Raw genomic sequence first — 242961 nt, 5'->3', positions numbered from 1 at the left:
CCTGCAAAACCTGTTATTTCTGCTAGGAAAACAAACTGTATCTTGTAAAATCTCCCAGTTGAAATTTCTTCTCCATCATTCAGTGTGTTTAGCTTATATTTAACAAGCTAGAAATTAGGAGGGTTCTAGCATAAGGATTCTTTTAGGAATAACATCCATGCCCAAAAGTATCATGCTAACAAAGCATGTTTTTCAGGTGAACTCAGTGTGACTCATTTCCTTCTACTACTGATAGCCCTAAAGTTCTCTATCACAAAATGATATCCTTAATAAATAAGCCCTGAAACTTCACACAATTAAATTCAAATTTTTGAGCTCATTCATGTCACATATGTTCACCCTTGGAAAGGCTCAAATCAAAAGTCAAATCTGTGAACTTTCACCAGGCCCTTTCTAACCCCTAACATCATAATTTCAACACTAACCATATCTTAAAATAAGGTCAATAAAGAGCATAATTTCTCTTTCATAAAGAGATAGAAATCCACACATCTAGCCTCTTATTATTAATAATCATCTGAATTAGAAGAGCATGTTACCTGTAAGCAATATTGTTAACCTAAGAATAAGAAGTTATTAGCTAGAAGTCATTTCAGACCAGATATCACTTGATTAATATGAACAGTTCCTGTCTGTACTAAAGTACAGTCTCTTTTCTGCCAAACAGTGCCTGCCCTTATTTTACAGTTCTGGGAGTCTGGGAATCATTAGTTATTATTCTCCTATACGCAGAATAACTGTTAATGGAATGCCACAAATCAAATTTAGAGCAAAATTCTGACAGCATTTATGTGAGAGGTCAGAAAGTAAATACATACATTCTGTCCTTCAGCAACACATCCAGCCCATCAGAAGTTTTTCCACACCAACCCTTTAAGAACTCAAGATCCTGTGTCATTCTGCTTTATAAGAGGCTTATATAGACATGAATTAATTACAATAGTAAGAGCCAACTCAAAATTAAGCTGGGTGTCACAAATCTAAGAAACCATAAAACCAGGAGCAAAAATAATGAAGAGCCCTTCAAACGATGCATTAAAATGGGTTGTATCAGCATGGGATCATACACACAGATCTATGGACCACACTCCTAGAATGCAAAATTAAAACTAGGAGGGAGAGGTGGGGAAAGGCACTGCCTGTGGCATTCATTCATGGCAGCTGCTCTTGCAGAACCAATAATCAGAGAAAGTACTGCTGAACAGTTTATGCCTTACATTTCAAGTACAATCTGAAGCATAAATCCAGTTTCAGTCAAAGAGGGGTTTTATTTTTATTGCATGTTTCTTCCTCTTTTCTCTCTGCTTTCTGCAGAGAGAGGATCTCATTTTATATGAGTCTCTGTCTTTGAAAATATTCCTTTTAATATATCATAGAACACTTTTTTTGGAAGGAACCATAAAGATCATCTAGTTCCAACACCCTGGGTTTGAGTAAGGTTACCTTCCACTAGATCAGGTTGCCCAAATCCTCATCCAACAGGTCCTTGAATATATACACATATAAAAAACATTTATAATTTTTTATTAGCATCTATTTAAATATTTTCTTGCATTCACTTATATTTTCATAATTGTAAAAACTATGTCTTATTATATATTCGTTATAAATTTCTATTACATTAAATATTTTTTAAGTATAAATTTTAATATATATGGAGGTTTGGAGAGTGCATGTATATATATGTATACACACACATACATCTAATGTAGTTTTTCATGCAAATTGGTTTGTGCTATTTCTTTTTCCTTCTGGATATTTCCCATTTTAGCCTTGTTTTACATATCTGTACCTTGGAAATATCCAGGGGGATGGAGAGGGAGAAACAAATAAAAATCTACCTCAGTCAAATAGGCCATCCTAAAAATTACAGACAAGGAACATTATTGTGTAGATCCTTCAGGGTGGAAGAAAAAAAACAAAGAAATCTGAAGCCAGTACCATTCCTCTGCTTACAGAGTTCAATTCCTTAATTCCTTTCCTGGTTTTAAAGCCCTCCTTGAACACAAAGAAAAAATTGTTTATGATCACCACAAGGCATAATCCTGCTTTGAAAGCTAGATCTATTGGATTGCTCCTTCCATATCTTTATTTTAGATAGTGGATCATATGAAATGCACTAAGTAGAATATATGCAATGCAACTAGAATTCTGATGGCAGCAGGGGAAAAACATAGACACATTTATCTAGGTAACCCAGCTTTCTCCAAGATTAGGAACGGAGATCAATAATCACATGAACTACAGTAAGTCCTTGTGCCAAGGCATGAGTTTTCTTACAATGCATCTTTAGCAAATTTTCCCATTTAGATACAAAATATCCAGAAAAATTGAGTTTCCATCATCATGGACTATATTATAAAAAGATTTAAAATAAGGAGATAAAGAATGGCACAACAGATTTGATGACTTCTTTTCATCCATTCCCCCTCAAAATCATTTCAGGCAGCAGGCCACTGGAACAGCCACTTGGCATCTTTTGGGTTTTTTTAATCTTATCAAAGTCTTTAAAATCTCCCCTTCTGAAAGGAGCACACCAATTTCTATAGCTGGCAGTATTGTGGTCTGATTAGTGGTCACCTTTCTAGCAATTAGCATTTTAGTGGCAGTTTCACTGGAAAAGAATTTACTTTTGAGGTCCAGGAACTGAGTAATAAGTGTCACGTTGGTGCACTCCAGAGCTATATTTTACCTTTTATTCGGTGCAGAATAATCACCATATAAAAATGTTTATTGGTTCTCAGAGCAGCAGCAATGCAAGCTGCTACCACATCATTCTGAGGGGTACAACTCCTAGGTTTTTACACTTCCCTTACTTTCAGACAGGGAGCACAGGGCTTTCCTATTCCCTTAACCCAAAGAGCCAGTTCGACATCACCTGCACCAACACCAGTCTTGATTCAAACATGCACAATAGGGACAACCCTGTTCCAGGTCACAGACTCTTTGGTTCAACTGTATGACAAGAGGAACAGATAAAACAGGCTTTCAGCACCTGGTTTGCAGACCAGCTCTCTTCACTGTGGGTTTCTCTCAGCCATGGCAGTGCCTGCACCTGTGGCCAGTGCATGGTATTAGGGCTTTCTTTTCCAAGATGCCCAGCTGCCACCAGGCTGAACAACTTCACTCCGCCCCTCCTTTTTCTCCCCCCACCCCCATCCCCAAGATTAGACACAAAGCAGCAATCAAGGGCATGCCAGCTGTAAATTCAGCACCTCAGCCATGGTTCTGAGAGCCTCCAGCTTCCCTGTGATGGGAGCCCCCAGCTGGGGCTGGCTCCCCTGCTCATCCCCTGACACAGAATGGTGTGGGTTGGAAGGGACCTTAAAGATCATCTCGTTCCAACTTCCTGCCATAGGCAGGGACACCTTCCACTAGACCAGGTTGCTCACAGCCCCTTCCAACGTGGTCTTGATCACTTCCAGGGATGGAGCATCCACAACTCTGGGCAACCTCTTCCAGTGCCTCACCACGCTCACAGTAAAGAATTTTTTCCCGATATTTAATCTAAACTTGTTCTCAGTTTAAAACCATCGTCTCTTCTCCTATTACTGTGTGCCTTTGTAGAAAGTTGATCTCCAGCTCTCTTTTAGGCCACCTTCCAGTACTGGAAGGCCGCTCTAAGGCTCCCCAGAGCCTTCTCTTCTCCAGGCTGAACAGTCCCAATTCTCTCAGCCTTTCCTAATAGGAAACATGTTCCATCCCTCTAATAGTCTTCATGGTCTTCCTCCAGATTCACTCCAGCAAGTCTGAATCCTTCCAGTGCTGGGGACCCCAGTGTGTTATTAGAGGTCAGAGGCTTGTGTTGACAATAAATTAACTCAAATTAGATTGCCCTGTTTTGGTCTCATTTACCCCTGACACCATAGCCAGGATTTCATCTTGCCTCCATGTAGAGAGATCAAAAATAAAAGGGCTGTTCTTTCAACCAGCCACTGTGTAAGGCACAAGGGAAAAGAGGAGATTTTTGCACCTTAGATTGAACAAACACAGAAGTGCAGATTGTGCTGCTCAGAAGAAATGCCTACAGATTATCACAATTTTCTGTTATTTAATTAATTTCTGTTAATTAACATGACTCTTCCAAGCATAATTAAATTGGAGCTAAGATTCATTATTTCCCCTACAAACATGCAAAAATTCCAAAAGGATCTTAACCTGAAAAGAGATAAAGGAAAGTCCTTTCCCTATTGAGGGATAAAGAAAAATAATTATGTGACTTACCCAAAGTTAAACATGATGCAAGTACAAACTGAAACAAAGTATTCCAGTGTTCAATACTGTAAACAAGTACATAGAGAAGATAATGCTGTATTTAAGCACTTCAAATGGAAAAGAATGGAAACCTACACAAATAACTCACTGCAAGGAAGAAATATTTGCACATCTCTGTGTACAAACCATTACCTGTAATGAAAGGATTTCATCTTAATAGCCATTCCTGTTAGTCAGACAGGAAGTTTAAAAGACATCTTTATTTACCTTGATATTCCTCAAAAAGAAAAAAAAAATCTGACATTTTAACAGAGAAGAGCAAAACAATATTATTAATTCAGGTCATAGCCCACACTAGCCAAGGCTGTATTGGACTAGCATCAGAAGGCATTACATGGCAAACAGTGGTGGTATTTTCACAATATTTGCCAGTGGTGATTAAGTTTATCATTTTACAGAGTTAATATCAAATTGCTTTATTTTGGTCATAACTCTGAAAACCTTAAGATCAGCTTTAAACCAGTACAGATATACACATATTTATCAAACAGCTAGCTGTTCTTGGCCTTCTGTGATTGTGTTATCTTTAGTCCTTAAACCACTTCCCTATTTGAATTGCTAATAAACTTACTACTTCTTTTAATAAACTTCAGCATAATTTTTCACCTTTCTTCAACAAACTGGGGAAAAGAAAAACAAGGACATCAGAGAGCCACTGAAAAGTTAAAAGGGAAGAAGGAGAAGAGAGAGATCAATTAGTGCCTGCTAATAAGATAACTCAGCAGAATGCAAGAGCAGGTGATCAAATTGGGCAACAAGTATACAAGATGGACCAACACACCAAAGAAAATGTAAAACACATGTGGTTGATCTATGTATTTTCAAAGGTCCCAGCTCTCTTCATGCTCATTACAAGTTCTACCTTCAAGCCTGCCTTTTCAAGATAGACACAGCAAATCCAGTAGACAAACTTCCTGAAAGCTGGAAAAAAGTTAGAGTATGTTGTGAAATTACCTATTCACTAAAAAATAAGAATATTGAGCCTACAGCAAAATTTGAGTATAGTTTCTATTGCTTGCTTTTTCCTTTAATTAATTCCAATTAACACTTCCAGACAGCCTGTCAGTAAACTATGCTGCCTAGTCATTATAATTCTACACAGAGAACAAGTAATAAAGAAGCAGTGGGCTTTTTTCTGTTTGTAAGGAGAAAATACTTCATTTATAATTTTGAACCACTGCCAAAGAGTATCCAATCACCAGACATTTTCTTCTTCCTCTGCCCTTCGCACAAAAAATGTGGAGGAGCCAAAAAGCTGTAACAACATCACAGACACAGAATCCTCAGCAGGGCTAGAGGCAAAACTGCTCTGCAGGATTATTCCCATATTCAGTGTCTCAGGGGTGGGTGTAACATGAGCAGAGCACATCCGGAAACTCCAAGCAAAGCTAAAGGCTCGGGGGGACTTTCCAGCCTGCTCACATTACTTTTGCACCAGAGATCAAGTTGGGTGTGGGAGCAGAAAGTGCAAATCCTACTTCAAGTCAACGAGCTGCACTCAGTCTGTGCACTCTGAGCGCTCCTGAGTCTCTGGCTGCAGAGCTATGGAAGGCGAAACAAAGTTTAGGTGGTATTATCTGATGGAATGGCAGCTTTTGTTAGGGCCACAGAATATCCTGAGTTGGAAGGGACCCCAAGGATTATCAAAGCCCAACTCTTGGCCCTCCACAGGACAATCCCCAAGAGTCACACCATGTGCCAAGAGTATTGTCCAAATTTTTCTTGAACTCTGGCAGGTTTGGTTCTGCAACTACTTCCCTGTGGAGCCTGTTCCAGTGCCCAACCACCCTGGGTGAAGAACCTTTTCCTGATATCTAACCTAAATCTCCCCTAACACAACTTCAGGCCATTCCCTTGCATCCTGCCAGTGGTCACCAGTGAGGAGATCAGTGCCTGTCCCTCCTCTTCCCCTCATGAGGAAACTGTAGACTGTGATGACGCCCCCAGAATCATTGAATATGATGAATTGCAAGGGACCATCAGGATCATCAAGTCCAACTTTTGGCCCTCCACAGGGTCAGCTTTCTTTGGAACTTTTTGAGTTTGGGGGTTTTTTTGTTGATGTTGTTCCTGGTTTTGGTTTTTTTAATCTTTCCCCCCTACTCAATTTACAGGCTGAAATTTTAGTATGGAAGGGCCAAGGCAGAGAGCACAGGCAAAATAATAAGGAAAAATATAAGGAGAGCAGTACTGTTTGGTGGGAAATAAAGTTTGGATGTTGATAAGTGTGTGAACAGCTATGCCACACCTGAAAATATTGTAGCTCAGTAGGGACCTGTACAGTTTCTATTAAAAAGTACTATGTGTCACAGTATTTTTAATTACTATACCTCCAAATTCGGCAGGCATACAAGTCACAGCCTGTATCTTCTTTTGCATTGGTAAGTCCCAGATATGCAGCAAACTACAGGAGTCCAACTACTTCACATCTATCAGCTGATGTTCAGTAACCCATTATGCAAGGAACTGGCACACAAGTTCTGAGTACACAATGAACTGCTACACAGTCTGTTCCAGGATGGCTACATTGTTTGTTCTCATGATTTTCTAAAAATTGATATGGAAAGAAAAGAAAAATTATCTTTTAACCTATACAAGTCTCCTTGCAGAACAGGGCTAGTGTTTTGATAAATATTTCCCATCATTATCATGAGGTTGTAACAGTTTGTGATGGCACAAGTAGAGACACATACATCAGAATTAGCTGGAAGGAAAGGTCCCAGCGCCAAGATTTTGCTATTAGAAGCCAAATTCAGTGAATTTCTAATCATTAGGCTTAGGAGCCCTCAGATTCCAGAGTTTATTTTTCCTCCCTATAGAAAAAACCCCCATAATTTTAGGTTGAGCTTTGCAGTTATTTATGACTATGCCATAGAACTTTGTTTCCCTGCAAATCAAAGAGAGACATGCTAGACCCACATTTGGAAAGTAGTCTGTTCACTCATTTCCAATGCAAGTCTCTGCACTATTAACCCTCCAGACATGTGAGACTGGTAAGAATAAAGAAGTGTAGAAGTTCTCCATGAACTTCGATTGCCAGAAATTTGGCACTGACCCTTTCAGTTGCAAATGCACCAAAACTTGGAAGTCACACTGCTGATCCACTGCCCCGAAAATTTCAGTCTTTCAACCTGTTTCTGTTGTTACCTGTGATATGTGGGCTGTGGAGCTTCCCATCTCCCATTTGCAAGAGCAGCTGAGAAAACTCAAAATCTCTCCAGAGAGCTCATTTCACTATGACAATACCAGTATTTTCCATCTAGTACTTCTAGAGATAGTTCCAGGATCAAGAGTTTCCTTCATCTCCATTTTCCACGATCAGCCTCAGAAAGCTCTGCCAATCTTGAAACACGCATCCATTTCCCAATATTTCCAGTGTACCCTTAGGCAATAATTGGCCTCAGCAAGAAAACAGACACATTCCTAACCCCTCAGGGTGACAGAGTGTACATTCCACCTGCAAATGTGGCTGTCATTATTTTCAGTGTGCCTAAGTTTAGAGATGCTATCAACAATCCAGCGCTTACATCAGCTGGATCCAAGGAACCGCCTGTGCCAATTACACTTACATTATACCAGGAAATATCTGAGGGTCAGCCATGTCAAATACCTTGCTAGGTATTGCCAATGCCTACCCACTGATGTGCCAGTGCCTTGGCATCCAACTGGAAGGATCTGCCACCTGAGCAGTCAGGCACAGTCTGCCCCAAAAGCAGGACAGAGTGCACACAGAACATTTTTTTTTTAGATTCATGTTATCTGGACAAGACTCAGAGCAGAGGTTTCAGGGAAATAACCCTCTCTCAGTCAGTGCTCAGGTGAAAGAACAGGATCCTGAAGCCACATATCATCTATACTAATTACCACAACTTGAATGTCACATAGGTAATTTGAAGCTCATGTGCATGGCCCAGCTTTCCTACCTACTGTCAGTACAGACCTCAGTGAGAAAACTGTCCCCAAAAGCACAATCAGCACTCATACAGCAGACCCAAAACCTGAAATATATTTATTTATTTAAAGATAGAGTGATCAGCAACATGTACATGCAAGGAAAACAGTGACATCCTTAAATTGAAGGAAAAAAATTTAAATTACTGCAGTGGTAAATGTAAATCAGTTCTGAGACCCAGCCACCTAAATGTCCATTAAGATATCAAAAAGCAGATTCTTCTTTTAATTTAATAGTCTTCTAAAAGAGAACCCAAGAAAATGTTAGGCATTACTCATGGTAGAACTACAGGACAGAGCTTTCGACTCATGACTCATCCAATAAAAGGGAAAGCAGTTCATAAGCAAATTCTGAAAAGTTTCAAAGCACAAGATGAATTTACCTTTAGAAAAAGGCATTTCAGTAAGATGAGGTAGAAAAAGAAATCAGTTACAGGAAACATAGGGCAGTGGTTACATCCAGGGAATGAAAATACAGAAATCACCCTGCTTTTCACAACAGGGTTTCTCACCATCCTCTCACAGCTACACAGAAACTTATTTAACCTCTCTCCATATTCTGAAGTGATAATGTTCCAAATTCCTCTACTCTCTTTAGTGCAATGACAGATTATGTCTGCAAAGGTGGGGGCTGAAGGTGCCTTTTTACATCCCTTGAACCTCAACTTGATTTTAAAGCATCATCCCAAATCTAATTCCAGGAATTGAAGACCTCATACATGTGAGCGTGAAATGCGTAAGGCACAAAAATAGACTTTGGTAAAAATGTGAAATGGTTGAATCCTGACAGGAGGTGACTAAGAGGGGAATCCAGAAGGGAGTAAACATGGAAAAATAAATCAGGAAGTTTAACATCCTAGAGCCCCTAAAAAATTAGAAGAAGAAAACAGCAAAGTCAAAATTCAGACAGGCAATGCTTTTTTGTAGCACATGTATCACTACTCCCATAAAGTCACTGACTCAGAAAATCACACAGCCACAGAATCATTGAGGTTGAAGGGACCTCAGCTTCAAAAGGGAAATTCTTATGGATAATACAAACTACCAAAGTTAAAGTTATTTACAATAAATTTTAAATTGTCATACCTCAAGACAATTGCTGCTTGTATTACATCCTCCTCTTAGGATGTCCTTTAAAGTTTGGCTTCTGATTGAAGACTTTTGAAGACCAACCTTTTCCAGGTTAACAGAAAACTGAATGCAAGAAGTAGATAGGGTCAGGAGGAGTCAATGAGAGGAACAAATTCATTAAAGTTCCCAACAGCCCTGCCACTGACTTGAGCAGTAAAAGAACCCAAAAACTTATTGTACATTTAGGAGTTAAGATGGACTGGGACCTTTCTAAAATTACATGTACAAAATACCAGCTTCTGCAAATAATTATCAGGTCATATACCCATAAAAGTCAAGAAAATATATTTTATTACCTGCTCATCTTACTTATTCACACAGTGGAGCCAATATTAGTCAGCACAAGTAGCTGCTTGCAAGCAGGAAGGCTTCAATCATTAAGGAAGGGATGTAATTAAAATGAGGGAAATCCAAAACACAGTTATACCTACCAATCATGTCATCTAAATTGTACTATTTTATTCATTAAAAATAAAGCTTTGAAACAAAGATGCCATATTTTATGCAAGTTCTTGATTATCTTTCTTCCGAGGGAGCATGTAATTTACAAGAAAGAGGACTTAAAGCTTTAAGTGCCTCTGACTTAATTCAGCATTGCTGTATTGATGGTCCCATTTAGATGATTCCATTTTAGGCCCCTCTAACGCATTAAAGGCATGACTTACTCACATCCATTTGGCTAATGATCCCCTACTGCTCTAAAGTAAATGACAGCTATTTACAGTAAATTATTCAATTAGATAGAGGGAAGTGCAGTATTCATTTTATATTGTTTGACATGGCAAAACAGAAGTGTGCAAGAAGGCAGGTAGGGCATTTTAATCTTCCAGAATCAATTGTTTAATCCACAGCAGGAGAATAAATACACTCCACAACATTCGTCAGCATCAGATTTTTATTGTAAACATTCTAGGAGAGACTGAAGTGTTGCAACTCCAGTTAATATAATTCTGTCCACTTCAAAAGTAAGTCATCATACTATGCAAGGAATACCAGCATCTTATAGGACTGCTTTATTTTAGGCACAATTTCAAGGAGCACACAAAGTGACCATATGCTAGCAGGAGACCAAATTTCCATTTAAATAAAAGAAATAGGCATGAGCAATTCTGAATCCCATTTGTCTGTAATGGGATTTACACTACTAAGTGACTACCTCACTCTCCAAAACAAGGACTCAATGTCCCAAGACATTTGAAGAGTGGGGTATTTTTAATTTATGAAATCCCAGGACAGGGCAGCTCATCTACTCTCACGAATTAAGAGGGGGATTCAGAAGGATAATCAAATAAAGAACAAGTTGGGGTCAAAACAGAGCCCAGAAAAGGGGGGAATGATTGCACTGCAATAACTCAGAACTATAATTTGAGGATTTTTTCACACATTCATCTATTCGTCTCCAGGAGTTGAAGGGGGTGTGTGAGTACATACACATTACAATCACCACTACACCTGGAGAAAAAAAAAAAAAAGTTGTGACCTTGTTGTCCCCTGTCAAACCTTTGCCATATAAAAGAGAAAATAAAGCAGTGCTTCTCATTATTATAGGCAGGACCATGAAGTCCAAGGTGCAGGACAGGCCACCATGTGTGCTGAGCCTGCCAGTGACCATGCTTGTGCAGCTCTCAGGCCTCCCATCGTTTATCAGAGGCAAAGAAGGAAGAGGCAATTTGTCTAAGCCCTCGTGGCTAGCCCTAATTTTGGAGAATTTCTCTTATCCACAAGCCCAGAAGGCCTCAGAACAAGTGCCGAGCACCCCAAATAGAAGAACATTTTCCTCTGGCTAACCTGCCAACACATTTAATTTTCTACAGGCAGAGGGCCAAGTTCAGCAAGCACAGCTCCTGCTAAGCTTAATGGGAGCTGCAGTTGCCTGTGCCAGCCAGTGAAGGTTTGCTGGGGGACTGCAAGGAGCACGCTACAGAAAACACAACTGCTGCCAGTATCTCTATTCAGAGGCAGCATTTCAATGGACTACTCTTTTTTTTCCCCCGATTTTATTCAATTCTTCTAAAGCAGCTGGCACAATGAAACCCTTCCTACTCTTAGCATGTATTAACTCACTTCCATGAGCAAGGAATCCAGGCTGGCTGCTTGCAGTGATGAATTTAGTCCAGAGACCAGCTTACCATAGCTAGGCTGTTACAAATTTTACAGTTATTTGGTGCCTTATAGCCAACAATGCTGGCCAGATTATTCAAAAGGCCTCCTACACATAACTCCTGAATTCCTAGGAAAGGCCTGCACATCCTATTTTCTGCAAATCAATTCTTATTGCTCATTTTCCTACCTACCTTCATCCTCTTGTGAATTACTACGTTGTAGATTCTAGCTCTACCAGAACCAAACACATTAAGAATATTTTGGTCAAGGTTCTCAATGGATCTAAGCTATGCCAATTTTTACTAGGCAAAGATTGCTCCATTATTATTTGCAGAAAATCCCCTCCCCTTTAAATACTTTTCAGATGCTATGGCAGTACAAGAGTAATAACAGTTCTAGACCTTAATAAGCAACACTCTGGTCTTTCAGTCCCTGGTGGCTACCGCTGCTCAACCTACAGCCCTTCATACAATGTCTTCCTTGTTCACCCTCCTGCTCTCAGACTAAACATATCTGCTGACATTCCCTCTGGTGCAGAAGGAAGTGGCTTGGACTTAAATCCTTTAAACCTGTGATGACCCTCTGAAACATTCCACAGTTAATTTCCACTGAAAAATCACCTGCCTGAAAGGCACTGAAATAGACTGCAAGCCAATCCTTCATCTAGTAGTTAAGAAGAGTGAAAACACTTTGTGTGGCACTTGAAATCACACAGGAAGGTGAAATTATCAAAAGGAAGTCTAAAAAAATCACAGATGACAAAATGCAAGGACAACATGAACCTGGATCCACATTTTTAATAACTTAATAAACCAGAATAGACTTCTCTACACCAAATAGAGAACATTTATATTTTTCTAGTTCCAAAATCCCCCCAGACAGCCAAACAGGAAAGCTCAGAGGAACTGAGACATTCAAGGTACATTGCCAGTAAAATTGCTACACATCAAAACACCACCAAGCAGTATTGAGTGTTCAAAATTTCTGCTCAGCTGCTCAGATTTTGAGCAGTTGCTCAGAATATGCTGCTTGGAGTAGCAAAAATTAGAAGACACTGAAGTGGAGGAGGCAGGGGGAGCCAATGTTGCAGCTGAGTTTTCCCTCATCTCTTCACAGAGAAATCTTCCCTTCCCCTGGGCCAGACTGTAGTGGGCCACTCCCACCAGCAGTGACAACACAGCCAAGTTGGCCTGATAATGTGGCCATACTGCTGCCAAGAAAATACAAGAGCAACGATTGGAAGGAACGATTTGGCCTAGGATGAGTCACTTGACATCATCTCCTCTCAGATGGTGCAGGCAGGAATGTTGATGCTCACAGCTCCTGTCCTCAGCCCCACTTCCTGCCAGTCCCTGCTGTCCCAAGCAGGGGTCCTGTCCACACTCTGCACAACTTTCTCCAGTACAAGGACATAACTGCTACAAATAGACCTGATTTGCAAGTGTTATTTACAAAGCACCTGAACATCCTTCACATGTAAGTGAAATTATACCGAAATACAGTGCACAATTTCACCCCACCTGAGGCAGGTGCGCTGCATTTGCATCAACATCACAATTCACAGACATTAAGGGTCAGGCACACACATCAGCTGGAAAACAGCACCATGATAAGCAACACGAACAGCCCATCTCTGCTCACATAATATCAAGCTCTGCTTAGTTTTGTTTTGAGCCCTTTTTCCTCTCAAAACCCTTGACATTGTTTTCTAGCTGAAGTAATACTTAGATAAATAAAAAACCAGGCAACATTTCCACATGTGATATTGAGTATGTCACCCTATAACAGCACTTAATTTCATAATTTGTACATGTTTAGATTTAAAAAATTATATGCAGAGTATTTTTAATATATCCAAACACAAGGTACAAAAACTCCCTGAGGGTTTCCAGGTCTCCCACAATGTCAGGAGCTCTTTAATACATCTCCATAGAAATGGAAGTCCAGAAACTTTTTTTTACATTTTCACAGCAACCAAAGGTCATCTTCATTTCACAAGTCCCACAGATGTTCTCCAAAGGAGAGGAGCTAGAAATGGGAGAGGCAAGAGCATTCAAACACAACAAGAATGCAAGAAAATAGATTTAAAAGAAAAGTCTCCTCTGGGGAGGCACTTTCATTGAAAATGACCATGTAAATAAAGAAGATGCACCATGAAAAGTCCCGTTGTATCTCATGCTTAGGACATCAGTCTGTGCTGGAGACAGGAAGTCCCTGGCATGGGGCAATGTTTCAGCAATGATGAGAGCACATTTCAGACACAGCACAGTGTTACATTTTGCAATTCATGTTGGCTGAATTTTTCTTCTGTAAATCAACATGATTTGGCTCTTTTAACATTCCTCTTTTTCTTCATTTAATGTTTTTTCCAGAAGTGCTTAAAATCAAGGATGTTATAAAACCTGGCATATGAAGCCTCAAATTCCTATAAATAGATGAATATCCCATTTTCTGGAACTCTAATCAGCTTCCACTTTTTATTTCACCTCTATTAGATGGCAATCTCAAGAGCATTTTTACAACTGCTGAATATCCATTGCTACTTTTTCCTTTAAAGAAAATCTATTGATTAACTGATTTTCTAGCTTACATCGAAGTGCAGGTCCCAGATAAAAAAAAATAATAATAATGTGGGTATAAAAGTAACAAAGTTTATACCTCATAAGTTGGAAGGATGACAGAATTTCAACAGCAAGTCTCAGTTTGAGAGATGAGTAAAGCTCTGCACCTCACTGACTCTACACTGGTATCTAACAGTGCCATGCATCATGACCTTATTCTAATATTTCTAGGGAAATCCAACTTTTTATCCACCTCATGTTCCCCAATCTACATTTTCCCTGGATGAGAACCAATGTTTGTATTAAATAGCTGCTCTAACTCAGGGCTGGCAGGAAGATTCCTGCTGGATAGCATGGACACTTGGAGAAAGCAGAGAGGATGGAGCTCTGCAGGTACGCACACACCACAGTTTTGTCTCCCACTCCGGTGCCAGCAATTGCTCCTCTGACCACTTCCAGCTGTCAAACCCCCTCACCAGCACTGCAACAGGAATCTCAAGAGCAGCATCTGCCTTGGGTCTGCCCACACTCCACTGCAGCCATGCCAGGGAGATGAGCAGCACCGACTCAGGGCTGAAGGCAGCACTGGGAGCCCTGTCCCATGCTCAGTTGTCAAAGTCTGCCCTCACCTTTTCACTTGCAAGTCCATGACAATGTGAGATCAAACCAGACTCGCTCTTTGTTCACAGCCGTGTTCATACGAGAACTTTTATATAAAAATCAAAGGGACAAAAGTCTCCCACACAACACACACCTAAAATACTGTTACTTCAGCTGTGCCTTGGCAAAAAGCCTAGGCAGCAGCAAAATCTTTCCCTTTAGCTAGCAAACAGACCCCATTTTCCTTTTTACCAGGGCCCACATCCGTATAATCAACTATAGTTTTGGTATCAGCATTTATAGGTTTCATATGGCAAACCACTTCCTCAGTACAGACACAGTTAGTATATTTTCTCATTTTCATTTGGCAGAATAGTTGTGGACTGTGGGAGAGAGTAAGCAGAAAATGTAAGGGACAGAAATCAAATCTAGAAAAACCAAAGTGCGTTTCTTAAGACACGAGAGATCAAATATGCAAAAATCACTACACAGAGTGTTTCAAGCTCAGTTTCTGCCTTTCTTTTCTCAGTGTAGCTATTGCAGCCACTCAGACTTTCCTGGTGGGATTTCATGTGGATGTGTGCAAGCATTGTGTGTAGAGGGACTAAAGTAGCCTCATCACCATCTTCACTACTACAGCAAAGAAAACCAAAGTTTCCAGCACAGGCTAGGTATTCTTCTATCTTCATTTTCTTTCTGTTCTAAACAGCTTAGAAACAAATCAAAACTAAACCCTGTTCCAACAGGCAGGGAGTAAATTTGTCATTTCAACGTTATATTTGAAACAGGAGTTCCAGAATCCAATACACAAACTCTTCAGGCTCCAAGACAAAGACTGACATTAAATACCATGCCTTTAAAATAAAATAAACCCCCAGTCCTCAGCCTGAGCCAGTATTAGTGACTGCAGACTCCCAGGAGCTGGCTTTTGCCTCTAACAGTTTACACATCAATGTGTGAACTGGTACTGATAAAGACACAAGTTCAAAAAACAGGAGCACATGTTTCAGTCTGTCACTGCTGTGGCAGGGACTGACGTCAATCCTTTCATCTGCCTGCTCCATCACACAACATCAAAATGATTTTTTGTGACACATCGTGAATACTTCTTTTCAAAAAAAAAAAACAATCAACCACCCATCCTGAAACACTTCACCTGGCCTGTAACAAACAGCAGCCAGAAAAAATGAAATACCAAAAGGTCAGTCCACTGTTGGTACAATCAAACACTTCCAACTCCCTTGCACTGGGGCTGGAAAGGCATGCTCAAATCCTATATGCAGTGTATGCTTACCAGTGCAGTTTCTTTAGATGAAGAAAGCTCATGTTTCAAAATTACTCAGATCATGATCTTTGAGAACAAATTGACCTAGTTTTAATTACTCGCAGGCTGGACTCTCAACAGGTTGGTTTTCCCAACTGCAGTGCCTGGGAAAGTGTATAACCCAGCCAGCCCTCAAAGACTTCCCCACAACAGTTTCTAATGGTTTGTTTCTGATTACAGCAAAGTTCTTGTGTAGACATTTTCCACCTGTTTAATCTGTTGGTGGTACTCCATCTGTCTTTTGAAGACGGTTAATGATCAACGGGCCACTTCATTCTACTGAACAAGTCTTAAAATATTTTTTTCCTTCACATGCCAGTAGGCCTCATAAAGCAGATGCTGAAGAACAAAAACCCTCAAGAAATCAGATCAGATTCAAAGGATCAGATTTTAAAATTAAGAAGCATCACCAAAAAAAAAAAAAAATCAGAAATATTTTCCAAATTTGCAAACACTCATTTTCTGGGTAAAATATGGACTCCAGAATAAATACAAAGCTCACATCTGACATATGAACTAAAAAGTTACTTTTCCGAAGTAAAACTGTGTTCTGATATAGATTCATTGTGAACATAACCTACAGTGGATAAACAGCTTCTGTTTTACTGGAGGACAGCATGGATATCAACAAAAGAGAGCAATCATGGAGCAGTGCCAGCTTTCACCAGCTGAAAATGTGGCTCACTCCTTTTGCTATAGAGAATTGGAATCTAAAAATACTGTGCTATGGTCCATTATTTTATTATAAATTTACAGCTATTCTACTTTCTCTGAAATTTTTACACTCTGCTCTGAAGTAGGCAACAAACCAGAATTCAGCACAGGCAACACAGCAAACTGTAGGGAAAATGCAGCACCTCTGGGTACTACTGCCCCACACACTCAGTGTACTCAAGGTACATTTCCTTTCCCTTGTACACTGGTTTTATTTTGCAGCATTGGACCAGTAAGGGAAAATGAAAAGCTGCTTTCCTGTACGATCAGCGTAGTCAAAAAGTATATGACCCAGAAGGATAACATTTATATTCTGTAAATACTAAGAATTTATCGATACCAAGCTAGTTTAAAAAAATCGTTTGTTTTCACTATTAAATAAGGTACATGAAGAATAATTTTTAAATCAAAATTATTTGAAAAGATGTCATAAAGCAGAAAAGCATTTAGCTGCTCTTACAAAAATTTTGCAACTTTATCCATAACTTGTAGGAACGAACAATTTATTGCGAGCTGAGTACTAAAAGAACTTAGACCACACAAAACTTATTATTAAAATCAACTGATAGTTCATTAGTTAAAAGAAAAATTAATTACTATCATAATTAAATTAAACTGACTTAAGGAAAAAAAAACCAAATATTCTTATTACTGTGAAAGAAGGCAATGTTCATTTCCAGTCAAAGACTGAGATTTTTATTCTGGCATTCACTTCACCTTGTAACAGTTACAAGAACATTTACGTCCAAGAAATATAAAAAGTAAAGAAATGAACCAAAAGACAAATAAGAAAAAATCCTTCCCTTTTAAACCATAAACTGTTCCTTCAAATTATGTGACTAAAGAAATGCTCATAATTAGGGCTTGAAAGTATTTTTCAAAACTATAAATCGTGACTAGCAAAGAAGGCAGCGCACTAATGCAATCTAGATGTAAAGTTCAATTTGTTTTACACAGCACAGCAGCACATCTTAGTACTTAGACATGACATTTACTTTTCTGTCTTTTAATCCATCCCAATAAACAAGCAAACATTTATCCCATAAGGCACTTTTTCAAGTTCTCTATAGGACTGTTGAGTGCATTCGTGCCTGCTGCACGCCTGCAGAGTGGAGGGCTGGAAAGCAGTAAATGCTTTAGCCCTGCACAGATACTTTGCACTCACACTGCGTTGAGTGCAGAAACTTCTCATGAGAAAAAAAAAACAAACAAAAAACAATAACAATAATTTTTTAAAAATGCCACATACATATTGCCCAAGACACTTCTACATCTCCCACGTGCTCCCCCTTCAGTAACCTGAACAAAGACAAACAAGCAGAGCTAATGTCAAAGAATTGCTCCAAGAGACCTTTACCATCATTGAATTAATAGACTCACCAGGAAGGGGGTGGATGGTGCAGGGTTCTACTTATTTCACAGTTCTTGTGAATACTGGCCTACCTGCAGACTTGGATACCACCATAGATTCAGATCATAAACCAAAGCCTTGACCAGCAGCTGACATAATGCTGAAAGTAGGCTTAATTCCTTTTGCTTCCACTGGAACAAGGAGTAAAAGCTGAGATCACGTTTCATTACTAAAATGGAATTTTTGGAAGAGAAATGAAAGGGCAAATTAATCCCTTTGGAAAACCTTTGCAACCTCAAGATAATAGTCAGGTCTGGGATGTGACTGAGGCAACCAGTATCATATTTTGGGGGCCAGCTTATTGGGTATGCTTCTGTAATTACAAGTTTAAATCTAACCAGCTGGAGGAACAGCAGTAATAGTGCTTATTTCCCAAAGATCTGCATTTAAATACTTTTCTTTTTTCTAGTAAGTAAAATTCTTTATGCAATCATGTCCTCTATGTTTTTTTTTTTTTTTTTGCTTGTCCCAGTTTTCAATATTGGAAACTGCTGAAGTCCATCTCAGGCAGAGAACCTACAGCTGGAACACCCCCCTTCTGCACTGAAAAACTGCTGTATTCTCCCTCCTTTCAAGCCAAGAGACCCTCAGTCAATGTGAAAAATCTGTTTTAGAGGAACAGCAGGAAACCTGCAAGCTACAATAGTGCAAACTGGGCAACTACAGTCCAGGTCCTGCTGCCTGAATCATGAGAGCTCTCCCAGCCTTCCTTCAGCTTTCTTCTCATCAGCCAAAAGAAACATATGCTGTTCTATGCTGTAAAGTCATTTAATTCAGCTAGTTTTGGCAAGCAACTAACACCTTTTGAAAAATGCATTGCATTCAGTATTTGCCATCCAGTCTCCCAATTCCTTCTTCAATAACATACAACAACAGCATGAAGAAACTTCACAAAAGGGAAAGGTATCATCACCAGAGAAACACAAAGATGCGCAATGTAATCATGAAACATAAGCAGAATCAAGCTCAACAGCACTCATTTTGTAGAACTAATCCATCATTTATGATGGTTTGCTGTTAAGTGTGAGTTCTTACAGCTCAGATAAGCTGAGCTCAGCTGAGCTGTTGCTAGATGTGCTTTATCTTTGCCTCCATGCTAAGTGCAAATATAGCTCTCAAAATCACTTTTATTTTTTTTTTTGGCAGGCCAGAAAACAAATAAGTGCTTCTCTGTGATGGCTTGTTTGACAAGACTGCAATTTTTTCTATGGACAACCTCAAAGCTGTGCAAGAGGTGTATTTTTCATCAGTATTAGTTTTGCAGGGCTTATTGATTGGTCTCTTTTTTTTCCAAGCTCTTTAAACATGTTTGCATATCTAGTAGGAAGAAAATATAGACTCTTAAATATTATAAAACCCAGTGAATTCCTTCAAGCACCAAAAGAAGCAGGAACTACCAATAGGGAAACAGTATAACCATCTTACAGAATTTTAAAAAAAGCTGCAAATTCAAAGAAATTCTTGCTATAACTTATGCTGCTTAATGTGCAAAGATATTTAAGGTTTCAGTCCTGCCAGGATCCCAATCCAGCAAACTACTTAAGGATGCTCATATGAAACAAAATGAAAAATCTGACATGCTTAAAACCTGACACCTGTTGAAATGCTTTGCTACATTAGGGCCAGCAGCCTCAGCACTTCCCAGACAAGCTGCTTGTGAGTCTTCACTGAAATCGGTTGTGTGGTCCTTTGACACTTGCCTTTAACTCCCCCAGACACCCCACGGTTTGTGCATGTGCTACCTCTGGCTTGTCTCAGCACAGCTGCTGTTTCACCATTGAAATGCTTAGAGTACCAAGGTTTCTAAGGCTTTGACACAACTCTTGAAGACATTCAAGAGGAATCTGGTACAGAAACTCCTAGTAACAGCAATACTGAATAGAACATGCCCCTCATGCAATAGCTTAGATTCAGAACGTTGTTTTAATGCCTCAGAGGGGATGGCTGTGTAGCCCACCTACCTTAAGGTCTACATGGAAGCTATTGCCCCCAGTAGCTCATTTGGAAGTGACATGCTTTCCATGACATGGGCTTTCTCTGCTTTGAGCACAAGTTCCATTCTGTCCCTGGTTCTTGTGCAGCCCAGTGAGTCACTCACACCCTGATTCTGCAAAATGCACGTCTAGCCAGGAAGATACAGAGTGTGTGCTTAAAGCCAAACCATTTCATTGAGGCTTGAGCATGTTCTTTGTCAAATAAAGCAAGTTTCTGCCTTGCAGAAATAACCACATTCCTCTTCACATTCCTTGCTTTGCACTATTCCTTTATCTTCCAATAACCCTAAGCAATCTAGCTCTTTGCTGCCAGAATTGATAGGGACACTGGACACACTCAAAAACCTGTATTTTCTGGACTAGATGGGAACTCATCAAGTGGAAAAATTTAATAGCTCTGAGAAAAAATTTCAGTCTATTTTATCCTCTACTGTGTGAACATAACTCTCAGTTAAAGACCATTAAGGTAAATTGAATAAGTCTAGAATGTGAAAATTTGGCCAACACTTTTTTTTTGACAAATTAAATACATACAGATTGTAGCTGGCAATCTATTTCCAATGATAAAGTAAAAGACACAGAAATGGGCTGTACAGACCTTTCACAGCTTTCAAATTCAAAACAAAATATACAGCCACTGAGTCTTTAGACATATGTCTCAATGAAGAAGCAGTACCAAAAATATGTAGTTGTAGGCAAACGATGGTCTTGCAAATGACAACATGGATTAATGTAGAAAAAAATAACACAAATGGAAAGGATTTGTGAATAACAAGTTGAACAAGGAACAATGATATCACAACTCAAGCTCAGATAAAAATTAGTTTATCATTTAGGAAAAAAAAAAAGGAAAACCAAGAAAAGAGAACAAGGGTGGAAAATAAAGGCTGCTTTTGGTTATATGCAAGTTTGTTTCATTCTTTACCAATATCCTAAAGAGTCTGTGCACATACTGTCCTGTTTTTGGTAAAAAGAGGTGATGCAAGAGCTACATATCTGTGGGAAAAGACTGTTCAAACACATGAACACTGTGTCAGCACACTGTGGGGGTGACACAGCATGGTGGCTCACAAGTATATGCAACTTAATCAGTCAGCTTCTGCTCCCCATACAGAAATTACTGGCACAAATGGGTATTTTGAACATCAAAATTGAAAACTCACACTGTGATTTGAAAGGCAGTTTACTAGGAAAACAATATGGTAGGATGTAAAATTGTATCCCTCATTTTAATTAAAATAAAAAGAAAAAAATATTCTTTATCAAGTGAACCTACCAACTTCTTGTCAACACAAGCACTTCATTCCTCACCAAAGTTTTGTTGGACCAGGGAATATTCCTTTGATACTGCAGTGTTAAAAAAACCTACCTGGATCTAATGACATTACTACCTATAATTTCTAGTGGCACTTTAAAGGCTGGACTTTCAAGGTGCTGTTGCAGAAAAGTGTAAGTTACAGCCACATACAGTGAGACACAACAGGTTTTATACCAGTATTTTCAGCTTGTGAACTGATACTGATCAGCTCTGAACTGTGATGGATCCCTGTCAACTGAGCTGACTTGCACAGAACTTTGGCCACCTGCTCAACATTTAAACAATCTCACTGAAGACCCATTCTGCATCACTTTTTTACTTCAGAAGAGTATTTTGGACAAACCATAAACAACGAATGTTTTCCCACTATTTCCTTATATTTTACTGTATATATTTAGTGTATTTAGTATATTTATATTTAGTGTATTACTGGTTTTGATCCATTTGCATAATACTTGAGGGCAACACTACAAAATAGTGCTCACAGTCCAAGGAGAGACTGCACCCAACTACCGTAAGAATCAGAGCCACATCTGGCTACTTTTTGTTTTAAAGGGGTATGAGAATGAGCATAGCTACTTCTTGGGCTCATTAAAGGCAATGCCTCATCTTTCTTAGCAGATTAAACTGAGAGTAAAAGGCAGAGGAGGGCTTTGTTCACTCTACACATGCTGTGTACTTGTGCAGAAAGGCAAAATCTGATTGTTTTAGTAACACATTGAAGGTTACTGCCCTCCCTGATATCACACTGCCTGCTCAAACAAGCAAGGTTACTGTAAAACTGAGACATCAGATACTTGTGCTAAGTTTATCAAGCAGAAAACCTTTCTGATGGCACCAAGAGAGCTTTTATCCATCCAAGATATTTAAGGGACTACAGATATTTCATAGAATCATCAAGGTTGGAAAACACCTCCAAGATCATGAAGTCCAACCCTTGATCGATCACCACATTGTCAACTAAACCATAGCACTGAGAGCCACATCAGTCATTTCTTCAACACTTCCAGGGATAGCAACTCCACCCATTCCAAACACTCAACCATTTCAGCGAAGAAATTCTCCTGATGTCCAGCTTGAACCTCCCCTGCTGCAGCCTGAGGCCATTTCTTCTCGTCTTGTCATTAGTTGCCTGAGAGAAGAGACCAACCCCACATCTCAGGTGGTTGTAAAGAGCAAAAAGGTCTCCCCTGAGCCTCCTCTTCTCCCAGCTCCCTCAGCCATTCCTCACAGGACTTGTGCTCCATACCCTACACCAGCTCTGTTGCCCACATCTGCAGAACTGAATCTATTTTCACTCATAATTAGATTTCTACTAGACTTTTCATCATTTTGTGATTAATTTATCTAACTGGCCATCCACTAATTTTTTATAAATATATTAAAAAACCGTTGTGCATTTAATTACTTCTCATGTGAACATATCATTAACCACACAAACTAAAATCCAGAGTAAATCTCTCTTTTCAAGGTGTTGTCACCTTCCATGGCAACACTAAAATGGACAACATTATAAAATATAAGTTTTAAACTGTATCCTGTTTTTCTCCTATTAATACCCGACAGGTGCATGGAGTACAAGCACTATTCAGGCCACCATTTAGACAAAACAAAAAGTCAGCTTTTACAAGCCCTGTATGAGGGGCTGCTTTATGTGATTTATTACAGCAGAAGCCACATAAAATGCAGTGTGTGGTCTTTGGGAGAGAAGGCCTTAGGTAGTGATGCTGCAGCAGGAAGGTTTTGCAGCCTTCCCTCCGCCAGACGAGAGCAAAGCCATGGAACAGACCAGGACAAGCAGACTGAATACAAGACAGGCCTCTCCTGAACTCCAAAGAACTCTGAGGAGGAGACAAGGCTTCCTATATTAAATGGGCTGCCAAACAGTGATGTCAGCCAAGCTTTGGGATTGTATTTCCCTGGGTCCTTTTAATCTCTTCTTCACCAAATCAACACTACATTGTTCAACAATAAACACAGCTGATTCCATCCTTTATGCAGAATTAAGCAAGTGTTTACCAGCCGTCTCAAAGTCATGAAAGAGCAAAAAGAAAAACTGAAGTATTTGGCCATCCTAGTACATCAAACCATCAAAGCATTAGAACAGGTTACACTTACTTCTATGTTAATGTTAAAGAAAAATAAACTAACAGTGACCTTGGACTACATTTATATAATAAACAATTAATCTACATACCTGTAAAAAGTTGGTCATGAAAAAATTGACTTGACAGATTAGCTCTACAAGAATAGAAAGCTGTCATACTTAAAGGCTGTAACATAGTTCTCCCCCACAGCTTCTGGCAAAGGAGAGATTGACACAACTTTTCAACATCCCTAGTTAATACATTGGCAAAAGGCAGAAGAATTTATATGCCTCTTGGGAAAGGTTTCGTTAAAATTGCATCTATTTTTGCAGCACATCTTATAAATCCAAATCCATCTGCAAATATCCCTCAGTTTCCAGAGCACTGAAGCCATCAGGAACTCAGCTCATCTGAGACCAATGACGAAAATCCCTGCCTTCCCACGTGCTCTGTGTCATATGCAGATTGCAGATTGCCTGAAAAAATAAATAGCAAACCCCTGACAAAAAGGCAAGGTAGGGATTTATTCTTGCTTTGCTTATAGGTACCACATATTTGAGCTTGAACTCCAAAAATTCCAGGAAGCCAAAGAGCAAATCAGAACAAACAAATCAAGCACAGCACTGTTTTCCCAGGCCTGCCACAGCCAACCTGCTCTTTTAGAAGTTCCTGTAGGAAGTGGTTTCCTTGCACATTGGATTTAATTTCAAATGTTTGAGACCACTGCCTACTTAGAAACACTTTTTGGTCTTTCTTGACTCCTGGATCATGTTCTCATGTGTGCCTCAGACTACATGAGGCTTTGGGTATTCACTAGGTTTATTTTTGCTGTAATTTACCTTGTATTTACCCTTCCTTCCATATATGTTTAAATCACTTAAGAATGAATAGTCACAAGCCTTCCTAGGAAAGGCATTACAGTATGTGCTGTGAACTAACTTTTCTCATCAGACACTTATGAAAACCTGGCTTCACAAGAACACTTATCAGAGAAACCCCCAAAATACACTTCCCTACACTCACCACACCACAGTATGTGATGTGCCACAGCCATTTCCTCCTCCTGAGGATGCACATAATTGTGGTATCTGAGATAATGCTGCAAGCATGGAGAAATGTTAACTTTTGAAATGGAAAAATGATAGTTTGTACAGTAATTGCAGGCTATCATAAATGCCAGAGTTACTTAACTGCAAGACAGAACAAAGGCTGGCCCCAGTTTGAGGCAGTTAAACTCCACAGCAATCAAAATAAAAATAAAAAGTCTTTGACACAAATGTGTTTTTTTGTTTTTTACTGGAAACTGTGAAGCAGTTCAGCCTCAATAAATCAGAGGTTGAGCCAAGCCAAACTACAGGTCTCCCCTCCAAGAAGACCCTGCCCTGGGGGCCTTTGGGCTTTCTGGGAAGGAAAAAAAAAAATAAATAAATAAAAGATGAACATGCACAAACTTAAATATTCTTTCCAGAAATACCAGCCATCAGCCAGGTCAAAGGGAGTCAGGCATTGCTTTGCAGAGACCTGCAGCCATGACAGAATTCGTCTGGTATTTCAGATATGATCTCATCACCACCCATGGGCACTTCGTTTGTGGAATCAAATCCGCAACAAGTCATGAACATATTGATTTGGCAAATAGAGTTGCACGTCAGTATTTCTCCAAAATCTAGCGTTATAGTTACTTATATCTAGTATATGCAACAACTAATAAAGCCATTGAGCTACTACAGCCTGAAAGCTCAAATAATACTTTTAAAACACTGAGATGGGTCAGTTGCCTCCTTAAAGCAAATCCCTCTTTAGCAATATTTTTCAATTTTTGCCTCCCTGTCTCATTTTCTTCAAACCAATTACCACTGTGCCCATTCCTTCAACTTATTTTGGAGGTACCTACGCTGTGAGAGGGGAGAGAGAAGGAAAAAAAAGAAGTATTTTAAATTGAAAAAAATCTTTATAAATCTTGAATACATTTTTAACAAAAACTTGAGGCAGTGAGAAAAACTCTTTATGTATTATCCTTTTATAGGAACTTTTCTCCCCAGGTTAGTTCTTGTTATTAAAGAGTTCTAGCTCCTTACTCTTTTCCCCCTTCTCCTCTCCTTTCTGACACACTGTACTCACTTTTGAAAGGAATTGGGAATTTTGAGCCCTTTCCATACCTGGTATGTTAGCTGCTACAGACACCTTTCATTAGCAGACAACATAAATGGTACTTGAAGCCATAATGGTACAAAACAATATTCTAAAGGAACAATTTATTCATGTGATAAGAAGTGCCTCATTTATTTTCCATAGAAATAGATTTGATTAATTTATTTTTTCTATTTTGAAAGCTCAATTAAGCTGTGGTCTGCCTTTGACAAAATGGTACCAAGATTCACAATACTATACAAAGTTTTTGTTTGGTTTATAATAAGTTTTATTTACTACTATTTTATGATGTAGTTTGTTGTGCTCCAGTTTTGAGAAGGACAGTTTCCGTTTTCTGCTGAAAATAGAAACAAATAATGAGACTTCCTAGCTGGATCCAAAAAAATGCAAGATTCAAGAGAAAAGCCAAAATTATCTCATTAACTGCAAGAGCTGTCGACTAGGATCATAAAGGCAGAAACCATGAAGAGGAACTCAAGGTATAGGGAACCTGATTAAATCTAAAACTGTTCTTCTGTCTGTCCTTGAGGCATTATTGCCAGCCTCTGCACAGAAATAACTCCAAAATCTGCCACCAGGTGCTTGTGAAATAACCTCACTCTAGGAAAATGCACATTTTTATAAGTACCTCATTTAGATGGCATGTTTATCCATGGAAACCACCCAGGAACTACAAGAAGGAAAAGGATATTCTTGAATCCAGTGACATTATGTGGATCACATCCTGCCACCAGGTCATTTTTCTGTGTATGTGGTGTTTTAGTGGGAGGTGGAACAGAGCACTAGTCCATGAGCTCTGGCACTGCTCTTGAGCATTGCACAGCAGGCAGCTGCATTCTCACTAAAAGTTATAACTCAAAAGAGGCAAAAATAGTGTTCACCTTATGCAGTCTATGAGTAGGATCATTTTTAAAAAGCAGTTTATAGGATTCTGAAGTTCCACTGTTCTTTTCACCTCTAGAACAAGGCTTTTGCTTTTCTTTTGTCTTAAAATAGCTCCCTAAAGACAACTGAATGAAGAAACTTCATAAAGAAAGTAAATTCCTCTCTCCTCTATTCATCCAGTAACAAAACAAAATCCTCAGTGCCCAGAGAGCAGCCATCCACCTTTGACTTTAGTTTGGACAAGGACTTGTGCTGCAACCAGAACATTTCTGTCAATCTACATCAAACCTCATCTTGATTATTGCCATGTCCAGATCAGCATCAGAATTAAAGTGGTGGTTTGACTTCCACTCATCACCATGATGGGAGTATGGAAGTTCCAGAAGCATTAGAAATTTAAATGATCAAACTGAAAGAGATTCAACACCTCTGCCCTCCCTATTTTTCGTATTTGCCCTATTTTTGTTTTTTAAAAAATGCAGCAGTGGCACATTCATAACTATGACCAAACTGTTTCACCACTTTTGTACTTTATTATGAACAAGCAACACTAACAGGTGAGTAAAAGACTTCATAGTAGTACTGAAAATTTACAGCATTTCCTCTCTTTGCTTTGATATCTGCACAAAACCCTCTCCATGACACTCAGACCGAGACAATGACTCTATTTTTGTCACATTGCCACCCTTCAAACCAACAGGACACTTACCAGCACTGCAATTTACTGTTACATCGTTTTGGACCTGTGTGTAGTACCCAGGCCTTTTTCATCATTGACCTTTCTGCAACTTGTGCTGGGTCCTGCAGAATATCGTGAAAATAATTTCATAAATCAAAACTTTTGCTGCAGATTAACAGATCCAACAGGAGATAATCTTTACTGCACACAGCTATTCCAAAGGTCTCAACAGGAAGTTGTACTCTTTTTTGGATCAACAGAGAGTGAGGGCTTGGGGATCATTTTAGAGACAGAAAAGGAAAGCAGATTTGGAGGGCTTAAAAGAAGAAAGTGTGGGAGAGGACAGATTCATACTACTCAGAAGAGGAATACTAACTCCAAATTATTTACTAAGGAATTTACACCATCTGCTGTTTGACTGAAACAGGTCTCCCAGGTGTTGGCTGTATTAATCCTAACATACACCTAACATTTTCCACTCACACAGTAATTATGAGGCAAGCTTCTTTTTTCATACTCCATTCACCCCTAAAAATAAACCCAGCTAACATGCACACCTATTTCTAATAGAGCAGGAAAAAAAAAACCAATTAAAAATCACCCCACCTTCCAAAGCATAGAAAACCAAACGCTAAATGGGATTCAATGCAAATATGCATCCCTTGTTATGACAATAGGTCATTCATTACAAGTTCAGTTGCAGCTTCTAAGTGCAAAGCACATACTGCACATATAGAACACAATCACAATTTTGTCTCCAAATTCTGCATTTCATAGGCAGTTCATTGCCTCTCCATTTATAGAGGACAAAAAAATAGCAGTGAAAGCTTAGAGGACACTTTACCAGGAAGCATACTGAAGATTTATCCCAGCTTCAAACACATTACTAATTTCAAAATTACACTGGACTAAAAAAGCAGTGATTTAGATTTGCCCACCAAATCATCCAGTATTGACTGTCCAGCCAGCTGAGGCTTGGTTTTGTTTCTTTTCTTGTGGTAACTCATTTCCCAAGAGCTGTACTCTTTTGCACAGGTAGTGCCTCTGCAGCAGGGCATTCAGGATCATCATACTCAGTGATTGCTATGGATTCCTACCTACAGCATTTTTCTGAGGAATACAGTTAGGAAAGGGAAATGCATTCCTAAAGTTACTAGGCCAGTTAATCCTTAACATATGGAACAGAGAAAGGTAGTTTTCTGTCTGGGAAAGCTTTCTCACAACTGGCTTGTAGAAAGGCTAATGTAAATGATGAGAGTAAGGTTGTATTCCAGCAAAAAACATTGAGAATATTTTCAGAGACAATTTGAGGATGCTGATGTTTTAAATCCTCTCCTCCAAGGCATTTTTTTAATGTCCAAGATTATAAAGCCTTAAACCCACATCTAGACCACAAGTTAATAAGAAGGACACCTATTTTTATTAATTCATATATGCAGACTACAAGTAGTAAAATCCCTGCACCTGGGACAAGACAAAATTCTGCAATGGATAGGCTCACTGTATGAAAAATGTGCTATATCACATCAAAATGGGCTTCTTGTTCTAGGACAGAAACTGTCACTTCGGCTCTAAGTAATATAAAGTTCAGAAGAAAGTCTGAGTCCATAAATCACAATTTGATTAAACATCAACAAGTGTTCAGTGGCCCAGTTTCAGTACTCTCAGAGCATACTGAATTAATTGTCAGCAGAGCCTCGTACCTACACAAGGGAACATTGTACTTTCCTAAGTAACAACTCTCCTCACATCCACAGGGAATGACAGGGACCAAGTTTTATCAAAGATAAAAAGTCTGAAGCATCTTTTGAATTGTGTGTTGCCTATTTTCCAAATACAACAGCAAGGAATTACACCAAGACTATGAATTACTTGACTTCCCTTACATGATGAGATCTAACCACAAAAGAACCTGCTGTGTGTTTCTAGGTTTACATCCAAGTGGCACATGCTGAAAGACATCTGTTGCTTACGCATTTTTCAGGCTGGTTATCTGTTGTTGTTTCCATATATGTTTGTATAGTCATACACTTATAAACACACTTTTATTTAAAATAAATCCAATCCTAGACCTCTTGAAAATGAAGCTATCCTTTTTTCTTTTTATATAGAAAGTTTTGGCTCATTACCCAGCACCGCTTCCCACCTGGGCAATGGCTTGAACAGACAATGATTCTGTGGGCTCCAGTTCCATTCACTTGAAAAGCCACAAACTTCAGCTGTCGTTGAGAAAATCAATTATTCAAAGCTGTGTGGCTTAGTGGCTACAGGGTATTTTTTTAGGGTGCAGTATTGCTATGGACAGAAGTTTTGGTGGTGGGTTGTTTAGGTTTTTTCTGAAGATTAGGTAGCACCATTTTGTAGTTTTTTGAAGTGGACCAAGGGGAAAAACAAAAACACAAGAAGAAACACTACTAGATAGCAGATTCACCACACTCTGCAAGTCATAGCCTTAGGAACACATCCAGCAGACACATCCAAGAAAAAATCCAACATAAAATCTGAACAAGCAAAGCCAGAACCTCCTCTTTGCAATTTACAGATGCTCATTGCAGAGCAGGGCCAAGCACAGGGTTTTAGATTTGAACTTTTAAAGGCCTTTCCCCACACAAGGGAAGACACAAAGAAAACAGATGTATATTTGTCATACATACACAGTTTCAAAGCTCACTCAGCCTGAGGGAAGGTACATTGGATACTTAACTAGATTTAAGTATCTTGAAATCATTCTCAGATATCTATTTCAGTTACTACAAATACTTAGTTTAGAGTATAAATTAGAGTGCTAATGAAGAAAGATTTTGGCCCTGAGCCTCCAGCCTATGCAGATCATGAGACAAGGACAAACTAAATGCCCAGAGGAACAAGAAGCAAGTTGTCCTCCCCACTTCTGCAGCCAGGAAGGAAATCCAGGGTAAAGCTTGGGCAGGCTCCTGTAACACACACTAAACAGCTTGCTGTCCCTTAGCCTCTGTTGGCAAAGGCTCCTGTGGAACAGCAGTGACAACAGAATTTGAAGAGCTCCTGGGAGGCTGTGCACAGGGAAAGGAGAGCCTGTGGGATGTTACTGCAATGCTGTACCTCCAAACAATACTAAACAAAAGGTTCTGAGCTGCCCTGAGAGCCAAGCAGCCACTGCCCTCAGGAGCATGGCCAAGCAGCCTTGCCTCTCCTGCGAAGAGGGGCTGGCTTCACAGAGCTTAACTGCAGAGCCAGCAGGTAATGTTTCACTGTCATCATCTAGCTCCACACACAGCCCTGTTTTCAGCTTCAAAATCCCCACCACAGAGTCAAATCCCCAGAAGCAGCCATACTTACACAAGCTCCAGGTTCACAGAGATAAACCATGGCCTTTCTCTCATACGTTGGAGCTGCCACTTTCTCTTCCTGTCTCAAGGTGCTCTCCACGGTGGTGGTCAGTCAGTGACATACACTAATTTCCCATTTGTCAAGCACCATTTAAAGCCTGTGCTCCACAAGTTGCTGAATTCAGACACCAGCTTCTGTGTAAAAGGCACCAAAAAAAAGTACTCCCCTTAACTTCCACTCTCAAATACTTTCCAAGCTTAGTGGTGTAAATATAACCCACCTGTGCAAGCTGGTGAAAAGGCACAGGTTGTGCTTGTCAGCACCAAAAAGCAGTGGAAGGGGAGCAACAAATAAACAGCTGGGACAGAGGAAAGCTGTCCTGCTCGCAATCAAGTCAATGGCAAAACTCCCAACAAGAAGCAGTGTTGCACCCCGCATTGGCAGCCAAGAGCTCAGTGTAACAATCTTGCTTTTCCTGCGTCTTCCTGTGCAGCTTTCTAAAGCAAAGACATTCCCAGTGTGTTCCTTTCATGGAGTATCCCTTATCTTCTGCCTGGAAACACAAGAAAACTCATTGTGCCCAGACCCTGCGCTGTAAGGCTGATCGTGTTTCAGTACAACTGATAAATAAAGAAAAGCCTTACGTGGCAGTCTTCATTCAAGACGCTTAAGTCTGCAGCTTCAAATCCGCTTTATGCGCTTTCAGTCACGTCAAAGCAAAACGCTTTCCCCTAGAAAAAAATGAGGATGGTAGAAAAAGCCACTGGGTTCTCCTGGCCCATTTAACAAATGAAACACTTACTTTCTGTTTGGTGTAAAGTGACAGCTGGCTTATTAGAACTGACACTGATCCTCCCGAGAGGATTTCAGGGAGCGAGTCATACAGGTGAAGGTCAACACAGCAAAGGAGTTAGATGAAGAGAGGAAGGAAGCCACTTCCTCCTAAGGACAGAAATTAGCTAACAGAAAAGCTATTACTAAAGTGGCCCTCGCAGGTTGGAAATACACTACTTGTAATATGTTCTGTTCTCAAGAAATACTTCCAAGACACTTTGCAAGTTTTTATGCCTCGTCACCAGCTCGGTGTGCTGCAGTGAGGACCCCAGTGCAGTTTCCACCTGCAGTAAAGGCTCTGTGAGCACGGCTTGCGCCCTGTCACTGTCTGACTGATGCAGTATCAAAGGCAACACATGAAATATTCCTATTTATTAATCATACATCACTTCTGACACATATGACAAGGATCATTAACATGGGACGACATATTTTAGAGTGGATGAGACAACAGACACAGCCATACTGCCTGAGTGAGTTTTAACCAGGCACACACAGGCAGCTGCAGATCTTCATGAGTGCTCTGGCTCCCTCAGCAGACCTTCAGCAGGCCAGAGGAATAAAGACTTTAACCAAGGGATGATCAGTTTTTGCCAAGGTTTGTTCAGTACTCCTGCTTTTGCCTCTCTGGGTCTAGCCCTGGAAATGACCTCCCTGCAGCACTGGGACCTTGGCAGCTGCTGCCCCACAGCAAAACCTGGAGAAGCAAGATTGCATCCTCACAAGGGGAGACACAAAGCTGGTGAGAGAGGGTGTATCTGGTGCATAGCTATGGAAAGAAATGGGGGTTTAAACCCTGGCCAGAGTCAGAATTCCTGCCTCAGACAAGGTGCACTGTCTTCCTGTGGCAAATCCCTAATGGGAGATGGAGCCCATGCTGCCCAGATGATCTGATTTTTATTCCTTTTCATGTTTTCTCTGCTGAAATTACAGCAGTGAAACATTTTAACTAGCCCTGCTCCTCTGCACTGAGCAGGGCAGCATATCTCTGTCCCAGCTAACACACAAAGTCAAATCAAGGATGTGGGTGCTGCTCCCCATGGACCTGAGCTGGACAGCCTGACAGCCTGGCATGGGCAAGGCAGGATGGCTCTCAGCCACCAGGGACTGTGCTCCAGCTCAAAGCCAGGGCTGACTTTTTTTGAGAATTCTTGAACTAGGCCAATACCAAATTACTTTTTTGTAAGCCATTCCTTGGGAGCCCTCACAGCCAGTGGGTTTGTAACACCTTTCACAGTTTGAGAGCAAGAGAACAGCAGAAAGTGCTAAGTCCACCCTCAATCAGCACCACCCCCTCTGGAAAACTCTTACTCTGAATATTTCAGTTCACGTCCAGCACTGGTTTTAATTCCTTCCTAACCAAGAATACAAAAAGCATCAGAGTGAGCAGTTTCTGGCTCTCGGAGACCCATCACAATTTTAGTTTACCCTAAGAATTCTAGAAGTCAGTGACTTCAGATTTGCAAATCGAGGTCACTAAATTAATCTGACAGGTACCAGCATCTCCAGTTTTAATCTCATCCCTCTCCAGGCATGCTTGTATGATACAAGTTCACAGATTTTATTATTATTTCATGTAGATATGACTTACTTAAAATTATGAGGGCTTTTCCTGACCAAGGACAAATTTATGTGACTCTACTGACTACACTGGCACTCTGCCAGGGTGCAGAGTCTGGCGAGGTGAGCATTTAAAAACAGCATCATCTCTCTAGAAGTAGCTTTTCCCTGGTCTCTGTTAGATCTGGGGGAAAAAAAAAATCTCAGTAACTCTGAATTATTGCAATTTTGATAAGCTGCAATTCTGGTATCAGAAATTATCATGTGCAGCTCCACATGAAAGAGCTCACAACCACCAAAACAAGATTTTTGTCACTTGAGCTAACTGAGGATGAAGGTGTAAAAATAAGCATGTTTGAGAAGGAAATTTGATTCCACAGGTTTTTTCTGTATGACAGGAGAGGTAGGCAGGTTTAAAACCACAAAATGTTCTAAATTTCCTAGGTGACTTAGAGTAACACAGAGCAGGTGTCTTATCCCAATATGTCTTAATTTTCCCAGAAAAATATGTCAGAAATCCACCTTTCCAATTCTCAGTCCTCATGAGAGCAACTGGATTCCAAGGGTACACTCAGAAATATGCAAAGAAAGGCAGGATCTGAGAAAAGTTTGGCCTAGCCCTAAATTTTTGCAGAGTCCCAGTGATCTGCTCCAGTTTCAATCAATAGTTTCAGTTCTGATGCTCTGGATTATATCCTGAGCTTAAGCACATCTCCATGGAAGACCCCAAGGAGTAGTTATAGATAATCAAATACATTCCTTGGCTCTACACAGTTTCTGTGAAATACCACTTGCATACTATTCACAGCTAATATAGAGCACCCACTCAACTGAATATTGGAGGTAGAAATAAACTAATAGCTAGCCCTAATCTCTTTTAAAGGTCACAAGCCTGCTAAAATGTTTTCAAGCATGAGCCTACCCAAAAGCTGTGGATCTCTTTCCTTCTGCTGGGATCACAGCATGACGTGCTTTCTCTCCTTGCGGAGCTTCACCTGCAGAAGTTCAGGCCTTTCTAGGGCTTTGTCTTTGGAATCTGAGGTCTGCAGAATGAATGTCTTTCACCAGACCATCTGTTCCCTGCTACTTCCCACCCCATGGACCTCTGCAGATGGAGGGTTGGAGTCCAGGAAGCACAGGGGCCATGGCAGGGAAAGAACTGAGCTGCTGTAACTAAGCACAATCCATTTACAAGTCCAATTAGAAAAGTTATGGTTAATCCCCCCTCCTGGGAGGCAGGCAGGCAGGCAGAAGCAAAGAAGAAATCTTGTTTAAGAGATAAGAACAACCGTATCTAATCCCAGCTGAAGTTCTTCCCTTTGTGCTTAGCTGAAGTTACTCCACTGGGTCCCTCTGTGTGGCTCTCCCAAACTAATCCAGCCTTCATCTCCTGACCTATGTTACCCAAAGAGACTCTTCCAGTAATCCAGTGCACAGGTACATCCTCTGAATTTCCTTTTGGACAGCACTGTTGCCCCTGACAGAGACCCCTACAAGGGCTAAGACACCCCCTACACCCCGAAACATTTCCATATGGGCCAGTGCCATGGGTTTTATGGCTCATTAAGACCAGGTAGCTACCTGGGGAGATGACTGAAGAATGAAGAATGGAGTTAATTGGGCCAGGTACACAGGAGGCAAAAGAAAGTTGGCAGGCGGTCGCTTGCTCCACTCTAGCTGATTATCCTGGTAGTAAACCTTGCACTCTGAGACCACATTTGCTTTCCAGGCCCAGGAAAGTATGTGCTTCCTCCTGTGTTCATTAAGTTGGTATGAGGACTGGTACGCAATTCCTGCAGGAAAAATAAAGAACTTTCTATGGCTGTGCCATCCTGTGTGTGCCTTTCCAGCAACTTGCTTCAAGCCAATTTTGTTTCCTCTTTGATCACCAGAACTTTCTGCCAGAAATGACACATTAAGTATTTGGCATTCGAGAAAATAAATAAAAAAGGTCAATGGGTAAAAAACATGTCCACGCACAGAATGACAGTCCTGAAGAAACTAGGAGCAATGTCAGTGCCCTCTGGAAAAAAATCACACAGGCCAAAGGATGACTGCCAAAAAATACTAATTTCTTTTATTAGACAGTGCATGTCTTAACCCCATTTTCCTTAATGCTTTAACAGGCATTTTACCTCATATGACACTGATGAAAAGTTAAAGCCACCTCAAAGAGTACAAGGGTGTACAAAAGAAGAAAAGAAACACTTTTCCATCTTTACCAAAGGGGAGGAAACAAACCTTTGTTTGTTACAGGTCGTAAATGCTAAAAACGCATAATCTGTTTTTCAGTCTTCCAAGTATCCTCCCTACATACAGCCAGGTAGACCTACCAAACCCATTAAATATTTCATTTTTGTCTTTTTCTACACATGCAGCACAATTTCAACATCCAACAAAGTATACATTTTTCCTGGTGAGATTTTCAAGAAACAAATTAAAATCAAACTGTCCAAGGACTGGAATCCTGCAACATAAAACTGCAAACATTTTTGAGGTAAATATTATATTCTTGTGTCAGTCAGCTCCAGGGAGATTCATCATACATATTTACCCACAGGGACAGATTTTTGGAATATCAAACCCCAGATATGTGGGGTTTTACACAATATTATGAAAATTAAGTTAGATTTTATGTTATTCTAGTATCTATCAGCCTTGACTTTAAACCACATGCTCCATTTAGTTAAAGAAAGAAGGGAGAGAAAAAGCAGAGAACAAAGAGGTTTCCATGAAAATGGCCCTGTTTTAGGAGGAACCTGGTACATCTGTCTTTACACTGCCAACACACTTCCCCACCCTATCTGGATATAAACCACTTTAAACAAAAGCCATACATATACCATTACAGCTTTTTTTTTCAGTCTGCCTGTAGAAACTGCCACATGTGCAACTGAGAAAAAGTACCTAACCCAGTAATAACTTTCCCTTTCCAAGAGGAAATACTTGCCACAGCGTATGCAAGGTTTATAAATACAGAAAAAAGTTCCTAAAGGCTGAGCTATGTTCACTTTCCACAGGCATCAGATAAGACCATTCACACAAAATGAAGGTATCATTCCAAATAAATCAGCAACACAAAAATGTACACTGAGATACAGAAACACAAGCCCTGAACAGCAGAAGAAATCATTCAAAAAAGCCGTGTTATCACACACACATTCACCTCCTCTCTTATATTCAAAGCATATGAAAGTTCCAGCCCAAAATGCACTGACAGAAAAAGTTGCTCAACTGCCTAAACTTCACATTTAACACACTCACTGCCTTTACTAAGTGCCTCTATGGGTTTAATCTCACAGACACCTCCGAGGACTATGGACAAATATTATCACCCAATAGCAATTACCATTTGTCCTCATTTTCTTGTTGTATATACCAACAAATATCCTTTCTCTGCTTTTCCAACTGAAGCAGCCAATTACCTGCTGTGCTTGGTAAGCTCCCATCCACATTCCCCAGGAAAAGGATAACGTGCCGTGCAGCACAGTGAGGAGAGCTCGCTCAGATGCAAAATAATTCCCAACTTACCCAAGTAAAGTCTCTCCACTGCATTCGCAGGCTGAGTTCTGTGTTAACTGTATTTATTCACCACTGAAAGACTACACTTTACAGTTATAACCCTGGCAAATACTGAGCATTTAAATAATTCTGCTTTTTCTTATCTGCACAAAGGGGTTTTATTCCTCTACCACAGCTGTACACAAAAGAATAGAGTGCCATTTCAAACCAAAACTCTCTGAAGTTACTACTTACCAGCTTGTGATTATATATTCAGTAAGCCCGAAGAGCTGAAAAGATTTTGCTGCAGGAGACAAAAGTTACAAAAAAGCAGACAGAGTTAACAAAAATGAAGGGAAACTAGCATAAATCCTCTCTTCATTCATCTACTTAAATGTTCCTGAAGAATAGAAAGGACCTTAAAGAAAGTTCTCTCAGCAAAGACTACATCCTCTTGTCAGTCAAACCCTGCATAGTTTCAGCTAGGCATCCGTCCAAAAAGACATGGAATTATTCTATTTTTGTCTCCCAATGCAAGTGGAAACATTTTTACAGATTTGTGGTGAGGATTTCAATTTTTGTAGTGGTCAGCTAGTAGAGGAATGTAATTAAAGACCCTGATAAATGTAAGATAGTCCAGAAAGGAGGAACTGGATAAATTTGGAGATAAATAACAATTCCATTACAATACAGTCTGATATAAAAGCTCATTTAAAACTTTCAATGAGGTTAAAAATCCAGATGTGTTTTACTGGAAGAAAGTTGTAAAAACCTTTTCTTTTAAAAGAAGATTGTTGTCAGTACTGAGACGCTAAGTTTCAACAAACGTAGGCTGATATTTTTTAATCAAATAATTTTAGTAAAGAAATTTAGTGATATAATGCAGAGCACTAAAAATTTGGTTTACCACCCGTGTTATGTCTGGTATGTTACTGGTTTTACACAACACAGGTGTTTCCTGAGAAGTACTTCACATTTTGCCTATTGCTGTCTTACAAAACAAACCTTCTAAACTTCTGGCTTTGTAAAGTAGGAAAATATTTTGGAAATTATGTTTGGCTTCTATTGCATTTAATTTTTACTCTTCTTCTATCAGTAAGAAAGTATGGCCATTTCCCATGTACATTCAGTCTGAAAGCTGACTCTGAAACTCAGTGTACATCATGACTGATCCATGGCGCTCTTCAGATCTGAACTGTCCTCACAAGGGAAGCTTTTAGTTCAATTCCCCAAAACTCTGTCATCATCGAGGAGGCTGGACTTTTGTCCTTGCTGCCTTCTCCTCTCTACTCCAACTTCCTCATCCACTGTCCCTTTCACAGGGGCTGCTATTCTGCTCTCATCCATCCTCCTCTGATATTCTCCATCACTGCCCTTTTCCATTATGGGCTGATTTTTAGTCTTCTTTGCAGGTCTGAGTCCCTGTCTCGAGGTCCTGCCCAGCCTCAGTCTTAGGGCATCTCCAGCCACGGCTGCCTGCTGGGCTACCTTACACACTGCTCCTAAAGAAATCTCCCTCCTGATTTAGTCCAAGAAGTGAGCTGGTCCTGGCTGTCATCATCCCTCAGGCTAAAGCCTTCATCTACATGCAGTAGTAAGTTGGAAGGTTGCAAGGAACAAACAATACATATTTTAACAGAGAAGAAAATAAGCCCTTGTTGTCCCCCTGTTCCCTGGTTCTTAACTTACATGTTGCTTTTTTTGCTTGGATTTTTTAATTTCTCTTACAATGTAAATGTCCTTGGGATAGGAATTTTCTCACACTACATTTTGAATTAGTCTCAAGAGTAACAGGATCCAGTCTTTTCACACTGCAAAGCAAACAAGGAATAAGCTCTTTCTTTAACATCTTGTTACTTATTACCTTCTTCAGCAAATCACAGCACTTCTGAGATGCAGCTTTCAACTAACTGAAGAGATTTGGTTTTGTTTTAGGGATGAAAAAGGGAGTTAAAAAAACCTCTGTGTAGATGCACAGGGTGCACATTGTAGATTGCTACCCACACATTACCAGAAATGACAAAGGGCTATTAAAGCTCCAGCAGGATGAGGAAGTTCCTTCCCTTTGAAACATCTCAGGCACATTACAGTGCAGGTTTCTCTAACCAGGAACATGACATGCTATCATTCCATTCTTGAATTCTCATGTTTGCTCAGAGTGGGACAAAAAAAATGTGAAAGAAAGAAGCATAAGCTGGAGAACAGGGGTGCAGCAGAAGAGTAAAATGAGCCCTGGATGCCAAGGCATAGTTCGGCTTGAATTATACCTGGGAAGGCAGGATAAGGACAAGGCAGGGTCTCTATGAAACTTTTCAGCCCTTTCCTTGCTGACATAGGATTGGATTTCTCCATTTAATTCTTAGATACAGGATACCTGGAAATCCTTCACCGGTGACAGGTAGAGACGCATCTACCTCAGGAAGTGCCACAGGGGTACCCAGGAAACCATAAACCATAAACTTTCTTCAGTCTCCTTTTTACCTCAGCCTTCATGAATAAGCACAGCTTCATCCATTCCATATCCTACAAGCCTGCCCATATCTGCTCTAGCACCTACTGATGGACTAGTCCCAGTCCTCTTCTTCCAAGGTTCCATCTGAGTCCAATATTTAGTTCAACCCCTTGCCATCCTCTCCCATAGCAAAACTGTGGCTGTTATTACACCTTTCTCCTTCCTGGGCAGCCTTTCTCTCCAGGCCCCTGTGAGTGTGTGGGGCAGAGCAATCCTGTCCTTGCACCCACAGCAGCTCCACCTGCACCTCCTGGGGAGAGGACAGTGCCTCCCAACCTGGGCCAGCACAGAGGGTTTGATTTTAATTCTGCTTACCCCAATGTGATGCCAGTCATCTTGAGGATGTATGGTGCTCTTAAGACAAGCAAAATCCTATAATTTAGAGAGCTTGCAATTTACCAAAAGACCTGTGAATTATGTGCTCAGAGCAGCTGCTAAGTAATAAAAGACTTGTGGTGACATAACCTAGAAAGCAAGGCCCTCAAACCTTATGTTCCTCACAGCAGAGAAAGGCTGCCAGCATTCCCATGCCTTCTCTCTGCAGTGGACAACCCAAACAGACACCTGGCATTGATGCAGATCACTGTTAAGCTCCACCACCAGCACCTGATGTTGAATACAATTCCCAATCATTCTGATATCCAAAATATAGGAAAATCATCAAGGCCTTGCATTATTAATGTCTAATTAACATCACAATTCTTGCTGGCTGGCCATCAGCCACTATTACACCACTATGACATTGACTTTTAAAATGGAGATGTTTTATGGCACTGATTGCTTAACTGTCTTGTTCTAAAATTGCCTGACCTCCAAAATCCATCCATTTTAAAGAGTTCCTGAGAGGCAAAAAGCACTGGATTAAGATTACTGTTCCATTATTGGTCAGAGTGTTAATTTCCTTCCTGTGATACCAGGCTGCTTATCATCTTTGACAACACACTTAATTGCTGTTACAACCCCCACATCTTTTTCACAGGTGCTGTCAAGATTATTTTAATTAAAATAATATCTATTCAGAGGTTAATGAAAACTGGGGGGAAAAAATCCAGCAGGAATTTGTCACTTACCACACTTCATTCCCCAGGATTCATGGAGACCAAGTGGGACGAGGAAAACACCCCTGCATGGCTTCCACAGAGATACAGCTTCATCTCACTCATTTTGTCATGCAGATCCAGCACACTTTCCACAGAGAAACCATCAAAATCCTTGTTACTCCCCTCAGAAACACCAACGGCCATAGGGCATGTAAAATCTCCTTCATTAAGCCAAATGCTACTTTGATAGCACCATAGACATAACCTGGGGTCACCTATACTTCAAAGATAAGACAATTTGGTATCAAGAAGTGCATTTCTTCTTATACATTAGACGGAAATAAACGATACCCCATGTAGGAATCCCATGCTTCCAACAATAAATGCACTGGGCACATAATACATCTACTCACTACTACATTTTTTTTAAAGCGGACCAATCTCCACTTTAAATAAACCCTGCCTATAATTAGACAAATCAATATCTATTTCTCTTTTTTTTTCAGTTAGCAACCCTCACTTAGTGCTAAACTGTATCTCTGCAGACTGCTAATCTAACAAATTACAGGTTTTCAGTCAAACCAGCACACTTTGTTCACTGTGTATGGTTGCAGTCCACAGACTTTGGAGACTGTTTCAGTAAAGTTTCTTGAAGTAACACTTATGAGTGTAGAGCTCACTCACTCCTCCATTTTAAATACAATTTACCACACTTCATTCCCCAGGATTCATATGCTTGTACATCTTCGTGTGTAGGTGACAGTGGGCACATCAGTCACCTTCTGCAATTCAAAGCAATGCCTTTGGGGGTGGTTGGCCATAACTTCAGGCTCCTCTTCTAGCCCAGCTCCTTGTTTGCTCTGTGGTCCCATTGTCTGTCCCACGACCAATTCACTACTACTGGTTGCTTTTTATCTGGAAAAATGGTCACCTCCCCAGCTGACACCTGTTCCCACTGAGGAGGAGCTGTAAATCCACATCTCTGTACAGGCAGCAGAACAAGCAGAGGTTGTTTTCCCAGAGATTTCAGTGAGGTTTATTAAACTTTCTGTTCTCATTCCTTGCTATGTGCCAGATTACACCCATTATGGCTCCCCTGCTTCCTTCTAATAGGCCGTCAAGCTCATTTCCAGATGACAGGCAGTTCCTGAAAAAAAAAGAGAGAGCAGCCAATTCCTCACATTTCCCTTAGTAGGAAGGCAGTTTTGGTACAACTTGTAGACACTTAGCATCTACGACACATTGGAATTTTTCAGACTTTCCTGGTTACACAGCTGTCAGGTGTGTCCCACTCCCTCCTGTGAAGTGACCATCCCAGTGTGAGTGTGAGGATGGCTGACAAAAACTCGTGCTCCATTCTGGAAAGCAGAGCTCCGAATGCTGCAGCATAACACAGCACAGCTGGTGGAAACTTCTTATGGATTTCCTATTGTGTTATGTACTGCTCATGCAAAAAGCATACAGTTGTTAAAAAAAACAACTATGTGTTAGTACCAAAAAAGCCCTGGGAAACAAACTGGAAGGGATCCCTTATGAGGTCAACATTGCTGCTCTTCATCAAGGGGAGACAGAAAACCAAGGGCCTACTGCAAATAAGGAAAAATCTGCCTGCACAGGCAGTGTCAGAGAGATTTTCTTGGCCAAATAACTGCCTCACACTGCATCTGAACACATCATATTCCCCCCCATCCTGACTGCAAGCATGTGTTGTTCTGTTGAAGGGAACTTCTTTTAACATAAAGTTGCCAAACATAAATCAGCCTTGAATAGGAATAATTAGAGTAAGTTAGAAGATTAAAACCATGGGAACAAACTGAAATATACAACAACTCCTCTGTAGCTGTGATTTTCTGTGGGGGAGGCAGAGGATTCTTGTTCTCACTCACACTCCATCGGGACATTTTCTGGTAAAGGGGCAGCATTGTCACTCGCTCTCAGATTTCCTCATGCCTTTTTTGTGACTATGATGATGCCTCAAAGCCTTTTCTATTACCCTTTCCCATTACAAACCTTCTTTAGCTCATAACAGTTCATGTGCTTTCTGCTGTAAGGATAAAGGGGCTCTTCACCCCTCACACACTGCAGTGATTCTGATTACTGGGAAGATATTTGAAATATAATATTGTGAGGAGAGGTGTAATTATGTCTGTATTTGAATGGAGCTATTCTAAGGGGCTTTGCAAAGGCAGACTGTCATGGCTGCTACAGGCCCTTGGGGTCAAGCAGTTCATCAGGAAATAATCAGGACCTGAAAATGGTCTGGTTGTTTTTTGGATGCTTGGCAAATTCCACCACCTTCTCAGGAAACTGGTATTAATTATTCTCATTGTAAGTGCTCAAACTGTTCAGTGAGCACTGGCATAGATACCAGTGCTCCTTAACACTCCTACTGGTACCACCAATATTCTTCTCCTGGCTACTGGATGTGGTTACATCCTGCATCTCTTGTTTTGTATATTCTAATTCTTTTATCATCATTATTATTGTTGTTATTTTCCCTTCCATTTCTCTCCTACTGAGCTGTCTTTATCTCAAACCATGAATTTTACTCTTGTTTCCCAAATGTGTCCCCCATCCCACTGGCAGTGGGGGGAGAGAACATGAGTGGCTGTGTGGTGTTTATCTGCCTGCTGGGTTAAACCCCAACAATCCAATGCAGATTAAACAGCATGCCAAATTCTTAAGATTAGGACACATTTCTTCCTCCATACACCTTTTAGTGAAAAGTCAAAAGTGACTTCCCAAAAACTTGAAAGGGGGAGAAGAAGCAGAATCTTTGCTCTTTGAATTTAAGGTTTGGATTTCAGCCCTTTCTGGTTTATCTTTTCTCATTTCATTTGTTATATATTCTCACTGCTGTGTGCTCTCAGCCTCTGCCCAGCCTTTGCTTTGTGTTGCCCCTGGCAGTAACTGGGCAGTGCCTACAGCAAGGCACGCACCAAAATCCCCACACTATCACCACTGAAGTTTGTTCTTAATCTTCTGACTAGAAAACACGAACTTCCTTTCTCCTCTTCTGCCTCCCTCATGGATTTATTCCAGCAATTCAATAATGTAAAATGTGTTACACATAGAGAAAGTCAGAGGAAACCCAGCTTCTCACTTCCCAGACAGCTTGGCCTAGGCCAAGAGCTCTGTGAGGAAGGCCAGGTTTCCATACACTCTTCCCACCCATACAAGCACTGTGTCCCAAAACAAGATGTTTAATCAGGGTCTTGCCAAGATAGCCCAAAGTCAGCTTTCTGATAAATCTTTCTTCAAAATTTTGTCTCATGTATGACTGCAGCACCCAGCCAGGCTCTGTCATTCTAGTGAGACCTGCTCAGTGCAGAGCTAGTTTAGAAATCTGGCATGAAGAGTGATCAACCAGTTTTTCACATAATCTTTTCTTAGAAATACTACAAGTAAACATATGTTTCAAAGGAGGAACAGATCCAAATTTGGGTTTAAGACATCAAGGTCCCTTGGGAGTGCAGGCTGCAGGCGGAACCAGTGGAGCACAGGCTGAGAGGAGGGCCAGTGACCCAAGGACCATTCCCGTGGGATTTCCACAAGCTCAAATTACAGTCTCAGGAACACCTAACAGGGCACCCAAAACAGGCCAAAGAAACACTACAGAAATCACACAGCCTCTGCTGAGGCCAGCTTGGAAGCAGCAGTTGAGCAGTAACCACATCCAATCATGCAGGAATGCCGAAGCCGCTGGAGTCCTTCCACAAAAAATGGGTACTCTCCACGTTCTAATGCTGTCCTCCATCACAAGACAAAATCAAGGCTTTGCCTTCCAAAAGAAACAAGCTGAATGGCTGGGTGGCTCATGTGCAGAAACATCTGGACTGGATAGGGAATAACATACAGAAAACAGCCAGCGAGAGTGTCAAAAGTTCAGACAAGCAGGAACTGAACTTCATCCTATTTCAGCCCTATAGGCAAAGATATCACAAAAGATCAAGTCAAAAATTTCAAGCCCGTTGTGCAGGAGAAGTCATGAGTATTTAACTTTTTAGAGTGAATGGTTTCCCATTGTTTTCCCTTCTCCCTATTATTACAGCAGGCCTAGGCCCTAGGGTATATCACTGTGTCCCGCAGCCGTAGGGAGGAGGAGGAGAGAAGATCCAGCAGGCAGGAATTGTGCAGCAAGATTGATTGATTTAATTATTTTACAAACTCTTTTATAGACTTTTTTCTTCATAGTCTAATTGGACAAAGGATCAGCCACCCCTTGGGGTGATTGGCTAAAATCCTAAAGCATCCATTGTCAAAATATTTCTCTACCGTACCATAAACAAGACTTTTCAAGGCTGCAGGTGTTTGGTTGTTTACAGAACTCTGCTACCTCTTCTGTGAGAGAGAAAAGTCTCTCACGGGCTTAGAAAATGGCAAGAAAATCCTTGCTAGCAGCATTTTTTTATCCACACCCTATAAATTATGATCTCCTGCAGGTCAAGCTCAGAGAATAAAGTGCCAAACACGGCAGATAGCCCCAGTCAGCAGGCAGGAAAGGGGAGGCCTCTTGCAGTGGCAGCACAAAATTATGTACAATTTCAGGGAAACAACTGTAAAATTTTTCCGTGCCTCTGTCTAGCAACATGGTCTCACCAAACAGAGCTGTCAAAGGTGGGATGCACACCTATAGGAAAGGCAAAGACAGCAGCCCTATACTGCATGAAGTTGATAATATTGTATTAAATTTAAACCTGCATTGTTAGGACAAGCCATGTCTCAGTCTCCCACAAATTACTATCAGGAAAAAAAATGCCTTTAAGCAGAGTCACCTTCTCCAACAGCCATATGATTTGATATCCAGTAGCAAAACAAATAACTTTTTTGGATCCTTATGATAAAGTATGAGATTAATTTGCTACATTTTATTCTAAGATTACAGGACATCCTAATAATCTTTACTTCCTCTTTAATGAACAAGACAAATGTTCTAATAAATTGTAAATTATATTTTTTTAAAACATTACAGATTGAAAAAAAGAAATTATTCTATGACACTTGATGATGAACCAAACTCTGTACCTTGTCCCTGACAAATTTCAACTAGTATGACAGCTCTTAGCAGTAACCACCGTCAGAAGCAAGCCAGACATCTAAAATGGAACATCAGCTGAGTTAAATTAGTCTGTGTATTACTATATACTAGGATTTTATATTCATATAATGTTAAAAGACATTGTATTACATGCAAAGTCACACAGGGGAAAGCTTGAGTGCACCAGCCTTTCCTTGCCTCATTACTGCCCAGTTCAAAATGCAGCCCTCGTTATATGCTCATACTCTTTTTTTTTTCTTTTTTTTTTTTTTTTTTTTTCAGGATTCTGCCTCACTGAGCAGACAGTACAGATGGCACCCAAAAAACAGCATTTTATAACTCGTGTTTCTCAGACCCTGTGGTATTGCCCACTATTTTGCTCTTGGATTTTCTCATAGCACCTGTCATCACTACCATGTTCAAGGCCAGCACAAATCTGAAGTGACAGCATGAGTCTCCTTGCCAGTGCTTCTCTGCCATGAGTGGATACCAGCAACCAGACTATCATGAGCTAATGTTGCACATTTATTGCTTCCACCAAAGTTTATAGTGGGATTTTGGAAAACTAATTTGCTTTCGGGAAGGCAAGAGGCTTGGATTACAAATTCATTCCACAAAGGGGTTTCCTCCTCCCCCCTACCCAATGTAATCTTTCCTCCAGAGCTGTAGAGCAAAGCACTGCTTCACACACCTTTACTACTGGCAGGCTTCAGCAGACATTCCTTCTCAGCATCATCCAAAATTAAACTTCCAGATATTTTTTATTTGAAAGACCAGTTTCGTTTTATAGACACAGTTGGTCTCACCACCATAATTTTCTCCACTCCAGCTTCTCTGCCCATGCTGGACACCCTCCTTTAAATTTCCTACTCACATTAACATATCCCTGGTCGTTCTTAAACCATGACAGCAGTGGGAGTAAAGTACCTCGAGATACCTACTTTGGGATGAGGCTGTGCTGTTCCTCAGCTTCCAAAGGCCAGCTGGGAAAATGCTTCGTGGCCTAAAATTATGTTGCTGGTATAAAATACTCTTTTTTTGGAACCAGTTGATGGAACCTGGGTGACGTATTCTGTGTTTTTGTAGCTATGGGAGACTACTACAAGGCATCATCAGATTTCAGGCAACAAGCCTGAAGATGTGCTTCTCTTTAAAAATGTGTAGAAGTCCATTGCTTTGCAGCAAAGTATTCAAACGTGCTTTTAATTTTATGTCCATGGCACTTGAGCATGCATTTAAGTGTTGTTGGTTTTTTTTTAATTAGATTGACTATTCCAAGATGAGTCATTAATTCCAAGACGAGTTTGGTTGACATCTGATAAACATGATTGTTCCAGTCCATTTGTGCAAAGAAATGGATTTTTGCAGGTGCCTTCCTGGGAAAACAGGCCAGGTGCATGGCACAGGCAGGGCTGTGCCTGGCACTGCTCTAGTCTTCAGGGCTGTTTACTAAGAAAACGCTCCCTGCATCATTCAGGACCCAATGAATAATTTAGCAGTTTCATTACTCCACCAGTGCTGTTTTGTTTGCTGGAATATCATCCCATGGTTCAGCACCCATCTGGCTTTAGGCATAAAGCCTGTGGAAAATGTAGAATCCCCAAAGGCTGGAAGGGATCTTTTCTGTGTTGCTGGAGCCCTACAAACTCATAGTACCTCTGATTTTCTGCTTAAGAGAGGAAGTCAACTGCCCTGAGAAACTCAGCATAAATTACTGCATACATACATCTTGTATCCTTTGCAGACTGGCAGTTCTCTCACTGGCTTACTTGGAACTGAAAACAAAGCACACTGGAATTTGGGGAGGTCTTCCAAAGAGCAGATCAGGATATTCTGTTCCACTTACACACTTGGTAAGCCCTGTGAACTTTATTTCAAAATGCAAACAAAATAAGGATTGGTCTGTACCACAAAGTGTCCTTCTCATGCAGGTATTGCACTGGTAGACACTTGGCTTGTAACATAAAATACATCAGGACTGTCACAGAAACACTCTGTAAGGGTGAGAAAAGTTATCAAATACTTCCACCAGACCAGCTAGACAACTGAAAATCTGAAATGTGTGGTTATTAGGCTTGATAGCAACACTCCTATGCCCATGAACTCAGGTCTGACCTTTTCCATTAAAACAGTTCTCTATTAATGGCAGGATCTCCTGCAGAAAATTATCTTATTACTGAACTAATCTGGATTAAAAATGGAAAGCATATATTGGCAACTTCACCTATATCAATAGCAATACGAATAATTGATTTTCCTTTAGACCATCTGCAAGACCAATAAAAATCCAGAAAGACAATTCTGATTTTCAGTCACTTCTCTTCAGAAAGAGAGCAAAATCAGTTTGAACTTGAGTAGCAAGTGCCATTCTATGTGAAAAGATGCAAAAGTTACTCTGACTCACTCACACCTCCTGGTAACTGAGTTATACCAGAGGCTTTCTGTGGCTCCTGTGCCCTCTAGCTTCTAGAAGATGTATTTACCAATCACTCTCAACTTGAGCAGGTTTATAGAGTTCTCATTTCTATGCAGTCACTAAAAACTTGCTAAAACAGAAAGTGAAACACCTTTTCCTCTCTTGCTCCTGGATATAACTTTAACCTGAGACTGAAATAAAGACATAGAAATGTTAGTCTAGATCCTTTTTTACCTTACAGTCATTTCAGTGGCGATATAAACGGGATTTAAAGGTACACGATATATTTGTATCAATTCAGAGTCCTCTGTGTGTGCTTTAAACGAGATTCAGCTCACCAGAGAAATGCCAACTGAATTGGAAATAGCAATGTTGAGGAAAAGGTGAGTTGTGAGACATAAGGGATACTAAATAAAGTCATTAGATGGTATACAGCAAAAAGCACTTGATGCACAAATGGTGGGCTGAGGGCTGTACTTTGTGATGCCCAGCAGGTTTCAGGTTGAACTTCTGATAAGAGAGTAACTGCTGGCTGGGGAGGGAAATCACCCAAAAGAAAAGATAATCCTGGTGTCCATAGAGAACCCACAGCCTGATGGAGACAGCAGTTTTCTTGGTGTTTAGGAGGCTGATGGAGCATGATCAGCTTAAAGCTGGCTGGCTGTGAGAGACAACCCAAGTTACTTTTATCTTGACATATCATCAAAAGCACCTGAACTAGAAGAGGTTTTCACTTTCACCTCCCAAATTACAAGCCTCTTTAAGAGTAGAGGCTTTACCTCCAATCCTACCTGCCACATCACTGCAGTGGCACCAGTGGCAGCCTATGAAGTGCAGCTTCTGCAAATCTAACAAGTGATAACAAATAAGCAAGGAAAGTTTTGTTGAGAAAGTCACTGGAATAACAGAACAGGGACACAAATCCTATCAAAAACTGCAGTCACAAAGGCACTTCAGTAAGTTAAATGCTAAATGCATGTGGTTTTAGAACACAGTTATAAATCCAGTGTTTTGACATGGCAAGCAAGGTAACACATAGCTCTGCCACTGTCTATCAGAACAAGGTGCAATAAAGACATTTTGTTTCTTCTGAGAACCTAAGCCACGGAAAAGAAGCAAATGGAAGCTTCACATAATGCAAACAAACCTTTTGTACACTGAAGTGTATAACCTTACCAAGAATAAGATAAAACTAGAGAAAGCCACAGCACAGACTTTATGAAAAAAGGCTGACTTTACTTTCAATGTACATAAAGTGCTTCAAATGGCTTGGTCTCTCATCTGCTTATCTGTAGGCGTTTTAAACAAAAACTATGGCAGTTTTCATTTAAACTCTGTATTTCCAGTATCTGAAGATCAAAACTATTTCCTTTTTCTATGTAATTCTCTACTTCTATTACATTAAGAACACAAATCAATATTCATTTCCATAACTAATTTAACTCTTAGATAGTATCTTTAACTACGGAATGATAAAGAAGGACTGCATTAACAAGGAGTAAAACCTTCCTTGGAAAATGTACACACACAGGAATGACGCTGGCAACATTGTCTTCTGCCTCTCCAGCAGGATTGACATGCTAAAAAGTTCCCTTCAGCCTGTTCCATAGATAAAATTTGCTTGAACTACAAGGACTGTCATCCTTCCCCTGATGCACCTTCTTCGGATTCATTTCCAGCAACAGGCCATTCCTATCCACCACAAATAACAACTATGACATTATTCCATATAAAATCACGGTCATTTAATGAGCTACAAATGGAATTATAAACTATTTATTCAACTATTTTAGGAACATATGCTAACTAGAATAATTGGCTCCCTCCACAAGAGACAGTGTAGACCTGTAACAGTCTTTCAAGCACGTCAGCAGAATAATATGCAAATTAATGTGTCTGACACAATATATTTGTACATTCAAAGTGTTTGCAAAGCTACAAAGAAACTATAAAGGGTCCAAATAGTCATGTGATAATGTTCCTTTAGTGTGGTGGGTTGACCCTGGCTAGACTCCAGGTACCCACCAAATTCATTCACTCTGTCACTCTCTATCCTCAGCTGGGCATGGAAGGGAAAATATCATGAAAGGCTCATGGGATGAGATAAGAAGAGGGAGAGATCACTCAGCACTCACTGTCATGGGCAAAGCAGACTAAACTTGTGGAAATCAGTTTAATTTATTACAAACAAATCACAGTGAAATAATAAGAAAAACCAAGTCTTAAAAACACCTCCCTCCCACCTCTCTTCTTCCCAGGCTTAACTTTACCCCCAATTTCTCTACCTTCTCCCCCAGCAGTGCAGGGTGATGGGGAATGAGGGCTGTGGTCAGTGTATCGCACGCTGCTTCTGCAGCTCCTTTCTCTGCCTGGGGAGGACTCCTCACACTCCTCCCCTGCACCAGTGTGGGTTCCCTCCGGCAGGAGAAAGTCCTCCAGGAACTTCTCCAGTGTGAGTCTTTCCCATGGCTGCATTTCATGAACTGCTCCAGCACTGGTCCCTTTCCACAGACTGCAGTCCTTCAGGAAGGGGCTGCTCCAGCGTGGGTCCCTCGTGGGGTCACAAGTCCTGCCACCAAACCTGCTACAGTGTGGGCTCCTCTTTCCATGCCTCCACAGGTCCTGCCAGGAGCCTGCTGTCTCCATCAACCCTGGCAGAGAAGGAGGAGGAGGCACTCTCCAACATGCCCAGCATTCTGGGTCACAGCTGCTGCGGGAGGACAGGAGCTAGTGACCAAAAACACTAACCTGGCTGTCCTGTCCACCTTCTTTCTGTGCTCTAGTGGGATAGGTGGCCTCTCAGGGAGACGCCCGGGGTGGCTGGCAGGCAGCTCCCCCTCATCGCTGCCTCTGCGCCCGCAGTTCGGAATCACACATTGTTCCATGTTTAAAGCCCTCGTGGCTTAGCAGTCAGACTTGAAGGCAATTATTTGCTTTCGTGGAGGTGAAACCAATAATTTAGCTGGCATCACAGCTCAGCCCCAGCCAAAAGAGTAATTGGTGAAAATAAGAGCTGTGGTGAAGCCAAGAATAGAAAGAAAAGATAAATGTTGCAATGATTCTGATTACTCCATTGAATCAGAAATCTCACAGAGATTGGAAAGTTCACAGAGGAAGTATGACAACGTTAGGGGTAATTTGGAAATGGGAATTATTTTCTTTCTGTGGGGAAAAAAAAAAAAAAGAGGGGTACTATACTACTTGGACATTACCTGCTGAAAAGAACAATTTTAGAAGGCATAAGGAGCATTCAAAGTGGAGAACAGGGGAAGGATGTGGTGCCTTTTAGAACAGTAAAGAGACAGCAGATGTGTGCACCATGCAGAGCCCTTTGAGCTGCACAGGGCAGCCTTCAGCTGACTGTCAGAGGCAGTGATTGTGACCAGTTTGGAACCAAGCTGCCAGTGCTCAGCCTGGGCGAAGCCAGGTTTAAAGCACCCAGTTTATCTCTAACAAGTATTCACCTGTTCTGAGACATTTCAGTCTAGAAAAATGCACAGGCCTGAACTCTCCAGCATGTTTTAAACTCTTCACCTCTTAGAGATGTTCAATCTGCTGATTAGACATGACAATGCTGGATTAGACAACCAATACCAAAATTTACTACTGCCTGATATAAGTTGCTTTTGGCAGTGTTCAGTGTCAGAAGCAATAACATTAGCTCTGCTCTTTTCTCACACTGCAGATAATGGAAGCTTTCAGGAAGATGAATTAAATTTCACTAACAGAAGAAGAAAAAAAAATTGCCATGGTGGAAGTCCGCTTGGATTATTTCAAAATGATGCTCTATCAAGACGTGCAGCAATGTCCTGGTGACCAATCCTGAACCAAAAACTGAGTCAGATCTAGAAGCAGAACACCACCTGTCTCCTGGGAAAAAGCACACAGCTGAAGAGCTCCTGCATCTCTGTTTTGGCAGCTGCAAAGGTCCATGAGGACACATACCGGTTTCAGCTCCTGTTCTTCATCACCTGGTACCACACCAGCTGCCCCAGGGCTGCCTGATACCCCCCAGTGGCACCACAGCCCTGCACAGTGCCTCTGGGGGCTCCTGACAAGAGCAGGATTTTGCCTCCTGTCACCAGCCCAGGTTGCCTACCCTGTTCACATCCAGCTGGAAGCTGCACCCACCTGCAAGGCAAAAGCATCTGAGGGATCCCTGGACACCGTGCTCTCACTGTGCTTATTCACTGGCCACAGGATGGGGCTTTTTTATCCCCCCATGAGCTCAGAGCAGAGGACTGGGCAAAATTCATAACCTTTCATGGGCCCTCAGTGATGCATGTGTCCATATTGGCACTGAAAATCCAAACCACTGGAAAACAATTGGCAAATTCAAACCCCAAAACTCTAGTTACATGAGAACAGTCTACAATAAATTATCCTCTGATAATATTCTTTTCCTTCTCAGAAATTTCTTCCACTTTTGCCTTTACTTGCAAAGCACTCTCCCAAGACTTCATTTGCCCACAGATTTTAAAAAAACTTAGTGGTTAAAGAAAACACACACAGACAAACATCTAAAAATGTTAGAACCAAACTATAGTCAGGCTGACATTGCCTCATCAACAAGAACATAGACACTCGTGCATGAATACAGAATACTAAGTAACTTGGGTTTGGTGCCAGTCAGGTGTACTGCACCAATGTTATACTTTCCACCAGCTTCAAGTATTCTTAGAATGGCAGTGTAATCAAAATGGAAAGACAAGTACATTAGAAACCACACTTTTCCTTTTTAAATGCTGATTCCAAAATAGATTTTCTCCTGGGGTGGAAGTTTGGGGTTTGCTTGAGAGCTGAAAAGTTTGGGTAATATTACCCAGAACAGTACCTTTTAAAAATGGAAGCAATTTCTTCCACTTGTTCACAGTCAGTAAAAGCAACCTTCTAGCAGCTTTGCAATTCTTTCTACCATGCTTACTACCTTAAAATTAAAAAATTTTTATTTAAAATATTACTGCTTACGACTCTGCTTTTCTCTAGTTTCAGTAACAATCTGCTTCTTCTAAAGCTCTGAGCAGCTCCGTTTTTGTGGTGAAGGGCTTCTATCCCTTCACATCATGGAAAAGGTTTTTTGTATTCACCCTTGCTTCCACAGTGCTCAGCCCTCTATCCTTTACAGGGATATGTACTGCTAAGTGTATTGCACTGATGTGCAGACAGATTCTAAGGAGAAATGAGACAGAAGATAGAACAGGAATAGATCTTGAAACAGGAAAGTAGCTAGTTCTTCCTAAGGAAAAAGAAAACAAAAATCAACACAAAAACCATGTATCAAAAGTTTCACCCAAATTTCCTACGCCCAGGACAATGTAAAAGCCAGCACCAAGGTTGCTAGAATGTTTTACTTGTTAGGTTTTTGTACAATGTTGGTCTGAGGAAATCCCTTTGTCTGACAGAAAAATGCATAACTTTGTTAAACTGAAAAGAAAGGCTAATAGTTTTTAAACTAGATGGACACTACAGCTATCATTCATTTACACAGAGCCTCAGGTGTGTCTCAGCAGAGAATGGCTAGAAATGGAAAAATAAACTGCTTGACCATTTAAACATTAAAGCCAGGAGGGGGCTATGAACATTGCCTGGCTTCTTATTGAATATGAATCACTAAATTGCAAGTATTCACCCCAAAAACTGTGCTTGCATTTTATCTTGGAGATTAAGCCATTACGTGCTGTAATAGGAAACAAAAGAGACAAGGTGCAGTGGCAGGGAAAGAGGACCTGCAGTGACAGGGAAAGGTGAGGTAGCCAGGTGATCCCAGCATATGACCCCCACTTTGTGTAAAGAAAAATGGGGAAAAATACCCGAAACATGGCAACAAATGCTTACAGGCTCCAAAACTGGCAGTTTGGCCTAACCCAAGCAGATCCTTGGGGTCATCTCCTACAAGGCCTGCTTTGTACACTGACTTACCGGAGCTGGTGTTCCCCAAGGAGTGAAACCCCAGCGAGGAACAAGCATGGTCTGGAAGCACTGTCACCAGGCAGCATCACTGTCTCCACCAGGCTGGCCAAGGTCCCCTTCTGCATTACACCTGCAGCAGAGACACGCAGAGACATCATGAGAACCCCCACCTCTGCTTTGCACAGCAGGGTGGAGTCTCCCTCACTGGAGATATTCCAGAACCCTCTGGATGCAATCCTGTGTCGTGTGCTTTAGGATGACCCTGCTGGAGCAGGGAGGTGGGAGCAGATGACCACTGTGGCCTCTTCCCTCACCCATTCTGGGATTCATCTGAACTGATGAAGCAGATTTTAGGGTCAGGCTGTAAAGCACGAAACAAATCTAAACAAATATCTGACTCAGCTACTAAACTGAAACAGCAGCAGCTTTGAGAAGGAAGTTGGCAGCACCACTTATAAGTCCATGGAATGCATCCAGCTACCCTCTTCTGCACTCACTCTAATTATTTATCCCTGATCCCTAAATAGACTCTGCCTCAGGATTGCTTCAAAGAAATGTACATTTCTGTAGCTTCTCTTTCCCTTCCTTTTGAATTCACTTTTTTGACCTTACACAAAAATCTACAGCAGATGTCAGGCCGTTTCATTTGAACTACAGCCTGTATAAAAATATTTAGTCTTAAACTACACATGATTAAATTTGTCTCCATCTTTTTACTAAATGTATCTGTGGCTTCTTTTTATTTTTCTTGCAGGAGTCAAAGTAGTGTCTCTTGGTTCAGTTGGGGTTTTTTAATATATATAAAAAGCAGCTATTCTTTCTGTCCTGAACTTTTGACTCAAACCCTAGTATTTATAGTTAATAAGGCTGGAGCAGATCAATGGACTAGCTGATCTGCCATGATGTTGGCTTAGTGCCACATGTATCCATAAGCGTGTCCAAATGAAAAATCAGTTTCTCAATCCAAGTGTATCTAAAATACTTTTTTTAATTTTGCGTAAATTCACAAATAATACAATATTGAAGTGATTTCTTTTTTTTTTTTAACATACTGTACAATCAGGATAGTTAAGTGTTTTACATCAAGGCACAGCACACTGTATAATACTCATATGCCTTGCCAGGCAGCAGTTTAGTATAATCCCCGAGATTTGGCAGTAGGGCCAGGATAAGTAGCATGGATCACATAAGCTGGAAGATAAATAAATAATAGATGCCGTCACATTTTATTTGAAATAGAGTTGCATATAAAAAGAATATACAATAATTTAACTTTAATAACTAGATCCTCTTTTACTATACATAACAGAAGTGTTTTCATTTGTATTAAATAAAACATTTTCAATAGTAGGATGAAAAATTAATATTTTGGCGGTCTTGGTTTATGAAGAAGAGTTGCTTCCATTAGAAATTAAAGTCGAGTTTTCAGTTTCATTGCAATCTGTAAGAAAGAAAACCAGAGTTTACTGATATGTTGATAATGAAATGTTAGTGCAAAAACAAGCAAAGAATTCCAAACAAATTGTTGTGTTTAGTGAAGGTAGTTACCTAAGCACAACATCTCCAAAGCTCTTCTTCACAGTCTACGTGTCTTTATTCTATTTGTAACATCTCTTTTCTTTTTACACTGTTACTTGGCCTGCCTTCTCAGAGGTTACCCATGCAGCTCTGTTATTCCCCCAGCAAAACTAAAGTTTTGGTGATGCCACAGGGTCTGTTTGGTGCCATGTACTTACCGTGTTCACATCACCATTCAGCTTCTTATATCTGGATGCTTCTTCTTCGCCTGCCGAAGGCCTTGGAGCCCACATTGGTTGGGACAAAGTTGTTCTTGCCCACTGCCCCTGACCTGCTCAGGAAGTCTGCCAGGCGGTGGGTCACACAGGTGGCTGTGTTGCAGGCCCTCTTCTGTGCTGTTACACTGCTTTTCAGGAGGAAAAGGAAGAGTTAGATCCCACAGCATGAACCCTGCACGCAGTGGAACATCACTATGACGAGCAAAGACTCTTCGGTAGGATTAAAAGCAGGCTGGCTGTGCAGAAGGCATTTGCGCCTTCCGTGTGCACAGCTTACATCTGTTAAAGATGCCTCTTTATGGTTTTCTCAGTGTCAGGCTCACTTTACAAAAGCAGCTGGACTGAAGACTAAATCCAGGCCAGATTTTCAGCAGCACCTGGGCTACTGCCTTGCCTCCAGCCAGGCATTATGGCCACAGAGAGGAGCTGAGGAGGTTCAGGTCTGGAGCATTTAAACAATCCCCGCTTCCTCCAAAAGCTCACATTTGTATTTAGCTTGAGGTGTTCCTGAAAGGCAGTAGCAGACACTGTCTTCACTTCTCACTCCAACATCTGTGCTCCCTAACAGCCAGAAAACAAATGGAATTGCAGCATCACTGATGACTACAGGAGCTTTGTCAGTGACTATGACAGGGCTGTACCTGCTCAGCAGCTGACCAGCTGCTTTCAGAGCTGAACCACACAAACTGCTTCCAGGAACTTAGTGGGAATGGGAGAACCTCTCTTTCCTGCAGTAGTAGAGACCTCTTTCTACTACAGCACTTCACCGTGGAGCACTTCAGACTTTGACAGCATTAGTTCTGTGCTCACAATTCAGCCTACAGCTAACAATTGTGCCAGATGGGGACCTGCAAGGAATATGCATTCACACAATCCTTGCTTAAAGAGTTTTCTACTAAAGCAATGATTTTTTTCTTGCAGTAGGAGGGATTTTTCTCAGCTAAGCATCACAAGGCAGTTTATTAATGTTAACAATGAAGAGTTGTTTTTAACATCTATGCCAAGTTTTTGAAAGAGGCCTCTGATTAAAAGATAGATGCAGTGCTGCAACAGAACTGTAAAGAAATCTGGGTTTGGCTCTTAATTCAAGACAACATAATGTAGGTGAATTGTAAATCATCACAAATATTTTAAAGGTACATATGTTTCAAATATAGTGCAAACACCTATTGTAAAATAAGAAAAGAAAAAAAACCACAAAATTCTTACCTGGACATGTTCAGTACCCAGTTTTAAACAGGATTACATTTCTAGTTTGTTTGAATGAATATGTATGAGTCTTCCTGATTTCTTTGCTTCTCAGGGTCCCTACCAACAGGATTGCATGCATGCCTGATTACAGCAGTACATATCAATGTATACGTAGAACTTTGACTTCTAAGCTCTCTTTCAACTTTTCTAGAAGTTACTAGCATTGCCTCTCCTGAACATTAAGTTGTAAAATGTTTCTAGCCTCACCTAGAAATCTCACATTCTAAAACAAACTCTTAAACCAAGCAGATCTAATCCTTATAGAAAAATAGGTTTATTGAACAAGTGCATGGGCAAGCACAAAAGAAAGAATCTACTTGTACATTTAGCAGCCAGAAATGAAGAACCCTGTTTCAATTTTTTTTTTAATCAGTGTCTAAGAAAATCATTTGGAATGTCAAGGCAGTGCTGATCATTTTTATTTATTTTTTTCTCCCCTAGCTTGGTATGCATGTTATGTTCTCTGTCTTCCTACCATTAGGTCCATCTCAAACATTCTCTGTCGAAAACAGAACCAAAAGAACACAGCAAAGTTAGCAATCAAAGTTAGATCCACATGCATCAGGTTAAAAAAGGGAGAGGGGGAGAAATAAGCATGTCTAGTTGTTTCCTAGGGGTTCCCCATAGTTTGCATAGCGTTCATGTTCCAGGTCACTCAGCACATTCCGCTTCTTGCCAGGAGTTCCAGCCCCGACGTCAGTGCGAGGGTAAGTTTGCAATTTGTGCAATTCTTGAGACAGTTTGCCCAGCACACAAGTACTCAGACTGGCACAGCGTTTGGAAATGGGTCTATCCAGGCTGCAGGGGGGAAAAAAAATAAAAACATGCCCAAAGGAAGAGTAACCTCAAACATGCACATTCATGCATTTCTTCCCTACATAAAAATCTACTGTTAGGAGACTTAAAAATTCATTCAAAATAAATCCAAACTCTCAGCATCACATTCCATGCAAGGCAAGTTCATACATAAGCAGTCAGAAGGAAAACACTATTTGTTAATGAATCCAATTTTGTTGACAAGCAAGTCCATTAGCCTTTTGGATGCCCATATAGTCAGAGGTCAGGAAGTTGAACCTCCCCTATATTCCGCATGCTGTTCAGTGCCTCATCCATCCCCATGCATTGCAATGCAAATCCTGTTAGGATAATGCAAGTGCTCCTGCATGCCTTTGGTCCAAGGGAGAGTGGCGCTGCGTGCATCGGGGAGGAACACATCCCTCCTGCCAGGGACTTTCCATGCCTTACAACAGCATGCACTTGCACAACAGAGAATCCAAGAGGGACTGAGTAATCCCCTAACACTCCCACTGGGAAGACATACCTTTTGCTGCCATATTTTAACACAACCCACTCATTCAAGCTCAAATTGCCCTCCACTTTCAGAAGTAAGAGACAGAGGCAGGTTAACTAGGTGGAAGCCATTCTCGACACCAACACTAGGATGTCTCTGCAGTATCATCCTTTACCAGTTAGCCATAACCCCAAGAAAATAAAAAGACCTTGACCTGCAGAGGGTCTTCTCAGATGACTTTGGCTAAATATCAAACACATAACACTCCCACATTGCTTTTCTGCTGCCCAGGACTGCAGTCCTTACCTGTTCCCCTCAGAGGCTTGCTCCAGCTCTTCTGCTGTCATCTGTATGAACTCTTTCACCAGCGCATTTAATAACCTCCGAGCTTCGTAATCACTGAGAGTCACTCGATCCGTTATGGACTCCAAGCCAGGTCTGGGCAGAGGCAAGGAAAACAGGGGTTTGACAGGCACTCCTGCATGTCACTGACAGTGCCTTCCACAGTGTGACTACGCAAAGCCCGCTGCGCTCCCCTCATGAGCACCGTTAGGCACTCATAGGTGGGATCAAAAAGCCACAGCACGAAAAGCAGCCACCTTTCTCCTTCACTGTGGTCTGTTTCCCTCACAGACCTCTAAAGAATATTAAGCATTTTCATAGCATTCAGACAGAGCACTCAGCAACAGGACCAGCTTCTTACCTGACTGGGGCTGCCTGGAAGCTGTCCAGCTGGCACACAACCAAGGCATAAACAGCAAGGAAAGGTGAAATCTTCAGCATAACCATGATTTCCTCTCTACAACAAAGAGGTACATCAAGCAATGGCTGTTTTCCAACCTTCTCAATCCTGCAAGTTCCACTAAAGAGGTCATTGCTTCCTAGCCACAAGTAGCACAAATATGAAGAGCTTTATATTTTAAGTTCACCTTTTTGTTTATTTTGATTATTGCTATTATGCTTTCATTTTCTCAAAATTTTATGGTAGCTTAGCACTATTACAGGGCAGAAAAATGTGGCTTTTCAGACATGCAGCTATTTGCATTCAACTTAAAGCACTTTTCCTCAAACTGGCAGAAAATACGTTCCTGTAACTACTGCACACAATGTCTCAGACAGTGTGTCTGACACGGACAGATACAAATCAAAAGGAAAAACAGTAAGTGTTTAACATGTTTAAGAAAAAAGTGCCCCCTTAGCGCTTTACCTGAAGCTGCTTGCTTCTTGCCAGCCAGCACACTAACACCCCAGTTCAGATTACACTTTAAGAATTAAGTAGTTTAATTTCAATAAATATTTCTACTCTGAAACCAGAGAAGAGGATAAGTTAAAAATCAGTCACAAGCACAAAACCTGTAAAACTTGCTGTTATTGAAGATCTGAGATACAGCTCTCTCACAGCATCAGTGTCTTGGACTCCAAGGAGCACATCATAACCACCACATCATCCTCATTTTTGCCAGCTCCCAATACTCGACGGGAACTGCGAGCCCCTTTCCAAAGGACGCCCCGCTTCCCCGAGGCTCCCCGGGGCGCTCTGGCCGTGACCTTTGCCGCAGCACTTCGTCCTGGCCGGACACACCACGTCGCATCGGCGGGGTAAGGAAGTGACCGACCGGGGAAGGACTGTCCCCCCCGCCTCGGCTCTCGCTACCCCGCGTACACGAGCATATGAATGGAGGTACCAGGGCCCCGCGCTCTGGCAGGGACTCGGCGCTGCCGGGACCCGCCCCGCGCAAGAAGCCGCGGCCGGCGCGGCGCTTACCGGGGAGCGGAGCGGAGCGGAGCGCGGCCGGAGGAGCGGGCGCGGTGCCGGTGTCGCCGCCGATCCGCGGTGTCACGCACTGCCCGCCGCCCCCTTTATACCTGCCGCCGCCGCCGCCTGCGTGGGCGCCCGCGCGCGCCCTCCAGCCAATCCCCGCGCCGGCCGCCCGACGGGGCCCGCTCCGCCATTGGGCGCCAATTGGGCCGGGCGGTGACGTCATGGCCCGCTCCTTGAGCGTCCCATTCACAAAAAAAGCCGCGGCGCGGGGCGAGGCGCGGCCGGGGCGCTGCGCACGGAGGGGCGGGGGGGCCGCTCCCGCCGCGCCCCCGCGGGACCGCTCACGCGTGGCGACCTCTGCAGCAGTGGGACCGCATTGCAGAGCGGGGCCCACCCTCCCCGGGAATTCCCCCGGCCGCCGCCACGGCTCCGGCGCGGAGCCGGGTGTACGCGGTGCTCTCCCGGCGCCCCGACAGCAGCCGCGTGTGGGTGGCGGGGGTTCCGCGCTGGCGGGCACGGGCGGGATGTGCGGCGGGACAGGGGCAGGGCGGACGACAGTGCTGATCGCTGCCCGAAGGGAGCACACCAGAGCCCCCTCGGTTCCCCGGCAGAGGAGAGAGAGCTGGCGCCGGCACCCGCCGCTCCTCCCCGGGGCGAGGGACGAGTGACACCTGCGAGCAGCCCCATGGAGGCAGTGAGCGGCTCCCGCGGTCTGCCCTGCCGGGCGCCCGCACCGCCCCCGGGCCGGGGCCGCGGAGTAACTCCGCGCTCCTAGAGGAAACCATCAGCATCACCACCGTCTCCATCACACAACTTCAGGGGCAGGTGCAGCGCCTTTCCGCGCACGGAAGAGGCGCCTGGGGAGGGGGGCTCGCCCCCGCGCTGCCCGGCGCTGAGCGCCGCCGGCGGGGATTACCGGGCAGCTGCCCTCCGCCCATGCATCACCCGCCAAGGACCCTCTGTCACGGCGGCCGCCGCCGCACCTGCCCGCTCAGGATGTTTGCCCAGGCGGGTATTTGCCCAGACGGGTGTTTGCCCAGGCGCAGCAAGCACCGGCCCGGCGGGGGCGACCGCAGGGAGACGCGACACGGGGGAGGGACACAACAGCGCTGCCGCCCGGAGCGGCCGTGGGGAGGGGGAGAAGCAGCCCGGGCGAGATGCTCTGCAGTGCCTGGGCGCAGAGAGCGCTTCCACCGCCTCCCGGGAGACCGGGAGCGCCTCTCCTGCCCGCCCGAAGTCGCTGGGCGTTTGCCGAGCACGGCGGCAGCGGCAGCCCCGCGGCACACGGGCTGGCGACGGCCGGGCGGGGATGCGCAGGGCCCCGGACCGTCCCCGGGACCCCCGGTACGACGCGGCTCCGCCCATCCCCGCCCCTGCCCTCGCTCCCCTGCATCGCTTCCCAGTTCCCGGCGGCTGCGGGCACCGCCGGCGGCAGCGGTGAGAGACGCCTATGCCGCTGTCGCCGTCCCCGGCGGCGACACGGCGGCGAGCAGAGCCCCGCGCACACTGCGCGCACACTGCGCTCACACTGCGCGCACACTGCGCGCACACTGCGCTCACACTGCGCGGCCGCGCAGGGAGCAGGTGACCAGCGTGGCTGGATGGCGCGTTTCGCTGTTCAGATGGATAGGGCGCTTTCCTGGGAACATCCCGGCGGCTCCTCGTTTATGTTTTTGCAGCCGCCAATGGCAGGGTCACTCCCGGCGGCAGGAGCCGTGTGTTCAGCGGGAGGTGGATAAATTTTGCGAGAGCCGCGGGGCGGGTGATGTTTTGTTGATGAGATTTTAGGTGGGAAGTTTGAAGAAAACCCATGGACATACAGAAAGCACACGCGAGTGGCTGCCGTCCGGGGAGGGATTGCTGTGTCCATCGCCATCCGCCTTTCGGGATGCCCCGGCCCCCTCCCCTCCCAGCGCGGGGGCGGCCACCGGCGGGCGCTGCGGCGCTTTGCCGCCCTCGTTTTGCAGAACGACAATTGCAAAACCCTCTCGGGGTCTGGGTTCTGCTTTTTCCCAGGTGACAACCCAAACCACTGTTTGAGGCGATTTTGAGGTTGATTTTTTTTTTTTCCCTAACACGTCTTCGTAGCCCTTCACGAGCTGCAGCCCTCGAGAGGGTGGCAGAAGGGATGCTCCCTGGAAGGCTTCCTCCTCCCCCCCCCGCTCTGCCAAATTTGAAAGTTCGTTTTAAACAGCAGCTCCCTCGCACGTATGCTCACCAAGGGAATCCCCAGGGAGAAGGAGTCAAAGTATTTGATTTAAAATCTCTTCCGTTTTCACGACTCGCGTTCTGGTTTTAAGGTAGCTTTTCTGAGGATGCATTTACAAATATTAGGCAGTACCTAAAGGAGCGGCTCGGCTTTGCTTTTACTGTTTTAATGTGATTTATACAGTTACACCAACAGAAATAAAATTTAGGAACTCAAATGACTAGGCTGCTAGACTGATATTTCTCTCTAACTCCGCTCTTCTTTTTCTCTACTAACAGTTCATCGTTCCCATTTCCTTTGGGGAATTATTTACTCCTTGTCCACACAGAATATTCCCGTGTGCAAAGTTAAAACAATAAAATTCCAGACTATTCTATTGTAATAGGGTATTTCAGTGTCCTCCTTTGGGGAGGATAAAGCTAAATTTTGCCTTGTGGTTGATTCCAGTCATCTCAAGCCCTTCTCCTGCCAGTGTGGCTCGGTCCCGGGCTGGAGCCTGTGGGATGCGGTGATTACAGGATTTCAGATGCCAACATTGCTACTTTAAGCTTTCACAGGAAGGAGTGTAAATTTAAACCAACAGGTACGAATGCCAATAGATCCACTCTTGTGCACGTAGAGATGATGTAGCACTTGGATGTTGGCAGGCACTTTGGCTGCTCCTAGCCAGCGCTAATGGAGGGACTCCCAGCTGGAACGCTTGTCCTACTTCCCCCCCCCCCCCTTAGCTATATGTCATCTAGTCTCCCCAAATTTATTTTCTTTTTGCAAATCTCTCTTCTCTTGTACATGAGCTGGAGAAGAAGGGCAGTTGACCAGTTTGTCTAGTTTTGAAGCTGTGAAAAAGATACAGGATTTTCACAGGATGACGTTCTTGTGTTGCTTAATAAATCCAAAACTAGAGGTTAAGTGTTCGTGGAAAATCTAGCACAGAGGGGTACTTTGCAGCACTGCACTAAAAAAGAGAGACATTTACTGAAACAATCTGTTCCAGGGACTTGTTCTGCCTTTTTCAGTGCTGGGTATAGGTTCAAAGCAGATTAAATAAAAAGCCACAGAATTACTGGTTGGTTGTTTTTTTTTTAATTTAAGAAATCAGATGATCTAATGCAACCTCCAGCTCCAAGTAAAATTAATTTCATTTTCAAATAAATTTGTTTTAATTTGTAGAGAATAAGAAAAATCTGGGCTATTTTAAAGTAACTTTCTCTACACCAGATGCAACTTCTTACAATATTACACTCTTTGATATAATTTAACAAATACGTTTAAAAGTATGACCATTTTTCCTACTGTAAACTTTGCCATTATGCCAAGAAGCCACAGACACTGCAGTGAAGTTCTTCAATGCTACAAACTGACACGATGGTAAACAAAAATATCACATTTGTATCGTATGGTGCAATTTTTGTTCAATACTAAAATGTAATTCTTCAAGAAAGACAAGACTGTGAGCTGCACAGATAAAATCTCCATTCCCATAGTTCATATCAGAGAAAGGTGGACCCTACAAAAATTAAAGGGGACTCAGTGATGAGGCCACGATCCACAAACACACTAGGTTCTCCATGAGGGAGGTGAGCGTGATTCAGGTCTCTGCTCTCTCTGAGTTTGTTCTTCATAACAACTAATCAAGATTTTTCAGGTAAAGACTGTTCATGATAAAGCCAGCTGTAAAAATCACATGCTCTTTCTTCTGGGGGAGTCACTTCTCTGGGTTTTTGGTGGATGCCTGGTCTTTCTGATCCAGGATCCTGTCTCCATGAAGAGCCAGCAAACACTGCTCCCTAAGAAGACTCTACAAGCCATGTAGGGCAAGGTGAGCAGAGCTAACATTCTAACATTTCATTGTAACTTCTGCAGAAAATGAAATACACTAAGCCAGAGTTAATGGTGGTGTGCTGCTGTAAAAGCAAGCTGTATGTCAGCAGGAGTATCTTGTTTGAGGCCTGGGAGGTAATCCTTACACTCTACTTGCTGCTGATAAGATCTAGATCAAAAGGCTTGGGCAAGTTTGAGAAAGTCCAAAAAATGCCAGTAAGAGTTATCAGAGATCCTATAAAATTATTTAGGGAAACAAAGATCAGGGAAACATAACAGAAGGAAAGACTATGGAGAAAGGTGATAACAAAAATATAACTACTTGCCATGAAACAATAACAATCTGCAATCTGGTGCTATATTATATATATATATAGCCTTGAAGGGCAACAAAGGATACACCACACATGAAAAGAGCTTTCTGCAACTGAGATTAATGACATGCAAGAATAGGTTGCATTGCAGTTATGGCACCTCTTTCAGTGGAGGATTTTATGGCATGTTACTCTAACATCTGTCACGAGGAACAAATATAGGTGAGATGCTCTGGGGAAGGAACATAATCCATTTTATTTGTTCCCTTCATATCTTTCACCTCCAGTTTCTGTGACCATAATTTGAACGGCTGGAGAGTGGCTTAAACTCTGAAACCTACACTATAACTTTTGTAGGCATTTGGTTTTGCAAAACTTACATCCCTAATTGGTCAAATTATTTCCTCAATCCTGCTCCCATAGTCTCTGAAAAACCACATTCAGATTTAGCATGAGCTCACACCAAGCTTATCCACACAAATAACATTGTACCTATCTATCTCACAGCTTCATTTGAATTTGGCCCAAAAAGGAAAGCTTTTTTATAAAAATGCAGTACTTTCCTGAGAACCAGAATACTGATATAAATCCCAACACTAAAGCATCTCCTTTTCAATGGACATTAAATCTGGATTTAGGCTGCTTCAGTGCCTACTTTTGAGTAAGTGGAACTGCTGTTGAACTAATTAGTGAAAAATCTATGAATCACTCTAGAAGCAAATTTTCCTCCAAAATGCCTTAGAAAAGCTCCAAGACTGATTTATGAAAGACATTTTAAACAGCAGATCAGTGTTGCATTGGATTAATCTCCTTGAAACCTTCTTATTGCATAAAAAACCCAAAAGCCTCTGTAGGTTTTGTGGCAATATCCCCAGATATATTCAAAATCCAGTTTGGAATAATCCTTTAAACCAGACTGGGCCACACTGTCCTGCACTGAGGTTTGCTTGGCCAGGCAGAAGGGGCAGACCACAAGGAAGTTTGCTATAGCTCTGTCATCTTCTGTGCTGCGTTAGCACAGCTCAGCCTCCAAGCAGGTCTACAGAGGCTCCAGCCATCTCCTGCCACCTGGAAACACATTCCCACCCTCTACAACTGGCAAAATTCCAGCTCTGTCTCAAGCTACACCTCCAGCAGGCTGACAAGGAGAACCCCTCACACTCAACAAACAGAGGCAGGATCAGACTTGCAGCATTACCAGGGTAACACTGAGGGGATGCACTACAGAGGAAAATCTCACTCTGAAAATGTTTCAAAATCAGCACCCATTTGGACTTCAGTTTTTTGCATTCTGCAGGTAAAATGAGAGTTGAAAAAACAACCTCAGAACAGAAAAATAATCCTGTTAAGCAATAGCACGGTTATAAAACTTTGATTTCGTTGCTTGCACAAGTGCTGTGACACTATCTTATGTATTGTCAGAGCATGTCAGCAAAAATAGGGTGAGAAACTGTTTCTCAAGTCCTCACGTTAATCCTTGCTTGTTATTTACAGGATGTAAGAAGAGTGGAAGTCCTCATGTCATCATTTCATTCTTTGTCTTGCCAGCACTGAGGTGTGATGAAGCCACAGGGTAACTCAGTATTTTCCTCAGTCCCTCCCACAGCCATGCAGTTGTCCTGACATTGTTAGGTCCTAAAGCACTCATTTAGCCTCTGCCATCAGTGAAATTTGGGGCTAAAAAAGATCTCTCTCCTTTCAGTGCTGGTAAACAGTATGTGAAGGCAAAGGCTATTACAACACGATATTTGCTAATCTACTTTCAGCAGAGTTTCTGGGAACCGATAGTCATACGAGACCATCAATTAAAAAGATAAATTTCTAAATTTATGCATAGAATTGACCTAAGTACACTCTGAAAGAACCAGAAAATACAACATGCCAAAACTATTTTTGAAGTTAAGCCAGTCTCTTAGCTTTCTGAGTCTGCTTGACAGACATGAAATGTTTAGGCAGAGTAGGACTGCGATGAAGGAAAAGGATGTGACTGAAGGAAAAGGTGAGTTTTTTCTCAGCAGTCAATCACCAAATTCACAAGGGAAAACAACAGATGTGGTTTTGTGTTTTAGATAATCCGTAAAGCACCAACATCACTACAGGATTAGCCCAGGAGATAATTGTAACATGGAAGTTGATCATTCACTATGATGACATAGGTTAAAAAGAGCTTTGTGAGTGTAATAGGTAACAACTGCACATGACTCTCAACTTGTCAGTGGGCTTATGAAATTAATTTCTTTTATGACAAGCATGCCTGTTTTACATACATCTGTACAGATCTCCCTCTTTTCCCTGACCCACCATCAAAGGCAAGGAGCAAAATCGTTACAAATCTGTCTATAAAGAAGTTGTTTCCCTGCATTTTATAAATAATGTCATGATTTCACTGGACAAGAGACATTACTATGGTAATGGAAAACACTTTAACCTGATAAAGGTTTACCTTGTTTTCCAGAAGTGCAGCTACAATGTCAGCTCTGAAGAATAAGAAAACCAGAGCCTGTTTCAAACTTACAGCTAAATCCAAGTTTGTGAGATATTTAATGGAACTTGGAAACAACTTAATTTTTCTCCCCAGAGTTATCATCAAGATCATAACATTGCTACTAAAAGACCAGCCACACCTGTCAGTATATTTCTTCAAAAGTCAAAGCTATATATAAGTATGTGTAGCAAAAGAATACAAAGCCAAATAATTGCTTTCTGATTTTCTTGAGTGGACAGGAACACAATCATTTCCTGTTACTCCAACTTTTGCTTACAAAATTTCCAGTGCAAAGTAATTGTAAAACTTGATTACTAGAATGTTTTAGAATTTAATAAAGATACATGCTTTAATGGGTTTCTTTACTCAGCCATCATTTTTGTAATTGAAATAAAAAAAAACCCTTTATTCATCCTATGAGTTTGCTCATTTGATCATCCATGATTAAGATGAGTAAAACATCCCCAAAGAAGCAATTCAGCACAAGCTGCCCACACACTTCTGAAGGAATGAATGAATGAATGAATGAAAAAAAATTTAAAAATAAAAAGATCAATCAGAAACTGGCAAGGAATCCTGCCCTTGGACAGAAACTGGAGTCATGCATCCCTAAACCTGCATTCTTAGGTGATTTCATCTGTCCTCAAGGGTTTATTTATCTCTTACTTTTGACAAGTTTCAGTCATCTTTGTCCATGCTGCTGCTTTTTACCTCCATTTAATCACGCATCTTTTAGAGGATCTCAGATCATTAATCTTGGTTGATTCAACATCTTTTAGCATTTGGCTTGACCAAACTGGATTTCATTTTCCTGCAATCATGCTCTTCAGTTTCTCTTCCTCTGTTACCATCTCTTCTCCATCCCACGGCTCAAACACTATGGTAAGGTCAGTTTTGACTGTTCTCTCCTCTGCTTGAAGATAAGTGTCAAATATTGTTGGCTCCCCCCCCCACCCCAAGTCTATTCTTTCCTTTTTAGTCAAATATTTGGACTTTTCTGCTGTGTCTTTTTTTCTGTATCTTTTTTTCTCCCTCTTTTTGGGTGTTTCCTATGCTATTTTTGCCTTGTTTTTCCCCTTCAAAATGCTTGCTGCCAAAACTGTTAATCGCCTTTCTTTTCTTACATAGATGCAGTGGAAATCATGACCATCTACAGCTTTGGGTATTACACACTTGAATAATAGAACATAGAATATAAGAAGTAAAAATAAACCAAAGCAATGTGTTTTCTCAGACACTTGAGCGTGTGCATGTCTTACTTTACTCCTTGGCAATTTCTCCTCATTCTTCCTCTGGCTGGAGCCAAGCTGAGGTTCCGAATCTCCTGTCCTTTGGTGAAAATTCTTTAGGCCCTGACATTGAAAATACCGACATTTTTTGCAGTTCAGGCCCAAGTAATTTTGTTAAGACACCAAGCAGTACCATACTGGAAGAAAGGATGAAGAAATAACTTGGAAGAATGAAAAGAATAAACCTCCAGCAGGGCTCAAGTCACTTCTTTGTATTCTGACAAACTTCGTAAGATTTTTGATACAGGATGCAGGCATTGACACAGCATATGAACTAATGAACTCCATCAGCATAAATTCCTTATCTGTTTAGATCTTATCAATGTTCTTAAAAATCTAAGTACAGGTATTAATTCAACAAGAAAGACATTTCCAGTTAGAAACACACGGCATAGAAATTGTAATGGGCCAGGAATGCTCCTGTTACGCCTCGAATTGCCTGTAAAATAGTAGTAATGTAATAGCAAAACCAGTGTGAGTGGAAACAAATCTGGGTTTGCCCATGGAGCGTTTTGCCAAGGACGTCACGTGGCACAGCAACGCTGCTCTCTGCCCTCTGCCTCACCGATCTCGGTCTCTCCTGCAGCGCAAGCCCTCCTTCCTGAGCCACCATCCCGCTAAGCAACAACAACCTGTGCATGTCATGGATGCGGTCTCCGAGCTGCTTGGTCACACGGCCGGGGACGTTCCCCACCGTGCTGCCTGCGAGCGCGGGGACGCCGGGCCCTTTCCTGCTGCTGCTCCCGGCCTGGCCGTGGCTGGCTCTGACCACGGGGAGCTGCCCCCCACCCACCTAGCACCAGGAGCCTCTAAGGCACACATCTGCCAGCGGGAATCACAGCGGGGTTCATTGGCCCAAGGCTCCCCCAGCCTGAAGCGTCTCTGGGAAAGACATCTCGAAACTGTGGATTTGAGATTCCTCAGAGACCTAACAAGGAGCAAAGAATCGCTGGTTCCTTCCCTCAGCTGCCGAGGTCGGAGCGTGAAGCCGGCGGCGGGTTTACACACTCCGCAAACCCCGCGGGACCAACTCTGACTGTTATTCCTGGAAAACCCAGCAAACCCGCAGAGAAGCAGAAGCGCTCCTGACGCGGCGGGCGGAGCCTCCGCGGGCCAATCCGCGGCGCCAGGCGGGCGGCGGGACAGGCACGGGAGGAGGAAGCGGCGGCGGCGGGGCCGATGCGGGCGGCGGCGGAGCCGGGGCCGCGCCCGGACGCGGCGACAGCGACAGCGGGCAGCGGCACCTGGCTCCTGCTGCTGGCGGCGGCGCTGGCGCTGCTCCTCACGGCCGTGGTGCGGCAGCTGCTGAAGCAGCGGCGGCCGCCCGGCTTCCCGCCCGGCCCCGCGGGGCTGCCGCTGCTCGGCAACATCCCCGCGCTGGGCGCGGAGCAGCCGCACGTCTACATGCGGCGGCAGAGCCAGATCCACGGGCAGGTACCGCCGCCCCGGGGCCCCGCGGCGCGGCAGGAGCGGGGAGGGCCGGCCGGGCCGGGCAGCGCAGCCCGGGGGCGAGCAGCCGGCCGGGGGGATGTGCCGCCCTGCCCTGCCCCGGCCCGGCCCGAGCGGCTCCCGGTGGCCGCGGCAGCCCCGGGCGCAGGCGGAGGGCGGAGCGCCCCGCCCGTAACGGGAGCGGGAGCGCGGGGCTCTGGCGGAACCGCTGCTGCGGCCAGCCCGGAGCGAGCACCGGGACAGAAGGGTTCCCACCTCTCTGCCGCTCTCTCAAGGCTCCTGCGCTTAGTTCTTTTACTTCGCTGCAATGCTGAAACCGGCGTCTTGCCGCAAATGGAATTCCCTTGTTCCATATCCACAAGTCCTGGGCTTAAAAGTGATAAATTACAACAGTCAGAGAGCGGGCACTGGGATAAATAATAGATTTTCGCTGAAAACACCTTCAGTAGCGTCAGTACTTTCAGTGAGTGTAATAGTTGTTATCTATTACACTCAGTGAAAGTACTTTCAGCGGAATATTTGAGATACAGTGTGTTAGTGTAACTATGTAAAAATGGATTTTTTTTCTTTTTGTTTTTGGTGGTTTTTTGTTGTTGTTGTTGGTTTTGGGTTTTTTTACTTTCTTCTATATCGGGTATTTCTTTTCATCAGCCAGTTTTAAGCTGCCAATCTCCTTTTACAAGCTTCATAAAACTTGACTCCAAACTAGATCTAATGTGTATTTTGGTAATAGAAAAAAAAGAAAAAAAAAAGGTAAATGTTATTCAAGCAAAATACTAGGACAAACAGATCAGAAATAGAAAGGAAAATGTGTTGTCAAATAAACCAAGCTTTCTACTTGCCTGGAATGCTGTATGGAGATTAGTCAGCTGCTCTCAGAAAGGATCCCGGAGAATTTGATGGAACTTGGAAACAGCATATGAGGATTTGGGGGACTGTGGAAAAATACAATCAAAGGGGTTTTATTTTTGTTTTAATAATGTATATCATAGTAATAAAGATAAATAAACTAGATCAAAGTATACAAAACTCACAGATGTGGGCAGAATTATATTTGCAGTGTCTTCTTGTCACATAAAAAAGAAGAACCATTATAACAGTGAAAATACCAAGTTTGCCAAAATAAAATAGTCATAGACTCATAGAATCATTTAGGTTGGAGAAGACCCTTAAGATCATCAAGTCCAACTGTTAACCCAGCATTAAACCATATCCCCAAATGCCACACCTACACAGCTTTTAAATACCTCCAGGGATGGTGACTCTACCACTTCCCTGGGCAGCCTATTCCAGCACCTGACAATTCTTTGGGTGACAACCCCAGTTGTCACAGAATGTATCATTAGGCTAACACAATTTCATGTTGTGGAGGTCAACAGCTTTGACGTGAAGAAAAATCTAGAGATTTGTACCGGTAAAAATACAGATTTATAATGCTGAAGGAATGTATGGAAAGGGATCTAAGATTTCAGTCCTGAGTTTAGCCTCAGTTTTAATTTTTAAAATGCAGATTCAGATTTTAATTTTTTTTTTCTTTTATCCTGTATCTGCCTTCTGCAGGCTGTATTGTACTTTTCTGCAAAGCATCCAGGGCTAACCACTTGAGGAAGGAGGAGCTGGGCCTAGCTGGGCTCTGCTCTCCATTGTTGTCTGTCACCACAGCTCTCACTGCTCTCCAAGGACTATGTGAAAGTGTCTCCAGTCCTTAGATTGGAGAGCTGGTTGCTTTAGGTGCACAGCAAAGCACAGAATGTAGTGTGGCTAATTTACTTTATCTTTTGACAGAACAAATTAGCCCACAACAGACTCTCCTGTGTAATGCCACAGCTGTCCCACCTCTGGTCACCTGTATGCCCTGCTGAAGGTTATTCAACTCTGCATTTTGCATTGATGTTTAGTGTTGTTTCACTTTTTCATTCCTTGTTCTCCAGATTGGGGTGTAATAGCATTTGACACTTTTTATTCCTTTCCTTTCCCCCCAAAGATCTTCAGCCTTGATCTCGGGGGTATATCTGCTGTTGTGCTGAATGGCTATGACGCAGTCAAGGAGTGCCTTGTCCATCAAAGTGAAATTTTTGCAGACAGGCCCTCTCTTCCCTTGTTCAAGAAGCTGACAAACATGGGAGGTGAGTGCTAGTGTCTTTCGTATAAAAATGTAATTTTTGTCCCATAGATGAACAAATCACATGAAATATCTGCTTCAGCCATTTTCGTTACTTGATGTCCTTTCATAAAATACTTGATGCTTCTTTAAAGATATTATTTGGAAAGGATTGTCACTTGTGGACTGTGTTCCATAGCAAGATGTCTAAAATATTTTATCCCATTTTTTATCTTGTTAAATGATTTTATTGTCTTATGGGGGAAGAAAAACAAAGCATTGCATAAAATACCATGTCAAAATATTTTTTCAGGCTTACTGAACAGTAAATATGGCAGAGGATGGACAGAACACCGCAAATTAGCTGTAAATACCTTTCGAATTTTTGGATATGGTCAAAGGTCCTTTGAACACAAAATTTCAGAAGAATCTCTCTTTTTTCTTGATGCCATTGATACATACAAAGGCAGACCATTTGATCTTAAGCACTTGATAACAAATGCTGTTTCAAACATTACTAATTTGATTATTTTTGGAGAACGTTTCACATACGAAGATACTGAATTTCAACACATGATTGAGATTTTTAGTGAAAACATTGAATTAGCTGCTAGTGCTTCTGTATTTTTATATAATGCTTTTCCTTGGATTGGTATCTTGCCATTTGGGAAACACCGGCAGCTGTTTAAAAATGCAGCTGAAGTCTATGAGTTTCTTCATGAGCTTATTGAACGTGTCTCTGAAAATAGGAAGCCTCAGTCACCTCGACATTTCGTAGATGCATATTTAGATGAGATGGATTGCAATGGAAGTGACCCAGAATCTACGTATTCAAGAGAAAATTTAATTTTCTCTGTTGGAGAACTCATCATAGCTGGGACAGAAACCACAACAAATGTTTTAAGATGGGCAGTGTTATTTATGGCTCTTTATCCAAACATTCAAGGTAAGAAATTTGACATTTTGAGGAACTGATACACTTTCCTATTGCAAATTTAAAATGGTGCATTGACCCATAGTCGTCACCAAAAAAAAAGTTTCTATATATTATTCTATTGTATCATTTATCAAATATACTATGGACAGAGGTGGAAAGCTTGTTTTAAATGCAGACAAAGAGGATATCAAAAGTCAAGTGTCATGAGAAAATGTTAACATACTATTTTCTGAATACATTTTTATAAAGTTTTAATATTTTTAAGTATTTCTAATATATTTAAGTTTAGCATTGTGATGCATGATCTGTTGTTGGCAGATGTACTAATCTATGTAGTTAATAAATAATAAGAAAATGTAATTAAATATGAAAGTAATAAACTAAATTAAAAACGTACAAGTGTCAGCAAAAATGTAAATCAGGTTGTGGTTAACAATTTAAGTACAATTTTTTTTTATCTTAAGTGCCCCAGTTCACAACAGATTTACATATTATAGACAGGAATACTTACACTTTTGGGAGAGCATTAATGGCATTTAAAAATAAAAGGATGTGTTACAGTCATTCTGAAGTAAGACAGCAATAGATGTCTGAGTGTCAGCCCAGACGTTTTGTGTAGAAGTTTGGATTGTAGAAGTGATTCTAGTCATGTTTCTGCTTTCACTGCCTCCACTTCACTTTTCCTGCCAAAACCTTAGCAGTGCTTGGTTCAGTTGAGACTTCCAGGATTTGGAGGAAGAGTAGCCCAGATAACTTGGAAAGTTACTACTGGTGCTTTGACCCGAAAAATATTGCTCTAATATCAATTTCACCATTGTTTCAGAAGGGGGATAATAACACTACCTGTGGCTAGAAATAAAAGAGTCTAAATTTAAAAGCTTGTGGGCTACTGGTTTTCATATAAGGTATTTCATGTTTCAGTATTCTATTAAAAGTATGTATACACAAACTCTTTAGCTTAAATTGAAACGTAAAGGCTATTACAAAATAAACCTCAGCTTTTATTCCTAACAGGGCAAGTTCAAAAAGAAATCGATCTTGTCATTGGCCCAAACAAAATGCCCACCTTAGAAGAGAAGTGCAAGATGCCCTACACTGAGGCTGTTCTACACGAGGTTCTGAGGTTCTGTAACATAGTCCCCCTAGGGATTTTCCATGCAACATCCAAAGACACTGTTGTGCGTGGTTACACGATTCCTGAAGGCACCACAGTCATTACAAACCTCTACTCTGTTCACTTTGATGAAAAATACTGGAACAATCCAGAAGTGTTTTTTCCTGAGAGATTTTTGGACAGTAATGGGCAGTTTGTCAAGAAAGATGCATTTATTCCATTTTCACTCGGTAAGAGCAATTCCTTCCGCTGTTGCTTTTCACAAATCCAGAGATGTGTAACGTGTAAAGGATGGCAATAAATGGACAGAATGATGTCCTCAGTTCTGATTTAAAGATATTCAATATAATTCAATTTAAAGATATTCAATATCATGCGCTCCAGAGAAAACAAATTTTAGCGTGACATCTTTTATATAGATGAGCTCAGTATTTTATATAAACTAGTAAAAATCCACCTGTAAAGTTGTTATAATTGCAGGTTTATAATGACTGGCAGTAGATGTAATTTAGAAAATAGTAGGGAAAAAGGCTGAAATTCACAGCATCATTTTTTAAAGCATTTTCTGTCTAGATTGGCACTTCAAGACAAGTTACAGTAGGTAACAAGTGTATCTAAATCAATTTGACAGAGTTAGTTCCAGTGGCATTTGTGAGCAACAAATTCTCTAAAATCAGTTTCTTACTGTAAGTTATCACCTATCCTTCTTACAAAATACTACCACCAGGTTCACACAGCACTCTTAGAACACAGAAATGACCATTCCTATTCATCATAAGAGCAAAAATGCAACTGAAGATACCTTAAATCTTTTTAAAACCTTTTCTTTCAATCCAGGAAGAAGACATTGTCTTGGAGAACAGCTGGCTCGAATGGAAATGTTTCTGTTTTTCACCTCGTTGCTACAACGATTTCACCTGCATTTTCCTCATGGAGTGATCCCAGAGCTCAAGCCAAGATTAGGGATGACCTTACAACCACAGCCATACCTCATCTGCGCCGAAAGGCGATGAAGGGAAGGGTTGAGATGGGCAGGTGGAGCACAGGGCTCCAAGCTACAGCTCAGGATCCACTTTGCCTTCCTTCTATTCAAGTCAGAATAACAAAAATTTGAAGGACTAATAGTTTCTTTTTATGTGGTTTTCACACTAAAAAACCAAACCTGAACCAAAGGTGTGGAACACGTCCTGTGTGAAACTGATGTTTTCACTCCAGAAGACTATTTTGAATCTACCTTCTGATACAGTTTCAAAATATTTAATTACTTAGCAAGCCATTTTACTTTGAAAGGATATTTTCGTAAGCATGGAGAATATGGTTTAAAATGTTTATGCTTGAATTCATCCATGGAAATACCATTTATATTATTCCAGCTAAGCCATTCTTTGTAATTCTCCATTAAATTTTCATAGCTAACAGGGGTTTAAAAGGTATCTATTTAAATATCTGTAACTGAGAATAAACTGTATTTTCCAGCCTTGAAAAACAGTTTGTCTATTAAAGCATTTTAATCCTTCTTTCTCCTTGCCCTATCTTCCCAGCTGGTCATAATTTTCTAGTGAACCAGATAACTGTGAATTCACTTTTAAGATCTTTTATGGCTTGCTTCTCACTTAGCACCATACACAAAGTGTTCAAGTATTGCCATACTCCTGACAATCACTGGGCTTTTTTTCTCCAGTATATTGCATTTCCAAACACCTGTACTCTGCTGGCTCCCAATACAAAGTACTATGTAATGATTAATCTCTGCTTAAATAGTCTGAAAAATCCAGTATTTGTGTTATCAGAGCCACATGCAACTATACTATGGGTAAAGAAAATAATCTGCCCGCCCTTCTGGCCAGAGGAGAGATTTCTGGGCAGGACAAGCACAATAGGATGGGGAGAAACATTTTAAATTAATTTTAAGCACAAATTTTAGGTGTAAGGTCTACACTTGACTTCTGGTAGTTTCATTTATTATTCTTGCCAGCTCCTGCTTTGTGGTTATTGGTAGATAAAGACTTGTGTCTGCAGAGCCTACAGGAGAAGCTGGAACTTCTCACACAGTATGTTTAGTGCCTGCTGTGTGAGGAGAGAGGGCCTCAGGACAGGGTTCAGAACAAAGCATGCACTGAGCAAGCAGCTATTTAAGGACAGGGCTGAGTGTTTGTCCTGGATTTTTGGACAGATAGTGCTGCAAAACTTGGAGCTGCAGGAAATTTGAAAGGCAGGAATTGGTGTTTCTCTGCTGACCTGATGTTTTCAGCCTATACTGAGGAGAAATACTTCCTTTCTTTTGAAACAGCAAAAGAGAAGAAGCAAAGAGAGCTAATACCAGTCCACTCACTAACAGCCTGTTAGATGCAGCAGGTCCAGGTTAATTTACCCATGTCTCACAGAGAGCAGCTCTAACACATGTTCATGTTGCTCTGAAGGGGCTGGGCAGGCTACTCCACCTCCTGAACGACTGAGGGCCTTTTGCAGAGAAGATTTGAAGACTCAGAGAAGAGAGGAAGGAGGCAAACCTCATTGCTGTGCATTGGGTACACCATGAAAGCTGTGAATAAGCCACTCCTAAGATGTTGGCAAACAGTGGGATTAGGAGTCATAGTCACGGTTTTTCTGGATACCAAGTAGGTGTTGTGTGCTTGTGAAATGTGCACAAGGAAAAATTGTGGAATCCACTGAACTTGGGTGCCTTCAGTATGAAGCAGCCCTGAAGAGTTCAGCGCTGCAGTTTTGGACTCATGGCAATTCTTCTGTTCCCAACCCTGTGCTCTTAGATCAGACAGCCAGAGTTATGTTAATACCCAGTCTTGCTTTCTGGGTTGCAAGAACTCTAGGCCATCCTTTGGTTAAAATGTGATTCAAACAGTGCCAATTGAAGTGGGGGGGAGATTAACAAACATCAAGAAGCAGTTCTTGCAGGCACCCATGCTCAAAATGCAGCTGACCAGCTATAATTCCCTTTTGCTGAGGTATTTTGAGATCTAACTCCTGGCTAGTCTTTAATCCATTTAATGAGAACCATATTGATTATACGTCGTTCTGGTTTCTAAATCAAAATGCCTTATAAAAGCCTCAGAATATCAATCCAAACTTTTACCATTATCTGCCAACTTATGGTCTCGTTTAAGCAATCAAATACATTTGACAAACTGTCTTTTCTATAAATCTGTATCAGTATTAGTCATATTTACATGTTTCATTCTCCATCAACTTTTTCATTTTTTTCCCTCTGACTTAGAATTATCCTAATGATCCAATTTAATAATTTGAAATATTGACATAATAGTAGTTTTTTCTAGTCCTCTGGAATTTCTCCACTGTATCAACATTGATCAGTAACGAACATCAGTAGCCAGCCAGATGTTCAGAATTTCCTGGTGGGATGTTCAGATATTTCCAGCTGAAATATCTAGGATAGATAGCAGCTGGCTGCTATTTAACGTTGTTTGGGGATTAAAGGTTGATATATTAACCAGTGTATCTTCTTAACACTGCTGCAGGAGCTGCAGTAGTACCACCAGAGTGTCTTAAATCCTCCTTTCCAAATCTCTATCCTTACCTTTAAGTTTTTAGGTTGTTTTTAGCCATGTCAGCATCCCCAAAGACTTAAAAGGGAGCACTACAAGCATGTCATATATGACACTGAATAAATGCTGAAGAAAAAGCTCACTCCTTACCACTTAATTTCCTGAGCTCCCAGCAGTTCTGGTGATACTGGTGAACACATCCTAAGTGTGAACCTAATGAGTGCAGGAACGTTCATTAATTAATTAATTCAGAAATTAACTATACAAAGGGAGATTTCATAAAAGTTCAAGAAACATTACTGCTTCTCTGAAAGCAAATGGTTTAATCTTACTGTGATATACTTTTATGTGTATCCAGAATGTGTTGTGAGAGAATAGCCTAGAGAATTTTACTAATGCTTTGGTTTTTTATTTTGTCAGTGCTTACTTGAAGAAATTCACCTAACTCAGACTATATAAAAGGATGTAGCTACATTTTTTTCCTTGAAAAATCTCTCATGTGCCAGATCTCAATTTCTCTTCAGAAAGGGATGATGACACAGAAAGAAGTAAAAAGGAGAACATTATAGCCAGTGATTATAATATAACATGTTTGATGTTATGTACACAGAAAAGTGTTTTAACTTGGAGCTAGTAACTATTTAGAGAACTTCTGTTAACTGTTCCAGTGCTAAAGCAGCCTGAGCTCACATAGCAAACAGGTCTTTTCTTGATTTAATGTGTTGTTCTGCTACACAGATTATTAATCTAATTAAAAGTCAGGCTGTCTGATTAGTGAAAATAATGACTAATCTGCATTTTTTTAGCCTGAATTGAGCTTAAGGGTTTGTGCAAGCACTAGAGAGTAGATGAGGCAGATTATGTTGTCATGAAGATAGCGAGTTCATGAGAAAAGTAGCAAGCTCAGAGAAAAAGACAGTAAAAAATAGCAAAATCCCTTTGAAAAATGAGTGAAAATTAGATTGTGTAAATTTTGTAGCAATGCATTGGATATGAAAACATAAGGATTTGGGATAAACAAGGGGGGGAAAAATCATAATGGTGAAGATACCAGATCAAAATCTGTCTTTGGTTGAGAGAGATAGACTGATGAAAAAAGGTAATGTGGCCAAGTTCAGAGGACTATTCAGTAGGAGGTTGAAAGAGGAACTCTGTACAAATTGCTCTGTGAAGGTGCAGACATGAGTTTCCAAACCAGCAAGTTTTCCCAGGTGTTTTTTTGGCACTGGGCCTGATAATTCAAACCCTCTGTCTAATCAAGATCAAATTAAACTATGGCTCTGGAAATCTCCTGCCTTATTCTGTCCTTTCATAACAATATAAATTGAGCATCAGCAGATTCTCCCAGTTCTAGATTATCCCTTCAGGCATTTTTGAAGACTGTCAACTCTCTCCATGTCATTAGAATTGAGCAGAGCCCACACTCGAGTGGTCATTCCTTCGGAAGGCTGCCAGGCTTCAGGAGACATTACATTTGTTACATTCTTCCGAATAAGTAACATTCCAAATAGATTAAACCCATTAAAATAATGGGAGCATATCAGGAATGTGCAATCTAATCCAATATCTTGCTATTACTGCAGCAGATGGCTGCTTGCCCAAAATTTTACATGTGATGTAGACCAGCCTATAGCAATATTCCAAAAAATAGAATAAACTTACAATTTATTCTGCTGCTGTTTTCAAGTCCTGACTTCCTTTTCTACACTCATGCCAAAAAAACTTAAAGGAAATATTTTTAATTTGTGTAAACTATGATTTATCAGAAGCATGAAAAAATTATTATGTATCAAAAAGCTTTTTACAGTACAGTTAATTTGCTTGGATGCTCATCCACATTAGGCCCATCAGCATCTAGACAACAGCATCCACCCATCCATGTCTCCTGGACACTTATACCCACACCAAAACAAGGGGGTAATGGATGCCTCATTGTTCAGGTCCCTCACTAATATAGGTAATACAGGTACAGTTTCATACCATTAAGGAATGAAAGTTAGGGAATAGAATCACTATGGATAAAACATCTGAAAGAATTCCGGCTTTTCTCAGGTAATTAAGTTTCCTTTCTCCACAGGCATCCCCGTTTAAGGGGTCAAAATGCCCTTTTGGTTCTCTTCAACTCCCACAATAAGCTCAATTTAAAATAATAATAATAATGCTGAACATGCACCACAGTGGAATTTTATAAGCCTAATTCTTCCAGGAAAAACATTGGTACTCACAGCCCCTCTTTAGCTGATATAGCTTAGGAAGTTAATTTAATCGCCTTTTTTTTGAAGCATAAAAATTGCTTTATAAAGCCACTTCAGGACATTTTCAGATCTTGTTCCATTTTATTTTACATTCTGTAAAGACACACCATTTCTCTCTCAAAGAATGTACAGCCTAAACTATACACACTATAGAGAGAAGTGCAACATACCTTAATATTGCATTTACTTCACCACAAATCGTAGGTATAATCTATAAAATATTCAAGCTCTTTGTGCCATAATGAATGTCATTATTATATAGAGACTGTAAGAATAATTCTTTGTTGATTGGAATAAAATTTAGTGCTAAGAGCTAAAATTTGTCTAAAAAATCCAACTCACTTAAACTAATTCTTTTGCTAAGTATATGAATTACATCATCTTCTAAGCATGCAGCACCTCCCAATGTCTTAAGTATGCACTTTCTTAACATCTAGAAAGGCCCACATAGCTTGACAAATATTTAAAATCTAATTAGCTTTAGCAAACTAACATTAGATAATCACATTTTTAAAAAATATTTGGCTTCTGATCTCCATTTATTCACAATCTGACAAGCAGACAGATTCTTATCTCTGCCTGAGCTTCAAATCTCGTCTATTCTTTCAAGAGGATTCTAGCTCTAAATAAAAAGACTCTCTCTGGTGGGAGAGGCCTTGTGGGTTAAACACATTTAAAATAAAAAGGTTTCAATATTTACTGAAATAAAGAAGTTGACACCTCCAGTTCCTGTTGTTTGAATTTTATTATTTCTATAATTGTGCACATTTTCTTCTTGGTATTAAGGCTTCCATATCAGACCTCTAATCCTAGTGTTTAAAAAAATAGGTTCATAGAGGATCTCAGTAAGTTATGCAGTTCACTCATCAGCTCCCCTAACAATTTTACTAAAAGCTGGTTTTCAGACTTCTTTTTTATTGTCAGAGACTTTCTTAATAGCCCAAGACAATCTATTTCAGTGACTCACAGCCCTCTCAATCCTTAGACAATCAGTCATGTTGAGCCTTGCAACCTAAAGGTGTTACTTCTTGTCCTAAACACTACAAACACTGAAGGCATTACTCTGATTACTCTTTGAAACAGGCTTGTAAGGTAACCTTAGAATGTCTCACTTGAGTCTCATTTTCTCCAGACTAGGAAAAAATCTCTTTGATTAATTTTGTCTTTCTCCTTCTCTTCAGGCCACGTCATCAGTCTCCACTGGTCTGTACTGGAACTCTGCAATCTGTCTAATGGACAGGTGTTTTTCCTGGGGTGTGGCATCTGAAATTAGAAATGGTATTTTGGTAATGACTTAGCTATGATGAATAGAAAAAAATTATTACAAACCCATTCTCAAAGACAAATAGAGGGGCTTACTTATTCACTTCTTTGTCTGAAAGAAAGCTTAGTTAATATGAGTCAGATAAACTGGCAATACTGCAGATTAATAAACTTTACTGGGATGAATGTCATGATAAAGAAAGGGGCATGCTAAACCCATTTGAATGACTATATATAGGAGCAAGTTTTCATATCTGACAGGCACAGGGGACAAAATCTGCACTCTGCTCCTCATGTGCAATAATTAATGTCAACCCCATCCTCTGGATTTTTGGTATGGTACCTGCATTTTAACCTAAGCATTACCTCTTGTTTTATATGCAATTAAAATGAAGATATTTTGATCTCATTCAAGGTGCAAAGGGCTCTGCTGACCTAGAGAGATGAGTCAGAAGTGACTCATCACCTGTTTTTTGGCAGGATGTTTAGAACATGGACAAATCACAAGGTGAATGCTAGGGATCATTTGAAACACCGTGGTCTCTCATCATTATTTAAAGGCTGGGTTTGTTTAAGATTACTTTTTTTTTTTTCTTCTGAAACCTCACAGATAAACCAGAATACAGAAGATTTCACCTCACTAGAAGATTTTTACTCTATGAGGTTCCACGGATGGCAACATTCTGTCAGGTGGCACAGCCACAACCTACCACAGACACCAGTTGCTACCACCTGTGATCTCTTGAAGTCCAGAAATAAAAAAATGACTTGGGGTGTGCAGATTTGAAAAAAAACCCTCCTGTCAAACATTTCTGGTTGTGTCGTGCCCTTTTAAAGGGTGTCTGTAGTGTCACATAGAACCAAGTGTGAATCACTTACATACCTCAAGCATTCATTATTCAGTATTCTGATGGTATCCTTAGATTTCATTTAAAGTCAGACTATTTCTGGACAGATGTTTCACCCTCAGAACCAAAGGAAAACAGCTTCTTCTTTACTGGAACCACTTTCTAGCTTAATGCTGTTATTAACAAAACAAGCAATTGGTAGTTACTCTACCTCTTTTTGGAGGATTTTACAGTATTGCAGATACCAGGAACGAGACTAATCAGAAGTACTATTTCAAGCTTAAGCCAGAAATGTCTTAGAGAAATAAGAGTAACAAATGGACAAAAAAATCATTGAGAGAGGTTCATGTATCTATTAGCTGGGTTCATAAAGTTGTGGGGACTGTACACTATGCCAGAAAGGTCTCTGCCAACTAGAAAGCCAAGTGCCATGCAATGTTTATCCTGTAGCAGCTTAGTCCATTAGCTTTCTTTCCTCTAAAAATGTGTTGCTCCTTCTCTCATTAAGCAGAGGACAAATACACAGACTGCTTACTGAAACTGCCCTATTAAACTAAGATCAGGTAGAGAGCAGTTAAAAATTGTGTTCTTTTGTCAGCTTCATCTCTGAGAATCCACAGTGTAATTTTTATAGCAAGTTTAAGTCTTACTTCAGAAGATATCAAAAGGAAAATTCCTCATTGGAAAAGTGAAAGCAATTCATTACCTCATTTGCCTTAACAGAGACATGAATGAAGCAGCACATTGTCCAGAGACACAATTCTGAAGAGAGCTGGAGGAAAAAAAGCAAAATAAATACTGTGTTGATCATACTTTTTGTACCTCATTTGAACAACTCTGTATATTTATTTTCTCTCATCTAATCTTTATTGGCCACAGAAGGATCAATTTCCTAAAACTTGTATGACAGCTTAAGTTGTCATAATTGCATCATTATTTCCATTACCATTTTCGTTTCATTTCTAAAAATCCAAGTATTCTGACTTGATAAAGACATACTGTTTCCATATTATTTTGAATACAAACTCTCCTGAGACAATCAACAGTGTCTCTCTTCTGAATATCTGTAGTATATTCGTGTCATCCTTACCTCTTCTTTCTGGTTCTCATCATCCAAGCTAATTCCATCCTTTCAGTCCAAAACATGTCTCTCAGGCTGGGATTCCTGCTCTCGCACTCACCAGAGTATGAGACACTTCCAGTTCTGCACATCTCAAGGTTTTTTAGACAAAAGAGGAAGTGCTGCCATGTGAATGTTGGTGCCACAGAGAATCACAGGATGGGTCAGGCTGGGAGGGACCACAGTGGTCATCTGGTCCAACCTCCTTGCTCCAGCAGGGTCATCCCAGTGCTCATGGCACAGGATTGTGTCCAGAGTGTCCTGGAATATCTCCAGCGAGGGAGAGGCCACACCCTCTATGGGCAATAACACACTCTGGATTACCTCAAATTCTGTCTATGCTTTCAGAGGATCCAGAAGCTCAGATTCAACTAAGTCTGCCCAGGAGCAGGCACCAAAGCTAAAACTTTGAGCTCTTGAATTCTGCTAACTCCTTTTGCTGATTCACCTGCCATAGGTTGTGGTCAAAGCTGGATGCAAATACAAAGAAATGGTTCTATGCACAGAGCAAATCAGGTCTTACAGAAACTTTGTTAGTCTGGACTTACCTGAAGCAATGCTATACCATTCCTTTCATTTTAAACCTTACACTCACCATTTTATTTTGTCATAGAGGAAGAACTCACAGGAAGAGGTTCCAAGCAATTCATTTTGACTGGTTTAGCACATCCTTCACATCCAGAGGACTCCAGAAGCACGGAGAGGATTTTGTCCTTACGGAAAGTTTGGTAGGTCTAATTCTGTAAGTATGGGTGCAAGTAATCCAACATACATTGTAAAAGAAGGCAATGAGAAGGTGGGAGACCCAAACCTGACAATATTATACATAAAAGTTGTATTCCTGCATGGCATAAACTTCAGTGTAGGCTAATTTGGTCCACTTGTGGAAAAGAAAATTTAAAAAGAGGTAGCTTTGCATTAGAAAGTCTTTTAAGTGTGCTCCTTTGTGTGGTTTCCAGCACTCCTCAGCATCCCCTGGTAGCTGTGAATTACTGAAGTGTGATCACAGATTTAAGAGTGATATGCCTTGTATGGGGATATGTTATTTTGGACAACAGCCCGACCAACATTCAGAGGACCCTCCACTACCATTTTTGAAAGATTTAAGACACGTTTGGTTACAGCCACATCCACTTCTGCAAACGTGCCCTGAACCAACCTTTGTTAACTATTTTCCATTCTTTTCCCTTTGCTCTTAGAGTAACAATTAGTCCCATACTGTGCACACATAAATAAGACACTTTAAAGTGGATTTTGAATACATTCATAATTAAATATCTTTGAAGCAAGCTGTTGTAACTTGGAAATATCTAATTGGAAATACATATTAGCATTATAGTTTATGAAACACTGAGGTTTGCTGCTTGTTACTGGATTTTAAAATTGCTTCAGTATTCCTAAAGAGTTTAAGGGAAACCTGAGATAAGAAAGTTGCTGGCAAAGATGTCACCACATATAAGTCCTGCCAATGCCCTAGTAAAAGACAAAATCTTAATTTTTACCTTGTTATACTTCTGCTATTTTTAAAATAATTTCAAAGGGAAACTAAAAATGGAAACTTGGCATGTAAAATAATAGAGCAGTAACTTTAGATAAACTAATTAGTATCATTTTTTTCCAACAAAGCAAAATGATATTAAACAACATTAAAATGATATTTTATGTACACAAACACTGTCTAAATACAAAATGCTGAGAATACAGCATACTGAAAGAAGCAGATTTTTTGTAGTCTTCATATTAACTGTTAGAAGAATATATGACTGAGGAAATGTAAAATACAGGTGTATGATCAGTAAGTGCCAGCTTCAATAGTGCAACATTTTATTAATGACAGAAATATCTGGTTTTAACACTGCTCATGTTATGTAAAAACTTCAGTGGTAGTAATAATGGCAGCAAAGGGGGATTTGGCACTGAAGATATAGCAAAAGCACACTTCAGTGGTCTTTTAAGTGCATCAACAAAAAGCTTATTAGTGAAAAATGCAAAAAAAACCCAAAACTTTCAGTTATTTAAACTGGCCAATGAAATAGCAGAATGAAAATCTGTGCAAAATAGTGTAATACAATTTACACAAGGTTATCTTTTTCTCCAAGTCAATTGATGTAAACACAAATATGCTGAGATACATTTAGAAATAGCACACGTGCATTTGGGTTTTATTAAGTTCAACTACACAGCATATAAAGGTTTAGTAATAAAAGGAACACTTTTAAAACTAGGCTTATTTGTGGCTTGCTTGCTTGTTTACTTGTAGCCTAATTTATGAATTTTTTGTTTGTTTGTTTACAAATTAGACCTTCAATGGTAGTGTTCCTAAAAATACATTGGTGTGGAATGTCTAAGTTTGTTATTTTAAAACTCAGCAATCGAAAATGTAGTACAGTGCAGTGATTTCCATCACCTTACATGAAGTTTCCATGTTCTGGTTTCCATGTGTGTATTTTGGTATGCACATCAAACGTGAAGGCAATAAAAGCTGTGTCTGTGATGAAAGAAAAAGCGTGGGGCAAATTAAAATAGCCATTTTGAAACAGTAGTTTATGTCTTTAAAAAAAAAATCTTTAATTCTCCTACAGCTTTACATACAAAGAATAAATGAGATACGATCTTATTTCCTTAAAATTTAATATGGGAAATGGGTGCAAGATAAAAATCTATGATGTGGTTGACTTGTTTTAAATGTGAACCTGAGTAAGGGCAGGAAATAAACATGACTTATGACTAAAAGAATAAAATTCCTTCATAATTTAAGTAGCTGAACAGGTTTTTAATGTTCTACCACAAAACAGCAAGGCAACAGATGCTAATGGCCTTGTATTCAATGAATTATCATGAACATCCACTGCAAACCTGAATATTTTCTGCAAAAATAAAACATCAGATTATGCACAATAATAAAAAGCATCAGAAATAGATGCACCTGGATTTTCTTCCTTTTTTTTTTTTTTTTTAAACCACAAATATCAGAATTCAGCATTTATGTCACAGTCCTTGAACAGTTGCTCTGAGATGACTACATTAAGCACACTACTGCACTAAGTAGACACCCCACAACAGGCTTGCACTGCAGCAGTAACATAGTTTTCATGTAGGCACAGACTTTTTTCTCATTCATGTTCAAAAACAACATGAAATAAGCAACTCAAGACAATATTAGGATTCATCCCGCGGTTCCTTGTTAGCGAAAAGTTCTTGCCACTTTGGTAATCGAAGTCACTGAATGTTTTTAAAAACTGCAGGTACCTCAAGGAAAAGAAGAGTTCCATATTCAGCAAGGCAGCATTATATCAGGATATTTTATACCAACTAAGGCATAAAGAACTTTGCATCAGGGTGTACAATACTCAATCTCTGAATAAAGTTTCATATTCTGTGTGGCGAAAGTGCATAGGAGTGGGATTCCACCAGAGTAGAAAGAATCCTCTCACAGTATTAAGGCCTTTCGATTTTGTGTGAGCTGTGTCAGGCTGAAGTCAGCACAGTGGAAAAAAAATAGGCTGTCATCACACTGAACACCACTGGAGCTCCCTTAGCATGTCTTGTCTTCTCCTAGTTGTCGTTCATCATCTTCATCAGCTTCCTCAATAACCTGAATGTCATCTGCTTGAGGTAAAGATGAGATTTCAGTCAGCAGTTTGGCTCCTTCTGTTTTATTTTTTTCTTCCTCTTCGATCACTTTCTTCCATATTTTGTGATTTTCACTGAGGTGGTGTATTAGCTGGCAAAATATTCGTCTACCTTTTTTTCTTTGAGCTTCTGTAAAATTATAAGCATATTGGATTGTTTGACATTCCAAGTAATTGTACTTCGCACATACAAAACCAATGACAGATTGCAAGACAGACATAAATTTGAGCAAGGCATATGGATGATTATTCTGAATATTTAAATAGTGGCATGGCAAAGGATATCACCAAGTTTCTGTTTCAAACTTCAAGTCTCCTGGTAGCACCAAAATTTTTATTGAAAGAGGAAAATTTATGAAGCAGCATAACAGCAAAATCTACAAGATCTGTACAGCACAATTTTAACTGTCATCTCTATGTCTGAAGCTACTGAATGAGAACTACACACCAACTGAAATGCAGAAACTTACTTAAAATAAGATCATCTTCCATTTCTTCATCATCACTCTCTAACTGTGCACCATCGTCATCCTCAGTGCTTTCTGCATCCTCCTCCTCTTCATCAACCCACTGCCCTGGAAGCAATCCAGCTGCATTGTAGGAATTACAAAGGGGGCCAACTATGTGAGTGATGAAAGATTCCTGCAGTTTTGCCAGCTGGGGAGAAGAACGATCCATGAAGGGGCTTATTGGTAATCCAAGACTTGCTTCTTCATCACCCTGAAAGAGAAACGAAAAAGCTTATCAGAAGTTCTCACAAAATTAACTTTAAATTTTTATTTTAAAAATTGCCATTAATGAACCAAGTAACCTACAACTTCCTCATGAGGGGAAGCGTAGAGTCAGGCACTGATCTCTTCTCTCCAATGAGAAGTGACAGGACACAAGGGAACAGCCTGAAGTTGGGTTAGGAGAAGTTTAGATTGGATATTAGGAAAAGGTTCTTCACCCAGAGGGTGGTTGGGCACTGAACAGGCTCCCCAGGGCTCTGGCCACAGCATTCAGCCTGACAGAGCTCAAGAAGCATTTGGACAGTGCTCTCAGGCTCATGGTGTGATTTTTGGGGTGTCCTGGGCAGGGCCAGGAGTTAGACATCAATGATTCTTGTGGTCCCTCTGTGATTCCACGAACCATCACAGGGATTGTATCTTTTTACTGGCAACAATAATAGTATGGACTAAGTGAATGTAAATGTAATTAGGCCAGTTTAAAATAAAGACACATTATGGCTCGGACTTGCACAGTCCACAATCCTCCCTTCAGCTTATGCCTGGATGGAGAACTAGCTCTACTGGAGCTGCTATTCCTCTGCCTTCACAGGATGGCTTCAGAGGAGGCAGAGACTCGACTTCAATTGCTGAGCTGGTGGACAGAGAAAATGGCAGAGTGATCAGCCACAGCAAGGCACTCTGGTAATGGCATCCCCTGCAAGGCCACAGACGAATGACATGAACTATAACATCCAGAGTAAAGTGGTTTGGTTTGGGTTTTTTTCCCATTTTTTAAACTGGAGAAGAAAAACACTGAACAGTTGCTCACAGAAAAATCTGATCTCTAATTACTTATCTCAGCATTTCCATGGACTTGATAGTTTTAGAGCTGAACATACATTTCCAGGCTTGGGGATTTTGCACATATTCTTTGACCTGGAAACATATCTGTGAACTTACCTTCCAAAAGTAAAAGAAGTTATTTTGGTTTATCAGCATCGTCCTAAGGAAAGAAGCCCTTCCCCTCAAAAATCCCCTAATATATGAAAAATGGAAAATATTGGCTAGGAGCTTGTTTTCTGGACACAATTAGTACAAACTAAAAGATCATGCTAGTAAGCTAGCTATGAAAATATATTTCAGTATTCAGAATGAGAAGATGGAAATATCTTACCTGAAGATTTAAAACAAGGAATAAAGCTTAATTTAGTTAAACCACTGGTAAAACAAAGAATCAATCATCTGCCCATCATTAAAACAGAAGAGAAAATTGCTCTCTCCATACCCACCTGTTCATAAAATTCATTGACAATGCCTTCAGTCCATTTCAGATGTAGCTCTCTGACTTTGGCAGGGCCATTAATATCAGCCAGTTTGATGCATATTTGACAGGCCAGCAGGCGATCGTTTTCATTGCTCCATTCTATGCCGTTACTGTTGATGTCATTCACCTGGCATAGGCACAAACATCAAGTTAAAACTGTTCATCTGTGGGTTTATTAGGCAATCTACAAACCATCTACAGCTGGTTTGTACAAAGAAAATACTTTATTTGCTTTTTTAATAACTTAAATTTAAATAATATAAAACTTTAAATGCAAGTAATTAAAACTAACAGCTACTGAGAAGCAGTGATAACATCGGTATATCAAGACCAGATCAGTGCAGACACTAAAGTGGAACAAACCTTGGCATTAAATTCTGCAAGGAAATCAAAATGCTTCTTGAGGTCTGTGGCAAGGATTGCTTCAATCACTAAGAAACGAAAACGCTTGAATTCCACGTGATCGAGGTTCAATAAAAAGTTGTATTCTGGTTGTGATAAGAAAAGATTCCAGGCAGATGCAGCATGGTGATTTTCTAAGACTGATCTGTCATTGTAGAGAACAGCCTACAGATAAAAAAAAAAAAAACAGAGTATCATAAATTACACAGGAAAATTTTAAAGTTATAATTAAATATTCTGAGGTTTCAGGGCTAGTCAGGAACTACATTAGGCAAAAAAGAAAAAATAGAAATTATATTTTGCCTTCTAGTTTTTGGGTTAAAGCGACACGAAAATGACAGATGAGGGGGAAAAAAAAACCCCAAACTTAAAAATTAGCAAAGTTCGTTGATTCTTTAAAAGTCCTTAACAATGTCCTAGTGACATCTACATTCAGACTGTAGGCACACATACACAAACCACTTAAGACTTTGCACAGTGTATGTGTGGAGCAGTGTGTGTTTTATGTCAAACAGTGATGAAAAAAAAACCAAGAAAAAGAAATCTATGTATATGCTTTTAATTCCTCTTAATTGTGTTGGAAAAACAAAAGCAAACAAACAAAAAAAAAAAAAAAAAAAAAAAAAAAAAAAAAACACCACAAACCAAACCATTTAAAAACAAACAGAAAATCCCCCATCTAACAAAAACAAAGAAACAAATAAAAAAATAACAAACAAAAAAACCCCACCACAAAAAGAACTCCAAAACATACAAAACATATAAGAGCTGTCATTACTGGGAAATGGTGCAAAGTATCACTAGTTTTCAAAGTGCTATGTTTAATGCTGATGCATAAAGCCAACTAAAATATAAAAACAGCAGCAGATTTTACTCACAGCTTCCATGTTTATATAAAACACTCTATAAAATAATTAATCCTGTATAGATTAAACAGAACCTGGAAGAAACCTTCATTTTGTCCATGCTTTTTGCAGTTTTTCAAAGAATGCTTATATTTTTGAAACTTGGTGATGGGTGTCTGTGTTGTTTGCTTTTCTGCTTCCTTGCATGCTATTTTCAGCAGAAATACATACCTGCCTACATCCTAAACTCTCTTTGTAAAAAGGAGCTGCTGAAAACTGATTGGAAAGTTCCCTTTCTAAGTTTTTATCTCCTAACAAGCAGTTCCAGTTTCTGATCTATTGTTGTTATTGGTGTTGTAATTATTATTTAAGTTTCCTGTCCGTACCTTACTAAAAGAGATCCAAAGAGCCATCATAGTTGCTTAGACAGACCTAGGGCCAGCTCTCTATGAAATAATCCTTTACACTGTCCTGCACTGGTTTAGGTTGTTTTTTTCATTTTTGCAAGTTGAAAGCTGTTTCTACATGCATACACAGCCAATACATACAAAACACACCAGAATTTAACAGGGTAGAAAAATAACAATATTACACATGTACAGTACACATTAATTTCCCCATTTCGTAAATCGGGCCTTAAACACTTAAATCCTAAATAACTTCTTTAGGGATATAGAATAGAAAAAATTTCTTTGTACTGATTTTCAAACAAATAATTTTCTGCTTAAAGAGGTTCTTACCTGAGGTGCATTTGTGGCCACTAGAAAAGCATTTGTACGTCCAGGATGGTCATAGTCGTGCATGGCAGCTGCTACATACAAAGCCATCAATTCCAAAGCAGGAATGTTTGATGCCAGACAGCCATAACTGTCATCAACAATAGGACAGCTTTTTGAAGAAGTGTAGCTGACTTGAACAGGGGCAATACCACTGGCTTCATCTAAAAAAAAAATCAAAGTACAAAAAATAGAAGATTTTTTAGAATGGTATTTCATTCATATTTGTAATACATTATGAATGATGCAGCCAGACACTGTTGTAAACATGGTATTTTTATCCTTGCTGTCATGAAGCTGAATAATTGGCAGAGACTTATATTTTGAAAAAGTCAAATTTATAGATAAATTAACAAATTCGAAGAAAAGCTGAAATGCCATTGGGTTGCAAATTTGTAGCACTAACAGAACATTCTACTGTTTGTCTCCAACCTCAATTAGTCCAAGAAAAGAACAATCAGCACCTTCCTTAGTATTTCCATAATTTTCCCATTTCTTGTACTTGCAAACCTACAGGAAAACCTTGGCAAGGGCAGTGGAAACTACCACAAAAGGAACTAACTGCATTAAGTTAGAAGTATTTGCATGATAAGATTCACAGTTTTATTCTTCTCTTTCTTTTTTCTTTTTCTAGTGACAAAGCCACTACTTAAAGAAAAATAAAAAGGAATAGCACTAATTTCATCAGTGCATAATAGAAGAGGAACTCCTTTTCCTTCATAAAATAAGCAAGGATTGAAATCCTGAAACTACTTACACTGGAAGAGTTTCCAAGCAATAAGATTATAATTTCTTATTTTAATTTTGCTCTTTTTTGTAGAAGGGAACAAAATTATTTTTATCACTTTTCTCCAGTTAAGTCTCCAGTCCCAATCCATTTAACACTTGGAGAAAGAAAAGGCAATAGGGTGCAATCTGTAGATATGGACAAACTTGGAAAAAATGAGAAAATTCCAGCCTTTTAAAAGCCACACAACTCATGTCTTGTCTTTTTCTACTACACATACAAAGCACAGTTCTTGAAGAGAGTTTGATTTCCTCTCTTCATTTTTCCAAAATACAAACCATTTAGCATCAAAGTCTATGTTTACAATTTTTTTTTTCTTTCTTTTTTTTTTATCCTTCACTTACAGGAAAGATTTTGGTAAAAATTACAAATTCTTAATTAAAAAGTTAGTTCTATGAAGTCATAGACAACACAAAAGCAAGCTTCATTGGAAGTAATGGCACACAAAATTTGAATTTGGAGTCTGTATTACTCTTTCAGGGATGCTCTTACACAGTTATTGGTAGGGTGGTCACTTCCCTGCCTGAAAGTCTGCATGTGACACCTAATAGAAAATTCTAAAGTATTAATTTTTATACTAAAGCCATTAAGGAGAACTTCAATTACGTTAAATACTTTGGTATTTTTTCTTTGGTCTGTTTAACTTTCCAAAAAATTAAGAAATATTAGTCTAACGTATTTCAAATGCTAAAAATACCCCTGACTATGGCAGGAAACAGAGATTTCATTCAGCATAGAAAATTTATTAAGTGAACCAGTTTTCTTGGCTAACAAACTAACCATTACTCATCTAATAATTTTTCTAAAAGTCAATTGCATGATATTTCTGAACGGTGTGTGCTTTGTAATTTTTTTCTACTGCCTTATATTAAAGCACAAAAAAAAAAAAAAAAAAAGTGAGTCATAAGAATAATTAGATCTTTTCTTCCAGAATAATTTGGTTTACCTGCTGTAGTTTCATTAAAACATTCTTCAGCAAAACAAAATTAACTGATGTGAATGCATACCTATATCAGTCTCCATTATATGCTCATTACGGATTTGCTGAAATCCAGGAATGGGCCGTGTTGTCAGATACCACACTGCATGGAGAACATCCGTGGCATGGATACGATTGTGGTCTGAAAATCAGCAAGATACAATGAAGAAATGTTATCTGAAATGCCATCAAAAAGAACAACAACAACAACAACAACAAAACAAAACAAAACAAGTACAAAATGTATTATGCGATTAAATTGATTAAATACAAAAGGAAAAATTGTATTTAAGCTGTTAGTGGAGGATATATGTGTCACTGAACACTTTTAAGAGGGAAGTTAGATAGACATCAAGCATTCAAGTCTATGCACACTTCATCCTACCTGGGCCTCAGGAAGGGATTAAATGTCCTTTTAAATCAACCATGGGGAGAAGCAAGCACGGCTTGCAATCTAACACCTACGAGCACCTGGGCTGGGGAAACATCTGTGGAGTGGGGAAGTGTGTTTCTTGCTTTGTTTCCCAATAAATTTGGCTGCTCTACACAGCAAGATGAACGACTACCATCAAAATTCTCTATTTGCTTCTCATTTTATTAAGGACCTAAGCCAAATTTCTGTTAAGTCAGCAAATATTCTCCAAGTGACTTCAGTATGTTTGATTCAACCACTAATTCAAATTCTTTAAGATTATCTTCAAACTACAAATTAACAAATTCGGTTTTAGAGTCCACCCACTTTGTCCTACAATTCATTAGAGCAGTTCCAAGTTCTGTCAAGTGTATTCATTAAAAACACACTAAGCTCAGACACTGCCTACCAATACAAATGCACACACTGGAGGAGACACACTGATATAAAATTCCACGTGCAGCCAGGGAGTACTTACAGGGAATATCCCGGTAGCCGTTTTCTAGCGCGCAGAAGTAATTCATGAACTCTTGAGTGGGGATTTTGAAAATTTCAAACAAGCCAGTGTCTCGAAACAAGCTATAAGTTACCTAAAGAAAGATTAATATTAATTGAATTCTGAAAGGTATACCAATGCATGTTCAGCTTTTTCAACTTTGAGAATGTTCTTGTTTTTAAAATTTTACATGCTAACAGACTTTGAAATTACTGAAATTCCACTAAAGATTATCAGAATGCTATTGTCATAGAGATATATTTAATAAATTTTTAGCGCAAAAATGTGTATTTTTATGATCCTCTCAACAATAAAAAGCTTTTATTTCCTTACTGATAAATTCTATGCACAACTGATTATTTTTAATAATATTGCCAAAATTTTTTCGTAAGGCTAAGTAAGTCCTGCTTTATTCCATTAGGGACCTAAAAAGAAGAAATTTACATTCTGACTTATTATTCAAAACTTCGAATTACTTAATTATACCAGCAGAGTCATTAACAATAAAACAAAGAGAAACAAACAGCACCAGCCCCTCAACACTGTGGTTATTTTTGAGATTTTGACAAAGAGATCCTAGTTCTTGTGTTTATTATGACTTGAGTGTTTTTAACAAAACTAGCTGGTAAATGAAGAAGAATTTCAAAAAGGTACTCAGAATATCCAATTATGTATATGAAGCATATGTTACAGTTTACATGGAGAACTTAGTGTACTTCAAAGCCTAATCCCACCCCCCCCAAGGCTAAAAATATTTTTTGAAACAAGTCACTGCTACTCATTTTTATAACTTTTTTCCTAGATATAGGAGAGGAACAAGAAGTTCTGAAATGTGAGAGGTGCTCACAGGAGCAGGAGCAGCAAAAGAAGGAGACATCACTCCTTGCACCGGGCCCAACCTTTCCCTTTTCACATACCCAGTCTGAGAATCTTACAACTGATGAGGGTAAAATGCACTTTTTAATTGGCTGCTAAATAAGAAATGAATCAGGTGCTTAGAGCACAACAGGCAGAAGCTCTGGGGTGGGAGGAGGAGAAGTAACAACACACACACAATCTCAGGAAGAACTAGTACAGAAAACCTGGTAGAGGTAAGGCCTGTACACCAAAGTACATAGAGGTGTGAACTCTGCCCTAGAGTTCCTCTGCACACAAATGGAATGCAAGCCCGTGTGGATCACTGAGTATCCTGCACTAAAAAAACCACTCAAAAGTGGTTTGGGGCATTCTAGTCTGTACATTAACACTTGTCACTAACTTGGGTGACAAAAGACCCGAAAACATTTGATCAACAAAGACTAATTGAATATTAAAAAAAAAACAAACCAAAACCACCAAAGTACTGTGTAATATGAAAGAAAAGATGGTGTCTAATGACAAGAATTAAGTTATTCCCATTGGTGTTTCCTGACTTCAGTCCAGGGGCAGGCCTGTGATTCCAACTGCATCAGAGTGCTTCCAACTTGTTTCCTTCCCTCCAGCTGATTGTTCCTAACACTGACCTTGAACAAAAGTGACGTGTTCTGTTCCAGAGTGGAAAACTAAGATACTGGAAATAAAACTATTTAATGGTCAGATCAGAAGCTCCACGATTGCTAAATCCACCCTAAGGAAGGAGACAGAAGCTTCCAGATGACCTTGATGAATGGGAGAAGCTGGGGAAGAGCAAACAGAATTCTATTCTTGCACCTGCCAGCAGGTTTGGCTTCAGCAAAATGAAACTGCATGGAAGAGCTTAGTAGTAGTCAGAAAGAGATAAAAGGGATACTACGTGCAGAAAGCAGCATGGAAAAAACATCCCACTGTTTGTAGGATCAAGAGGCAAAAGACTGCCTAAAAGATCACTTCTCTTCCCTCACGGGGGTAGCGCTGGCAGAAATATTTTACTGAAATAAAGAAAAGAGAAATGGTTGATAAACAGAGTAGTAATTCTGAAAGCAGGAGGTAATTTTGCACAGGCAATGGCATATTGTGATAAAACCCAGTCAGTGTGAGTCTAACCTATGTACATTGAGAATAAAATTCAGAAAAACTGGAGCATGTTCTCTATAGATAAACCATTTTTTATGGTTTACAATGACATGGAGTACATGAGAAGTCATATTTCTGCTTTTCAAGATAGCATTCACATATATGTGCACTGCAAAACTTCTTCATGGTTTAAATAAAATACAGAAGCATGACACCTTTACATACCCTCCCTCATATAATAAAAGATAACAAACCTGGCTAAGGATCCTTCCAGACTGATCTCCCATTTCTTTTACAAGGTCAAAAATTTGGAAATTCCAATTGTTCATCTTCTCCATTAGTGAATCATGGTCTAATAACATTGTTTCTAATGAAGAGCTCTGTTCCACCTGTATGAGATTAAGATACTTTATCATCTCTAAAATAACAAGGAAAACTAATTTATCAGTTGTGTTGGCAAAAAAAAAAAGCCTTGAAAATGATAAATCATTTGCGAATTTATTGAATGGTGCTACAATTACGGCTATGAGAAAATCATAAATCAATATCACAAATAGCACAGTTAAAGGCTTGACTTCTCCTGTTTTGGGCAGCAAATTCCAGGGCTTTCTGAGATGGCGCTAAATTTTCCTTCTTATTTGTTTTTAAGCAAGATGAGTTAAAACAAAGCCAAAATATGCATAGGCTAACCCAGGATTTACTGAACTTTAAGATTTTGTTAATTGGACGAGCTTTAAAAACACCTGATTTATAAACCCAAAATGTTAATAGCACTGTATTGAGCATTCCTTTGTAAGTCTCACTGGAACTGCTGCATCTTTCATAAACTTCCAAAGGAAAATACCAGCCAACCAGTGTTTGAGCATACCCCCCCAACATTAAATCTACACGAATCAATACTGATCAACAAAATCAATACAATCACAACCTTTCCTATCATTTGCTAGGGACATTTATGCAAGATAGAAATAAACAGTTGTTAAAGGAAAATTTGAACTCCCATGCACCACCACCCTTTGGAAATTACTATTTTAGCAATGCAAGGGCCTCTTCACAGCAAGTTAGGAATTACAAAGAAATACTGAATTGAGAAAAGTTACTGCAAGTGGGTTTTTGCAATTACGTGCTTACAAGCAGTTTATTTTGTGTTTGATCAATCATTTCCTTCTTTCCATCTTTCCTCTCCTCCAAATGGTGGAAAGATTCTTTTGAAGCATTAGCACTTGCAATTTCACCTTAAAGAAAGCACATACAGAAATACTATATCAATAATTTATTTGTAAATTACTACTGTCTAATAATTTTTGGACTGATCATACAGATTTGTCACAGAAATAAAAGTAATAGCTTGTTTCTAAACCATTTAATTTAAGAAATATGCAAAAAGAGTTGTAAAGGACAAAATTTATTAGACAAAACCTATTTGAACATTAAGAAAAGCTAAAAGCATTGCTTTTATTTGCAAAAATTGGTTCAGTGATCAGTTTAGCTTAGTTGGTAGAGCACTTGTTTGATATATGGAGTACAGATCTATAAAGGTATTAGTGGAAGCCTGTTTTAAAATCCTTACTATGGAGCAGGCAATATTTTGTATTATTTTGATTATTCTAAAACACAAAACAAAGTCAAATACACACATAGGTTAAAATATAGGAAAAAATTTATGTAGAAATAATAAAATTTTAATTTAACTGGCTTTCAAAAAAAAGCAGCAAGTTGATATCAAGTATTTGTCTATTTCGAAATCCCACCTGATTTTCTGTCTCTGTATTCTGCAAATTCTGGTTCTGGTATTGGAACAGGCTTGAGTATCTGACGTCCACAGCTTACAGAATACATGAAAAATATTTACAACATTCAGTAACTTTCTTCTTTTGCTACTGCTGTCTTCTACTGAAAAATATCTGCAGATTACTTTTTTAAAAAAAGGCTTGTGAAGATTTCTTCAACAACTGACCTTAGTGTTTTCTCTTAAATTTGGCACACATAGATTTAGTCTGTCCTTGGATAACAATCAACCATCACCTCCCCCAGACTTAGATCTCTGAATTAATAAAGTAGAGCTCATAACTAAGAGGGTATTCAGAAACACAGACTTCAATTCCCAAGTAAGAAACCCTCCTTTTCTAAAATTCCATAGAATATTGTTCCTCTACAAAACAGCTGCTGAGAAGGATGGGCCATGGCAAAGCAGTGACATACATTCAGCATTCTTTATTCTCCCCTGGATAACAGTTACAGATTATTTTGAGATCTTATGCCCTTTTTCAATCCTAGTAGGTGCACAGGTCTTGCTTTATTTTTTTGCTTTTTTTTTTTTTTTTTTTTTGCTTTTCATTTCAATTGCATTCCTTTCAACAGATATGAAGTGACTGAAACTATAACAGAGTTTACAGTACCTGCTGCACATGTAACCTACAGGTGTTTTAACTGGCTGCTGAAAATCTGGAGAGCTAGATGTGTGTCCTGGAGCCTTGTGTATATTAATGCTTGGTTTTGTGAGGAAATCAGCAGTGTCAGGGAACTCGACAGGTGACCAGTTGCTGAAAGCCCCACTGGAGACAGATCCGTGACTCGGTGACCCCACGGGACTCAGGCCGGGAGAAGCACCTTCCAAAACAAACATTGCATGGGGTTCAGATGACAGTGAAGTTGTTGCTGTTTACCAAGACTGGATTTAAACAACAAGGGACATACTAATGTTATTTTAGTGCTGTGTTTTGATGAAAAACCCCTTGATGTACCATCTTGTTACTGTACAAATTGTGTGGTCTTACCTGCTCGTCTGGGACCCACGTGATGGGTCAGTGTCACAGAGGATGATCTTTGCTTTGGTATTGTCAGCAAGTTTGCACCAAAAGACCCATTTGAGTGAGATCCTTGGCTGAAAAGGAAAAAAAAAACAGTAAGAATTTTTTTTATGTCTTTCCTAGTATTTCTTCCATTTTTATTAAATGAAATCCTTTTAAAATAGGTATACTGCCCTGTGACATGTCCACCACCATTCAAGAAAGAGAGAATACTACAAAGCAGGCAAATTCAAGACCAGCTAGAAAATATGTCAATCACATGAAATAAAAACTGCTGTGTACTGACTGAAAGCAACAAAAAACTTTACACAGTCCTAAAATGACACAATAAATATACTCAGACTGTGTGTGATAGGTTTTACTTTCTAACATGCTACTTTCCTTGAACATTTGAAGCAGGCTGTTTCCGAACAGATCTGAGGATTGATTACTTTGGAAACACACTGAGAACCTCACACAGCCACAGAGGTTTTCAAATGAATTTTGCATATTCAATTAATTATTTTATTTAGTATAAACTTAAAACCAAAGCTATTTTTGACATCAAATCATATTTTGCTTCAGTGGCCAAATCGTTCAACTCAATTGCTCAATTCTGCCATCTGCTGTTGCAGAGACGAAATTTCATGCCATAATTTAAAATTCTATTTGCTTTAGTGAGCAGAAATGTAATATGCAACTAAAAATAATTGCATATGCGCACTTCAACGTGAAAATAGTTAATTTAAAATTATTTCTCTTCAGGAGGGGAAAGCAGTATTTACCAAAACAGATTTAATCTTTCTTAAGCCGATTGCAAAAAAAGTCCAATACAGAAATAATACTTGATCTCCCATCACTAGTTTAAATATATGAATATGAAAAATGAGTTAAAGAATAAACATGGATTTGTTTCTGTGTATCTACACCCACTGGAGAGGGTCCAGCAGAAGCCACAAAGGGGATGAAGGGTCTGGAGCATCTCCCTTATGATGAGAAACTGCAGAAGCTGGGCCTGTTTAGTCCAGAGAAGGCTGAAAGGGGATCTCATCAGTGCATATAAATATCTCAAAGGTGGGCTAAGAGGATGGTGCCAGATTCTCTTCAGTGGCACCCAGAAAGAGGATGAGGAGCAATGGCCATAAACCAGAACACGAGAAGTTTCACCTCAACATGAGGAAGAACCTTACATTTTCAGCTAGTGTTTGAATGAGAAACCAAATCAAAAAATCTGCATAAAGATAAAACAGATGCTCCCAAGAGCTGCTTTTGAACAGTAAGGAAAGTAAGGAAACCCTCTGTAAATATACATTGAGACTGCAGCAGGAGGGCTGGGCCTCAGATTGAAATCCCATGGTTGCTAAGGTTGAAGCAATTTCTCTGGTCCCTGGTTATTTCTAGAGGATACAACTGAGGAGGTTTGTCTGGACACTGGCAACCAAATCAGCATCAAAATATAATCTTTAAATGATTACCAGTGCTCATATTAGAATATTCAATTGTGCTTTATACACAACCCACAATTAAGTTTTACAACATAAAAACTTAAAGCTCATATTTTACTCAAGGAGAAGAAAAACACTGGGCCAGGTTATTTAAATGGTTCACTTTAAAATTAAATATAATACTGATAAGTAAATTCTTGCATGTGTGTATATGAATTTCCATCCTCTACTAATAATTAGCAGTTATCAGCATAACTCACATTTTCTTTTTTAAAAATGCATCTGTTATACTTTCCTTATGACCTATGTAGAACCATTTAAAGAAAAAAAACCAACAAAAAACCCCAAACAAAACAAAAACAAAAAAAAAAACACAAAAAAATTTAAAAAACAAGAAAACCAATAAAAGCAGAACTCCACCCATTTTTACAGATTTCCAGAGCAAAGATATACACATTCATACATTTAATAAAATTAAATGTGCGAATTTTCACTAATATACAACTTTACACAAAAAGAAAAAAAAAACATTTATTTTAATCCTAATTCAGAATGTTATCTTAACTCTGGAAATAAAAGCTCTCTTTGCACCATATTGAGTAACAAGAAGAGAAGAGATGACTGCCTTAATCTGTTTTACAGCTTGCTTGATGACTGGAGGAACAATAAACATTGTAATATTGTAATACACAAAACAGTGGCTCCCAACCACAAGAAAATTGTCTCACCTTTTTAGTTATATATGGGTATATGGAAGTTGGCAAGTGATATATATTTTAAATAGAAAGAAGGAGGAAGTCAGTACAAGTTTAGACACTAAACTAGTTTGTTTTGCAATCATGTATGTTGGACTTTTTTTTCATTTCCTACTCAAAGGCCTACTTATTATGACAGAGCAGACTATTTAACCTCAAAATGACCTGATTTCTACTTAAGATCAACCAGAGTTACAAAGCATAGTACATAATTAACTTTTCCAGTTTATGCTGGCAGAATTTGGAGACTTAATTCACAAGACTTTACATCAAATACTTCTGCCAAGTTCCAGAACTATTATTGCCCTTAAAATGCTGTTCAGTGCTTACCTTGGTGTGTTATACTCCTGATGGGATCTCTTGCTAATGTTACTCCGTTCCCATCTAGATGATGTTGATTCTATAGGTGACAAGCCAGAAACTCCTGAAGATCGTCTCAGCTGTGGGGTTGGCAGGCTGCTCCTGCTAGTTAATCCCTGTGGAGTAATTTGGCCATGGTTAAAACCCATGGAAGGTAAAACAGACGTTAAAATCTTACCTCTGGTTTGTAAGGGCTATTTATTGCTTATTTTTATAGTGAAACAGCTGACGTGGTATCTTGCCACAGGTGTGGTATCTTACTCCAGGTGGGGGTCTTCCAAGGGCAACAAGAGACAAGAGATATGAATACTCAGGGGTTTGCCTAGACAACTTTTATTTGCCTAAATTGTGAAAACTGTTCAAATCATGACTGATAATAACAGCAGCAATCCACGCATCCAGCAAGCATTCTGCTGCCATACACTAGGAGAGCTGGGGACACTCTAGGGACAGTCATGATGACAGTGGAAAGTGTTTCTCTCACAGAGCAGCCTTGTAACATTTTTTGTGACAGAATTAATTTTCTTTCTCTTTTTTAAATTTTTCTGAGTACTGGGCAGTTCATGCTTCCTAGAAACCCAAGGGAAAAGGTTAGTGTTAGATAACCAGTTATGACCAGCCCAAGGTCTGAAGCCCAGTTTCAGCTGCATTCTTTCCTTGTTTTTAATTCCTTTCCTATCAAGGAGAACAGGCAGCTCACCACTGAATCATAGAATAGCTTGTGTTGGAAGGGACCTTAAAGATCCTCTAGTTCCACCCACCCTGCTGTTGACAGGAGCACCTTTCCCTAGACCAGGTTGCTCAGAGTGCCATCCAGCCTTGCCAAATATCCAATCTAACCCTGCCCTCTTTCAGTTTGAAGCCATTCCCCCTTGTCCTGTCACTACATGCTCGTGTAAATAATCCCTCTCCACGTTTCCTGCAGGCTCCTTTCAGGTACTGGCAGACCACAATTAGGTCACCCCAAAGCCTTCTCCTTCTCCAGGCTGAACAAATCCAATTCTCTCAACCTTTCCTTGTAGAAGAGGTGCTCCATCCCTCTGATCAACTTGATGACCCCCTTAATCAACTTGAAAATTATAACTGAACAAACTTTGGAAGCCAGTCAGGGAAGAGAAATAAAGATGTACATAATCAGCAGAAAAAACACATGGAGGAGACCTTTTATATTCCAAGTTAGGGAAAGAGAGAATGGGAACCTTTCAAGAGAGCCCATTTTGAAGAAATACTTTCATATTATTTTCTTTGGAGTTTGTGCTCACTTACCTGCTTTTTGGAAGAAAAAGAAATCTTTCTCTTGCAGTAACACATAGGGGGAAATACTTGGGCTTACTCTTAAACACACACCAAAGCCAAAAAATCATTGAATGATAGTGGCAAGCACTAGGAAAATTTCTATACAGAAACTCCCCAAAATTTGAGGGAAAAGTTACTTTTTGGAAGGAGAAAAAGAGAATAGCTGTGAAAAAACATATCCTTTCAATCTCACATAGTCTTCATAACTCGTCTCCAGCAATGAATACTTTTCATTTCACACTATTTTGACTAGCTATAAAGAAATTTTAAAAAACAAAAGGTATACAAATCCATAGTGGCTTTTAAAGAAAACCACAAAGAAAAACATCCTGAATGACTGTGATTCCTGTCCAACTGATTTCTGCAGGTGTCCATGTGACATTCTGAAGAATTTCATACTGCAGTGATTCTGCAGGATCTTCCACCAGAGTAACCTGCAGACACTGAGTTTTTTCCCCAAAAATATGGCTCCCAACAGACATTTCACGATCTGAATCTGGCTCCAAAATACTAAGCCAGTAAGACGATCAGTTTGGGCCAAGCCTCCCACTTCCTGGAAAGGTAAACACCTCAAGGGCATGTTCCAGAGCAGCCTCCATAATGAACAGCCTCAAGCTGTCAATACTGGGCTGGAATTACTGGCTCTGGTGCTCTGCAGCTGAGTTTCTATATTGTGATGTTTTTCCACCACATTCCTTAGTGTATCATGTAGTAACTACATTTTTGCTTTCATTTACTAACGCAGGGTAATGGAGAAGTGACCGTGGATTTTACACAAAGTAATTTGTTGAAGAGAAAAGGGAACTTTTCCTTTGACATAGCTGATTTGCTTCTGGCTGATGGCTGGCTTGCTGTCCACAAGAGTAAATTTCTTGGGGAAGAAAGGTCAATGAAAAAGCCAATCTGACAGTAATAGTTAGATAAAGAATGTGGAAGAATCAAAAGCAGCCCTGTTTGTCCCATATCACGAGACTGTAACATCTTCAGTTTATATTTGCTGTTATTTTGAGGAATGATGTTGTCAGGGTGCAGACCAGTGCTTGTACCTGTCTATCCATCAACCACTTAAATTTGCATTTTGGTACCTATCTCGATTTCATTCAATGTGTTTTCACAGCTGCTCTCTTTCAACCTTAAACATTGTCCATGGGTACTCAGTAGAGAACCTACTACGCATACAGGAGCATTCTTTCCAGATGAATTTTTCTTTATCTATTTATTTTTGTTTAATTGCAACATACACGTGAATGAAAATGAAAGCCATTTGACCTTGAGCAGCTTCCGGTCTTTTTCAGCAGGATCCTCTATTTCAGGACAGGGGAAGAAGCCAGGAAATGGTGTGAATGGGCTGGCCTTTGGCCTGCATGCTCCTGAGAAAGCACCAATGAGGCTGTTAATGCTTCGAAGGGAAGAGATCACATGTGGTGGAAGAGATGGGTCACTCAGGAGCTCCGTGAGCATGTTCCGAGCCTCGTTCAGCACTGAGAGATCAACTCCATTTCCACTGCCAGCACCCTGGAATAGATGGAAGTGTTGCTAACTATTAACATGTCAAAAGACTTCATGGTATACTTTATTTTAAATAGGTATTGCGAATTTTTTAAAATAAATTTTAAAAAATTAATGCAACATTTTTCTTTCAAAGGGAATATATACATATAGACATTCAGACAGCAGTTTCTGCAGGTTTTTATCACACAAATAAAAAGTAATTCACAACTCAACATTAGCTTTCAGTTTATTTTTTTCTATTTAAAATCTGTTCTGAATTTTTTAATCTCTATTTATCTCAGCATTAAACTTTGTATTCTATTTATTCCAACAATATCAACAAATTTTGGCAGTCAAACTGCTGGAGGCCCTTACAGAGGTACAATTTCCACAGCCTCATCATTTTTATTAACCCTGATTCTACTGAAAGAAATTATTAAAAAATTGTCCAAAAAAAAGTGATTCGTTTTAAGTTTGCATAATTCTATGAACAGGAACAACGAGAGCTTACTACAATGTAAGAGACAGAGGGTAAAATTAGGCAAATACAGCATCAACAGAAAACTGAAATTTGACAGTTTACAGTGAACTCTGTACTCAATCACATTTTACAAACCCCCAATTAAATTAATAATATACTGACCTGGTAATAGGGCTTGTACCATTGCTTCAAATCCCAATCCCAAAGTATCATCTGTAAAGATTAAAAAAAAAAAAAGAATTAAAAAAAGATTAATAGATGATATGCTGATGCTGAAAAACAGCAATGGCATAAATCTTGATTGTGTGGTGCAATGAGAAATGTTTCTCCCTTCATCTTTTCATATGTAATTTGGGCCATATTCTTGGTTAATGCTACCCAGCAAAAGCCCTAAAGAAGAGTTTGAAGAAATTGCATGCAACAGAGATATTGTGATGACAGAATAATACGGCCTTATTTCAGTATTTTTGGATTGCTTATAAATCGTTTAACATACACACTCCATTTGGTGGTGACAGTGCTTTCCTGCTCCTATTCACCTCAACTTACAAAAGCAAATCTAGCCTAAAACCTCAAAAATATTTTTTTCTTTCCAGAATCATTCAAACAGTAGCAATTTTTTGTAAATACAGTGCAGAAAGCATTACATTAAATAATGTACTTTTAAAGGGGGCAAAAATCTCTCCAATATCTTACATTAAAAATTGGTATTTTAAAAAACATTTTCTTGCAGGAGGTTTTGTTAGGCTTTGCTTGAACATGGCTACAAAGCTCCATGTTCTGAATAACCTCACTAAACCCACCAAACCCACAAGAGAACGTCAGCAACACAATTTGAAGATGCTATCAGCTTCAAGTACGTCAACAGCACTCACTTAATTTGTCTTCTATACTGACAAAAAATGAAAACAACATACAAGAAATGAAATTCAGATGTCTGTTCTGTTTCAAAAGCTTTCAGTCTTCATGACTTCTAGACAGATTCTAACTATTTTCTGATAAATTAATTCATTTGCAAAATGCGTACTCACAAATTAAACATAGCTTTTCACTCTTTTGCGTAGCTACAGAGCACAAATAACATGCCAATACCCCGCTTGGTAGTTCATATCTTGCAATCCTGGAAGCTCTTCTGCTTATTTTTACAGGTGAGATCTAGGTATGTTTTTGTTCCTCTGGGACTAACAGCTCTTCCACGGAGAAAACACAATGTTCCAGTCTGGAGCTTGTCCAGAAGAAGGTGCAGAAAGTGTCGAAAAAGAAACACAGGTGGGGACGTGTCAGCAGTACCCAGGCAAGGGAGGCACTTAAAGGCTTTTTTTCTCTTCAGTTATCTTCACAGAGATACCACTAAACTATGCTTAAAGTTAATAGTTATGACATCCATTTCTAGGAAAACTGAAGAGATTTACCTTGAAGCATGTGCTTGGACTGGGAGTAAGTTGTGCTCTGTCAGAAAATCATACTGGGTGATACTGAGTAAAGCAAGCAGATCAAAATCAAGAATTAAGAATTTAAGTATTTGAGAGTTTGGGGTTTTTTCTAAGTGACTAATCTAGCTACCATGTCTTTTTGTTTTGTTTTTTTTTTACTGTCACTGACAAACAGTAAGATAATGACCAGCATTCTCTGGCCATACCCATTTTGCCACGATGCATTTGGTTTTAGCAACATCTTGTCAGACTGGGGTGGTTTTTCATTTGTTTGTTTAAGTGGGGTTTTTTTTTCAATTTTCTTCATTGTGAGGTTTCTCTTTCTAAATTGACATTTCTGTACTGCATTGAACATCAGTAGATCTTTTGGTTTCATTCTGTCCTCACACACAGAGACTGCATTAATCTGCTTCATTAACTTTTGACTCAATCAGCACCAAAGATCAGCTGTCCACATGGGTTTTGTTAGTTGTGTTAGTAACCTTTGATACTAATGGGCCACTGAGTTGCGTCAGCTCGCTCGCAATCTTGCAGCCTCCATTAGGGGACAGAAAAGAGGTTTCCCTCTTGGACTATTTTATTTTTCTTTTAAATATGTGGTATGTTAGCTAATTTTATTTATTTGTTGCAAACGAGCTCATAATAATAATTTAAAAAACATAACAAATGAACAAAAAACCAAATAAACATCTTGCTAACTCCAGAAAATTTCTGCACCAAACATTTTACTGCAACTCCTTTATTCATCCTTTAAGCCACATGTATATGTACATGTACACATGCTCACATAAGCTACAATTTCGGGGGTCCACCTTTGTGACTAAAGAGGTTGAAAACCTTCCTTTTGGTTTTAGTCCCACTATGGTAAATAGATAGGCTCTTGTGACCCATGCTCACCCGGTATACACAGGGCAGAAAAATCTTCCAATCTACTTTCAATGCAAATAATGGTTTGATATTTTAAATGGCAGGGCATAATTTTATGCAGTTTTATTTAAATGAAAAATTTCACAGCTTGGATTCATCACTGAAAATTTTCTGTTGTCATTTAAACCAGAAGATTTAAGCTTCTCCACTGATACCAATTTTACAGCAAAGACACTAAAACAGGTTTGAAATAAACAGAACTTCAGTTTACATGTACTTTGCTATCAGATTTTTCTTTAATTCATGATATATCACCATTAATTAGAAGCCCTATCTCCTGAGAGAAGACAGAGCAGTATATCAACACAGCTAGCAGGCTACCACGGTCTGTCACATTTTCAGGGGTCACTCCGTGTGCCACACATCAAAGTAATTAAAATGAACTGATGAGAATTATAGGTATAAAGTAGCAATCTCTTCTGCTAAGCACAACTGGAAAAAAGTGCAAATCTCTAAACAATGAATATTTTTCCACGGTAAATCCGACTTGGTGCATCTCTACACTAAGCAAATCCTTGCAGGTCAGTAGTGAAAGGAGGGTTACCTTTCCTTAGGTGCTTAGAACGCACCACAAGGTGGCACTCAAAATCCAGAAAGCCTCCCCCACAAAAAACAATTTTGGGAGAAAGGAGCAGAAAGCAGCAGGATATTCCTTAACATACCTTCTGCAGAATTGACAGGGTTTGAAAGACAAGGAGGGTGACTATTTTAAAGGTTAACAGCTGATAAATTCTATTTCTCTGTTTAAAGAATAATTTTCTCCTTAGCACTAAGGAAATTGTACTTTGTCTCACTACCTACCAGACTTAGTTTAAGTAGCCTAACTCCATGCCTTGGAAGCTAAATCTGGAGTACTAAACAAGCAGCATTTCTGGCATTATTTTTTGTTGAGAGCTTAGCAGTCGAAGCTTTTTTTCATTACTGTACATCAACAAAAGTTACAAATATCACATTGATATTACAACAGGAGTGAAAAGATGCCATTTATTTTGACCTACTGTGAACAGACCAAGAGACCTTAAAATAGGTCTTTTGCAGAGGCTCAGCAATTTCTGATTTTGCAACCATGAGACTTGTTGCAGAAAGATCTGTAATCTGTAATACTAAGATTTTGTAATCCATTGCACATAACGTTCTTCCCTCACCTCCTCCATCAAGAAACACCTTATCTAGGATGGACTTGAGTCATAAAAGTTCCAAGCTGCAGCTTAGACCTCTGCTTAGTAATTCACACACTTGGGCTTTGAGCATCCATTGTCAGTGGCAACATCACAGCAATCACACGTTTGGGAGCTCCTCTGAAAATCAAACTGCAGTGGGCTCTAATATTGCAGATGAACTTCTGAAAGGTAAGAAGTCTATAGCCATTCCCACCAGAAATATGCATAGGAAATTGCCAGTCAGCTTGGAGGAGAAGTTCTCATATCAGCCTGAGTCCAACCGCAGAGTTTTCCCGGCTTATCCAGAGAGCCATGAACACACTCTCCCGGTTTTGTATCACTGATACAAGCTGATCAGGGGTTTGAAGGACAGCTTCAGTAGAAAATAGCTTCAAATAGAAAAAAACTAACCAAGAAAAAACCCACACATGCACCATGCCTTGTTCTTTAACAGTCAGGGACTGTATTACTTTTAACTGTAATAATTGAATCTATTTAGCCTCTGAAATAAATTTCAGTCGGTTAAAAGACAAGCCAGCTTACAAAACCCCTTTAAGTACAAGTGACCTTTCCCAATTTGGCCATCATCAGCCAGCATAGGTCAAACTGAAACTTGTCACTCAAAACAGCCTAAGAGTGTCAAGAGAAGGAATTTGCGTCACTGAAAATAAGGTTTTTTTTAAAGGCTAAAAAAGTTGTTAAAGCTCAACAAATTCTGCCCAAAGTTGCTGTTCTGAAGAATGAACACTGTATTCAGTACTATGGATCTTCAGTCAAATCTCAGGAGATCTTAAATACCCGTCACTTAGTGGATATATGGAGAAAAATTGACAGCAGGCATCAGGCTTATGTTTTCTCAAAGAATAAAAGCAATATTTCCATATAATTCAGAGGATTTGCCCTGCTATTTGAACACCAGAATAAAAACCTAACCATCACCAAAGCTTAAGGACGGCACTTTTGGCAAAACACACATTGTTAGCAACATCAGAAGCACGTAAAAAAATATATGAGGTAACAGTAACCGAGGCCTTTCCTAGTACAGCTTATAGCTCCAACAGCAGCAGGAACGTGGCAACGTTATTTTTCACAAAGTAAAAGGCAGTAAGTGCTCCTCTGAGAAGTGCATGGTCTAAATAAACTAAAAACAGATGAGGAATGGGAGAAGACAGTCAAGGCAAATCAGCAGGGCTTCAGGGGGTTTGGTTTTGTTTTTAATTACTTTTCCATTGAAAAGGTTATCTTTCCTATCTCAGCGCACCCAGCGGTTCCAGGGCCTGGAATAGAGGTGTCTTTCAGAAGAGTTGATGCCATGGAGGGTGGAGGTTTTTTAGAACTTCTTTATACAAATACCACAACTCCATTTGTCTAAAGTTATGTTTGAGGAGTTATTTTCAACTTCCAAAGGCTTAAGCATGACAAAAGATTATGGATTTTACTTTTGTCAAGATATAAACCACTGAAATTACTATAAAAGTACACTAAGCATTTCTAAACATTTTTTTTTTTTAAATGCTAATGTTGAACTCAAAGTATATTTTACTAGGTAACTGCAGCGATGTTTTCCTAATAATTTAACTTATAAAATACAAAATCATATTAGCTTAGAATTATTTGTTCGTGAAAAGTTGTACTAAGAACAACACTAATGCTTATGCAGAGATTTAAAATACACAGCTACAAAAAAAAATATTGCAGAGCTTAGAAATCTAAAAATCAATTTTAAAAGTCAAACATAACCAACACTATTCTCCATGCCCCAAGCTGAGATGTGCACACTGTCTAAGGCCACACACAATGTTAACATTTGTAACATTGCTGTATGATTCCCTGAACATAAAATAGGATTTTGTTTCACTGATGATACTTTTTAGGAGATTCAATGTGTGCTTTAATGCTTGTAAAGAAAAGAAAACTTGTCCTATTTGAGGACATCCATTCCATTCCATGCTCCAAAATTTTAATGGAGAAAAATGAGCACAAAATTGAGTTTCTACTTCTGACTGAGGCTTTCATTGATCAAATATAAAGGATTCCTAGTTGCCAGTAGCATCTGTTTGACACCATTAGGCATTAGCTCCGTAAATAAGTATTTCCATAGCAACGAAGCATAGAATTAACTAAACAATGAAACCAACACCATAGCAACTTGATTCAGAAATCAACTCCGCAAAAAATCACCTCACTCAAAAGCCAAATTCTACAACTAGATGAGAAATAAATTTATTGTAAAATACGAGAAAGGTTGCAGTCCATACCCATTTCTTTTCATGACTGCCTTTCAAACAGGATTGATCCATTCCTTTTATTTCTAGATTAGTCTTTTGTAGCAGCTTACAATCAATTACCATGTTTTATCTATGTAATTTAATAACACAAAAAAAAAAAAAAAAACAACCCACAGCTGAAGTCCTGGAGGTCTTATTTATTATTAGAGGTCTTTTCCCTCTCTGTAGAACAGGTAGATGTTAAAAAACGGTATGTTATGAAGTAGTTAAGTTGTATTCAGCATGAACTAAAGGTGATGCAACCAAATAATGACTCTCAAAGTAGAGGCAGCATTATTTAGATAACAAAGACAACGTTCTGTTGTGAAATCTTGCAGGCCAAAACAGCAGCCACTTGAGTAGATTATTGTGATCAAGACAAAATACAGCCCTCAGCAGGATACTCTGGGCATTTAGAATCATGATGGTATTTCTCCACTCCCTAAACCTTCCCATGAAAATAAATGGAAGAGGGGAAAAAAACTAGGGTATTTTTGGAACCCTAATACTTATCACTTCCTGACTCTATACACAATTTATTTATCCAAGGTTGTAAAATGGCCAATGGGTTGTGAAGTCTGCAGATAGCCACAATCTTTGAACAGAAGCTGTGTGTGCTTTCATGGTTCTGAGGTTTGGACACACATCCTGACGGAAACAGTCATATCCCCTATCCAACGACTCAGTTGTTGACTCTGCTGCACTCTTTCATGAAAGACATTACTTTTGCTTTTTTAAGAGCCCTAAAATCTTCCTTCAGTTAAAAGATATTTGCTTCTTCTTAATTGCTTTAATTAACACTCTTCTATACACTAAATAGCACCTGCAATCTATTTGGCTGGACACGTAAGAACAACACTGGAACATGCAGGTGTCTCCCTACAATAACGTTTCCACCAGACTCCACAGTATCCTGATCTTCCCCACAAATACAAATCTTTGACAAGAGCTGCACCTAGGTAAACTTTAATAAGTCCCTTTAGAGTTTTCACAAGCTTCATTACTATTTTCAGTAACTTTGCCCTCAGCACAGATACAAAAACAGCAAAAATGCTCCACTGTACACTAAAGCTTCAAAGAAGCCTGCAGCAAGCTTATTCTTACAGCTAATGCTACTCCCTGCAAGCAGAAAAATACTTTTTTGTTTGGCTGGGGTTTTGTTTCTTTTTTTACATGTTTGTTTCATTTGGTTGTTTTTAAAAAGACATGCTACTTCTGCTTTTGTACCCAGGAGTACCAGCAGGACAGCTTCTACTTTGTCTGCTGTAGAAAGTTCTCCATTCTTATTGTCTGTTTTATTTGATCTGATCTTCTTTTTATATATATTTTTAAAGATCTTTTAATGTTTCAAAAAGGTTCTAAAAGGTAGAAAGTAGAGGGTTTTTTTCTTATTATGTAGGTAATGAAAAAAAAACTGTCTAAAACCACACTTAGGTCATTTCCTGTTCCTTCTAGGTTTTGTCAGACTTGCACGTCAGAGTAAAGGCCAACCAGTAATTTATGGCAACTGGGGGAGGGAGGGCAGACAGGAAAAAAAAAGCCTGCTATGTGCAGATCCTTTAATTACCCATTATAAGCATTTTCCTTTGGAGCATGTGGTTCTAATCACCATCAAAGGAAAGCAATAGTGCTAGGTGGATTAGTGCTCTGCTCCGGTGCAGTTGCTTCGGTGTTCTGGCATTCTGCACCACTTTTACTGTCATCCAAAAACCCAAAGCCGTTCTTTTTAAAGTGGTGTTTATTTTACGAAAAGCAAGATCTAGAAATTGCTCCCCAAACATCCTTTTCCCATTTACCTATTGGCATTATTTTACAATTATACACAGTAAAAGCCTTTACTGCTGTGTTGACACACTGTTAATGCATCATGTTGGAACAGACAGAGGGAACAACCTTACATTTTATCTTCCTTCAATAGAAGGATGTGCCAAAATCTTATGCCGAAATATTTTACTGTATGCTGGTGTATTCTTAATGCAGTAACTAAAAACACTTAGAGATGAACCAATTTCTTCCTCTTATGACTTACATTTTTCAATCAATTGGTGTTTTTCCACCTATTACCCTAGAAATATAGGTATGAATCTAGGATTTTTTTCTTTTCAGCAAAGAGAAAATATGCCATATGTACACAAGTGTTCCTACAGAATTGAGCTGAAAAAAGGGGGATACTGAATTTTTCACACAGAGTTTTGTCCCAAATTTTTCTTTAAAATAGCATATATATGTATAAAAATGCTTATATTTTCCTCTCTCCCCACTCCCTCTCTAAAACAAGAAGCGTAAAATTAAACCGTACAACTCTCTTAGTCAAAAATTACCATGAATCTGAGAATGGTTAGCATCAAATTAATTAGACCAAACGATCATCTAGTCCAGTATCTTGCCATTAGCAACAGCAGCCACTTCAAGATAAGGATATTCTCAAGTAAACAGCAACACAGCCCAAGAAGCTACATGGTAAGCATATATTATATGTATATTACAAAAGTCTGTGGATCTTTCACCTTTGCATTTCTCTGATAGTCTTTCTCAGACCTAACATTATATTCTGACAGATCCAACATCACACACAAAGGCATTTCTCAAGTTAAATGCAGATTTTGCAAAGTTCCCTTTCATTCTGGGTCTGTCACCGTCGAAGTTGTACAGTGAGGGAGCAAACAACCACCAGAACTTTCATGCAGTTCACCCACTGAACAATTGGTTTTTGCAAAAGCTTCAAGTTGTTCTCCAGCTGATTTCAGGCACAAAACAAATTTTTTCAGACTATGAGGCTGCATTTTCATATCCCTCGGGCTACTTCAGAGACACAGCACCTTCAGCATAACAAAGCCTCTAAATCACTGAACACCAACACTTGTCATTTGATTGTGTTAGTTGTCATCTTAGGGGTTTTATTTACAAAATTGCCACAGGGTACAAGCTTTACACAAATGGGTGTTTTTTCTTTCAATTACCTGATGGTGACCCAAAAAGAAATATTACAGAGTTAGAGAAGTAAACTGAAAGAAGTTGGTCAAGACACCAAAGAAGATATTATGTCATAAAGGAAAGCAAATACTGCTGCAGTGCTTTGGTTGGAAGTTATACACTGGGACTGAACTGACTCCATCCTCAGTTGCTCAAGCTAAAGACTTAAAAGCAATAATTTAAAAACAGATGAGAATATAATTATGAGGCTGATTACAAGAGCAAATATGTTAGTGAAAGTTAAATCGGTATTAAGAAAAATTATCTTAATGGACAAGTTTCTGGTTGAAGTGCCAGGAAATACAAGATGAAATCTCTTAGGGGGAGAAAAATATTGAAACTCTGAAGAATGTAATACAGATTGCTCTCAGAAAGAGAGGGGAATGCAAATTGCTGCATTCTACAGAAAGTGCCAATTTACTTTGCTCTAATGTATTCATGGTAAGTACTACTTTAGTCGGCAGCTTTGTAAGCAGCTGAGAAAAGAATCAAATGACAGAAGATTTGAAAGAAAGCAATTTTTTTTTTCCCCACATAGTGACATTGCGATGCAGTTCTAAACAAAAAATAAACAACAATGATGCCTTCCCACTCATTGCATTAGGTGATGACTAACTTCAAATTACTTGGGAAGATCTGCTTTGTGCCCAAAATGCAAGTCTTGCATAGATATATTTTTATCTTGCATGTGCAAAGTGAACAAAAGAATTACCACCAGCAGTGTGGGAGGATCACAAACATCATTGCACCATCATCAATTCATCTTTCTAGGAAGAAAATATGCAGTCAGACCCCTCTGGTAGTGGTTACCATTTACTAATCTGGTGAAAGCTTTCTCTGTGAAAAGACTGAGGGATGAACAGGTTCAGATTTCAGCTAAAAGAGGGAAAAAGAATCCCAACCAGCCTCAAACTCCAGAAGTCATTGTGAAATACTGTGGGTTTAATAAGGTTTAGTAGCACATCCTTCTTAATGTGATCCCCTTTACGTAGGTGTAAACTGAATTTCACATCCTGCTAATGTGGTAACTAAAGGTGCACTTCCAGGAAAGAAAACTCATCTCTGTCTCACATTCAATGTCTCCTAAACCAGAGGTTCTTTTCTTCACTGGCTTTTCATATATTATGTTCCATTCTGCTGTTCTATCACAGGACTCTCACACACTTGAAGACATAACTGTACAACCTATTATACACAAAGGTAGTGGAAAATTGCATCCAAAAGCCTATTTCCATTCCACTGTTTTGGTTTACTCTGTAAGCTACTTTGCTACCATATTTGTAGGGCACAACTACAGTTACCTACAGCATTCTTATTGCAAAGGTTTCTAAATACCAAAGCCTAGCACAAAAAAAAATAGTGAAGAATACTGATGCCAACTTGTTCCCTAGTTTTGTTTCTATGAGTTTTCCTACAATTTTGATGAGTGAAATCCTAACCCAACCTCCCTTCCATTAAAAGAAACTTTCCTTTAAAAAAATCAAACCTTTGTTTCTATGACAGATTTTACTTATGATTTTGATGACTAAAATCATTACCCAAACCTCCCACCCCCCTCCAAAAGAATAAATATCTTCTAAATACCCAGACTCAACAAAATATTTTATTTTTTTTCTTTTATTTTGGTAGCATGACTCAGATGGAGAACTAATATTAAAGAAGGAGGTCGAGATGGGTCAAGTGTCTTCCAGTGACTGTAAGATAATAATGATAGCTTGCCAGTTTTTTCTATGCAAGCAGAAAGGCATTGGAATCTTCTTTTAAACTACAAGACATTTTTAGCAAAATCATCACAATAGTGAAAGTTACATAAACATCTACAGAGAACAACACTGGCAGTGAGAATATAATTTGCCATTTGGGACAAGTATTACTTACAATAAAGTTACAATGTAGCACGCCCAATAAATCCATCAGATTTTATAAAATGCATGCAAAGGAACTTTTCCTTGGGGAACAACACTAATTTTTTCATTTCTCAGCCTTTTTCTAGCAACGTTTTATGTGTTTGCTATGAAATCTCTTTCAGACTGTGTTTTCAAATGTTTTTTTCAGCTACTAATAAGATGAACCTAAAAAAAAAACCCTACACTCATCTGTGACTAATTCTATGTTCTTATCAACAAATTCAGCTCTCAACTAGCATCTCATAGAGCTTGCATATGTTTTGATTTATTTTCTCTAAAGCAGAAAAGGGGAAAATACCAAGAATTTGAACCATAGAAAAACAATGGGATGCCAAGACTCCCAGCAATATCTGACTAGAAAAATACTGTCCCAGAGAGAAAATCAGGCAAGTTTTGACAAAACCTATCAGACCACTATAATTGGCTATTCCATTAAAAAAAATTTTTAAATCCCCAAAACCTCATAATCTTTATTAAAAAGGAAAATATTTATATAGCTTGGGGGTTTAAAACTGAAAGCTATGTACCTCATGCTTTAAAAACAAACATTTTTTCCATTTCAGGAATTATAATTTCATTCTAAAATTAATACATATAAAAATATCTTCTGCAGCATTTCATTATTAAATTTAAACTGATATGAAGTAATTAGAATTTTTTTTGTCTATTTGAGTATTTTTAACATATCAGTTAACTTATGATGTCCAAAATGTGTATATTAATCAAATACTTTTGCAAAGCACATACAAATTAAAGTAGGAGAATGTCTGGACAAAACAAACAATCAGGTATTTAGTCATTCATGTAAAATAAGATTTTATTCTAGTAACTCTGTACATTGTGTTAAAACCAATCACAAACTATGTCTTGTATCATAGGACCAGAAAATGGCAGCTACACCATCAGCTTCTAAAAGGATCCAGAAAAATGTGAGGAAAATGTCAGACAAAATGGACAGAAATTGGGGGGGATGAGATAGGGGCAGGACCCTACAAAATTAATTTACAGCTGCACTATGTAAATGTAATATTGACAAAAATCAGTAGGGTTTTCTACACCAATACCATGCCAAACAAGTCTACTGGACTTTTTGAAACAGGCTGCACTTATCAATAAAAGCAGACCAGTCAGTGAGTGTGCTTTGATTTAAAAAAAACAGACACAAACAAAACGCAATGAACAACTTTGACTTGGTCTCCCATTAATGGTCCCAAAGAAATCACATTTACATGGGAAGAAAGGAATGGCTCTTCTCAGGATTAGCAATTTTTTAAAACATAAAAAGTAAAGAATGAGAGTAGAATGTTCACAGAAAAGAAAAAAAATTGCCAATAGAGACTTCCTCAAAGATTCAAGCTGGGATCTCTCCTAATCACCCCTCTCAAAGTGAATTGAAACAGCAGTAGATGTCTGAAGTGTCAACATGCACCGATGACACAAAATTCCCGAGTATAGTCAAAAATAGAGTTGATTGTGGAAAGGAATCAATAGGCCTTAATCTAGTGATTAAATAGGAATAACACATTGCTGGAATTCTGCACTAATGAGTAAACGCTGAGAACAAAAATAAATTTTAAACTATTTGTGTGGAACGCCAGGCTTATATTACACCAATAGCAACCAGGAAAGAGATCTTGGAGTCATTTGCACCAGCCCCATTCTCAAAGATGTTAAATGAAATATTAGAAAAGGAATGTCAAACAATACAATCAAAACAGCGTCACTGCATAGATCTGAGCAACACCCACAGTCCAAGCTGCAGAGAGACAGAAGTATTGAAGAAATAGAAAAGGGCAGGCTAATGAGAGAAATCAAAGGGATGGAGCAGTTTCTACTATGAGGAGCTGCACAGACTGCGAGACTGGGATCCCTCAAGCGTGAGGAAAACAGAGGGATTATTGCAATGCTCTGTAGTTACCAGTGTCATGGAATGGTTGGTCCATGCTGTTCACAAGCACAAGAATGGGGGCCATGTAATTAGACCATCTGGCAGCAGGCTTAAAACAAGCCTAAGGAGGTCTTTCTCACACACGACATAAATAAATTATTGCAGTAATTCCTGCTGGTTTTTACAGAAAAAAAATGTAACCAAAGATGTTCAAAAACTTCACATAGACTCATCAATCCATGGCTACTCACCACAGCCCAGATGTGTCCTCAGCTAAGGATGGCCCAAACTGTGATCTGACAAAACATGGCAGAGAATCCCACATGGGAAAGAACCTACCTCGGAAAGAAATGCCACTGCTGATAATTGCTAAAGATAAAAGCCTGAGATGAGGAGGCCAGTTTGGTATTATCTCCAATCAATGTAAAAAAGTAATTATAAAAATGGGCCCATCTTAGCAGTCCTCCTAGTTGCATGAAACTGTACTATCCTTTATATCCTTGGGGAGTTTCCTACTGAGGCCTGATTACAGAATTGCTCCTCTCATCCACCTCTGTCTGAATTATAGATCTCCAAACTCTTTCTGTAAATCACACAGAATAGTTCAGGTTGGAAGGGACCTCTGGAGATCATCCAGTCCAACCACACAGGAACACATCAGTGGGGTTTGAATGTCCCCAGAGAAGTAGACTCCATGGTCTCCCAGGGCAGCTGTTCCAGTGCTCTGCCACCCTCAGGGTAAAGTCCTTCATTTTGAGGTGGAACTGCTTGTGTTTCAATTTATGGCCATTGCTCCTTGTCCTGTCAATGAGCAGCACCAAAAACAGTCTGACACCATCCTCTTAGCACCTGCCTTGGAGATATTTATATGCACTGATGAGATCCCCTCTCAGTGTTCTCTTCTCTCGACTAAATAGGCTCAGCATTTTTCCTCCACTCTTGTAGTCTGGAATATTCTGAAATATTCTCCACCCAATATGCTCCACCCAGAGTGTTCCACATGACTCAGTCATTCACTTTAAAGGAAATATACTTTAAAATATATAAATATTACCCACACGATTTGCTTATATTATGGCTCAGATACTCTTTAATCTATTTGCTCCCTTTTGCAGAATAATTGACATTAATGACCTAACCCTCCTCCATCAATAACTAAGTATGTGGCTTCTTCAAAACTTAAATAGAAAACACATCAAAGAGCTTGGGAAACCCTAATAACATTCCTTTTCAGGCTGTGTATATTTTTATATACACATATATGCATATACAGCTGTATATGTACACACATATATACACACAAACTCTACAGAAAAGAGTATATAAACTATCTAATCACATTAAAAAAGCTCTTTGAAACACATTATTGCACTAACAGTATTATCACCTCTGTTACACTAGAGCATCAGCAAAAAAAGTAACACAATCAATGAAGAAACATTAAAACATCATCTTGCGTAACACACAGAAAATGCATGGAAAAAGTAAGCCACAGAACTTTTGCTTTTGCATCTCACCTCTTATTTTTCATTACACTTTCAAAATGTGAACATCTGGCAGGCAACTAAAAATAATCAGGAAGGTTCAATAGAGACATCAAGCAGCAGAGATCTCAAGTAACAAAATGCAACACCAAATATTAAACACAAAACTGAATCAGGTGCAGACAGCAGGCCAACTGAGCTGAGAATTGCTTACAATTATACTGAACTAATCAAACACATTGATCAATCTGTTATCACACATCCAATTAGAACCTATTTTTTGAAGATCAGAGGAAATTACAAGTCTAATCCTAAAATGACAGGCACTGTCACAACTGTAACTATAACTGCTGTAAAAGGCACAGGGTACCTGTCTCTGAACATCATCACCGAACAGCTTAAAATAACTCAAATTCAGAAAAAATGTGTAAGAATTCTTGAGGAAATTAGCACTTGCTTTAAAACTAGCTAGAGACCTTCAGAAGCTGCATTTGAAATTTGAATGTGTTCATTACTAATTACATTTCTAAATGAAAACAAGTTTAGTTCTTTCCCCATTCTTTATCCTCTAATAATTTTACTATTACTGCTTGGAAAGAAATTAGATGAGCAGCAGCCTGAGGCAGGGCAAAGGAGAAATAAGGAAAGAAAATATTATTGTGAGAACCTAAATTACTATTCCTTAACTCATTATTTTCTTTCAAAATAATTATTTATTATTTTAAAAGCATTTTACAGACTTCCCATATTGTCATACAAAGGTCCATGATCTGCTTTATCTACACAAGTGCTTATTTTTCAGTTTGATGGTGATGGCTGATGAGCACATGATCCATAAGAAATAAGAGAGAAATAATCAAATTGTACATAGAAAAATTTCTATTTATGCTAATAGAATTGGAAAGAAAAATCACAAAAAAATCACTGACATATAGTTCTATACACCATGGATTCCATTGTAAATAAAGATACTTTGCAGACAAAGGGTTAAAATTAGGCTGTCATAAACTCAGAAATATAAAAACAGATGGACAGAACCTTGTCTGAAATATATGGAAACACAGAATGATTTCTTCTATGGTACTTTTTTTTGCCTTTCCTTCTTTTTTTTTTTTTTTTTTTTTTAATCCTTTCTTTTTAACCTGCCTGTTTATACTGTTTAACTTTTTTGCATTTGTTTCTGCCAAGGACAGTCAGATGGCCAATAAGGGCAATTACATCAGCAAGATAGCACATAATTGCCATGCATATTGCCAGGGATTTTGACCTAAAGATCAGTCAAGAGAAGGTTGATGGGGAAAATAACCAAAACAAACAACGAAAAATCCCTCAAATTTTGAGGTAGACTTCATAAAAAAGAAAGAAAAACTAAACAATGAAAAGTCCCTCAAATTTTGAGGAAGACTTCATAAAAAAACAAAAACCAAAACCAACCAAACAAACAAAAAAAACCCCAAACCCAGTTCACCTGAAAATTACCCACTGTATTTGCTGCTTCTCTTTTTTCCTGCTTTCACAATTTTACAATAAGAGCCCTTTAGAGTTTGCCCTTATTTCAACCCCCTCTCTCCATTAGACCATTGAGGTTTCAATCTTTCCAGGCCTACCTGTGCAGTGGCTCTTTCTTGGTCAGTGAAGACAATTATCATAGAATCACAGAATACCCTAAATTGGAAGGGACCCACAAGGATCATCAAAGTCCAGCTCCTGGCCCTGCACAGGACACCCCCAGAGTCACACCATGTGCCCGAGACCATTGTACAAACACTTCCTGAGCTGTGTCAGGCTGGTGCTGTGACCACTGCCCTGGGGAGCCTCTTCCAGTGCCCAACCACCCTCTGGGTGAAATCCAAACCTTTTCCTGATATCCAACCTAAACGTCCCCTGACTCAGCTTCAGGCCATTCCCTCGGGTCTTGTCACTGGTCACCACAGAGATCATTGCCTGCCCCTGTGCTTCCCCTCATGAGGAAGCTGCAGATTTCAATGAGGTCTGCCCTGTCTCCTCCTCTCTGTTAGGCAGTTATCAGTCAGAAATGTTCAATAAAGACCCATTACCAGTTCCAGGTTAAATCAAACAGGGAGGACACCCTTCCTCCTATGGAGCTCTGTGCTGGCACCTGCCTCTGTTTCCTTGTGCTTCAATTATGGCACTGATAGCTGAAAGTATCTTTTAACACGAAGGAAGAGCAGCCACAGCAGCTTTAACAGCAGATGACAAAACAGGATACACAAACACTTATGAAATATTAGGCCCAAAGGGACTAATTTTATTCTTTACTACATAGGACAGAGCAGATAGTAATAATTTCTGCACCCACCCCATAACTACCAACTGGCTTACTCTAGAACCTATTTTTAATGACAATGTCTGGGTCTTATCGCAGAAGTTAATTTTAGTTGAAAGAGAGCATGTGTGAGTGAAGGTTTTAAATATTTGTTCTAGGTTAGGTCATACGCAGCATAACTAGTATTGCACTAAATCACGTCATCTCTCCAGACTGCACAGGAACACAGAAAACTCATCCTCCAAAAATTAATGTTATTTTGAAAACTAATTCTGTGTTGAACCATTACAGCAAGGGAGAATTCATATCTCTCTTCAGATTCCAACTTCCTACAGTGTCTTTTGCACGTACAAAGAGGAGTCCTGTGACAAGTTCAGCAGAGCAGGAAGATCACTGTTACACTTTAGCATTTTCTCTCAGTAGTAAAATAAACAAATCTTGCATTTCAAGACAATCATAAATATTGGGGGGTTGGGGGATCAACATCTGTCATAACCACAAGAGCAAAACTATTTAAATGCTTTAACAACTAACAGGCAATCTATAAATAACATCATGATAAAGACAGACAGACTTTGGTTCTGTGGCCACTTTGTAAGCAGAACTGCTCCCAAATTCTTCACAGTAAGGCAGTAAAGCACAGATTTGACAGCAGTCCATACACAAAGGCAGATTGGATCAGCATTACAGATCAAAAGCTCTGCCACAGCTCAACTTAAGAGAATTGTTTCCTTAAGGAAGAAGCAAAAACTATTTTCTCCAAGATAAATTTGGTTAGAGATCAATTCTTTTTCAGAACCTATTTCCCCCTCATTTATAGCAGGTCCTAACTGAGCCTGAAGTAGATTTAGAAACCTTCCCAATTTGCCACCGGCACATGAAAGTTTAGGAGGAAATTACTGATGTTTCCTCTAAAAGTTCTTTAATTCCTGGAGCATGAGTCCAGATCAAATATCACATTTCTCAAACACAAACCTGATGGCAAAGGTGTACACAGAAACATCAAACTCAGAAGCAGTCTCCATAGTAATGGTGGCTCTAAAAACCCATTGGAGGACTGCAGGCATGGTTAAGTGTAAATGAGAATCTTTGAGGCACAAACTAGAAAAGACCAAAAGCAATTTAACAAATGTTACAGTATGGGAGCAAAAGATTAATCAGCAAAAGTAGTAAGTTGCTCCGGCTTAAAATTGCTGTGGAGCTTTAAGAAATGATGATTCTAGGATGAAACTTTTGGGATTAGACTGGTTTATGCCAGTGAGAAGACACACAAAAAGGCAAGGGGGGTGTGTGTGTTTGTCCCTGGGTCCTGACTGGGGAAGAATTTTTCCAGTCTCCAACGCAGTAGTATGTGTACACCTATGGAATTTAACTATGGATGAAGAAGCACGATAACAGAATTCTTAACTAGAAGGAAGTTGCACAAGTCTCATACTACTCTTTAGAAGTAGCTTTACAGAATTCTAGCTATTAAACTTCTACCTGTGAGCATGAAGTCCAGAAGAAAAATGTCACACAAATGTCTAAAACACTTGAGTAGACCATTGAAGTTTTCCTATTGTATGCTATTCCATTTCCTGTCTTGCTACAGCCCTTAAAAATGCTCTTACTCTCATTATATAAAGGCTATTTCCTCTCTCTGATATAACTTTTTTCCACCACCTTCTTTCATATAGAAAGCATCACCAATGGTTTTTATTATAATTTAACATTTTCATGCTGATTACACTGTAGTGTCTGCGCTGTCCTACAATTCCTTTTAAAAAATAGACATGACTGTAAAATGTGCTATTTAGACACTTAAAAGAAAATTAGCAGGGTGGACAAAACCCACTTTGAAACATCATTTCCTCAGGTTTGCTCTCACAGAATGGTTTGAAAAAAGTAGCAATGCCCTAATTTATGGGTGCTTCTCTCACAAGCCATCTGCCTCAAGCAAAACAGCTGCCAGTGATGCAAGCTGGGAAAGTGGCCAATCTGGCTCACATGCAACTATATACCCAATAGAGCAATTAATAAGTCACAAAACAGTACCCAATTATGCAAGCATTTTTGAATCTTGGGGCTCAGAACAGGGTTGAGAGAGCATGAGACAGCCTGAAGGAACTCTCAGCATTCAACTCCGCTCTACGGATGCTCCAGCATCACCTGATCTTTCCTTCCTAGTAAGCTTCTTCAAAAATATGAACCCAGATGCCAATATTTAAATTGCAGGAAATATCTTAAATAATTGCTTAAGCCCCAAGACTCACATAATGCAACTTTTCATTCAAAAAGCACAGGGTACTTATTCATGAAAAATGAGTCAATAATGACATTATTTTACCTTACTTATGCGAGTGAATTAGAACAAACATTATTTCTATTGTCTTCTTTCAAATATCACCATCTGAGTTTCATATATTTTTGTTTTTAAAAAGAATTAGTAATTTAAAATTTAATAAAAAGATCCTCTCCAGACATCAACTGAAATGCAGTCAGGGATATTTTTTTGGCAGGTAGAAAGCAAGATTCAAGCTGAGCATATCTGAGTAAGTTTTGACAGTTGTGTCATATCAAATTAATTTTTCAATGCTCTTTTGTTCACAGCAAGTTTCACTAATTGTCAAAATAGAGGAAAATGAAAGTCTACACATGTTTCAATCTCTGGGGGCCTTCATCAGGAAAAAGTCAGGCTATGTTAGAGTTAAAAAGATTAGTCTACCCTTTGTGTTTTGTCAGATTAACTGGAGGAGCTGTGTATTACGAGACTATCCCCAAGTTTATTAAAAAGAACACACACTGATCCATATGCATAATATAAAAATCAAACCAGAAACGTGATTAAACATGTAAATATGCCTTGTTTGTTAGCAGTTTTCTGTTTTGTTTCCTGACATAGCAGGAATAGTTTCTGTCAAAATATTATTACAGTATCACTGCTTGGCAGCCATCACTACAGAAGGAGATAGTCTAAAATGAAGAATACAACCATACCTCTGTTATAAGCCCTATGCCAACATTACTTCCCCAAATAAGTGTATAAAGCATATTAGTTTCAACTGTAGACAAATTAAGAAGATGCCTAAATCCATCATCTCTCTTACTTTCTCTCTCCCCCCACCAAAATATATAAAGTTATTCATAAAACGTAGCAATTTGTTCACACTTGTGCAAAAATCAAAAAATATTCATTATGTTCAATACAGCAGAACATTAGAAATCATAAATCAAAATCAATTTGGCAACTTTTAACTCCAAGAGCGTAAACATCTTCTAAGAGGTACATAACAGTCATATACTCAACACACTTTTAGAGTAGACAGGGAGCAGCTGGAGGAAGACAGAACCATAAAGAACTTCACATCTTTAGAAACCTCGGGATAACAAGGCAACAGGGAAACTCCTGCCTGATTACCTGGTACCTGCAATGCAGTTAAAGATTTACTGAAAGGATCTCTGTTCCTTGTAATTTTAGCAAACCTTTTGCAAAGGTCTCACTTCAAGTAAGGAAATTAAGAAACAAAAGTTCAAGACCAATGTCTCAAAATTCATGTAATGAAATACTGCACAGTAAAAGAGCAAAAGGGAACAGTCAAAAACAATACAGCAAAATATTGGATTGAAATTAGGATTGCCATGCATTCACAACATTTGTGAGGTCTTTCTCCCACAGCAATGTCTATCTGGTAGAGCACAGACAGGAGCTCGCCATGAAATCATTAATACCTACAATCCCAAAACTTAAAGGAACTGGATCATCAGTAAAATATCCCCTCTTCTATCAGTTTTTTTTAAATGATGCAACGTGTTCAAAAGCTAGCTAGCAAGAGGGGACAAATGCACAGGTAAATACAGGTAGCACAGACACTGTCCTGTACCTTTCTGCCTGCAAGGCAGAATCATACGAGCTTCACTTCCTTTGAAACGGAGCTAAAATACATATTATACCCCCAATACTATTTACTGAATAAACATACTTCTTTCTCTGCAGGAATTGTTCCTTCTGCTCTACTAACTTCCAGGAAAGGAAATATAACAGTTCAAATCTATCCTTTACACAAATCTAGAATGACAAAATTGTGAAGGGCATGAAAAAGTGCCAGGCAACCTCCCCAGAACGCTGAAGGGATGCAAAGGAGCTGTGTCTGTCTCCTGCCACGGCACAATCTCTCCATTCCCATATCACACAGAAATGCTGAGGCCACGCAGTTGCCCCTCAGACACAGATAAGTTCAATATTTATCTCTAACCTCAGCCCTGGCACAGTTTTGTTACTTGCACCACCCTAAATTTAGCTTTGTAAGCCTCAATACAAAGTGCACTGTCAGTACTAACAAATGCGTTTGTCACCTTTAAGGAGTGAAACAAAACAATCAAAACCTTTACAAAAATATTTAGATAGATAATAACTCCACAAACTTTTAGGACACAGCATTTACCCAGCTAATAACTGGCTTTAAAAAAAACCCTCCTACAGGCTTCCTATCACCTCACTATTTATACAGAGAGGATAAAGCTGACAGGACAGAAATGCCTATTTGAGGCCTGCCATTTACTTAATAAAGTCATGGCATGAGGTACAAGCCAAGGAGCGACCACTTCTAAAAACCAGGAGCCATCTGTCACACACCAACATCCTGCAAGTGCTTCAGGGGCCTTCTGAGCATCTCTAGTCAGCCATACCAGGGCACAGTTGTGAAATTTTCCATTCCACTTCACAATACTCCTGGTTTTATGGGAAGTTTAAACCCATAAATAATCATTTTGCATAATAAGTAAAGAAAAGAAAATGCATCTTTATGCAATATAAATGTGATTTGTGTAATCTGTAAAAAGAGTAAGATTTCAGTTTTTGTAATGAAGACCATTCGAGCAAGGATCAAGTTTAACTTGAAAAGTGAAAAGAAAGTTGCATGATTCCCAAATAACAATAAGACCAAAATGTATAAAATGACTAAAGAATTATTTTCTCAAATATTTTATCCATAAATACCAGACACTTTTTTCTTACATATATTTTTTTCTTTTCTCTTTATCCCCCTCCTCTGCCATGAGCACTTGCGTGTTTAAAGAAGTTAAAACAATGACAAAGACATTTGCAGGAAAATCAAAGTGCTACAAACTGAGGAAGGTCAAAAGTGTGACGTCAGAACTGAACTTTACTCTACAATGACATGTTTTAAGCCTCACTATCACATTTCAACAAACCAGTTGAATATATTTTACCAGTTTATTTTCAGTGTAATACCTGTAATAGTTTTTAAAAACTCCAGAGTCCTCTTCAACCTCGACCACTGTGATTGGCACACAGCAAGTCTAGAGTTCCAAATGAGATCGATCCGATTTTTTAAATTTCAAGCAAATTCTAATATTTTTTCCCCTTCATCAAATCGCTTTGTGGAAAAAAAATAATAACTTGCTTGTATGTCCACATCTGGACATGTTGAATAACTTCAGAATTGGGACAGAAGTTGATTTCTTAATTATACTCAAATAGGAGCTTTTTTGCCTTTTTACTTTTCTATACTTGGTATTCCACTTTGAAACAAAAAATGAGAGTATATAAATACTCACTATCAAAACACAAACCAGATACAATCAGTAGATATTTCCAGGGGTATGAAAGCATACAGAAAAATCCTACTGTATACTGCATCATCAATTTCCTAATTTTAGTTTAAATTTCCAATAGCTCCTCCACCATTCCTCTTCCTTTTTTTGTGTCATTGATCTAAAATAGGAAGAATTTTAAAAATTACTTGATGTCTTATAGTTATTAGATCTACATGGTTCATACTGTGGTTTTCTCATCCTTGAATGAACCTTTCTGGAAGCAAGCTAATAAATGACTCTCCCAAAAAAAACTCCTGAAAAGCTTTTTTACTTCAAAACAGTCAGAGCTTCTGATAATACTAAAGATAAGACAATGCTGGTCATAATTTCATACACAACTACTGAGCACTGAATTCAAACAATGTTATTTGAAACTACAAAAGGTCTAAGGATACAGCCTATTTTCAAGCTACCACTCTGACAAACTACCTGAGACACCATAAATCAAATAACTCAAGAGGCTTAATGCTCTCTCTGGGCTCCCCAGCAGTACGCTGGGGCACTGGGCAGAGGATGCTAACACTGCTCCTGTCTTCAATTAGCTCAGGTAACAGCACTGCTGCAGCAGAAAGAACTAAACTCATTTAAAACCTTTTACCACAGCTCTGTCATTCCAGACATACATCATCATGGCCATTGGGGAATTTCAAAGTACTTCAAGTTTCTCAAATCTACACGGCACCATGGTTTTGTGCTGAGCTGTAACATAAAAGGCCCTGAATTTGGAAAGCAGTAAGCCCCATATACAAACAGTACTTCCAACCTGTGCAAATGTTTCAGGGGATAGGAGGACACAAAGCTTGGATTATTCAGCAGCTGATAACTAAGGGCCAATGATCTCGTTCCTCAAGCGTACGTTCAGTGATTCCTCTTTATGGCATCATTCCAGACTGATTATGTACAATGACTGTCAAACACAAAATATTTGCTCAGTGAAACTACAAGATTGGCCATTAATTACAGAAAAAGCTTATGCACTTCATCAGTCTGACACATTGTATACGGAAGAAAAACTTTTTAAAAGGCGACTAATTTGTCTGGAAGATACTTTCTATGAAGTGCCACCCGCTCTGCCCCTTGACTGTGGTGGGTTTTGTGGCAATAATATAAACTTTTGGTCATCTTGAGTTGCTTTTGAAAACAACCTGTACCTTCTTCCCCCGAAGAGCCTAAATTCCCAAAACATCTTACTTAAAATCTAGGATTAAACTGAGAAAGTGCAAAAGGAACCACATAAGCACTATCCTTTTTGGGACTTGCAGACAGGCTTTTTTTTTTCCCACTCAGAGACAACTTCTGAGTTGCATTTTATAATATTATGATAGCCAAAGCTACTTAAGTGGACAGATTGACAGATAAGAGAAAACAAAAATATTTTTCCTTTGAGAAGACACCAGTCTGCACTTCGACAATACCAAAAGCCACTGCCAAGCAGAAACAAGTTTAGAGGTCAAAACCTAGTGCCAGTATTGCTATCTTGAACAATAATCACTATACCCAAGGAATGCTTCTGCTGCTGCATTAATATTTCCTCTGTGATGAAGGAAAAATGCAGACTGAACCTCATAGGATTGCCAGATGTCTTGTATAATTAAGGAGTTATGTTCTAGTAGCCAAATCTAAAGCCTTATGAAAAGCCTTTATGATATGGCTTTTCCTGCATTTCTGTAGTAACTGTTGTTTTTCCTAAAACACAGGAATCAAGGCATCCAGAAAAAGTGGTTATTATGCAGATAAATTGTACTTTCCATGCACAGTTAATCTATGTATGCACGGTTTAGTTCTCTGACATCGTCCCAGATTTTAGCATCCAAACTCTGGCAACCCTAAGACATTGCCAAATTTCTACAGACAAAGAAAGAGTCTGTTTCAGCTCCAGATGTGATTGTGACTAAGGAGCTACTTCTGACCCCCCTCCTCTTTCCCACTGACCTTGGCAAAATACTTGTAAAATGGGACTATTTACATTCATGAGTTGCCCTCTCAGAACTGGTTCATTATTGCACCCTCGGACTGTATACAAAATGATTACTGGGGGTAAAAGATGCAAATTTGACTTTTCTGATATTATTAACATGCAAATGTTGAACCCAGGCTGGTAGGAAAGGAAAAGAAGTCAAATAGCTGAGAAATAAGCATCTTACATAGTGAGCAGACACAAGCTGTCATTCTGAAGAGCGGAGTTTACACTGATGTAGGCAGGAAAAGCTGTGAGATAAGAGGGCAGTGAAATAAACGACAGAAATTGCCTGCCACAGAAGTAGAGACAGCTTTTCAACTAGGTATTCATGGGACTTCATCAATTTTCACCTAAATCTTCAGAATATATGTCAAATGATGAAACCTTAAAAATATATATATAAATCTCAAGAGATTTATCATCTGCGTAAAACTGTCAGTCACCTGTGACACTGGAACTATTGGATCAAATCAGCAGGATAGAAATTGTTAACTGAACCTTTAATCAAACCAAAGAGAAATGCTGAGATACCAAATATTAATGTTGTAATAAATTAAATCAATACATTTAACATTATTATATGTGCTGTGTAAGCAGTAGCCCAAATTTTTTTGGAGTATTGTAAAGAAAGTGCAAAGTAAACACCTGGAAGTTATGAATAAAGTAATAGAAGCATTAAATTAAAACAAACTTTTGAAGTAACATGATGAATCCAAAACTCTGAATAGATACACCTCCTAATTCCAGGAAACATGAATTACCAGGTTTCTCAAATGGTAGAAGCAGGGTGATAGTGCCCTGACTCAAGACCTGAGGATTGCTGCAGTTTCACATGGAGGTGACTCTACCTCTGCTCTCTGGGACATTTTCCTAAGTATTAGGGCCCCTCAGACACAACCATTAGACAATTAGTGTGGCTCAAGCTGCTACTTTTCAAATGCTCCAACAGAAGCATCTTACTCTTTTTAAAAACGAAAACATCTCAAGTTATCACCCCCCAGAGATAACACACAGGGAATGTCTTACTGCACTGGAAATAAAAGCAAATCCATGGGCAATTACTGCAGAACAGCTGATGTACCATAAACCAGCCAAGCCATAGCAACACACCCACCCACACAGCTACATGATCAGGGGATAAAAGGTTAACTTAGACCATTTTAGAGTAAGGAAACGATTTAGTACTTCTTTCTGTTCCACACGTTTAGTGTGACCTCATATGTTTCCTTACCGTAAACCTTCCAAACTGTGATGCAGATTAATTTTCTAATGTGCTTTTTATGATGATATTTAAAAAACATCTTCTCCAAGAGAGATGAAAGCATTATGATAAATATTTTAAAGACTAAGACAGAAAGACAATTGAAATAGACTGGTTATCATCATAACAATGTTGTATCAGGCAAAGATTCTTTGTCATTCAGTATCTGCAACCACAAAATGATCCTCTCTCACCTTCAACTCTGAAACAAAACAAGGCACAGCCCCTAAAAAGTCTCATCAACTATAGAACCTATTGCATATCTTTAATTGCCTACGCTGATTATTTTCTCTGAACACATCCAGGTTGTACCTGGAAAAGAGAAAAATGATTGCTAGAAAAGGAAAGGTTTTATGATAATCCTGTGCAATGGAAGAGAATTGAGGGCTATTAGCATGGTAACATTTCAGGCAAAACTGCAAAGCATAAATGCAGGTTTCTTAAATGCATCACATGCTTTACTGCACTTTAAACTCCAATATTTGAATTGAACTCTATAAAAATCCCCTATACCCTATAACATAGATTGTATAATATACATACATAGATATTTTTTGCAATAAAGTTGTACGGTATAAAAGCAGCACTCACAGTGTTCTAGACACTAAAAATATTATGGTTAATGCTTTAGAATCACAGTACCACTGCCACGTGCTGATGTGTTATTAACAAAGATTTCAATTCATGACTGACAGAACTTGTTCTGTTGCAGCAGAACAATTAATGAGCTGTCACATTCCTTTTTGGTGATGCATGCAAGTAGTTCGTCATCACTTATTCCAGCAAATGGAAAGCGTTTGTCAAAATTCCATGGAGAAAACGTATCTCTGAAGCTCTCAGTCACACAAGGTAGCCTCGAGTCTGATGCAATGATTATGTTTGGGAAACATGCTAACATGTGCACCTAAATAGAAAAAGAAACAAACACTCTCAGTGTCAAAACACCAAGACTCCGTTTTAAGGGACTTGCACATGAGCAAATGAGGTAGAAATTTTGTCTGCCAGCAAGGATTACAGCAAGTGTGAGTTGTCACATGTGAAAAACAACAGATCAGACCCACAGAAAGAGCACAGTACTCTGGTGCTTTATTGTTCAGTGTACAGCCCCAAAATTGCTGACCACAGCTCAAAACTGCACAACCATTTTTCTTTTCACTTCCTCTGCTTTTGGTTAGTTATCCCATGATAACACCTGAATATTCACACACATTCTTACAAAGTTAGTAACAAAATGCTTGCAAAATATTGCAGTACTGTACTGATCAGTACCTCAGATTAAAAAAAGAAATCAAAATAATCTTGCTAAATTTGGATGTCTAACTGATTGTTCAGTTTCTTTCACCACAGCTTAGATTTCAGTCAAAGTAGGATTGATGGCCTCCAGTTACAGCAAGAAATGGTTCCTGTTACTGCAAAACAGATCCACAGTCACAAAACACAAACCTAACACATAACAAAACTGAAACAGACACATGCAATTAGGAACCACTTGGGAATAATAAGATTTCAGTGACACTTCAAGGATCTCACACACACAAAGAAATTACAGTGACAAAGTCAGAATAAATAAAATTCAGTTCTCCAATGTAATGTTCAACTGTCTCATGCTTATACCCATTTCTCATTTTTTTCTGATCTCCAATTCAAGTTTTTGCACTTACTTGGGGTCACAGAGAACTGGGAACTACCATGAGAAAACAAAACAAAACAAATCTCTCACTGCTCACTGTGATGTACCACAAATTTCAGGATCTGGAGGGAAGAGGAGGCCAGAAAAGGGGTATGGAATCATATTTTTAAGTGGCAAAATCAGGCATTTTTACTCGTTTAATTTTTTTGAATCTTTCAGAAACACAGCCCATTTTAAGTTTTTTATTGCTGCTTCCTAACTGTTCTCAAGGCACACCAAAACTCTCAAATCCCACCATTTGCCATCACACTGATGTAGCGCCAAGCCAGCAGATCTGTCCCATTGGAGCAGGGAAGGACAGAAGTCAGGTTAGCATTTCTTACTCAGGTGGGTATTAGAGAGTACCAAGAGCCTTTCTCAGGAGCTCTTGGAGCAGAGAACCTGGTGTCACCCAGGTTCCTGATGTCCCTCAACAGGCTCAAATTTCAGCATGTTCTCTCAAATACAAGATTTACAGCCCCATCCATTCAGCATTAATCCAGACCCAACCCATCCATCTTATTCCAGTTTCATTCTTCAGGTATCTCCAGGTATGTTTACTTCCCAACTTTTCTCACCAAAACCTCCTTGTCTAGCATGTAAATCTCATTACTCCAGACATAAAATTATCCCACCCTCATTCAAGCTCAAACCACCATTTGAGCCTCCTCTCCTTCCATCCCAGCTTCTTACCCTCTGCTTGCCAAAACATTGGACTTATTTTCTTCTCCACACCCACATCCCGTTCTTATCCCTACTGCAATCAAATCAGGCAAGACAAGGCAAGGGAGAGACAAAGCACAGAGGAAACCATTCTCTTGTTCAGTTCTGGGTCCCAGGCCAAGCTCAGAGAAGAAACTCTAGGCCAAGTCCACTTCAGATCAGATCATACATGTTGTGATGAAATCTCCAGGTACTGTGCTATGAAGATAAAAGAAAACGGAGCATATGCAAAACACCATTTTAAAAAATACAGCTAATCTGAGAGCAGAATTTCAGAAAGACAACACCCCACACATCCTTGCCATAAAGGCCAATTCTCTTCATCTTTCAGTCTTGTCCTACAGCAGAGGACTTTGAGACAATATTCAAACCAATGATGGAAAAAGAAATAAAAAGGTAAGTTTAGTCTATGTGTCAATTTAGTAGCTTTCAGTTTGGAAAAGGAAGGCAAAGACAAATTAGATTATAATTTAGAAATCAATTTACTAATCAATTTTGGCTAGACAGGCTTAACAGAAGCTTGACTTCACTTCAGAATCCTGTATCTAACCTAACAAATGTGATCTCCTATGTGCAGAGCTAAAAAGCAAACCATACAAATATCTACGCAAATACATCTATGTTCAGGCCAGGCCTTACATTTTCATGATCCATAGCACTATGTAAAACTGAGCTTTACATAGTTGTATTTTGAGTTATCAAAGAGGGACTCCATGAATTCATACTAACAAAATATGTAAAGTAAAAGCAACTCCTGTACCTACTGTATTTCCTGTAATACTTGCTGTCACACACCAGCTGCCCCTCTCTTTGGCATTCCAATCAAGCCACATTCTTCCAGCTCCTCAAATTCCTGATAACTGGTAATTCAGGTGACAAAGTGGAGGGTGCACAATCTTCTAGAAATCCAAGCAGACTGTAGCAGATGGATCTTTATTATCTACAAACTTGAAGTTCCTTCAAAAAATTCTCACAAGCTGGTTTGATGCAAGACTCACAAAAGCAGTGTTGACTCTTCCCCAAAACATCTTTCTCTGAAGTGAGTCATTTAACATTTGTTATGATTTCTACCAATTTGCCTGCTATGAAAGTCATAATTATTGGCCAACAGTTCTTTAGAGCTTTCTTGGAAACTTTCCTTAAATGACTTGCATTGGCCAGCTTGCAGTCAACAGGGACATAATCAAATTTAAGTAAAAAGCTGCACATTACATTCATCAGTTTGGGTGGTTTTTTCTCAAGTGTCTTGAGAACCTTGGGTGTGCATTATCTGGTCCTGAGAGTTTGCTGCTCTTCTGTTAGCAAATGTATTTTGCAACACTTAAATTTGACTTACAGGCTCTGAAACATTGCCTGCAAATTTCCAGCATAGGCATTTTCTCCAGATTCTCCCACAATGAACTTTATCAAAGAGAATATTTTCTTTTCCTGCTGCGGATGGCTCCTTCTGTTTCTGAGAGCCCACTGGTCCTATAGGCATTCTAGGAGGCTTCAAGCTTCTAATGCACTCATACAAATACTATTAATCTTTTCATCTACTTTCAACAAGCTGGTCTTAAGATTATTTTTGAGCTGCCTTGAACTATTACTTTTATTTTGCCTATTCTAAATACAATTGTTTTAAGAATACTTACTTTTTCCCATGAGCTCTTTTTAGCATCCTCTTTAATCATGGCATTTGCCTTTTTATCTTTACATCTTGTTCTGATAGATGGCATGCATTTGCCTCAAGTTTCCAATATGATGTCTTGGAACAGTCCCAATGCTGCCTGCAGGGATTCTACTTCATTTACTTTCCCCTTTTATTTTAAAAGTTTTTTTGAGCCCAGGTGTAACAGATATTTTACCTTCCAGTGGTCCAGCATGAACTTTGAATGATCATTAACACTGCAATCATTATTATAGAAATATTCTCTGATTGCTGTTTTGAAGGAGATCCTAAATATATTCCTCAGGAAGAAGTCAACAGTTGTGTTTCCTTTTTTGGTTGGCTGCTCCAATAAACAATCATTGATGTTATCTAAACATTTCATCTGAACACCCCATCCTCATGCAAAATCTGCACACTCTACATAAAGATATATTTAATTCATGTAGTTTTAGATTTTTTTAAGGTACCACAAAAAGCAAGACCTCTGAGGGAGAAAAAGTCTCCAGTTAAAATTAATATTGATATTACCTCCAACTCACTCAACCTCCAACAATTTATAATTATCTGGATTCTTTAGATTTGTGAGATTTTCGCTATTCTTAATGAAACCTGAAAGCCAACTTGTAAAAAATGACAACTGTGTTCTTTATTTTGTTTAGACTCAAACTATGCTAGTGTGTTATTTCTACCCATAACATCACTCTTAAGTTCTAACTTTCTGAATAAAGCCTGGTGTAAGGGACTATGCAACTTTTTTAATCCTATAACATAATCCTAACCCAATCTAGTGTACTACTGATGCAATGAGGAATTATTACAGACCTTAGAAGCATATTTTCGTGTTACAGAGTGTTTAGTTATGATCTCTTAGTGGTCTAGTCCATCAAACAGCTGCTTCGACCCTTATAATAATGAAGATATTAACAAGTATCAAAAAATCCAAGTCTCAAAAGAGATGTCAGTAGCCCCTTCTAATGGAAGAGAATGACATCTAGTAGGACCTTTGTTTGTGTGGCAAGGTTTTGGTAGTAGGGGGCCACAGGGGTGGTTTCTGTGAAAAGCTGCATGTGTGCAGTTTATTCATTCTATATTACATACTTTGTATGTAGTGAAGGACAAGAATCATATGGTCTCACTTCTTTCCCCAGTTTGAGGTGCAAATTCCTGATAGTTCTATACAGAACATTTAAAGGAAGGTGCAGATTTATGCTGTTAAGCAAAATATACTTCAAAGTTCATTCTATCGTGACTTCCTTCAGCAACCTTAAACAGCAGCATCCAAAATCAACAAAAGTTTCACACCAGGATAGGGAAAAGAGAACTAAATTAAAAATATCCACAAGAGGTTTAATTTTTGAAGAATTCAGGCATTGACATTAAAGGCAACTAATACTGCAGTCAGAGGGCTTTACAACACAGAGTTAAAGCATATGAACATTTTCCTCCAAAATTCACAAGATTTAATCAAAAAGCTGAGTTAAACATCAGAGCAACTAGAAGTTTGTGCTGTGTTACCAGAAGTATTCAGGTCTCAATTATATTTAAAGGCACAATGTGACTTGAAAACACAGTTGCCATGATTGCTGTGCTACAGAATGAGAAAAAGGCATCTAAAATGCCTCTTGCAGAACACAAAACATTTAGTCTGCTCCCACCACCTTCTGAAACATAGATTTAATATGTGCTGATAAGTTTACACTAACACAGTGAGCTCACAGACTGTTGCAGGTCCTGGTGAAAGCAGCAGGAATCTGGTTTTTCGCAAGTTTAATCCCCTGAACAGAAAGATGGGACATGTAATGAAATATGGCCTATTTCTGCAAAGATAGAAGAGATATGAGCAGTCATCAAAGGTACTGAGATGTTTCTAGTTCATTCATAAAACTAGCAAGGAGCATGCTAGGAAACTAGAGAACTATAAGCTAAAAAGCTCAGGCAGTATGAGCTCGGTAGCCACTGAGTGGCTGGAGTTCAACACTGACTCAATACTTAAATATTTGCTCAGCTCCTTTCCCAGGATTCACAGCCTGAGCAGAATTATGTGCTACTGCAAACATGCCCTCAGCAGTACCTGCACTAGTTAGCTGTGTCTACACAAAACTTCACACCAACAGGTACAGTCTTCCAGGATAATTCTGCTTGAAAGGAACCTCAAAGGGTCACAGAGTCGTAGTGTGTCGATAGCAGATGTTTCTATGAAAGAATAAACATTACCCCGTATCCCTGTCTCACCTTGGAGTAGTTGCCAATTTCATTTCCCTTGTGATAAGTTCCATTTCAAGCCTCATTTCTCCTCGGGTTAGAACTCCAAATGTTAATGAGCAGTTAAGCTTTTACACCAGGGATGGAATTCCCTTTGCAACTGCTGTTACCCAAAGTAGGATGACAACCGTTGGTCGTGCCAAGTAGTTTGGGAACAACTGATGTACAACACATAAGAGACCCCATAATTCCATCAAGAAGAACAGTCAGTTTCTGGAATAAGGTAAGGAGGCAAAGCTACCAGGAGCAGAGAGAGAATAACTAATATTCCCCAAAATATGCTGTAATTCCACTCTAGAAACACCACACTAAAGCACTTGTATCCAAAAAAGCACAAGGCAAAAGGAAATCACAGAATAAAGCCTACATGTCCAGATTGCCTCCAAGGACTACACTAGGCATAAACATACTGAGTTGAAACGAATTCTTCCAGCCATACCTAGCTTAGGTACAAACCTTTCCCTTTTTTTGGCAGCCATATGTGAACTATCCCTCACAGAATTTATTCTGGGCTACAGAAACAAAAATTGTCTTCAGCACTTATGTACAAACATATTTGATTTGTCACTTTATAAATGCACCCTATCAGCCAACTTTCCTATTAATTGCAACACGTGCCAAGCAAACCCAAGGTTTATCTGTTGAAGTCTCCTAGCCCTTAAAGGTGTTTCTGAAGACAAAAGCTTTATAATTGCTCAGCTTTATATCTGGAATAAAAGCAAAGGTCATATGAAATCTAGGAGGACAACATTTACAGGATCAAAGACCAAATGTATATTTTTCTAATCTTTGTATAAACAAAAATAAAATCTCACTGTTAGCCAATTATCAGTGGGAGATTATTTCATTTCCAGCATCTCATACCAGCATCTCATACTAATGTACACATCTTCCCAAATTCTTCTATTCCCTTATTTAAAAAATCCAGCAAATAAGTCACCAAAAAGTTATAAAGAGTCAGCATGGGTATTCTTGCAAATCTAGAAACAAATACTTCTCAGTTTGTCTATTATAAATCTACAGAGAGCAGGTTTTGGAGCGGAGCCCAGTTATAGTTTCAGAAATTAACAGAACATACAGGATGGTAACTAAGAGACCTGAGACAAGAATGGTTGTTATAGGCTGTACTGTAATCAAGAAATATAATAAAAGCCTGTTGCTTTGTCTCAAAATAATTATGGTTAAGTCATAGGTGTTCTTGAAAATTTAATTTTAGTATTTTATACCCTTAATTCAAGAAGAGGTTACAGTAATTCCCTAAACCGTTTAACAAATTAAAGAGCTTCATTTAAAAAAAACCCATAGATTTAAAAAAAATTATAGAATTTAAATTTATTTTCTATGGTATCCCAGAGCAACATTTTGAAATAGGACTGTTATAAGATGATAATTCATAAAAAATGAGCAAGGAAACAGTGACCTTTTTTGTCTATAGACCTGTATTTGGGATCTGCTGTGACTGCTTTTTGAACTCAGTGACAATGAAAGAATAACTTTTTGAATAATCCATTTCTTTACAAAATCTTTAAAAATTTGCTCTCTGTGAACAAGAGCAGAACAAATACTTGCAAAAGCCCAAACTTTGTGTCCAAGGTGCACCCATTTCTCTGGAATTATGTGAAGACATTTGAGGTAATTCCAACTGATCTCACAACACCAAATCAACAACATTCCCCTGCAAAGGGAAACCAATGTAATAGCATGGTATCATAGCTCAGTGAGTGGATTTTTCCGCTCTTCTTTTATCTCCAGGGGTTTTCCACAAGAGCACCTGCTATCGTTGGGCAGAACTTTGAGCTGCATAAGCCTGTGACGAAAAAATCCTAATGGCAAATAGTTATTAACCTTCAGGAAACAGAAAGCCTGTGTATTACTGCAATAGATTCAGAATATAAAATCTCATGAAGTTTGAGGTGTCAACAGAGTTTCTAAAGCACCTTAAAATAATTTTTAAACCAATCAGTTATTGTCATTGCTAGATGTCATGCACATTGCTACAGCGAACTCATGATTGTTGTAAATTCTGCCCAAGGAACTGGTCAGCAGAAAGTTAAACACATTAGGGTACTTTTTTACAGCACAAGAAACAAAAGGCACTAGCATGGGCTAGGAACAAGCCAGTCCAAGCCAGAAAGAGACAGTTCTTTCCCAACAGGTAGGAAGGAACCTGCTTTATCAAAGGATGCAAGGAATTCAAATAAGTTCAAGGGAAAACTGGACAAAGGAGGAAATGTCCATACATTGAAAAGGAGACTGAACAGCTCTTGCAACTAAATAGCTAAACCACATCAGAAAGTCCCCCGAGCTGAAAACAGGTGGAAGTAGGGAGAGCGTAGGAAGGTGGTATGGGAGAAAAGAAAGAAGAGTATCATATGTGATCATATTTTTATCCTTCCATTGGCTTCTGATTACAGCTACTTTCTTTTCCCCCATGACCTTTAATGCATTTAATTGCACATTAGCCCTTGCAATGGATGGGAAGATGATAAGCAGCAACTTGTGATTATAGTTTTTATTGATTTTTCCCTTGGTGTGCTGCTTTTAGAGACACTGCAGTAACAGGCAGGTGCATTGGACAGACAGAAAAAGTTTTAACCCATCCTTTGGCCCAAAAGTCTGCTTAATATGACATCTTCAAGCCAAGGATGTAAAAGATATTTAATTGTTATGAGCAGATGTCTAAGGTCCAGAACTGGACCTTAGACAAAGATCAGAGATTAGAGACAGAATATTAAGTTAAATGAACTCTTAATCTGAGCTATTTTTGTTTTAATACTAACAAAACTCACAAGTAACTTCACCATTTGTTTAAGAACAGTTTACTAAATTAAATGTAATTTCCTAACTCTACCTTTCCTACTCAAAGCTGAATAAAATATCTTAGAGTACGAATATATGATTAAAGGTAGTAGAGAACCCACCCTGTGAGGAGAAGCTGAGGAAGCTGGGCTCATCCAGGCTGGAGAAGCAATGGATTTTTGCCTTTGGGGACTTAACAGCAGTCTACCAGTGTCTGACAAGAGGCCATCACAACAACAAAGCCAGGCTGTACTCTGTGGTGCAGTGCAAAGATGAGAGGCAATGTAGAACCAAGGAGTTCAGACTAGAGGCAAGGAAAAAATGTCTCTCCATGAGGACACACAAGCAGGGAGACAAGGTGAAGCAGAACGCCCAGAGAAGCTGTGCAGTCTCCAGCCATGGAGGTCCTCAAGGCAAGAGTGGATAGCACGATATAATAGTACAGGATACACAAAAAAGATGGATGGGGCCTTCAAGATCGGGAAGACCATCACCACAGCCACATTCAAACTGGACCTTATTTAGCCTGACCTTTTCACCTTTATGCTTGCTAATATCCTCCTATCTCCCACAGGTACTTTTTTAAATTTTATTCTGATTTAAGTTTATTTGGAGCACTTGCTCTTAGCTTTTATTTAGTTCTGAAAGTTGCTGCTTCTATTCTTCAACCTGAAGAGGAGATTCTATGCTTGTTGTTTTTCTTCCTGTCTTATTATGCCATTCAGTACTACTACTACAAAAGCTTCACTTTTTGGCCTATCATGACTACAGTCCCACTACTTTTATAAAAAGATTTTCATATAAAGAGATTTTGTTGGAGGTAATTTCTATTCATTGTGGGTGTGCTGCAAGTATATTCAAGTACAAAAAAAAAAAATTTGCAAAGGTATTTTAGCCAGCTCCACTCCAACTGTATTTGACACAAAGGCATGCAGTAAAATATTCCAAGAGTATCATTACAGTTTTTCCAAACATATAGACTCTGGCCAAAAATCTCTAAGTAAATATGTTTCACTTAAACTGGAAATTGTAAGCCTGGTTTCACTTCTAGCAGTTCTATTTCTAACCTTGAGATCAGGTATGTGAAAGCTTCACGCTATGACACACACTCCTTTGAAATTCTCATTCTAACTGTGCTGCAGAAAAGAAGTAAAGCAGCTGCCCCTTTAAAGCAGTAGCAAAGAGAATATATACCCCTCCTTATCATCTCCTGCAAGCGAAATACTGTGGCATATGCAACAGAAGATACAACCGCTAACCAAAATAAAATACATTAAAAACAAAAAAAAAAAAAAAAAAAAAAAAAAAAGAAGTAAGGCATTGCAAACAGTACATATACTTATTTAAAGCAGTAATCTCTTTGGTCTAATCTAGTTACATACTTTCGTCTTTTCTAAGAGTCTGCCCACAGCAGATAAACACACAAACCTTCTTGTGCTGCACCAACTGACGTCAGCAGTCGCTTAGGAACCGCGTTTGGTGCAAAAGTGGTAGTACCGAAACTATGTTTACAATTGAAAAAGAATGAAGTATGCAGGGCTCACCAGAGCTTCAGGAACAGAGATACAAATTTATAAATGTAAGCTACAAAAGAGCTTCTTGAAAAATTCACCGGGCTTTTAAAGAATGTTTATCTACTCAAAGATCTTTTGATGAATACCAAGAGGAATACAGTTATTTTTTATATTTTCAATGGTACAATTTTCACTCTGGCCAGAAAAAAATAAAAAAGTAGCTGTCAGTTTCGAATGTAAGCTTTGAGCTTTTTTCACTTCTGTATAATCTGTAAATGAAAATTCAAATCCAGTGACAACTTTATTGGGTAACTGTTTACAGGGACAAAGCCCTGTTGTTCCCACAGCAAGAAAACAATGGATCTCACAAAACAACCTGCACCAACAGAAATAATCATGCCATCACTATTTTCTAAGTAGACAACTGTTTAGGAAGTCTAGTATATAAGGAACTTAGAAGTGCTGTATTTTAAATAACTCATTAGAAAAATTATTTAGAAGACCCTGAAGGATAAACAACATAAAACTACACAGATGCAAAGCTGTTTGAGACAACTTCCCAAATCACCTATATTTACAATTACAGAATTTTAATTTAAAAATATGTGTGTGAAAACTGTATGAACAGGCTTATTTATTAGTCCAGTGTAATTTACAAGTAAAGCCCAAATTCTGAGCAGCCTGATACCTTGCATTCTATAACAACATTCTATAAAGTTTCTAACCACCTAAAAAAATTCGCAGAGTCTATACCAGTTTAAAAAATGGCAATTAATGGGCTTGATACATGTATTACACCTCTCTTAAGCACTCTCCAGCTTCAGTCTATGGAAATGAAACAGTTTTCTCATCAGAGCTGGGCCTAATAGGAATGCACTGTAATGTTAGACATCATAACAGAGGGAGTCTGTATCCTGTGTGCTCACATTCCTCCTGCTGGCTCTGAGAAAACATGAAGGAAGAAGCTAAAACTCGAGTGGCCAAAAAAAGGACACACCAGAGAAGAACATGGAATAATTTGAGTCAATATTACAAAACCCAGAATGCTTATTTTCACATTCTTTTGACAGATATCCAATATGAAACCCCACATTCAACAGTGCCTCTCAACCCCTGGACTGTAATTATTTACTCAGACCTGAGAGGTTGTGTGTGCATTTATCACAGTTTTTTGCTGCACACATCTCCAATTAAAAAAAAAAAAAAACAACCAAACTAACTGCATGGAAAGAGAACAATTTGCCTAATATAAGCATTACCATAAATTTTGGAAAGCTAACTGGAATATATGTTATATGAAATGGAAGAGATCAAAGTCAGGAACATTCCGCCTTCACTCCACCAAAAAAAAAACCCACCATCCAAATGCAAAGTGGAAAAACTATAGAAAAGGCAGTAAACAGGGGTAAACTTCTCTTTTTAAATACTTGCTTCCTGACATGTAAACAGTTTTACCAATTCTCTAAAACCAAAACAAAGAAAAGGAGCAAGTAAAACCAACTTGACCTGAAGCAGACAATGACTAATTTTATCTTTATTTTATTTATTTATTTCATTCATCCCAGTATTTTTTGGTCCTCTATCAGGAGTGGGAGAAAGCTCTGTGATTCCAATGCACCCCTAAAGAATATTGTCTCTGGATAAAGCCCAGAGGTAATTTGGGCCAAGAATAGCTATATGATCCCAAACTGAAACATTTCAACGCCATCCAAAGGTCTAAGTAGTTTATCAGGAAGTGAAGCAGAGAGATCTGTAGAAAAAAAATGGCTCTGCTAAACTCAGCAGTGCCTTATTCATTATTCAGATAGAGTTCAGAAATTGCCTCAGCTTGCTTTCTGATTTATATGCCTGTACCTGGGCTCTAAGTCAGCTTTTCCAGAATTCTGAATTTACTTCCCATCATACCTCTCATCATGACAGCTCAAAACTGAGTTGCCAGTCTTCTACTGCTCTTGGGAAAAAAAGCATCGCTTTTCTGCTGCTGTATCTGGAACAAATCAAGGTGCTGAGGGGAACAACTTGCTGTTCAAATGGCTGTACTTTGAGAATTTTTGAGGGGCTAGAACACAATTCAACCATGCTTCCATGAACAGCAGCAGCAGGAGACTCTGTTCTCCCAAGTCCCACTGCTGGTAAACCTCCCAAACAGAGACTTTTAGAAGCCACCTGGATAATCTTTTAAATATGACCTGAGATAGGAAGGAAAGAGCCAGAAACAAATGTCCAGTTGTTACCAAAAAATGCAGCCTATGCACTAAGCACACACTACACAGAATTCTAGTTAGAATTATGCTCCTACAATGCCAGCTTTGTGACCCACAAAGAGGTAAGACTTACTGGGAGATTAATTTTGTTGTTCTAATAACTGGTCTTGGAAATGGCCAAGTTTTAAGTGTCTTTTCCCTTCTTCACCCTCTCCTTTGTAAATGTTAGTTAATTTTAAGACAAACAAAAACATCACCTTGCTGCCTAAACAGATGACACACACACGTGAGCAGTGTAATAAACTACCACATAAAAATCATCTGATCTGCAAACAAAACGTGAATTTGGAGATACAATGAGAAACATTCTCCACAAACACATAAGTTCCATTTCTTAGAGTGGGGAAAAAGAATTCTAAGCATCAGAAAAGACTGAGGAAAATGAGTGGTAATCAATGTTAATAAATCTTCATGCTTTCTGGTCACTTGGTGAAAAGAAATTCTATGAAAATTCCTCCTTTGCTTGAAAAGCAAGCTTCTTTGTTTCATCCTTTTATCTGCTGTCCATTTTACTACTCAGGGCTCCACAAGAATAGACTGTGACCTATCCTTTTATTTCTGAATAGATACAACACAAAATAAAATACCAGTGAAACAACTTTCTTTCACATCCCAGAATCAGCAGTAAATCAGGCCTCATGCCAGGTCAGAATTTGTTCAAGCTCGTCCTACAAAGAATGGCCATTGCCATTTCTATTCAGTAGCCTACTGCACTGAAAAATAAGTTGTAGTCTCTGCAAGAAAGGCACAGAGCTTAAAAAAATTAGCCAATAAATAAGTCAGCATTTCATTTATCTTGGAGCTGTCATTGCTAGACAGCTTGTTTCCTTAACTGGTAAAGACTGAAGAGCAACAAATTCAGTCCTATGACATCACAGGAAATACACTGTCATGTCTCACCACATAGAGATCACCTTCCCAAAATTTGAAAAAAACATCTCAACAAGGAGTATCAGGACAATAAACACACTTTTCAGTAAAAGAGGTAAGTACCTCTGTGAGGAGCACAAATGATGAAATCCTTGGAAGTTTTGTCTTATGACTGGATTACCTGGCAACTTTGAGTTGGATGTTTATCCTCTGTCAAATTTCACTGAAATAAGCTATTTCAAGCTATTTCAAAGATACTAAGGATGAATACTTCAGGCTGACAAAGTTGAGGCCGTTCAGCCTGGAGAAGAGAAGGTTGCATGGAGATCTCCTAGCACCCTTCCAGTATCTGAAAGGGGCCTACAGGAAAGCCAGGGAGGGATTCCATCAGGAACTGTAGTGACAGGACAGGAGAAAATAGCTTCAAACTGAGAGAGAGCAGGTTTAGAATAGATATTTGGAAGAAATTCTTTACTGTAGGGTGGTGAGGCACTGGAACAGGTTGCCCAGAAAAGCTGGAAGTGTTCAAGGCCACAGTGGATGAGGCCCTGAACAACCTGGTCTAGTGGTAGTTGTCCCTGCCCATGGCAGGGGGGGTGGAACTAGAACATTAAGATTCCTTCCAACCCAAACCATTCTATGACTTTATGAATGATTGCATGACAGGAAGGAATTTGAAGTAAACTACAATGTGTGCACACGTACACTACTTGTACATATATAAATCTGTCTACATTTACACTGAGGTCATAATTCAATAGAAGGTTATATCCCAAATAAATTACCCTAGAGAAGTACATCCAAAAAGGCCAGAGACTTCAGAGACAACCTGGAAAACAGACACCTGTGGTAAGGGAACAAAAATTCTTCACCAAGTCCAGATACAATTATAGAATCATAGAATTTTTAAGGCTGGAAAAGAATTTTAAGATCACCAAGTCCAACAAAGTTTAGCACTACCACCACATCCACCATTAAACCATGTCCTCAAGTACCCTAACCAAATGTTTTTTGAACACTTCCAGGGATGATGACTACACTGCTTCCCTGGGCAGCCTGTTCCGATGCTTTACAACCCTCTCCATGAAAATATTTTTCCTAATATCCAATCTAAACCTCTCCAGGGGTATCTTGAGACCATCTCCTCTCACCCTATTGCTGGCTGCCTGGAAGAACAGGTGGACCCTGACCCAGCTACCACCTCCTTACAGGCTGTTGTAGAGAGCAGTAAGGTCTCTCCTGAGCCTCCTTTTCTCCAGGCTGAACACCCCCAGCTCCCTCAGCTGCTCTTCACAGGACTTGTTCACCACACCCTTCCCAAGCTCTGTTCTCTGGACACACTCCAGCCCCACAGTGTCCTTCCTGAACAGAGAGGCCCAGAACTGGACACAGCACTCAAGGTGTGGCCTTGCCAGTGCTGAGTACCGGGGCCACCATCCCTGCCCTGGTGCTGCTGGCCACACGATTGCTGATCCAGGCCAGGATGCCATTGGACTTCTTGGCCACCTGGGCACTGCTGGCTCATGTTCAGCACCTGTCAACCAGCACTTCCAGGTCCTTTTCTGACAGACACTTTTCCAGCCACTCTTTTCCCAGCCTGTAGTGCTGCAGAGGGTTGTTGTGACCTGACAGGACAATGTCTTTTATTAGAATTTAACAGGAAAATAAAATAGGAAACAGGAAATTATTTCTTCAAGACTTTTTGTCTTGTATCATAAACTTTAGGGATATATTTATGCTTTAGCTTCTTGAGAGGGCTATGATTTCAAGAATCAGTGCAAGTTCAGGACTAAAGCTTCAATCATGAAAGACGTTCAGAGGGAACTCAACTTGAGAGTTCACAAAAATTAGTTGGTTAAGACTAGAAAAAGCTACTTATAAAAGAAATGCTGAATCAAACAGTTCAATTAATTTCTCATCAGTGACAAAAAAATCAATATTGGTGCTTGAAAACACTGATGTAGAAACTTCAAACTTACTAACACCATAAGACTGAGTCACATTACCATGTTTAAACAATGTTGACTCCCACTTTCACACTGAAACAGTTTTAATTAATTGCCTGAGGCCACAGAAAGTGAGCTACTACTTTGCAAACTAGAAAATGCAGTCTCTCAGTGTGTATAAATGGTTATTAAAAATTATTACAACTGCTTAAACAAAGACATTCTGTACAGTTCACATCGGTTATCAAACGAGTCAGAATACTAACCAGTATGATTTAAATGTCAAAATGCAAAAACTCTTATTTAACTTCATTTATTTTTGATTATATTTTTGACACTGGCAATTTTACTAATATAAAAAGTTGTGTAGTTGCCTTGAAGTTATGAGACTTCAGTGTGAAATACAGGGAACCTTACAATATTTAGACATCAAAATGGTTCAGTCATTAAATAAACAGATCTGAAAATAGGGTGGGGAAAACAGGTATCTTCTGTGAATGTTGGACGTTCTAATTTTCTTTTTTTCTTTTTATAAAATTTTAGAATTTTGGGGCATAAGGATTTTTTTTTAATTTAAGCTTCGAAGTAAATGTCCTAACAATCATTATCCAGTAACTAGCACAGCAGAATGCAGCAATTCTTCAGTCAAATAAAACCAATAAAGCTACACAAAGCACTTCCAAGAAGCTGTGGAATGAATGGTATTATCATCTCAGTATTCCTAATTTTCATATTGAAAATTTGAAACATTTTGAATACTTAGTTGAAATTTTCTGACAAAACATTGTCTCCTAAAAGTACTGTCTTCAAGCATTTTGTCCAAATAAGAATCCTTTACAAGTATTCCAAGAAAAGAGAGACTAAAACTCTCTTTTACATAATGAAACCTAAAAAACACAAATCTGTGATAGCGTTTTTTAACATTTTAACAAAGCAACAAAAATCTGTAACCTTATTGTGAATCAAGCTATATATTAATACCCAAAGTTATATTAATACCAAATACCAAAGCAAACACTTAAGAGATTCTGAAATCACTTCTGTTTGATGCTTGTTTCTGACCAATAGATACAAGGGTGACCTTTACTTTTCCTCGACTCACACAGGGCTGTAACAAGCTAATCAATTAATTAAAATCTGCACAGAGAACATTTGCATTGGGAACCAAGCCTGTAATATATAAGAAAGACAGCTTTTTCACTGGAGACCCCCAGACAGTGAGGTTTAAAAAATAAAGCAGGGAAGTCAGATTAGAATTGCCTGGTCTGGCCTGGTGTTATATCCCTGATGGCACTGACCATTTACAGGAAACTTTGGCTAAATTCACAGAGCATTCAACTTCTGACAGTTCGTCAGACACAACAAGGAGTTTTGGCAAAATATTTAAAATCTTGTGGGCTACTTTTCCAAATATTTAATTTTTCAAAAAAATTAATGGCAGAACAGAATTCAGCACAAAATATCCACCCATGCTCACCCAATTTCCTGAGCAGGCTTCACAGTACACTGTACCATTGGAAATATTACCTACAGCTGGTTTAGGGCCACCACAAAGAGGAGTCACTGTGGCCCTTTCCTTGAGATATTATAGGATCATTTATACCTCTTTACAGTCATTAGAGTGGATGACTGCTAAGAGCCACACTCTTCAAAGTGCTTACCAAACTGCCTCGGTCAATGAATAATTCTCCTCAACTATTTCTTACAAAATATTTCTAACCGTGTTTTCAGTTGCAAAGTATCTGTTCTGTTTCAGCTCCTCAGTGTATTTCTGCCAACAAGCCATACCTACTAAAGACCTTAAAGAACACCTCCCTGGCAGTGTTCAAGGCCAGGTTGGATGGGGCTCTGAGCACCCTGGTCTAGTGGGAGGTGGCAGGGCAGGGATAGAACGAGCTGATCTTCCAATCCAGCCATTCCAGGATATTCTGGGAATTCCAGTGACAAAGGACCCTGCACATCCTTCATACTTCACACCACGCTGTCTGGAACACATTATCGTGTACAATCACTACCAAATAGATAAAGCCCTAAAAATTGCTTATTTGACATTATAAAATTTGAGTGTTCTAACTCCATCTTCTGGCTAGGAATAATTGATATGGAAGATCAAAAATGATCAAGTGAATTCAGCTTGGCATTAGCCTTTACTTACAAACTTCAGGCTTCTAAGTTTCCTCTTTATGTGATTAAATCTTTCTCTCCAGTTTATTTTTCACTTCCCTCTCAGTTCTCCCAGGTTTGAATTTGATCTTAGTCTTCATCTATGTAATCAAGATTTTTGTTAAGGTTTTGGTTTAAAAAATGTGAATTTAATCGAGAGCAAATTTCCTCCTTATCTTCCTGAACATTATTTTAAAAGATAATAATAACAATAATTAGGTGATAAGTAACAGTCCTTGTGTTAGGAATGCATCATTAGTTGCACAATGCAAGATTTAATATCTCAGATTTCATAAAGGAATAGAGCTAACAACTCCAAACAGCAGGGCCACAGATGTTTTCACGCGATTTTCTCTTTGATCACAAACCTTGAGCACACAGTAGAAGAAAACACAAAAAGTTCACAAAAGGAACAGATACTAAAAGTCATTTGTGTCTACTCTTCAGCAGGTGAACTTGTTCAAAAGCTGAAATGAGACACATGGTGCTCCTGCTTCTATCTCCACTCCCAATCCCTTCTGCAAAAAATTATCTTGGTGACTTAATGCCTCTTACACTGTTGATTCTACTGAAGGGGTGACAGAGAGAATAGATAAGCAGATAACTCTACAAAATGAACATACCACAGACTAGGAGTTATTGTAAAAGCAGTGAGTGATACATTATTGGATTGCCCAGTTCCACATTACAGAAAATTGCAAACTGGATGGAATAAAGGAACTGGCAGGAACAAAGTTATAGGACCTATTTGTCCCATGAAGTTCAGCCTGGGCTTGAAATACTAATGAGAAACTGACATTTTCATCATATTTTCCTATTTCTTGCTGTCACATATGTGAATTTTTGGCAGCACGAAAATTAAGAGCCAAGGAGGATTACTACAAAGAGCTGGATAGAAGCTTCCTGACTGTAGCAATTTACTTATCTGGAACTTCAGGTACCCACAAAAGTCAGAAAAATCATCACATAGAAGCATCAGAGGGACAGAGCTGCCTCAGTATGAGAGGATCTCCACTTCTGCATTCCCAGGTAATAACATTTCTTCACTACCATATTACACATTCAGTCCTGTAGATGGAAGTATGAAGAATTGAGGAGAGTCCAAGACTCAGAAGGTGACTCACAGAAGTGTTGTTACAAAGTTTCTGTTTTATTTCAATCCAAGAATTGTGAAGAATTTTTGCATAAACAGAACAGTATTAATGCACTTTTTAAAGAGAGTGCCAAATACTCTGGTATGTGGAAGTCTAATTCACATGTGCCCTTTACTAGTTTATTCTGTTCTGATGTATGAACGCAGTATGATTCTGTTTGTGACCACACGATCTTAAATTGTTCTTCAAACAAACTCTCTGTTCCCTTTATGTACAACTCTCACTTAAATATCTAAATTGCACCTTTCCATTTCAAGTCTTTGTGAAAACCTTGTGTAAAACATTCAATGTTGCAAGCAAGGTACCACATCTGCCTGCAACTGCTTAATTTTAACTACCTGTTTGCCATACTTCAGCCATCAATGCTGAAGCATTTTGTTCCTTTACTTCAAACAGACAACGCAGAATATATGGTTCAGTCAAGACATGGAAAAAGATACAGAGGCTTTTGGGCATGAGGGGATGCTCTTTTGACTGATTTATTAGGAAGTTCTAAACACATCCATTCTCTACATGGCAATGCCATTAGTTCTCTTAAATCAGCACAACTTGGCATGGCCACAATAAAGCTGCAACCCTCCCCTCCCTCTGCTGCTCCTTCCCATTCCTGGGTGACTCCCTCCCTTTTGCAGCAAAAGCCTTTACACAGACACGTGGCAAGGAGCTACAAAAAAGAACTGATTACTTTTAACATGGATTAGTTCCCCAATTTAGTTCACTGTGTAGTCTCATGAATGCTTGTGTCAGCACAATGGGGGATGGTGCCAGGGCAGGAATGAGCAGACAGGGCTGGGAAGGACCACTCCTCTCAGTGTTAGTGCCATAAAGCATTCAGGGAATTGGAATATTTGAGTAGAGGTGTTCAGATTAGAAACCATATGTCCAAAGGTCAAAATAAAAAAAAAACACTTTCTGTGACTACATAAAAACTAGTCTAAATTGGACATAGTTCTTAGCATCAAAAAATTATGCTCTGACCTCAGAACTCATAATTTTAATCAAGACTTGCACTGCAATTTTACCTCCCAGCCAGCAAAACCTGCTGTTGCACCACACATTTTACTTGGCTCTGCTGCTGGTTTTATGAGTAAGAAAAGAGGCAAAAAAAAAAAGCCCTAAAGAAAAATCCCAATATGTGAAGGAACAGTGAGGAAGACTGGGGGGTGGGGAGGAGATAGAATCTAGCAAAGACAAATACAAGAGGTCATCATTCCAATTTTTAAGAAATAAATAGATAGAGGGTGGAAAAAAAGGAAGGAGGGATAGAAAAGTTACTGATAGCACTAAATTACTTGATTTTAAAAGTCACTGATGTCCTGGCCTCCAGCATGCATTTTAACAAAAACATTTCCTCTAAATAGGTACAATATACATTTTAAGTCAAAAATGCTTATAAAATTACTATCCCAGAAGGAAACCATAGTGGGATATGAAGACTGAGAAAAATCATCTACAACTGTAATCTAGAGCAATGAGAAGGAGAAACGAGCTCTCTGTTCCACAGCACTTTAGCAAACTGTTACATTCTATTGATTAGTTAAGAACTCAAATTCTGTGTGGACACCAAACACATTGAGAGGAAGCCTGACACTGAAGAAACTGGGAACCAGTTAGTTACTTGGACACAGCAAATACATAAACTGTGAAAATCACAAAATAGTAAAGGAAAACTTGTGACATGCCAGGAAAATTTAGAGATGACTAGGGCATGCCTCTCTGCTATTCCCCCTAGCTTTTATCCTCTGAAAATCCAAAACAAACAAAGAAGCCCAATGACAGGTTTAGCACAGGCCGAAGTTGTGATGTTCTAGGGTGGAGATGTAAAGAAACTTCCTATTCATAAGAAAGAGGAAGATTTTAATATCAGAAGAAAGAGGCTGGTGAACAGAAGTAAGCCTGCATAATTTCCTCTGTTGATCTTAATGGTTACATGGAAATCAAAAAACATTCCTGGCAAAGAGAGTTTGAAAATAAAAAGACCTGGAAGAAAGTTATTCAAATTAGACAATAGGAATAATAGCAATAATTTTTAAAATGCTGCCTATTTTGGGGATTCTAATGATCATTTAGGAATGCGATGAGGACACAAAACAAAGAAAACACTCCTTTGTGCTGCTCAGAAAAGCATGGAAACATTCCTGATGCACAAAACTTTCCATGCAAGGTGATCTGACTGCTGGCCATTTTAGCTACACACATTTAAAAAAAAAAAAAGATTGTCAGACACTTTCTTTATGTTTTCAGTGGAATTTTCTACAAAATAGTCCATAAGAGTTGCAAAAACATTTTGGTAATTTGTAAAAATCACAATCAGAAGGAGATGGAAGAGACCTTAATCCTTTTTCTTTCATAGCACCTACCCATTTGACTGGTTCTGTTACAGAACAAACAGTATGAGACAAGTTGACTTGTCATGACACTGACAGATATAAACCAAATGTTTCCCCAGGAATTGGACAAAACATCACTGATTTTGCTGAAAAACATGCAGTCCCTTACTGTAATGCCTAAAAGACGAAATAGCCAAGTAGCATCCAGTTCCATCTGTTATTACCAACTTATCTTTTCAAACATGCATGTATACCAAACAGTCTGGCTGAGAATCCAGAAAACAACAACTGAGTATTGTCAGCTCATAAAACCACTTTAAAAATAGTTAACAAGTGCCAGAATGAAGATCAAATTCAGACAATTAAATAATATTAAAAGTTATGCAGAAATATAAGTATGCAATCATGTAACTCCCATTTCCTTCATTGAAGGAAAACTGACAAGGCTTACAGGGCTAAAATACTAAACAAGGATAAAACAAAATATTCAATGTGCCTGATGTATAACTCCTGCATAACTTGCAGGAATTGCCCTAAAAAATTGGCAGAGTTACAGGAGATAATGGAGCGCAACAGTGACCTGATGACACCACAGCCTCCATTTTATTGTCCAGAATTGAAGCAGCAAAGAAAATGAAGGACTAAATTCAGAAGTGTGATTTCCACATCTTGCTTTGTTAACATCTACACTAGCTGTTTATTGATCCCACAGATTTAAGTCCCAATAGCCATTGACTTCAACAGTAAAACTTCATATCTTGCAGCTGAGCCAATACAAACACACACCAAATTCAGCCCTTACCAAGCAGAGGCCACAGGCAACGTCTTAGTGAGGCTGGGCAAGGCAGCCAAACTACTCTGAAATATCAGAAAAACCTGCTGCTCTTCCTTTTTAATGGCCAACCCCTGGTGTTTTGGCTGCCTCCACACAATTTTTCTTTTTTTTTTTAATTTAAGTAAAATACAATGGAAGAGAAAACTGCACAAAGATCCCAGGCCACACAGACAGTGATCACCATTTGGAATGCAACCCCGGTGACCAGCTAACCATAAATGACACTGGCCTACAGTCCAAAAAATGCCCTAAGAATATGGGCTGCCAGACTCTTACAGCCAAGCCAATTTATCATAAGTGTGCAGAAATGAAGATAGTCAATCTTTCTAAGCCTTGTATTCAAGGGTTTGGGGGTGAAGAGGAGGGGAAAGTAGCGTTCAAAATTGGGAAGGTTCGGCAATTTGCTTGGTTGTCTTTTTTCCTTCATGCTTTTAATATGGATTAAATTCTTCTAAAATCATTTTAAAATCCTAGTATTCAAACATTTAAATTATATTGACTTTTTAAGCTTCACACAAACTGAGGAACGTGTATTCTGTATTAACCTTGACATTTTAACAAGTCTGGCCTTCAGCTATGTACTATAATTCTAGTTTGTTAAAATCTAAGTTTATTCATGTGTTTGCCTATGTAACAAACCCACGGAAAAATAAAGACACAAACATTTCTGGTTTAACCTGTTGGTCACAGTGTGATTTTTCCCTAAAGAAAACCCAGCCATAGCTAGCCATGAGGCAATACCCATACTAACAACACACATCAATATTAAGCCAGTTAGTGTAAATTCGCTTACAGTTTTTAAGCGAAATCCAGAAGATATGATGATTTTCTGAGATAAGACACACACTGCTTTCAACACTAACTGGTTTATATTAGCAGCTAGGTAACCACTGGAAGTAACTGAATTTTAATGAACCCTGAAAAAAAGGATTTAGGAAAACAATCCCTTGCTTTAGAGGTTAAGCCTCAGGTAACATTAATTTTGAAAACTATGTTTTAATATGCAACATACGAAAATACTTCAGATTAATTGCTGGAAAGGGTGGTGATACCCAAACTGTTGGTGAAACTTGCAGAGCACTTAATTTTGGCAACTAGGGAAGGTCATTTTCATACAGATCACAAAAACGTGATTGTACATTTTTGAGAACCAAGCACAGCTACAATGTTCTTCACAGAAGCAGCGTGGAAAGTTTAAATAAATTGAAAAATTATCCCAAGCAGCGCTTCGCAAATTCTCTTGAGCGCCGTGGCCGCAGTCGCAAGCGAAGGGCTTGAGATGGAGCCAGTCTTTCCCTTTGTAGCTGGCGAGTTCAGCTTGCAACACTATCAAAAATAAAAGAACTGTAAGCTAATTGCTGGCAAGTATGACGCAAGCGGTTTCCTAGGTAACAGCCCAAGTTGCTGAAGTGCCTGATCCAGCATTTCCTCATCTGTTTGCACTCACACCAGCAGTCTGACAATGTAGTCACTGCATCCTGTTTCACTCAGCAGCCAGCGAAACGCTCGGCTTAACCCTTGAGTTACATCTTTCCAGTTAGCCCAGCTTAGCTCAAACTTAACTTTTTACAGCTAGGCTTTGCGCAGGCGTTTGCATGTTCTCACACCTTGGCAGCAGCTGTCTACACTGCCTTTTCTATTTTTAATTGAGAAGGAAAGGATGAGAAAGAAAACTATTTTAAAATTTAAAATTTTAAAAATACATGCATCTTTTAATTTGTATTTGCGCTACTGTAAATACCATTTCGGCCACAAATTAAATTTTAAAAGATTGGTTGCCTGCAAACTTTACATAAAACAATGATTTAAATGTATTTCTGATCTTAACTTTATAGCCACAGAATTTTCCTGATTTTATACTATTCTTAAAGTAAATTAAATACAAATATCATCTATCAAACAGTTTCTCATTCAATTCAAACAGATGCAGACTCATTTATAAGTAGCTGTAGACTCATTTATAAGTAGCAAACATATTTTAAAAATGTATCGGAAAATGGTGAAGACGCCAAGGAATAAAAATTAAAAATAAAAAAAAAAACACATTTTGATCTAAAAAAATGTAGAGAGCATGGATCTCATCAGTGAGCAGGGAAACTGCATATTCCACAGGAAAAAAAATTACAAAGAAGAACAAATGCTGGTCTTTCTGACAATATACTGAACACATGAAAAATAGATTATTTTACAGTTTACTTCTTAAATGTGAATTTGGTCATTTCAGGACATGAATAAACATGAAACAAACTATTTTCAGCACAGAGCTTTTCTGTGCTGACATCAGTGCTTATCCGGTGTAACACACGACTGTTTTTCTGTACTATGGGAATAGTTGTGGGCCACAAAGAAAGCAAAAAGGTGAGATAAAACTAACTTCTTGTTGTTGTTGTTAAAAATTCTGGGCAATTTTTCACCAAGGCAAAATGCGCAAGAAGTTTACTGGTGAAAAAGCCTCCCACCTTCACAGATTGATCCCCTCAGTGCACTTTCAAATGGGAAATCCCCCTCAAGCACTCAGAAATAGACAATGGCCGGCCAGAACAACCTGTCACAGCAGCTTCCTGACCACCAAAGAGAACTGGGTATCGAAAATGTGAAGGTGCAGGCAGGAGGCAATGGCAGCGACTTTTCAGAATTCCTTTCCCCAAAGCTTAATCACTCAGGGGCCAGTCCACATCACGCCAGAGCTGCTCTGCAAGGAGATCGAAAACGTCCTGATTTTCCACTAACTGGCACCCTCATTCTTTCTAATACACTGCGTTTCTTCAGTTTCTTGAGAAGCCCTCCTGCTCAAATCTACTATCATAATGTAATGACATTCCAAAATATAAAATACCAAGTCTCAGGCTAAAAAGCCCAGGGGTACAGAGAAAGGAGCAGCCTGAAATAAAACTCCTGAGAACAGTATGCAGGTATGCACTGTCACCTGTACTTCTGTAGAAAATAAGAAACCAAAAAGTTAACACAGCGTGATCAATGCTCTGGCTTAGTCAGCAATTAACTATTTGCTAGCATCTCTGTGGTGTTTTTCTCAAAATACAGATGTTTCCATCAGCAGGCTTTTCTACTCTATTAATATAGATTTTTCTCTGCATCACTTCTTAGCTTCTTCCCATCCAACTGCATTCCTCTTATGTTATTCCCCTATGTTACAGTACCCACATAGTTTGTAGGAAGGCAGAAGAAAAACAGAAATAAATATTTTCTTCACCCATAGACAATTTTCCCCAGCTGAATGGAAAGCCAGCCCAGGAAAAAAATAAAGGAAGTAGTCTGGTATGTGATTATGGAAATTCCAGAATGAGATCAAGAATTTTCAGGGATGAGGAGACAATGATAGGGAAAAAACCTGGGATAGCACAAGGCATGTCGAGGAACCCCAATACCCCTGTAGGGAAGAGAAGCAAACCAGCACAGGCTAGCAAGATACAAAAGATTCCCACCCTAACTCTATTCAGCAGTGGATTAGGGAGCCCTGAGAAAAGTCACGAGCCACACGATGGCTTTAGCTTATGGGATTCAAGGTTCAGACAAGCTCTCCAAAACTAAAACATAAAATGGTCGCCAAGGATATCTTTGATAAAATGAGATTTTAGGTGACTGGACTAGAAGCAGGTGGAAGAACATGCACAAACAAGTTCCGTCAGAGGGCACTAAAAGATATTTATATATAAAGATGAACAAAAGCCTCCACAAGGATTAGAAATCTATCCACATACTACTGACTTAGTACTTTTAAAATACTCAGAATTGTTGTCTGCCTTATAACAATCCACTGATTATGGAATCCTCCATCATAATATAGTTTTCTTCAGCTCTGTCTCCAGCTACGCTCTGGGATACAGGAATAAAAATACAACTCTGGCCACCAAGGTAGGTGACATCCCAAAAGAGAGAGGCAGGGAACTCACCATTCTTTTTAACTCTGGCTTTTCTTGGCTTACCTTTCTTACCGAAATCTGCAGGGGTACCACTGCAGAATATCTCAGAGAGTGAATCAGAGCTGGTGGGAAGAACAGGACAGACCTGGGACACAGCAGGGAATCTAACAGATATGCTGAACCAAAGTATTAACTCAGATATAGAAATAAATTCAACATTTCCTTAAAAAGAAAAAAAAAGTTCTGCAGAAGTCCAGTTAAATGTGCTTGCCTTATGGAGGTAAATAAAGCTCAAGGTATCAGGACAAAATATTCCTCTGCTCCTAATGATCCTGTTACAAGCCAAGCTGTACTCAGAATGAAGTACCTCGATTACATTCAACATCAGTATTATAAAGATCAGGCAAAGCTTTCCTGTAGCTCTCAAACACTGCAGGAAGGTACAATGACAAATACAAATCCTCTGATTCTTTCCCTCCATTTTTAACGCTGAAGTGAAGGGAGGAAGATGTTCAGTATTTATTTTCTGAGGCACAGCTCATTCCATGTTATCATTAGTGAGCCAGCTCCTCTTGCTGCAACTGCAGTCCTTGAGTCAATACTACTCCTATTTCTCCCTCCTCACTTGCTTACAATAGAAGAGAGCAAGGCAAAACAAACAAGATACCTAAAGGTTTAGTATTCTTAAAAAAACACACATACACAAAAACACCAAACCCCAAACCGATCTAGAAAACCTCTGTCCCCTCCATCCAGGAAATAAACAAACAGGGGATTTTTTTGAGTTTTGAACCTCCTGAAGACATGCAGATTCTCTTTGGGCAGCAAAGAATAAGCTCCCGGCTACCAAAGCCCACATCTTAAGATCTCAGATCTCACAAACAAATTTGCAGCTGCACTTCAGGAGAATGAAGCAGATCAGTGAGCACCTTGCATCTAACCTGCAGAGCTAAAAAAGCAAAATGAACAAAGAACTTTACCATATAATGTAGTATCAAGTTAAAAGAAGGTCTGTGTGACTGTAAAAAATAAGTGTATGCAGCATCTTGAATGTAGCTGAATTGTGTATAACTTTTCAACAATGGAGAGTTACAAGTAACATATTCTAGAAACATTTTAATGCTGTAAGTGGGAAAAAAAAATTTAACTCTTCTGTGATACAAGTTGTACGTTAGCAAATGTTCTGTAATTTTTTGAACAATAATTTGATTGCTATGTTTCTAAAAAGATAAAGTATTTTGAGTCAGAACATTTTCATATCTCTGCTGAAGCAGACAATTGTAATTTTGGACCAAATTATGGTACTGATCTTGTAACAAAGAAAGAGAAAGATCACTCTGGTAGAAAGAAGTACTAAAATTATTGTAAATAAAGAAAAGGTAAAGACAAAGAAAAAGAAAGAAAAATTATATTTCAAAAAAAAAGACCATAAAATAAGCAATTTACTTTTGAACATTAATTTCCTGGAAAATTATTTTTCTTGTACTTTCAAGGCCCAAATAATTAAAAATAAAGATGTGGCTTCTAAAGGCACACCAAACATATCCATCACCAGACAGGTGAAAGAAACATAGCTCTAGGAATGCATTCAAGACTGTTAACACTTGCTAAAGTTATAAATTACATTAAGGTCTGTGAATTTTTAAACAAGTAAGGACTATAATCTCAATCCTTAAACACTGCAAAACACATGTTCTTTTCCACTTGAAAGCTTAAGTGCTCTGCTGACTCTAGGGAGCTTCCTACTAGAACAAGTGTTAAGGCAAGCATGGAAGACTTACAAATCTTTAGCAAGGAGATTTTAACAGTCTCATAAAAGACAAATTACATGAGACTAAATATACCTTTAGAGGTCCATTATTGAAACTGTACTGACTTGTGCAGATACATGAAATGGCATCTCTTTATTACACGAAACACAGTTTAAATATTTTCTGAAGTTGTAAGACACTTTCCTAAACAAGACATCAATTTCATGTTTAGAGGTGTAATATCAGATTCTAAATTAATTTGTCCTGAAATTTTGTGCTGAATAATGAGTTGTGAAAATCTTACATGGAAGCACTGAGTTTTCTCAGTTTTAACAACACAGTTTGAAGCTTAGGGTCTCTCATCTAGTTTTGATTTTTACTCTTCATAAAAAATTCTCACCCATCAGACATGGAATAAAGTACTGGTTTTTTCATCAGACCACTCTGCAGATGTCTCTGACATGACAGTCATTGTCTCAGAGGATTTGAAAACACAGACCACACTTAAAGCTATAGCCAGCATTGCATCTGCCTCTTCTCATCTACTCCCATTTTCTTATTTTCACCTTGACATCACAGACAATCAATTGCAAACTTATTATTTTCAAACTTTTTGGAAATTCTTTGACATCTAATGAACAGGCTGCCAGTAATGAAAAATAAATAAATTAACAGCAGTGACAAAAAAAGACTGGTCATTAACACAAAAGCTGTTCCAAACTCTTCTTTCTTAATCAAACTTGTTCAAGCAGAGACTCCAAATAGAAGGAAAAATTAGCCTTTCAATAGTATCAAGCTATGGAAATATTCTGCTTTGCTGAATAAAAACTAGCAAGAAAAGCTGATATAAATTCTAATTAATGCTTCCTACAACTGCCTAAAAATAAGTTAACAGATACTTATAATCAAAATACTTTCAAGTGTGCTTTGCTGTAACAGCAAAAAGCTGTTCTTCAAATCACAGTAATAACTAATTTTAACTTCAGACAGACCTACTACATTTCTTTAATCATTGGAAAGATCCTAAGTAACAAGTCACAGCTTTTTTACTATTTAAACAAAAAAAAAAAAAAAAAAAGAAAGAAAAACTAGAAGATGCCTAAACATCTGTGTGAATAATCTATGGAAATTCTCTCATTGCAACGTTTGTTTGAAATTTGCTTTGTAAGTGTGTTCCAGTCATCCCCAGAAGGATACTCTGCTGCGCCAAAAACGCAGTTAGCTGAAACAAGGACAGAAGGAGGATGCATGCAAGGTGGACAAGACAAGCCTGTGTATTTTAGTTAAAATATGAAATCTAATGCTCTATCCTATGCTAACATGTTAGGAATAATCATATCATCGTTAACAATTTATTTACATCTGCGTCTCAGTGCCCTTTTGTATGGACAATCTCAATGGAAACAGGAAAACCTAGACCAATATTCATCTTTCCCTGAGCAAAATAAAGTCTGCTTCTTGCAGATCCAACTGGCCAAGAGGAAAACTGTGCTAGCGTGCCTTTACTCCTTCCAACCTGAGCCAATTCCTTCAGGGCAGTCGCTGCCAGAGCAGATGGTGTTTCACAGGCACAGCAGGATCTAAACTTTTTCAGCCTGCTAATCACACCTTCAGGTTTCAACACAAATTTCCCTCCCTGTCTACTCACACATCTGAACGTAAGAGCTTTTATCTACAGAAATGCAGTTTAAATTAATTGAAATTTAATTTCATACTATGTAACGAGGCTAATTCCAAGGGAGGGAGAATGTGCAGGAAACTACAGAATTGCAAGAGCAGGTATGGAAGAGCCTATAAGTGTATTTACACATTACACTGTCCAGGTGGCAAATCAAATGAAATGAAGGCCACTATGAACACTAATCAACACAAGAATCACTTAGGGTTCTCTCAAAACACATTCCTTTTAATTTTTTTAAGTTAGCATCATTAAACCACACATGACACTGGCTTTTCTTAACTACTTATGATGTCCGATGAATACAGAGACCTATCCCTGCCTCGGAGAAGGCTCACAAAAAGTCAGCTCACTAGTGGAGGTACAAGCCCAGCTAGGAGGCCACCCATGCCTGTAGAGCACACACGATGTGAGGCTCCTTGGCCACCACACAGCCCTCACACAGTAGATAATGAGGTGTCTGAGGGTCACTGTTTAGCAGACATCAAGTGTTGAAAAACAGGAGGTGTATCAGCAACTTCTGTGAAAGGATGGAAACTATTCGGGACAGCCAGAAAGTACTAGAAGACCTCACTGATACTTGTCCTTTATGAATCCTGTACTTCTTAAATTAGTAACTTTAGAGTACTTAGAAATTCAGAATTCTTTTAAGAGACTCTACCAGGCAGAAAGAACAAAATTATATTCCTGGAGTGGCAAACAGCTATCACACAACAATACTTAGGAGGAAAAAATAAATAAAGTCAACCCCCTAAAAATATGTTGTGATTGAACACGTAATATCAGTTGTCTAAGAAAAATAAAAAGACGCTAAGTGAAAACACTGGCCTTTAGTTTTAGGTCACAGCAGAAAAAAAGTCATGCAGACATTAAATCTAGTATAAGAATGTCTCTTTTTTTTTACCCTTTGATTTAGATCCTATCTTGTTAAAGGGGGTTAATTAATCAAAAACAAATGAAGCGTGACCAGTAATGAAGGATAAAGAGACACCCCAATACCATAGTGACTATGCAGGGGGTCATAACTAAGTTGTTATTTCAATAAAACTGATAAAATTTCCCTCTGGTAACTTCAACTTTCACACACTTTTAGAAAAGTTCATTCTGTATTAAGTGCTTTGCTAACATAACTGTCTTGACAATAGACATTAACAGGCAGGTGTGACACAGGCTTTCTGTATCACCACCCCTCAGAGGTACAGTTCCTTTGGGGTAGGGGAGCAGCATATGCTTTGGGCATAATGAATGAACTCTCCCCAGATTAAACCCCATTCATATTTCCCACTTACCATCATCAGCATGGATATAGCTAAACCAACATACCTGTAACTCTAATTCACACCAAAAAACCTGGGATGTTCCTCATAAAAAGAGGGAAGATCTCTCAAAATCAAATCCAAAGCACTCAAATACAGTCTCATATGGTACATTTTCTATGGCATCTTGAATAACTTAAAAATAGCAAATTATTTAAGGAAAATACAATTTTCATATTCCATAAAAAAACCTTTTATTTATCAGATGAACAACAAACTAAACATTTGCTGCAATGTCAAACCCTTTGCCACCTGGTGTTCTTCAGTTCATGGTTTGGTCCTTCTTTCACCCAGGGAACAGACAGCAAACATGCCTTTAACTTAGTGAAGGTATTTGGGTTTTCATAAAGGGACATTAGGGTTGGCAATTCAATACTGGGTAACAAAACTTGTCAACATTATCATTTCATCAGTCACTGAATTGAAAATATGCCAGGGTTTTTCACTGCCTCCTGTACAAAGTGAAGTGAACACTGGTGGTCACAAATGTTCTGCATAACAGCACTGCTTTTCATAAATATTGAACTATCAAACAAATAGAGGGTTATAAAAAAGCTACTTGGGTATCTGTGCCCTGGTCTGTCCCTCTCCCAATAAATTTGCACTTGTTTCAAAGGAACATGCTACATACAAAAGCTCTGTGTGAAAAACTAAGCACATCAAAACTTACTCCTGGTCACCAGCTGCCTGTATTTATATGAATGATGCCCTTCCTCACAGCTGTATGATCCATTTTCAAATATAAAACTGCTCTGGAAGCTGACATTTTGTTTCAGCAGTCATGCCTTGTTATGGCCCTTCTAGTTCCTAGAACAGTTTGTTTTGCCACACTCATCAATAAGACCATTCACTTAACTGGTCTTCCGTAAGCACAGAGTTCCCTGACCTATTTCTCTCACACTTCCCTTCCCCACATATCATCATCTGCCAGTTTACTTGTTACCCTGTGAACTCTCATTTATTAACATCCATGGCTCCTGTCTGTTTTGAAGGCTCTGGTACAATTTTACTGCCACTGGATCCTTAAAGTTATTGATACTTTTCATGCTTCAGTAACAATCACTCAGACATTGCACAGTCTGCCCTGACCAATCCAAGCCCTAGCTTTAACCTTAAATTTTCGTTTCTGCTATTGAGTTGCAGGAAAGTCCCCTTTTTTTTCTTCTCACCATTACAGTTTATTCTGTTGTATCGTTGCATCTTGTTAAGCATTGTTTTAAGCCACTGGAAAAGAAATGTTGAAATTCAACATTTCTTTCCACTCTCTTTTATTCTCATCTTCAACTATTCTTTCAGCTTGCTCTCCACATAGTTTTATCCTGGAAAAATCAGTGAGATTCCAGCAAAATATTCTATGTCTGTAGCCTCCTGTGGTCTGCCCACTCTTGTCACTTGGCAGACAAAAGTTTCTCATCTCTTTTCCTCCAGAATTTTTTACACCAGCAACAGAACAGACTACATCCCCTGACTTCTCTGCCTGTAATCCCTAATCTTTTCACAAAAGTACAGTACTTACTCTTTCCCATCTTCAGCAATTGGTATCATCTAATAGTTGTATTTGGCTTTGTTCAGTGATTTATTCTGAGGGTGGTAAGGCTGCAAGAAGTTTTCATTTTAAAGTATCAGAAAAGCAAAACAGGAATAAAAAAGCTTTTTTAGAAATACAACTTTCCAATCAAATGTCACACAGGGCCCAAGCTGTAACAGACTCCTCGCCCCACCTGCATGCATCATTCTGGCATTCACTTGTGACGTGAGACACTGTCATGGGGATTCTGAGAGTTCAGCTCACACTGCAGACTTGCCCTGTGTCAAGGCATATTCCACAGGCTTTCTTCACTTCCCATTCATGTTTTTTTCATAAAATTTGCTGTGGTTTCATCTTCTAAGGCCAATATACTACAACCGGTTCCATTGCTCAAGTTCAACTATTAGAAGAGTACTATCAGACATGTACCTGCACAGATATACATTGTGTGAAAAGATGAGACCTTTTCTCAGGAAAATATACCCAATTTCTTGCAATTCTCTTTCCTTTCATATTTAACCTCCCAGAATACACTGTTCACAAACCCCAGCATGGAGGCTGCCCCCTCTTTTTCATTCTAGAGACTCTCCTGGGCACCTTTTGTTTCTCATCGCTGCAAGTTTCTTTCATAAATTTAAAACATCTTCCTGGTTCAAACTGAATATTAGTACTTCATGCTATTTATTCTGCTATTTTTCTTCAATACAGTCAATTATGCACTTGTTGGAACCATCTCTCACAGTTTCTTTCTTTTCTTTCCTACTGGTGCTCTGTGACATGCTGCCCTCACCTTCCAACAAATTTCTCCAACATTTCCACAGCAGAGGTCTTTGATCTCCTTCCTTTCTCCATTTATATTTTCTTTCCAGGAAAACACACCTGAAGCAACAGTCAACCTCCTCTGCTACATAGACAACTCAGAGACTTGCCTGCTTTTACTTATGCAGAATATAAACTGCCACCAAGCCTTGGGTATCTAAAAGCCAGCTTAAGGTAAACTTAGCTAACGGAGTTCTTAAGTGCACTCAGTCTCCCTAAAACCCTTCTTTGTCATTCTCGGTGATGGTCCTAGGAGTAACTTTGCCAGAGGACACCATCTTAAACTCTGACCCCTCTATGGGCAAACCATGCTTCAATCATCCTTTCCTTGTGGCATAACACTACAAGAGAGAAAGACCGAGAGAGTGAAAGAGAGAAAGACCAAGAGCCTTCTCATTTCAAATTTCAACTAGCTCAAAATATTTTGTCGGAGAGAACCAGCCAGAAACAAGAGAATCCTACCCATCCAAAATATGGTTGCAGAAACAGTTTTCTAAGTCTGTTGCTTTCACCACGTAATCCTTCCCTTTGCACATTCCTCACATTCAGCTGCATCCCATTCGAATTGATTCCATTCACAGCTCAACACACACTGCTACCTTGATTTTTTTTCCCCATAGGACAAACCCCAGAGACAGGAAGACTCTGTGAGCAACAGAAACACATCTTGCCATGCAGGTACAGCTGTGGTAACAGTCACTGGAATCGTGAGGGGGAAACTTCAAATAGCAAAGAGCTGGTTTGTCAAATACACAGCAAGGAGAATTATATTTTGTTACTGGCTGCACTCAAGAGGTAAATGTTCACATGTTTCTGGGCTGCAAACAGTGTCTGAGCATACCAATTTTAAGACACTCTAAAATACACATTAACAGACAGCTTCTGCACTAGGAAGTTTATACCCTGAAAACTTAAGGACAAAGTGTAATTTGTTTCACAAATAGGTAACAGACACAGATGTCAATTTCATGAGCAAATAAGGAACTGCATTAATTTCAAGTTACACAAATAGTTTAGACTCTTGAAATCAAGTCCTGATCTTCCTAAGGTAATACATCAAAGGTACGAGATATCTTGGAACAGCAACTGGGGAGAGGTGGTGGTCAATCCAACCCTAACCACAAGACAATTCTTCCTGTAATTAACAGAGTGCAACATGAAAGCAGTCTTTGTCCATGAAATAACCCAGCTTTCCTACATGTTTGAACTTAGTCAGATAACCAAAAAAAGTCTGTTTGCAGACTTTTTTGGTCATGTATCATGTGTATTTAATTAGGAAGGCCTATTCTTTACTCAAGGAAAAATATGAATATTCTTTCTGGGCTCTGAGAAGCTCCTATGTATGATTTCCTACACAGAGCTGTTTGCTCTCATATACATGTCCACTATTAAGTTAAAGAATAAACAAGTCTTACTACCGTATGTTTCAGGACATAGTGTTTACAAGATCTGCAATACTGATAAACACCTTTTAGATTCCCTGATTTGGCTTTCAGACAAAAAAGAAATTATAAATTAAGTGCTAAATGTGCAACAGTCAATAAAGATAAGCCCTTTGATATTAGTAGCAATAGGTAGAGCTAACAGATTAGCAACTAATTAATACATGCAGTCAAAATATGACCTACACAAAATTTGATAAACCAGTCAATACTGCAGTCTTACTGCAACTCTTCTCTAGGTCCAAGATGAATATTGAAGTAAGAATACAAACAGCCTGTTCACTGCTAAAATCATATCAATTTCTCTTGGCAGAAGTGTTAATATAGTAGAGTTCAGAAAAGGCATTACCTTTGCAAAATTTTTACCTGGAATTTTAGTCATACTGTTTCCCTCTATGTGTATTTATATATTTTGATATTGGCATTTAAGTATACTTAGATAAAAACATAAAGATATAATCTGTTGAAATTTCTTTCCTCCTACCTCAAACTATGTTGCTAAACATGTACTGCAGAGGAGACACACACAGCATGAATTTAGATATTTTGATGGCTAACGTAAATATAGGTACTCGTATAAAAAGTAAGAATAATCTAATTTTATCAACCTTCCAGCCTCGTAATTGCTGCACCTGTTGAAGTACAGAAAGCAATATCTAAATATTTGTCATGAGGATTGCTCAAATTTGCAAGCTGCTACAGGATCATGCTTAGAGGGCCTCTTTCCACGTGTACCCCAGAAAGCAATGATAGTTCCATCCAGTTTCTGTGTGTATGTGCTGCTGGTTGCACGTTCCCCCGTGTGTTAGTATTCCATCCTGCTCCCCCTCCATCCATTCACACAGACCCCTTAGAATTGTTGGCTGAAAAAAAACCCCAAACAATCAAATAAATGTAATTATTTTCTTAAGTACTTACCTAAGTACACAGAGAACACATATAACTTCAAATCAACACGGTACTGAAAATTTAAGTTCAACACTAACATTTTCTATTTTCATCAAATAATAACTAAAATCTACACAAAAGGAGATTTTTTTACAATGAGAACAATCAGGTACTCGAATAATCTCCTCAGAGAAGTGGTGGATTCCCCAACATTGAACAAGTTTAAGGTTTAGATGGATAGTGTGCTGGGCCAGCTTGTCTAGACAGTGGTTTTGCCAAGAAAGGTAGGACCAGATGATCCTTGGGATACCCTTCTGACCTGCTATTCTATATTTGACATAAATTTCTTCTACATATAAGAGATCTGTGATAGTCGCACAACATACATCTAATAGCATCACAGTAATATCTCTCATTCATCAAAGTATTTTTGTCATGGTGGACTAGCAGCACCTTCCTTGTACTGATCTTCCTAACACTGTTCATTAAACTCCTTGAAATATTAATATTGGAAAAAACCACTGTACTGCTTCATAAAGATTTGCAAAATGTGTAATCATCCCTTAAAGAAAAGTCACATAATAGATGCTCTGAAAAGCATAAAGCACATACATTCCTTCAGTTTCAAGGAAGCAATATAAAAATCTTGTACTGTTTATTCAAATAAAGTCACACATTACAGGCTTACTTTTCCCTAGCCCTGCCCAAACAATTGATGTTTTATCAGCTCTGCAATGTCTGATCTCTCTCCAAGTCAGACAGGAGATCAGAGGATTTAACCTGTGTTATCCTTGTAAAACTGCATATAAAATACATCAGAGAACATGTATCTGTGAATCTCACTTAAACTGTGCTTAGCAAAGCACAAATATTTATTGTAAAGCATAATAGATTATTAGGAAAATTAAGAACTTCATATCTCTTTGTTGTTCACATCTAGTGATAACAAAGATATCAAATTCTGGAAGTCTACCAAAGTTACATTTTATTATGAACACGTATGATTTAAGCACTGCCAATAAATTCTATGTGTTTAGTTATGGTTGACATTTATGATGTTACTTGAAGAATAATGAATGCCCTAACCTGAAATATGCACGTGCCTTTAAGAAGCGAGCTGAACGTCAAAGAAAGCTTTTAGTAACTTGCATATGAACAAATATCTTCTATCATTAGGAAGGTTAATGAAATCACATTTTCTGAGGTTTCTGTGCTACAGACAAATGTGACAGAAAAAGAGAATATTTACTATCCAGAAGGGAACAGAGAAAGTAAATTATTATATGATAGTCCCTACATATCTTAACTACTAGTACAATATTTTAATGTTTCTTTCATTGTATGCATTAGATAATCAGCAACTTACTGAATGAGTTATTTCTGAAGACTGTCACAGCACACTTGCATTTTAACATTTTATGCAGAAACAATTACTGTATTAATCACTGTAAACAATTACTGTATTAATTCTCTTGTGCAAACTGAGGGAGGAAAATGCTCAAAAACTACTCCACTGCTTCAGATTCACCTCGTACCTCCTCAGACCTAACTCACAGTCAATCACAAGACCTGCATTATAAGATAAATGTCAAAGAAAAAATAGAAAATTTCATTTGGCACCGATGAGTTTCAGCCACGACAGTAACAGACGGGGGATTCTGAAGCAACAATTACTTCGCAGAAACTGCTCACTTGCAGGTTTATTAAATACACTCCCCTCACTCTCCCCCCTACCACGGGCTGATAATCCACTTGCAGCAGTCTCGGGCCAGTTCCAACACAACTCGATGTTCCTACAGTTGACGTGCAAGTGCCCAAATAAAAACAAACTCCCCCACACGCACGGGGGTTTACGCTACAAAAAACAAGACTCATTGAAAAGTTTTCCGGGAGGTAGAAACCAACAGAGTTCCATTCAAGAAAACTGAGCGTTTCGGGCATCCCTCCAGCCCCTACTGAACAGCTCTCTCTTCAGTAAAAAGAAGTTTCTTAAAACCCATCAACCCAAAACTAACGTTAACTTAGGTGGAGCGAGGAGCAGGGGGTGAGAGAGAGGGAGAGAGAGGAGCAAACGACAGTCATCTGCAGGGCAGAAGGACAGCTGCCACTCAAACAACGCCAGCATTCGATAAATAATATCCCTCAAAACCTGGTATTTCTTAAGCACTTGGCAATGGTTTTGTCGATAGAAAGCGGGAAGAACCAGAAGTGCCGAGCAGCTTAGAAAGCTGTGGTTTCTTTCTCTCGGAAAGGCTGCCAGACGCGGAGGAGGTGGGGGGCTTCGCGAAAGAAACAAAATAACAAGGTAACTGATAGCTGAAGCTGTCTGGTTTGAGGTTTCGCTCGAATCAATAAGAACTGCTGTTTAATAATTGAGACTGCATAAAAAGCGAGCGAGCCTTCTGTTCTACGGCAAATACATTATTATGATTTAGCACCCATCAGAAATAAAGGGTTATATCGATTCTGCAGAACCGAGCTGAGAAACCCGCTAAGGGACTAACATTCTCCTCCATTCCTCTAGCAGGAGTTTGTTAGTGAGCAGACATCCAGCACAGACAGACACAGCAGTCAGGAAAAGCTATGGAGCGGCGCTCATTCCTCCAAAAGTTTCTCCTTCAAGTTTCGGAGAAACCTACCTGCTCTCTGGAAATGCAAGGCAACGAGGGTCTCCTAAACATTTTGCAGCTGCCGTAGTAGCTGGCCGAAGTTTCCCCTAAGGACACGCAGCTAGATCTCCTCCTGGGTCTGATCACAGGCACTTTTTCCTCCACGCTGGGGAGCCGTGGGTGGCGGTGATGCTGGTGGTGCGCTCCTCGGCTCTGCGCCGAGAAGATGCCGTGCTCCCCGCCACAGAGTGCCAGAAGGCAGCCTGCCACCCCGACCGTGCCGGCCAGCAGCGGGCCGAGCGCTGGGGGCAGCGCCTGGAGGCTGCTGAGTGACACCAGCCACACCAGGCTGCAGAACACCAAGACGAGGAGGCTCCGGCGCAACTTCAGGGAGCTCTGCAGCAGGGTCAGCGCTGCCACCGACACCATCACCGTCAGGAGCCTTCCTAGGAACATCTGCGGCTCCTCTTCGTGCCCCTCCGCGGGCAGCAGCCATTGCAGCGCCACGAAGTCCCCCGAGTAGCAGCACAGGGGCAGCGCCAGCAGCCACCAGCGGGTCGTGCCGCCGCCGTGCTCCCCACGCCGGCCGCCGGCCAGGTAGCAGGTGAGGAAGAAGAAGGCACAGGCGATGCTGAAGAGGGGGCTGAGGCAGCGGGACAGGCACAGCAAGGCGTGCAGTGGCCGCGGGCTCCGCCAGCTGCTCCCGTCCTGCTGGCCCCGGGCGCTGCCCCGGCCGGGAAAGGCCAGGAGGGAGAGGACAGCGGCGGCCAGGACGCCCAGGGCCAGCCGAGCCGGGGAGGAGGAGGCGGTAGGAAAGAGCAGCAAGGAGAGGAAGCTCTTCGGGGGATCCTGCCGCAGCGGGGTCGCGCAGCTCTTCACGTATCCGTTCCGCAGGCTCTCCGCGCTGCCGGGCAGCGCCGCGGGGGCGGCCGCCCCGCCGCCGTCCGGCTGCGGGCAGTGCTGCGGGGCTCTGCCGGCCCCGGGGGGGGAGGCGGCCGCCGCCGTAGCTTCTCGCTCTTCCCTCATGGTGGTCGGGGACGCGGGAGGGGGAGGACGGCGGAGAGGCGCGGGTCGCGCTAGCTGTGTCCCGGCCGCGCCTCCCGCATCCCCTCAGGACAAGGGCGCCGGGCTGAGCCGCCGCTCGTCCTCCGCGGGCAGCGGCGTCCGCGGCATGGTGGGTGAGGACGGGAAAAAGAGAGAAAAGGTAAAAGTCTGGCTCGCCCGCTCGCGTTCCTCAAACGGCTCCGCCGGCGGGCACTCGCTGCCGCCTCCCAGCGCCCAGCGGCGGCAGCGGCCGCGGCGGAGCCGGCGGGGGTGGGAGTGAGGCGGGGAACTGCCCCCGCCGCCCGCCCCCTGCTCTCCCCTCCCTGCCTCCCGCCTTCTCGCCCGCCTTCCCTGCCTCCCCCCGGGCCCTGGGAACCGCACTTCCCGCGATCTTTTTTAAAATATAAATCTGTGTGTCTGTATCTGCCCAGCCGCCCCCCGGGGCAGCGTGCGGGGATCGGGCCGGCCCCCGCCAGGCGCTGCAGGCGCGGCAAGGGACGCGTGGGGAAGCGATGGAGGGACAGGAACGCTGAGCTGGCGCGACTTTGTGCTTTATCTTGTCAATTAGCTTCGAGATGCCGCGGAAAAGTTGCTCGTACGGGCTGTAAAGCACACGCAGAGTATCGAAGTGTTTTCCCTCTGAGGAGCATCACTTTTTCCGTTTTCGGTTTTCTTTTTTTTTTTAGCACCCGAGAAGTAAGTATGGATTAGAGAAATTTTCTACCTTTTTTTTTTTTTTCAACCCTCGTTAAGTTACAGACTAGACCGCGTTGCACGACCAGGTTTATTTGCACAACTAATCCCTTTGGAATGGATCAAAATAATAATTTTGGAACGGACCGTTGGAGTGTTTAGACTGCTGTAAGGGAAAATAGGCAGCTAATGGCATATTGAGTAATGCCTTTGCTCATTCATTCTGTTTGTTTGCTTCTGGAAAAGTAACTGCTAAGCACTTCTGAAATTTATTATAATTGTGCATGTTTACCTTGTTACTTAGAACAAAGGTCCTTTGAGCCACGTTTCCACATAATATTGTACTGCTTTACTTACACTGGTTCAGAAATAAGTTCGGGTACGTCTGTGGTTGCACTTTTTGCTTTTTTATTGAAACAAGGAACTGTTGAAATTAGTTGGTGCCATGGCTTGTGATTCCCTCCCTTTTGAGCAGCCCCCGAGCAGCAGCTGGTTTGGGGAAGCTGTGGGGTGGCAGGAAGTGCTGCTGCAAGACACGGGCCTGAAAGTTGGCCATGAACAGAAACCATCAAGCATGATTCCTGACAGAAAATGCAGTATGCAAATAAAATAACTCCTGTACACAGGAAGGAAATAAGTAATGATTTATTTTTTAAAAGGCAGATCAATCTGGTGGATTTTAATACCATGGTATAGCTTCCTCTGTTAAAAATACCCCTACACTCTTTTCCCAAAAAAAAAGAAAAAAATTCTGTCCTGACTTGGTACACTTAACAAAGAGCCTGTGCCAACACATTGGTTCTAAAAAGTTTTTTGGAAAGGGAAATGTTAAGTTCCTTTGGGATTATATTCTTATATTTATTTGTATTCATATGTTAATGGTATCAACTGGACCACAATCAAGTGTACTTGTAAATGCTTTCAAGGCTGAGATACACCTTGCTATTATGCATATTCTTTATTATTCAGCTATAAATAATATGCATTCCAGAAATAATTAGCTGGTGTAGTCGTCATTAAAACACGTTTGAGTATATTCATCTGTAGCAGTGGAGACTAGAAAGTGCCTAAGGAAGACAACGGAGATAGGACGTCATATGATCCCTAAATACCATGAATGCAACCATCTGTGGCTTCAGCACTTTCTGAATCAGAAGTGGTGTCTTATTCTTGACAGTTCTTAGTAGGTTTTTAATCCACAAATTTGCTCAGTCTTTTTATTTTTTTAAGTCCATATAGGGTTTTTAGCATCTGCAGAGTAGTACAAGAAAAGGTCCTTACTCAATGCAACTTGACTATGCACTTTGTGAAATATGGTTGTTTTTTTAAAGTTTCCTATCTGTCTTAATGGATATTCTTCTCATTTTGATAGAAACAATGAACTGTTGGTCTCTCCTCTCTTCAACCCGTGATTTTATGTCTTTCCTCAGTCTTATATTTATTTTCTAAGCTGGAGAGTTTGGGCATATTTTTTTCAGATTCTTTTCATGTTACTGGGGATTTTTTTCTTTTTTTGAGCACCACTATATGCTTTTGGAGCAGAGGAGACCAGGAGTTACACCCAGTATTCAAGACACGAGCACAGTCCAAATAATGGTTTCTTTCCTTCTCTCATTTGTTTTGCTTTGCTAGGGAAGTGAGACAGCAGATAAACTAAGCATTGTTGAAAGTTGTTCTGTTGAACACTGTTTTCACAGCGTTAAGTATATAGATCCCAGGCTCTACCTTCTGATTGTTAACATCTACATCCAGTCGATAGTTTTATAGGTAAGATTAGGATTTTTTTCTGTGTTTACATTTCAGTTATCTACAGTAAATTTCACCTGCCTATGAACTCAGGATGTGAAGCTGTAAGCACATTCCCTCAGTCAGTTCTATCTTTCCTACCCTCATAACTTTGTACTAACAGTGTACTTTACCACCTTCCTATCTTTTTTCAGATTATTTATCATTAATTAGTTAGCTTTAATTTCAGTGATATGTGTGCTGAAGAAATGTATACATTCCAAAATGCAACGGGAGTATAGTTGGTCTTTAGTAATGTCTCTGTTGCCTAACAACACTCTTCCTACTACATTACAGGACCCTGTCTTGAGGAGTTTCCAATCTAATAATGAAGAATTTCAGTATAAAGAAAACTTGGTTGAGTACTTTAGTGTCCCTTGTAAACTACAAGAGCATTAACTAAATTGCTCCTTGCAACAGAATACTTTTTAGAATAAAGAAATAACTTTTCACTAGCTATTTCTTAAACAAATACAGAAAAACATACTGTTTCATTAAAATTGGAGTGAATAAATTTATTTCAGGTGAATTTATTTTTTTTTTTTCATACTCCAGTTTCACTACCAAAACAAGGTGGGTAGCTTAGTGATTGGAATCAGATTGGCTGTCTGACTATGTAACAATAATAAATACTAATATAATTAAATATTCATTTTAAATAGTGATAATTAAGATTTTCCAGGTTAAGTCTGTTTCATCAGTGACCTCCCTGTCTTTATGCTGAGGCAGCTTTCTTGTTCCTGCTTTTTATATTTTCTCCCCTGTGCTCCTGAGAGGAGGGAATGAGCCAATGCCTGGGTGGAAGTTTGGCTGCCAGCAAGGGCCAGGCCACCACAATAACAATGAATACTCAACCTGAGAGATCTGATCAAGAATCTACTGTTAGTTCTTAGTTTTTCATTGCAAAGACTGGCCCTGCTGCCAATCACTGTGTTTTAATAGAGAATTTTCATTTGTTTTGTCAAACTCAAAACCAGACCTAATTTTAAAGTGGAATTCTTCGTGGATGAGACTATGAAGAACATGGTGTTTATATCCAGAGCATACTGACAGTAAAGTAGAACAACTCGTAACTGATTTGGCAATAAAGACATTTTTTTCTTCACTAAATCTATACTAGCAAAATTCATAAGCTGGTGATATCTATCTCTACAGTGGAAAATATTTATTAACTTTATTGACAATTTAATCTATTTTGTCAAGTTTTGTTGGTTAGTTTCTATTGATCCTGAGACACATGGGGGTTCCTTTTGCTTCCTAAGTGATTAAACTTGAAAACACTTGAAATCAGATTTTGAGAAGATGGGTGTATATGACTTCGTAATTCACTTCTGAAAAACATAATGATGATGAATATTTCAGATAGAAATTATATTTAACATAAGAATATGAACCAAATGCAGTCATAAACCAGTTAATTTAAATTCTCCTAATTCAGAGGATAACTATTTTTATAGCTTTGTTTTGAGGGGTTTTTTTTCTGACTGAGGGAATGGCAAGTATTTATTTATCCAGCTACCTCCACATTTTCCACCATCGTTATTCCCAGTGATCCTTACAGTGGTAAGTGGTCAATGACCCTCACATAAGACAAACTACAGGAGTCTTACAGACTTGCCTGTTATTTGTCACAGTGGTAGGACAACTGCAACAGCATAGTGACATTTTGCTAAAAGCTCACATTTTTCCCAATAGGTTCTTATACACACAGAATAAAATGTTTCTTAAAAACCAACCACGTGTTTTCTTCACCTAATAAGTCACTTTTGTTTGGTTTTTTCTTAATTTGGTGAAAGATGAAAAATAAAAAGGAAACTCAGAGGCAATGCCAAAACTACCAACTGGTAGTGCTTCTGTGTGAATGTCCCCATTTACACACTCAAACTTGTTCCTAGAGACCTTAAAACTAGATTTAAAATGTAGTTTAGCCGGTGGTCTCAACTACTGATTATCTTCTTCCATTTGTTTTCTGTGCTGGTTTGGTATCCCTTCAGAACCTTACCAACAATGAAATTGAGGTGTAAGAGTTGAGGGAGTAGCCTTTGAATTTGTAAAGCTGATCTGTAGTCTTTATTCCTATTTGATTTGTAGGCATGGGTAAGCCATCAAATTTAGCATTCCACAGAAAACAGCAAAATATTCCTGCTTCCAATGAAGGACCTTTATTTTCACAGAGGTGCTTGATGGTAGTGTAAAGGAGCAAAATGCAGAATGAATCAGAGGGAAGTCATTTAATCAGCGAGTACACATGGTTAATTCCTACAACTACAGTAAGTCAGGGGGTTTTTTTGAAGGAAAATGATTTCTAATGCCATTCTGAAGGTCAACATGATAAACAGAAAGAAATAAATACAAAGAAATCACAAATATATGAAAAAGAACGGGTCCTCGCTGCCCTGCTCCCTGGCAGAGGTGGAGAAGCTCCTGGATGCATTTGGCTGCCTGACTGCAGTCCTTGCCTGGGCCCCAGGGATGGGCCCAGTGTGTGATTCCCACAGCATCCCAGGGATGCTCTTGCCCTTTTCCTGGTGCCCAAGGGTCCTGCAAGCAACTTCTGTGACCACCCATACATCTCCCTGTGCCTTTGGGGGCTCCTTGGCACAGTGCAGAGAGGGATCCAAGCAAAGCTTCCTTGGAAGATGGAGGCAGGAGAATATTGACCACCACCTTCTTTCCAGCTGCCCTCAATACTCTCTCAAACCTTGCTGTTACACTCAGGCTCTCCATTCCACCTGGGCTGGAGCTCCTGTGAGAACCCATCAATTGCTGTGTCCCCCCTTGGAATATAAAAAAAATAGCACAGCAATGTGTAGACAATGTGAACTTTATTCAACTGGACTACTCAAAAAATCCAAAACTAGGGGGTGAGAAGACTACAGGGGGAGAATCTTATGCCTAAGAACTGTAAACTTTCTGGAACTTGAATGGCATGAAAAACATTATCTTCTTGGGAAAAAGTTTTCTGGGAACCTATGGCTAAACTATGGGAAGCTATGGCTATCAAATGGGACCTTCACTAAAACCTATGGTGGGGGATGTCGCAGAGCCCAGGCTGAGCAGCGGTCACACGTCCGCTTGCACTGCTCTGACAGATGCTCGGCGAGCTGGAGCTGGGGACTTCAGAGCTGAGGGGAAAAATGCAATCTCCTCCTCTTCCAAATGCCCCATTTTGCTGGTCTCTTCTGCCTGCGCCTCTGCACGGAGCTGTAGCACAGGCACAGCAGCATCAGGGCACGGTTGTGCCTCAGCAGCTGCAGCAGCTCCTTGCAGCAGCCACGTCCCCGGCAGCAGCTCCTTGCAGCAGCCACGTCCCCGGCAGCAGCTCCTTGCAGCAGCCACTTCCCCGGCAGCAGCACGGCCCTGCAGAGACCGAGGGACCCTGGTGCTTCTGCAAGACACAGCACATGAAGAGGATAGGGCTGAGCCCTCTTGGGATGCCTTTGGACAACCCGGGAGAGACTCTGGCCTGGCTGGGCTGCCCCAAGCAGAGGCTGCAGGAAGAGGGCTTCCAGCCAGCTCAGTCTGGTGTGACCAGGGCCCAATTCCCATCCAGGCTCTGATCCCACCTCTGCCTTGGGGCCTTGGGCAAAGGGCTGGCAAAGAGTCCCAGGACCCTTTGGAATCTGCCCAGCTTTTCTCCCCTGCAAGGGCTCTCATGCCTTGCCTGACATAGGCAAGCCCCTAGGCCTTGTTTCCTCCCAGCCCCCGGGCCGCTGTCCCGGGCACCGGGCAACCTCTGCCTGCTCCGAAGGGCCGGACGGAAGCCGAATCGCGGCACAGGAGGGCAGGCGAAGGTTTGGGTTGGGTTTGCCTTGCCCACCGGTGGCAAAGGTGCAAGAAGGAGGTAGGAAAAAAGCGGAGGGACTTCTTTGTGGGGGTAGACGGTTTAATAAGGAGAAAAATCCACGGAAAAAGCCGAAGCCACGCGGCTTGTAGGGGGTCTTGTACTTGAACAATATGGGCGTGGAAAACACACAGCAACCAATGGAACATCAGCTAGGGGGTGTTACCGAGGCAGGGAGAAAGAATTACAGCAAATGGAAGAAGTAACAAGGGTCAATTAACTACCGAAGAACACAGAAGTTTCTGGAAATACAACCAAATATGAGAAATAAGGGAGGGGAGCGCTGCGGCCAATGGCAAGGCACAGATTTATATATTTTTCACAGCCTTATGAATGCTCAGGGCTTTTGGGCTGGGGCAGCATCAAACCAATGGACCTTTGGGTCCGCGTGATCCAGCTGAGCCTGGCTTTGGCCATGGTTCACCGCAACACCCCTGCCCCCATCCCACCTGCCTGACACTCCTCCCCCAGCTCTCCACAGCGTTTCCAGAGCCTTCTGCCAAGGCACCATCTGAGGACAATTCCCGTCAGCAGCAGCTCCAGGAGTAAGCCAGCCAACGAAACCGCCACCATGACCCACAAGGGGGATGTCGCAGGGCCCATGTCCTGATGCTCCATGTCCTCAGGAATCTCGCCTGTGGTGCCCATGTCCCGCTCAGGACGGCTGGAAGGGCTGAGGGGATGGGCCAGCATCAGGAGCACACAGACTTGCAGAAGCCATGAGGATCCGTGGCCAGCCATGGTGCTGCTGTGGGTCGAGCTGCCAGCTCAGCACACGCTCCAGCCGTCTCTCCGTGACGACTTCTGCTCATGCTCTGGGCACGGTAACGGGCTGGGGACAGTTCCCAGCCACCACACTAGCCCCAGGGGCTGTGATGTCACAGAATCTAAGGTGTTTGCATGTCTGCAGTGCTGAAGACTGAGAGGGAGCTGTGGTGGTTTGTAGACAACCGGATATAATGGAAACAAGCTCCTGAAGGAGACGGCAAAATGTCGTTACTGGAGGAATTAAAAATAGACTGGTGAAAGAGGCTTCTTGTGCGAGTGTATTCACTGTGCATGGTGTCAGTACTCTTGCAATTAGGTGCTGTTAATCTGTTTGTCACGTCTAAGAGTGGCAAAGAGAGATTCAGCTGCACTCCACATTAAGCAAAGCAGTTACTTTCAAAGTAATACAACGTTTTGATCTTCATCATGTGCTAGTAATGACCAAGTTCCTACAAATTACATCTTCTGGTTGAATTTGTCAAAAACCAGGACCATGGGAAGGAAAACTGGAAAGGACTAATGAAAAGTAAGTTGTTTCTTGCATGAAAAGGTGTCTTTAATGGATGTAGTTCTCATCAGTTTAAAAAGCATGGGCAATAGCACTGGAAAGATGGAGTTGCTGTGGAAGGCCATTGTTACATGAGATTTCCCATTTCTAGTGAAGGAAAATATGCATGCCATGATCTTTGACAAACTATCAGTGAATAGCAGAAATATTGTATCAAGTTAATTAAACACTAACTCTCTTAAGAAACTAGAAGGGCAAAGATCTTTCCTGTGCCCATATTTTTATTTTTATGAAAAGAAGCAGCAGTATGTTGATTTTTGGTACTATATCCAAATGCTTCCACTATTTTATTTTTTAAATCTAAGGGATCATCTTCCTCATCTGAACAAACTGTGATTCTTTGGAAATGGACCAATATGTGCAACTCCAGATAAGCACATGATGATGTGCACCTCTACAGCTGAAATGTGTTTTGATCATACCCAGGCTCTCACTTTGAAGGTGAAAGTGTCAACAATTATTTTTTAATGTTTTACAGACAGAATCTATCGATGCTGATGTGATTTTAGCAGTTAGACCACATATAATCTGCATGTTCCTTCATATAAAATTAATAGTCTAATACTTCATATTGACTTTCTGGAAAGTTTTCATGGAACTGTGTAACTTTTTAAAACATCATCTTTATGCAATATATAATGTATAAATTTTAAAAAAAAGTATTGAAAAGGTCACATTTAAATAAATTCTGATCTCTTTGGCAGTTTCTTTTTCCAAGGCATCATGAATTTGGATGTTTATATCCTAGCAAAAAATAAAGATAATGGGCTACCACATTCAACAGATATCTGTCAAAAGTTCTGGCTTCAAGATACTTGAGAATTGTGTAATTAGATATGATACTAATTTTTTACATGAGCCTATTTAAAGCATAGTGGTATTGTTTGAGGGGGAGTTTACCAATAAAATGTAGGAATTCATCAAATATTACCAGATTTTAATTTTCACCTGATTATTCAAGTACAATTTGTCATCCTATATTATAAGTGAAATTGGAGGTTAATAATAAAACAGAAGGTAAGTGACTTTCTTCATATGTAGCATTTCTATAAAAAGTTTATTTTATGCTGAATCATGTTTTGTTATAAAATCTGCACCTTTAGTGAGATAGCATTAAACTTAAGAACACATACTAATATTTCAATGTCAATTCAGTCCTTAACTTGCTAATTGAAATTTCTGTCTTGAATTGAAATAGAGGCATTTTATGGACTCTGCTTATTCATAGAGCTACAGATTAAATCTAACTAGGGAGCTGGTTTGATTTTTCAGATAAGCCTGACTGAACACATGAGCATCAGATGCATAAATATATTCTGAAAAATATCAAAATCAGTGTGAATCAGGTCATTTATTGGGAGGGACAGGGGAGAAAAAAAATGACCTGAGTCTTTCAGTGAGCTTCCCTCATTTCCAGGTCTTTCAGATACCCATTTTATTGACTTTAAATCATTAAGACAGGTCCTTGTTAATTAACATCCGTTTATATTCTGTTAAATTGCTAAAATTACATTATACTGTCAGCAGGCATAAAATAACCCAGTAAAGAAATTTGCTGAATTATACCTCTTCAGGGTCTGGCCTGTTTCAGCACATGCTTGAGTATAATCTCAACTGTTTTGCTTGGCTGTATTATTCCATTCAGTTTTGTGCATGAAAATCTTACAGGCCTTAATTTATTTAGAAATTCATCAGACTTTAATGCTTTCTTATGATAAGTACTGGAAAAGCTTGGACCTTGAAGAAAATAGCATAAATGTAGTCACTAATTGTTTTGTTCACAGTTCAATAAAACTGGAACCTTCAACTTGAAGTATCAGGCTGCACATGTCTGAATAATAGTGGAAATATGTACAGTATCTTACCTCTTGAATAATAAAATCTGGACTCTTAAACCTTCTGGTCTTCTCTATTGTTTGGAGATTAATTTTTTCTTCAGCATTCAAAGCAACAAAGATCTAACAAGACAGTCTATGTAAGCAAATCTCCAGAACAAAACATGTTCCAAAGAAGGAGAAATGTAACAGAATCCTGTAATTGTGACTTAGTAATTATATCTGCTAGAGATTCCACATGAGATTAAAAAAACAGGAAAATTATGCAATTAAGCTAATTAGTTCATTAATGTGGAAGTATTTTGTCATTCTAATCACAGAAGGAATTCATCTGAGTAAAAAAGCAGACAGGAATAAATTGTGGTAGGAGACAGAAATTGTCTGGTTTTAAAATGATAAATTTATGTGGTTTATGTCTGTTCTCTAAAACCTAAGCACGGCACCTGCATTTCTTAGGTTAATTTTATTTTTATTACTTGCTGAGACCAAGTTGTTCATCATACATAACCTGAGCCTTCTGTGTTGTTCAGGAAGCCATCACACGCAGTGAAAGTGCTCCAGTTTCAAACAACTTGGCTCAATAATCTTTCCTATTTGAGTCTACTATTGTAGCTAAAAGTCACTTTTGTTCCTCATAAAATGCAATAGGATTTCTTAGCATTGGTAATCAATACTGTGTACAATTGCAGTAATTTGTCAGCCTGCTCTGAGCATCTTAGCTAAAGCTCTGTTGGCCATTCATGCATGAAGCTGTGCCAGGGCAGGTTTAGGTTGGATTTCTGGAAAATGTTCTTCACCCAGAGGGTGCTTAGGCACTGGAACAGGTCCCCCAGGGCAGTGGTCACAGCACCAAGCCTGGTGGAGTTCAAGAAGCATTTGGACAGTGCTCTCAGGCCCATGGTGTGACTCTTGGGGTGTCCTCTGCAGGGCCAGGAGCTGGACATTGATCCTTGTGGACATTGATCCCTTCCAATTCTGTGAACCACAGTTTACTGAAAGCAGTACCCATTAAGACAACTCAGAATTTACCACATGAGAAGCTGCACACCAAGTGAAGTGAAATATTTTAGTCATTCTGATGGGGTTGCTGCTTTTGTCACCTCTGTACAGCACAATGATACAACCCTCAATGTTTGTATATAATCCCAGTGTATTTAGTTGTCAAAGGCAAACAAATGGAGGTAAAGCAGTGTCACAAGACAAAGTAACAGGTAAGTGACTGGATCATTTAACTCAGCTACTTTTGTGCTCAAAACTAGTGCTTATCACCCCAATGCATGATGTTACAGTAAGAGGAGGAGGAAGACTTGGATGTGGAAATCCAAGTCCAATGTGTTTAAATATTTCCAAGATGTATATTTTTGTCAGTCGATATTTTTAATAAGTAGGATCCTTTAGAAAATTGTTAACAACATGTCTGAACTGACTACATAAGTAAAAATGAGGGTATGCTATGAAAATTTTACAATTCCAAATCTAGGTAATTGTAATTCTGTTGATTAAATTTTATGTGCTTATTTATAGCTAAAATGAGCCCAGCATGCTGGTGCACAACGTAATGATGTGGAAACAATCAGCCATGTGCACCTGTTGGATCTTTCTTGCAATTAAAAAACAATTGACCTGCAATAGCAAAAGCAACACATTTAGAAGGGTTCTTCCGTTGCTTTGGAGCTTTTGTGTTTGAATTTACAACAACCTTTGAGGAAAGGACCTTGAAAGGAAGCAAACTGGACACAGCAATAGGTTTTTACCAGAGCTGATTAGGGAAACCCAGAAGTTGACATTATGATATCTTTGCACTTATGCTCAATTAGTAGTAACGAGCTAGCAATGACTGATGCTTAACATAAGAAACTCAAACACTGTATGAGCCAAGAACTGTGTTTCAGTTTACATCATTAACTGAGTTCCTATTTGTCATGTGCTTGCAGCATCATTTATGCCATTCCATAATGTTTCCTGTTGTTAAATTAGGAGTGACCTAATCGCTCTCTGCAACTCCCTGAAAGGAGGTTGTAGCCAGGTGGGGGTAAGCCTCTTCTCCCAGGCAACTGGTGACAGGGTGAGAGGACACAGTCTTAAACTGTACCAGAGGAGGGTCAGGTTGGACATCAGGAAGAATTTCTTCACTGAAAGGGCTGTTAAACATTGCAACAGGCTGTCCAGGGAGGTGGTGGAGTCACCATCCCTGGAGGTGTCCAAGAAATGACTGGATGTGGCACTTAGTGCCACAGTCTAGTTGACACAGTGGTGATCAGTCAAAGGCTGGACTTCAAGGTCTCAGAGGTCCTTTCCAATCTAAATGATTCTGTGATTATGTAAGATTTTATGAAAGCGTGGAAAAAACTGTCTCAAGGGTTTTTTGTAACCTGAAAATCTGTCTACTTCAAACTTGATGGAATTTTATTTACATTTGGAAAAAATACTGTATCAGTTGCAAGTTACATGAAACACATATGTCTTATTTTCTTATAACTACTACTAGTGTAACACTGGCCATGAAATGAGTTACAGACGTTTTTATTTAGTCAACATTCAAGTCTTTTTTCCAGAGCAATAGATACCTCATAGTAAATTTCACTGATACAGTATTCACTAGCACTGACCTCCAACAAACTGCAGCTATGTTTATTCGATTATTTTTACTACTACATTAAAAATGTCATATTTACTACAATTAGAATGCTTGTTAAACACTAATATTGTATTATGCCAATATATTGCTAGAGAGAAAAGCGGAGTGAACAAACAATACAATTAGTAAATGAAGTGAACACGTACCTGTATTACCCTTTATTATTATTTACTTACTGGTTTGTAAAAGCTCCTGGTTTGTAATCTGTTTCTCTGTCACTGCTGTTAAATACAAAGACGCCAAAATTTGTAGTAATAACTGCTTAGTACCAATATGTGCTTGGTAACAGTTTGAAAATTTGTGATTCCTGGCCACTTTGCTATTTAGTACTTAATCATTGTAGGGCTTATTGAAATGTAGCACCTTTCTAAATGGAGGTGTCCTAGATGTATACAATCTTTGGGATTTTAAATACTACACACTACTTTCATTATTTGATGTCTGAAAATTACCAAAAAGCTATGTACCAGGACATTACCCAGATACCAAAGAAGCTGAGTGACACACTTTAGTTGAAGTTGCTTACATCATATATTCAAATTGCAGCTGTTCATTCTGAGGCACTTTTATGTTAAAAAGTGAACATCACATGTCAGGTGGTACTGTTAAAGTTTGGGTCTAAACAAGATTTTATGATCTTCAGTTTTGGTCTTGGATTCTTACTGTGAAGTTGTTTAAGTAGTTCTGATCATTAAAATATTACATACTTGGCATATTTGCTTTCTTTAATTCTGAAAGTGAGGAATACATCAGCTACACATAAATTTAGTTTTGCTTTTATTTATTACCATGTCCCCTTTACATGATTGATGCATTTTTTATGTGAGTTCTGAAAGCAGTGGAGGGAAGAAGGAAAACAGCATTCTGGTTTCAAGTAAAAGTTTAGTTAAATTTCCAATGCTTTCTGATATATTAAATGAAAAAAGGTAACAATTTTCCAGACTCAGTGGTTTAGGAGTTGTTAAAAGGTACATGAGACAGTTATGGTGTTAATTGAAATCCTGAGATGTATCCTATTTAGTTACCTCCCCAGTCAGGTCTCCTACACAAATAGGTCTGTACCAAATCTAATGGTGAAATCAGCATATTTCTGAACAGAAAAGCGTTGAATTGCTGTAAAACATATTAGTCTGGCATCTAAATTAAAATAACTAGGTAATTTTTGGCTTTTGAGTAAAGAGGCCTGATTCCTTACTGCCTAGCAAAGTAAAAAGGCCTTAGAGAGGATAGGCAGGACTACTGCTTAATTATGTATTTTTTATACTCAGGCTTTAGACAATAATTATCTATAAACATGCTTCTGAGAGGTCTAGCTAAAAGCCTTTGTTTTAATAGTAGATACAGGAATATATTGACTTGGGACATAAGTGAAATGAGTATATAATAGATTGCTATGTGTAAGGTAGCAAGGTTCCAGTTGCCACAGCAGTATCCACAAGCACATTTGGTTTTGGTTTATATTAACCTGAAACATGGATAAACTATTTTTATAAATGGACATGATGGTTTAGAAGATGTTTGTGAAGTCAGGCCAAGCTTTTCAAGTTACTTGAAAAGTTTGTATTAAGTGACAAAATGATCTGCAGAAGTTTAACTCATGTGAACCTTAACCAGTAGAATGGGGTACTTCCCATGTATTGTTGATTGCTTAATCACCAGGAATACACAAATGCTAATGTAAAATTTTTAGATATGGAATGCAAACAATATGTTCCAAGAGTCAAAAGCTCTTGCTTCTGATAAGATATCTGCCATCTGTTTTTCCTCCTTCCCCACCTTTTTCCCCCTGCTTTTCACCTCATTTTTCCACACAGACAGGCTATAGGACTCTAAGAGCTCACTTCTTAAAAAGCTTTCTTGATGATTAAGAGTAAGCTAAAGATACTTTGTTTGAATAAGGCAAAGATTCCATATACTTTTTATCAGCTGATCTGTTTCTGTTCACCCTGAGGGCCTTATCTGTACCAATGCTCCAGGCCAGATAATCTTAGTGATGGCAGCAGGAGAGGACACAAGTAGCAGCCCCCTGCATAATGACAATGGGACAATAAGCACAAACCTATCCCCACAAATTGCTCTTAAATGTCCACTGAATCAAAATGATTCCTCATTTCATACATTGTGGAATGTTGGCTCCCCACCTGGAAACTTCTTCAGTTTTCTTACAGAAAAAGGGTTTTGGCTCCTGCTGGCATTTTTAAGTCTACTTTGTTTGGGTTCTGCTCTCGGGTCTTGAGAGGTGTATTGATCTTGGCAATTGTTTCCTAATCTCAGATAATCATTCCCTGATAGCCAATATTCCTTGGCAATTTTCTCTTTATGCCCACTGAGATCATTAGCACTAGCATCAGGAGCATTTGTTAATTAGGTTTTTGGGTTCTTCAGGACCAAATAACAAAATACCTTATTATCCCACTAACACAACTAGAGAATTGCTTCTGAGCATTCTGTTTCAATCAGAACAGGAAAGAGCAGTATTCCAAAGACAAAACCCCATAGCTGGGACCCTCTGATTCCTGAATGAGACCTTAGTAGTATGTCAGCTTCATGACCATTGTGGTAATTGCAAAAGCTTGTCAGACCTGCAACATCACACAGCCTGTTTTCCAGACAGCCCTAACACAAGTTAGTGCCATGTTATCATGGACTTTTAAGGAAAAGACCTCCCTGTGATCAACATCTTCAGCTCCTCTCAGTGCATCATAAGTACTTTCCAAGGCTACTTCTCCAAAAACTCAGGAGTTATTTGTGCTTCATAAAAGACTGGACTCTTCAGCTTCATTTTAGTTCCACATTTGGAACTAAAACTTGTGTGCTTCTCAAACTATATCCATGTGATCTTTGACCATCTGGTGACCTTTATCAGATTACTACCCAAAGATTTTTGCCAGAAGTTTGACACTCCAATTATTGAGGGTCATATATCATCTAGAACAATCCTGCATGCTTCACTTGACACAGCAGGGACAGCAGTCTGTGCTTTCACCTCCCCCTTATTTCTTAGGCAATTTTCTTGTCTTCCGTGTTTCAAGGGAGAATAAAGCCATTAAAAAGAAAGAGAGTATTGAGTATCTTTTCCAAAGGATACTCATGTTCTGGAACATCATACCAGAAATAAGCAGAAGTGGTAGGAAATTAACTCTTCTACTGGTTGTTTAGTTAAGTTTTGTCATTTTTTTTTGAAGTATAGACTTTTCCATGGATGAGTCTGAGGAACTTTATTATTAGAATGCTCTTCTAACTAACAAGGGTCTTTGTTGAAGACCCTTGCTTCCTTGGCTAGAAGTTGTGCCTGAGACACTTGCAATGGGAAGGAGGTATGCTGTCCTCTCCAGAAGTAAATATATCAGGTATCAGACACATTTGCTAGCAATCTGCCTGGGTTCTTGAATGAGCTGGAAAACAGATCAGTCAAGCATCCATATCACATGCAGGAAGTCTATGCCAATGTTCCTGAGACTTTTCTACAGGAATGTGATTAACCAAGACCTATTCTTCCCATGGATGTGAATAGGAAATGCCAGTCTTTTTACTCCAGAGTGGCTTCCAGACTCTTTTGTAATCAATTGTTAAAGGAGACAAATGCATTTGTGTCTTTTTTTTTTTTTTTACTGCCCAGAGGGTTTTTTCTCCTTTCAGAGAAATACTGTAATTAATAGAAGAACAAGTAAAATCCAAATGTATTTGGCCAAGTAGACTTAATTTTCCATGTGACACACAGGAGAGACTATTTTCTTTTCCTTGTCCTCATTGTCAGGAATTGTGCTTTATTTCCTGGATGTGCTGGATTCTTCTATCAGCTCACTCTATTTGGCTGCTGCTACAGCTCTGCACTTCCAGGCTAGTTCCTTCCTTGGTTTTGTTGCTAGAATAGTAATTGTATCTTGAAGGGTTTGTTAATATATTTTTCTCCTTTATCTGCTAGCTTTCAAGTAGGTTCTGAATATCATAGTTGTTTCCTCTGTCTCTCAACTTTGGAGTGGTCAGAAATGTCACTTGAGCTTTGAAGTACTTGTGAATGCTCATCACAGATCCTTCATAACCCAGCCTAATCTTGGAAGAGTATGCATTAAGACAGAAAAATTATGGAAGAACACATGCAAAGACAGATATAAGTTAAAAAAGTTATCAACTATTTCAAGGAAAGACCTTAAAACAGTGATAATGTTTATGCAGCAGTGCAGATTAAGAAATGGCATTTCCTGAGCCGAGAAACATTCTCTGAAATTCACATTCACTTCACTTTGCAGAAGTGAGTGTATAATGAGTCCATCCCCGGATAGAAACCAGAGAAAGTTGGTCAATTTTTAACCAATGCTCAAAAGTCTCCTAAAGGAGAGGTAAACCCCTCCTAAGAATGAAGTACTGCGGTCATTTTACTGGTATACTACATTTGCACAATGCTGTATTAGTAAAAACTTTAAAAATACAAATGTGCATCAAGTTGTTATAGTGTCAATTCCTGACATATTTTTAAATTTCTTTCCTTCTTTGTGGCTAATCAGATTTAGGCCAAAACCCAGAAGACCATTCACAAATATGTTGCTGGAGGATGATACTCAGTATCTAGATTAATCCTTTAAACTCACTAGGCAGAGGATATGACACTGAATTTGGAGATTTAAACTTCAAACTGTCAGCTATCAATAAAAGCAGAAATAAAATATATTTTATATACTTTTAAATCAACCTAATTTGATTTAAATTTGGCAGTACCAACTACATGTTCGAGACCCAAGTTAAACTGTGGCTATACTGAAGTTGATCAAAAAAATCATTGGCAATGCTGTAAAGAGCATAAACTCAGAAACTGCATTTTAAGACTCAGGTTGAATATGTTCTGAAGAAATATTTAATGAGTCTGATTTGCATTAGAAATACATATTGATGTCACTTCAGGAGAAAGCTACAATATGAAAGGGCAAGCTGCATACCTGGGTGAAGCTTGGTAATTACTGATAGGGAAGCAGCACCAGGGAATACTTCAAATTACATTGTGTAAGTGATTTTCTGGCTAAGATCCTAAACAAATTAACTTAATGTTTTGCTTTAGTTGTAAGAAGAGTATTTTTGTCTGAAACTGATCTAAATAACATGTACTGAGTATTGTGTAAAGGTAATATTGAGAATACAGAATTTGATAAAAGGAGCATTTTGTTTGAGAGGAGATTATTTTGTAACTTTCACCCATGTGATTCTGTGCAATACAAAAGGAAATACAAATCCATTCATATTTGCTACTCACTGTGAGGCAAGAAAGTGTCCAGGGCTTTCTGGTAATTGTATTGCCATAATGCATTTCAAACTGCTTAATAAAAAATTGAGAGCCCCTGTCACTGGTCCCTTCAAAATCCTAAGGCACATATTCAATCTCCAATCTGGAAAACATCTTCTTGTGTTTATTAAGTATTATAACACAGTTGAAAGGGTCTATATAAATGCAGGAATAATCTTCTGATTTCACAGTCTATTATTTTTTCTTATTTTTTCTTTTTAGTTTCCTTATTCTAAGTATGAAACCTTCCATTTGGCAACAACTTTTGTCTGAATAATTATTGTTCCTGTTCACTTAATGATGTGATAAACACAGCTTAAAAATATTTTCGTGCCATGGAATCTGTTGTGAATGAGACATCTGTAGTCACAAATTTATTTGATATATACTTCTTAAAACCAAAACCAGACGTGCAGATGTGTGACTCCACAGTGTGACTCTACAGTGATATGTTAATAACTAATGCAGAGGTTTTTAGATACTCACTCACTACATTCAAGACGGTTATATCAAGGTGGTCTGGAACTTATTTAGAGCCCTTTTGGCCCATCACTGAATCCTTCCATGGACCAGGCATAGGAGCCAAGGACTGTGCCAAATACTCTGGATTTAGAATTATCCTTACATCAATGGAATTTTTTCATAATTTAAGCTTGTATGATGCAGTGTCTGTGCTCCGTGATCCATCAGAATTATCGCAGGCAACGGACACAGCAGTGCCAGAAGCTCTCTCACATCTGTCAGGACAGCCTTAGATTTCTGCTTGCATTGTTGTTAGTTTAGGAATACATGCAATATGGATGACAGTGCCAAACAAAATTTGTTCTATGAAAACTGGAATATGCATGACAGCAAAGCTGTTAAAATCCATGTAGCAAAATTAGGAGCTTGGCAAACAGTTAAAAAAAATGACAGCAGGATTTTTAAGACTAAAGCCTACTCAAACGTCTATTTTTCCTGCGTACTAATTCTCTCTATTGTAGTCTTTCCTAAAAAAAAACTGAATCCAGAGTAAGAATAGGCTGAGTCACTTTTTTAAAAATGTGGTCTACAAATACCAGAACCACTGCCTAAACAGTAACTGACTATTACAATGTTTAACTCTCCCACAGAACTTGAAAATGCCTGCAAAGAGAAGTGTCACATAAATCCTTAATGTTTTGCCATGGGTAGTACGTCATTCCTAGGGCCTTTTCTCCCCCCTCCTTTTTTTTTTTTTTTTTTTTTCAGTTTAATATCCTCTGGAAAATTTGTTTCTGTATGTGAATGCCTTTCCATTTTTCAAGCAGAAATTTTTGGCAAAAGAAGATGTGACAAAAATATTGTGAACATTTTATTGTGTGATCTACATATAAGTACTCATTGTAAAATATTTATGGCATATAAATGCATAAGTAAGAAGGTAATACTTTGTCTAGTCATTAATTTAATATGACAAGAATATCAGTGGTAAGGAAATGGGATCCATTAGAGGTCTCATGGCTTTATTTCTGTGCCACTCTGTTATTTCCTATCTGTGATGACAATTACACTTGCTTCTTTCATAGGGAGAAATTTTGAACATAACTGAGATAGTGTTTATTGGTGAATCTGTTCCCCATTCATAGATATCTATCTCAAAAAGTTATATATCCACTACTGAAGGTTTGATGATGCTTTGGTTTTGATTCAGGTATACTCAAAAATAGTTCCAACAATATGAATCAACAGAGGAGTTAATATATTTGAAAGAGCTTATGCAGCTATATGCCCACTGAAATGGATCTTTTATCCACAGAAACTTAATAACTGCCATTCTTTTCCATTGAAATGAAAAGCTTAGCAGATTTCCTGATAACTGCAATAATGTCTTTCATAATTCTCCAAAAATTATGGTAATAATTCTTCAGTTGTATTTTGATGACTCAGACAATTCTATGTATGCTGTTTAAATCATAACTTCTAGGCTAGCAAGCAATTTACAGCTCAAAATAAATTTTTCTTGTACAATAAAAGCATATAATACAGAAACCCCTCCTCACTCAGAGTGAAGAAATAAATTTCAGTTCCAAGAAATAACTAGCAATAATATCCATGTAAATTTATCTCTAAATATAATTTTGTTCTATTCAGACAAGAACCTACAAATAAAAACTATTTCCATGACCAGGATATGCTACAACAGTTTTGCTGTGTTGAACCTTGTGCCCTTGTTTGTTCCAGAACTGGACAGAGAGAGCCAGACTCTTTCCTGCAGTTCTCTTTCCACAGGGATTATTTAAGCTGCTTTCAGCATTGCCTGGTCTTTCCTAGCCAGCTTTGATGATCAAGCAAGGTTAGTTGCCCTGTAGGCCTGTCCTGAAAAGGTCAACTGACGTCAGTCCACAAAAGCTATGGATTAAAAAAGTTAGGAGTAGACTTTAAAATGCGCGTAGTCAACATCTTTCATGGCAAAATATTCCAGTGATTTAAATTGGTCAGTAGTTCAAAAATGGTAAAAAAGTCTTTTTGGCAACATGAATGCAAATTTGTCATAGAGACTGAAATGTCTGCACCTCTACTAAGGTGCCAGCAAATGAATAGGAAAGAAATCTGGCATCATTTATATAGAGAGGTTATTTTTTCCTATTTACAGTATTAATACAAAATTATAGACTTTTTTCTTTGTAAGGACTTCTGAGTTTTTCTTTAAATGATTCTAAAGACAAGTATGTACATTTATAGCAGCTGTCAAATTTTTATTTTTAGCCTTAACACACTTGATGAAAAAGTCATCAAATCTTACCTATGTCATACACCAAGGCTTATAATTAAGTAGTCTTGATCTATTAATGAAGTCAATCTCTTACCTGTATTAAATCCAGATATGGACTGTTCACATTGTCAAGGCAGTAAGACAGTTCTCAAAATAACTTAGTCAAAATGCTCAGTCCTGAATGCATTATGACAGCACTGCTATTTGTGGGCAACCACTTGTCCATCTGACAGGAGTGGCTCTGTGATCTCTCTGGGATCTATCCTTCCCCTTCTCCAAGGGGATGGAGGCGCTGCCTTCATTCAGTCTATCTCTTATTCTGGCACAACAAGTTTTCTTTCTCCTTCTTTGGCAGTCTGCTGTGCCTAAGTAGCACAACATGCAGCCCCTGGGACTGCTACCAGAGTGTTACCATTGACCTCAGAGGAGCCAATCTTTTGCCAAAAAACTCCATATAACTACAGGAGCATGGCACGCAGGGGTTAATGTAGGCTGATGGTGAGTGGTATCCCAAAAGGGGACTTGCAGGAATGTTGTTTCCTCTCGTGAATCAGCAGAAGCGGAGGCATAATGGCCTTGCCTTTCAGTTGCTGTACATTAATCTCTGCAGAGCAATGCCTGTCATCGCTCAGATGTCAGATGCTGTTTATAACTCTGCTGGAAACAGAGCATAGAATAAAACAGCCTCATTCGTTTCTCTTGAGACTGTATATGCATGTTTTAGGTTAGCTATGCTTTCACTGCTGCACTTAGTTCAAACATCGTATCAGCAGCATTGGTGGCTCAGAAAGTTGTTTAGTCTGTGAATTTGTCCAGTTGCTCTCTCAATATATGACCAAAAGACCATGATGTGTTCAGGAGCAGAGGTTTCCACAGCACTGGTATGACATGACTCAGAAGTACCTCCTTGTCTTGCCTTGGCTCGAACCTGCTGGTTTTAATGACCCCCTGTGCCAGAGCTGCAGGATAGAGAGAAGCATTGGATCTATTCAGCATCTTCTGTGCCAGCTGTGATTTGGCAAGTGTTCAAAGCCTTTCCTCGTTTATCTGTTATTCAGACTGAAGACTTCTACTCCTTACTGGCATCCTCTGTATGAAGCTATTCCTTAACTTGAATCCTTCTTTCTACTTTGCCAGTGCCACATCATTTCAAGGTGGGAAACAAGAGTCATGGCCAGTGTTCGATGGTTTCAGATGCAATATGGATTTATACAGTGGCATAGCAATGATTTATCCTTTGTTCTCCTTCCTAATCATTCCTTACACTTAATTTGGCCATTACTGAGCACTGAACTTATTTTCATAGAGCTATCGAGGGTGTATGAAGTGATCCCGGTTATCAGGTTGCCAACTGTGAAACTAAAAGTGAGCAAATACTACTTTCTCCTAACTTAGATTTTTTAATAAGTACTTCATTTAAATATGAGGATAGTTTAACTTTCCAGTCCTATACTCTTTTATATTGTAGTTTCTTGATGTAATACGTTGATTGCTGCTCGTCATTAACTTTTTTTCTCTACAATTAAATTTGTAATATATGCAAAATTCTTCCTTTCTATTTTGGTACCTTTGTTATCTGAAAAAGAGCTATTTGATTTTGCCTTGTTGATTTTGCTTTTGTCACCTTCTGAATTGACCCATTACACCCTCCGTTCAAATACTTTGATGAGGAATAGGCTGAGTGCTCTTTAACACCAGCACACTGAGATGAAATCACAAATGTATTTCCAACCTTCTGGCTTTAGCCCTGCCTGTAGAGGTCTCGTACTGAGCCTAAAGGGCAAGAAGGAGCATCCAGAAGGAAGTGAATGACTTCCTTCCACGGTTAGCATTTCCCCGTTCTCGAGATTATTCCTGCCTCCGGCATCCTCTCGTACTGCTGCCTTGGGAATACAGGAACAGTTGCGCTGCCTACAGCCCTGGAGCAGCTGGAACTCCGTCCCATGCCACCCTTCCCGCTGCCATGTGATCCGAATCCGTTTGCTTTAGAATAAATTTTTAATAGCTGGACATCTGGTGAGTTTGGGTTTGACTATATTTTGTTCTATCCGTCTAATAAAGGGGAAACATTTACTCGGGGACATACTTCAGTTATTATTTAATAAACCCACATAAGCCTGTTCATACAGCTTCCAAAAGTTCTTCATTTATGCAGCTATTACCAACATTCTCCATGAAGTTTTACAGCCCTGCCTTTTTGTCTCTGAAGTCGCGGCTGCTGACGGTACTCGCTGTACAAATACAGAACAATGGGGAGCCTTGGCGTGGTTCAGCGCTCTATCAAAACTAAAGCGGCTTTGCCAAAATGAGAGGAAATGTCTGTGTGTTGTTCTGCTACCGTAGGCGGAGTAAACGGGGCTTTAGGGAGTCCCGTATTGCCGTAGGAAGTTATTGGGAATGGCATAACAGGAGAGGCTGCGGGAATATTTACTCGAAGCCCTGCGAAACTTGGAAAGCTGTTCGGCTCGCTTAATAAAATGTTTATATATCCTGTCCCCACACAAAAATGGTGAGGAAAGGAAGTTGTTTCCGACCAAATAAACTTTTTTGTTCATCAGAAAGTTTAAAAATAGCAAAACAAATTAGGACATTTTAATCGGGGTTTAAGGAGACGGCCGCCCCCTCAGAGCCACTGCGCACGCGCGCCCCATCGATGACTCGGGGCGCGCCTGGCGCTGCCTGCCCGCTCCCATCCCGGAGCGATCGCTGCCCCGCGCCGCCCGGAGCCGCCGCCGCCGCCGCCGGGGAAGCAGGAGGATGGTGAGGGGCCCCGCCGTGGGCCGGGACACGGGCCGGGACGGGCAGCCCCCGCCGCCCTGTCCCGCCCACGCAACCGGCGCGGGGGAGCCGGGAGGGCGGGCGGCAGGCAGCGGGCCCGTGAGTAAGCAGTTCCCGGGCCACGCGGGGCCGCGGGCGGGACTGGGCCTCGCTGCCGGCGTGAAAATAAATGGGATCGGGCCCTGCTTGGGTCCTGGAGAAATACTTCCGATGCCCTGTGAGGGTCCGTGTAAATATCTCTTCAGGGGTCTGGAGCATCTCTGTTACGAGGAGACTGCGGGAGCTGGGCCTGTTCAGTCTGGAGGGCAGAAGACTCAGAGGGGATCTCGTCAGTGCATACAAATATCTCAGAGGCGGGCTAAGAGGATGGTGCCAGACTCTTTTCAGTGGTGTCCAGTGGCAGGATGAGGAACAGTGTCCGTAAACTGACACAGAAGAAGTTTCACCTCCACATGAGGAAAAACTTCTTAGCACTGAGGGTGGCAGAGCACTGGAACAGGCTGCCCAGGGAGGTCGTGGAGTTTCCTTGTCTGGCGACATTCAAACCCACCTGAATTTGTTCCCGTGTCACCTGGTCCAAGCTCCCCTTCCTTGGGGAAGGGGGGTTGGCCTGGATGATCTCCAGAGGTCCCTTTCAACTAACAGCTTGACAAAAGGAATTTAACAAAGCAAGAACTTATTCACAGAAAGGATGATTATTGGAATGGGCTGCCCAGGGAGGTGGTGGAGTCACCATCCCTGAAGGTGTTTAGGGAATGACTGGATGTGGCACTCAGTGCCATGGTCTGGTTGACAAGGTGGTGTTCCGTCATAGACTGGACTCGATGTATCAGAGATCTTTTCCAACCTTATTGATTCTGGGATTCTGTGGAAAGAACCAGGAGTTCCTTTGGGAACACTCTTTCTGTTAGCTTATTAGGGATACTAATGAGTTTTATTTTGTTCATTCCAGTTTCGCAACCAGTATGACAATGATGTCACCGTTTGGAGCCCTCAGGTAAAACCTTTATACACTTGCTCACTGGGTTTTCAACTTGCTTTCTGGGTTTTCTCCACCTCACAGCAGTGGTATTGCAGTCACAAAGGTTGTGCTCAGGTGCCTGAAGCTCCCTGCAGGCTGCCCCCCTCTCCCTTTGTAGGCTGTAAGTGTCCAGAAAGCCCTCAGCACATCCCTGTCTGCTGGTGCATGAACATGAGTGGTGCTTACCTGGGTCTTGTCACCTCCAAGTGCTTAAGGCAGTTGCTTGCTGAATGTACCTGTGAGGTACAAAGAGATGCTGTCATCTTTGGGAGGTTGGACTAGACAGTCTGTAAAGGTCCCTTCCAGCCCAAACCATTCCATGATTCTGTGATCCATTTACAGACCTCTAGTAAGTTGGTAAGGAAGGTACAAAAAGCATGAAACAGTTTCAGTCTCCCCAATGTTAGGCCACTGCTAGGTCTTTCTCTCTTCTGCCCACTAGATAGTATTGGAAAGGAGCTATTTAGTTTATAATTGGGAGATTCAAGTGAGAGTTGCATTTGAATTTGAAATTTTGTTACCTCTGAATGAGTTTCACACTGTGTATTGTTGCTAAAAACATACATGGTATGTTGTGAAACTTACACAGGTTGTGTTGAAAATAAATATGCTGGAATTTTAAAAGCCAGTGTCAGCTGAGGTATTTAATGTTGCCTCTTCTCTCACTATGGATATCTTAAGACAGAATACTTACAGAAAACCAGAGCCTTGGAAAAAGACTCATTTATATATTCAGCAAAACTAGAGATTTATTTAAAATGCAAGTAGCAAATTGTATTAGTGTAAAGCTAATGTATCATTAGTTTGTGGGTTTGTATTGCTACTGAAGTTCTTAATCATCTAGTACTATTGTGTGTGAGACACATTTCCATACAGTGCAACAGAGAGTGTTCTATCCTTCCCATTCTCTATGAAGACAACCTTGAATATTTCTGGTTTTTTTCAATCAATACCATGATAGATGTGGGTGCCTTTGAACTGTTTTCGTCCTTCTTAATGATTGTGTTTCTCTGGCAGGTTCTGTATCAGAAACTTTCAATTTTTTTATCTTATCTGTTACTTTGAAAATTACTTTTAAAACTATAACATTCTCATGAGACTTTTACTAGATATTGCGAAATCATCAACAGGACAAGTTTCTATGTTTTTCTAAAATTGCCTTGACAATATTAATAGTGTTAGTTTTTCTAAAAAAAGACATTTAAAATTGCTACTGTGCTGCAATTGCTACTCCATCCATTCTTGTAGGTGAGGCAGTGATGTGATGCCATAATAATTCTTGGCACTGCTAATACAGGAGAAAATCATACTTTATTAGGAGATGTTTTCAAATATGATAGTAAAGAAAAGGGAATAGGAGATTTAAAAACTCAAAGTGGTTTCACATTTTTACAGTCTTGCATGTCATTCCTGACAGTTGACAAATTCAGGTCACAGTGGTTCAGTGCTGCTCTTGGGCAGGAAATATCCTATGTTATTAAATTCCAGGTATAACAATGGATGAAATAGGACATTAGGGTCCTTCTAGTAGACTTAAATAAAGAACCCTATGCCAAAAAAACCCCAACAACTTATGGGAAGGTGATTTCCTGTAGATCATCTCCTGCACATTCATCATAACAGCTACTGCCTTCCACTCCATCCCAGCTGGTGGGATGCAGCTCCATAGTGTCCGTGCTTGCAGGATAAGAGTGCCCATGTTAGGTGTCTGACGGGGGCTGGAGTGCTGAAAGTGGGAAAACCTTAAGTGGTTCTGTTGAATGGACATTAAAGCTCCTGGCCACCTCTGCAGAACTTGTAGGGACTTCATTTTCTTTGAGACCTCTAGTCCTGTTTCAGACTTGACTGCAGTTGGCCAATAACTCGTTCAGAAGTTATTGGGGAATGGCTGGTGAGGCACAACCATTGCGTAAGACTCATTTCTTCAGCAAATTCGATTAAAAGCTAAGTGTCCAACTTCAGCTGGAAGTTCTGTCTTTGAATCACATTGGGTCAAACACTGATTCCTCTGAAGACAGTGACAAAAGTCTTCTGATTCTTGTAGTGTCAAGAGGATTCAGCCTTCCTTTTTGGTTTTCCTGTTCCTTTGTGTGCAGTAGTGGGTGCTTCAGAGATGGCCAGATTTTTATGGGTTAATGCTGAGGCATCACAGAAGATAACTGAGGAGATGTACTGGTTTAACCTGTTATGCAGTAGGTGTCCCTGTTGGGGTGAGAATCAAAGGTCTGAAAATGCAAACCCTTTGGAAACTGATTCAGAGGATTAACTAGAGAATGATTGATGACCTTTGACTTGGTTTTACAGGGCCGAATTCATCAAATAGAATATGCCATGGAAGCTGTGAAACAAGGCTCAGCTACTGTGGGGCTGAAGTCGAAAACACACGCTGTCCTGGTGGCTCTCAAGGTGACTTCTAAACTCTGCTCTCAGTGGGGACAATAATGTTCATAGAAAAGTTTTGGTTTGGCAAATTAGTTTTGTGCGGTCTGTAGTTCTATGTGAAATGTAAATGCAATTACAGATTCCCTTTTCTTGAGTGCTGAAATATATCCAGTACCTATGCAAAGCAGATCTTCACAAAATGGTGAAGGAAATGAGTGAAAGATTTTTTTTTCCTTTAGAAGATGTCTTCCTCTTTTTTTTTCTTTTCTCAAAACTTGAGTGAGTGTCTGTTGTTTCTTTTGTTCTGAAAGAACTGAAGTGGAATTAAGTTTTTCATGTCTTCTGTTGCAAGTGTATAAATTTTTTTTTTTTTTATTGTTTCACGAACATATTTAGTTCTTGCTATAAATGTTAGCAGATTTCTCCACAGTGCTTGGCAGACTGTTCAGTTTGCCACATAGCTTTCTCCTTTTACGCATAGAGAGCACAGTCTGAGCTGGCAGCTCATCAGAAAAAAATCCTGTACGTTGACAACCATATTGGTATCTCAATTGCTGGACTTACTGCCGATGCAAGACTCTTGTGGTGAGTATCCTGGTTGTTGACATACACAGTGCTGCAATAACGAGGGAAAGTTCATTCAGACTATTGCAAATGACATCTTCTGCTTGGCTAAGGATTAGTCTTGAGTTGCTGCTTGGTTGTGTTATGCCAAAGACCTCAGCATGAAATTCAGGCAGGTTTTTAACTAGTTGGCAGGAATCTCATTGTTTGGCCCAAAATTTTGCTCTTTGGTTTTGTTACAAGTAAAACAGTCCTGTCTGGTTTCCTCGGTGTGACAGGGTTTCCAAGCAGTCTGAGACACTCCATCACTTCTTTCCCTCTGGCAGCTGCTTCTGTGTACACACATTTGAGAAAGTTATTAAACACATACACTGCTCTTTGTGTGGGCTGCAGGGGGGCTTGCTTTTAGCAAGTTTGATCAGAAGGGGTAGGAAGGATTTTTGAAATTAATTGCTGGAGTGTTATAAAGCACTGTTACCATTTAACCGTTACCATTTTTCTAGAATATCCATCTGTTGCCTGCATGAACTTCTACCTTCTTTGCATTTGTTTGGCTGAAATACCCTTATACTTTGTCAAACCTGTGGTCAGCTTTCTCAATAACAATGATAGGTCATGTTGAAATGAAATCATGGAAAGCCTTTGACCCTTTTTCTCAAAGAGCAGAGCTGAAACAAAAATGCCTACCTTAACAGACAAGCCTTGAGACAAAACCTCATTGTGTCTTTGATCTATGCATTGATTTGATTTTTTTAAAAAAATTTTTGTATTTTTGCTCCTAGCAATTTCATGCGTCAAGAGTGTTTGGATTCTAGATTTGTGTTTGATAGACCTCTTCCAGTTTCTCGCCTAGTGTCACTAATTGGAAGCAGTATCCTTTTTTTATACACTTGTTATACTTCTATAGCTTTCTGCTCCTTCATAAAATGAATTTCATCTATCACAGCTTAAAAGTCATATTAAGTTAAAAAAGTGTATTGGACAATTCTTTTTGTTCACACTGCTTGTGTATACTTTTGGAGAACATTGCATTTTGGTGCATCTCTGCTTGGTTTGGGAAATATCTTGGGTAATTATCATGTAATGTTGAGATTGTTTCCTTAGCTTTCTTAAGAAACGCAGATTCCAACTCAGCGCTACGGCAGAAGGCCCTATGGAGTAGGACTGCTCATCGCAGGCTATGATGTGAGTAAGCTGCTCTGGCTGCTACTGATCTGCAAGAAAATGTGCTTAGTGGAGCTTTATGCAACAAGTAGATGTTGAGAGGGAAAGATAGAAGAGGCAGACTCATCAAAATTCTCTGAATAAGGAAATAATTTTCTCTATCTTACTTAAAGTGCTAATTAATAGCTGATCCTACCTACACTTACTAAGTATTTTAAGGTGCAAAAATGAGATTTGTTTATGTAAATGTTTTGCTATTCATTTTGGATGCTTACAAACTATTGTTTTAAATACTTTCAATAAAAAAATGGATGTGGAAATCGCCACTGGCCTCTCTCTTACTTGTTTAGCAACAACATTTGCTTCATGCAACACACACAGAATCTCTGCCCTCAAGATTGTTGACATGAGGAGGAAATTACGGTATTGCCTGAAATTTTGGATGGCATGGTTTAGTCTACAGCAAGATTTTACTTTTGTGTAGATAGGACAGAATGTGTGTAAAATAGCTGCTGCAAGCCATGACATAGGGAGCATACATAAGCACAGTGGAGTAGAACAGAGAAACATTTTTTTTTTGTGCTAGCCATCCTGTCCACATAAAAACTGTATTTTAATGAAGAAAGTGTAAAGAAAGAGTTTATCCTTTTTTTTCTTTATTATTATTACTGGATTTTTTGTTTTGAAGGAATTGCATAAGAAGAGTTATGTGATCAGCAATATAAAATGTATTTCTGGGCATACATGTAGGTGGGATGTACCATAAAGCAAAATTCTTTTAGAAAATGTCATGTTCCAGCAGGAGACTTGGTATGAATTTATACATTTGTTTAACATTCTGTGGGGTTTTTTTTCCTCTTTGTAGGATATGGGTCCTCACATCTTCCAGACTTGTCCCTCTGCAAACTATTTTGACTGCAAAGCAATGTCCATTGGTGCTCGTTCACAGTCAGCACGAACTTACTTGGAGAGGCACATGACTGAGTTCACTGACTGTGAGTAATGGAACCCTCTTTACCTACTGGTATTCATCAATTCTGCAATTGATTTCCTGCTGCCACTCCATTCTTTTGCATTTAGGGAGATGAAGATAAATTTTGGGAGCCAGGTTCGGCATAACTGTAAATCTAACGCGAAGACAAAATCGTAAAGAATATGGTTGAGATTTTCATGTCTTAACATGGGGATGTTTATTACATCTAATGGAAAGAGAAGCTGTGCTCAGAAAAGCTGTGAAAAACCTAAAAAGCCTCTGCCCTTTGTAACCCAGGAGAAGTGTAATTGTTTCCATAGCAGAGCAGGGATAGAATGCCAGGGCAAGTATTTAGTGCTGCATTTAAAGTGGTGAATTTATTTTTGTATGGAATAATGATGAGGAACCATTGAATACCTGCTTGGGGGAAAAAAACTTGAATATCACCGAAGGCAAGGCAGGTGTCAAAACCAGATGCAGTTGACCTCAAATACAGGGGGAGGCTGGTATCTGAAGGAAAACTATTATAACAAACTCCTCTCAGTACCAGAAAGGAGAGGAGCTCTGGGAGTCAAGTTCACCAAGCTGATTTCATAGTTGTCAACTAGGAATAGGAAGAAGGGGAATGAGTGTCTAGAGGTAATATCCATTTAGTTTTGTCAATGTCTTTCTGATCCCATTTGAAGGTAATCTAAATGAGTTAGTTAAGCATGGACTGCGAGCCCTGAGAGAGACTCTTCCTGCTGAACAGGATCTGACCACCAAGGTAAGGAAGAGGTTTCACTGAGGAACTTTACTGCCATTGTTACTTGGAAGTACTGTGACAGAATTCTTGTGAAGTGTGGCTAGCACTGAAGCTTGCAAGCTGAATACTGATGGATAATACCATCTTTATTTCATGTCACTAGTTTATCTACTGTTCCCAGATCATCTCAGATTTAAGCCTCTTCACAGAAGTGATGCTTTCACTAAATAAGACATTGTTTCCCTGGTGGCTTTACTCTTATTTTAAGCTTTGATGAGTGTTTAAGATGCATTACATGCAGCTGTAGCATCACAGCTTTGCATTGTGAGCATAGTCAGTAATTCACCTGGGAGGTAAGTGAAGGTAATGCACCAACAGTTAAGAGAGTATCCAGCATCACAAAGCTGCACAAACTTTTGACAAGGAATTGAGGAACTGTTGAAGAAGAAAATTCTAAGGATATCCATTGGTTGGTGTTCTGGCTGTGGCTGATCAACCATTTTCCGTGTTTTTTTATTCTTAGCTCACCATGTTTTTTAGAAGTCTTAATATATTGAAAATCAAAATGAGATGAAAATAGGCGATTTTGAGAAACTGTGTGTGTTATTAAAAAGAAAACAAAGAAATTGAAACCCTTGAATGGCTTTACTTAGAATATTTTGAAACATGATAGCTTTTTTAAGTGAAAGCTGTGAAGCCAAAGTTAATTGCAGGAAAATTCTTCTCATTGCTTTCAACACTTTGCTTGACAGAATGTTTCAATTGGAATCGTGGGCAAAGACATGGAGTTTACCATCTATGATGATGATGATGTAGCACCATTCCTAGAAGGTCTTGAGGAGAGACCACAGAGAAAGGTGAGTGGTTCAGATATGAATAAATAGGCTTAGTTGAAAGACAGTAATTAGATACAATCTATTATGTTTAAAATAAATTTAACTCTACTACTGTGGTAGAGTTTTAGAAAGGTGAGTTTTAAAATACGACGTTACTATATGAACACTGTATAATGTTAACTGGTAACTCAGCTGCTTATTAAATCAATTTATGCTGAATTTATGCCAGGCTGTTTCAATGTCGTCTTCTTTCATCATCTCTGCTCAAGTACAAGTTTTCACTGTTTTGCAACAGAAGTGGCTGCATATGTTTCTCATGCCCTTTGCAAGATGCCTCCGTAGTCTCCTAATTACTGAGTCCTGCTCATGTTTAGTTTCAATAACAGTAATTTGTGAGCTGTTGGCTGACATGAGCTGCATTTACCACTCGTGGTGCTCCAATGACAGTAAAGCTGATATGTCAAATGTTGTCTTCTGCCCTCCTAAAATATTTCTTTTCCCTCTCTCTAAGGCGGTTCCGCCTGTTGAAGAAACCGTGGAAAAGGCAGAGGAGCCGATGGAGCACTAGTTGGTGGATGAGTTCCTCTGTTAATGTATAATTATCCAGGAACATTTATCCATTTGCTGGTAACTTTATCCTCACCTATTTTCGTTTTCTGACGCTACATTGTGAGGATTGCTCATAAAGAAAGAAACCAATCCACCTATCCTTAAAAGGCAGGAGGTCATAACTGGGTGTAACTGCTTGGACAAGAAAGGTGTAATCATTTTCTAAATAGTACATGATACTGTTTTTTAAAGAAAAGATACTGTCTTTAACTCATCAGGACAAGTGGAAATAAATCACTTTCTTGGACTCTGCTGTGAGTTTGGTTTTTTTAGTCTGAAAAAACAACTATTCACAACTACTTGTGTCATATCAAGGTGCCATTGTTTGTTTGACTGTTTGTCAGAGTGAGTGTTTGCTTGCTGTAGAGAAATGTGGTGCTCTTGGAAACTGTTGAACTGAGAGGACCTTAAAATGCTTATGAAACCATAAAATAGTCATGGAACAAACAGGGTACAGCATTTCCCTGTGTCAACTTGTCTCCACCTGAAAAGGCATTTGTGGTTATGAGGCTGAAGAAGTGTGAAGCTGACAACCAGTTTGCGTTTGGTTTTTTGGGGGGGATTTAGTTAACCCCAGCTCTTTTAGAACTGTGTCAGTGTTTCTTCAGAGCCATCAGCTAGCCTTGGGGCAGTACTGGGTATTTAGCTCACTGAGGGCCGAATTAGAGTAACAAAAGAGCACCTGAAGTCCCCCTTGCAGGTCTCCTGAGATGAACTGTGGAGTCTCTGCATTGCTGCTGAATGAACACGTTCTCCAGGGCTTTGTCCGTTCAGCTTGTTCTGCACCTGGTGCTCTTTGGATTTAAGCTGAATGCCACAAAATTTGGGACTAACACTGCCTTCCTCAGGGTCCTCTGCCAGGGAAGCCCAGTGAATTGGTTTCCTGGGTGCAATGCTGTATTTTAAGGAAAATGAGTTCAGTCTTTTCCGTTTTTTATGTTGGATCATTCTAATGTAATAATTCTCCCTAATGATTGTATTGAAAATGATAAGAAACAGCTTTATGGGGAGGGCCCACATAGGGACCTGATAGCCTGCTCACTATGCTTAAAAAAAAAAAAAAAAGGCCTGAAACTTGCACCTTAAATATTAATAAATTAATAAAAACTAGTAAATCATGGTGCTGTTTTGAACAGGCTTTAAATACTGTCTTGAATCCATACAAATAGTTCAATCATGAAAATAGCAAAACAGTAATGTCAGGGCTGCTTTTATTTTGCCTAAATTTATTTTATTCTAGTTTTTCCCTTTTATTTTTCTATTTATTTCCTCCCTTTATTCATTTCCCCCCTTACTTACTTTTTCACCGTTATTTATGTTTTTCCCTAAATTATTTATTTTTCCTGTTGGTTTTTTCCCTCCTTTCCTTCCCCTTGTTCTGCTCCTTGTTTTTCCATCTCCTATTGGTTTTTTCCCTCCCCTTGTTCTCCTCCCCTTATTTTCCCTCCCTTTATTTTTCCCTTCTTTATTTACGTTCCCCCTTCTTTATTCATTTCCTGTAATCTCATTTCCAGTTCCATACTAATTTTCCCCAATTACTTTTTTTTTTCGCCCAGTTCTTTATTTTCTTATTTATTTTTCCCTTTGTTATTTTCCACTCCCCTTTTGTCCTTTTTTTTGTTGTTGTTGTTACTTATTAGCTATCTGTCTATCTATCTATCTATCTGTCTGTCTGTGCGGGGTTTTTAAGCTTCGTTTCGGCCACTTTTCCCGGTGTTTTCCTGCATCCCGAGGGTTCCCGGTCTCCCCCTCCCCGCTGCCCCCTCAGGCCCGTGACGTCACAGGGCGGCCCCTCCTCGCGCGGGGAGGCACCGCCCCTTCCCCCTTTCGCGCTGGCGGGAGGCGTGTCCCGCTGCGGCCGCCGTACGCGCGATGTGGCTGGGGCGGGCCCGGCTCCACGTCAGCCATCACCGGAGCGGCAGCGCCGCGGGCTCAGCTCCGCACCGGGACCGGCCCGACCCCACCGCCCAGTACGGAGCCGCACGGTCGGGCCGCGGCGACCTCGCGGGGCCGGGGGGAAGGGGCGAGCGCCGCCCCGCCGCTGGGTGCCACAGGCCCGAGGCCTCAGGGCCCCGCCGGCATCTTCCCGGTGGCCCCCGGCAGGGCCCCGGGGTCGCGGGGCGGCTGTGGGAGGGTTTGTGGCGCGGAGAGGGCTGAGGGGCTGTGGGGTTTGCTCAGGGGAATGGACGCGCTCATTGAGGCAAGTTTTGCCTCGTAGCTTTAAATGCCCGGGTTTGGGCTAGAAGTAGGAACTCGGACATTAAGGGAGAAATACCCCTCAGCTGGCTCTAAATTTGTCGGGATTTTTTAGTAAACGTCTTTAACACTCTATATTACAGTTGTGCATCAGTAAAACGGTGTATTCTTAGGGTTTTGGTTCATAAGGTGCCTCCGTTCCTAAGGCTCCCCAGGGATGTAGGTGGCGAGCAGGCGTGGCTTTTTGTCTTCCTGGCTCTACAAACTCTGTAACTTTCGATTTCCTTGGGTGCCGAGGCTCTGGCACAGGTTGCCAAGAGAAGTTGTGGATGCCTCTGGATCCCTGGAAGTGTTCAAGGCCAGGTTGGATGGGGCTCTGAGCAGCCTGGTCTGGCGGAAGGTGTCCCTGCTCATGGCACAAGTTTGAAATTAATTCATCTTTAAGGTCCCTTCCAACCCAAACCATTCTATGACTCACCGCAGGTGACAGAAATACTACTGCTGGAGAGTTAAAACAGCACCTACATCTGTGTCCGTGTGGATTCTGAAAGATCAAATTGATTTCAAGTCTTGGTGCCTTGCAAGGAGGAAAACTTGGTGATGGTTCTCCCTGCCAAGTCTGCCAGCTGTGCCTTTTGGGAGGGTTGTTTTTCACTGCTGCTTTTCAGAGCCCAAAGTGCACTCATTTATCACATTTCAGAGACATGTTTGACTGTGATTTTGGAAATTTCTGCAGCTGAGGTCTTTGTATGAGTAAAGATATGTGCCCTGCTTTTGCAAGGATGTACTTTATGGTCTGTGTGAATTGTTCTTGTAGGTGAAGGTGCTGGCTGCAGGGCTTTGAGGTGGGAGTTCTGGGTAACAACATTGGAAAAATAAGCAAAAAAGATGCTGTTGAGGCAAGAAAACAGTTGGGAAAGACCTCTGAGTTCATCAAATCCAACCTTTGACTGATCACCACCTTGTCACCTAGGGCATGGCGCTAAGTGCCACATCCAGTCATTTCATGAAGGAGTGGTTTATGTAGATATTTGTAAACAGCAAGCTTGAGTGATCTAGTCCTTAAGATACAGAATTCATAATGGAAAGAGGAGTGTTTCCTTGAAAATGCGTATTGCAGTTATTTTTTGGGGTAGTTGTGGTGCTGATTGAGGTGAGTTGTTTTCTTGTGTGGAAAGAGGCAGCAGCCCAGGTTAACACAACTTCCCAGCTCCCCATTCTGGGTGAGGTTCTCTGTGTGCCCATTTGATGGGAAAAGGGAGTCTAAGACTTGTAGACAATTAATATCAATAAAAGCTAATTTATTTTGAGACAATTTCTGTAGAAAGTACAAAATTGCTCACGTAATAAACAGTAACAGTTTTCTTTGCTGTGCTGGTCAGTGTAGTATCATAGCATTAGCCAAGCAAGCTCAAGCTTGAGCTTTTTGCATTGCTTAAAAGATAGAGTAAAAAGGTTGATTTGATCCTAGATGTCTATTATATAAAGAATAAACAAACATGAGGATGAGGATTGATGCAACAAAAAGGTTTATTTCATCCTAGATACCTATTGTATAAGGAAAAAACAAACATGAGGATGAGAATTGAACTTAATAGCAAATTTTGTTACCTGGACTACCATGCACACAGCAGCTTTGATAGATCTGTAGCCTTCTTGTCCTTTTTCACCATAAAAAGACTTGGTTTCCTCATTAGTGCGTAGTGGAGACAGTAGAGTTTAGCTGATCTGATGATCCCTTGCAGGTTAAATGCTCCTCTCTCCATCACATTGTCTTTTCTCCCATCCTTGGTCTCTGCTCTGTTGGATCACATGCTCATCTTCAAAGCTTCCTTCGCAGACTGATTCAACTTGTTGATCAAGTCAAGAACTTTATCTTTTCTTTTTTTCTTTTTTCTGTGAAGTTTTTCAGCTGATTTTGCAATTTGGATCAGTCCACCTGGTGAGGCACACGAGCTGGGAAGGTAATAGGATTATACAGCCAGGATCAAGGGATGATTCTGTGAGGGAGAAGCTGCTGCATCCATTCACTTTCAGTCAGGTGCCCTGTACACTTCTGTTATTCCTGACTGTGCCCAAAATGTTTGAAAGATTTTATTATTTTTTTTATTGTCTCTGAAAAATGTCATGCTCTTCATCGTTGTGGTGCTAACGGGAATATTTTAGGGTAACAGCAAAGTGAGAAGGCTTTTGAATGTGGCTTCTCAAGAAACCCAGCAATGCCTTCAAGCCATTAAGTCAGTTATAATAATGTTTTTGTGTTTATTAATAAAATCTTTTAACTTTGGGATGGCTGTGTTTGCTTGGTTTTTAGGTTGTCTGACATTTGTGTGAACATAATTCTTCCCTTGAGAGAACTCCTGTAACCAAGAGCCATGACTGCTGCAGAGAACGTGTGTTACACGTTAATCAACGTTCCCATGGATTCAGAGCCACCTTCTGAAATCAGCTTAAAAAATGATCTAGGCAAGTATTGACAGTGACTGAAGGATACTCCTTCTTACCTGAATTATTCTCTCATTGTGCCTTTCCTAGAATTTTGTTTACGTTCTATAAACTCAAGTCTGTTTGATGTTTATTTTCTGTTGATTTCTGAAAGCTCTGTGTTCCTCTCTTCGCTGTGTTTTGAGAAACTTTGTGATATTATGTTCTGTGCATTGGTGCCCTCCTCAGTCTGTGCAAAATCTGAAATCTTTTTTTTTGAGAGTTTTAAGTAATACCTGTTTGGGCTGAGGCAGATTTGAGCAGATTTTTTGGAATAGGCAACAAATTGTATTGTCATTTGTTCAATGCACTGTGGAATGTGCTGGCCAAAACAGCAGTGTTAGTATCTGGTATATGTGTGACATCAGAGCATATTGTAGTATCCTGGTATAAATTTAAGCATTGAAACAGCCTTGGAATTTGAACTCTTTCAATTCCAATGTATTGATCTCAGACTAAGTTGGAATTCCATGCTTATTTTTAAGTATCTCTTTCTTCCTCTTTATCCTTTAATAGAATAAGGTCATGAGTTTTATTGATATGGTCTATTTCGCTCCTTCAGAGGGGTTTGTGTCTTCTGACACTGAAGATCAATATTCCTGTTAAATTAACTGTGACATGTCAGCCTTCCTCACTTCATTTCCTCCTCCTCTAGAAAAAGGAGATGTCAAGTTGAAGACGGAGGCCTTGAAGAAAGTAATCATTATGATTCTGAATGGTGAGAAACTGCCTGGGCTCCTGATGACCATCATACGTTTTGTGCTGCCTCTCCAAGACCATACTATCAAAAAGCTGCTGCTTGTCTTTTGGGAGATCGTGCCAAAGACCACTCCAGATGGCAGGCTTCTGCAGGAAATGATCCTCGTGTGCGATGCATACAGAAAGGTAGCCTCTTGTTTATTTCATTGGTTGTGTTCCTGTGCTGAATCTTTATAGAAGGGGTATCATTTTGTGTTATTGAATAAATATAAACATGGTTTATGCTCAGCATTTCCTTCCTAACAGTTGTGTTTCAGTGCTTCAGAGCTGGATGACTGCAGATAGGCAGCAGACCTACTACCAAGGAGTTGTGTTCTTTTACGACTTAACAAAAATTTAGTGCTCCTTCTTTCCATGTCAGTGAACATTAAAGGTGAAGGGTAACTTAATTATCATTTTCAGGGTGTCTTGGGACAAGCCATGGATTATAAAAGGACACGATTGTGGTATATTTGGGAAACTCTTTCATAAAGATATTAAAGACCTTCAACTTTGGGAATGGGTTGGAAACAGATGAGCTAATATATACGAGAAGTTAGTATCCAATGTGCAGGAATGCCCACAGGCTGAGCTTTCACAGCTGTGGTAATCGGAGAAAACAAATACAATCCAGAAAAAAATCCTACAGGCTTTGTAAGTTTTACTGCTCAGAAATACATGTTTCTAAATATTGTGGAAATGTTTTCTTTAGGAAATCATTTCTTGAGAAGACAATGAGGCGTCTTCATGGATGTTGGGAACTTGTACCATGGGAAAGCTGCGCATGGGAGAGGGTTGCAAGTGCATTCATCTGGAGAGTCTGTAATTTCAAATATGTTCCTTGTTGCTTTTAGGATCTTCAGCACCCAAATGAGTTTATCCGAGGCTCCACTCTCCGTTTTCTCTGCAAGCTGAAGGAGGCAGAGCTGCTGGAGCCGTTGATGCCGGCCATCCGCGCGTGCCTGGAGCACCGGCACAGCTACGTGCGCAGGAATGCCGTCCTGGCAATTTACACCATCTACAGGCAAGTGCAGAAACAATTCACAATCCTGCATGCACAAGACCAGGCTACCTTTAGTTTTGGAGAACTCAAATATTTATCAATCCTTGGTGTGGTGTTTAGAATTTTTATGTTTGTTTGCCTTTTCTCCTCTATCTATGGGCATCCTGGGGTTCTACTCGTTACCAGTAGCTCTTTTAATTAGGATTTTTTCTTGTAAAGGAACTTTGAACATCTTATACCTGATGCTCCTGAATTGATCCATGATTTCTTGGTGAATGAGAAAGATGCAAGCTGCAAAAGAAATGCATTTATGATGCTAATTCATGCAGATCAGGTAAGGATACCTGCCCTCAAAATCATTTGGTTTAATAATTGTAAATATGCTGGGTAACTAGCCAGTAGTTTGTTGGTAGTATAAACTGCTTGTATTCATAAAAAACCCATGTATGATAGTGTTAATGCTTTTGTGGGATATTTGGTACAGATAATGTAGGTTTTTAGTGCTCCCTTTATTTTAAAGGAGAACTACTCTGTTTGGTGAAGGTGCTGAAAAATGTGAGCATAACGACATAATGAGAAATGCCTCATTATCTACTGTTCTAAAGCTTTTATAGTTGCATGAGAAAGAAATGGCAGTTTCTGTCTAGTGTTTTGGATTATTTGCTCTACAGGCAATTGTCTTTTGTGCCTAATTACCGTTAGTTTGTCTCTCTTTTTGTCCTCTCTATACGGGATGGATTATTTTGCTCTTCAGGTCTACAGTGTTTTCCTAAATTGTTGAAGTGTTGCATAAAGGCTGTTTCATGTTTTGATTTTTAGAATGTGTTTTGATTTAAAATTCAACTGAGTGAGCAGACTCTGAATAACATAAAATAATTTATCTTCTATTTGTGTAGGATCGAGCTTTGGATTATTTGAGTACCTGTATTGACCAAGTGCAGACCTTTGGTGACATCCTGCAGTTGGTTATTGTTGAACTAATTTACAAGGTAAAAGGGAAATATTGTGGCACATTTAAAATAAATGCACATGTTGGATTATATTAGACTGTTTTTTAAAAGGGATAGACTGTTGCCAGAAAAGTCATCATAGCTGCCTTTTAGTCCGTGTCAGGAATATGTAATTGCTTAATACAGCTGAATAAGATTTGTCTCTTGAAATGATAAAGAGCTCAAGTGTGCACAGTATAGAGCAATATGTCTGACATGATTTGCTGTGATGGGGACTGCGTTATTAGACTGAACTTTGTGGGCATGAGCAGGGTATCTCTTACAGAAGCTGGTAGAGGCTCTGCCTTTCCTTTTGATGGGAGATTTTAAGATGCTGCAGCATAGCGCAGAGTTGTTGAGAACAGCTTTTGAAGAGCTGTTGTAATTAGATTTTTACAGCTGTGAATGATACATCCTGTCACCATGTGCTGGTTTGGCCAAATTTAGAAATACATCCTCTGAGAGAAGGCAGGTTACAAACCACCTCTCTCCCCACCAGGTTCAGGAAAAAAGAAACTTTTTCCTCAAAGGAAAGTGAAGGAGATAATAACTATTTATTTAACAAACACACGGGAAAAGGACAATAATGCTAAATAATAAAATCCCTCGCTGTGGAGAAAAACCTGGGAAAGTGTTGGGAGTCCTCCCTTTGGTCTCCTCGGAGCTGGGGCTTGGCCCAGGGCCAGGCCCTCTGCCTGCTGGAAAGTCCTCCCGATGTGTTCTGATATTGAAGCAGTCCAGCAGAAAAAGGGAAAAAATCCAAAATTCCAGGAAAAAACAAAAGTTCAACTCTCAGTCTCTCTCTGGAGAAAAAGAAGCTGAAAAGCTGGCCAAAAGCTGTCTGGAAAGCAGCAAACTGGGTGCTTCCCTCTGCTCTCGCTCTTCTGCTGCAGCTGAAAAAAAGTCTCTATCTCTGTGTGACCCTGAACAAGCTGCAGCCTGCTTTGAAGAAGTTTTGCTCAGGTTTTTCTCCCCCCTCTCAGGCTCAGTTTAAAGACATGGAAAGGCACAAAATTAGTTCCTGGGCATAGGGCAGCAATATGGGATACACATCATAAAGTCACCCCAAGACACACCAGAAAAGGTTGTCACCTTTTGCTTAATTTCTCCTCTCTGTAAGATAGTGGAGCAGGTAAGCTGTAGGATTGCTCTTTTCTTTATGTGCCAACTGTGGATCATTCTTTTATCGAGGTCTGTCATGCAAATCCATCGGAGAGAGCTCGGTTCATTCGCTGCATCTACAACCTGCTGCAGTCCTCAAGTCCTGCAGTGAAGTATGAGGCTGCAGGTACTCTGGTCACACTCTCCAGTGCACCCACAGCAATCAAGGTATGCAAGTGTGGGTTTCAGCTCTTCAGTAGCTTCTAATGCACTGAAATGAACACTGTGCTGCATGTTGGTACTTTGAAGGAGTGAAGGCTTTAGTAATATGGGCTGTGCAACACTTCTCATGTGAAACACTATCTTAAAGTATCTCTTAGAACTGGTCACAAAAAAAGACTCTGCAGGCCTGGACCTAGTGGACATCATGTCGCTTTGGTAGGGGCAGCCTTGCATACTCTGCAGAGTGTTGGACCAACCTACAGTCTGCTTGGCCTAGTTAGCAAAGCAGATTACAGCTGAAGATTTCAGAGATTGCATTAAATTTTTTCCTTGTGAATATGACTCATTTCAGACCAGGGTAGAAGCATAAAACAGTGAAGATTCATGTTGATTACTGATTGACCTGGGGTTCTTAGTTTTATGTTTGTACAGCTGATTATTTAAGATCACTCAGAAATTTTGAACTTGTATGGAAATTTCAAAGACAGGTTATGCATAGATTTAAAGCACTGTAAATAGTAGTTTCCAAAGGTCAGGGGAAGTATGAATTCCAACCTTCTTGGTTTGGCATCCCCATTTTTGTTGAGTAGACACACTGTACATAGGAGCTGTCATTAAAACCATATCTAGCTAGGCTAACACTGCCAACTCTTTTAAGTTGGTTTTCATGCCCTGTTGCATATTTCAGCTGACTCAAAGCATGTCAGATAATCTATCTTACGTCTTTGAATTTGAAATCAAGTCTGTGTATTGTAAATTGATGTCATTGTGAACCTTCATATGTGATTTTTGTAACGTGGTGGTAGAATCAGTTTATGATGGACCAAAAAATTTTAAAGTCTGTGTATCAGGTTAGTTTCTATGCCAACTTCGAGCAGCTGCTTTAATAGTAAAATAGAAGGAGTCTTTTCCTTGATTTCGGAAATTTTCCAGTTTCTGCTCTTCATTACTTAAAAACTGGTTTTGATCCTTTTACTTTTAGGCTGCTGCCCAATGCTACATAGATTTGATTATTAAAGAAAGTGATAATAATGTGAAACTGATTGTCTTGGATCGGTTGATTGAGTTAAAGGAGCATCCCTCCCATGAACGAGTGTTGCAGGTATGTGAGCTGTCTCTTTTCCTGCAAGCCTTAGGAAGGAAAAGCCTTCAATAACAGAGCTTTCAGGTTTTTGCAATGTATGGAGAAAAATACTTCTGAAGTTTCAATTTTCTGTTGGTATGTTTTTGGTCAAAACATATTGAATGCACTTTTATGTTTACGACTTGGTGCTTTTATTGTCTGCATAAGAATTAACGAGACTTCTGTGTAAATGTAGAATGTATTAAAATGAGCACTGAGAAATTCTAATGCCTGTTGCTTGCTTGTCAGTAGATCATATATTATGTATCCAGAAAGGCTTTGAAAATCACTGAGGACTGAAAATTAGAACCCTATGAAAAGGAAGTAATTTAAAACAACAAAGTACTTATTTTGTTACTGTTTCAGGATCTAGTTATGGACATCCTCAGAGTGTTGAGCACCCCAGATCTAGAAGTGCGCAAAAAGACCCTTCAGCTGGCTCTGGATCTTGTGTCTTCAAGAAATGTGGAGGAGGTAAATTACACGTACTTTTGATTCATTACACTATTATTTTTCTTTTGAAAAATGTCACTTTTTAAAAATTTGGTTTGATCTTTTCTGCAGCTTGTGATTGTTCTGAAGAAGGAAGTGATTAAAACTAATAATGTGACGGAGCATGAAGATACAGACAAGTACCGGCAGCTCCTGGTTCGGACACTGCATTCCTGCAGTGTTCGCTTCCCAGACATGGCTGCAAACGTTATTCCAGTGGTATGCAAATGTTTCATTACGTTGTCATTAGGTGTGTTATACCTATACTCAACACCTGCAGAATTGCTGAAGCTGAGGTGTTCCTAATAGTGGCTTCACAGAAGCAATGCTATTTTTAATTCCTAAAGAAACATAGGACTTTTGATGCTGTAATTATTTGTCTTCTGAGACTATTTTTAAATATTTTTGAAGACCATGAGCTGAAGAGGACCTTTAAAAGTGCAATAATTTGTATCACTAGAAAAACAATTTGGGATTATGATTATTGATGCTTGTCTGGAATGTACTTAAGGTTGTTTGACTTCAGTTTTGTTTCATGGGAGAACATAAGCAATTTTATTCTTCTAAACATAGAAGGGAAGTATTGTACAAACTTATCTGTGCTGCTGTTTGTGATGACATTCACCCTTCTGTGGCAGCTGATGGAGTTCCTTAGTGATAACAACGAAGCAGCAGCCGCCGATGTCCTGGAGTTTGTGCGGGAAGCGATCCAGAGATTTGATAACCTCAGACCTCTTATTGTTGAGAAGATGCTCGAAGTCTTTCACGCTATTAAATCTGTCAAGTGAGTCCAAAATATGATATCAAACAGACTTTGGAGCACCTGGTGGCTCACTTGCATTGAATGTATTTTGTCATGAAATATGTACCAAAATCCATGTGACCCACACAGAGAGTGACTGAATCTGAGATATTTTGAGGTACAGGATTTCTAGGTACAGCTTCCTTCTTGTCTGCTTGTACAAGAGATAAATTGGGTGTTTGTTGCGTTGAATAAAGAAAATAAATTCAATTTTAATTTCTATAATGCAGTTGATAATTGTGATTCCAGTTGCTAGGAAATAGCATTGTTGATGAAGGCCAGCCATAAAGTAATATATTGGTTAAAACAGAATTCCTAAAGAATTTACGCTTGTAGGCAACTGGAAATACTGTACATTTATTAGAAAACCCAATCTAACATAGACTGAGCTTTGCAAACAATAAAGCTGTTTTAGTACCTTTCAGGGCTCTAAACACTTGGTTTGCTGATGGATCTGTAAAAGTTAAGTCAAATGAGAATTTCTCTGTATCAGAAGAGCCCTCTGTCATTCTAATACACAGAAAACTCTGAATCTCATCTCCACTGTAATCTCATTAAATGGGAAAAAAAAACCCTCTGAAGCTTTGCTATTTTTTTCCTAATTTTCATTCTTGTTCTGGTTTTTCATTTTCTTCTGTATAATGGAAAAATTAGTTTGTCTCAGTTAAATGGAGAATTTAGAGCTGACTTTATTCACATGCAGTAGAGTATTTCATTATGATCACAATGAAATTTAATTTTGTGTATGTCAGGATTAACACAGATGGAAATAAATTTGTAGCAGAGAATACATCTAATTTGATGTACTTGTTCGTGAGTTTACTGAGGCCAAAAGGATAATTGCTTTTGATTTAACCTGCTTTTGTCAGTTGTGTCCTTTTGAATTTGTCAAGACTGGCCTTTACCAACTGACCATAAATCAGTTTTCTTGGTGCTAGTTTGAGTATATCATGAAAGCATGATTTAAATTAGTGTTCTTGTTTCAGGATTTATCGAGGAGCGTTATGGATCCTGGGAGAGTATTGCAGCACAAAGGAGGATATACAGAGTGTAATGACAGAGGTTCGCAGATCACTCGGAGAGGTGTGTGTACTTTGGGGTTTTTGTGTTTACTGGCTCTTGGTGGTTTGTCCTGCCATTATTTTAAAGTACCTTTTTCTTAGAAGACCACTGGGTTTTCTAAGAAAAAGGTATTTTAGAAAGATCAAGTAAGATGCAGCAGTGTTTTGAGGACTTCTGATGTGTAATGGCATGTGCACAGGAAATCTTAAGTAAAAAGCAGTCAGGGTTTTGCATTTGTTATTCATTTTTTTTCAAGTAGCATACTTGAGCTGAGAATAAATGATGCCTATTAAAAAAAGAGTTGAGAAATTCCTTATTTCAGAAAATTATTGCAAATTGGAAAATTATGATTTAATGTATCCAGTAGCAAAGAAAGTATACTAAGTCTGGGTTGTTCTGAGGGAAAGACTTCTCTGACAAAACCTAATTAATTAATGAGAGTTTTATTGCATGTGTAGGAAGCATCTGTATGTATTTCAACATCTGCTTATCCCCTCAAATTCTCCCCAAAGTGTTGCACTGTAGCTGACCTTTTGCTTATAAAAACTTAAGTAATGCAGGTAATTTTTATTAAAACCTTCTGCAGAAGAAAACTGCATCTTTTATTTTAATTGTAACAATTGCTTCCTGCTCATTTCTAGATCCCAATAGTGGAATCTGAAATCAAGAAAGAAGCTGGTGAGCTCAAACCTGAAGAAGAGGTGTCTGTGGGTCCAGCCCAAAAATTAGTGACAGAAATGGGCACTTACGCAACACAAAGTGCTCTTAGCAGTTCCCGACCTGCCAAAAAGGAAGAAGACAGGTATTTGTGATTTCATGCTTGGCCAGGAATGACTTGGTTAATTTTTATCTTTTTTTATTTGAGTGGTATTATCACTCATACAGAGTTCAGTGGTTGAGGGAATTTCCTGTTTTAAGGTATTATCCCAACTAGATAGTATCCCACAGGAAGTTGCCCAATTGCTTAGGATTTAGTAATCAAAACTTACTGCATAAATAAGAACTTTATTAATTATGATATCCTAAATTCTAGTCGATTTTTCTTAATATGTAAAGCTCTCTCACAATTTTAGTTGGATACAGAGATGTTGTCTTTAGATTAAAACATTTTCTTCCCTTGATATCACCTTGCACTACTACACCTCTCTCTCCCTAGTCCATGTGGAAAGACTGTGCGACTTGTGAAAATCTTTATATCTGGAAAATTACTTTGAGAAGGAAAAAACCCAACCTTGTGAGGTGTTTCAAGCTTTTTTTGCTTGTACAGTACGAAAGTTAAGGTATCAAGAGAAGTAGGCTGAAGATTGTAACCCAAAAGTAGTTTTCTGAGGATCATTTGTCTTTGCAGACCTCCATTACGAGGATTCCTGCTGGATGGAGATTTCTTTGTTGCAGCTTCCCTTGCTACAACTTTAACCAAGATTGCTTTACGTTATGTGTCCCTAGTTCAGGAAAAGAAGAAACAAAATGTGAGTCATCTCTTGTGTTTTCCCATTCAAGGAAGTGCTGCTTATGGGTTCTTTTCTTTTAAACAAATGCAAAACGGGTTAAGTCCAAAGTGAAGTGCCAGTTATGTGATTGGATAATAATGATAGTTTGGGTCACAAACAGGACCTGCTTTCCAGCCACTCTGTCTAGACAGTGTCTAAATCATTCTGCTTGGTTTCAGATAACAAGTACTAAAAAACTAAGTAATTTGCTCAGACATGTTATAATTTGATTAATAGGCACCTTTTTTAAAGTAAGTCAGAAGTTAACATTTCTTTAAAGCTGTGGAAAATGCAATAACCTTCTTCCATTCTCTTTTCTTTGTCCTCCTTCTCAGTCCTTTAATGCTGAAGCTATGCTGCTGATGGCCACTATTCTCCATTTGGGAAAGTCTTCTCTTCCCAAGAAGCCAATTACAGATGATGATGTGGATCGTATTTCATTGTGTCTGAAAGTGTTGTCAGAGTGTTCTCCTCTTATGAATGACATATTCAACAAAGAATGCAGGCAGTCCCTCTCTCATATGCTGTCAGCCAAGCTAGAAGAAGAAAAACTTTCCCAGAAGGTGAGCTATTAAAAGTGTGTAACCATAAACACTTGGAGTTTTCTGTGGATGTTCACATCCAAGCTGGTCCCAGAAATGTTGCCATTTGATTCTGTTAGTCAGCCATTATTTGACTGTTTTTCTGTGCTAAAGAATGGAATTCACTGTGAATTCTTGAATTGTTCTCTTCCTGCAGAAAGAATCTGAGAAGAGGAATGTGACGATTCAGCCAGATGATCCCATTTCCTTCATGCAGCTTACTGCTAAAAATGAAACGAGCTCAAAAGAAGACCAGTTCCAGCTTAGCCTTCTTGCAGCAATGGGAAACACACAGAGGAAAGAGGCTGCTGATCCTCTTGCTTCCAAGCTTAATAAGGTAGTGGGAAATCAGTGTTTTAATTATATACATAGGATCACTTCGGGAATTGCAGGCTGGAACTGATGAACCAGACTATGCTGGTTGATTGGGAAGACCCAGGTATATCCTGGTTGGGGTCAGGAGAAAAAGAAAAGCACTTGTGCTTATAGTTGTTACCTTCTCAAATGGGACGGGGACTAACAAGAAGGAGACTTGGGAGAGTGCTGAGCTGGTGGAATATGGAGAAGAAATTAGGATTTAATGGTTTGAAGATCCCAATAAGGTTCACATGGAAGGGAGCAGGGATGTCACAAGTGATTAAGAACGCCTTTCTTTGGATGTTATCCTATTGCCAATGCATCCTTATTTAACTCTTTATGCCCTTTTTTTCTGCTGATTACCAGAACCTGCTGAGGAGGTTTAAAGAGAAGAAATCACTTGATTAATTCATTAGTTAAGAGTTAAACCCCCAGACTTTTAAAGACTGGATAAATTCCTTTTGATGTTTAAAATTACCTTTTCATTTTAAGTCAGCATTTCCTTGTCCTACGGATCATCTTAAGGATAAATGGCATTACAGTTCATATTTTAGGAACTTGTCAGTTCAGAATACATTTCATCTGGAGAGGTTTTATAATTGTACTGTGTGTGCAGGGGGACGTGTGAAGGAAAGCTACTTATTTTGGAGGCTCATATTAAAGAAGAATGGATTTAATTGTACTTTATTACTTTTTTCTTATTTTTTGTCATTGTTGGACGTGATTCTGTGTTTTAAACTGGTTTCTGAGACGGCAAATCCCTTGGCTTGTGTCACAGGTTACTCAGCTGACAGGTTTCTCAGACCCTGTGTATGCAGAAGCTTATGTCCACGTCAATCAGTACGACATTGTGCTGGACGTGCTGGTGGTCAACCAGACCAGTGACACTCTGCAGAACTGCACCCTGGAGCTGGCCACGCTGGGTAAGGAGGGCTGAACTGCTGCAAACAAAGCAGCTCTGAGGTTTTGGGCATTGGGCTGTAATGAATTCCTGAAACACCTCCAATGTGATGCCAGTTAGTTGCCATTTTGAAAGTATGTTTTTGAATGCCTTTAAAAATACACTTTTTTTATATTTGGTGGAAGTCTTGTATGTATTGACACTGACAGTGGTATCTGATGATATAAACCATAGTCAGATTTTATCACTAAAAACATAGCATTCATTTCCCCTTCTCATTTTTTCCTGAAATATAGACAGGTTTTTTTGATGTAGTTATTTTCCATTGTGCTGCTACCATAGACAGGAAAATAAAAATAGGTCAAAATCCCAACTGGTATGGAGCAGAAAGCCATCTGCCCTAGGTGGTTTTTGCACTCAGCCTGAAGTACTTAAGTACTGCATTCACCCAGCTGAAACCATTCCCTGTACCAAGAGCTGTACCAGAGTCTTGCTTGAACAATACTGAGGCTTCGTTAACTTCTCTTAGAGGCATCACTGGAGCAGATAATTCAAGAGCAGTAACCAGTTTCTTATTAGTTGTCCTCTGCTTTGGCAGTCAGGAGCTGAAATACATTTACAATATGCTGGGAGAACTCATGTACTTTTCACTATTGTAAATATGACTGGAGGGGGCATAACCTTTCTCCTAAAATTTTGTAAATCATTTGATGGGACTAATGGTGGAAATAAATAAAATGGATGTATTATTTAATAGGTTGTATTTTTCTATTTGTCAGCTCAGTAAAGTGGAATTCTGTATTTCCCAGCTAAGGTATTACAAAAGCTGACTTGAGGCATTAGTCCTGTGGATAGAGCTCATGCTGTTCATGCTGTGTTCTCAAATTGCAGTTTAATAGAACTAAGGAGTCTTTACAGTTGCTTGCTGAAGGATTAGTAAAAATACATCCCTTAGTGTTTCCTTGGAGCAATTATATTCAGGATCAAGGGGATACTTTGACCTGTTTATAAATAGCTTAGTGCCTGCAGTGCTGGACGTTGTACTTCGGGTTTGAGGGACTTGACTGTAGGGTTGGGTCTTATGATGTTGTCAGTGATTAAAACACAAGGTAGAATTAACCATTTCCTTGTTAAATAATTAATACTAAACTTGATCCAAAGCCCATTTCAGTCAGTATTTGCATTTGTTTTCAGTGGGGTTTGGGCAAACACAGCAATATTTTAACTGAAATTTGTATGTAATGTAATTTATCTTGCAATTAGAAAACTATAAAGGACAACCAATTCCAAATCAACTAATATCTTTATGGTGGTGTTTAGTGCAGCTCTGTAGATACAAAAATTGAATGGCAAGAAAATAAAAAGGTGTTGTTCCAAAAGCTAAGCTCATTGTGTACTGCTAATGTTCCCCATCTCCAAATTTCTTTACACAGGTGACTTGAAACTTGTGGAAAAACCATCTCCTCTGACACTCGCTCCACATGATTTTGCAAACATTAAAGCTAATGTCAAAGTCGCTTCAACAGAAAATGGAATAATTTTTGGTAATGTTGGTAAGTAAACAACTCAGTGTGCAAAATTAACATGAATGTGTTGCATTTTTAACTGCTTAATGAGCTCAAAAATAAGTAAAACACTTCATGTTGGGACAAAAAATTAAATTACCACGTAAGAATATTTAATGATGGTTTAAAAAAAAATCTGTATCACTGTTACTTAAAACCATCATAGAACGTGCTGCCTTTAGGATGATTGTCAGCATGAGATTGAGCAAGGGTTGACTGTTGTTAGCTGGCAGGTGGTAACTCAGCACCCTTATTAAGTGCAAATTCACTTTTTGGAATCTTCAGGTGGTTTTGTGTGTTCTCTTGCAGTGTATGATGTCTCTGGAGCAGCCAGCGACAGAAACTGTGTGGTTCTCAGCGATATTCACATCGACATAATGGATTACATCCAGCCTGCTTCCTGTACAGATGCTGAGTTCAGACAGATGTGGGCAGAATTTGAGTGGGAAAACAAAGTTAGTTTTGTTTTTTGTATGTTACTTTGTTGATGAGGTACAATTCTTGTTCTACAGCAGCTCATTACAGCAGCATTATGTATTGCCACATAAACCTCATTCAACATCCTCATTGGATGCTTGCCTCAAGTAGCTTATTCTCTTACAGCTATCTTATCAGTTTCACAAGCTTAGCAATGCAATAACTTGGTGTTTTGGCTTGCAAAAGAGGTTGCGTGCATTGTGCTTTACCTCCTGTATGGAAGCTGTCCAAACTGGCTGGTGATTGCTGTGTATTTTGGCTCAAAGGTGAGAGGCAACAAGTGTAAGTTTATGCTGAGGCTGCAGAATTACTCGTGCTGCTCAGCCTCTCCAGTTCTGAATTACTTGTCTTTTGGGTGGAAAGGGACCTTTTAAAGGTCATGTAGTCCAGCCTTCTGCCAGGGGGACAGGAATATCTTTCTTTCACCTTGCAGTACAGCTGTAGCATAAAGTTGTGGGTGCTGTGTGAGACCAACAAGACAGTGGGTACACTTCCTCGTAATTGAGGGTGCCCAAACCTAAAGAAAGGGTTTAAGGGAGATAATATAAGGATAGAATAGAAACATTAAACCAGAATGGGAGATATTTTACATGAACTGCAGCCTTGTTTAGTACATAGGTGTGCTCACTTGAGGCTAGATTTAAATGTCTTGGGGGAAACTTGTGCATGATAAATTATAATACATGGTATATGAAGCCTTAGCAGTTTGTAAACTCCTTGTAAGAGATGTGTTAAAAACCAATTTAGACAAGATCTATAATATTCAATGTGATGAAGCCAAGGCAGCACAGAGAGCCTTGTTGCTAGAAGGGGAAGATGAAAGTAATCTTTATCACAGGTTAAAAGCAAACTTTGGACTAGATATCTCTATTTCTTGTTCTGGCAATGTGTAAACTGTATTCATACAAGGGGTTCACTGTTTGGTGTAGAGAATCTAGATGTTCAACAGATTATCATATTCATCCAATATATTTTAGAAACATGGTAATAACATTAAATTCTCCATCTTAACAAGTGGATGGCAGGAGGGGAAGACTTCCTATGATGCAACCACATAGTGGGAAGTGCATCCAGCTTACTGAGTGTGCTGTTCCTCAAGGAGGAATGCAGAAGTGATCTCCTTTATAGAGCCCTGAAGAAGAGATTTCAGAAATACTTGAGGTGCTAATGAAATTGCCTTTTTTTTTCTTTCTTAAAGGTAACAGTGAATACAAATATCATTGATTTAAATGAATACTTACAGCACATACTGAAGTCAACCAATATGAAATGCCTGACTCCAGAGAAGGTGAGCTATTTCTTGGAGATTTTTGAATACCTTTTTTAGTTCCTGTGCTTTATTGTTTAATTTGGTCAGCATTTGTTATTAATGTAGCTGCTTACAATATGAAATAGTACATATACTTCACAGTTTTTAAATGAGTGGTCTGAAATGAGTACAAGCAAATAAATACTATCAAAATTCTCTGTTGTCCCAAGCTGGAAAATCAGAATGTCTGTTTTGATTCATAGTAACTAAGCTGTGGTATAGACTTGGTGGGGCCATCTGTTTACATCAAGGATTTTTTTAGTAGCTCCAAATTTCTTCCTTCTCTGACAAAATTTACCTTTCCTTTGCCATTTTAGCCTTTTTATTGTAAAGAAAAATAAATATATAGAACAGCTACTTGCTGTTAAGATGTAGTATGTGTGGTAGCTATTAACTAATACATGTATCATAGCCAAATTAAGTATAGTAGCTATTGAGCTTCTTTGCCATTTTGCTGCTGGTTAAAACAAACCATAAAATGCCCTCCTGTCTTGTCGAATTTTATAGACTGCATAATTTCCAATATTAATTGTAGGAAAAGGCCACCACTTTCCCAGTGCATGATTCCCACACGTTACAAAACATTGCAGGTGAAGAAAGAAGTTTAAACGTGATACATTGACAACTGCCTAGCTAAAGTGGGATGAACTAAACTGTGTTTAGAGGATTTTGGGTTTTTAAGAGTTCCCCTGTGCTTTCCATAGGCTCTCTCAGGCTATTGTGGCTTTATGGCAGCCAATCTTTACGCCCGTTCCATATTCGGAGAAGATGCCCTGGCCAATGTGAGCATTGAGAAGCCAATTCACCTGGGGCCAGAGGCGCCTGTCACAGGTCACATACGGATCCGGGCCAAGAGTCAGGTAACAGGGCTTGGCATCCTTGGCATTTTTAGGACAATGTACCAAGCACTCTTAAAAACTGATGGATTTTTTACAGTCTTTTCTCCTGGTGTGTTACCATAAAATAGGCCTTTGCGCCAGGATTTCCCAATTTTGTCCATAGAGCTGCAAATAGGATGGGATATTTTATTTGTTTTTAAATAAAGAGCGAATATGCCCCAGGGTTACGTGATGTTTTTCCTACCAAATTACACATTTCAGTTGTCACACAACAAGGAAATTTTATGCATGTAATTGCTGTTCACTGATTCTTTTTGAAAACAAACCCCAGGTTTTTTAGTAGGAATATTTTCTGTAGGTATATGAGTCTGCTTTGGATTTTAGAATTTCTACCTCCCAACTAAAAAAAAAAGAATGGCATTTTGAGTAAATAAAGTAAAAAAACCAATGTACAATAGAAGTACTTTAAGCAGTGTACAGTAAAGGAGTACCTAAGAGTTTTCACATTCAAGCCATTTTGTTTATTTGATGTCACTGTAAAGATTCTGGACTGGTTTAAATTAAAGTTTCTGATATGTTACAGTGCCATTTTTACATAATCTGCATTCGATTACGTATGCAGCATGGTTTCATCTTGAAATCATCGTGCTACTGAATATGTGGATTTATTCATGCAGTTTCTTTTGAGAGTTCCTCAGTTTCTATGCAATATTAATATGGCTCTGTGATTAAATTATTTTCCATAGACTTGGTGCGCTGAGTGTGCTGATATCAGCACTGGGACTTTCAACAGTTGAGTTTCAGTAACTGGACTGGCAGTTTTAATTTCTCCCCTGGCAGTCCTCTTTCAATTGATGGGAGGTCAGAAGGTTAAAATTGTTTTTATTCTTCTGCTTTTCAGGTTGCTAACACTTTTAAAAGTTGCCAGCTCAATTAAGTTTGATTGTTTCAATAATATATGTAGACCTAACCTTTACCGAGTGTTGAAGGAGTGACCACTATGACATGTACACAGTGAACAGCTAGAAATTTCCATGCCACTGACTTCATAGATTTCTATATATGGAACTTCCATTTTAATGTAGATGGGATAAAGTTATTTTCAAGTGAAGTATTTGTGTCATGATTGTTGTCTTTCTTTTCCTTACAGGGAATGGCCCTGAGTCTTGGAGATAAGATCAATCTGTCTCAGAAGAAGACAAGTTTATAAATTTTATCTAATGTCTTTACAGGTCTTTTACAATTTAACCTTAGGTATGTGGCTTTTGAGATCCAGAACATCTTATATTCTTAAGTGTTCTGTAATTATAGAAGCCAAGCTTTTGAGCTGAAAGCATTCCAGCAGATAATTTATAGGTTCTCCATGATTGATATTGAGCAAACTTTTAAATCTCCAGGGTTTTTTTTCTTTGTCCTGGAAGTCATGTTTTCTTTGTCTCTAATATATACTGATGCTCACAATACAATAAACAAATTATGCCAGTACTGTTTTGTCTCTAAATTATAATCTCTGTATTCTCTGATCGGTATGAATATCTGTCCAGGGGTATTTTGATACTCTGAGGAAGTTGGAGTCTGTACTAGCTTGAGTGTTTACAATAATGCCTAGGCCTGAATTTGTGAATGTGTGATCATGATTCTTAAAATACACTGGTATAGCTAGGAGAATATAAATTTGCCAGCTAAATTAAAGGCTCTATATAATAGCTTGGCACAGACAAGCTTGTAGTACCAGAAAAGAGACTGTCAAAATTCAGCTCTTGCCAGCAAGTTGTAGAACCTTAAACTTTGTTTCTGAAGTGCCTTCCTAACGTTGTTATCCCGAGTAACATAACATTGCTGGTGGTGTTCTTATTTTTCAGTTAATGTGGAAAAGACAGCCAAGTGCAGTGTTAAAGCTGTAGCAGCATAAGCAGTTTTTCAGTGAATGCAGCCATTAGCCACGTGTGTGAGCTCAGGAAGGAAAGATTCAGACTCATGAGCTTGCAGTGAATTGAGCTAAGTTGAAAGTGAAGAGTTGTGACTGAAGGTCAGGTCAGGATGTTGAAGTGAGTTAACACCATTTGGCTACTCAATCTTACGCAAATTAGCAGTGGATTAAAACCTGTAACCATTAGGTTGCAAATACTGTCAGCTGAATCTATTCAGCCTTAATTCTGAATTTGTTAAATTGTTGCAAGCTTTTACTTCTACAGAAGAGTGTCCAGAGCCAGCAGTACTTTTCCAGTTGGCTGAAAGTCCTGCTGCTGGATTTCCACAGCTGTGACCTGCTCCAGTAGGACAGAAGAGAATATTCCAAGTAGCTGCTTCCCAAAACATTTAATGCCTCCGTGATGAAAATACTTATTTTTCTTTCTGAATAAGCACAAGGAGCACACATGTAAATTCTGAAATGAAATAGTCTGGCCTACTGTATTTTATCTGACTAAAGGATGGCCCTAGAAGTGCAATGCAAAACCTCAGCATGGTTTTGCTGAATTAGCCATTTGTTTTGCATGTTTTGAAATCCCTGTTTGATTCTGCCATTTTTTTGGTTTTTAATGAAAGCTTCAGCTCATGCATAACATGATAGCCTCAAGAGCTGAAGCTGTGAGGATGCAGAGCTGCTTTAATAATGTACTTATGTCTCTGCGTGATCCCACAGCAGTTGTGTTCCCTTTCTAGGAAGTTATGCCAGATTCACAAGGATGTAGTAGAGATAATCAAATTGTGATCTTAACTGCTTAAAACTTCCTAATTTGGGGGCGAGAGGTGGTGATGGGAGAAAAGCATTAGGAGTGTGCTCTATGGGAGCTCCTGTGAAATTCCATGGATATCAGTGTGCTGCTTTGGGGTGAGTGTGGGGGATCTCATTCTGCAATCACTTAAAGCCAAACCAAGATAAAAGAAAATCCTAGGAGTCCAGTGGATGGTTTCATCTCTCCATGAAGACACTGTTGTAAGACACTAACAGAGACTGAGTCATAGCTCTTTGTGTACTGACTGGTTTGGATGGGATGGATTTGGTGACCACAGCCAAGGAAGGGATGTTTTTGGAGGATAATGATTTCCAGTATGTGTTATCCAAGCCATGTTTCAGTCACAATCTGCTCTCCTCATTGGAGAATAGCAAAACATCCTGGCACATGCACACATCCATATTTCAAGTGGCTCTTAGTCAGCTGGGAGGGGAACATAATTTTGTTTAGGATATTTTTTGCTATCAGGATTTTATGGAAGAACATGGAAACACCTGTGCAGCAGAAGCTGCCATGACTTTAGGATTCATTTTCTGCCTGCCATGCTTTTCAGTAGCTCTCCTGCAGATTTTGTACAGACGTTCTCATTGATGGCATGCATTTTTTTAGTAGCCTGAACACTAAAAAGTGTTAGATCTGTGTTTCATGTCTATACTTCAGAGATGAAATTCCCTTCTTTTATATATCCATCCTGTTGTGTTCTGGCTAAGCTTTTGCTCATCAGCTCGGATAAAAAACTGATTCTGGTCCTGTGCATATAAGGAAATATCTTGATCATTCTTCAGGATCCACTTGCAGCCTTTTCATTGCAGTAAAAGCTGGTGTACATCTGTGGCTCTGAATTGTCCCAGACTTGGTACCAGGAGGTTGCCATAACCTGTTTCCTGCGCAGCAGTGTGTATTGCATGCACTGTGCTTCGGTTAAGAGAGTGTTATTCCACTTCTCTGATTTCAGAAACTTTGATGAGAAGAGGAATAAATTACCAGGAGGAGTAAATGGAGCAAGAAAGCTTGCTGCTTTTCCATTAAAAGTTTTAGAAAGTCATTGCAGGATGCAGTGCTGGCATAGCAGGAAGCCAGTGTCTCCTATGCCCCTGCCCCTGATGTCCCTGCTACCAGGAATCAGGGCCTGGTTTCTTTATTCAGGCCCTCACGAGGATTTATATTTATGTCTTATTTAGATGATAACATGAGAAGCAGGAATTTTTTCTGAGGACAGGCAGATGTGGGAAACTCTCATCTGGGAGTGGAAGGACTCATCCTATGAAAGCATGAATAGGGAGACTGGATTTATAGGAACTTTATAGGTAATGTAAAAAAATCAATCAAAAATCAGGCCATACAGGAACTTGATTTGTAGGCTGACATTCAGAAAGATTTATGAGTGGTTCTGTAGAGGCAGCTTTATGCTCCTCTGAGAAATGTGAAGCGTTGTGTGAGGTACTTGCTTTGTATCATGTGCTTTTTGGCACTAAACTGCAGCTGAAAGACTCAGTCACTTAATCCTGTTAGTTAGCAGCACCCCAGCACAAATTTAAGGCATTTTATAAATTCTTCAAAGTTTTCTTGTGCTGTTACACCAGGGGGTGCTGTCTTGCAACTGATAAATTTTGGGAGGTTGTTTTTTTGTTTTCTCTTTTTTAAGTGTTGAGAAAGAAAGTAAAGGATCTGGTGCAGGGATGTGCTGCAAGTTCTGTCATATAAGCAGTAGAAAGTAATTTTGGCCCACTCTTGGGGTCACTTTCCATTGGTTTTTGTATATTTTTAGGTTGCCTAGCTAAGTGTAAGCAGTGCACAGCAATTCACAGCTCAGATTACTAATACAGTACATCTGTTCAAACACTGCCTTTTCTCTAGAGATTTTACTTGTCTAAAGCACAGTGAGATGGATTTGGCTGTATACAGCTGGCCTAGGGAGGATCTCCCATTTGAGAGACATGAAAATGAATTCACTAAGAAAGGGATGTAGGTGTAATATAAGAAATTCTAACTGTAGCTTTGCCTGTACATTTGTCATACTAACCTAGGCCATTTTCTGTTTGAGCAAAGCTATAAAACATCCACTGTATTTCACTAGACATTTCTCCTGATTTTTTTGGTGTATATCTGTAGCTTGTGATTTTAACCTTTTCTAAACTCTGTGTCTGATTTTTTAAATTTTGTCGGTGATCCACAATTGTTAAGAATAGAATGGAGTTGCTACCAAAATGTGATTTCTTTTGTTTTGAAAGATCAGCATAATTCTTCCAGCCATAGACTCTAGGTATTTTATAATTTGGTTATAAAGTACAAATATTTTATATATATAAAATGTAGACATTTTATACTTGAGTTATTGGATGCTGTCAAAACCAGTTACATTAGACAGGTATAAGGTCTGCAGTTTCTGTGGCTTGTAAGTGCCTGTTTCACTCTTTCTTTCACTGGAATTTCATTTAGGGGAAGCAGAACATACTAAGCTTATTGTTATCCTGGCCCCAAGACAAAAGCAGTGTTAGTGGGTCTCACTGCTCCTCCATCTTATTCACAGTGGTTTTCAGGTTTGATGTTTCGTGTTTTTCCTGTAATAGCTGACCAAAGTCTTCTACAGTTGATCACACTACATCTTTTCACTGAAAACGTGGTCTCTTCTTTTTCTAAGGTCTTACTGTACCAGAAAGAGTTGTAAGAATTTTATCATGCTTCTAATTACAGTTACGTCCAAAGTTTGGAGATTAATTTCAAAATGCAGTAACGAGTTCTTAATCTAATCTTTCAGAATAACTTCTGACATGCATGTTTAGACACAAGAATAAACAATTATTTCTGCTGTGTTGTTCTTAAGCTATATGTAAATATTTTATTACTTTGTAGAAATGTCACTTAGATGGGATTCCCCATGTCCTTTTGTTTTTTCCTTCCTTGATTTTAAATATTTTTCACTGACAATGATCTCTACATGATCTGTCTGAAACTACCATGATGTGTTGCATAGGCATCCCTACTTGTAATTGTTTTTCAAATGAAATTCTGTCATCTTTTTTAATATCCATTGAATTCAGTAGCACTAGTGGATCAGTTTCCTCTGAGCTATGACTAAAAGAGATGAAAGGGCTGTTCTTGTGAAGAAGCATGCATCATCTGGCAGGAGATTCTTTTTTGAGGTCAGGAATGGTGGATGACAGGCCTATGTAAGCCCCTTCAAACTTTGGACGGTAGAGTTGTCACTTCAGAGGTGTCCCAACTTGTGGCAGAGCTCTGTGGGCACTGAAAACCCACTGGGTTCATCTTTTCTAATAAGGTAGTGCGTGGTTTTAGGTGTGATTTGCTTTGCATGCACAGTAGTCTTTGGGATATGCTTGAACTCAGCACAGTTTTCCTCCTGGTGGGACCTGTAGTTGTGACCCAGGGCACTATCCTGTGCCTCACTTGCAGCGTGGCTGCCAGGACCTCCAGCAGTTAGGTCTGTCTGTGGGATGTGCACGTGGGACCAGGACCTGGCAACAACTTCATTCCTGGTCAAAATCAAGCCTGGGCATTCCATACCAGAATGGCAACAGGTCAGACCAGATCAAAGCTGATCTCCAGGCTGGTGTCCAAGCTTCACTTCAGCCATGAACTAACCTCTGTCTTTCCTACTTCATGCAGAGAAGTGGCTGCCTGCTCTAGGCATTACCCCATGTTCTGAGACCTTTCAGGCTCTTCCTGTCAATAAGAGGCTGTTCTATATCATCAGGCATCTTGTCAAGAAACCAAATGTACAGTTCTCTGTACCAGATGGGAGTTATGCTCTGGGCTTCAATCTATTGGATCTTGAGCACCATCTCTGCTTGTTTACAGCACTCTAGTATTTGAAAACTGCAACTTGAAATGGTTCACTTAATTTCTTGTGTGTTATGCACAGATTTGCTACCAACCTGGAAGGCAAGTGATCCAGTTGATTTGGTTAGTGCAGCTGATGTTTCCACCATTTAGAAAGTGAGGGTGTTCACTGGCTCCTTGCAATTACATCCATATTGACATGAATTATTGTTCTAAGGAGAAGGAGTGGGATTTTGAAGCCTTGTCATCTTTAAGGATTCTGTATCCCTTCAGCCATGCTTGAACTTGAGGAAGAAAAGGCAGCTTGAATCTGTAACTGATAGCACATGCAGCAAAGCACCTGTCACTGGCTGCTTCAGACTGGCTGCAAGGTCCCACACCTGTGCCCAGGGAGAGTCCTGCTGACTGCACTCGCTCCTAAAACCCCTATAAACTTTCCATAAATATACTCCTATGAATAAACCTCTATAAAGTTTCTATAAATCCAGTCTTCCCCAGTTTACCAGGCTGCATTAAGGCAGCTGTTTACCTGCTCAGATAGCACCTAGCTCCAGTAAAAACCCTGGTGCAGGAGCATTCTGCTTTTCTGGTTCATCCAGTGTAGAGCTGGTAGATTGTCTCAGGAGAGAAAATTCACCCTAGATATGGTAGCTTGTTCCCTGTGCCATCCTGTACTATCCCATGAGACAAGCGTCTGTCTCTTGCCTAAATTTCTGACATGTAGAGACCATCAAGGTGACTGACAAAACTGAAATTTTCTTTCTTATAGTTTACTTATATAAATATTTTCATCATGGAAAACAGATTCACCTTTTACTCAGATTATCAGGAATTACCTTGGGTTCCTAAGTGGGATTTTTGTAATGGCATATCAAACCTTCTTTGAAAGGTGCAAGAAATAAGGTGTTTGACCTGATAGTTTAGTGCTTGTATTTTCAAGCATGTAACACTATGTTAATGCATCTTTACCAAGAGATACAATTATTCCTGATCTATAAGTAAGAACAGGTGTTTTTTTCCTACGCCTGTTCTCACTTGCACTTTCAGATGCACAGGTTCAGCAGTGCTACTATATCCAGCCTTAATAAATGGGAATGTTACCGTAGAAACGCCGCCAGTCTGGGAGAGGTATGGAACGCCACAGAAACCTGCTCTTGCAGCAGGCAGGTGCTAAAAGCACATGAAGACATTTATCAGTTAATCAGTCAAGCTTAATATTTATGGAAAATACGGATCGTGTGAGACTATGGAATGCATTTCTTAATTAAGTGAAAAATCAGGAATTGCATGTGTTCCAGCCAATTCCTCATGTGTTACTGTAAAGCATGAAGATACAAGCCCTAACAAATACATACTTTTATTTCTGGAAGCAAAGTAGTCCCTAACTTCCCAAGCTATGTATATTAAAACACATAAATAACAAAGCTACAAATCTTGTTTAACCTTTGCTCTATTTTCTTACCAATGTATTTTTGCATTGCCAGTTTTCTTGGAAATTATTGGAGTTTGTAATTGTGGCAAGCATGTTTTTGAAAGCTTGTAACTGATTTTTGTAGCAGCATTTAATGGATGGTACCTGGGAGTAGGGCTTGAGAATGAAGCAGATTTCTGTGATTTGTCTCATATATCCAGGAAACCACCTTAGGATGTCAGTTTCATAGCTGTGGAGATAGGCTGCTGCCTTTGTGAAGTGTTCTGAGATCTGCTGGTGAAAAGTTCTGTATGAAAGCTCAGTTGCTGTTGTGCTTCTGAAAACGTCAACAGTCCCCACTTTCTTCCTCATCAGTAAATGGGCAGGTAGTTGAGCTTGGACAGATTTCAGAGACAGCTCTGGGTGAGTACAAGAAGATAGAGCTGGGAACTGGATGGCTGTGCACGCCTTGCAATGGATCTCTGATGAGCAGCTGGTTGGCTGAAAAACAGAGGCTCTGCCAGCTCCATGATATAATTTACATTTTGCTGTAGTTTTGTGTGAGGACAGTAAGCTCTCAGGACAGCAAGAGTAGTTGTTGACCTGCACAAAAACTAGTAAACAGTCAGGTATATGATGTGCTGTTTAGCAGTGGCAGGACACAGCTGCAACAGAGACAGTCTGGTGTGCTTCAAGTGACCTTTCCCATGAGCCAAGGAAAGGAAATGGATAGATAATTGAAAGCTGGGCTTCTCAGACTTGTCCTGCTGCTCCCATGCCACCTGGAGTGAAAAGACTTGTGCAACACCTTGTTTGTTACAATGAAAGCATATTTTCTAGCTCTGTTTTCCAGTTTGTCTTTAACAGAGACAGGCACAGCCTCTTTTGGAGCGCAGATGCAATGGTCCTGTTGACATTTGTAGGCAGTTCTTTGGAAGCTCCTCTTCTTGCTAAAATGTTCCTGTTAAAATATGTGCACATCCCTGGATACAGGGGGCCAAATCCTCTTCCAGAGGACTGTACCAAATGTCTATTTTGATGCCTTTGTGGCACCCCTGGCCTTCCTGCAATACACTTGTCACCATCTTGTCTCAGGGAACCCAGGCACAAGAAGGGGCAGCCGGAGAGCAATCCTCAGGAATGGCACCCTCAGCTTCCCCCCCCTCCTTCTTTTAGGCCACAGGCCCCAAACAGCCGTATTTGGCCACATACATCCCATAGGAGTGGTCTCCTGATGTCACAAACCATCTTACTGCCATTTTTGAGGGCTCTAAAAATACAGGAACCCCAGCAGTGAGCTCACAGTTGGCTGAGTCTAAGCCCTCAGGTTCCAAGGATGCCTGAAACCAAGAGGCCCAAGACCAAAATGTCTGATTGCCCATCTTTGTGGGGAGGGACAGAAGCCACGTGGCTGTAGGAACGGCAGAGGAAGAAGAGGCCACTTCAGATGGGGTACCATCAGCCCCATGGACCATCTGGCTGAGGAGGGTCCACCTCCAGCACCATTTCCCTGGGCACCAATATACCATGCCAGGGCTCCCTTCTGTGCCACCTTGACACTGGCACCACAGGAGCACCCATCCCAGCCTCTGCCCATGCCTCCAGCTGGGAGTGCCATTCTCTGTGCCTGGCCACCCTGCCAGCTCACCCAGCCCGTCTCCCAGCAGCCGCAATCCTTGCGTTCATTGCCCAGGTGGTGTGGGCTGTGTATTGGACTAGATGACTCTTAAAGGTCCCTTCCAGCCCAAACCATTCCATGATTCAGTGCTTCAGTATATTCCACCAATCTTCTGTTGCCTCAGGTTGCAAAGAAACCAAGCGGATCAAGGGAAGCCTAGAGGCCCAGATCTTGCTGTTTTAAGGAGAATCTGCAAACTGACGTATACTTCACCCAAGGAAAGACACAAGGGCTTTGTATTCATAGAAAAAGGGAAGAGCAGTGGAGTTGGATCTTCCTCCAAAGAGCTCTTAAATGCCCCTTGAAAGGTTTAGCTGACCCTGCTTGATTAAGTTATGATAAACTTTTGGGGGGAGGTAATTTCTTCAGCTTTCTGTGATACTATCCTATAGATACCTTTGTGGAAAAGGTTAGTAACCCTGAATTATTCAGAAATCCTTTAGTGGCACTGTCTCCTGCTGTGGAAGTGCCCAAATCTTAACCAAAGCAAGGGAATATGTACGTTGCTGGCCTAAAATATGTTATGTGCAATCACTGTAGTTATTTGAATTACAGGTGGGGCATTTTAACTTTATGTTTTGCAGTATATGATGTATTTTTAAAGTGACCTAAAAATGCACTTAAATAATGAGGAGCTGTAAGTGCAATGACTTCTAAAGCAATGTTGCTGTCCACTAAACTCCTGACAGTGCTCATTCACAAATGTTTCTGCCCTAAAACTGTACTACATGGAGGGTGTGAATGACAGTGGGAACAGAGGTATGTTGTGGTGTGGGTCTGTATCACATGCTCAGAGTTTTCCTGGGTGATGTAAGTGATGCAGGTATTACAAGCACTTGTCTCTTCATGTTTTTGATGGCAGCCTTAAATGCCATAGAGCTCTAACATTATAGATCATCACAGAAAGTTCAGTCATCTCAAAAGTATGTTGAATTGGTGCCATTCAAGTAGAGGGGTTCCATGGAACCATTTCAAAATCCAGCTGGGTCATGTAGATTGCCCAGTGGAGATCCAATGCATTTTTGTTTGACTACTTGTATCTATGTTACGTCTGAAGTTAATTTTGGTGCTTGTGACTGAGCAAAAGATACCTGTCTCTCTGAAGTACCACTAAGCCCCAGCTTTCATAACTTAAGCAGCTACTTAGAGAAATGACAGTCTAGTCTTAGCTCTTTCCATGCAGAATTTATGTGATGAAAACAGGATTTAAACTTGGGAATAACTGACTGATGATCATTTGTGCCCTGTTTGGATCCAAGTAAATATCACCTCATGCACAGCCACGCTGCAATGTCAGCACTGCAGTAACTGAATGTTAATTCAGGCTTCCTCAGTGCTAGGTTTGGGATTAGTACATGAGATCATTGATAAGGCAGACAAGAAAGGTTGTCCTTCCCTAGAGGTTGGTCCTGAAGTGGTGAGGAAGCTTGCTGGTGTCCCAGTTGGAGCCAGGTTAGAGCTTCTTGGAAACATGAGCAAGATGGAATCTTGAAACCTGGAGCATGAGAGGACTGGGGCTGGCTGAGGCTGGGCTGTTGCTCCCCACGGGAGAAGCACAAGGAGGACTGGACCTGAGGGCAACGGGAGGGTTGTAAATGGTTTATCCTCTAGCACATTCATTACAATATCTACAGGCAGGTGCTAACCATGCTTGGGGTAGGAGTTATTCCTGGCTGTCTTGGGGCTGGGGCCTCAGCTGATATCCTTAGAACAAACCGCTTGTATCTCTTGCAAATTTGCTGAAGCCTGTTTCTACATAAAAGCTTAGCAGCACTCATCCAAAGGGGATTAGGGATCTGTGCCAAGGACTGTGTTGTATTTTGAAACCCAGGTACTGTGTGTTTCCTTCCACAGATGTTCACAGCTGTATGTAATGTAGCAAGATGTAACTGAAATAAGGGTGGTCCTTGGTTCCCCTACATCAGTAAAACCCACAGGGACGAGCGCTTCCCCATTCACACACAGGCCCACCTACTCTCAGAGCATCTGAAGCTTTTTAAATGGGTCTATTACTCTAAATTTCTTGAAAACTTCCTGAAAATTAAAAATCAATCAATTTTCTCGATCTCTGTCAAATTGTAATCTTATGGAAGTACTTTTTGTGCCCAAAGAGAAGGACTCTGACAGGAGACAAATGCAGTCATTTACCCTGGTAGACTCATTCTCTGCCTGACCTCACCTCAATGGCATTTTGAAAGTGTGGGTGCGTTATTTTGTTCAGGTGAATCACTCAAAATTACCGTTTGTCTGAAAGAGTTTATCAAAAACTAATGGGATTTTGCAGAATAAATGGCTTCACAATTCTTCATCTAGCAGATTGCTGAGAGATGAAATGAGTCTCTGAGGTATTTATTAACTTCTGTGGGTAGCTCTGAATATAAAAAAGGCATGTGCTTGAAACTTTTGTACAGGAAGTCTTACACTCTTTGTTTATCAGTCAGGAGTTTCTAATGCACAATCAAAATGCTAATCATCTATTTGTCTGCTGCCTATAACACTGTTCATAATGACATGAGACTATTTTTAATAAAGAATTCAAATTTTCCAAGAGTCAATTTCTAAAAATTAGAATTTTTAGCAAATTCTTTGAAACACTATTTTCTGAAAAATCAGTCTTTTCTACCAGCTCAGCACTGTGGTAGATGCATAGCTCCTGAGAGGAAGAAAAAGGGTTTCTCATGGACTTGGAAGCACAGCCATGATGCTCACCCTTCTCAGAAATTGTACAAAGCAGTTAGAATACGGTGTCAAGTTTTGATACCAGATGTAATCATACACTAGGTGCAAATGTATATTTAATCCTGAAGGGTAGGAATGTTAAGGAGGCAGGGTAGAGTTCACCTGTATGGACTGCTGCATTCTTTAATGATGGTGGAGCAGGCTAAAGCTTAGTCTCTGCTTTTGTCTCTACGTGTCAAAGCTTGAACATGAATCCAAGTTGCTGCAGTGCAAATGTGAAGATGCAGTTTAATTCATGCAAACTATGTCAGTGAGAGGGAACTTGCCTTTCCCAAAAGGGACCACTCACACTGGGCTTTAGCCAGAACACTGTGTTAACTGTGGGCCAACTATTCCCACTGTAAAATTGTGATTTGAATCTTGTGCAGATTGTCAGATGGGTTTTATGGGGACAGGGATGGTATGTTTGTAATATGTGCTAGACATGTATGGACCACGATACGCTGTGCCATCAGTTAACACTGCATTGTCTGAGCCATACCATAATAAGGGCTTCACCTGAATTTTGCCTTCTCTTTACCTATTGTCATGGATATTCTCATACTCCAAAGAGCAAAGGATTGTGAGAAGGAAACAAGGGAAATTGTGTGTAGGAAAGGAAATTCCTTCTAACAGTCTGTGATTCTGTAGTTTTCCATAACTGCTGGTGTAAGTGGGTTTTTTACTTTTTTTAATAAGCACTTAACAAATAATAATAAAGGCCCAGACAAAAAAAAAAAAAAAAAAAAAAAAAAAAAAAAGAAAGCACAGTATCACTGTGAGATTGTTGTAATTTTGATGGTCAACAGAAAGATTGTTCATCAGTGCAAGGGAAAATCAGATGGAAGTAGCCACTCTAAAATCAGGTGATTTTAAATTAGTTTTTAGCAGAATGTTTCATTTTTTAATAGCTATTAAGATCTCTTTACGTCATGTTGTAAAGGCAAAATATTTTTAAAGTGGTTTTTTGTTGAGCATTCTGCAGATGGGGAGAGTTGATTGTAAGCAATGAAGTGTTTTATGGCTAAGATCATTGCTGGAATAAAACTGTTGGCTACTTTTGCCTGCAGGTTCTACGTAAAATCCTATATATATTCATTAAGTTTAGCTTCCTCCTTCCTTACTGGCCTTATTCATTAGCGAATACTGTGGGTTCCTTTATTGCATCTTCTTCATCCTGGATCATTATAGGGTCACTGAATGTAATTTTCCCTGTGGGTATATATTAGCTGTTCCTGCTCATTTCGCAACATTCTAATTATGGAGAAACCAGAGGTTTCAAATTATGAAAACAATTTGGTTTAATTTAGATTCAGCGTCAGCTGTAGGGGAAAATCCTTTTATGCACCTACTTTGTCAGGTTTATTTTTTCTTTGTTTTTGATAGAAAAGGACATGGATTTACTGCTCCAATGCCTCATAGAAGGTAGCAATCTTGTGGCAGTGTCCTTTTTTCATAGCCAGTTGGTTTTGAGATATTACTGCATTTTAATTAAATCATTGAAGAATTAAATAGTTCTTCTTTCACCAGGCAAATGCAGCTGGGGTCCTGAGCAGGGCGCAGTGACAGCAATGGTCAGTTCCCTTGAAGGCTGTGCTGTGCTGGGGCATGGTCTGTGCCATGAGGGAAAGGGCAGCACTGCTGCTCAAGGCCTCTTGCTCTGAGTTTTTCCTTTCCTCCTTTGAGAGGAGCCAAGTCCTGGCATAGGGATGGCTGCTGCCCAAAGGAATTGTGTTTCTCTCTTGTGCTGTGTGCACTGTTGGGAGAAACAGCAGCTTCAAAAAGATGGCAACTGACTCCTCTGATTTTTGGAGCAGCTACTTCTTTTCTGATCATGCTGGCATGGAATTGATTTCCCATCAAGGACAGCTAAGAGAGGACTGCCCATGCTTTCCCTAAGTTTTCAAGGTGAGGGGTAGCACCCCTTGCTTTGCACATGCACTCTCCGTTACAGCATGTCCTTGTGCTGCTTGTATTCCTCTGGATGTCCCAAGGAGTGCACAGTTGTGCTCAAGAGGGAGGGTTGCCAACAGATGCCCACACTTTATCTGATGCTGGGAGAGATAAGGAGAAGGGGAAATACACATCTTTCACTGGTCAGCAGCAGAAATTATCCCGGCCAGGTTTAGTATTACACTGATCTCACTCGTGTAGTTGGTGTTTAAACCCAGGGATGACAGGTACCCCGTGGTGCTTCTGCAACAAACAAAGCAAGTACTGAGTACAGATTTGCACACAGTGCTGCTGTTGGAGCTCAGTTGTTTCTGCCTACAGGACATCCATTATTCCAGTCTTCAGACTCTGATGATCAGGAAATGGCTACTGCGCAAGTGCTGCAGTTGGAACAAATCCCTGAAGTGTCTGAGGGCCATAAGCCCATTTCACCTCTACCCATGCATCAAATATGAACTCATGTCTCCAGTGACTTAACTTTCTGCACCACTGGTCTCCAGCCCTCTCTGTAATGCTCTTGTTTCTGGATGGGTCACAGGGGATCCTCTTAGGCTTTTAATCTGTAGCTTATTGTTTAAAGATTTATTTGTTTTGCAAGACTACCACCAGGGCTGATCACAGGCCAGCAACCATGGATGGGAGCTGGACAATTGGAAGAGTTTCTACTCTTTTTCCAGTGCTTATCTGTGATGAGGCTGCTTTGAAGGATTCAAGTCATTTGCAAACATCATCTTAAAACTGCAGGTGCTTAATTGTTTACAGTGGAAATGTGTGAGAGAAAATGAGGTGCAACCAGCAATCCCTTGATGGTGCAGGATATGTATTATTTTTTGTAGGAATGCCTTGTTTCCATGGCTACCCTTTGTTAAGATTCCTGCTGTTGGGATCTACTTTAATTCTGCAAGTTCCAGAGGGTGCCCAGCAGTGGGATGGTTTGGTTTCAGGCAGGGGATGGGTGCAAAGTTCTCCCCTGCATATACAAGCAGCACCTCTTGCTGGACTCTGCTAAACCCTCCTCCTTCTCCCTCATTTTAAAGAAGGCAATCTCACATTTCTTTCTATGCCTTCTTCTCCCTCCAGCAAACTTTCCTACTTCAGGGACACCCTGCCAAAAAACGCAAATTAATTAAGCCAAGAAACCTTAAAGAAAACACTGATCTTTTTCCCTGCTGTCAATTCAAGACAGTATACCCAAGAGAACACTGGAGTTGTGGGTCTGATCCCTCTGCTCGCCCTATGTTCAACCTGTATCCTGCTAAAAAACTTCAAACAAAGAGAAAACCCAAACCTCAACCAAAACAAAACAACCCCTGTCTCTTGGAACTGCTCCTAATTTCAAATCAACATATTAATGTTGATGTTTCTGTCTCAGATTTTTCCCATGACTTTTCCTTTCCTTTTCCAGTCTCCCTTCCCCTTGCAGGCAACAACAAGTTGATGGGATGAAGTGTTAAATTTTGGTTGTTAGTGTAACTGTACTGAGATGCCACAATCTCAGGGGTGTTGGGTTGGAGATGAAGTAATAGTTTTCTACATATTCACATAAATAACTGTAATAATAGGAAAAAGCTTCTGAAAGCCTAATAGTGGTTCAATAACACTGGTAACTTGTAAAAGTTTGCTTGGGTGTTTCCATGAGTTTCTAAGTGTGTCACATATCGATCACTTGATTCCCTCTCTCTCTTCTGTGTTCAAATTTCATGTTCTTGTCAATGATGTGTGTCCAGAAGCAGTAGACTTCAAACCTATTCATGGATATTTCTAATTTCTTGTTATCTCTCTCCCTTTGGAACTGATTGAATATAGCTGAGGCTGGGGCTTTCTCTCTTGTCACAAAAAGGAGCAAAGCTGCTTGCAGCCTTTCCTCCTACTTATCTATTTCTGTAGCCATGAGGTACAAGAGAAATCTCAGCTTCTATTTTCTTCAATTTTCTGCTAAATTTCCTTTGAAGGTTATCTTCCCTGGAGGCTTCAACTGATCCATTTTCTTTTCATTTCCTTCTCTTTTTTTATGTCTTTTTTTTTTTTTTTTTGGCACTGTGTAATGTGTTCATGTAAAGAAGAAAGGAGAGGAGAAGAAAGTAAACCTTTCTGCTGGCATAAAAACTCTTAAGTTCTTACTCTGCTTCTGGGCTCTCTGCTTGTATATCCTAAATACAGCCATGCATCTCTTCTGTGCTATAAAAGGGAATGCAGCTGTGAAGGATGCTATTTGAAGTAATTTTCCTTATGAACTTTGAATCAGGCCCTTTTGTAGGAGATCTATTGTCCATATATATATTCATGTAATCATAGCTGTTTGCTTTATTGATTTAAAGTCAGTTTTAATTAGTCCTTACTTTTCTAATTTATCTGGAGCCAATGCAGCTAAACCACATTCATCCTATTTTGTAGTGGGTATGAGGTTGGGAGGGTTGTTCCTGTTCCTTAGAGATGCCCCCGGCTGCTTCCTTGCTCTAGGGTGGGAGATCCCAACATTCCTGCCCAAGGTCTCTGCCAGGACCAAGCAGTCAGGTGAGGAACAGAGCCATGCTGGTGGTGGGAATTGAAACAGAGTGTGCCCAGGTGCTTGTGGTGTCCCTGACCTGAGCTACCCTTCCCTGTATCTCCGCAAGGCAGTGAAGATGGGTTGTGTTTGCTCTCTTGTCCCTCCTGATGGGGCTCATTGAGCAAAGTTTAGAAGACTTCCTCATTTACAGAATTAATTGATGGCATTTTTTCCAGACCATGCTCTGCCCTCAGCTTTTATTTATGCCTCCAAGACTCCATGTGGGGTTTTCTGTTCAAGCAAGTTCATCTTTTGACAATTTGACCCCACTTTCTCAGTAGCTCTTCTGGACTTTTTAATATTTTCTGACTGTTCCTGAGTGTGTCTGTAAGCTATCTGAGTGTTTGGTTAGTATTTAGAAAGCATTTATTTACACATTTCACAGCATGTAAATAACCAAATGGATGGGTAAGTCACAGTCTGTACCTCAGAACTAATTCGGGGAGATTATAGCATCTCTCCAGTTCAGAACCTCTCTTGCCCAAAAATCAACCTTAGACACACTGAGAGCTGTTTGTGCTACAGGAAGATGTGATGCAACGCATTTCAGATCAGCCCTGCTCCTGTCACTGTCTGAGGGGGCTGTAGGATGGCTGGCACCACCAAGTCTCCTCAGATTCTGGGAGCTCTGTGCTAGAACCTCTGTCTCATTTAAACCTGCACTTTATGTCGCCACTTTATATTGCCAGATTTCCTTTTCAGGATGAAGGGTTTGGCCTGTGGGTTTCTCAGTTGAAAAGCACAACCATAAAATCCATGAGAAAAGCAAGTTTTCTGTTCACAGCAGAGCTAATGTGGCTTTCCTATATATTTGTATCTCCCTCACATGCTCATATCCACACTGCTTTTCCTTCTGCTTTCGTAAGACTTTCTAGTTCCCTTTCTGTATTTCTCTGTACAAGCAGTAGCATTTTGGCTAATACAGACTTATGGAGGGGCTGACTGGTGGGTCAGTATTGATACCCATGTTAGTCTGCCTGTTCTTTCACAGTACACATTTTTTCTCTCTACTTGCTCGGGTTTCTGTCCTCCATCCAGCTGATTTGCATGAAGAAAAAAAAATAATCTCAAGTGGTATGTCAAATTTGGCTGAAATTGGTATTAACAGGGGTATGGGTTTGCTTATGCTGAAAAACTTCAGTGTGCTCCTTTTTGGCCGCAAGTCATCTTATGTTTTATTGAAATATTTGCCCACGAGCTTTAAAAGATACCAATAATTGAGCTTTCACCCTCATTTATTTTTCCTGTGGAATTTTATTTATTCATAGGGGAGCAATCTGATGGCTTATATAGTGTGTAGACCATTGGCTATATGACTTCAGTAGAAGGTCATTGTGCAGAAGATTAATAAAGGTATTTGACTGTGTTGCATTTCCTCTTTATTCATTGTATGAGCAGTGTTGACGTGTGCAGTACACTGATACAGATTGTACTCTTTCATCCAACTACACACAGTCCTATTCTCCCTATGTTTTGCCTTTAAAGTGAACCACTTGTAGTTGTGAATGATGTGATTTATTTTATTAATGGTATCTTTGCTGCAGGCTCTAGCATTGAGTCTCTTTGTCCCCATGAAGTCTTTTTTATGACAATGATAATATGACTTGGTGTTTGTTTCAGTAACAAGGAGGCAACTGTATTTTGATTGCACTTATTTTTTCAGTCTCAAATTCTTTGGCCATTCCCAAAATAGTCAAAATGGGCTGAAGCATATGCAAAGATCTTAATTTCAAACTTAGAATTATCTATTGGCACACTATTTTTAACTGGAGACAACAGCTCAAGGAAACCAATGCATTCCTTAAGCATATCCTTAAGTTTCATTGAAATCAGTCTAAGATTTTGGGGCAAGTTCAGTAACCCCAGCCTGTTAAATCTCCAAAGTTAATTAGGACTGCAGATCACTGTGTTTCTGAACTGCACATAAAGAGAGAGCCCAGGGCTCTGCATGGGGCAAGGCAAATCCTTGTTGTCTCCAGCTGCAGCAAGGAGTTAGGATGCAACTGTATAGTCTGGACATTGTCCAAGGTATCAGGAAACCTTACTCCAAGAGAAAGTGCTTTTATTGTCCATTCATCACCAGGGCTGCCCTTTAGAGCCCCGTGTAAGGAGTGGCAATGCTGCCAGAGCAATTCCTTTGAAACCTCATCCTGCAGTTCTGGCTTAGTGCTGGGTCGAGCCCAGCTCTCTTCAGCATCGTTTCCTGCCTGCATTGGTGCCACTTGGAGACCTTCCACTGCAAATATTGATCCAGCTTACCCTGCTTTGCTTATGAGATCTGAGGGGATGACAGTGTTTGGCCTTCTGGCTGCAGGCTGTTACAAATGACTACAATGTGAATCAGATCCTCTGCCTACCTGCGAGGTACCATGTTTGGGATTCTTTTCCTTCCCCTGCCCACGCAGTCTTTAGCCCAAAGATTCTACCTGGGTAAGGAAACGTGCTGCTGGAGGGATCAGGCTGGCAGACTGCCTTCTGGTTTGTGTTTCTGTCTCAAACAAATCAGCTTTTTCTGTTCATTATATGCTTACCATAAGGCCTTGGATGAGTGGCAATATTTGGAAGTCTTTTGGCTCCAGCTGTGTCACTGCTTGTTCAGCTCAGTGTCATGATTCACAGGTCTGCATTCTTTGCACTGAATCAGACATTAGGGATGCAAAAGGTCTGTTAGGTCATCTAGCACGCCCTTTGGTGACTCTTCCTTTCAGGATGTAAGTGCAGTTTCTGTTCTGCTAAGGAGAAAAAAGGAAACAGGGTTACACTGTGTTTCTGCAGGTCTGGATTGCTGTGTGAACCCAGGGTCCTTTGTGCTTGTGGAGAGCTTTGGTCCTTATAGTTTCAAAAAATCAGTATTGTTTCCTTTTTTTTTTTTTTTTTTTGCCTAATCATGTGTGGGTTGATACAGCAAAGGCAGAATAAAAGGCACAGTGCATTGGGTAATCAAAGGGGAAAAACTTCCGAATTTTGGGGTTTGGGGATTTGTGCCACCTGTTCTTTTCCATCACTCAGGGACAAACACAGCACATAATCTTCCCTGGATTATTTTTCCTGACATTTCTTTTTCTGCTATACCATAAAGCATTGTTAGAGTTGATATTTCTTTGATGAGCCTGTCTAGGGTCTTATTAATTGTCTCACTTAAGAGAAACTGGTGAAAGAGGTATTGCTAGGAAGAGATCTTGTTCATCTGAGAGGCCAGTACTCCTTCCTTCAGCACTAGAGCTGAGACTCACTCCATGCTCTTACAGCTCTTACATTCTCCCTTGCTCACCAAGGTGTTTTTCATGATTATACTGCTGTGTTTTTCAGGGTGAGCTTCCCTCTCTCCTTGCTTTGTGCCCCTCCTTGGCATTATGTGTGTGCCTGAGTGCCCAAGAACCAAGGAAGGACTCAGACAAAAACCTCTTGCCACATTCAGGTTTCTAGCTAGGTTTGCATTTCTTCTTGCCTTTGTGTGCTGTATTTTGGAGATTATTATTTCAAGTACCAGCTCTCAAAGAGGAATTTACTGATTTCCTGAAGTCATTTAAAAAAGGTCAGTGTTTAAATCCCTTTGATTCAGTGAGATATATACATCCACAGCAAGAATCAAACTAGATGATTACCTGTGTTCCAGCAAGACCTGGATGGAAGTTTGTCTTATTGGGCTCCATAAATGCATGGGGGGTGACAACCTGTGTGTGGAAGAATTCACTGTTTGAGAAGGCACTGCAACAAAGGCTAAACAAACCAGAAACAGTGAATGTAGCCTATTCAAAGCAGCATAAAAATCAGGCTGGGAATCTGACTTAGAAACCCATCTTTCCCAGGTGTGCCTAAGGCCCAAGTACTCCACCCCAGTGCTTCCCAGGTACTCTGTTGCACAATTTTAAAAACATTGAAAACAGTGAAAAAAACCTGATGGCTTTAAGTCCATCATGCAGTGTTCTCATTTGAGTTAATTTCATACTGAGGAGACTTACTGAATGAAAGGTGAAGTTATCAAATCTAACATAGGAGCCTGTCTTCTCAGGGGAAAAGGGAGTTGCTGCCAACTTGTTTGGATAACAGCAGCTAGCCAAGCCTGTGTCCTGGAGTGTGCTTTAACCCTCAGCAACTCCATGTTCACCAGCTGGATCGTGGCAGGCATGGTAGGATCACAGGTTTGCAAGGGCTTCATGTCTGACCTCACCAGCCCTGATGTGGTGGCAGCCTGGGCTTTCTCTTTCTCAGTGAGAAGCACACCAAAAAAACAGGTGCAAAATAACTGCAAGTTACAGGTTGGGGTTAATTTGTGTTTCATTTGCTGGATAGCAAGACAAAAAGGAAAACAGTGAAGGCCCTTCCTCATTTTCCTAAACAGGTCTTACATGTCCTTTGAAAGTGTTCTATGTAGGGGGAAGAAATCTCCTCAAAATCTCACTGCTGAGGAGAGACAACTGTGATTTCAAACACGCTGTCCTCTCCCAAACCCAAAAATAACCTCCTGATGCTCCCAGGCAGAGGAGTGCTTGTACCTCCCTCAAGCACAGGCTGGTCTGAGCTGGAGTTGCTCTCTGCAGTGTCCCAGTGGGATGTGGGCTTACAGGCAGGACAGTGGGCAATGGGGATGTGGCTGCCAGCATGGAGGATAACAGAATAGTGACTTTTGTCCCCTTTCTGTTGTAGCTCTGCATCCCCGTTCCCATACTCTGAGGACAGTTTAACCCCACCCTATTTCTCCGAGTAAGTGATGTGTAAAAAATGAGGGAGGGGTTGGTTTTGGTTTTAGTCAGCCAGCAGAGTTTTGTGTTTTATTTATGTTTGAGGGAGTAAAAATTCATGTCCAATTGCTCAGGGTGGGAGATCTTGCCAGTATTGTTCTGGTCATGCCTCAAGGCTATTTGGGAATTCAGTTAATGAAGTTCATGCTAGCAGCTACAGACCCATACTTAAGAAGTGCTTTTTAGGGTTTTTATAAATCTGTAAATCTTTTTTAATGTTTTAGGTTTTGGTTTAATAAAGCAAGCGATTTTTTTAAACTCAGCAATCTTTCCCCACATGTTGATGGCCTGAGTTTGTAGTTTAGGGGCCCAACAGGAGGAGGAGACACTTCCCAGAGAGGTGAGTGCCCAGATCTGGTGGTGCCAGTTCTAAAGGCTGCACTTGCTCTGCTGTAGGACCCATTCAAATGAGAAATTATTATGTTTCCGGGCTCAGATTTTTTTATTTTGTTTTATTTGCATTTTCCTTACTAGTGCCTGTAAAGCAGCCCTAGGGTTTTGTGAGGAGCCATAAAATGTTCCTCATTCTCTGGGGCTGAACAGGTCCCATTCAGAAATACCTCCTACCTAGCTTATTTCAGCCTACCTTTCACAGAAATGCAGGGTGCTCAACAGTTCAAACCCGTGTTTTTGTGTGTTTTTACTGTATCTGCTTGATTGTATCTAAAATAAGTAAAATAATATTAACCTAAAAATAGATAAAATTATTTTTACTGGAAAATGTTTGGCTTGGAGTTCTTAGTGTGTTCATTGATGTCTGTCTCTGAAAGGGCAGATGAATCTCACATTTCCAAGAAGACTATAAATACAGAGCAGTGCAGTCTCATTTACTAATATTATGAAGCTAATTTGGCTGTAAATTCAATCGTACATCTATCTATCTAAACCATCAAGAAAAAAAAGTCACCATGCTGGGAGACTGAGTTTCCAGCAAACATCTAAGCAGGAACACAAGTCTCCTCTCTTCTCTTCCTGTAAATCACAAAAGTGGTGTCCTCTTGAAGCTCTGAAATGATAAAAACTTTGTAGATTTGGTATCTACTGTTGTTTAAAGGCACCTTTATAAATATCCTTTTAATTTCTCTATGGTTTGTGATTTCCCTGTGTTTAAGGAATACAGAATTTTCCTGCAGGTAAAAGCAGGAAAGTGTCTCCTCAGTTATTAATTAAAAAAAAAAAAAAAAGAGAGAGTGAGAAACATTTGATAGTCTGCCTGGTGCTTTTCCAATAAGTGAGTGATAATATCCTATTCTAGATATCTTGAGCAACTCATCAAGCCTTTCAGCACTAAGCAGGCCACTAATGGATGCAGAAGCGGTCCTTACTAAAATACAATAATTTACTGGAAATGGCAAGCCTGTGACAGTGTACTCTATTGTAGGGCAGCAGGGATCTACCTGAGGTGGAATTAGCTGAAACGCACCATTTATTGTCACTGGCTTACAAAATGTTCCAGGAATTTCTTCTGATTCTCTGAACTTTCCCTCACGTCACCTGAGTTTGACTCAGAGCCCAGACTGCAAAATGTAGTTTGGTTTATGAGATAAGGTTTTCAATTTCAGCCTTAACAGAATTAAGGATTGACTTGACATTTATACAGATTCTGACTCGTAGGATGAGTTGACTGATTAAAATGAGGACAAGCAATCTACCAGAATGTGAAAAACAATGATGAATAGTGAAGAAATAATGGTTGATAGTAATTAGGGAAAATTATATCATGTCTGTAGTTCTGTAAGACTTCATATTGAATGATCTGCAAAAGTTAGTTAGAAGACCCTTCAATAAAAAAGCAGAAAATTCCAGTGAACTTCTTAAATGTGGTTGACTTGAGAGTTTATTTAGTACAGGTCCTATTACATCAGGTGAGTATTTAGTAGAGGTGTACAATATTCTCCTTCAGAGAAGAGGCAAGGGCAAGTCTCACTTGCATGTCTGTTTAAAATTTGAACTCTGCTCTGCTTTAATATTGCTTTCCATTATCTAACTTTTGAGTGACTGCTGAATAAAACAAAACAGAAATGATGAAAAGGTGCTATAGCAAAAATGTATTAGGGGGAAACACTGTCACAGCTTTTAGAAGTTGGAGACTGAGCAAATAAGGAGCTACATCCTCAAAGTCCTGGCTTCCTGTTAGACTTTATTTGCTTTTTTGTTGCCTATTTTTCTTGCCTGTCCCTGTCACTCTTTCCTCTTTAGTCTCTCCACTGTTGGTGGACTCTTAGACTGTGAGCTTCTGCAGTGAAACTGTCTGACAGGGCACAGGATTTGGCTAGCATTTTTAAATTCATTAGAAGTGGTGTAATTTATTAGAAGTGGTGTAATTTATGTTAATTATCTCTATGTTGTATTCAGAAATAGACTCTTAGTTTCTGTCTGATATTCCTAGGCAGTACCTTAAACAGTAATCTGGCAGTCATATGGAACCTGTCAGCAGATAACCTGAAAGCTAACTTTTTAGAACCAGATTTGTCATCTTTTGTTCCTCTCTATAAAATTTATCATGATCTATCCATAGCCCCAGTCTACACCAAGTTATTCCCTGGAACCATGGGGAGGCAGCATGAGGAAATCCTGTAAAATCTCTCCAATAACAGCAGATGGAGGGAAAAAACCTGCTTTGCTCCCAAAGGCAAAATGTCTGGGCACAGAGACAAGTATCATTTATAGCAAGAGCTGATAATATTTAAATTTTTTTTATTAACTTTCCTCTGGAAAATGCTACTTACTTGTAATGATCTATTTTAGTGAAACTGGGAAAGCTGTGAAGCCGTTCAATATTGAAATGGATACTTCTTCTAGACTTCCTTTCTCCTTCATGTTCTTCCCTTTATTTTGCTCCTGTGTCTTGGCTTTATTCCCAGTATGTACATGATAGGAATGATCATATATTATATATTGGAATATTTTGATGCTCAGAGTTTTTCAGCTCTATTTTTATTCATGTTCACTAGCTTCCCACTCTCTGTTGTTTGGGGTTTTTTAAACTTAAAATTATTTTAATCTTTGAAACTATTTCCCACCTTCCAATACCTTCCTCCGTTGCTCTCCTCCTTAATTTGACCCTTAA

General features: G+C 39.7%; 5 protein-coding genes and 1 long non-coding RNA gene across 12 annotated transcripts; 3 read left to right on the top strand and 3 right to left on the bottom strand.

The window, feature by feature from the left end:
* Positions 1–55065: 55065 nt before the first annotated feature.
* Positions 55066–58437, bottom strand: CALCB (calcitonin related polypeptide beta; the record flags this gene model as incomplete). 3 transcript variants are annotated; one of them, XM_082283348.1, is made up of 3 exons in its annotated part: positions 55066–55228; positions 57949–58080; positions 58346–58431. In XM_082283348.1, 3 exons carry the CDS (start codon positions 58429–58431, stop codon positions 55066–55068), a joined length of 381 nt encoding a protein of 126 aa, XP_082139474.1. The 3 variants fall into 3 exon arrangements, with proteins under 3 accessions (XP_082139474.1, XP_082139475.1, XP_082139476.1); XM_082283349.1 differs by having other exon boundaries at positions 55066–55225; XM_082283350.1 differs by lacking the exon at positions 55066–55228 and adding an exon at positions 56951–57149 and having other exon boundaries at positions 58346–58437.
* A 10264-nt stretch (positions 58438–68701) lies between these two features.
* On the top strand, positions 68702–74136 carry CYP2R1 (cytochrome P450 family 2 subfamily R member 1; the record flags this gene model as incomplete). The annotated part of the gene is made up of 5 exons (XM_082283061.1): positions 68702–68956; positions 70956–71097; positions 71386–72018; positions 73024–73353; positions 73961–74136. 5 exons carry the CDS (start codon positions 68702–68704, stop codon positions 74134–74136), a joined length of 1536 nt encoding a protein of 511 aa, XP_082139187.1.
* Positions 74137–84655: 10519 nt separating this feature from the next.
* Positions 84656–167607, bottom strand: PDE3B (phosphodiesterase 3B). Its single transcript, XM_082283590.1, has 16 exons — positions 166346–167607; positions 103244–103294; positions 102379–102624; positions 99784–99929; positions 97242–97348; positions 96864–97074; positions 96216–96289; positions 95596–95699; positions 94719–94853; positions 92476–92587; positions 91614–91727; positions 89784–89983; positions 88160–88363; positions 87762–87923; positions 86233–86482; positions 84656–85892 (listed from the first exon to the last, which is right to left on the bottom strand). The coding sequence occupies exons 1-16, from the start codon at positions 167339–167341 to the stop codon at positions 85666–85668; spliced, it is 3339 nt and encodes a 1112-aa protein (XP_082139716.1). The 5' UTR covers positions 167342–167607; the 3' UTR covers positions 84656–85665.
* Positions 167608–173236: 5629 nt separating this feature from the next.
* LOC309574263 lies at positions 173237–187790 on the bottom strand. The gene is made up of 3 exons (XR_014226511.1): positions 187594–187790; positions 176883–176975; positions 173237–174680 (listed from the first exon to the last, which is right to left on the bottom strand). It is a non-coding gene; the product is annotated as an uncharacterized lncRNA (long non-coding RNA).
* Positions 187791–189375: 1585 nt separating this feature from the next.
* On the top strand, positions 189376–198818 carry PSMA1 (proteasome 20S subunit alpha 1). 2 transcript variants are annotated; one of them, XM_082283923.1, is made up of 10 exons: positions 189376–189515; positions 191230–191274; positions 193603–193704; positions 194162–194265; positions 195027–195115; positions 195359–195429; positions 196274–196403; positions 197068–197147; positions 197879–197983; positions 198474–198818. In XM_082283923.1, exons 3-10 carry the CDS (start codon positions 193630–193632, stop codon positions 198528–198530), a joined length of 711 nt encoding a protein of 236 aa, XP_082140049.1. In that variant the 5' UTR covers positions 189376–189515; positions 191230–191274; positions 193603–193629; the 3' UTR covers positions 198531–198818. The 2 variants fall into 2 exon arrangements, with proteins under 2 accessions (XP_082140049.1, XP_082140048.1); XM_082283922.1 differs by lacking the exon at positions 189376–189515 and adding an exon at positions 190146–190259.
* A 1620-nt stretch (positions 198819–200438) lies between these two features.
* On the top strand, positions 200439–219787 carry COPB1 (COPI coat complex subunit beta 1). Of its 4 annotated transcripts, XM_082283323.1 has the most exons (23): positions 200483–200541; positions 202672–202808; positions 203082–203233; positions 203907–204136; positions 204844–205013; positions 205212–205326; positions 205889–205981; positions 207173–207310; positions 208287–208406; positions 208794–208901; positions 208992–209138; positions 209558–209703; positions 210708–210804; positions 211425–211585; positions 212132–212252; positions 212609–212836; positions 213012–213191; positions 213990–214134; positions 215546–215665; positions 215987–216132; positions 217353–217442; positions 218168–218323; positions 219453–219787. In XM_082283323.1, exons 3-23 carry the CDS (start codon positions 203143–203145, stop codon positions 219510–219512), a joined length of 2862 nt encoding a protein of 953 aa, XP_082139449.1. In that variant the 5' UTR covers positions 200483–200541; positions 202672–202808; positions 203082–203142; the 3' UTR covers positions 219513–219787. The 4 variants fall into 4 exon arrangements, with proteins under 4 accessions (XP_082139450.1, XP_082139451.1, XP_082139449.1 ...); XM_082283324.1 differs by lacking the exon at positions 202672–202808 and having other exon boundaries at positions 200439–200556; XM_082283325.1 differs by lacking the exon at positions 202672–202808 and having other exon boundaries at positions 200459–200541.
* The last annotated feature ends 23174 nt before the right edge of the window (positions 219788–242961 follow it).

The sequence above is a fragment of the Coloeus monedula genome (assembly GCF_965178545.1).
Source record: "Coloeus monedula genome assembly, chromosome: 6".
Classification (NCBI taxonomy): domain Eukaryota; kingdom Metazoa; phylum Chordata; class Aves; order Passeriformes; family Corvidae; genus Coloeus; species Coloeus monedula.
This window is presented reverse-complemented; position numbering and strand designations above follow the sequence as displayed.

Coding starts and splice junctions, on each gene's coding strand:
- PDE3B (XM_082283590.1), bottom strand. CDS start 167,341: ATGAGGGAAGAGCGAGAAGCTACGGCGGCGGCCGCCTCCCCCCCCGGG. Junction 89,984..91,613: donor TATAATGGAGACTGATATAG/GTATGCATTCAC, acceptor TTTTTTTTTTAG/ATGAAGCCAGTGGTATTGCC. Junction 87,924..88,159: donor TTGCAGAATTTAATGCCAAG/GTTTGTTCCACT, acceptor TGCCTATGCCAG/GTGAATGACATCAACAGTAA.
- PSMA1 (XM_082283922.1), top strand. Junction 193,705..194,161: donor CTGTCCTGGTGGCTCTCAAG/GTGACTTCTAAA, acceptor TTTTACGCATAG/AGAGCACAGTCTGAGCTGGC. Junction 195,116..195,358: donor AGTGTCACTAATTGGAAGCA/GTATCCTTTTTT, acceptor AGCTTTCTTAAG/AAACGCAGATTCCAACTCAG.
- COPB1 (XM_082283324.1), top strand. CDS start 203,143: ATGACTGCTGCAGAGAACGTGTGTTACACGTTAATCAACGTTCCCATG. Junction 208,902..208,991: donor CTTCAAGAAATGTGGAGGAG/GTAAATTACACG, acceptor TCTTTTCTGCAG/CTTGTGATTGTTCTGAAGAA. Junction 209,139..209,557: donor CTGCAAACGTTATTCCAGTG/GTATGCAAATGT, acceptor CTTCTGTGGCAG/CTGATGGAGTTCCTTAGTGA.